This window comes from Hypanus sabinus, chromosome 18 (assembly GCF_030144855.1).
Source record: "Hypanus sabinus isolate sHypSab1 chromosome 18, sHypSab1.hap1, whole genome shotgun sequence".
NCBI lineage: Eukaryota > Metazoa > Chordata > Chondrichthyes > Myliobatiformes > Dasyatidae > Hypanus > Hypanus sabinus.
In genome coordinates this window covers 60,358,169-60,587,853 of record NC_082723.1, presented here as the reverse complement: position 1 = coordinate 60,587,853, position 229,685 = coordinate 60,358,169, and the positions used below count along the sequence as shown (strand labels likewise).

Here is a 229,685-nt window from a genome sequence, read left to right as displayed (position 1 = left end):
CTTTCCTAAGAGCAGGCATGAATGAAAGAAAGTGCTCTGAGGGGATTTTAGCTTCTGTAACATCACTGATATTGTGGATATTGAAGGCACAGGACTTTGAAACAGCTCAGTGAAACAGAAAACCTACAGCACAATACAGGCCCTTCGGCCCACTATGCTGTGCCGAACGTGTACTTATTTTAGAAGTTACCTAGGGTTACCCATAGCCCTCTATTTTTCTAAGCTCTATCTACCTATCCAGGAGTCTCTTAAGAGATCTTATCCACCTCCACCACTGTTGCTGGCAGCCCATTCCACACACTCACCACTCTGCATAAAAAAACTTACACCTGACATCTCCTCTGTACCTACTTCCAAGCACCTTAAAACTGTGCCCTCTCGTGATAGCATTCCAGCCCTGGGAAAAAGCCTCTGACTATCCACATGATCAATGCCTCTCATCATCTTATACACCTCTATCAGGTCACCTTTCGTCCTCCGTTGCTCCAAGGAGAGAAGGCCAAGTTCACTCAACCTATTCTCATGCAGACAATCCCAATAGGCAGACCGCGGGCCAGGTCCAGATTGCAAACCAGTTCCGGACCGTAAGAACCAAATGTCTGGACTGCACTGACCCATTGGCACTTATGTGAACACACCTGTCATAACATGTAAATAAAGTGCGCGCTGCTCTAATTTATTTTAACCTCATCCCACACCGTACACTTGACCTACGCCCCCATAGAATGCGCGACCAACTGCGCGCGCTCTACAGTCCTTGACTAGACAGTGGCATGCACCAGCTACCCGCCTGTCATCTAAGCGAATTGTTACCAGCAGTAAGTCACAGATTCTAAACCAAGAACAACATGGCCTGTGCAAAAAAGCGCAAAGTCGACCAGGAAGGGAGCACATCATTGCATATGTCATGGAACCTTGCCAAAGCTAAGAAGCCATTTGCTGATGCCAAGTTGATTAAAACATGTGCAATTGTTATGGTTGGCGAAGTTTTAAGTCATGATGGGAAAACCAAGCAAATGGTTGTGGGACTATTAAAGATGGTGCCATTGTTGGGTAACAGGGCAACAAGAAGAATAGAAGTTTTAGCGGAAGAGTATTTTTCCAATCTACTCACCAATTTGGAGAAAGTAGAAGCAATATCACTAGCCATAGACTCATCCTGTGACCAAACCGATATGCAAGAGCTATCTGTGTTCACAAGATTTTTTGATGGGAAGAGCTACTTTGTTTGCTTCCTCTGCCTGGGGACAGAACTGGAGAAATAATTTTTAACAAATTGACACAGTTCTTTGAGAAGAATGGCTTGGATGTGAGCAAAATTGTGTCCGTTGTCACCGACAGGGCTCCATCAATGGTGAGACAACACAAGGGCTTGGTAAGTAGGTTTGCCACTGTTAACCCAACACTCCTGGCATTTCATTGCATTACTCACAAAATGGTGCTGTGCGCTAAACTGTGTGGGGAAATGAAAGAGGCGATGGATACGGTGACGAAACTGGTAAATTTGGTTCATGAGAGTTCCAGTCTGCAACGTCGCCTTTTCAGAGTATTGCTGGAGGAAATGTCAGTGGAACACAAAGAGCTTTTGCTGCAGAATGATGTTTGCTGGCGGAGCAAAGGCCGTGCGTTGGAGAGGGTGTGCGACCTGCGTGATGAGCTTGTGTCATTTTTATCCCGCCTACAGAGCCAAATAGCCAAAAAACTCAAGGATTTAAGAGGTTTTTAAGTGAAAACAAAGTGATGGCACATGTTCTTTTTTCTGTGTGACATCATGTCTCATCTAAATCAACTTAATCTTCAACTACAAGGCAACAACCACACTGCTGTGGACATATAAGAAGCGATTGAAGTTTTCCGGTCAAAGCTGAACCTTTTGGAGAGAGACATTCACTTTGTCAGTTCCACTTTCCACGTCCGCGGGAGCATTGCGAGAAGAACAAAATGTGGGAGGATCCAGTGATGAAGGATTTCGTGACGAGCCTGGCAGAAAACTTCAGGGAACGATTTGAAAGCTCCCCTAAACTGTCAGGTGACATTCTCCTCTTCCTGAGACAGCCGTTCTCCGTTTTGGCTGATGGCCAGGGGACTGCAGAGGCCAAAAGCCTCGTGCTTTCCATAGATGAGGCAACTCTTCAGATGGAGGTCTTGGAAATGGGAACAACTGATTTGCTCAAAGCACAACACAAGGATGTTGGGGTGAGTGACTTTTGGATCAACGTGGTTCCCCAAGCTCAACTCAAAAACACGAGAACTATTGCAATGCTCCTATTCACGCGGTTCCCCTCCACGTACATATGTGAGTCATCATTTTCTTCAATGAACTCTATCAAGAACTAGGACAGAAACAGACTCTCCAATGCACATCTTGGCCAGTGCCTCAGGATTACCACAACAAAATCAGGCCCAACATCAGAAGGATTGCCTCATCCCTTCGCTGTCACATCTCTCACTGATTGGTGAGTGAATCAATTTATTTTTGTCCATTTGTCAGTCTTACTGTTGTATAATGATATTACAACAACAATAATACTGATAATTTCATTTATAGCTACACTTCATACTTCAAATGCTACATAGCTTAATTAAAAAGAACAAATAGATTAAATGAGAGAACAGAAACAGTGGAACAGTCAGTACTTCTAAAACTCTTTGTGTGGAAGAGAAGTGATGAAGACTACCATTCTTGTAAATTCCCTATGCACCCTTTCTATAGTTTACACACCCTTTCCATAGTGAGATGACCAGAACTGAGCACAGTACTCCAAGTGGGGTCTGACCAGGGTCCTATATAGTTGCAACATTACCTCTTGGCTCTTGAACTCAATCCCATGGTTGATGAAGGCCAATGCACCGTATGCCCTCAGAGTCAACCTGCGCAGCAGCTTTGAGTGTCATATGGACTCGGACCCCAAGATCCCTCTGATCCTCCACACTGCCAAGAGTCTTACCATTAATACTATATTCTGCCATCATATTTGACCTACCAAAATGAACCTCCTCACATTTATCTGGGTTGAATTCCATCTGCCACTTCTCAGCCCAGTTTTGCATCGTATCAATGTCCCGTTGTAATGGCCGGCATCATAACCATATGCCAGAACCAGGATTGAGATCAATTCCCCAATTGTCCTTAGCCCCCTCAGCCATGATGACCCATATGCCCCCAGGACCCAGCCAGATGATGGCAATAAGGGGACAACCCCGATGACCTTATCCCCCGAGTGAAGAAATGGGCCACCCCAGCAAGCGTTGTGCCCGTGGGAGATCAGCCTGCTGTGTATTTTAACCATGGCTGACCAGGACACTGGAAGTCAAGGTGCCCCTGGGGACAGCAGAGATGCCCAGGGCCAAACTGGGGAGTCACTTCATTCTCCATGAACAATCATTTTGCTAACTGACCCTCAAAAATGTTGCCCGTTGTAAGTAGCAACCCACAAGAAGAGTCCAACATAATCCTTCAGGTAGCTGGAATTCAGCTTCCATTTATGATTGATACAGAGGCAATCACTTCCACCCTTGATCATAAGATAGTGCAGAACATGGATTCCAGCTTTCCAGGGCCACCATTGCCCTCTCGGATGTTGAGGGGTCTGAATGAACGTAACAATGTATGTGACCCCTATGGGTGGAGTATCAGGGATGGCAGTATATACCCTGGTAACTGCGGCTTCTAATATTACCCTACATATTACCCTACATGTAAATATGCTCTCTTCCCATTTGGTGGTGGAGCCTTTGACCTCTCGACAGACACAGCATCTAACTCAAGCATGACAAAATGGCTATGAGACAGCCTTACTGAGCAACCTGCTTCTGACATTTTCTCATGGCTCCTTTTAAACCTGGCCATTTCCTAATGTTGCCACTCCAGCTTACAAACAATTCTGAACAGGATTGTGTGCTGCAAATTCAATTCCTCAAAGACCAATCCCTACAGGACCCCACAATAACCTTGTATGTTGATGGCAGTTCTTCCGTGGGCCCTCAAAGCCAGAGATATTCTGGATATGCTATGGTCACAGATGACATGGTGCTCAAGCAGGCAGCCTTTGAACCAGCCGTGTCAGCACAAAAAGCTGAGTTATTTGCCCTCACTCATGCCTGCATCCTCACTGCCAACAAATGTGCAAGCATCTATACTGATTCTCAATGCGCCTTCAGGGTAGCTCATGACATGGAGCACTTTGGGAATGCTTCAGGACATCCTATTAGCAATGCTATGTTTGTATAGAATCTCCTCACTGCCTTGCAACTTCCAAAAACATTGCCCATTATCAAATACTCCACTCATACCTGCTAGACTGATTAAAATCTCCATCGGTAACACCATGGCTGATGAAGCTGTCAAAACCACAGCCCAGACACTCAAAACTATAGCCCTGCCAAAACCCCCTGCACCTCTCAGACAGCACAGGTATGCCAGACGTGCAAGTCGTACATACGTTTCAGGGGAACGCCCCTGAGGAGGAACGCAGACCATGCTCACAGATGGGCTGCAAGGAGGGTCCTGTGATGGCCCTCTGGTACACGTCTGCGGGACAGGTCTGTGTCCCTACCCGATTTCTACCAATCCTCCTTGATTATATACATACATATACTCACCTCAGAAAGGAGGGAAGGGTAAGCAGTTTGCTGCAAACATAATGGCATCCGAAATTGCAACAAGTGGCAACATAGAGGACAAAAGCATGATTTAATATGCTGTAAGAACAATGTGGGAAAGGGGACACCCTGTGTGTCAGGTGCCATTCCTCTACCTGGAGGCCCCTTTTCATGTTTGCAAATTGATTTTATTGAACTGCCTAGAGTGCATTGTTACAAATATTGCTTAGTAATCATAGATGTGTTTAGTAAATGGATCAAGGCAATCCCTGCCTTGACAGCAGCTAAAATATTGTTGCAAGAAGTGATCCCCCCGGTATGGGTTACCAGAAATATTGAGTTCAGATAACGGTCCCCACTTTTAGCAGAGTTAAATGAGGAAATCTGATGCATTATCCATCAAACAACAATTCCATCATTCTCACCATCCCCAGGCTGCAGATATAGTGGAAAGGGCAGATGGTACATTAAAAAAACAAATTGGCATAACTTACGGAGGAAATGGGGCTTAATTGGTTAATGCCCTTAGCATTATTCCATATGAGGGGCACCCTCAGAAAAAAAAACAGGATTGTCACCAGCTGAAATCATCTTTGGAAAGCCCCTAAGGACTCTGTGGGGTTCTGTGTGGCCTCCCACTCTTGATATAAATGGGCTACCTAACTAAGATTCTCTGAGCCTTACATTCACAGGTGCATCAAGCATATGAGGATGAAAATGATATGACAAGAAAAGGCGACTACCCCAATATCAAACGTGGGAACTAGGTACTAATTAAGAGCTGGAGCCATGGCAAACTAGAACAACAGAGGAAAGGACCATTCCAAGTGCTGCTCACCACACTTATGGCAGTCAAGTTGGAAGGACACCCTCGTTGGATACATATTACTGGCTAAAAAATCATGCACTAAAGAGCCTATTACGGACTTCACCATGTATTGGGCCATTGTCTTTTGCCTTCTTTTTGCAGGCTTCCAGTCAACTAGAGTCATACGTAAGGACGAGAGCATTGGCCACCAAAGACGTGGCAGCTCCCCACAGGTTAGAACCATCTTTTCTCCAAGGCCCACACAGGGAGTAGTTCCCCAAGTGCCATGTCCAAAACATCCCCTACTATCTGATTTTGCCCATAATACTTTCCTATCCCTTTGCCACAACTATGCCAAACACTAAGAAGCAGGGGAATGTTGGATATGTGCGCAAGTAGCCTTGCATGAAAAGACTATGGTACAGTTGTCAGTGATTCCCCTCAATTCTAGCGAGGAATTCCCTGCTTAGGGATTCTCTAATAACACCTGGGATAGGGAAGTCCAGAATTGCAAGGGGACCCTGAGCGATTACAAATATCAGTGTTTTGAAGGGTGGTACTCAGGTCTCTGTTGAATATGACCTCCTCCCTGAAGCTTCCAGGCCACACTTAGGTGTGCCCCGCGTTCAGGTGACAAATACCACTTGTTACTGTAATCGCCAAGGGAGACTCTTCCTGGGTAATAGCACTTGTGTCACCTATACCACTGCTGAACCACTGCATCCCTTGAATGGCATCTATTGGGATGTGGGGATAAAGCCTACTTGTGGCTACCCAGGGAAGCAGCCAATAGGTGGGACTTGCAGCCAATAGGTGGGACTTGCAGCCAACCCAGAAGAAATGGGTTCTGACGAAGGGTCTCGGCCCGAAATGTTGACTGCTCCTTTCAACGGATGCTACCCGATGCTGAGTTCATCCAGCTTTTTTGTACATCCAGAAGAAATGGAGTGGGTGCTGTTATCTAGCTTACCTAGTCCCCAACCTAAGGATAGTGCCCAAGCAGCAGTACCACCCCTGCTAGCAGAGACAGAAATGGGGAATTATGGCGGTTCTGGATGATTGCCTTCACATCTTATGGCACAGCTAGGAACTCCCAAGAAATCATTAAGCTGGCAGCTGCCCTGGAGGAATTGGCAAATGAAGCTGCCAGTGCTCTGTTAGGCACCCAGACTCAGCTGGCTGAGGTGAGTACAGAAATGTTAGCCATCTGACAAGCAGTCCTACAGAATTGTATGACTTTAGATTTTATCCTAGCTGAGAAAGGGAGAACCTGTGCTATTATTGACACAGAATGCTGCACCTATATCCCTGATGACTAACATTACATCCCTCTTCGAACACGTTGCCAAGGAGATCAACAACATTAAGAAAGTAGGGCAGGATTTACATGGGTTCAACAAAGGGTCCAAATGGTGGTCGTTTGAAGGCCTGTTTGGTAACATGGGCATGATATTGCATTTTGGCCTAATACTTATACTTATTGTTGTAATTACTGTTGTACGCTATTTTTACCCACTGATAACTCAATGCTATACTTGGTCGCTTTCTCTGTAAAAATTACTGCTTTGTTGATCACGTAATGATCAAAAGGAGGGAATAATAAAGTATGTAAAAGGATTAACACGTTAGTTAAACAATAGCAGACTGTTTTTCTGAAAGAAACCGCTGATGATTAACAGATGTGCTAATTTTGTTATTCAATGCTGAGCAATATTTCTTCTTGAAGGTAGCCAGCTAGGGTTTCAGGATTCTTATCTCCTTGTACAGTCATGTGTAGAGATAGGACAGCTCCAGTCTGTTTGAGTATTATACCTATTATAACCATTATACCTATTCTGTAATTTGTCGCTTGGTACTATCAAGCAATTGTTAAGTTTGACTCCAGCTTGGTATGTGTTAGGGTATCTGAACACTGCATCTCTTCTGTAAGGGGAATTGTTAGTTTGTGGACTGGGCAGGAACAGTCACAGACTGTTCCTGTTTAGGTGACTAACAGAGTAAGTCCTGGGTGCTTTGAATAAAAAGTTTGTATTTATACAGTCTCTCAGTGAATTTATCCGGATTTGATTTCCACAGCACATCCCTCCACTTCCTTATACAGGTCATTTACAACAATCACGAAGAGAAGGGGTCCAAGAACAGATCCCTGAGGCACACCACTGGTCACCGACCTCCACACAGAATATGACCTGTCTACAACCACTCTTTGCCTCCTATGGGCAAGCTGATTCTGGATCCACAAAGCAAGGCCCCTTGGACCCCATGCCTCCTTACTTTCTCAATAAGCCTTGCATGTGGTACCTTATCAAATGCCTTGCTAAAATCCATATTCACTACATCTACTGCTCTACCTTCATCAATGTGCTTAGTCACATCCTCAAAAAATTCAATCAGGCTCGTAAGGCATGACCTGCTTTTGAGAAAGCCATGTTGACTATTCCTAATCATATTATGCCTCTCGAAATGTTCATAAATCTTGCCTCTGAGGATCTTCTCCATCAACTTGCCAGAAGTAAGACTCACTGGTCTATAATTTCCTGGGCTATCTACTCCCTCTCTTGAATAAGGGAACAACATCTGCAGCCCTCCAATCCTCCAGAACCTGTCCCATCCCTATTGATGATGAAAAGATTAGTGCCAGAGGCTCAACAATCTCCTCCCTCGCCTCCCACAGTAGCCTGGGGTATATCTTGTCTGGTCCCAGTGACTTATCCAACTTGATGCTTTCGAAAAGCTCCAGCAGATCTTCTTTCTTAATGTCTATATGCTCAAGCTTTTCAGTCCACTGCAAGTCATCCCTACAATCGCCAAGGTCCTGTTCCATAGTGAATACTGAAGCAAAGTATTCATTAAGTACCTCTGCTATCTCCTCTGGTTCCATACACACTTTTCCACTGTCGCACTTGATTGGTCCTATTCTCTCATGTCTTATCCTCTTGCTCTTCACATATTTGTAGAATGCCTTAGGGTTTTCCTTAATCCTGCTCACCAAGGCTTTCTCATAGCCCCCTCTGGCTCTCATAATTTCATTCCTAAGATCCTTCCTTGCTAGCCTTATGATTTTCTAGATCTTTATCATTACCTATTTTTTTGAATATTTCATAAGCTTTTCTTCTCGACTAGATTTTCAACAGCCTTTTGCACACCATGGTTACTGTACCCTACCATCCTTTCCCTGTCTCATTGGAACATACTTATGCAGAATGTCACACAACTATCCTCTGAACGTTTGCCACATTTCTGCTGTACATTTCCCTGAGAACACCAGTTCCCAACTTATGCTTCCAAGTTCCTGCCTGATAGCTTCATATCTCCCCTTACTCCAATTAAACATTTTCCTAACGTGTCTGTTCTGTTCCTATCCCTCTCCAATGTTATGGTAAAGGAGGTAGAATTATGATCACTATCTCCAAAATGCTCTCCCACTGAGAGACCTGACACCTGACCAAGTTCATTTCCCAATACCAGATCAAATACAGCCTCTCCTCTTGTAGGCTTATATACATATTGTGTCAGGAAACCTTCCTGAACACACCTAACAAACTCCACCCCATCTAAACCCCTTGCTCTAGGGAGATGCCAATCAATATCTGGGAAATTAAGATCTCCGACCACGACAACCCTGTTATTATTACACCTTTCCAGAATCTGTCACTCTAGCTGCTCCTCGATGCCTCTGTTACTATTGGGTGGTCTCTAAAAAAAGCACCCAGTAGAATTATTGACCCCTTCCTGTTCCTAACTTCCACCCACAGAGACTTAGTAGACAATTCCTCCACAACTTCCTCCTTTTCAGCAGCCCTGACACTATCTCTGATCAACAGAGCCATGCCCCCACCTCTTTTGCCTCCCTCCTTGTCCTTTCTGAAACATCTAAAACCTGGCACTTGAAGTAGCCACTCCTGCCCCTGCACTATCCAAGTCTCTGTAATGGCCACAACATCATAGCTCCAAGTGCTGATCCAAGGTCTAAGCTAATCCACTTTGTTCATGATGCTTTTTGAATTAAAATAGACACATCTCAAACCATCAGTCTGAGCGCATCCCATCCCTTCTCTTTTACCTGCCTATCTTCCCTCTCACACTGCCTACAAGCTTTCTCTATTTGTAAGCCAACAGCCCCTTCCTCTGTCTCTTCAGTTCGGTTCCCACCCCCAAGCAATTCTAGTTTAAACTCTTCTTAATAGCCTTAGCAAACCTCCCTACCAGGTTATTGGTCCCCCTCGATTCAAGTGCAACCTGTCCTTTTTGTACAGGTCACGCCTGCCCCAATAGAGGTTCCAGTCATCTAGAAATCTGAATCCCTGCCCCCTGCTCCAATTCCTCTGCCATGCATAACTTAGTTAATTTTATCATTGTTAAGGAAAAGTTCAGATGTATTCTGAATTGGGGTAAGGACAGTCTTGCTATTGGCTGAGATATGATCAAACAATAAATGAGGATCAACTCTGAAGCCAAATCAGTGGAAATGTTCAAAGAGAAAATAACAGGGCTCAGGTCAAATATGTTCAGTGAGCTAGGACTTTTCTCTTGGGAGTGATTTGATGATAAGAGGCAGAGGATGGGGTGGACAATGTACCATTTTCGCAGGGCAGCAGTAGCTTATACAAGAGAATATCCTTTTAAAGTGAGTAGTGGAAAGTGACATACCAGTAGTAGGAGTTTTGTATAGATTTGTTGGTGCCTGTAACAATCTGCTGAAGGTGGTGGTGGCTGATACATTAGTGTCCTTTAAGACTCCTAGATAGGTACATGGATGAAAGGAAAATTGAGGGTTACGGGTTGTGTGAGAGGAAAGTTTAGATTGGTCATGGAGTAAATTAAAACGTGGGCCAAATTTCCTGCACTGTGCAATACTGTTCTATGTTTACCACAGACCTATCTTCACTATTTTTAAATTTCCCTCCACTGGGAAGAAGACTAACCACCCCTCACAAATGTATAAACCACCGACACTCCAGAGTAGATGAACCTAGTCTCTCTTTATAATTCAAGCCCTCCAATTGCTGTTATATCTGTGTGAATCTGCATCCCTTCCAGTTTACTGACATCCTATGAATGGACAACTACACAATTGTATCATCTCACCAACGTAGTTTACACTGTAATATGATGTCCAAAGGTTTGTAACTGAATGCCCTAACTGACAAAGGCAAGGCTGGTTTAATATAATCACAACCACTTTTCCACCACCTCACTTAAACTCCACTTGAATTATTTGATTGAACTATGTTCATTTAACATTTGAATTAACATACTGAAAACCTGAAAAATAATTTGCAACACTCAACCCTTAATATTAAAAAAAATGATTAATTGAAGGACTGTCAGAAGTAAGTGTCTTAAACTTCTGGCAGTGATTTTTTTGCATACTCTTGCATCTTTAATATTTCAAATATATGTTAGGAACAGAAAGTGAGATAAATTAGAATCTATAAATCTAGAATTAATTATTTGCAGGAAGTATTGCTCTGTGTATTGGTAGCAACTGTCCACTCGGCTGATGCTCGTTTGTTCTGTTAACCAGTAACTCAAAAGCGTATAACAAAGTGTTCATCATTAGTGTGTACTGAGTGAGATTTAGCATTGTCTAAAATGAACTGTAAAGTACTGGAGATTTGTTATGTGAGTAGGCAGAACTGCTTTCTTTGATCTTTTTTTCTGATTTGAAGATGAATGCTGCACAGAATATTGTTATTCTGTCCTCAGCAATGTTTTGCTTAGCACACAACTATCAACCAAATGTCTTCCTTCTGCAATTTGTTACTAATTTTATAATTGAAACAAGCAGATAGTTAAAGGCAGGTAAGTTGGCACTTTGCAACTTTCAATCAGTGCAGAAAATTACATCACTGAGATAAAACATGTTAGCATTGGAAAAGCATTATATAAACAATGAATAAAGAAGAGTATGATATGATAGAATGTATGATAAAACATATAAAAGAATCTGTGATATAAATTTAATTACACTGTCATTAAATAATTGTGGTAACTATTTCTCCAAAGCAAATATAAATGCTTATGCAAAAGGACACCTCCTAGCCCTTGTAGAGACAAATGCCTGACTTTACACCAAGGATAATCTTTAATGCCTTTTGTGGCACTACCAATGAACTTATTGGGAGGCACCTCAAAACAGGGCACTATGAGCAATTGTGGGCCATCAGCAGCAGCAGCAGAATAGTATAACACTAATCTGCAATCATGTAGTCTTCCATATTCCTCACTATAACATCATCTCAAACCAGTGGTCAGTCCTGGTTCAATGAGGAGTGTGTATGCTGGGAGCAACACCAAATACAGCTGAAATAAGATCTGAACTTGCCAAAGATACAACACAGATTGACAGATCTGTAAAACATTGAAAGCAACACTGAATATAACTAACTAATCCTATAACCAAATAATCAAATCAGAAATTTAGAGTCCTAGCACTTTAATCCAAAACTGATCCAATCATGGATGAAAAAGCTGAATTCCAGAGGTGAGATGAAAATGAATTCTGTTAACATCAAAACTGCCATTAACTGAACGTGACATGAAAAATCTTTGGTATAACTGAAATTATCGTGTATAAGGGGAAACCATCTGTTTACTGGAGTTGTACCATACTTAACAGAAGAAAATCATGGTTGTTTTGAGAGGTGGAGGGTTGGGGGGGTGTCAGTATCTTAACTCCAGGATAAAGTTGTAAAAGATCTTCAGGCCGGCTGAACCATCTTCATCTACTTCTTTAGTAACCTACCTTCTTTCCTCCATAATGTCAGTCATAAATTGGAATAATCACTGATGTTTGGATACTTTATTAGAAAATGAAGCAGTACTTAATTATCTGCAGCAGGACTTGTACAGCATTCAGGTATAGGCTAATAAATACCAAGTAACATTCATGCTATTCAAGAGTCACATAATGGCAAGGGAAATTGAGTTCGCTGTAGCATTCTGGCAGCCGGGGTGGGGGTAGGGTCACCATTAACCATACATTAGTTAGACCAGGCACATAAATATTGTGTGTGTTATTAAAAGGTCAGCATTTATCCATCAGCCCTAATTGCCTTTAAAGGTAAAGGGGAATGGCCCTAACCCAATTCAGTGAATCAACTCCAACAGTAATACTTCATGGGCAGCTTTATTCTAATGGATGAGTGAGAACATAAAAAAGAGAAATTACTTCTAAAGAAAATGATTTTTGACTTGTGTCAACTTTGCAGATCTAAGTCAAGATTTCTCTTGGTGACAAGGATAAAGCTTTATTTTAGCCAAGCACTTAAACGGCTTGGAAAAAGTCAAAGTAGTCTGTGGGAAACAACATTTCACACACTGATTTAATCTTTACTGTCTCCATTTCAACTATTGGCTACTATTAAAAATTCTCCCATTTGAATTTGTGAAATATGAATTGATTTAGAAATGCAGTTAAATTATAAGTGCGGCAATCTAGAGGTTTAGAACAAAGGTTTAGGGCCTCAAGTTGAAGTGGTGAATTTCAGAATCAGGTTTAATACCATCATATCCCTTGATATTTGTTAACTTTGTGGCAGCAGTACAATGCAATACATGATAAATATAGGAAAAATTAATTACAGTAAATATATTTGTATATTAAATAGTTAAAATAAGTGGTGTAAAAACATAAAGAAGTAGTGAGGTAGTGTTCATGTATTCAATGTCCATTCAGAAATCAGATGGCAGAGGGGAAGAAGCTGTTCCTGAATTGTTGCGTGTGAGTCTTCAGGCTTCTGTACCTCCTTCCTGATGGCAACAATGAGAAGACGGCATGTCCTGGATGACGAGGCTCCTTAATAATGGACACTTTCTTCCTGAGGCACTACTCCTTGAAAATGCCTTTGAGACTATGGAGACTAGTACCCATGATGGAGCTGACTCATTTTACAACTTTCTGCAGCTTACTTTAATTCTGTGCAGTAGCCACCCCCCCCCACCCCCACCCCCATACCAGATGGTGATGCAGCCAGTTGGAATGCTCTCCAAAGTACTTATGTAAAGTTTTTGAGTGTTTTAGGTAACAAACTAGATCTCCTCAAACTCCTAATGAAATATAGCCACTACCTTGGCTCCCTTATAGCTGCAACAATATGTTGGGGCCAGGTTAGGTCCTCAGAGATATTGACACCCAGGACCTTGAAATTGCTTCCTTTCTCCACTTCTGATTCCTCTATGAGGATTCGTTCATGTTACCTCTTCTTACCCTTTCTGAGGTCCTCAACTAACGTTGAGTACAAAGTTGTTGCTATGACACCACTCACCTAGCTGGTATATCTCACTCCTGTGTGCCCCCTCATCAGTTTCTGAGATTCTGCCAACAATGGTTGTATCATCAGATGGCATTTGACCAGTGCCTAGCCACATAGTCATGGGTGTAGAGAGAGTAGAACAGTGGGCTAAGCACAGAACCCTGAGGTACATCAATATTGATTGTCAGCAAAGTGGAGATGTTATTACCAACACATGCATTTTGTGGTCTTTTAATGAGTTCCCTGGTGCAGGGGCAGAATCTAAATAATCTAGGATTTCAATTTTGTTTAACCTACCCATACTCTGCAAAACATTTAACAGCATTGCTCTTGCATTTTATGTGTGCATCCACTAAGACAACACTGCCAGGCATGATGCCAACTACTCCCCACTTCCAAGCCCAGTCTGCTGGCTTCAATATCTGCAACTGCATTCCCCCCCCCACCCCCCCCAACAGGCACACACACCCAAAACTCACCCCCTAGACATTGGCCTGCTACCTCAAGATCACAGTTCTGGGAACTTTATTCCCAAACTTGAATTCAAGCAGGTCTTTCACTTCTCCAAATTGTGCACTAAATGGAAACTGCTTAGCTGAACTAGAACATGTTCCAGAATGTTCTTATAAATAACACTGCAGCCTGGGGAGTAGGTATGTTGAGAGCGTTGATGTGCATTGAGTGGCCAAAACAATGTGACCTAATTTCCAAGCTAACACGTGAAACAAAAAACTGGTCAAAGAGATTAATGTCATCCCACATGCAAGTGGCATGTGGGAAGTGTACTATTGGCACATACTGCAGATCATTTGCAATTGATGACTAGTTAACCAACCAAAAGTGGGCAGATACAAATGTGATGCACAAATGCACACACTTCCTTGCCAATAGAGGTGAAATTTGAAACCATCTGGCCCAAATGCAGCTGCTAAAGCAGCAGGTTAATTCTCTGTAGTCAAAGATTTATGATTGTGGAATATCAAAAGATTAACAGCACCTTTCCCAGTAAGACAGTAGCCCATTCATTATGCTATTCTTCAGAACAATGTCATATACCTCCTGGAAATATCTCCAATGACAACATGTCTAACTTGTGTAAGATGCTAAGATATTTCATCCTAAATTAATCCCATAAACTTGGATCAATCTCATACATTTTAACTGTACAGTACATTAACTACCCAGGTAGTTAATATTATTGTGCCAAGTTTTTGTTTCTAACCTCTGTTATTTACTTCTTATTTAATTCTACCTTTTCATTATCTGCACGTTTGATATTTAATAGCTGCTAAGTATAATTCTAAGGCTGTAATCAATTGTCCTTGAAAGGGTTAATTCATTCTTTCACTTGTTAGTGCACGATTTGATAGGATGATGGTAATGAGAATAGGTAAAGACTCTGAAATATTTGATGTAATATAAACTTAGAAGGAAATTTATTGGTTATTGTCTCCCAAAGATATAATGCCCCTTAGTTGGTAAGGAGTTAAGTGCACTAAGAATTCATCCTTGCCTCTTATTGTAAGAATATGGAACCCAGTGTTCTTACAATTCTTGCATCAATATTTTTAAACAATACCAAAAATCTCCAGATTTTGTCCCATTGTTTATTTTAACTATCAATCTGTACAGTATGTATTTTTCTGTTATTAAATAAACCAATATGTTGCTACGTTTGTGATGCACGATTGAATAGATTTCTATTATTATTTGCACAATCACCAAATCACAATGTAGAATGCAAAGTATATTCCTTTTGCATGTTAAAAAAATCTAAGCATAAAATACTCAGTTCAATATATTCATAGAAGCTGGCATTTGCATTAAATGTTGGCCTTTCCTTCCTCTTCACATCAAACTCATATCCTTGTTGTTCACAGCCTTGTAGTTTCAAACTGCCAAAATCCTCCTTCATTTGTCATTTTTATAACTAATGGATTCAAAGTTCAAAGTAAAGTTATGATCAAAGTATCTGTATATCACCATATACAGCCCTGAGATTCATTTTCATGAGGGTCTGCTCAATAAATCCATAGTAGAATAATAATCATAAAAGAATCAATGAAAGATCGCATCAACTTGAGTGTTCAACTAGTGTGCAAAAGACAACAAACTGTGCAAATAAAAAAAGAAAGACATAGTAATATTAAATGAATATTGAGAAAATGAGATGAAGAGTCCTTAAAAGTGAGTCCATAGGTTGTGGAAAGATTTCAGTGCTGGGGCAAAGTGAAGTTATCCCCGGTGGTTCAAGAGCCTGATGGTTGAGGGGTAATAACTGTTACTGAACCTGGCAGTGTGAGTATAAGGCTCCTGTACTTTCCTCCTGATAGGAGCAATGAGAAGAGAACCTATTCTGGATGGTGGGGGAGCCTGATGATGGATACTACTGTCCTGCGACAATGCTTCATGTGGATGTGCTGAATGAGGAGAGGGTTTTACCTGTGATGGACTGGGCCTTATCCATTACTTTGTGTAGAATTTTCTGTTCAAGGGCATTGGTGTTTCTATACCAGTCCATGATGCAGCCAGTCAATGTACTCTCCACCATACCCCTAAGAGAAGTTTTGTCAACACTTTTGATATCATGCTGATTCTAAAAAAATCATTAGAAGGGAAAAGATGATGTATGAAAGCAAGCTAGCAAACAATACCAAAGTGGATAGTAAAAGCTTTTTCAAGTATGTAAAAATTAAAAGAGAGATAAGAGTGGATATAGGAATGTTAGAAAATGAGACCAGAGAAATAATGGGGGCCAAGGAGATGGTGGATGAGCTAAATGAATATTTTGCATTAGTCTTCACTGTGGAAGACACTCACAGTGTGCCAGATTTTGAAGGGCGTGAAGGAAGAGAAGTGAGTACAGCTACTGTTACAAGGGAGAAAGTGCTCAAAAGCTGAAAGACGGAAGGGTACATAAGTCACCTGGACCTAATGAACTGTATCCTAAGGTTCTGAAGGGGGTAGGGGTAGAGATTGTTGAGGCATTAGTACTGATCTTCCAAAAATCATTGGACTCTGGCATGGTGCCAGAGGACTGGCAAATTGCAAAGGTCACTTCACTCCTTAAGAAAGGAGGAAGGCAGCTGAAAGGTAATTGTAGACCAGTTAGCCTGACCTCAGCGGTTGGGAAAATGTTGAAGTTAATTGTTAAAGATGAGGTTATGGATTACATGGTGACATGGGACTATATAGGACATAGTTTCCTTAAGGGAAAATCTTGCCTGACAAAATTGTTGGAATTCTTTGAGGAGATTTCACATAGGAGAGATAAAGGGGATGTAGTGGATGTTGTATATTTGGACTTTCAGAAGGCCTTTGACAAGGTGCCATGCATGAGGCTACTTACCTAGTTACATGGCATTATAAGAAAGTTACTGGCATGGTTAGAGCTTTGGATAATTGGTAGGAGGCAGCAAGTGGGAATAAAAGGATCCTTTTCTGGTTGGCTGCCAGTGATGTTCCACAGGTGACGGTGTTGGGACCGCTTTTTTTTATAGTATTTATCAATGATATAGATGATGGAATAGATGGCTTTGTGGCCAAGTTTTCAAAATTTCAAAGGTACATTTACAAAGTAATATCAGAAAAATGTATACAATATATATCCTGAAACACTTTTTCTTCGCATCCATCCATGAAAACAGAGGAGTGCCCTAAAGAATGAACGACAGTTAAATGTTAGAACTCCAAAGTACCCCCTGGCTCCCCTCTTTCTGGCACATAAGCAGCAGTAAGCAACAAAACCCCCCCACCCCCTCCAAAAAAAGCATCAGCACCGGTTACAGTGCACTCAAGCATGAGCAAAGCAACAGTAAAGATAGACTTGCAGTTACCCCAAAGACTACATTGTTCACCCTGCATTCGACATAGCACAGCTTTCTCTCTCCCTAATAAGGGAGAAAGAGGTGTCTCCGTTTTCACAGCAAGCAGGGAGACATATCAAATGACTCATTGGTTTACAATAATAAAAGTCCATTACATCGCTTTTTCCAAGCTCTGTGCTCAAAGTTTCAGGGCACACAGCCATAAATATTCCAAATCCCTCAACGACACACAGGTCTCCTGCCATGACATCGACCTTTGATCCGCCCATTTCCAGAGCCCCAACAGGCAGTTATGAAACTCCAAGAGCAGGTCCCATGAGAGTTTGCAGATGATACGAAGATTGGTAGAGGGGCAGGTAGCGTTAAGGAAATGGGTAGGTTGCAGAAGGACTTAGATTAATGAGCACGAGAGTGGCAAATGAAATACAATGTTGTAAGATGCATGGTCATGCATTTTGCTGGAAGAAATAAATGTGCAGACTACTTTCTAAATGGGGAGAAAATACAAAAAATCTGAGATGCAAAGAGACTTGGGAGTCCTTGTGCAGAACACCCTAAAGGTTAACTTGCAGGTAGAGTTGGTGGTGAGGAAGGCAAATGCAACATTAGCATTCATTTCAAGAGCAAGTATGTGATGCTGAGGCTGTATAAGGCACTGTTGAGAACTCTCCTTGAGTATTGTGAACAGTTTTGGGCTCCTCATCTAAGTAAATATGTGCTGGCATTGGAGAGGGTTCAGAGGAAGTTCACGAGGATAATTCCGGGAATGACAGGTTTATCATATGAGGAACATTTGATAGCTCTGCGTCTGTACTCACGGGAATTTAGAAGGATGAGGGGGGATCTCATTGAAACCTTTTGAATGTTGAAAGGTCTAGACAGAGTAGATGTGGAAAGGATGTTTCCCATGGTGGACGAATTTAGGATGAGAGGGCACAGCCTCAGGATAGAGGGGTGCCCTTTCAAAACAGTGATGCAAAGAAATTTCTTTAGACAGAGGGTGGTGTATTTGTGGAATTTATTACCACCGGCAGATGTGAAGGCCAGTTCGTTGGGTGTATTTAAGGCAGAGTTGATAGGTTCTTGATTGGACATGGCATCAAAGGTTACAGGAGAAGGCTGGGGAGTGGGGCTGAAGAGGAGAGAAAAGAATCAATCATGATTGAATTGCGGAGCAGACTTGATGGGCCAAATGGTCTAATTCTGCTCCTTAAGATTGTATCTTCATAAACTCCTAAGGAAGAATTTACACTGCTGTGCTTTCTTCTTTGTTGCACTTATGGGTATATTAATTTAAAAGACAGCTAGATTTTGTATTTACTGCTTACAAATGTAAAGTTACTACACTACAGTGTATACTAAAAGCTCACAGTTTCAGTATATCATTCCCCTTTTTTTTTGCCAGAAAGGCCATTTTTTAAAAACAGATGACCAGAAAGGAAGAGCAAGTAGCCATGTATCAGGTAAAGGATTCAGATCCCTATTTTCTGTCCTATTATTCAATGGCATCTTTTCAGTTTGTTAATATTCAGTCAAGTACCATTTTGAAGTAGAGCTGGATGACTAATTGACCTGAATTTGAATGGTTGATTTTAAAGGTTGGTTTAGCTCTTCAGTGGCTCATTGTGTAGTCTATATGTGATGTGGTATGGTCTAAGCCAGGGGTTCCCATTTTGGGGTCTACAGATCCCGTAATAGTATTGGTCCATGGTACAAAACAGGTTGGGATCACCTGGTCTAAACCAAAATGATTTTGCTCTTTTCTTGTTCTGTAGTAAATCTCAAATAGTCTAACAGAAAGAATTTTTTGATGGATCCGCAGAGACAGATGCATTGGCAGTATTCCCACCTCCACTACTATGGAACACTCATCATCAATCCTGTCCATTAATCTCTTGTTGTTTGGTTGCACCATCATCATATATAGATTCCACCAAGGAAATAAGCAAAAGTTAAGCTATATAAATTTATCTTACAGAGAATGTAATGAACTGGGAGCAAATGTCTTGGAAATAAAGTTGCTGAATGACATAGTGTTGATTTCTTAGAACATGAGTCATATATTCAGGATATTAAAAGATCTTTTTTTTTCTCAAGGCAAATGGTCACAAATAATTGGAAATCTGCAGATGCTGGAAATTCAAACAACAACACACACAAAATGCTGGTGGAACACAGCAGGCCAGGCAGCATCTATAGTAAGAAGCGCTGTCGACATTCGGGAGAGGTCCTGACAAAGGGTCTCGGCCCAAAACATTGACAGCACTTCTCACAAATAATTCCAACTATTTTTCTGAATAGTTTAATTTTTAAAAATTTGGTTGATTTAAATGTTACAAGATAATGATTCCAGTGAACTACCTGATAACAGAAAGATCTTAAGCCCACACTTTAATAATAATACAAACTTTTCCAAGTCACTTCATGAGGTTTGTAGGTCTAAAGGGATCAAGGAGTATGGGGAGAAAGCAGAAACTGGTACTGAACTTGGATATTCTGTTGTGATGATATTGAACCAAAGAGCAGGCTTTGTTTACTCCTGCTCTGATTTTCTGTGTTTGTAAGTTGTTCTACTGGTCATGTGATGTAGAAGGGCAATAGGATATTAAATGCCTGACCTACTATACACCTGACCACAGTCACCTAGCACTTTCCATAGAAGGAGCAATACGTCTCTACACTACATTCCTTACCACCATTCAAGTTTCTAAAAAGCCTTACCATGCGAGAACTTGTGCTCCTCTTTCAACCTAGTCTACTGTATTATGTGCTTGTGATGTAAGCTCCTCTACATCAAGACTAATAGACTAGGTGAACTTCTAGTGAAACCATCTGCACTCCATTCTCAACCATTATCTTGAGCTTCTGGTTGAATGCCATCTTAACTCCCTTTCTTATCCCCATGTTGACTGTCAATTCTCAGCCTTCTCCAGTGTCCTGCTGAGGCCAAACACAAACAAATGCACAGCACTTCATATTCCACTTGGAAAACCCAAGCACTGTGCTGCAGACATTGTATTTTCCAGTTTAAGATAGCCAACACCCTCTGTACTCCTTACCCATTCCCACAAGTCCATTCACATTCTCTCTGCCCTTGTTTACCCTTTTACACCTCCCCGACAACCAGGGTTTCTTATTTCTTGGTTCACCTTTCCTATCTACTTCCCTCACCCAGTTCCATGTGCTGTCACAGTCCCGATCATTAATTCCCTATCTCGCTCCTAATTTCCTTTGCTTGTGCCACCATTCTAACCGTTAATTTCCCAATTGCTTCTAATTCTCTCTGATGATGGCACACCTGGTTTCTATCAAGACTGGCAGCATAAGAACCCCGACGTCACAACCACTAGTCACCAGATCGTTGGTTTTGCCTGTGTGGTGACTAACAGTTCCCGGCTGCTTAAGACCATGTCTTCTAAGTTTTGCTCCAGTTTCAAGGTTTATCTATGAAGCTCCATCTCAAGATCTCTCCTGGTTGCTGTTCAACGTTCACGTCCGCATAAGCATCTCAATCTCCGTGCCTGTGTCCTGCACTTGGGTTCACTTCAGTCACTCATTGCAACATGTGCCTGTTATCTCTCTCTGTTTGTTTCCACCCATCAGTTACCACACTTTGTCTCAACACTGCTCTTTCCTACCCCCTCCCCAATCTGGTCGATTTGAACCAGACTGAGAACCACATTGAACCCACGAATACCACCTCACTATTTTATTATTTTTGCACTACTTTAACTATTTAATATATATTAATACTGTAATTCGTTACAAGTTGACAAATTTCACGACCTTTGCCGGTGATATTTAACCTGGTTCTGATTCTGCCCAGAACCTCTCCCCATTTGGTTCAATCTATTTGGAGCCGCTGGCTCCTCACCTCTTTAAACTGGTTATCTTCGCTCTGCACTCTCAAATCTGGTGTAGGAGCTCAGCCAGAATAATTGGCCATCCCTTTCGCACTACAGATACCACCCGATCTGCTGATTCTTCCTGCGGTTTAATTTTTGTTCCAGATTCCAGCATTTGGAATCCACGTCTTTTAAACTTTACCCCCATACCGCAGGTGTTTTAAGACCAGATAAGCCGATCTGCGGAAGAGTTTTCTCACCGGGGGGGAGGGGGGAGGAACTCGAATAACATTCAAAAAATAGGCGGTGAAATATCATGGAATAGAAAGCTATGGGCCAAGAGTTGGTTAATAGGATTAAGATGGATACTTCTTTGACGGAGTCGCTTGTTTCAGTGCTTGGTTACTCTTACAAACAAATAAACACGCCGATGCGTTGTTGCTGGATTCTCCGGCGAACGGCTGAGAAAATCCAGCACCATTCTCTGTGTGACATGCGCTGGGGGGACGATCCTGTGATCCACCCCTATTCTTGTGAGCGGCCACAGCCCGAGTTTCTAGGACAACCTCTGCGAACAGTTGGGGATGCGCCGCGCTCGCGTTTCAACGAGCACTCTCTGGCAACCAGGCAGAGAGGCGAGCGACGGAGCGGCTACAACTTTGATGGGGTCCAATCGTCCTCTGCAATGCAGCCCGTGCAAAGCAAGCTTGGGAAAGTAGAGTTGAATCGGGAGGTGGCCGGGAAGGGAGTTTTCATCAAAGATATTTGAAACGTGCCTGAGTTTAGCTTGCTGGAGGAAACAGGACCGAATTACCCATCAACCTCTGGTTTCAGTCGGTGGATCTTTTTCATGCCGTGCAATTTATCATCGAGGGTAGGTTCCGATTTTTGCAACTTGTCTCCGTATTTCCCAAACTTCTTGCCATTTCCATGGTGTCCCTCCTTAGTTACTAACCTTGTTTGTAAACGACCCCTGTTGCTAAAGCTGGGTGTGCCGAGATTAAAGTTTCCTATCATCAGATCTGTGTGCAACATATGGATGTAATTTTACGCAGAATTCCTGCAGATATAACAGTAAGAGTGTGCTGTTCATACTAGTAACTGCGAAAGTTGAGACAGCAGTAACGAAAGAGTCATGCCATAAAACGAAATAAAAACGCTCTTTAAATACAGATCTTAATTACTGCCGAGCACAAATCAATTCTGACCTCTACATTGTCTCCTTTGTGCGGCAAAAGAAGAACAGAAATGCGAATTTCTTCCAGAACAATTTTTAGCTACAGGCAACCCACAGAATGTTGGAGGAACTCTGCAGGCCAGGCAGCATCTGTGGGAAGAAGTAGAGTCGACGTTTCGGGCCGAGACCCTTCAGAAGGACTGGTGAAGGGTCTCGGCCCGAAACGTCGACTACTCTTCTCCACAGATGCTGTCCGGCCGGCTGAGTTCCTCCGGCATTTTGTGGGTGTTTGGATTTCTCGCATCTGCAGAGTTTCTCGCGTCTGTGTTTTAGTTTTATGGCTTGATTGGTGATTCTTCTAGTAACCGGGTTTAAAATAGAGCAAAGGAGGTGAAAGAAATTAAGCTGCATTAATATAGCCGGCTATTGCGGACAGGGTGAAGTTGGCACCTCTGTGTCGTACTGTACTTAGTTTTCAGTGGTTTTCCCCGCGATCGTATACATACATAGGTTGTCCAGCAGGTAGAGACATCTATCATATTTTTGATCTCTATCAGGATATTGATTAATCAGGATATTCAATATATCTCCAGGGACAGCTCTTCTTCGGTTAGATCTTTTTGGCTTTATTATCTCCAGACTTGCAAACTCCAACCATTCTTAGCCGGCCTCCATTCCTCCTCATTCATAAACGTCACTCGTCCAAAACACTCATGCCAAATCCAATCAGCCCTGCTCTTCCAACTCGTCGTTTAAACGTCACCAATGTTTCCATTGTGTTCACGTACGTGCCTGAAGTTTCTACCAGCGGTGCAAGTCTCTGGGACGGATCTCAGTGCTCTTCCGGTTTTGATCTATATCGCTGACTTTCAATTCGTCGATCACTTCTGGAGTCGAATTTACCGCTGAGATTTCCTCCCTGAATATCACCCGCCTCTTGCTCACTTTGCATCTTCAAGACAATTCCTTAAACCTCACTTTTCGTCCTCTCTTGTAACTCCCTATAAATTCAGTTAGAAATTTTGTGTGGCAATGCTCTTGTGAAATCCTTGGCATGTTATATTCTGTGAAAGGGCTACATTGGTAGCTGCATATTATGCAAGGGAGGACAGTTTTTATAAAAGATTGGCAATTTTGCAACTATATTTCACTGTCTGGGAACATTCTGAGCACACAGTATCTGTACTAGATTGGTGCTAACACAAAAATATGTGGTATAAACTGTATTCTGAAAACAATTGTGGTGCCTTTGTAACATTTTGATTAGTATGCATCAGGTAAAAGCAGGAAAAACACAAGTCTACATTATCCCTCACATTTTCCTTTCAACCCTTCCATACAAAGTAATCAAAATACTTCTGCTGCTCCATTGAGTCATTCCTGTCACACACCCACACACCTTGTGACATTTTAGTAAATATTGCTGTAGTTCAGCTTCAAATTAATTGTCATGGGGATACATAAAAAGGGCATGAATTCCACAAAAAATGTTCTTTTGTGCTGTAGCAACACAATATATTATAAACATGACCTACATAAATTAACATAAAGTGTACATAATTTACATGACAAAAATAAACACAAGGACATTAGTGCAACTTGAGGGAGAGAAAATTGATGTGTAGTCTGAAGCGGTATTAGAGTTTCACAAGTTGGTTCAAGAATTTGAAAGCACTAAGGAAAAGCTGTTGTTGAACCTTGTGGTGTGGGTCTTCAGGCTCCTGCATCTCCTGCCTGGTGCAGCAATGAGAAAAGGGCATGATGATGGGATCTTTTATGGAGGATGTAGTGCTGATCGTTACAGAATTTGCATCTGTTGTCTTTTGTCTTCTCCACTGTGAAATGAATTTGATTAAATTTGGATCTTTAATGGTTGAAAAGTGGGAACCAAACCTCTGAAAATCTGGACAATAATTCAAATACAAATCATCAGATTGAAATCAAAGATATCTGGCCCAGGAGATAGTCTGTACTGTCAAGAAAATTGTGGATTTCATGGATTTATATTGCACAAAGTTGCTTCAAAATAATTGTTTGCTGTAGCATTAAAAATGCCTTAAAACACTCCTGGTAATGTAAACTTAAGTGTGATCATTTGTTAAAGATTACAGTATGCATAATTCATCTGTAGAGTCTGACCTAAGTTATTGTGTGTTACAGGTGTTCCCCCTTTACAAAGGTAGAGAGTTCCTATGAAACCTTTCTTAAGCCGAAATGGCATGAGGCAAAAAACCATTAATTTATATGGGAAAAATTTTCGTAAAAGCAAATCCTCTTTGTAATGCAAAAACAGGTTATTAATGTAGGTCTTTTGTAAAAGCAAAGTGGCATAAAGTGAACATTCATAAAGTGGGGGACACCTGTATACATGCTATATGTACTACTGTGCTTTACATCCTGGTTCGGAGAAACGTCTCGCATGACAATATGCATGTACATGGTAGTTAAAGGAAAATAAATGACTTGAATTGACTTGAATCCCTAATCATTTTAAACTTTCCCAAAGGCTGTAAATGAGAATAACACCACTGTGTTAGATATGTAAACAGAGTATTCAGTCCACCCATACATTGTGTAAATCTGAGAGATGCATTCAAGTGACAATGACGGCATCTACTTAGGCAAGCATCCAATAGCACTGTTCTGTGTGTATAAACAAACTACAGTTGGTGATTTGTATCATCATTTATGTTACAGTGCTAAGTTTTGTATCATCACTGTAATACAACATTCTGTAACTTTATATTGACTGGTGGAAGACTTGGATGTATCATTACAGCTGGTTACAACCAAGTTCTTATGACTAATATCATAAACAGTTAAAATGATTAGTTTTTAAAAATTATAGTGAATTTAAAGTGCCAATGTTTACTTCCTGTATATATAAGTAATATATCCTTTAAATAGATTTCATTTAGAATAGAAATTCTAATTTCATTGTTAATATAAAATTATAGACGTCAATGTGCCCAGGGTACATAAATACAACAGAAATATTGGCATGCTGTGTCTGAGATGGAGCTGTAGATGGTGCTGAAATTACTTTTTTATAAGGCACATTACTTTTACGGTGCATTTAGTCTCACAAATTAACAACGTGAAACCTGGAACAACAGTGATAATTGAAGTATCTTGTTAATTCAAGGGAAAAAAGGGCATTTAAAATTACATGAAATAATAGTGTCATCATAAACCAGGCAAGTTGAATACTGAAAAAGTTAGGGATAACAAATTCAAATCCTTGAATAATGAATGTGAAGGACTGATATTTATAAAACATTTTACGTAGAACTATTTCAGAACGTGCATCAATATGAAACAATTCCCTCTTGACAGCTAAAGTTGTGGGAGAAAAAATGATAGTGAATGAGATTACATACTCTTAGATATTGCTGGCAGTATAGAATTCTAACTGCAGTACAATGACAACATTGTTTTGAGCAACAGACCCTGCATTCAGCAAAACCAAATGAGATGTGATGGCAAAATGGAGTATAGAAACTGTCAGAGATGATGTCACTGGTGGTATCCATGAACAGATTCGAGACAGAAACCTCTCTCCAACTGATACAAGACGATGATTAAATAGAAACTTAACTAAGGAACCAATGTTTTCACTGTAGGCACACTCTGCCAGCACAAATTTTATTTAATGTTGATATAAATTTTCTACAAAGAGAATTGAAAGTCAATTAATGTCTGCTCCAAGAATAGCACTTTAATTCATTTAATTTTCCATGACATCATAATACCTGCTGTTTGATTCATTTTAATGTTTAATAGATTACTCAGGGTAAGTTCCCTAAAGGAGTTTTGAAGTGACAAAGTGAGCTGCAGATGTCTAGCCTATTTAGTTATTTCCAGTATGAATTTTATTTAGAGCTCTTTTAGAATTTAAAGATATACTATGGAGGTTACATTAGCAGTAATGAAAGTAAAGAAGCTAAACCCACATGGACTAAATTGGTTTCAAAGGTACATTTAATGTCAGAAATGTATTCAATATACATCTTGGAATGCTTTTTCTTTGCACCCATCCATGAAAACAGAGGAGTGCCCCCGAAGATTGAATGACAGTTACATGTTAGAAACCCAAGTTACCCCATTCCCCCAGCTCTCCTCCTTCCCATGCATAAGCAGCAGCAAAGCAACAATACCCCCCACCAGCGAACAAAAGCATTGGCACCCACCACTGAGCACTCAAGTGTGCAGCAAAGTAACAGCAAAGACACAGACTTGCAGTACCCCAAAACTACTCATTCACCCAGTATTCAATATACCACAGGCTCTCTCTCCCTAATAAGGGAGAAAGGGGTGTCTACATTTCACAACAAAAGGGGAGACATAACAAACAACTTGCTGGTTTACGATATTAAAAGTCCGTGGCGTCGCCTTTTCAGAGTTCTGCCCAAAGATGTCGGGTCAGTGGGCACACAGCCAAAGATCTTCCAACTCCCACGACACACTGATCTCCTGCCGGGACACTGACATTTGATCTGCCTGTCTGCAGAGGCATGAGATCCCAAGCCTTCAAAGGTGATCTAAGCTCTTTGTTCACATCCTTGGCATGTCGGTAATGGCCAGTTGTGAAACCCCAAGAGCAATTCCCATTCCTGCAAAGAACCAAAGTCAGTGTGTAACTCCAGGTCAGGGTCTTCAAAGGCTGGCCAACCAAAAAGGGTAAATTTTCATATGGTTCAATAAATAAACAGTCTGCAATGTATTGTGAACCATAAAACATTGGAATCACATCAAAGTCTTAATTTCTGCTGAGTGATGTAATCTCTAAGTCATTCTACAGTAAAATTGCTAAAATTTGACCAGGCTGCAAAGGGAGGAAAAATTTGTCAGGGATCTGTCACTGTTGGAATGAGAGAATGAGCATTCATTACATTTTCATATGAGATTGAGTTTAATATTGAAAAATCTGTCATAATTCATGATATGGGTCATCTTTAAAAATGACTGAGGTAGTGGAAAGTGACATTCCACTTGTACACCTACATTTCTGGAAGTATCCATGACTTTTAAAATGGGGTACACCTTTACATTTTTACATTTTTATTTACAGGATGTCAACATCATTAGCCAGGCCCACCTCTAACTGTGCCTGAGCCTAGTGGCCTGCTGTCCATTTCGGAGACGATGATGTTTGTGGATCTGGAGTTAAATAAAGAGCAGACCAGGTAGGGATGACAAACATCCTGCTCTGAAGGATAGTAACGAATCAAAAAGGTTTCTATAAGAGCACATTATTTTGTGAACTTCATTACTAATCTTTTTTAAATAGCAGAGTGGTAACCAAATTTAAGTTCTATGGCTGCCATGTGTAGGTTGAGCTCAGGTTTCTAAATCGTTAATCCAGGCTTCTGGGTTATCAGACCATTAACTTAACCAATGTGTCAGCACTTTAACTAACTAATGGAACCTAAGTGTCATAAAGTGCATAAAGTTACGATTACTAGAGAGAAGGTTCTTGGGAAACTGAAAGGTCTGAAAGTAGTTAAGTCACCTGGACCAGGTGGACTACATCCCAGGATTATGAAAGAGGTGGCTGAAGAAATTCTGGAAGCATTAGGAATGATCTTTCAAGAATTACTAGATTCTGGGAGTGGTTCTGGAAGACTGGAACATTGCAAATGTCACCCCACTCTTCAAGAAAGGAGAGAGGCAGAAGAACAGAAAATGCAGGCCAGTTTGGAAGATGTTGGTGTTGACTATTAAGGATGAGGTCTCAGGATTCTTGGATGCGCATGATAAAATAAACCATAGTCGGCATGGTTTCCTCAAGGGAAAATCTTCCCCGACAAATCTGTTGGAATTCTTTGAAGAAATAACAAGCAAGATAGACAAAGGAGAATGTTGTGGATTTTCAGAAGGCCTTTGACAAGGTGAAACACATGAGGCTGCTTAACAATCTACAAGCCCATGTGATTATAGAAAAGATTCTACCATGGATAAAGCAGTGGCTGATTGGCAAGAGACAGAGAGTGGGAATAAGATGTTTCCTATGGTGGTTGGCTGCTGGTGACTAGTGGTTTACCACAGGGGTCTGTGTTGGAACCGATTCTTTTCACATTATATGTCAATGATTTGGATGATGCAATTTTTGGCTTTGTTGCAAAGTTTGCTGACTATGTGAAGACAGGTGGAGGGGCAGGTAGTTTTGAGGAAGTAAAGAGGCTACAGAGGGATTAGGAGGATGGGCAAAGAAACAGTAGATGGAATACAATCTTGGGAAGTATATGGTCATGCACTTTGGCAGAAGAACTAAAAGAGTTGACTGTTTTCTGAATGGAGAGGAAATATGAAAAACTGAAGTGCAAAGGGCTTGGGAGTCCTTGTGCAGGATTCCCTAAAGATTAATTTGCAGGTTGAGTGTGTGGTGAGGAAGGTAAATATAATGGTAGCATGCATTTTAAAAGGACTACAATATAAGAGCAACTTTGAAACTTCATAAAACTAGTGAGGCCTCACTTGGAGTATTGTGAGCAGTTTTGGGCCTTGTATCTTAGAAAGGATGTGCTGAAACTGGAGAGGGTTCAAAAGAGGTTAACAAAAATGTTTCCAGGATTGAATGGCTTGTCATATGAAGAGTGTCTGCTGGCTCTGAGCCTGTTTCACTAGAATTCCAAAGAATGAGGGGTGAGCTCTTTGAAACTTATCAAATGGTGAAAAGCCTTGATACAATGGATGTGGAGAGGATGTTTACAATGATTGGCTGCTCGTGACTAGTGGTGTTCAACAGTGGTCTGTGTTGGGACTGATTCTGTTCATGCTATAATCTAAAATCAGAGGACACAGCCTCAGAAACCTGGATTAACAAATAGAAACTTGAGTTCATCCTCCTTTTTGAACAGAGTTGATGAGGAATTTTGTTAGCCAGAGAGAGAGGTGAATCTGTGGAATTCTTTGCCACAGGCAGCTGTGGAGGCCAAGTCTTTAGTATAATTAAAGCAGAGATTAATAGATTTTTGATTGGTCAGGGTATAAAGGTATACAAGGAGAAGGCAAGAGGTTAGGGCTGAGAGGAAAATTGGATCAGCCAAGATGAAACTGTGGAGCTGACTCCATGGGTCAAATGGCCTAATTCCTCTCCTATATTTTATGGTCTTATGTTCTTAATGGTTCTGAGAAAATCTGAAGCTTCAGGTATAAATTTTAGGGCAGTTGTAGGAAGCAGGCAGGTATCTGCTAGGAAAAAAAAAGAAATGACATTCAGTGAGGGAATTATTAGAAGAAAGCGGTCCAATAGGGTGACAATGCAGAAAAATAATTTAAACAACATCAAAAAGCAAAAGACTGCAATACCAGAAATTCGAAATAAAAATGGAAAAGGCCGGAAATAGTTAGGTGGCCAGGTAGCATTCATGGGGAGATAAACTGAGTTACATTTTCAGGTTCAAGAGATTTGATTGCTGCAGCAAGCAGATATTAATGTGTTGGTCACATACTGTCTCAGTTCATTTTGTTTTTGTTGTACTGCACTTCTGTCTCTGAAGAATTAGCATTCCTGTATTGTGGACCTTAGTGCATGATACTGTCATTACTGCCCCTGGCCTTTTGAAAATGTGTGCCACAGAAACTCAGTTCCACTAATGCTATGATGACCCTAATGCCAGAACACCACATTGGGAAGGACTGCCCTGATCATCCGTTCTTTCTTCTTGTTTGTCTCTTGCCTCCAGACTTTATGCTGAATGTTATGTTGCAGTTCAGACCATGAGACTAAAGCAAGGGAGCAAAATTAGGCTATTCAGCCCATTGCGTCTGTTCTATTCTGCCAGTTACACAATATGTTGGTGAGACCACACTTGCAGTATTCCCTGTTATAGTAAAGAGATCATTAAACCAGAAAGAGTTCAGAGGTTTTATGAAGACACTGGCCGAACTCAAGCACTTGAGTTACAGGATATTACTTATCAGAGCATAGGAGATTCATAATCTTTATAAGGTGTATTAAATTATGAGGATATAGATATGGTGAATGAACACAGCCATTTCTCCAGGGTGTAGGAAAGAATATTTTGTCTCACACCCTGGGAAGAAAACTATGTATTTTCACTATCTCTGTACCCTCATAGATCTTAGGTTTAAGGTGAGGGAGGAGAGATGGATTAGGAGCTTGAGGGGAAACTTCTGCATGCAGAGGGTAGCATGAATGAAACAAGCTTCCAGAGGAGGTGTTTGATGCAGACAATAATAATATTATAAAAACATTTAGATAAGTACACGGACATGAATGGTTTAGAGGGATTCCGATTCATTTATTGATCACATGTACATTGAAACATACAGTGAAATGCATCTTTGGCATTACCAATCAACACAGCCTGAGGATGTGCTGCATGCAAATGTCGCCATACATTCTGGCATCAACATAGCATGCCCACAATGCTTAGCGGAACAACGCAACACAACAAACAAGCAAAAGAACAACAGTGATGGAAACCCCATTCCTCCCAAGCACAGACTGTCCCCAAACCCCAGGGCAAGCTTTGGAGTCTCCAGGCTTTGACCATAGGGCTTGGACTTCTGAACTTTCAATCAACCTTCAGATTTTGATCATCAGTATCAACCCCAGACTAGTTATTTTGACAGGACCACAAAATCCAGACTCTAAATTTGGAACCAGCAATATCAAAGTAATTGTGTTTAGTGCAGAGATCAGACAGATATCTGAAATGTGCAGCACTCCCTGGACATGTTACAAACTTTAAAAATTCCTCCCATTCAGTTAGAACTGTGGTCCAATGCAACTGTTTTCATAACAGGAGACATTACAGCTATATTATATTCGTAGAGAGTGAGGCGTCATGGTAAGCTACTATTAGAACTTCATACTCATTTTCTGTAATAAACAGCAAAGGCTGTAAGTACAACAGTCACACTACCAGTAATTAGCATAGTTTTTATATTAAAGCTGAAAGCATCATCACTTGGAAGAAACCAAATTCCAATTCTGACTTGTGTTTTGAATTATGGGGTGTAGAAAAATCAAATGAGACCAAAAGACATAGAAGTAGAATTATGCCATTCAGCCCATTGAGTCTGCTCTGCCATTCCATCATGGCTGATCCCTGATCCCAATCAATCCCATACACCAGCTTTCTCGCCATATCCTTTGATGCCCTGACCAATCTGGAAACAATCAGCTTCTGCCCTAATTATACCCACAGACTTGGCCTCCACCACAATCTGTGGCAGAGCATTCCACAGATTCACTACTCTCTGGCTAAAAATATTCCTCCTTACCTCTGTTCTAAAGGGGCACTCCTCAATTTTGAGGCTGTCCCCTCTAGTTCTGGATACCCCTGCCATAGGAAACATCCTCCCTATCTAGTCCGTTCAAAATTCTGTCGGTTTCAATGAGCTCTCCACACATTCTTCTAAATTCCAGTGAGTACAGGCCCAAAGCTGCCAAATGCTCCTCATATAGTAATCCCGTTCATTCCCTGAATCATATGCATGTCTGCAGTTCTTTCTCAGCTTCCTGTTACTTTTTGAGTTGTTGGTCTTTACATTTTCCACTTTGCCATTCAAGGCTTATTCGTCAATTAACTATATGCCATTTTCATTAACCACAGAGTTTAAAACGCTACTCAGTTTTTAAAAAAAAAATTATGCCCAGTATGCCATGTCCAGGTTGAGATCAATATATTGGGGCAGATCTTACAAAATGAAACTTCTGATAGGTATTGTTAATTGCATCTCCCCCTTCATTTGTTGGACATACTGTATAAACAACAGTGCAGGCCCTTTCCTTAATCCTCTGTGAGTACCAGGACACCAGCATCTCCTTAAAAATGGAGAGTGAGTAAGATTTAGGTCCGGTAAAGTGAGAACAACAAAGAGAGGCAGAGAGTTGCTGGAATATGCGAAATGTAAAACGAAGGTGGAACCTTTTCACCGTGTCGGATTCAATGCTAAGACATCTGTGATTATCGCTACTGCCCACTTCCTGCCACAGGCCATTCATAGGCAGTGATCTGGAATTACATACGCCTCCTCAAGGTAAAACCTATTCCTCCAGGTATACCATCTAACTACTCACCAAGTCGAGGCTTAGACAGGAGCAAATATCCTCACCAGCAGCTTAGTATCCAGCCAACCAGTATTAGCAAGCTTTGGAAATCGGCGGCTATCATGGCTGTCATATGTATGCCTGTTCTAATCTTTATGTGAGATAGACTGACTTCATCAAGTTAAGTCCCAAGTGTTGTTTGAGAGCGCTCTGAACACATAAAGGCTTGTTGCTCCTTTTGTTCACTGGCTCAATGGGCACATTGGCTTGGCATTATCTGCAGAGCTGGACTTGCAGCCTTTGTACACAGTGTATTTCTGATGGATGAATTAACCTACTTTGTGATGATTTCTTTTCTCTCTCTCTCTGAAACTGCCAAGAGCTTGCAAGCCATTCAGTAATAGCTTAAGTGTCTTCTGAATGTCAGCCATATAAACAGACGCCCGGATTTGCCTCAAAATGAGTAGTTTATGGCATATTAATAATTGCTTTTATCCACCAGCTCTCATCTAAAACATATATTTCTTCAAGAATGTTTTTATTTGCATTTATGGATATGATGGAAGAATTATGGGGTATTCCTGTTATATAACAATGTAACATTGTTACAGACTTACTGTCTGCTAGCTGTTAAGTTGCAATATGCTAATAAGGGTTCCACTTCCGGATTACTGTCTGCAAAACTAAATTTTCTCTCAGTCAGAAATAATTCTCCCCAAATTGTAATGTGAAATCTTTAGCCTCAATGGCCCTTGAGATTGATTTGTAAAGAGTGGAACTGGGGAAGGTCTTGGCAAATTTGAGCAGATTTTGTAGCATCAAAGCTCATTCAGTGTGATGACTTGCGTGGAATTTCATTTATCGCTTCTACCTGAGCAGAGAGCGGAGGCTATGGGCCGAATATGCATGTATTGTACGACCACTGTATTACACTGAGTTTAGTTATGTTCAGTTGTAGGAGGTAACGTTCTGACTGGCTATACCAGGAGTCTCAACATGAATGAGAGCAAGATCACAAACCAGAAAAAATCTGCAGATGCTGGAGATCCAAGCAGCACCCACAATGCTGGAGGAACCCAGTGTTTTGTGTGTGCAGCTGACATATCAATGTTTTTTAGGCTTACTAAATTCTGGAGATGCCCAACATGCTCTGATATGAGACTGTAAAAATAGCAATACAGTATCCCTGACTGAGACTAAACAAGAAGCAGGCTGCATATTGGCAATAAAAGTAAAAAAATGCTGAGGAAAAATATCAACAGGTCATGCATAAACTATTGAAAGAGAAACAGTTTGTGTTTCAGGTCTGAAACCCTTCATCAGAAACATCGAAAACCTACAGGACAATGCAGGCCCTTCAGCCTACAAAGCTGTACTGAACATGTCCTTACCTTAGAAATTACCTAGGCTTACCCATAGCCCTCTATTTTTCTGAGCTCCATGTACCTGTCCAGGAGTCTCTTAAAAGACCCTATTGTATCCACCTCCACCACTGTTGCTGGCAGCCCATTCCACACACTCACCACTCTCTGTGTAAAAAAACTTACCCCGACATCTCCTCTGTATCTCCTTCCAAGCACCTTAAGACTATGCCCTCTTGTGCTAGCCATTCCAGCCCTGGGGAAAAAGCCTCTGACAATCCACACGATCAATGCCTCTCATCATCTTATACACCTCTATCAGGATACCTCTCATCCTCTGTTGCGCCAAGGAAAAAAGGAAGAGTTCACTCAACCTATTCTCATTAAGCATGCTCCACAATCCAAGCAACATCCTTGTATATCTACTCTGTGCCTTTTCTATGGTTTCCACATCCTTCCTGTACTGAGGCGACCAGAACTGAACACAGTACTCCAAGTGGGGTCTGACCAGGGTCCTGTATAGCTGCAACATTATCTCTTGGCTCTTAAACTCAATCCCCTGATTGATGAATGCCAATACACCATATGCCTTCTTAACCACAGAGTCAACCTATGCAGCTGCTTTGAGTGTCCTATGGACTCGGACCCCAAGTTCTCTCTGATCCTCCACACTGCCAAGAGTGTCACCATGAATGTTATATTTTGCCATCATATTTGACCTACCAAAATGGACCACTTCATACTTATCTGGGTTGAACTTCATTGGCCACTTCTCAGCTCAGTTTTGCATCCTATCAAAGTCCCACTGTAACCTCTGACAGCCCTCCACACTATCCACAACACACCCAACCTTTGGGACATCAGCAAACTTACTAACCCATCCTTCTACTTTCTCATCCAGGTCATTTATAAAAATCATGAAGAGCAGGGGTCCCAGAACAGATCCCTGAGGCATACCACTCCATGCAGAATATGACCCGTCTACAACCATTCTTTGCCTTCTGTGGGCAAGCTAGTTCTGGATCCACAAAGCAATGTCTCCTTGGATCTCATGCCTCCTTACTTTCTCAATAAGCCTTGCATGGGGTACCTTGTCAAATGCCTTGCTGAAACTCATATACACTACATCTACTGCTCTTCCTTCAACAATACTTTGTGTCACAACCTCAAAAAATTCAATCAGGTTCGTAAGGCATGACCTGCCTTTCAGAAACCCATGCTGACTATTCCTATTCATATTATGCCTCTCCAAATGTTCATAAATCCTGCCTCTCGGGAACTTCTCCATCAACTGAGGTAAGACTCACTGGTCTATAATTTCCTGGGCTATCTCCACTCCCTTTCTTGAATAATTGAACAACATCCACAACCCTTCAATCCTCTGGAACCTCGCCCGTCCCCATTGATGATGTAAAGATCATCGCCATTGGCGATTTAACTGTGAAAGGGAGAAAATGTCAGTCTAGGTAGCAGAGAAGTAAGGGGAGGGCAATGGGTGGAACAATGTCTTTGATAGCTTGAAATAATGTTGGCATCAAGGGCTGTTTCTTTGTTTATGGGTGTTGCAAAGTGGCCAGAATATTCAAATTAAAGAACAAAGATATTAAAGATGAGAAAGATGGTAAAACAGCCAGTCCTGACTTTAAAAACAGAAAAGAGCAAGTTGGAAGGATTGAAGCTAGACTGGCAGCATGTGGGATCCCAAATAGAACTGAAGCAATGGTGAGGCAGGATAGTGATAGAAGAAACGACAAAAGCAAATTGAACAGGCAGGACAGGAAGGAGCGTAGCAAAGAGTGAAGAAAGATAGCTGGATTAAATTACATTTACTTCAGTGCCCAAGGTCTGACAAGCAATGCAAGTGAACTCAGGGCATAGATACGAACATGGGATTGGGGTATTATATCTATCATGGAACCATGGCTAAAGGAAAGGCAGAAGTGGCAGCTTAATGTTCCGGAATACAGATGGTTTAAGCAAAATAGAGGTGGAAGGAAGCGAGAGAGGTTTTGCTTTTTTGGTTAATGGGATCATCACTCTGTGGTCGGAGATGATATTGCCGAAGGATCATTTAGCAAGCCTTCATGGGTGGGACTGAGAAATGAAGAGGGGATGATCATCTTGTTGGGATTGTACAGGTCCCCACATAGTCCTCAAGAGCAAGAGGAACACATGTGCAGGGAGTCTGGGGAGAGTTGTAAGAATAATAGGGTTGTCATTGTAGGAGATTTTAACTTCCTGAACATTGTCTGGGATTACCATAGTGTTAAAGGTCTAGATGGGGTTGGAATTTATTCTGGGTGTTCAGAAAAGTTTCCTCAGGCAGTATATAGATGGCCCTGCCAGGGAGGGGACAAAGCCTAATTAACTACTGGGAAATAAGGATAAATGGCTGAAGTCATGCAGCATTCTGGGACCAAAGACTATAATTCTGTTAGTTTTAAAATAGTGATGGAAAGGGAGAGAACTGGTCCACTGATGGAAATTCTGAATTAGGCAAGGTGAATTTTGATGGTATTAGGAGCTTGCAAAGGTTGATTGTGTTAGATTGTTTGTGAAAAGTGAGATAGCAAGAATTCAAGGACAACATGTTCCTACTGAAGTTAAAGGCAAAGCTGCTGGGATTTGGGAACCATGGATGTCAATGGATATTGTAACTGGGTAGAGGCCAGTCCATTACAGGAAAACACAAATGAGAAAATCCGCAGATGCTGGAAATCAAAGTAATGTACATAAAATGCTGGAGGAACTTGGAGGCCAGGCAGCATCTATGGAAAAGAGTAAACAGTCAATGTTTCAGGTCAGTTTCTTTCATCAGGACTGTCCTGATGAAGGATCTTGGCCTGAAATTTCGACTATTTACTTTTTTCCATAGATGCTGGCTGGCCTGCTGAGTTCCTCCAGTATCTTGTTGCATTACCATTACAGGAAAAGTCTTCCCCACTATTGAGCACATCTACAAGGATCGCTGTCAAAGGAAAGCAGCATTCTTCATTAAGGACCCCTCCCTCAGCCAGCAAGGCCTTGCTTTCTGTCTGCTGTCCTCAGAAAGAAGATACAGGAGTCTTAGTTCCTACACCACCAGGTTCAGAAACAGTTATTATCCTTCAGTCATCAAGCTCCTGTACAAGAGTGATTAATTACCTCAACTCTGGTTCCACAACCAATAGGCTCACTTTCAAGGATTCTACATCACATTCTCAATATTATTTATCACTTTTATTACTTATGCATTGTTATTAGTTTTTTTTCTTTTTGTATTTACATAGTTTTTATCTTTTACACATTGGTTATCTAAATATCTTTGTGTGTAGTTCTTCATTGATTCTATTGTGTTTCTGCTGTGAGTACCCACAAGAAAATGAAACTCAGGGTAGTATATGGTGACATGTATGTACTTTGATAATTACTTTGAAATGAGTCCTGTTATGGATTACTTTAATCCAAAACTGTTTAAAATAACTGAAAGAAGCCAGAAGCAGTGTGAAACAACTGATCTGTACATTGTTGGATTAAAGATCTTATCCTTGTACCACAATTTTGTGTTTTTTTTTGTATTGTAACTCATATAATTTCTTATTATGCTCTGATGGATAGACAAAGTTACTGATCATGCAAGACCTGATGTTCAAACTTGCTGTATTGATGTGAGTGACATGCAGCAACGCTAGAGAGCTTTAAACACAGCAGTGAACATACTCAAATGGGTGCAAAGCTACACAATTAAATTTGAAATGTCCTGATAGGAACAGTTCACTCAGTTACTTTCACTATAATGGCCACCTCTCACTCAAACCTTGTCGGATAAAACAGCAATTTATTCGATTGCTGAAAGGATGCTAAATTTCAGGAGTCTGCAGATCCAAGGTTAAGAGAAGCAATAGAAGTAATCTTAGTTGCAAATTGAAATGATATCAGAAAGGAGAACTTCGCAGCTTGAAATAATTTATATTTCATAATTTGAAAGTTAACTCCTACATTAAAGAAATGAAATAGAGATTCTGTGGTCACTTTCAAGAATACTCATCTTCAGTCCACAAGAGTGACTCTGAGCTTTCAGTTGTTTGTCTTTACAATTCTTCATTCCATTCGCACACTGACTTCTCTGTCTCTGGATTCCCACATTGTTCTAATGAAGCTTGATATATAAACTGGAGGAGCAGTGTTTTGTCCTTTGCATAGGTATATAGCAACTTTATATTTAATTCAATAATTTCAGATAACTTGTCTGTCCTGTTTAGTATCAGAACCGTCTAATTCAGCTGTGTCATCAAACATCTATTGTTTTCCCCTCCACAGACACAGCCTGATCTGATGGATTTTTTTTTCTCTTTTTGATTATGTGAGCAGGATTAACATACCAGCATGTCTGTTTTCTCTCTCTCCCTAGTCTCCATCATTGAACAATTAATCAGATGGTTCAGTAGAAAAATCAGAAACAGTTCACTTTTATTAAAATTAATTTTATACCCTGAAAAATCTCCAAATTCATTAAATAATTTTAGCAAGGCAGGGATAGATTCCTCATGATTAGATATATAAACCAGTAAATTGTCAGCATAAAGAGAAATCTTATGAATGGTCTCATTCACAAGAATCCCATGAATATCTTTAGCTTCTCAAAGAGCAATAGCAAGGGGTCTTCTTTGACCTGTGCTAGCCATTCATTGATTCAATTTTAAATTGTACATCATTACTATTTGACGAAGGAGAGATTGTCTAAAATCTTTCCTAATGTTGATAGTTATTGTGATAGGTGTAAAACGGAGACAGCTCCACTGACACACATGTTTTGGTCTTGTTCCATACTGGAACCGTTTTGGAAGTCAGTTTTTTCTACAATTTCTAAAGCACATAAATTAATTTACAACCTAACAAATTAACTGTGCTCTTTGGAATAATACCTCAAAATATCCGCGGTATTTCTTTGTCTGACCAACATGTTATTGCTTTTGTTACATTGATAGCAAGGAGGGCCATTCTGTTGAAGTGGAAGGATACGTCGGCTCCCACTCTGGCACAATGGTTCTCTCAAGTGATGTTATGTCTTAGTTTGGAGAAAATTAGAAGTCTAACCTTCAAACCTAGTTTTTGATTTTGAGAAAAGATGGGGTTCATTTGCTCGTTACTACCATTTGAGTTAATTGATAGATTTCCTCCATGATCTAATTGTAAATTTTGGTATAATTTTTTGCTGGCGGTTTGATGTTTATTTTTAGAAGCTTTTTATATGATGTATGGCTCCGGGGTTGAACACCTAATGGGTTCTTTTTTTTCTCCCATTTTTCCTGCTTTAGTAGGGTTTTTTTCTTTTTTTTGTGTCACCATATTTTTCAATCCTTAACATGTTTTTTTTTCCCTTTGAGACATTGTAAGTGTGACTTACTTTGATGTACTCTTGTTATTTTGGATAATATGTTACGTACTCGTGACACATGACAGTGAAGCCCTTGTCACATGACTGGGGTTGAAGCTGTACTGGACTCGAGGTGATGGTCTTGTGATGGTGGTGACGTCATTTTCCCGCCAGTAGAGATCATGTGACGGGTTTTTTTTACAGGTTATAAAAGGTAGACCCCACCCTGTGAGGAGGGGCAGTTCGTGGCTGGATTTGCCAGGTTGACTTCATGCCACTGCGTGTTTTAAGTGATGATGCAGTTTAGTTGAAGGATGAAGTTTTTATTTAATGCCTAAAGTTTAAAAGGTCATTGCCAGCAGGTTCTTTACGATTCTGCTAGTTCAAAATTAGTGGAGAGTGAAGATTGGAAGTTCGGAAGTTAAAGATCGAGGAGAATCACTTTCTACGGTGAAACGGGGGCGACCTTTGTTTGATCCTTATTTGGAAGGATTTTGTTGACTATCTTCGTGTTAATCCCTGGGTTTACCAGAAAGGATTGAGGATAGTGAGGAAGGAAAGGTCAGTGCCTTTAAGCCGTTCTGTTTCGTAAATTCTTCGTGGGAAGTTCGATGTCAGGGATCGAAGCCAAGCGACGTGAAAGAGAACCTAAATCATCTTATAAAGTCTCTCCTTTTAAATGGACCATGAGCATATCGAACTTTTGGCAATACTACTTTAAAGAACTGTTTTTGCAATACCACTTTAAAGAACTGTATTGGCAATAAGACTTTAAAGAACTGTTTTTGCAATATCACTTTAAGAACTGTTTGGGCTGCCGCTCAGCAGCTGTTTCCGGTTACGGTAGTGTTTGTTTACTTTTGGGGGGTTTGTTTTCTGTGTTTAATAAACGTGTTGTTTGTTATAAGAAACCCTTGCCGAACTCATATATTTATTGTTGCCTGAATACGTAACAAATAATAAAAAGATTTGAACAGAAGAAAAATCGGGATCATCTTTATCTGATCCATCCCTACCCTAGCCTCTCTGTAAATGAAAGTTAACTTCTTCGTGCTCTTTCCTGGTTCTGATCCAGGGACATGAATTGTTAACACTGCTTCCCTTCCCACAGACGCTGCCTGGCCTACTGGGTGTTACTGCAGTTTTCTCATTTATTCCGGATTTCCAGTTTCTTAATTTTCAATGAGGAACTGGGAGTATGCTTAAGCAGCAACTCTAATAAAGAGACAAACCTTTTAAGTAAAGGTGTCGATTAGCAGCATGTAAATTGGCATGCGAACTGATATTACTTGATATCGAGTCAGTTCAGCCAGGAATTGTTGAATAATATCATGACACTGTAAACTATTCAAAGTTGTACTTTGATGCATAGTTACAAATGTCTAAAATTACATTCACACTGTTTGCCTCAGGCTATTTGGAAGGCTGATCTATTTCATTCCAGCACCAGCCTCAAGTGTTCTACAGAGAGGAGAAAACTTTCAGAAGATTAAGTGCTGGTGAAAAAAACATCACATTGAATGAGCACTGTCAACAAATCTATCTAAGAGGCTGTTAAATGTTTTGTCTGTAAGGAGTTGTGTCTTTAAATTGTCAGTTATATCTGAAAAAAAAACAATGCTTTAAGATGTCAAAGCAATGCACCAGTTGATAGATTACACAGTCATTTAAATTAAGTTTTAAATGACAAGCTGTGTCCATTAGCCATGACAAGAATTAGTGAGCTCAAAGCTAGAAAATTAGATCTTTCCCATTGCTGATAAGACAGACATCAGTGCCAGGGTCTGCGATGTTTCTGAACACCTCCACAATATCCTGTAAAAGGAGGGTGGGCAGCCAAAAGTTGTGGTACATACTGGTATCAACGACATAGGTAGAAAAAGGGAGGAGGTCCTGAAGAAAGAATACAGGGAGTTAGGAAGGAAGCTGAGAAACAGACAGACATACTTTATTGATCCCGAGGGAAATTGGGTTTCGTTACAGCTGCGCCAACCAAGAATAGTGTAGAAATATGGTAATATAAAACCATAAATAATTAAATAATAATAAGTTAATCATGCCAAGTGGAAACAAGTCCAGGACCAGCCTATTGGCTCAGGGTGTCTGACACTCCGAGGGAGGAGTTGTAAAGTTTGATGGCCACAGGCAAGAATGACTTCCTATGACACTCAGTGTTACATCTCGGTGGAATGAGTCTCTGGCTGAATGTACTCCTGTGCCTAACCAGTATATTATGGAGTGGATGGGAGCCATTTGTCAAGATGGCATGCAACTTGGACAGCATCCTCTTTTCAGACACCATCGTCAGAGAGTCCAGTTCCACCCCCACAACATCACTGGCCTTATGAATGAGTTTGTTGATTCTGTTACATTACATCAACGTGTTTTGTTACAAAGAATTCAATCAGCTTGTAAGGCATGACCTGCCCTTGACAAAACCATGCTGACTATCCCTAATCAGATTATGTCTCTCCAAATGCTCATAAGTACTGCCTCTCAGGATCTTCTCCAACAACTTGGCCACCACTGAAGTAAGACTCACTGGTCTACAATTTCCTTGGTTATCTCTACTCCCTTTCCTGAACAAGGGAACAACATTTGTAACCCTCCAATTCTCTTGTACTTCTTCCATCCCTGTTGATGATGCAAAGATCATCACCAGAGGCTCAGCAATCTCCTCCCTTGCTTCCCACAATAGCCTGTGGTATAACTCGTCTGGACCCACCAACTTATCTAACCTAATGCTTTTCAAAAATTCCAGCACATCCTCTTTCTTAATGTTTATATGCTCAAGCATTTGAGTTTGCTGTAAGTCATCCCCACAATTGCCGAAGTCCTTTACACTGGTGAATACTGAAGCAAAGTATTCATTAAGTACCTCCTCCGACTCCATGCGCACGTTTCCATTATTGCACCTGATTGGTCTTATTTGCACACGACTCATCCTCTTGCTCGTCACATACTTGTAGAATGCCTTGGAGTTTTCCTTAATCCTGCTCACTAAGGCCTCCTCATGGCCCCTTCTAGCTCTCTTAATTTCATTCTTAAGCTCCTTCCTGGAAATCTTGTAATTTTTTAGAGTTCTAACAGTACCTAGTTCCTTGAACCTTTCGTAAGCTTTTCTTTTCTTCTTAACAAGATTTTGTACATCCTTTGTAAACCATGGTTCTTTTGCCCTACCATCCATTCCCTGCCTCAATGGACATAGCAATGCAGAATGCAATGCAAATATCACCTAAACACTTTCTACATTTCTGCTGTGCTGAGAACATCTGCTCCCAATTTATGCTTCCAAGTTTCTGCCTAATAGTATTTTATTTCCCCCTACCCAAATTAAATGTTTTCCCAAATTGTCTGCTCCTATCCCTCTCCAGCGATATGGTAAAGGAGAGAGTTGTGATCACTACCTCCAAAATGCTATCCCACCGAGAGATCTGACACCTGACCAGGTTCATATCCCAACATCAAATCAAGTGCAGTCTTTCCTCTAGTTGGCCTATCTACATATTTCATCGGGAAACCTTCCTGAACACACCTAACAAACTTTACCCCATCTAAACCCCTTGCTCTATGGAGATGCCAGTCAATATTAGGAAAGTTAAAATCACCCATCACAACAACCTTATTATTATTGCACCATTCCAGAATCTGCCTCCCTATCTGTTTCTTGATGTCTCTGTTACTATTGGGGGCTCTATAAAAACACCCAGTAAAGCTTTTGTCCCTTTCCTGTTTCTGACTTCCACCCACACTGACTCAGTAGACAATCCCTTCGTGAATTCTTCCTTTTCTGCAGCAGCGATACCATCCCTAATTACCAATGCCACACCGCACTTTATTTGCTTCCCTCCCTGTCCTTTTTGAATCATCTAAAGCCCGGCACACACAGCAGTATTCCTGCCCCTGAGACATCCAAGCCTCTGTAATGGCCACAAAACCATAGTTCCACGTACTGATCCATACTCTAAGTTCATCCACCTTGTTTATGATACTCCTTGCATTAACGTAGACTCACCTCAAACCATCTATCTTCTGCCTACCCTTTTTCACAATCTCCCTACGAGTTGTCTCTACTTCCCATCCCATCCTCTGCCTCTTCACTTTGGTTCCCACCCCCATGCAAATCTAGTTTAAACCCTCTTCAATAGCATTAGCAAACCTCCCTCCCAGGATATTGGCTCCCTTCCTGTTCAGGTGCAACCTGTCCCACTTATACAGGACACCCTTTCCCCAGAAAAGGTTCTAATGATCCAAGGACTTGAAACCCTGGCCCCTGCACCATCTCCTCAGCCACTCATTCATCTGCACTATCTTCCTGTTCTAACCTTCGCTAGCTCGTGGCACCCGGAGTAATCTGGAGATTACCACCTTGGAGGTCTTGCTCTCCAGCTTCTTTCCTAGCTCCCTAAACTTACTGCGCAGGACCTCTGCCCCTCTCCTGCCAATGTCATTGGTACCAATATGTACCACGATCTCTGGCTATTCACCCAACCCTTCAGGAATATTCTGCTCAGAGAAATCCTGGACCCTAGCACCCGGGAGACAAAACGCTACCCTGGTGTCACTTTTGCTCCCACAGAATCTCCTACCTGTCCCCCTAACTATTGAGTCCTCTATGACTGTTGCTTCCCCTGACCTCACCCTTCCCTTCTGAGGCTCAGTGCTCAGTTCTGGATGTAACCGCTTGCTCAAAAGTCTTATCGATCAATTCCTGTGCCTCCCGGATGATCCTTAGTTCATCTAACTCCCGCTCCAGCTCCTTAATGCAACCCTTCAGAAGGTGGAGTTGGCTGCACTTTCCGTAGGTGTAGTCATTGGAGAGGCCATCAGGTTCCATGAATTCCCACATCCTACAGCAGGAACATTCCACTGCTATATCTGCCATCCTACCTGCACTGTGCTATGCACATCTGAGACCAAATCAGCAATAATGAAAGGAAAAACCTACCCTTCTTTCCTGCTTCTTTGGCCTCAACCTCTTCTCAGCAAAGCCTCTAAGTTCCCATTCTGATGATGACTGGTCTGCTAAATCCTGTCTCTCTTTTATGGTTTAATAAATAAGAAAACCCCCCACGCAAGGAGAAAGAACTCATCACGTTTGATGGTGCTCCGCTTGCCCTCCACTGCCGCCGTTGCCTCTGACGATTCCCACACCTGCGCACTGGCTACTGTTTTTTAGAAAAAAAAAACCCACGCAGGAGGAAGAATGCACCGTGCTTGGTGACACTCTGCCTGCCTTCCAGTGGCACCGATGCCGCTGAGACTTCCCGCACCTGCGCACTGGCTACTGTTTTTAAAAAGAAAATCCCATACATGGGGAAAAAATGGATATAGAGTGAGGTGACAGATAAATCTGTGGCTGAAGATTTGGAGCAGGGGGCAAGGATTCAGATTTCTGGATAATTGGGACCTTCCCTAAGGCAGGTGTGACCTGTACAAAAGGCTGCATCTGAATCCAAGAGGGACCATTATTCTTGTGGGCAGGTTTACTAGAGGCTGTTGGGAGAGGTTCAAACTAATATGGCAGGGGGATGGATACCAATATGATAGAGCTGAGGATGAGTCATCAGGCTTATAAGTAGGTGATGGATGTAACATGAATGTAAGGAAGGACAAGCCATTGATTGGGTACAAATGCAGATGGAGCAAAGTGTTAAAATTGTCCCACAGAGACAAAATTCAAAAGGATGCAAAATGCAGGACTGAAGGTGCTGTGTTTAAATGTGCATAGCATTTGGAATAAGGTGGACAAACTCATAGCACAATTACAGATTCGTTGGTATGATGTTGTGGGCATTACTGAATGATGGCTCAACAGATATACTTGGTATCGAAAGGACAGGCAAGAGGGTATAAGCGGTGGTTTGGCTCTATTGGTAAGAGATGGAATTACATCTTTAGAAAGAGGTAACAAGGGTCAGAGAATGTTTAATCTTTGTGGGTGGAGTTAAGAAACTGCAAGGGTAAAAAAAAACATTATGGGAATCATATATAGGCCTCCAAATAGTGGCCAAGATGTGGGGTTGTGATTGCAAAGGGAGCTGAAAAGGGCATGTAATAAGAGTAATGACACAATTGTAATGAGGTCTTCAATATGCAAGGGGATTAGGAAAATCAGGTCAGATTGCAAGAGAGGATGTTTGCTGAATGCCTACAAGGTGGGTTTTTGAAGCAGTTTGTGCTTGAGCCTACTCGGGGAAACGTTATTGGGAGTTGTGTGATAACCTAGATCTTATTAGGGAGCTTAATGTTAAGGAACCTTTAGGAGACAGTGATTATAATAGGATTGAAATCATACTGCATTTTCAGAGGGAGAAGCATAAGTCACATATACCAGTATTGCAATGGAATAAGAGGAATTAGAGGCTTGAGAGAGGAGCTTACAGGGGTGGATTGGAGTAGAATGCAGAGCAGAGATGGTTGAAGTTTCTGGAAATAGTTCACAAGGCAGGATAGATATGTCCCACAGAAGAAGTTCTCAAATGGCAGGGCTAGGTAACTGTGGCTGACAAGGGAAGTTAAAGACTGCATAAAAGCCAGGGAAGGGGGTTATAAGGTAGTAAAAGTGAGTGGGAAGTTGGATGATTGGGAAGCTTTTAAAATCCAACAAAAGGCAACTGAAAAAACTATAAAAAGGGAAAAGATGAAATACAAGGGCAAACTAGCCAATAATATAAAGCAGGATACTATAAGTTTTTTCAGTTATATGGAGAGTAAAAGGGAGATGAGAGGTGATGTTGGACCACCGGAAAATGATGCTGGTGAGGTAATAATGATAAAGAAATAGCAGGTAAACTTAATAAATACTTTGCTTCTTTCTTCACTGTGGAAGACACTAGCAGTGTACCTGAGGTCCATGAGTGTCAGGGAGCAGGAGTTAGTGCCATTGCTATTACAAAGGAAAATGTGCTAGACAAACTCAAAGGTCTTAAGGTGGATAAGTCACCTGGGCCAGAAGAACTACATCCCAGAGTCCTGAGAGAAGTTGCTGAAGAGGTAATGGATGCATTGGTCATTATCTTTCCAGAATCACTTGATTCTTGCTTGATCCTGGAGGACTGGAAGATTGCAGATGTCACTCCACTCTTTAAGAAGGGAGGAAGGCAAAGGAAATTATATGCCAGTTAGCCTAACCTCAGTGGTTGGGAAAGTGTTGGAGTCTATTATTAAGGATGAGGTTTTGGGGTACTTGAAGATTAATGATCAAATAAGTCAATGTCAGCATGATTTCTGTAAAGGGAAATCTTGCCTGACAAACCTGATGAGTTCTCTGAGGATGTAACAAGCAGCGTGGACAAAGAAGAGGCAGTGCATGTCATTTACTTGGATTTTTAGAAGGTATTTGATAAGGTGGCACACTTATGCTGCTTAACAAGATGAAATCCTATGGCATTACAGGAAAGACACTGGCATGAATAGAGGAATGGCTGACAGGCAGGAGGCAGCGAGTGGGAATAAAGGGGGCCTTTTCTGGTTGACTGCTGGTGACGAGTGTTGTTCATCGTGTCAGTATTGGGACTGCTACTTTTCACATTGTGTGTTAATGATTTGGAAAATGGAATTGATGGCTTTGTGGCAAAGTTTGCAGATGATAGGAAGATAGGTGGAGGGGTAGGCAGTGCTAAGAAAGCAATGTGATTGCATTGGAACTTAGAGAAATTGGAAGAATAGGCAAAAAAGTGGCAGATAGGAGACAGCATTGGGAAATGTACAATAATGCATTTTGGTAAAAGGAACAATAGAGTAGACTGTCATCTAAATGGGGAAAAGCTTCAAACTTCAGAGGTGCAGAGGGACTTAGGAATCCTCATGCAAGATACCTGGAAGATTAATTTACAGGTTGAATCTGTGGTGAAGAAGGCAAATGCAATGTTGGCATTTATTTCAAGAGGAGTACGATATAAAAGCAAGGAGATAATGCGGAGGCTATATAAGACACTGGACAGACTGCACTTGAAGTATTGTTAACAGTTTTGGGCCCCATATCTCAGAAATGATATGTTGTCATTGGAGAGAGTCCAGAGGACATTCATGAGAATGATTCTGGGAATGAAGGGGTTAACATATGAGGAGTGTTTGGCAGCTTTGGGCCTGTACTCACTGGAATTTAGAAGACTGTGGGGGTGTGGGGGATCTCATTAAAACCTACCGAATGTTGAAATGACTAGATAGGGTGGATGTGGGTGTGGACAGTATGTTTCCTTTGGTGGGGAATATCTAGAACTAGAGGGGTAACCTTTTAGAACAGAGTTAAGGAAGTAGTTTTTTAGCCAGAGAGTAGTGAATCTGTGGAATGCTCTGCCACAGACTGTGGTGGAAGCCAAGTTCATGGGTATATTTAAGACGCAAGTTTATAGTTTCCTGATCAGGGCATTGATTGATATGGTGAGAAGGCAGTTGCATGGAGTTGAATGGGATTAGGAATCAGCCATGATGGAGTGTGGAATTAAGTCAAGTCAGACACCGTATAATTTCAATCAACCGTTTCTGAGTGGGCAAGAATCTCCCTCTTGCTGACCGGACCTCTGTCCTAGGATCGATATTTTGCAGAACTTATAACATTTACAACAGTCTTTGAGTTACTTCCCCTGAAGCAATCAGCACGGCAGAGGGTCCATATTTGTCCATCCTCAAATGTGGATCAAGCTTACTCCGTCTCGACCACAGTTTAATTATAAACCAAGTTAGCTGTAAAGCAGGAACAATCTTAAACAAAAAAGGGAACAATACAGTCTGTCATACTTTGTGTAAGTGACTTAACTAAAAATTGCTATTTTAGCAGAACAGCTAACAACCTTTTAGCCTTAAAAGGGGACAATCATACATCAAAAATCCTTTAACTGTAAAAGGGAATAAGACAGAAAAAAGACAGTATCTTCTTTACATTTTCATTCCCTTTTTTTTATCATTTGATGATAAACTTTAAAACAACACATCCTGCTTACAACAAGCTATGGCGCATCTTGCAAAAACTGCTGCCATTACAATTAAAACTATTATCATTATCACATGTAAAAACATTCCCCAGGAATCTCCAAGAAGGTTAAATGGCCAAAGCCACATTCCCTTTCCATCGGTAAACTCATGCATCTTCCTTCCAATTCGACAATGGCAAGTCCTGTTCACTTTTCCGATAACACGGGTAAGGTGTATGGAAGGCCTCTCAGCCCCAGCTGTGGGCATCTGTAAATTCCAGCCCCAGAAGCAAAAACATCCACACTCCCATAGGATCCTTACATTCTGCCTGCCACTTCTTAGCCTTAGCCATGGCATCACCCCCTGTCACTGTAGCCTGGTCTGGCTTTGTCAGATTAAAATCCTGCATAAACCTGACAGACAACATTTTGCTGCTGTTCAAGGGCATCCCCTCCAGAGGCATTCTGGGTCCTGCATGTTGGGGTGGATGGGCACATACCCAGCAAGCTGACAGCCTTACCCCTCTTGCATAAGTGTGGCATAGGGAAAGAAAAGTATTTGTTTGGGAGTCCTGAGGGAATGTGTACAATAAGCAAAAAGAATATCAGAGCAGGTATTTTTTTCTCTCTTTTTTCTTCAATCATCGTCTTCTGTTCTGGTGGTAGTTTTGCGGTCCGTTCGGTGAATCAACCTTGGTTGTCCTTCCACCTTCACAGCCGTGGGTTTGGTCAGCAACACCTGGTAGGGTCCTTTCCACCGAGTGTCCAATTTCTTTCTGTCCCAGTTCCTTATCAAGACAAAGTCTCCAGGATTAATGGCGGGGTAACTAACCCCTTTAGCTGGATCCTTGTCCTCTTGGTAGGACTGGCAAACCTATGAATGCAGACTTGGAAAATTTTGGTTAGCCTACACAAATAATTTCCCACTTCCTCCCCTAGGGTGTGCATATTTAGTTTATCAGGGAGGGGAAAAGCTAACCCCGGTGTCCATGGGGTACGCACAGGCTTCCCTTAAATGATTTCTGCCAGGGATAGTCCAGTTTTGGTCGAGGGGTTAACTCTCATGGGAAACAATGCCAAAGGTAAAATCTTAAGCCAGTTTAGTCCAGTTTCTTGCATGAGTTTAGTTAGCTTACTTTTTAAGATTCCATTTCCTCATTCCACTATACCAGCTGCCTGCGGATGGTGAGCACAGTGAAATTGCTGCTTTATTGCCAGTTCTTTACAAATGTTCTCATTTATTTTAGCAATAAAATGAGGTCCATTATCGGAGCTCATGGACTCTGGTAGCCCATAACGGGGTATCACCTCTCTCAATAATATTTTTACAACAGTCATGGCAGTATTGTCAGTAGTGGGTATAGCTAACACGAGGAAATCTGCAGATGCTGGAAATTCAAACAACAACACACACAAAATGCTGGTGGAACACAGCAGGCCAGGCAGCATCTATAGGAGAAGCACAGTCGACGTTTCGGGACGAGACCCTTCGTCAGGACTGGGTATAGCTTCTATCCACCTGTTAAATACGTCTACTATTACCAGGCAATATTTATAACAATGCACCCTGGGCAATTCACTAAAATCAAGTTGCAGACAAGAGAAAAGTCCATCTGGCAAGAGGGTCTTCCTGGAGACACAAGATATCCCTTTTCCAGCATTCACCTTCTTACACAGTAGGCATGCCTTTATCCGCTTTTCAGCTGCTGGTTGGAAATCAGGGTGCCACCAGGATTGTAATAATGTAGCCACCATTCCTTCCTTGCCCAGGTGGGTACAATTGTGTACATAATCAATCAAGTCAGGTAGAAAAACATTTGGAACGCAAACCTGTCCCGCAGGGGTCAGCCACAATTGAGGGTCACTGTCATAATGGCATCCCATCTGAACCACAATTGGTGCTCCTCAGCAGGGGTGTCCCCCTGAAACGCATGAGTTTCCCCTGTGTCTGGCATACCCTTTCGCTGTGACTCTTGAACTGTGGCCTGTTTACTTCCCAGGGGTATAATAAGTGGCTGGTGGAGAGCGGCTTGTTTCGCTGCTTCATCAGCTCGAGCGTGTCCCCTGGACACCTCTTCAGCAGCCCGTATATGGGCAGCACATTTAATAACAGCTGCTTGGGAGGCGAGTTGCAGAGTCTTCTATTTCTCCGATCACTGAAACTGGATATTCCTTTCCTACAAGGAGAGTATAGTACAGGTTGCCTTCGATCGAGGTCCCGGTGGCATCATAGGGGGTCAGCTGTTGGGAAGGGAGGCACAGATGCGGATGGGTCCAGGCTGAATCCCCACCACTGGGGAACAGCAGGAGCAGACTCGATGAGCTGGGTGGTCTAATTCTGCTCTTATGTCTTATGGTCTAACACACTTAAAGGGCTCTACTCAAACACAATATTGTTATTCTCCAGGTCAGAATGGATAAAGTCCCACAAGTAATGTACTATTGCTTGAATGTTCAAGATACAGTCGGCCCTCCTTATCTGCGAATCCAACCAACTGCGAATCGAGAAAACCCGGAAGTGCTCTTCCAGCACTTGTTGCTCAAGCATGTACAGACCTTTTTTTCTTGTTAATATTCCCTAAACAATGCGGTATAACAACTATTTACATGGCATTTACACTGTATTAGGTATTATAAGTAATCTAGAGATGATTTAAAGTATACTGGAGGATTTGCCTAGGTCTTCGTGGATCGGGATAAAAAAATCAGAAGTTCTCTTACTAAGTACAGTAAGTCAGAACAGGTACATCTGGTATTATTTAGTGTCAGTTAGTCAAACGTTTGTCTTAGTCTATAGTACATATTTTACCTTCCAATGCATATAAAACACTTAAGAACATATGTTTCAGCCCTGGGCTCAGGAACAGAAGTTCCCAAGTTCGATCCAGTGACAGACCGCTATTGAGTGCGCTTTCCGTGCCGGGTTGATGTGGAGGATCAAAAATTCAAAACCCCAAAACCCAATAATTAAACCACTGCGTTGCTTAGTAATAATTGTAGCTTTCATCGCGGCAGGGCCTTTCACACTTTATCATTAAAATTAGTCCGATCATTGTCCAACGTAGCCTAATGCTTTTACAATGATCGATGGCGTTTCACCTCTTTCTGATTGATTTATTATTTCCACTTTATTTTCTATCATGATCGTGATTATTTTCATGAATAGAAACACTGCAGATACAGAGCTCTACTGCTGGGTACTAATGTCCACCACACTGAGACAGGTTAAATAAGGTCTGGGGTTCCGCTGGTTCCTAAGATCCATTGCATTTAGACAGGTTGAATAAGGGACTTGAGCATCGGTGGTTTTTTGGTATCCACGAGGGGTCCCAGAACCAATCCCTCGCCAATTAGGAGGGCCAACTGTAATATGTTCAAAATCTCTGAATTTTTGTGGAAGTATTCAGGAAACTACATGAATATAAAGTTGAAGCAAAACCAGTTTTTTAGGTCTCTTGCTTTGAAACATTATGCTGATTGACTTCGGTGAACACAAAGAAGCACTTTCACCAATGCCCCAGAGCTTGAAAGTGCAACGGAGCCAAGGTTGTCTTCAGAGATGGTACCGTATCATTTCTTCCAGATGCTGCCATGATGTTCATGATATTGTATCACTTGTTGAAAAAGAAACAGCTGGATCTAGAGGAAAGAGAAAGAGTGCAGAGGATGAACACGAGAAGATTAGGAAATAAAGCCCTCCCTGTTCATTCAATAGTGTATGAGCAATGACTGGCATGTGAAGTGTTAAATATTGGAATACCATCTGCACTTCATATGGAACAACATCAGTATTATTAGACTTGAAATTTTTGCTTCTGGTCAATCAGATGTGACAGAGTGTTTCAATTGTCTGAGCACAAGCAGCTGTTGGAGTCTTGAACTTTCTGTTAGAGCACATCAGAGGGAGCTTAAATATTGCATTGAGAATGCTGATCGGGTGGAGTGGCTGAAAACCAATTTTATTATTCAAATATGCTTCTGTTAATTGTGCAGGATGGAAATTGGGTTTAATCAATTAAGTCAATCAGTGACAATCATTTCTTAATGACATAGTTCGAAGGTATTTAATGACTATAGAACTCTCAGGAAGTGTCTTGAGAATAGCGAAGTGCATCCATTTGAAAATATATAATAATTGGTGCTAAATTATATTCCACTAAATTACTGTTATGTGATAAACAAAATTAATATACACATATTTTAGTGGCTTCTACCTGTTTTGTCATGCCACTTCTTTTTGAAGCTAACATACTGTCATAGACTGTACAGCATAGAAGCATGTCATTCGGTACATCTAGTCCATACTGAACGATTATTCTGCTTAGTCCATGGACCTGCACCTGGACCATAGCCCTCTCATCCATGTACTTGTCCAAATTTCTCTTAAATGTTGAAATCGAACTCGCATCTACCCTTTCCACTGGCAGCTCGTTCCACACTCTCTCCACCCTCTGAGTAAAGAAGATCCACCCCCTATGCCCCTGTATGTTATTTCCCCTTTCACCCTTAACTCATGACCTCTAGTTCTAGCCTCACCCAGTCTCAGTGGGAGATAAACCTTCTTGCCCTATCTATACCCCTCAGAATTTTGTATAGCAAATCTTCCCTCATCCTTCTATGCTCCAGGGAATAAAGTCCTAATCTATTCAATCTTTTCCTATAACTCAGGTCCTCAAGTCCTGGTAATATATTTGTAAATTTTCTCTGTACTCTTTCAATGTTATTGATATCTTTCCTGTAGGTGGGTGACCAAAATGGATACAATACTCCAAATTAGGCCTCAATAATATATTATTCAATTTCAACATAACATCCAAACTCTTGTACTCAACATTTTGATTTATGGAGGCCAGTCTTTTTCTGACCCTATCTACCTGCGATACCACTTTCAAGGAATTATGGACTGGTATTCCCAGATCACTCTATTCTACCGCAATTCTCAATGCCCTCCTGTTCACTGCATAAGACCTACCTTGGCTGGTCCTCCCAAACTGCACCACCTCACTTTGTCTGCATTAAATCCCAATTTTCAGACCATGTTTTCAGCAGGTCCAGTTCCTGGTGCATCTTTAACAGTCTTCCTCACTCTCCATTACATCCCCAATCTTGGTTTCATCCATGAATGTGTTGATCTAGTTTATCACATTATCATCCAGATTAGTGATACAATGATGATGATGAACAGATGATGAACAACAATGGACCCAGAACCAATCCCTGCAGAGCTCCACTAATTGCAGGCCTCCAGTCAGAGAGGCAACCATCTACCCCCCACTCTCAGGCTTCTCCCACAAAGCCAGCATCGTGGCGTTTGTGCATAACAGCAATTTATTACCTAATCCTGAATGCCAAGTGACTGAATCTTCTTGACCAACCTCCCATGCAGGACCTTGTCAAATGTAGACAACATCCACTGCCTTGCCTTCATCAACTTTCCTGGTAATTTTCTCAAAAATCTGTATAGGATTGGTTATACACAATTTACCATGCAGAAAACCATGTCGACTATCCCTAATCAGTTCCTGTTTATCCAAATATTTTGAAATCAGTTTCCTTAAAATGCGTTAGAACAATTTAACCACTACTGATGTCAGCCTCACCAGCCTATAATTTCCCAGCTTATTCTTAGAGTATTTCTTAAACAAAAGAACAACTTTAGCTATGTTCCAATCTTCTGGCACCTCAACTGTGGCTAAGGACATTTTAAGTACCTCTGCTAGGGCTCCTGCTATTTCTGAACACTTAGTCAAGCCTGGGGGATTTGTCCACTCTAACATGCTTCAAAACAGCAAGCACCTTCTCTTTAGTAAAGCATATACAGTCCATGACCTCACTACTGTTTTGCCTTAGTTCTGTAGGCTCTGTATCAGTCCCTAGAGTAAACAGAGATACACAAAATCCATTTAAGACCTCCCCATCTCTTTGGCTCCATGCATCGATGACCCTACTGATCTTCGAGAGGACCAATTTTGTCCCTTGCAATCCTTTTTCTCTTAATATTTCTGAGAACCTGTGAAGTTGGATTTTCTTGGCAGTGTTTGATTTATAGGGAGGCTATTCAAAAGAACGTGTCTGCAATTTCCCCTTCATTGGTTTTAGTGACCACTGTATTAACTCACCACCCATGCGCAACCCTCCACAGCACCAAATTACAGAAGGCTTAGGAAAGGTTCCCCCCGCCCCCCAATTACAATCACTGTCCTGTCTTGGTTAGCTAATCTAAGCTGAAGAGGTGCAAGCAGTATTTCTTGGGCTAGCCACTACCATCTAATGACCACTGTGAGCAAATGTAAATGGTAAAGAACGGATCAAAAGCTTGCCAGGATTATTCCTATACACTGTAGGAAGCATCCCTTCTGGATGTATCATGCACTGCTCTGTACATGAGTGCAAGAAACTAGAGTTGTGGACACCACTCAACATATCAGGGGAAACTACCCTTCTCTCCATGGCCTCTCACTGCCTCAGTAAAGCAGCCAACATAATCAAAGTCCCTCACTCACCCCAAACATCCTCCTTTCTCCCCTTTCCCATCAGGCAGAAGAAACGAAAGCTTGAAAGCATGTACCACCACTAGACTCAGAGAGCTTATACCCTAATGTTAGAAAACTATTGAATGGTTCCCTAGTACAATAAGATGGACTCTTGATCTCACAATATACCTCGTTGTGGTCCTGCACCTCGTCTGCCTGCACTGCACTTTCTTTGCTCCCGTGGCACTTGATTCCGCAGTCTGTTAGTGTTTTAGAATATACTACTGCGATGCGCTGTGTAATGAACTGATCTGTATAGATAGTGTGCAAGACGGGCTTTTCACAGTTACTAAGTACATGTGAGAATAATAAACCAATTCCAGTGCTAATTCCAGTCCCCAGCAGTGGATAAGCAGCACACTGAGTGGAGAACGGATAAAGTGACAAGAGGGCGACTGAACCACACTGTGTACTGTCCACAGTAGAAGAGAGAAAATGGGAAGATAGGTGAAAACAAATCCCATTAATTGTTTCTGTGGTACAAACTATAGATTATAAATCATATTTGTTCTTACCTCACCTCCACAGTTATATTGTTGCCATCTGGCTTTTTAAAAATTGACCACACTCATTTCAGTATGTAAGGCGTCAGAAAAAAATGCAATTATTATACACGGCTCTTCTCCACCGTTGCCATGGAGACCACTGAAATTTTATCCCCATTTGAGAAAATAGATTGATAGCAAAACTCAGAAATTGAAGAACAATTAATTCTAATAATGCCATTTTTAACAAATTTGACTATAATCAAAATGGGGAGCTGGGAAATGTGAGTGATTCGATAATAAAAATTTGAATGAATAATACAATGACGATATATTTTCAATGATCTGTGTCAACTCTTACAAAAGTAATCAGGTTCGAAATGAAGGGAATTAGCAAGTCATTTATTTGTTGCAGAAGGCTTAACACAACATTTTATAAAAAATATTTTGAAGATAAGTGGAAACAATATTTAGTTGGTTATCTGTGCAAGTAAAACAGCTTCACACCAAATCTGAGCTATTGAAAATGGCCTCAACTGTCAAAGCCCTGCATTGAAAGCAGCTGTCACCTTAAATCAGTACAGAGAACACAAATTATAATAGAGTCTCTCTGAACTCTTTTCATTGAAGGTGTTGCTTCCAATTTCTGAAAAGGCTTCACGGAGCATTAACAATCTATTCTACAAAAGGCTCAAAGATGCTGCAACAAGTTTGCCATAGTGCCTGTATGGTTACAGAATCAAAGTAAAGAGTCTGTTTGCAGATTTACTGCAATAGTTGTATTTCTGCAGCTTCCTTCCTTCATGGTGATAAAATTCATCCATTGGCTCAAGCACGTTGACCCTGGAGCAGTGGGCAGTTGTGTCACTGTCACCCACCAGCAGAGAATGCAACATGTATATTCTGCATGGACAAAGAACGCCATTTCAAAACAATTGGAATGAGGAAGTTTTATTGATAAGTTTGGAACTTTATTTCGTCAATTATTTTTGTATACCCATCTTTTATTCATCTACTTTAATCACTCCACTACTTTAATCACTGTGGAGGTGAAGGTTTGAATGACCCATCCCTGTGCTTACGATCCATTTTGAACCCTGCGCTTGACAAGCAGGTTCATTCCTGCAATCAAAAGGGGCTGCCACTTTCAAATTCCCAGTTCTGTCTGTCCTTTGCTATAAAGTGGAGCTAATTTTTGAGTGCATCCTGGCTGCTCTGATGCATATTCCAAGTACCTTCAGGGAACTGGGCCGGTCTGTGTAGGGAAGAAAGGAACTATCAGGCCAGTTGTGGAGGATCATGGCCTTGATTTTCTGATATTGAACCCAAACCAAAATCAAAGAGACTGGAAGACATAGGGGCAGAATTAGGCCGTTTGAGCCTGCTCTATCATTACATCACGGCTGATTTATTACCCCTTCCAACCCCAAACTCCTGACTTCACCCTGTAACCTTTGACTCCCTGATTAATTGAGTACTTATCAATCTCCGCCTTAAATATACTCAATAACATGTCTGCACAGCCATCCGTGCCACTGAATTCCATAAATTCGCCACCCTCTGGCTAAAGAAAATTTCCTCATTTTTGTTCCTAATTGATGTCCCTATTCTGAGGCAGTTCCCACTAATCCTAGATTCCCCCACTATAGGAGACACCCTCTCCATTCCACACAATCCAGGCCTTTCAATATTCAATAGGTTTCACTTAGACTCCCCCATCATTCTTCGAAACTCCAGCGAATACAGGGCCTGAGCCATCAAACACTTCTCATGTGTTAACCCCTTCACTCCTGGAATCATTCTTGTGAACCTTCTGTACACCCTCGCCAATGCCAGCACGTCGTTTCTTAAATGAGGGGCCCAAAACTACTCACTGTGCTTCAAGGACAGTCTGACCAACGCCTTGTAAAATCTCAGCATTGCGTCCTTGCTTTTGTATTCTAGTCCGCTTGAAATTAATGCTAAGATTGCAGATGCCTTCCCTACCGCCGACTCAACCTGCGAGTTAACCATAAGAGAATCCTGCACAAAGTCTCACAAGTGTCTGTGCACCTCGGGTTTTGGGATTTTCTCTCCATATAGAAAATATTCTATGTCTTTATTCCTTCTACTGAAGTGCATGGCGATACACTTCCCTACTCTATATTCTATCTTTCACTTTTTTGCCCATTCTCTCAATCTGTCCAAGTCTTTCTGTGACACCCTGCTTCCTCAACGCTACCTGCCCCTCCATCTATCTTCGTACCTTCCAAAAGAGATGCTTATTGTTCTGTGAACCAACAGTGGGGATGTGCAAAATACAGTGTTGTTGCACAAAATGCTGGAGGAACTCAGCAGGCCAGGCAGCATCTATGCAAAAGAGTACAGTCGACGTTTTGGGCCGAGACCCTTCATCAGAAAGGGTGTGCGTTGCTTTGACTTCCAGCATCTGCAGATTTCCTCCATACAATGTTGTCAATCGCACAGGGTGTCTTTCATTTCAGTGCATCGCATCTGCTGACTGGAATATTCACCCCCACTTAACACACACAAAATGCTGGAGGAACTCAGCAAGCCAGGCAGCATCTATGGAAAATAGTAAATGTCGATGTTTCAGGATATCAGCAGGACAGGAGAACAAAAAGCTGAGAAGTAGATTTAAAAGATGGGGGGGAAGGAAGAGAGAAACTAAAGATGGTAGGTGAAACCTGAAGGGGGAGGGTTATGTAAAGAGCTGGGAGGTTGATAGGTGAAAGAGACAGAAGGCCGTGGAAGAAAGAAAAGGGGGGGAGGAGCACCAGAGGGAGCTGATGGATGGCCAAGGAGATAAGGTGAGAGAGGGGAAAGGGGGATGAGAAATGCTGAAGGGGGGGTGGGGGACATTACTGGAAGTTTGAGAAATCGACATTCATGCCATCAGGTTGGAGGATACCCAAACGGAATCTAAGTGTGGCTTTATTATGATAGTGGAGGAAACCATGGATAGACAGATCAGAATGAGAATGGGAAGTTGAATTAAAATGGGTGGCCACTGGGAGATCCTGCTTTTTCTGCTGGATGGAGCATAGGTTCTCAGCAAAGCAGACTCCCAATCTATGTCGGGTCTCACCGATATACAGGAGGCCACACCAGGAGCACCAGACACAGTATGTGACCCCAACAGACTCTCAGGTGAAGTGTCGCCTCACCTGGAAGGACTGTTTAGGGCCCTGAATGGTAGTGAGGGAGGAGGTGTAGGGACAGATGTGGCACTTATTCTGCTTGCAAGGATCCTGTTGGAGATGGCAGAAGTTTCAGAGAATTATGTGCCAGACACAGAGGCTGGTGGGGTGGTAGGTGAAAACAAGAGGAACCCTATCCCTGGTAGGGTGGGGTAGGAGCAGACGTGCGTGAAGTGTAAGAGTTACAGTTGAGGGCATCATTGATGGTGGAAGAAGGGAAGCTCCTTTCTTTGAAAAAGGAGGACATCTCCTTCATTCTAACATGAAAAGCCTCATCCTGAGATGGAGGAATTGAGAGAAGAGATTGGCATTTTTACAAGTAACAGGGTGGGAAGAGGTATAGTCAAGGTAGCTGTGAGAGTCCATGGGTTTATAATAGACATCGGTGGATAAGCTGTCTCCAGAGATAGAGACAGTGAGATTGAGAAAGGGGAGGGAGGTGTCGGGAAATGGACCAGGTAAATTTGAGGGTAGGGTAGAAGTTGGAGGCAAAGTTGATGAGTTCAGCATGGGTGCAGGAAGCAGCACTAATGCAGTCATTGACATAGTGTAGGGAAAGTGCTGGGCAGTCATCTGTGTAGGCTTGGAACATAGACTGTTTCATGTAGTCAACAGACAGGTAGGCATAGATGGGATCCACGAAAAGTACAAAAAAAAAACTTGAGATCCTGTACATGGGTTCATTGTCCATTCAGAAATCTGATGGTGGTGGCAAAGAAGTTGTCACTTAAATCTTGAGTGTGTGCCTTCAGGCTCCTGTACCTCCACCTTGATGGTAGCAATAAGGAGAGGGCATGTCCTGGATCCAGGGGCGGGAGGGTGGGGGTCCGTAATGATGGATGTCGCCTTTTTGAGGGATCGACTTTTGAAGATGACTCAGATGCTGGTGAGGTTGGTGTCCATGATGGAGCTGGCTGATTTTTCAACTTTATGGAGCTTTTTCTGATGCCGCGCAGTGCCCCCTCCATAACAGAATGTACATCTGTAGAAATTTGTGAGTGTCATTGGTGACACACCAAATTTCCTCTAACTTCTTATTATATATAGACTAATAAATTTTCACAACATATTCTGGTGATATTAATCCTGATTCTGATAGCCACTGTCATGCCTTTTTTGTAATTGCATCAAAATGTTGGGCCCAGGATAGATCCTTAGAGATGTTGACACCCAGGAATTTGATTCTGCTCACGCTTTCCACTGCTGATCCCTTGATGAGGACTGGAGTGTGATCCCTCAACTTCCCCTTCCTGAAGTCCACAATCAATACCTTGGTCTTACTGATGCTGAGTTTGAGGTTGTTGTTTCAACACCACTCAACCAACTGATCCATCTCATTGATGTACGCCTCCTCGTAACCCTTTGAGATTCTGCCAACAATGGGCGAGTCATCAGCAGATTTATAGAAGGTGCTTGAGCTGTGCCTCACCACACAGTGTAGGTGCAGAGAAAGTAGATCGGTGGGCTAAGTAGACATTTTTGAAGTGAGCCAGTGTAGATTGTCAGTGAGGAGGAGATGTTATTTCCAGTCTACACTGACTGTGGTCTCCCAATTAGCAAGTCAGGGATCCAGTTGCAGAGGAAGATACAGAGACTCAGGTTTTGGAGTTTTGTGATTAGTCCTGAGGGTATAATGCTGTTGAACACTGAGCTGTAATCAATAAACAGCAACCTGACATAGGTATTGCTGTTGTTCAGGTGATTGGAGGCTGATTCGAGTGTATCCACAGTAAACCTATTGCAGTGTTAGCACATTGCAGCGTGTCCAGGACCTTGCTCAGGCAGAAGCTGATTCTGGCCATGACCAACCTCTCAAAGCACTTCATCGCAGTAAATGTGAGTGCCACTGGGTGATAGTTGTTAGGCTGCTCACCCGGCTCTTTTTGGACACTGATATCTTTATTACCCCTTTGAAACAGGTGGCAACCTCCAACTGCAGGAATGAGAGGTTGAAGATGTCCTTGAACATAACACCAGTTGGTTAGCACTCCCAGGTACACGATCAGGGCCCGATGCCTTGTGAGGGTTCACCCTCATGAAAGAGGTTCTGATCTCAGCCTCCTGGACAGAGATTATTACTGCGGGGATTCACACAGGTGTAGCTTTATTCTCCCTCTCAAAGTGTGCATAAAAGGCATTCAGCTCATTTGGGAGTGAAGCATCACAGCCATTCGTGATGATAGGTTTTGCTTTGAAGGAAGTAATGGCCTGCAAACCGTGCCAGACCTGAAGTGCACTGGATTCTGTCTCTAATTTAAATTGGAATTGCTTTTTGGTCTTAAACTAGCCTTCCACTGGTCTTAGTTGGACTTCTTGTATTGTTCTTGATCACTGATCTTGAATGCCACAGATCCAGCCCTCAGCAGGCTACGAAACTCCTGCTTCATCCACGGCTTTTGTTATTTCCTCATCCACTCAGGTCTAGTGACAGCTGTGACGTATTTATTCAGATCCAAAGATGAATCCCTGAATATTGTCCAGTCCGCCAACTCATAGCAGTTCTGTAAGCAATCGCCCTTGACCATACCATCTTGATCCTCACCACTGGTGCTGTGGTCTTGAGTGGCTGCCTAAATGCCGGGAGTAGAGGTACAGCCAGGTGGTCGGACTTTGGAAAGTGTGGGTGTGGGATAGCACAGTAAGTGTTCTTGATGGTGGTATAACATTGGTCAACTGTGCTGGCTCCTCTGTTCAACAGGTGATATATTGGTGGTAATTCAACATAGAACATAGAAATCTACAACACATTACAGCCCACAATGTTGTGCCAACCACATAACCTCCTCTAGAAACTGCCTAGTATTTCTCTACCGCATAGCCCTCTATTTTTCTAAGCTCCATTAACATTGTCTCTTAAAATTGTTCAGAAACCTCTTAAAGCTGGCCTTGTTGAAATCCCCCACAATAAGGCAGGAAAATGGGGTCGAGAGGGATAAGGTGTCAGGAGCACACAAAAGCCTTGCATAACCTCCTGGTCCTCTGATCCTTTGTGGCCAAATTTACAGACAATACGAAGATACGTGGAGGGATAGGTAGTTTTCAGGAAGCAGGGAGTCTACAGAAGGACTTGTGCATATTAGGAGAAGGGGCATTGAAGTGGCAGATTGAATATAGTTTAGGGAAATGTATGGGCATACACTTTGGTAGAAGGAATAAAAGCAGAGACTACCTTCTAAGCAGGGAGAAAATTCAGAAGACAATTGCAAAGAGCCCTGGAAATCCTCATGCAGGATTCTCTGAAGGTTAACTTCCAGGTTGAGTTGGTAAAGGAATGCAAATGCATTATTAGCATTTTGAAAGGAGTAGAATATGAAAGCAAGGATGTAGTGTTAAGGCTTTATAAGGTATTGGTCAGACCGTGCTTGGAGTATGGGGGCTTTTGCTATTGCTTGCATGGTGGGGGGTGGGGTTGATGCCTCTGCTGGTGCAAGAAGGGGGAAGAGAAGTGTCGATGTTTCTGCTTCTGGTTGTGCATGGGGGCTTTGGGGTTCTGATATTCATTCTTTGGAGTCTTGTCTCGTGGATGTTTCTGCAAAGAGTAAGAATTTCAGGTTGTATACTGTATACATTCTCTGATATTAAATTGAACCACTTGGCCACTTGTGAGCAATTTTGAGCTCAAAATTGAAAGGATGTGCTGGCATTGGAGAGGGTCCAGAGGAAGTTTACGAGAATGATTCTGGGACTGAAAGGGTTACCATCTGAGGAGCATTTGATGGCTCTGGGCCTATACTAACTGGAGTTTAGAAGAATAAAGGGGGATCTCACTGAAACCTATCAAACACTGAAAAGCCTAGAAAGAGTGGAGGTGGAGAGGATGTTTCCTGCATTGCAGGGTTCTAGGACCTGAGTGCCCAGCCTCAGAGTAGAAGAATATCCCTTTACAACAGACAAAAGAAGGAACTTCTTTAGCCAGAGGATGGTGAATCTGTGGAAATCATTACCACAGATTGCTGTGGAGGTCAAGTCATTGGGTATATTTAAAGCAGAGCTTTATAGGTGCTTGATTAGTCAGCATGTCAAAGGTTATGGGGAGAAGGCTGGAAAATGGGGTTGAGAGGGATAAGGTGTCAGCCATGATTGAATAGCTGTGCATACGCGATGGGCTGAATGGCCTAATTGTGCTCCCATAGCTTAATGGTCTTATTGTGGTAAATGGTGGATAGAGCACAGCACTTTACAAACTGATCATTTGCCCATTCAATCTGGCACATTCTTCTTGATTTATGGAAGAGTTTACAAGTTGCACATTCTGCTCAGAACCAGAGTGGAAGCAAGTCAACATGAATGTTGACAAACCTCCCAAGGAGAATGACAGGAGAAATATTAGCTTGGCTATCAGAAGAAACTCTCCTTCCCTACTTTAATATTGTGTCATGGGGGCTTTAACACCTGTCTGATGAGGACATGCAAGACCTTAGTTTAAGATTTTATCTAAAGGACTACATTGTGAACCGTGAAATGCGAAGGCAAACAGAAAAAAATGACTGTGATGTAATATCTTTTAGACAAGATATAGTACATTTGTATGAAGTTCAAATTTGCATGACAACAGATCTCTGCTGAGCAGAATAGGTCAGGTTTTATTTCACTGTGGGTTGCATATTTTTTTAAAGTCAGCAGACGAAGCTACAATTGAGTTATTCTTTCTTCCTGAGATAAAATTGTTGTTGACAGTGGGAACTCACCTGAAGGTGAAACTGGCTGCTTGTAGATAATTGATTAAACAATATTATTAAGTTAAAAAAAATCAAATAGTAAATAAAAACACAGGAAATAATATTAGTTTTCTGAACAGATGATCTATCTTCATATTTCATTACTGTAAGATAATTCCCACTATGATTCTCCTGGGAGACAAACACAACAATTTTAGGCAAATTGCCTGAATATGGCAGTGGCTCAGTGAAGGGGTAGATTCAGCAGTTCATTTGGGAGAACAATGGTTGACCTCAGCATATTCTTTACCATCATTCTTCAAACTGCAATAAACGTGAAAGCTCAATGTTGAGAATTTAGGAAAACAAACGTGTAAACTCAGAAATTTCAGATGTTTCAGGAATTCAGAAAAGAAAAATAGATTAAATTATACCTAGTCTCTGTCGGCGTCTTTGTGATTTGATGTTTTTGTATTCTATGTTTCTCACTTATTTTTTGGCTGTTTGCACGATTCTATTTTTTTGTTTGCATCAAGGGGATTTGATGTTTTTCTTTAAACGGGTTCCATGGTTTTCTTTATTTTGTGGCTGTCTGTAGGAAAGCCAAATATTTGAGCTGTGTATTGCATACATACTTCGATAATAAATGTACATTGAATCTTTGAATCTTTAAATTATGCAATGCTAAAGTTGATTACAATGCAGTCTCTGGGTGGAATCAGAATCATATGTGAAACTTATATAAAAATTAATTTAACTACCTTTACCAGATCAGGTAGTAAATAGCATTTTACAGGGCCTGCAGATGATTCTTACTACTACAATAATTAATGGTCCATATTTGTGGGTCATTGATATTTATTATTTGCAAGCTTCAAGAGTAACACAAGCTCAGAGCTTTAAGGGCCGGAGAGGCAGGTGAGATTCATTCCCACAATGGTTACTCACCTCTGCCAAACAGCATTACAATAATGATTTAGCAACTCTCCACATTTACAAATGCACCGGCTGTTTGTCGAAGTACTTTGACAACACAACCTGAAATCTCACGTAGAAGCACAAGCACACGGATCGCCACCAACATAGTTTTCTACCAAATCACACACCTTCCTGACTTGATATTTCTCCATCAATCATAGCACAGTCCAAACAATGGGATGAAAGAAATGGAGGATGCATGGGATGTGGGATCAGTGCGGGAATTTGAATTGGAATTGCTTTATTATTGACACACACGCTAAGACACGGTGAAAAGCTTTCTTTTGTACATCTTCCAGATAGATCATTCCATACATAGGTAGACTGAGATTGTACAAAGGGCAAAGAATCTTACAGAAAAAGTGCAGTATGAGTGGATAAGTAAGGTGCAAGGGCTATAATAAATAGATTGAGAGATCAAGAGTTCATCGTTATCATACAAGAGGTCTCTTTGTCCAAGAATCTTATAACAGCAAGATAGAAGCACTCATTCAGTCTGCTGGTGAGTATTTTCAAGCTTTTGCATCTTCTGCCCAATGGAAGGAGAGAGAAGAAAGAGTGACTGTTTCCCTGAGGCAGTGGGAAGTGTAGATACAATCAATGGAGGAGAAACTGGTTTCTGTGATAAACTGGACTGTGTTCACAACTCTTACGGTCTTTGCTGGAAAGGAGGAGTAGTTGCAGGGAAGGATGTTCACAGGAAAGGAAGAGTGATGTCATGGGCACTTGATTTTGAGATGAGAACATTTAAGTTACATGCCTGCAGGATTGATGGCCAGTGGAGAGCAGAGGGCACAAAGTTTCAAGGAACGGTTCAGGGTGACGGGCACACTCAAGTTTCCATCAAAAGGCAGGGTGAGGTGGGCTTCTTTGCCTTTGATGTTTCCCAACACTTGGATTTTTCTGTGTTAACTTATCCTGGAGATAAATCGGAGAAAAAATGACAAACTTTTCATGGACGCTATTTAATTATGGGAGATTGTTGCTAGGCAGCTTCTGCAAGACATTATGGTAAGGTGAAAAATCACTTCCATTTGTTAGATTGTACACATTTAAATTTCTAACAATGCAAATACAAATCAAATGCTGTACAAACATCCATTTAATAATCTAGATTATAGATGCAAGAACAATAAAGACAAAGCACTTTAAACGTTTTTGATGCAATGGTAAAGAAAGAAAGGTTTGTGTTTATGTTAACCTCAGGACATTCCGAAGTTTCTTCCAGCCAATGAAATTCTTTTTGAAATGTACTAACTTGTAATGCTGCAGCTTAAGTAAGCACAGGGACATATCTATTAGTATGGAAATAGCAATGTAAGAGTATCAGATTGGAATAAAAATTACTTAGTTAGGATTTCCAGTCTTTGTACTCATAGTTTGTCCAATCCTCTTGATAATTTTCTTGCTATGTAATCCTATTTTACTTCTTCCAAATGTTTTTCTTTGAATGCCTACAATTTGCTTTCTGTCTTACCTTGTGCATTAATCTCATCCTTCCAAAAGATGCTTTACTTGTGACTCAAAACATGGAATGTTGTCTCTCTTTCGCTTTGTGACCTTCAACAGATATGTCATAATAAAATGAACAAAAAAAGGAGGAGCAGGAGTAAGCTGCTCAAACCAACACACATTCAATGTCCGTGTGTGATCTGCTCCCCCCTCAGACCAACACATATTCAATGGCCATGTGTGATCTATTTCTCCCTCAAACCAACACACATTCAATGTCCGTGTGTGATCGGCTCCCCCCTCACACCAACAGACATTCAATGTCCGTGTGTGATCTGTTCTACCCTCAAACCAACACACATTCAATGTCCGTGTGTGATCTGTTCCCCCCTCACACCAGCACCATTCAATGTCCGTGTGTGATCTGTTCCCCCCTCACACCAGCACCATTCAATGTCCGTGTGTGATCTGCTCCCCCCTCACACCAGCACCACATTCAATGTCCGTGTGTGATCTATTCCACCTCAGACCAGCACACATTCAATGTCCGTGTGTGATCTGTTCCACCTCACACCAACACACATTCAATGTCCGTGTGTGATCTGTTCCACCTCAGACCAACACACATTCAATGTCCGTGTGTGATCTGTTCCACTTCAGACCAACACACATTCAATGTCCGTGTGTGATCTGTTCCACTTCAGACCAACACACATTCAATGTCTGTGTGTGATCTGCTCCCCCCTCACACCAACAGACATTCAATGTCCGTGTGTGATCTGTTCCCCCCTCACACCAGCACCACATTCAATGTCCGTGTGTGATCTGTTCCACCTCAGACCAACACACATTCAATGTCCGTGTGTGATCTGTTCCACCTTAGACCAACACATATTCAATGTCCATGTGTGATCTATTTCTCCCTCAAACCAACACACATTCAATGTCCGTGTGTGATCGGCTCCCCCCTCACACCAACAGACATTCAATGTCCGTGTGTGATCTGTTCTACCCTCAAACCAACACACATTCAATGTCCGTGTGTGATCTGTTCCCCCCTCACACCAGCACCATTCAATGTCCGTGTGTGATCTGTTCCCCCCTCACACCAGCACCATTCAATGTCCGTGTGTGATCTGCTCCCCCCTCACACCAACACACATTCAATGTCCATGTGTGATCTGTTCCCCCCTCACACCAGCACCATTCAATGTCCATGTGTGATCTGTTCCCCCCTCACACCAGCACCACATTCAATGTCCGTGTGTGATCTATTCCACCTCAGACCAGCACACATTCAATGTCCGTGTGTGATCTGTTCCACCTCACACCAACACACATTCAATGTCCGTGTGTGATCTGTTCCACCTCAGACCAACACACATTCAATGTCCGTGTGTGATCTGTTCCACCTCAGACCAACACACATTCAATGTCCGTGTGTGATCTGTTCCACCTCAGACCAACACACATTCAATGTCCGTGTGTGATCTGTTCCACCTCAGACCAACACACATTCAATGTCCGTGTGTGATCTGTTCCACTTCAGACCAACACACATTCAATGTCTGTGTGTGATCTGCTCCCCCCTCACACCAACAGACATTCAATGTCCGTGTGTGATCTGTTCCCCCCTCACACCAGCACCACATTCAATGTCCGTGTGTGATCTGTTCCACCTCAGACCAACACACATTCAATGTCCGTGTGTGATCTGTTCCACCTCAGACCAACACACATTCAATGTCCATGTGTGATCTGTTTCCCCCTCAAACCAGCACCACATTCAATATGTCCACATGTGTGTGATCTACCCCACCCCTCAGACCAGCACCACATTCAATATGTCCACGTGTGTGTGATCTGCCCCACCCCTCAGACCAGCACCACATTCAATATGTCCACGTGTGTGTGATCTGCCCCACCCCTCAGACCAGCACCACATTCGATGTCCATGTGTGTGTAATCTGCTTCTCATTTGTGAGTTCCCCATTGCCATAATTTGCTGATCTTTCATCTTCCTCTCCAGCATCTCTTGACTCAATACAGTGTTATGAGCAACTCACACTTTGTCCCACAGTTATTATTTTGACATCTCTGGATGTGAATTTCCGATCACTCCTGCAGTACTAATATTTTCCAGTCTTGTTCCCCTCCTGTTTACTACCTTAAAGTTATCTGTGTTACTTGCAAATATGGAGTCAAGTTGCATATACCTCACCCCAATTTCTCCTTCCAACATTCTCAGTACTATAGTCATGAAGGATGATGGAACATTGTAAGCGTGAACAGTATTTGGTATATGGAGAATTGAAGATCAAATATAAAAGATTTGGGGAAAAATAGGAAAATTCTGCCTGCCCTTAGATTGTGGAATATACCAGTAGATTAAAGACTGAGGATGAGACTACTTGAACATTTAGGGTAAGTTGGAAAGGAGAGTGAAGGAAAGTGAAAGAAGTGTGAAAACAGAGCCAACATTTGCAATTAGGACTACATCTCATGTAGAGGATATATACCGATACAGAAAGGATGTCGGCCAGCTACCGTGCATAAACTCCATGTTTATTTGATGCGCAGTTGAGTCCGCTTAATCTCTTTTCAAGATCTATAAGAATGAGTCATGCCTCCCAGTGTAAGCTTGTATTTTGTTTCCACAGTCTCCTTGCACTTGAAGTACATCTGCATGTGAAACCGGGTCAAAGTAGCATATGCCAGTTGGACTTTAGTGTAATGTAGAGCTGTACAGAACAGAAGCGGGTGCTTTGGCTCACCACACGCATGTCCATATACACTAATCCCATTCACCTGCATTGGGATCCTTTCCTTGCTTGCATCGCCAATTTAAGTGTCTGTCTAAATGCCTTCTAAATACTGTTATTATATCTGATTCCACTACCTCTCAGGCAGCGATTTCGAGATACCAACTAATCTCTGTTTAATGACCTTCCCCTCAGATTCCATTTACAACTCCTATCTTTCACTTTAAACCTATGTCCTCCTTTTTTATATATTTAATAAAGGAAAGACCACATGTTCTAACAGGCTTAGCTTCGGTCTTAATGCAACTGTTAGACATAAAAATAAATTTAAAACTGAGGCCAAGATGGAAATGATAATGGAGTCAAGTGCATGCAATTATATTTAGGGCTTTTTTTAAGCAGCAGTTTTCTTCTTGCTGTTTCTGCAGTGCATTTTGTTACCCTGCCTAGGGGAGAGAAACAGTCTTTAATGTTGCAGTTGATGAAATGAACGTGAGGTGGACTGCATTTGGGATGGGGTAATATATTTCCGTCCATTTACCAGCAAGCAAAGTAGGTTACTCCATTTTAATTAAATTAATTTTTAAATTTTAATTAAAAACAATGACTCAAAGTCAGTGGTTTTCTTTATCGTGGTTACACAGAAATGTGAGAAATTGATTTAGTTTCATAGTGTCTAACTCCCAAATGTTAACTGTTTCTCAATTAAATTGATTGCATCCATTGTTTCTGTGTTCACTGACTGACCACGAGATTACACAAGTTAATACTGAACTAAACTGACTGCATTTTGTGTGTGTGTTGCTTCAGAGGTATACTGTCTAAATGGTCCTGATTTTGTTGAGTATGATTTGCCTTCAAGGAGATCTCTTGAGACTGGGTAACCGGTTATTCCATCCACTACATCCAGGAAAGCTATATCCTGGCAAGTGGATTGGATTCAGCACAATATGATCCATTCATCATTTTATGCAACTGTCAATTTTATACAGTCTACAAATTCAGCTATTTCACACAATTCCATCTTTTACATCAATTAGAATAATGATAAACATCAGCAGTCCTAAACTTGAATCTTGTGGCAAAAGACAGAGGTGCATCTCAGCAGTTTCATTCATTATTACCTCCCAAACAACTTATTTCCAGTTCATTTTAATACACCCAGAAGGTTTAGACCTCTGTGGTAGGTCATTGTGTGCAACAGTTTGAAATCCCTTCCAGAATTTCTAAGATGTCAGCCAGAATACAAACCCAGAGACTTGGGTTTGAATTGCACAGGACAACAGTTCAGGAATTTAAGTTTAATTAATTAAAACAAAAACAACATTTCTAAAAAAACTAATAATGGTAGCTTGAAGATGCTGGAATAAACTCATCTAATTCACTTATCTGCCATTTTCTTCAGCTCTTACTTATATGTGATTACAGATCAACCAACATGGTGACTCTAACCTGCCCCTTGGTAGATGGCCAATTAGGGATAATAACTGCCAGCACCGCTAACGTTATCTGTATCTTATGAACGACTGAAAGGACCCACCTCTTTATGTTGGATTTCTCATCTCAAGTTCAAAGTCAATTTATTATATAAGTATATATATGTATGTCACAATCTACCACCTTAAATCATTTTCTTGCAGGCATTTACAGGAAAATAAAGAATTACAATAGAATGTATGAAAAAGCTATACATGAACAAAGACTGACAAACATTCAACGTGCAAAAGAAGACAAATTACATAAATAATAGATAGATCAAAGTTCAAAATAGATTTACCATCAAACTACACATATGTCAACCCTGAGATACATTTTCTTGCAGGCATTCACAGTAAATGCAAAGAAACAATCAAATCAATGAAAGATTGCACACAAGACAGATGAACAATCTAAGAACAACTAATTGTGCAAATATAAAAAGAAAGAAATACAAAATGATAAAAATAAATAATTAAGCAATAAATTTCAAGAACATGAGATGAAGAGTCTTTGAAAGTGAGTCCGCAGGCTGTGGAAACAGTCCAGTGTTGGTGAGAGTGAAGTTATCCCCTCTGGTTCAAGATCCTGATGGTTGAGGGATAATAACTGTTCCTGAACCTGGTGGTGTGAGTTGTGAGGCTCCTATACTTTCTTCCTGATGGCAGCAGCGAGAAGAGAGCAGGGCCTGATGGATGCTGCTTTCCCGAAACAGAACTCCATGTATATGTGCTCAGTGCTGGGGAGGGCTTTACCTATGATAGACGGGGCCATATCCACTACTTTTGGCAGGCTTCTTTGTTCAAGGCCATTGGTATTTCAATACCAGGAGATGATGCAACCAACCAATATACTCGCCACCACACATCTATAATAGTTTTTCAATGTTTTGGATTGATAGAGAATGCCAAGAACCTGAATTGTAGAGTCCTTGAAAGTGAGTCTGTAGGTTGTGGTATCGGTTCAGAGTTGCGGTGAGTGAGGTTATCCACGTTGGTTCAGGAGTCTGATGGTTGTAACTGTTTCTGAATCTGGTGGTGAGGGACCTAAGGTTTCTCTGTTTCCTGCTTGTTGGCAGTAGCAAGAAAAGAGCATGGCCTGGATGCTGGGTGTCCGGTGTCCGTGATGAATGGATGTAGCACTGCTTCTTGCAAATGTGCTCAGTGTTGAGTAGGACTTCACCTGTGATGGACTGTCTGTTCAAAAAATAATCCCATAAACTTCAGCCTTTATTTCTTGCGTGTTTGGAGCAAGACTCATGTCTCTGTAATTAAAAGATTCATCCCTCTCTTTAAGATGAGGCAAGTTTGTTTTATACTAGTCTTAGATAATACAGGCTTCATTGAGAGCTACAATGTATACTGTTCTAGCTACTCTGCAGTGCTTGTTGCCAAGAGAATCATCTGCTGCCCAGCTGTTTAACATCACTGATAGGCAAAACAATCTGTATGGACAGGTTATTAATCAAAGTTATTAAAATTATTACTGTTAGGTAGGATTGACCAATACTGGTTCTTTTATTTATATGGGTTTTCATGTGTTCTTGGGAATAAATAATTAATATTTACAACTATAAAGTAACTGCTGTTCCCTAGGGTTTGACCTATTTTGTTGCAGGAATGAGCAATTTAAGATTAATAAAGAAAAGCTTGGAGGAGTCCAAATGAAGTCTCGATCTGAAACATCGACTGACCATTCACCCTACCCCCACAGGTGCTGCCTGACCTGCAATTGCTCCTCCAGAAGTTTGTTTTTTGCCTCAGATTCCAGCGTCTGTAGTCTCCTGTGTCTCAATTTGTATTAATATAAAGCCTGTGATAGACTTTTGATAGACTGTACTATTACATGTCCTTATGTAATACTGAATGACCCAGGAGAGAGAACTGTGGCCAAGGTATCTATATAGGGGCAACTCAGCCAGATTTTATAGAATGGGGAAAAGTACAGCAGTGGAATAGCCTCCCCTCCATGGACTGTCTATTTTTCTCACCACCTCAGCATAAGCAAATACCCCACCCAACCCAGGCATTCTCCCTTCCATGGGGCAGAAGATATAAAAGCTTGAAAACACGTACCACCAGGTTCAAGGACAGCTTCTTATAGGCAATTGAACAGTTCCCTAGTACGATAAGATAGACCCTTGACTTCACAATACACCTCGTTATGATCTTGCTCCTCATTGTTTACCTGCACTGCACTTTTCATTGGCTATTACACTTCATTCTACATTCTGTTACTGTTCTACCTCAATGCACTGTGGAGTGATCTGATCTGTATAAATGGACATTTAATTTGTATGACAAGTTTGCCAGACGAGCTTTTCACTGAATCTCAGTACACATGACAGTCATAAACCAATGTTAATTTCAATTCCTTTTGGCCAATAATGTTGTTCCAAACTAATTAAACTAGTATTAAATGCTTAGCCAAGCTAATGTCTTCTGCATATGTAAGGTGCATATTCCTCCATCTCTGCACATTTGTGTACCTCTCCAAGAGCATCTTAAACTCCTTTTTCGTATTTGCCTCCACTACTGCCCCTGGCGGCCCATTCCAGGCATCTAACACTCCCTGTGTAAAAAAAATCCTCTGGACATCTCCTTTGAACTTACTCCCTCTCACCTTCAATGCATACCCTCTAGTATTAGAGACTTCGACACTGGGTAAAAAATGCTGGCCTTCTACTCTACCTATGCCCCAATAATCTTAAGAACCTGTCACATCTCCCCTCAGTATCTGCTGCTCTAGAGAATACAACCCATGTTTGTCCAATCACGTGCCCCCTTCAGTAGCCAGCAGTCTTCAGTTCTGACGAAGGGTCTCGGCCCGAATCGTTGACTGCTCATTTCAACGGATGCTGCCCGACCTGCTGAGTTCATCCAGCTTTTGTGCGTGTTGATTTGATCACAGCATCTGCAGTGTACTTTGTGTTTACTAGTCTGGTAAACCTCTTCTGCACCCTCTTCAAAGCTCCCATATCCTTCCATAATGGGGCAACCAGAATGGAATGTAATACTGTGGTTGTGGCCAGTGCCTTGACAAATAAAGGCAAGCATGCCATATGCCGTCTTTATCACCCTATTAACCTGTGCAACATCTTCAGGGAGCTATGGACTTGGACCCTAAATCCCCCTGTACATCAACACTGCTAAAGGTCTTGTCTTTAACAATGTACTGTCCTTTTACATTTGATCTCCCAAAGTGTACTTGGTCACTTAATTAACCTTTGTCATTTCTCTGCCCCTATCTGCAACTAATCTATACCCTGCCATGTCCCTTGACAATCCTCTACACTATTCACAACAGCACTAATCTTTGTATCACCTGCAAACATACTAACTCACCCATCCACATTTTTATCCAAGGCATTTATAGGTACCACAAATGTCAGAGGCCCCAGTCCAATCAGAATAATTCCCATTAACCTCTCCCTCTCTCTTCTGTGGGCAAGGCAATTCTGAATTCAAACGGCCAAGTTACCATGGATCCCATTCATCTTAATCATCTGGTTGAGCACCCCTTGAAACACCTTGTGAAGCACCTTACTAAAATCGATGCAGACAACATCCGCAGCTCCACCTTCATCAATCACCTTCAGCACTTACTCTAAAAAAAATCCAATTAAGCTTAGGCCGTGTGGCGGTTAGTGTAACACTTTGCAGTGTTAGCAGTGGGAAGACTGGGGTTCAATTCCCTCTGCTGTCTGTAAAGAATTTTTATGGTTTCTTTCCACATTCCAGGGTTAGGGTTAGTCAACTGTGGGCTTGCTGTGTTGTTGCCAGAAACATGGCAACTCCCCTGGGCATCTCCCAGCACATCCTCGGACTGTGTTCGTTGACGCAAACAACATATTTTTCTGTATGTTTTGATGTACGTGTGACAAATAAAGCTTAATCTTTATCTTTAATCTAGTTAGTTAGAAACAACTTGGCCTGCACAAATCTATTCAGGTGTCCGTAATTAGGCGAAAGTTTTCCAAAAATGTTATCCCTAAGAATGCTCTCTAATAATTTCCCCACCACCAACACAATACCCAACATTCTATAGCCTTCAGGATCATTCCTGTTTCTCTTCTTGCACAATGGAACAATATTAACTATTAGCCTGTCCTCCAGGACCTTACCTACGGTTCAAGAAGACATGAAGATCCTGATCAAGGCCCCAACTATCTCATCTCTTGCTTATCTCAATAAACTGAGCTCAAAACCACTTGGACTAAGGAGGTCCCAGTCTATTTTGGGGAAGTTGAAGTCACCTACAACAGCAACCCTGTTGTTCTTACACCTTTCCCTAATCTGCCTGCAGTGTTCCTCAACGTCCTGGTCACTATTAGGGGTGGGGTCCTGCAGCATAATCCCATCAGAGTGACAGCAATTTTCTTATTTGCACTTTCTAATCAACTTTAGTTTCACAGTTTTGGATGATAGCATATTTGAACCAAAAACCTCTGAATTCAGACCTACATCACAATGCTCCAAATGTCCCTGCTCCCAACTGCTGATTATCCAGGGGCCCTGATTCTCCAGGTACATTATTAATTCTCAATCCAATACCCCAATTACTATATCCCCAATTCCACTGAATTTCCCGTTGTTGACACTTAATCCCCAACTACCTCTTCCAATTCTGTATCTCTGGGCACTTGAACTGTACAGGAAAGATGCCAGTCACCAGTGATTTGTAACCAATCTCTTCATCAGGCTCTCACCCTCCCCATTGGCTAAATAGTCCCAAGCCCTAACCAGGGTTCCAAAGCTCAACAGTTTACTACTTCCCATTTCCTACTTAAATCACCAATGAAGTCCTACTTGGGACTCTGTTTGCTTATTGATCTTAACACTCCATCCCATAACCCCTGGATCCAGCCTTGGTCTTGGATATGCGCGCCACTAGATTTGAAGGAAACCAGCAGTAAGATTCTTGAAAGGGTAATTACAACTTGCGCACTTCAGTCAACACAGTGTGGCATTTTCAGGTTTTGTTACAAATCTACCTGAATTTCTTCAGAGTTATCGATTTCTGCGGATGCTGGTGGGGAAAAGCTTTTCAAAAAACATTCTCCTGTATGAGCTGGCACTTGGTGGCAGTAGTCTCTAGATTTATGTGTACCCTCTAGTTGTCAGATTACCGCAATGATCGGTAATGGCTTTCTTACGTCAATTTCAGGGTCAGATTTTCAGTGTCAACAAACCTAGCCAAATAGAATGAGATTAAGTAATTACAAACCTTTTTGCAGGTGATGTTATGAATGATTGAATAATAATAATTAAGCTGTAATTTAATCAGTAATCTTAAATGACATTATGGACAGATCTCCAGTTATTGTGGCATTAAATGTCAAGTGCTCTTTACGTTAAATACTTTATGGATTAAGAACAGAATAAATCTTTATCTCTGAAACAAAAGCAGAAAATGCTTAAAATACTTTGCAGGTGTGAAATGAGAAACAAGAGTTGACTTTTCAGGTCATATACCCTGCCTGAATTGCTGAGCATTCCCAGCATTTTCTGTTTGTCTTTCAAATATCTGGATCTGCAGCTTCTCTTTGATTTTTAAATCTTGACTCCGTTAACTCCTCTGCCTCATGTCTGGAGACACTAATTTAATTCTAATTATTTTTCTCTATTTAACATAGAAAAGTGATAAGTTAAATTGAAATATGCCCGTCGGAAGCTGAATTGCATCTGTCTGCCTTCATTCCAAAGATAGATGGACTTTCTCAACTCATAATTTTGGTCTAAGCTTTGCCTAAGTAATGCATTTCTCAAGTGATATTTTAATTGAATAGGGATTGCATTAATTTTCATCAGAAAACAGAGCACAGAAAATTTTGACCAGTCCTAAACCCCTACTAGCATCTGGGCTAAATCAGTATGAGGTGCCTCTTCACATGAATTGTCTGAGAACCTGCTAAAAATGGATTGTCTCAGTCAGAGCCTTATCGTGCATAGGACACCAAGTAATTTGAGACTAGATTGTGCAGAATAAATTTTGCCCACTGGAAAATGAACCCCTAAAAACCTCTCCATAAAGGGTTTATGTTGCACAGAATTTAGCCTCTTCATTGTTGGTCTCTCCACATCTCTGCTTCCTTACTATCAATCTATATCCCTCAATCCCTAATAGATTTTGAACAGGCAAAATCTATTATGGCAAAGTGTCTGAGATTCCCACTTCCAGTCCAGGAAACAGACAGTCGTTGAACCTTTACATGACCCAGGAATTGTCTATACTTGGAAAAAATAGTTCTCCTGCTCAGAGAAAGATGATCAAGAGGCACTTTCTGTGGTCTGGCACCAGTCATGCCCCTAGTTGCCAGACTAGAGTTTCAATCTGTATTACCTTTAAAAAAATTAACATTAATAAAAACATGAAAATTAACACACACACACTTAAAACAAATAAACATACTTAAATTCATTAAAATTAGACAAAATTAAAAGTACTGCTTATTTTTGTGTTGGCAGCTGATTGCATCTCATTCATTTCAATGGCCCTGCTGAACCTGTGACCTCACTCACTTCATTACTGAACCGATTGCACAACCTATTGACTTGCTTTCCAGGACTCTATACCTCGTGTTCTCTGAATCATCTGAATTGAATTGACTTTATTTCTTACATCCTTCATGTACACGAGAAGCAAAAATCTTTATGTTACGTCTCCATCTGAATGTGCAATTTGTAATAAATTGTATTTATTTATTTATTTGAAATTTGAAATAAGTTTGTGATCCACCAGCATTTTGTGTGTGTTGTTGTTTGAATTTACAGCATCTGCAGACTTCCTCGCATTTATTATTTATTTATTTATTGTTTGCTTGTTTGATTTTTGTATTTGCAGAGTTTGTTTTCTTTTGCACATTTGGTTGTTTAAGTCTTTGCAGTTTTTATTGATTTTATTGTATTTCTTCATTCTTCTGTGTACACATGCACAAAAATGAATCTCATTGTAATATATGGTGACATATATGTACTTTGATAATAAATTTACTTTGAACTTTGAACTTTGAACTTGTCAGGTTAATCTGGCAAGGGTTTGGGGCACAGTATTCCACCCTGAGAGTTTCAGAATCTCTGGGAGTGCTGGTCCACTGGTTTCCATGAGGAGTCCACTGGCATAGCACATAACCCGCTGCCATTGATTGGCTGACTAGATGACTATGCTACAACCTTTGCTTGGAAACTGCTCACTTAGAGGGATATCGATCAGCTGGTAGATATCCATGCAGATCATAGCGTAATAGCGACTCTCTCATGGCTGAATGTGTAGAACCATGGTTTAACCACAGATACCGTCCTTGTCTCAGTATCAAAAATGGTCAATCAAGTGCAGGGGAAGCAGCTACAGGAGACTGACAAGTCTGAAGAGAGATCATAACGATAAAAAAAATACAAGGTGGGTCTCCTTTCTCTGGATAGAGATCTATAAATTATGAGGGAATTGACAAGTTGGATGCAACTAAAGTAGGGTTCAACAATATAAATCACTTCATTTCCTGACTGATTACTTTTTACAAACATAAGATAACATAACATAACATAAGAGATAGGAGCAGGAGTAGGCCAATCGGCCCCTCAAGCCTGTTCCGCCATTCAACAAGATCATGGCTGATCCAATCTTAACTCTAGTTTTCACCGAATCCCACAAGGCAACAGTGCCAACCAACAGGGCACCATGCCGCCCATTTTATTTTATTATTCATCCCGCCCAAACCCATGTGATCACCCGGGGAAAAAAAACGATTTGCCAATTGAGGAGAAAAAATCTGGAAAATTCCTCTCCGACCCATCCAGGCTATCGAAAACTGGTCCAGGAGATCACATGGCTGATCTAAACCTAGCCTCATGTCCACTTACCTGCTCGCTCAGCGTATCCCCTAATGCCATTTTTATCCAGGAAAATGTCTATCTCCGTTTTGAATTTACTGAGTTTATTGAGTTTATAAGAATGTGGAGCTTGTAACGTGTGATCAGTGGAGGATTAAAGAGGAATTGGGGAAGAATAGTTCACCAAGAGAGGGGTTGAGATTGACAACTCACTGTCTGAAAGGTTGGTAAAGGTGGAGTTATTATCACATTTCAAAAATACCTGAACAACTGTGACCTGCAAGGTTACAGATCAAGCACTGAAGGGTGCAATTTGCCCTAGTAGTCATTTTCTGTCTGGCATGGACATGATGGGCTGAATGGCGTCCTGTATCATAAATCCTCGAATTCTATGATTCTTGTTAACACATTGAGTACTTGAGATGCCTTTAAGAGGAATCTAGGTAAGTCAATGACAGAGTGAACAGAAGGATTTGATAACATGGTGAAATGAAGGGGATAGTTTGAAGAAGGCAGGATAGAGAAAGGAAGACAGAAAGAATCAGAGGAAGGTAGTTGAAATTTTACATTAGATTTTATGGATACCTAAAAAAATAACAACAAATGTAACATTTTAACATAAAAGCATCAGAGGTGCATTATAGAAATTGCATAATGTGTGAGAAATGATAGGAGGCACATAATGGTGCATTTGGAATCAATGAAGTTATCTGATATGCACCATAGACTGGACCTGAAGTTTGTATATCTTTGTCGGTAAAGTCTTCTTTTCCCAGCTTTGACCTTTTGAAGGTTAGCTGCTCCTGCAATGAAGTACAGAGCAATGGGATTCTAATCTCTTCTTTTGCTCAGCATATTTGCTCAGCTAATGAAGTTTGACTTTGTGAGCAGTAGCTACCTAGGTTACAGCTTGGATTGTACAGGGTTTCAAAGAGTTCGCAATACATGGAACAAGAACTAGTGGTGACATGCACCACAGCTTTCTGTCACACTACAATGCAAGAATTGTTTGTCTTAAAGGTCAACAGCTGTATGAAAGTTAACACCTTGGTTTCCTGGCAGTTCTCTCACATCTAAGGAGTTAACAGAATCAAAGGTAGCTGCAGATGCCGGAAGTCTGAATTGGAAGCAGATATGTTGGAAACACTCAGCAGGTCAGGCTGCGTCTGTGGGCAGAGAAACAGCGTAAATGCTTCAGGTAAAAGACCCTCATCAGAACTGGGATGGAGTCAAAACAAAGCTTGTTAGACTTTAAGGAGGGTAAACCTGATAACGGGGATAAATCATTAACAGGGTAACCTGGTCATTGAGTGAATGACAGCAGCTAGAGAGTGAGAACATAGATATAAACTTAAAGAATGTCAGAGTTGCAAATGTAGAGTGGGTATAGATGCCCAGTGTGCTTATTATCATTTACTGATCCTTCAGAAGGAAATTGCTTTTGCATTTGTTTGCAGCTCTGTAGTTGAAACCACAACACCAGAAAAATTGATAGGTTAAGTGTACATTATAGACAAGGCTTCGTTGTCGGAAAGTGAGTTGACAGTGAGCCCCTTTATCATCAAGGCCATATCTGACTGTTAGTGGTGTTGAGCATATTCTGGACTTAGGGTGTATAACAAAATATTAACTTTGGCAACCAATCTTTGGAACTGAACACTGACTGTAGATTAAATTTAAAATACAGCACTGGACAATAGGCTCCTAGCGTTGTGAATAGCAGTTAGTTGAAAAACCAAACAATGCAGATTAACGAGCAAACACGAGGAAATCTGCAGGTGCTTGAAATTCAAACAACACACACAAAATCAGCATTTTGTGTGTGTTCAATGCAGATTAACATACATTTTGGCTGCCTGGAGTGTGGTTCTGAAGAAGGAGGTGTGAAAGTTATATAATTCAAAGGAAGCACTGTAGTAACGTTGTAAATATAGAATTGTCCTTTGACCTTTAGCATTTAAAATATCACCTAATATTGGGTCAGACAGGCCCTTTCCTCCGAAAGGGTCTCAACATGATGTGTGCTGTGTCTCGTTTTGTCGAATAAAAGACTACGTTATATCTACCAGCTGCATCTCTCCGGTGACTCTATTCACATCGCAACAAGTGGCATCAAGGAACTCTAATCAAGATGAAGTTAGTGGCTTCACAAGGAAAGTACTCTGTTGGTTGGAGTCACTTGATTGCTCCCCCACCCCCCATCATCAATCTCTGTCTGTAAACATCTGTTCCCTCCAGTACCAACAATACTTTACTAATCTAGAACCTCTACCATGAAGAAGAACAAGCCCACCAGGCACATGGGAACACCACCACCCATGACTTTTATTCCAAGTCACACACCATCCTAACTGGGAAACATATCACAGATTTTTCTTCATTACATGGTCTAAATCCTGGACCTTCCTGCCTAAGAGTATTTTAGGCCTACCTCCACTTGCAGAATTGCAGTAGTTCGAAAGGAAAGCCTGTCCACATCTTTTCAAAGGCAGTTACAGATGGGCGATATAGACAGTCATTGCCAACAGCACCAAATTCAGAAAAAATATTTTAAAAATTATTGGCTGTCATTTATATTCTTTGCTTCATTTTGATGTTTCAATTTATATTTGCTGAGATTTTGTAATCATCACTTTTGATTCACCCTTGTAGCTCAGGTGGAGAAGGGGCACTTTTAGTTTTGGAGTTTACATGTAACATAGAAACATAGAAAACCTACAGCACAATACAGGCCTCTCGGCCCACAAAGCTGTGCCGAATATGTCCTTATCTTAGAACTACCTAGACTTACCCATAGCCCTCTATTTTTCTAAGCTCCATGTAGCTATCCATGAGTCTCTTAAAAGACCCTAGCATTTCCACCATCACTACCGCCACAGGCAGCCCATTCCACGCACTCACCACTCTCTGTGTAAAAAACTTACCCCTGACATCTCCTCTGTACCTACTTTCAAGCACCTTAAAACTGTGCCCTCTTATGCTAGCTATTTCAGCCCTGGGGAAAAGCCTCTGACTATCCACACAATCAATGCCTCTCATTATCTTATACACCTTTATCAGGTCATCTCTCATCCTCTGTCACTCCAAGGAGAATAGGCCGAGTTCACTCAACCTGTTCTCATAAGGCATGCTCCCCAATCCAGGCAATATCTTTGTAAATCTCCTCTGCACCTTTTCGATGGCTTCCACATCCTTCCTGCAGTGTGGCGACCAGAATTGAGCACAGTACTCCAAGTGGGGCCTGACCAGTATCCTATATAGCTGTAACATTATCTCTCGGCTCTTAAACTCAATCCCATGATTAAGGAAGGCCAATGCACCGTATGTGTTCTTAACCACAGAGTCAACCTGCGTAGCAGCTTTCAGTGTCCTATGGACTTGGACCCCAAGATCCCTTTGATCCTCCACACTGCCAAGATTCTTACCATTAATGTTATATTCTCTCATCATATTTAACCTACCAAAATGAACCACCTCACACTTATCTGGGTTGAACTCCATCTGCCACTTCTCAGCTCAGTTTTGCATCCTATCAATGTCCTGGTGTAACCTCTGACAGCCCTCCACACTATCCACAATACCCCCAACCTTTGTGTCATCAGCAAATTTACTAAACCATCCCTCCATTTCCTCATCCAGGTCATTTATAAAAATCACAAAGAGTAGGGGTCCCAGAACAGATCCCTGAGGCACACCACTGGTCACCGGCCTTCATGCAGAATATGACCCACTTACCACTCTTTGCCTTCTGTGGCAAGCCAGTTCTGGGTCCACAAAGCAATGTCCCCTTGGATCCCATGCCTCCTTACTTTCTCAATATGCCTTGCTAAAATCCATATACACTACATGTACTGCTCTACCTTTATCAATGTACTTAGTCACATCCTCAAAAAATTCAATCAGGCTCCTAAGGCACGACCTGCCTTTGACAAAGCCTTGCTGACTATTCCTAATCATATTATGCCTCTCCAAATGTTCATAAATCCTGCCTCTCAGGATGTTCTCCATCAACTTACCAAACATTGAAGTAAGACTCACTGGCCTATAGTTTCCTGGGCTATCCCTACTCCCTTTCTTGAATAATGGAACAACATCTGCAACCCTTCAATCCTTTGGAAGCCCTCCTGTCCTCATTGATGATGCAAAGATTATCGCCAGAGGCTCAGTAATCTCCTTCCTCGCTTCCCACAGTAGCCTAGGGTACATCCCGTCCAGTCTCAGTGACTTATCCAACTTGATGCTTTCCAAAAGCTCCAGCACACCCTCTTCCTTAATTTCTGGATGCTCAAGTTTTTCAGTCCACTGCAAATCATCCCTACAATCACCAAGATCTTTATCCATAGTGAATACTGAAGTTAAGTTATCACGAAATACCTCAGCTATCTCCTCCGGTTCCATACACACTTTTCCATTGCCACACTTGATTGGTACTATTCTCTCAGTCTTATAATCTTGCTCTTCACATACTTGTAGAATGCCTTGGGATTTTCCTTAATCCTGTCCACCAAGACCTTCTCATGGCCCCTTCTGGCTCTCCTAATTTCGTTCTTAAACTCCTTCCTACTAGCCTTATAATCTTCTAGATTCCTATCATTAGTTTTTTGGAACTTTTCGTAAGCTCTTCTTTTCTTCTTGACTAGATTTACAACAGCCTTTGTACACCACCCTTCTTGTACACTACCATCCTTATCATACCTCATTGGAACATACCTACTCAGAACCTCATGCAAATATCCCCTGAATATTTGCCACATTTCTTTCATACGTTTCCCTGAGAACATCTGTTTCCAATTTATGCTTCCATGTTCCTGCCTGATAGCCTCGTATTTCCCCTACTCCAATTAAATGCTTTCCTAACTTGTCTGTTCCTACCCCTCTCCAAAGCTATGGTAAAGGAGATAAAATTTTGATCTCTATCTCCAAAATATTCTCCCACTGAGAGACCTGACACCTAACCAGGTTCATTTCCCAAAACCAGATCTACAAGCCCCTCCTCTTGTAGGCTTATCTACATATTGAGTCAAGAAACCTTCCTGAACACACCTAACAAACTACACCCCATCTAAAGCCCTCACTCTAGGGAGATGCCAATCAATACTTTGGAAATTAAAATCTCCCACCAAAATAACCCTGTTATTATTACTCCTTTCCAGAATCTGTCTTCCTATCTGCTCCTTGATGTCCCTGTTGCTATTGTGTGGTCTGAAAAAAGACACTAACTAGAGTTATTGACCCCTTCCCATTCCAGACTTCCACCCACAGAGACTCAGTAGACAACCCCTCCATGACTTCCTCCTTTTCTGCAGCCGTGACACCATCTCTGATCAGCAGTGCCACACCCCCACCTCTTTTGCCTCCCTTCCTATCCTTTCTGAAACATCTAAAGCCTGGCACTTGAAGTCACCATCCCTGCCCCTGCACCGTCCAAGGCTCTGTAATGGCCACAACATCATAGCTCCAAGTGCTGATCTACGCTCTAAGCTCATCTGCTTTATTCATAATATTTCTCGCATTAAAATAGAAACATTTCAAACCATTGGTCTGAGCACGACCCTTCTCTACCACCTGCCTATCCTCCCTTTCGCACTATCTCCAAGCTTTGTCTATTTGTGAGCCAACCTCCTTTTCCTCCGTCACTTCAGTTCAGTTCCCAACCCCCAGCAAGTCTTGGCCCCCTTGGGATTCATGTGTATAGGTCATGCCTGCCCCAGAAGAGGTCCCAATGATCCCAAAATCTGAATCCCTGCCCCCTGCTCCAATCCCTCAGCCATGCATTTATCCTCCACCTCATTCTATTCCTATACTCACTGTCACGTGGCACAGGCAGTAATCCTAAGATGACTACCTTTGAGGTTCTGCTTCTCAACTTCTTTCCTAACTCCCTGTAGTCTGTTTTCAGAACCTCCTCCCTTTTCCTAACTATGTCATTGGTACCAATATGTACCACAATCCCTGGCTGTTCTCTTTCCTACTTAAAGATATCATGGACGAGATCAGAAACATCCTGGGAGGCAAACTACCGTCCGCGTTTCTTTCCTGTGTCCATTGAATCGCCTGTCTGAACCCCTAACTATAGAGTCCCCTATCACTGCTGCCATTCTCTTCCTTTCCCTACCCTTCTGAGCCACAGGGCCAGATTCTGTGCCAGAGGCATCGCCACTGTTTCTTCCCCCAGGTAGGCCCCCCCCCCCAACAGTACTCAAGCAGGAATACTTATTTTTAAAGGGGACAGCCACTTTCTAGCACCTGCTTCTTGCCCTTCCCTCTCTTGACTGTTACCCTCTTCTCTGTCTCCTGTGGTCTCAGGATGACTACTTGCCTATAGCTCCTCTCTATCACCTCCTCACTCTCCCTGACCAGACAAAGATCATCGAGCTTCAGCTCCAGTTCCCTAACATGGTCCCTAAGAAGCTGCAGCTCGACACACCTGGTGCAGATGTGGTCGTCCAAGAGGCTGGGAGACTCCAGGACCTCCCACATCTGACACCGAGCACAGAAAACCGGCCTCACACACATACTTTCTGTCTTTATTTTAAACTGATAATCTACCTGGCCTTGACCCGTTATCGCTGAAGCTCCATTGAGCCAAAGCCTTCCTACTCTGTTGCCTGCCCCTCCAATGTCCACTCTGTAAATCTATCTTTTTAAACTCTCTCTGCTGTTCTCACTGGTCGACCTCCACGCACTTGCACAGTAACGACCCGTTTAAACCACTGAAGAAATATAGTTTTGGTTAACTTTCCATCTGCTAAATACAAATTTTGGACAACAGTGTATATACTCCAGTGAAAGCTTGAGCATTATGTCCTCATTATATCAATTAATAAATGAACATTAATTGTTTTAATCTCTGTTTTGTTATTTCCCTTGTTTAAGTGTCTGAATTAATTTTGTTGCTGACGAGAACTTGTATTTAGTTTTGTACACTGCAAGCAACTGAAATGAAGACTGCTCAACTTTGTAGCCGTAGCAGAGTTAGTGTTCACATTCATTCTGATATCTGGCTTTGATATTTACTGATAATTTGTTTTAAAGTCAGGTATGTTGGACTGTGGATTAATGACATTCCTATGAAGGAGAAATGCATGAATATGAAAGGTGTTTACTTTTTTTTCATTTTGATAAAACATGAGAAATTTCATTTGCATTGCTGGGGTGGGTGTGGGAATCCCCTGTGGAATTAAAGAGATACTGTACTTACATGGTGACAACATGATTTGCTTGAAATCTTAGCAAACCTGAGAAGTTTACACTGTGGTAGTTTCAATACTGATTAGACCCATTACTCATAAGATTGTCCAAGTTGAGATAAATGTCTGAAGACTGCACTGCAGTGGTTTGTGGGAGGTGGCATTACAATAGACAATAGGTGCAGAAGTAGACCATTCGGCCCCTCGAGTCTGCACCGCCATTCTGAGATCATGGCTGATCATTCACTATCAATACCCAGTCCCTGCCTTGTCCCCATATCCCTTGATTCCCCTATCCATCAGATATCTATCTAGCTCCTTCTTGAAAGCATCCAGAGAATTGGCCTCCACCGTCTTCCGAGGCAGTGCATTCCACACCTCCACAACTCTCTGGGAGAAGAAGCTCTTCCTCAACTCTGTTTTAAATAACTGACCTCTTATTCTCAATCCATGCCCTCTGGTACTGGACTCTCCCAACATCTGGAACATATTTCCTGCCTCAATCCTATCAAATTCTTTAATTATCTTAAACGTTTCAATCAGATCCCCTCTCAATCTCTTCAATTCCAGCGTGTACAAGCCCAATCTCTCCAATCTCTCTGCGTAAGACAGCCCTGCCATCCCAGGAATCAACCTAGTGAATCTACACAGCACTTCCTCAATCACCAGAATGTCCTTCCTTAAACCTGGAGACCAAAACTGTACACAATATTCCAGGTGTGGTCTCACTAGGGCCCTGTACAAATGCAAAAGAACATCCTTGCTCTTGTATTCAATTCCCCTTGTAACAAAGGCCAACATTCCATTTGCCCTCTTCACTGCCTGTTGCACTTGCTCATTCACCTTCATTGACTGGTGAACTAGGACTCCTAGGTCTCTTTGGATTTCTCCCTTACCTAACTCGACACCATTCAGACAATACTCTGCCCTCTTGTTCCTGCTTCCAAAGTGGGTAACTTCACATTTATTCACATTGAATGACATCTGCCAAGTATCTGCCCACTCACTCAGCCTATCCAAGTCTCCCTGTATTCTCCTAACGTCCTCTTCGCATGTCACACTGCCACCCAGTTTAGTATCATCAGCAAACTTGCTGATATAGTTTTCAATGCCCTCATCTAAATCATTGACATAAATCATAAAGAGCTGTGGTCCCAATACAGAGCCCTGTGGTACCCCACTAGTCACCTCCAGCCAGTCTGAGAAACACCCATTCACTGCTACCCTTTGCTTTCTATCTGCCAACCAGTTTTCTATCCATGTTGAAACCCTGCCCCCAATGCCATGAGCTCTGATTTTACTCACCAATCTCCTATGTGGCACCTTATCGAATGCCTTCTGAAAATCTAGGTACACAACATCTACTGGCTTACCCTCATCTAACATCCTTGTTACACCCTCAAAAAACTCCAACAGATTAGTCAAGCATGATTTGCCCTTGGTAAATCCATGCTGGCTCGGCCTAATCCTATTTCTGCCATCTAGATGTGCCACTATTTCGTCCTTAATAATGGACTCAAGCATCTTCCCCATGACTGACGTTAGGCTAACAGGGCAATAGTTCTCCGTTTTCTCCTTCCCTCCCTTCTTGAAAAGTGGGACAACATTAGCCACTCTCCAATCTTCAGGAACTGATCCTGAATCTAAGGAACATTGGAAAATGATTACCAATGCATCTGCAATTTCCTGAGCCACCTCTTTTAGAACCCTCGGATGCAGACCATCTGGACCCGGGGATTTATTAGCCTTCAGTCCTACCAGTCTACTCATCACAGTTTCTTTCCTAATGTCAATCTGTCTCAATTCCTCTGATATCTTATGACCCTGGCCCATCCATACATCTGGGAGATTGCTTGTGTCCTCCCTGGTGAAGACAGATCTAAAGTACGCATTAAATTCTGTTGCCATTTCCCTGTTTCCCATAACAATTTCTCCCAATTCATTCTGCAAGGGGCCAACATTGTTCTTAACTATCTTCTTTCTCTTCACATAGCTAAAAAAGCTTTTGCTATCCCCTTTTATATTCCTGGCTAGACTGAGCTCATACCTGATTTTTTCTCTCCGTATTGCTTTTTTAGTTAAGATTCTCTCCGTATTGCTTTTTTAGTTTGTTGTTACTAATTTCTTTAACATTGTTAGCTGGAAACTTCAAGCTATTCTGTCAGCTTTTAATGAGCCTCAAACAGGGAAAAAAGGAAGGCTTTAGTCAATTAGCTCTAACTTTTAAAATTAATAAAGAGGCTATGATTTTATTAGAAATATAAATTAAAGTTTCTAAGAATGTGATATTATTTTGTGGTGGCTTTCAGTTGAAGGTAATCTTAGAATTGTTGGAGCTTCTGATGAAGGGTCTCAGCCCAAAATGTCAACTATTTATTCTTTCCCATAGACTCTGCCTGGCCTGCTGAGTTTGTGTGTGTGTGTGTCTTGGATTTCCAGTATCTGCAGATATTCCCTTGCTTGTAATAGTCCCCTTAGCTCTGTTTTATGTTGTACATTTAAAATCTGTCCAAAACAATTGGACGTACTGCTGAATGATGCAGAATTTACCCAGTGCAGCTGGACTCCTTGAGATCTGGCAGGTACTAACTCTGCTTTTTGGATAAGCTCAATCGAATGCATTTAGGCTAACAGTTCTCACGGTGACACTGACTCTTTCTCAGTAACAATGGAATCTTTCTATGAGTACCTGTCTGGCAATTTGCAAACACTGAGTTCATTCACTGCAGGAAATGGTGGTTTTGATTAAACTATTCTCTGTGTGCACAGGACACTTTGAGAAATATTTTGTTCCATTGGCATATTTACCAGAATGCAACCTGATCTATGAAGAAATCATGCAGGTTTATTTTTTTGTTAGTATGGGGCAGTGCACTTAAATGAATGGGTGTATCTGGATAGATGGAAACAGTGTTGTTGAGATTTCAACAATCAAACATATTTGTTACATGATTAAAGAAATTCAGACATTTTTAACATAGAATGGTCAAGCACTTTGATCCATGATGTTGTGCCAGTCTTTTGAATAACTGTAAGATTAATCCTTCCCTCCCACATAACTTAATGTTCCTAATGTACACGCCTCCATCACCACTGCAGAAAGTGTGTTCCACAAATTCATCATTCTGTGTGTGTAAAACAAAACTACCTTTGACATTCTCCCTATACTTTTCTCTAATTACCTTACAATTACAGCCGCTTGTATTAGCCATTTCCGCACGGGCGGGGGTCGCTGTTATCCTCTCTGTCTTCGCCTCATAAACACAATATGAACGGAGACACAATAAAAATAGGATAATTGTCAGAAACGTTGAGAGGCTCGGGCTGACGGCTTTGGCCGGGGGGGGGGGGCGTGGCTTTGCCGCCACTCAGGATTTCCCGGGTGGAATCTGTTCTGTCTCGGTCACGTTGCGCGAATACCAGAGGTGTCGCCGCTTGGCCGCTGGATAACCACGGCGGGGGGAGATTACCGATCTGAGCGCGGGGCAGGGCGAGTGCGCAGAGACGGCGTTGCTCGGAGCGAGAGCGGTCGGCCGGCTCCACTCCGCAAATCGACGTCCCTGCTTTGAGGTCTTAAGTCATGATAGGTACTGAACGGTGCACGCTCTGCATTTGTCATGCTACTTTACAGCTGCCTTCTTTACCTTCAATGTCTTCCTGAATTTTTTCTTCTCTCCCCGTTGTAGACCTCACTATCATGTATGAAACTGAGATAATCTCCAGCGAGCCCACCAGCCCAACATCATCGTTCTACGGGGAATCGTCCGACTCGTACTACCGCGTGGACCGGTGGCAGAAACTCCGAACTGCTGTCAGAAAGCTGGAGTTCTGGGAAAACTTCAGCTCCGAATTGGCAGGAAGCGGGTTCTTTTCTAAAGTGTACAAGGTAAGGGAAGCTGTCCGCTATTTCAGAGTGGTGCCTTTCGTGTTTGCTGATCTCTTTCAATCAACCGGCTTAATGCTGTGGAAATGAACAGCGGGAAGGCGTAAGCAGGCAGTGGATTGAATGTCCTTTCAGGTACACGGGGCTTGGATGTGATAATTAGGGTGCCAGCTAGACAAGTGTTGTTCGGGTTTGCTGTGAGCTTTGTTGTGGCCCCACAAGTTTTTGGGTCTCTAGCATGGTATCAGAAAATATTGGTTTATTATTGTCACGTGTACAAGAATACAGTGAAAATACTAGTCATACGGATCAAATCATTAAGCCATTGAGGTAGAACAAGATAAAAAGCTAACAATGCAGAAAATGTAGCAGCTGCAGAGAAAGTGCAGTGCAGGTGAACAATAAGATCATAAGGAAGTACTGTAACTTGTTAGGTCAAGAGTCCAACTTATTGTTCACGGGGGTCCATTTAGGAGTTTAATAACAGCAGGGTAGGTGCTGCCCTAGAGCTTGGTGGTGTGTGCTTCCAGGCCTTTGTACCTTCCTGTGGGAGAGGTGAGACGATGGGATGTCTGGATGGGTGTTGGCTTTGATCACAAACAAGATAAAAATCTGCAGATGCTGAAAATCCAGGCAACGCACAGAATGCTGGAGGAACTCGGCAGGCCAGACTGCGTCTATGGGAAAGAACCAACAGTTGATCTTTCGGGCTGAGACCCTTCATCAGGACTGGAGAAAAAAAAGAGAAGTCGGAGTAAGAAGGTGGGGGCAGGGGAAGAAGAAACACAAGTTGATAGTGTAACCTGGGGAGATGAAGTAAAGCTGGGAAAGTAATTGGTGAAACAGATACAGGGCTGGAAGAAGGGGAAGACAGAAGGTCATGGAAGAAAGAAAAGGGGAAACATAGAAATATAGAAAATAGGTGCAGGTGTAGGCCATTCGGCCCTGCGAGCCTGCACCACCATTCAGTATGATCATGGCTGATCATCCAACTCAGAACCCTGTACCTGCCTTCTCTCCATACCCCCTGATCCCTTTAGCCACAAGGGCCATATCTAACTCCCTCTTAAATATAGCCAATGAACTGTCCTCAACTGTTTCCTGTGGCAGAGAACTCCACAGATTCACCACTCTCTGTGTGAAGAAGTTTTTCCTCATCTCGGTCCTAAAAGGCTTCCCCTTTATGCTTAAACTGTGACCTCTCGTTCTGGACTTCCCCAACATTGGGAACAATCTTCCTGCATCTAACCTGTCCAATCCCTTTAGAATTTCATACGTTTCAATAAGATCCCCCCTCAATCTTCTAAATTCCAGCGAGTATAAGCCTAGTCGATCCAGTCTTTCTTCATATGAAAGTCCTGCCATCCCAGGAATCAATCTGGTGAACTTTCTTTGTACTCCCTCTACGGCAAGAATGTCTTTCCTCAGATTAGGGAACCAAAAGTACACACAATACTCCAGGTGTGGTCTCACCAAGGCCTTGTACAACTGCAGTAGAACCTCCCAGATCTTGTACTTGAATCCTCTTGCTATGAATGCCAACATACCATTCACCTTTTTCACCGCCTGCTGTACCTGCATGCCCACCTTCAATGACTGGTGTACAATGACACCCAGGTCTCGTCACACCTCCCTTTTCCTAATCGGCCACTGTTCAGATAATAATCTGTTTGGAGAACCAGAGGGAGGTGATGGGCAGGTGAGGAGATGAGGTGAGAGAGGGAAATGGGAATGGTGAGGGGAGGGGGTGGCATTACCAGTAGTTTGAGAAATTGATGTTCATGCTGTCAGGTTGGAGACTGCCCAGACCTGCCATCGCGATAGTAGAGTAGGCCATGAACTGACATGTCGGAATTGGAAATGGAATTAAAATGGGTGGCCACTGGGAGGTCGCACTTTTTCTGATAGACGGAGCGTTGGTGCCTGGTGAAGCAGTCTCCCGGTCTATCTCAGGTCTCACTGATGTACAGGACGCCACATCGGAAGCACCGAATCCTGCAGATGATGCCAGCCAGACTCACAGGTAAAGTGTCGCCTCATCAGGAAGGACTGTTTGAGCCTCCTGGGAGGAGGTGTAGGGGCAGGTGTAGTATTTGTTCCGCTTTCAAGGATGAATGCCAGGAGTGAGATCAAGTGGGGATGGACGAACGGACAAGGGAGTTGTTAAGGAGTGTTCCCTGCAGAAAGTGAAGGGGGAGGGAAGATGTGCTTGGTGGTGGGATCCTGTTAGAGATGGTGGAAGTTACGGAGAATTATGTGCCTGATGTGGAGGCTGGTGGGGTGGTAGGTGAGTTCAAGAGGAACCCTATCACTGGTGGGGTGGCAGGAGAATGGGGTAAGGGCAGATGTGTGCAAAATGGAAGAGATGCAGTTGAGGGCAGTGTGGATGGTGGTGGAAGGGAAGCCCCTGTCTTTGAAGAAGGAGGACATCTCCTTTGTTCTGGAATGAAAAGCCTCACCCAGATTGTGCTGGTTTCCACACTGAGGCAATGAGAAATAGAGACAGAGTCCATGGAGGGGAGACTAGTTTCCATAATGTGCTGAGTTGTGGCCACAACATTGCAGTTTCTTGCAGTCATGGGCAGAGAAGTTGTAATGCCAAGCCATTATTCATCCAGATAGGGTGCTTTTTATGACACATTGATAAAAATTTGTAAAGGTCAATGGGGACATACCAAACTTTTTTGGCCTTGTTCTGTAAACTTGGACTATGTAAATATTTAGTATAGATGCACACTCTCCCTGTTATGCATTGGTGGATGTAAAGATGGCAGCCCTCAGGTATTGAAGGGAGGCATTGAAAGAAAAGATGTTTAAACAAAAGAAAAATGTGTCCTTGCTGTTTGGGCATTAACAAGGAAGTAGAGGTATTGATAACTTCTCTTCGTTGTGACGTCAATGTGGTTGGATCAAGGCAGGTTATTACAAGAAGGTCATTCTTAGGAGCTAAAAGCTCTCTGAATCAAAAGTATTCAAAGTCAGTATTGTGTGTGTGTGTGTGTGTGTGTGTGTGTGTGTGTGTGTGTGTGTGTGTGTTTCCAGTGTAATAGATCTTAAGGACTGCATGTCAAGACAGTCTTAATCATGCTAGAAATCTAAACCAGTAATCTCCATGTCCTCTCATCTGGATTTGTCTATTTCCTGCTAGCTTGGTCTCTTCCCTCCTCCCCTACCTTTTTATTTTGGCTTCTGCTCATTTTCTTTCCAGCCTTGATGAAGAGTTTTGGCCTGAAACATTGACTGTTCAATCTCCCCCATGTATGCTGCCTGACCTGTTGAGTTGTTCTGGCATATGTGTGTGTGTCTCTATGTTAAAACCTTGTTTTGATCATATAACAATACAGCATTGCATCCTACACTCTACTTTTTTCACATGCACCATACAGAATACCAATTAAAGGTGTTACATGTAAGTAGTTGAATGGGGCCATAAAGAAAATAACAGGAGTGAGCATTTTGCCTGCTATCCAGTGACAATTTTGTAAACTAGCTTCATACACATGGCTTTGTCAATCATCCCATAATATCTTTGGTTAACGGCAACGGTTGCCTCCCTTGTGAGTTCTCTAACCTCTAATTCAAAAAGACTTTGCCTCCACTGATGCAGGGTCTTGATCTGAAATATAGAGATATGCCTTTTTTAAAAAAAAAGCTCTCTGTACCTCCTCATAGTTAGAGGAATAGAGATGAGATTCTGTGGACGCGATAGAGACACCCGAATGGTATGTATGCCTCCCAGGTGCCAGGGTCTCGAATTGGATCTACAGCATTCTAAACAGAGAGGGTGAGCAGCCAGAAGTCTTGGTACATATTGGCACCAATAACATGGGTAGGAAATGTGAGGAGGTCCTGAAGAGAGATTTTAGGGAACTAGGTAGAAAACTGGAAAACTTTATCAATATCCTTGTGGGCAGCTTTGGTAGAACTGTTTGAGAGGATTTAAACTAATAAAGCAGGGGATGGGAAACTGGATTGATTGTGCTAAGGATGAAGTCATTGGTTTCCAAACAGAGACGGTGTGTAGTGAGACTACCAGCAAGGACAAGCTGATGCTAGGGCAAATTTGTAGTTAACAGGATGAGTTGCAATGTAAAAGGGCTCAAAAGTGCAAAAGGGTGATGAATACAGGACTGAAAGTGTTGTATTTGAATGCATACAGTATATGGAATAAGGTAGATGAACTTATACAGTTTCAGATTGGCATGTATGATGTTGTCGGCATCACTGAATTGTGGCTAAAAGAAGATTATAGCTAGGAGCTTAACATCCAAGGATACATATTGTATCAGAAGGTCAAGTAGATAGGCAGAGGGTATGGGGTGGCTCTGTTGCTAAAAAATGAAATCAAATCCTCAGCAAGGTGATATAAGAACAGAAGGTGTAGAATCATTGTGAGTAGAGACTGCGAGGGTAAAAAGTCCCTGATGAGAGTTGTATACACACCTCTGAACAGTAGCAAAGATGTGGTCCACAAATTACAATGGGAGGTAGAAAATGAATATCAAAAAGACAATGTTACAATAGTCGTAGGGGATTTCAATATGTAGGCAGATTGGGAAAACCAAGTGGGTGCTGAAAACAAAGAGGGGGGATTTTATAGAATGCCTGCAAGATAGTTTTTTAGAGCAGCTCGTGGTTATGTCCACTCAGGATCAGCTATTCTGGATTGGATGTTGTGCAATGAACCGGAATTGTTTAGAGAGCTGAAGGTAAAGGAACCCTTAGGAATGTGGTCATTCACCCTGCAATTTGAGAGGGAGAAGCAAAGTCAGATATATCAGTATTATAGTGGAATAGAGGGAATTACAAGGCGGCCGGTGGTGTTGTGGCGTCAGCATCAGACTTTGATGCAAATGGCCCCAAGTTCGAATCTGGCCAACTCCTTGCATGATTTCCATCCTCTGCTGGGTGTCGAGTTAGCAACGGCCTCGTTTTTAAAAGTCAAATGCTATGCCAGTGGCAGCAATGCCACCTGATGTGCCACAAGGCATGAAAAGCAACAACGTACATATGAAGGGAATTTTAGAGGAATGAGAGTTGAACTGGCCAAAGCTGATTGGAAGAGGACACTTGCAGGGGGGGATGGCCAGCACCGATGGAAATCATGCAAGGAGCCAGACAGATTTGAACTTGGGGCCATTTGCCTCGAAGTCTAATGCTGATGCCACGACATCACCAGTCGGCTTGTAATTCCCTCTATTCCACTATAATACTGATATATCTGACTTTGCTTCTCCCTCTCAAATTGCAGGGTGAATGATCACACTCCTAAGGGTTCCTTTACCTTAAGCTCTCTAACGGCTGGAATTTCTGGGAGCAATTTGGAAGGTTTAGAACAAATACATCCCAAAGAAGTGGAATTCTAAGGCAGGATGATGCAACTATAGCTAACAAGAGTAGTCAAAGCCAAAGAGAGCATATAATAGAACAAAAAACAGTAGGAAGTTAGAGGATCGGGAAGTTTTTAAAAACCAGCAGAAGGCATCTGAAAAAGATGGAATATGAAAGTAAGCCAGCCAATAATATTAAAAAGATACCAGAAGTTTCTTCAGCTATGTAAAGAGTAAAAGATGACAGTAGGTATCGGACCACTGGAAAAATTATGTTGGAGGGGTAGTAATGAGGAACAAAGAAATGGAGGATGAATTGAATAAATATTTTGCAACAGTGTTCACTGTGGAAGACACTAGCAATATGCTGGGATTTTGAGCGTGTCAGGGGGCAGAAGTGAGTGAAGGTACCGTTACTAGGGAGAAGGTACTTGGAGAAACTGAAGGGTCTGAAGGTAGATAAGTCACCTGGAACAGATGGTGTACAGCCTCGGGTTCTGAAGTAGGTGCTGAAGAGATTGTGTAGGCATTAGTAATGATCTTTCAATGATCAGTAGATTCTGGCATGGTTCCAGAGGATTGAAAAGTTGCAAATATCACTTCACTCTTCAAGAAGGGAGAGAGGCAGAAGAAAGGACATCATAGGCCAGTTAGTCTGACCTCAGTGGTTGGGAAGATGTGGAGTTGATTGTCAAGGATGTGGTTTTGGGGTACTTGGAGCCACGTGGTAAAATAGGCCAAAGTCAGCATGGTTTCCTTAAGGGGAAGTCTTGCCTGACAAATTTGTTGAAATTCTTTAAGGAAATAGCAAGGAGGATAGACAAAGGAGAGCCTGTGGATGTAGTGTATGTGGATTTTCAGAAGGCCTTTGACAAGGTGCTGCTCATGACGCTACTTAATAAGTTAAGAGTCCCTGGTACAGGAAAGGTACGAGCATGGATAGATGATTGGCTGACTGGCGGGAGGCAAAGAGTGGGAGTGAAGGGAGGCTTTTCTGATTGGCTGCCAGAGACTAGCAGTGTTCCACAGTTGTCTGGTTTGGGACTGCTTCTTTTTCCCTTGTACGTCAATGGTTTGCATGAAGGAATTGTTGACTTTTTGGTCAGATTTGTAGGCAATACAGAGATAGTTGGAGTGACATGTAGTGTTGAGGAAACAGGGAGGTTGCAGATGGCGAATAGGCTGATCTAATACAGTGTCAGGAAGTGTATAGTTGTGTACTTTGGTAAAGAAGTGAAAGCATTGATGTTTTCTGAATGAGGGAAAATTGGAAAAAATCCAAGATGCAAAGGGACTTGTGACTCCTTATGCAGGATTCCTTGAAGTTAATTTGCAGGTTGAGTCAGTGGTGAGGAAGGCAAATGCAATGTTGGCATTCATTTCAAGAGGTCTAGAATATAAAAGCAAGGAGCTAGAGTTGGGGCTTTATAAAACACTGGTAAGCCCTCATTTGGAGTATTGGGAGCAGGTTTGGGCCCCTTGTCTAAGAAAGAATGTGCTAACGTTGGAAAGGTTTCAGAGGAAGCTCACAAGAATGGTTCTGGGAATGAATGGGTTACTGTTTGAGGATGGAGTGATGGTTCTGGACCATTTCTCACTGGAATTCAGAAGACTTGGGGGGGGGGGTATTCTCATTGAAACTTATCAAATGTTCAAAGAACTGAACAGAATGTATGTGGATAGGATGTTTCCTGTGGTGGTGTGGTTTAGGACCAAAGGGCACAGCCTCATAATAGAGGGGCATTCATTTAGAATGAGAGTGAGGAATTTCTTTAGTTAGGTAGTGGTGAATCTGTCACTGCCACAGGTGGCTGGTAGAGGCCAAATCACTGGTTATCTTTAAGGCAGAGTTTGATGGATTCTTCATTAGTCAGGGCATGAAGGTTGAAGGGGAGAAGGCAGGAGATTGGGGCTGAGAGGGAAATGGATCAGCCATGATGAAATGGCAGAGCAAACTCAGTGTGCCAAATGGCCTAATTCTGCTCCTTTATCTTATGGTCTTGTAAAGTTTTTATCAATTACTCGTAATCTAGGTGTGTGACATTGAGGGGAAAATCGGAGATGATCACATTTGTATGCAGGTGCAACCTTTATCTTTCTCAGTAGTAGGGGTTGTTATTTTGGCAGGTGATGTCAAAGTAGCCCTGGTAAATTACTTTAATTGAATTGTACTGAGGTTATTGATTTTTTTTTGTGTGTGTATGAGCTGTACCCATCCAAGCAAAGAATAATCTGCACCATTCCCAATTTGTGCTTTGTAGATGCCTTGGTAGAATTAGAAGATAAATAATTTATCACTGAATTCTCATTTTCTAACCTGCTTTTGTAGCCAGGATATTGGCTGAGCCAGCTATGTTTCCTGGAAAGCTGATTTAATGGAAGTTTTAACATTGTAAATTACAGGGGAAAAAAACTGTCTTTTGGAAGGCATTCCTTATCATTTAACAAACAAGACAAAATATGCAGATAGTGGAAATCCAAGCAACACCCACAAAATGCTGGAGGAACTCAGCAGGCCAGACAGCATCTATGAGAAAGAGTGCAGTGGACGCTGTGGAAACAGGTCTGTGTGAGCACATCAGGTGAGCCAGTCCTGATGAAGGGTCTCAGCCTGAAATGTATACTGTACTCTTTTGCTATAGATGCCACCTGGCCGTATGATTTCCTCCAGCATTTTGCGTGCGCTCCCTGTAATCTAACATTAAGTACAATTTCAGATTGCATTCTGGTATAGCTCCTGTGAAATATAAATTCTTCCTGAAGTGTGGCCTAACCGTATAGAATGGTTGTATTGTATTTCATTACATTGTAGTCAGCATTTTTTTTAGCCTTTAAATTATTATCTCTATGTGTTCATTACAGTTTAATATAACCATAGGAAATACAGCTCAAACAGGCCCTTCAGCCCATCTATCCATGCCAAACCATTTACACCATTGACCCATTTTTGGACCATAGCCCGCCATACTGCTACCATCCATGTACCTATCCAAACTTCTCTTAAATGTTGAAATCAATCTTGCGTACAGCACTTGTGCTGGCAGCTCGTTCCATACTCTCATGACCCTCTGAGTGAAGAAGTTTCCCCTGATTTTCCCCTTAAACTTTTCAACTTTCACCCTTAACCCATGACTTCTGGTTGTAGCCTCCCCTTGGTGGATAAAGCCTGCATGCCCTATCAAAGTCCCTCATAATTTTGTATACCTCGATCAAATCTCATCTCAATCTTCTATGTTCTAAGGATTAACGTCCTAACCTATTCTATTTTTCCATAGAACTCGGGTCCTCTAGACCTGACAATAGCCTTGTAAATCTTCTCTGTACTCTTTCAATCTTATTTACCTTCTCCTGTAAGTAGGTGACCAAAGCTGCCCACAATACTCCAAATTAGGCCTCACCAATTGTGCAGCTTCAACATAACATCTCATCTCCTGTACTCAATACTTTGAAGGCCAATGTGCCAAAAGCTTTCTGAACAATCCTACCTACCTGTGATGCCACCTTCAATGAATTATAGATCTATATTCCCAGATCCCTTTGTTCTACCACACTCTTCACTGCCCTGCCGTTCACTGTTTAAGATCTACCCTGGTTGGTCCTATCGAAGTGCAACACCTCACACTTGTCTGCATTAATTTCCATCTACCATTTTTCAGCCCATTTTTCCAGCAGGTCCAGATCCTTCCTTGCTCTCCACTATACCTCCAAGCTTAGTGTCATCCACAAATTTGCTGATCTAGTTAACCACATTGTCATCCAGATCATTGATATAGATGAAGAATAACAACAGACTCAGCACTGATCTCTGCAGCACACCACTAGTCACAGACCACCAATCAGAGAGGCAACCATCTGCCTCTCTGCCTTCTCCCATAAAGTCAATGTCTAATCCAATTTACTATCTCATCTTGAATGCTCAGCAACTGCATCTTCTTGACCAACTTCCCATGCAGAACCTTGTCAAAGGCCTTACTAAAGTCCATGTAGACAACATCCACTGCCTTGCTTTCATCCACTTCTCTGGTAACTTCCTTGAAAAGCTCTATAATATTGGTTAGATATGATGTACTACACACAAAGCCATACTGAATATCCTTAATCAGTCATGTCTATCCAAATGCTTATATTTGGATAGACAAGGAAGGTCCCTTAGAATAACTTTCCATTACCTTCCAATAACTTTCCCACTACTTATATCAAGCTTAGACACCTATCATTTCCAGGTTTAATTTTAGAGCCTTTCTTAAACAGCAGAACAACATTGGCTATCTTCTGGTACCTCACCTTGCTCTTGTAAATAAACCCCTAAGTCTCTTTGTACCATTATTGTTTCTAACTTTTCATCCAGGGGAGGACGCATTGTATTCTGTTCCTTTTCCGGTTCAAGTATGCCTAAATAGAAATTATTCACTACAATCTGTCCATTTGTTTAATCTCATAATAATCTCATTGTAATTTTGTTCTTTCTCCACATTGCTTGAAATGCTGCTTATCTTTGTGTCACCAGCAAGTTTTGCTAGGCTGCTTTCTATTTCAACAGCTAAGTGTCTTGAACAGTGGCAAACCCAAAACGTACTAATTGAAGGAATACGGGATTCCTTTCCTGTCAAGTGAGATAGTGAATGCGGTGGTGTACCCAGCTGCACCTGTGGGTATCATTGTGCTCAATCTGTAACAGCACTGGAGAACCATCTTCAGTGGGTCTGGGCCAGTAAGATTGCAAGTGTAAACTCGCATCAACCATTTCAAAGCATCCTCAGCTAACACACACAGCTTGAGATGACACAATCTGAAAGAGCAAGAAGGGATTGCACCTGGAGGCTCAAGCTACTTTTTGACACACCGTAATACTGAAACACCATTTTAAAAAGGTCTGGATAAAATTATCCTAGAAAAAACTAGGCAGCAGCAGCTATGTACTATAGACTGGGCTGCTCTTGTGCTTCACTCACTTCCCAGTCCCCAGGTTTTTTAGATATTCTAACTTCATGTAGTTTAACATTATAAACACCATTGGTATGTCTCTGAACCTTGATTATTTTAGTTAAAATAACATCAGTTTCTTATTCTCAGCTTATGACTAACATATTCCAATTAGTATTTTCCTCATCTGTCCAATCTATGCAATCTCATTCCTTCTCCATGATTTCTCAATGTAAATGTTAAACACCAAAATAGAGGCTAATCAAGTATTCTCAGAGGTTTTAAGTATATTCTATTTATTAAAAGTTCTTGTGCACTGATCAGAAAGCTATGCTTTGGAAAATTCTTCATTAACAAAGTTGAGGACATTAGAGTGAACATTCCCAACCCCCCCCCACCTATGACCTAGCTGCTTCACTGGCTTGTTCATCTAAACTGGCCTGCTTCCAACCCATCATGCTTCCCTTCCTTACAAAGATTATGTCCACCATGAAACCTGCAATCTGCCCTCTTGACATTGTTCCCACTGACCTCTTGAGGGATGTCTTTGACATAGCCGGTCCCAGCACCCTCTCGATTGTCAACAGCTCCCTGACCACTGGTACCGTTCCAACCTGCTTCAAGCACGCCATGGTCCAGCCCCTCCTGGAAAAAAAAAACCCAGCTTAGACCCTGCCTTACCTAGTAACCACAGACCTATTTCTAAACTTTCATTCCTGTCAAAGGTTCTTGAAAAGGTTATTCTCAGTCAATTGCTGCCCTACTTACAGCAAAACAGCATCTTGGAAAGATTTCAGTCAGGTTTCAAGGCTTATCATAGCACAGAGTCTGCCCTCCTGGAAGTGTACAATGACCTGCTCCTCTCTATTGACTCAGTGACTCTGCCATTCTAATTCTTGACCTCAGCTCAGCGTTCGATACTGTGGATCACACCATTTTAATAGACAGTCTGCAATATGGAGTTGGTGTTGATGGCACTGCCTTGAACTGGTTTATATCCTACCTCAAAAATAGAAGCTTCTTCGTCAACATAGGCAATTTTTCTTCTTCCCCAGCTAGTCTCTTCTGTGGCATCCCACAAGGTTCCATACTAGGTCCCATTCTTTTCTCTCTACATGTGCTTCCCCTCAGCCAAATCATTCAAAAATGCGACATTTCTTCCCACTGTTAGGCTGATGACACACAGCTTTATCTCCCCCTGAAACCAAACGACCAGTCAAATCTAGCCAGCCTCATGAACTGCTTTAAGAACATAAAGTGTTGGATGGCACAAAACTTCATACAGCTGAATGAAGGCAAGTCTGAAGTTTTCCTATTTGGCCACCCTCACCCCCTCAAAGTGATTACCAACAGTGTTGGTAACCTGTCCACCCTTGTAAAAACCCCATGTTAAATCCTTTGGTGTGATATTTGATTCCACCTTTAAGTTTGTCAAGCAAGTTAATGCAGTAGTAAAAGCCAGTTTCTTTCCAACTTCAGACTATTGCCAAAATCAGGCAGTTTCTGTCTTTCAAAGATCTCGAGGAAGTCATCCATGCCCTTGTATCCTCCCGTGTGGACTACTCCAACTCCCTGTATACTGGGATTAGTCAGTTGTCCCTGTCCCATCTGCAACTGGTCCAGAACACGGCAGCCAGGCTCCTGACAGGTGCCCGGAAGAGGGACCATGTTACTCCTATTCTGGCCTCCTTCCACTGGCTGCCAGTACGGTTCAGAATTGAGTTTAAGGTTCTCCTCTTTATTTATAAAGCCCTAAATGCGCTGCCCCCCCCTTATATCACAGACCTTCGAACCCCTTATTCTACTTCCAGGTCCCTCAGGTCGGCTGACTTGGGGCTGCTGGCTGTCCTGCGGTGTAAACTTAAGCTCAGACCGCTCCTTTGCTATTGTAGCCCCTAGACTGTGGAACAGCATTCCCCTGCCTATCAGATCTGCCCCCTCCATCGACTCTTTTAAATCCAGGCTCAAAACTTACTTTTATTCACTAGAGTTCGAATCTTCCTGATGTGGCTGATTTTTAGCTTGTGCCTGGGCCCTTGTGTTGTTTCTTTTGTGCCTATAAGTTATTTGCCTTGTTGGTTATGTCCGTGTTTCTTATATTTGTGGTTTAGCTATCTGCTTTGATCTGTACAGCACTTTGGTCAGCGTGGGTTGTTTTTAAATGTGTGCTATATAAATAAATTTGACATAACGACTTCCAAGAAGAAATTTATCGGTGAGTATGAAGACTTAGTGGATATGGAATGTACACATGGTGGCCATTTTATTAGGCATTCCAGGGACAAAGTCACTTAAGATGTTTGATGTGAATAATAGCTGAACCTTTTTAATGGTGACTGCGTGCTCTCGAGCATTGAGTTGCTGCCATATGATTAGCTGATTAGATTTTTTTCATTAGTGAGTAGATGTATAGGTGTACCTAGTAGAATGACTACTGACTGTAAAAAAAAATGTACAAAATTGAAGGAAAATAACTTGGGATATCTTACTTGTTTGAGGTGATCATAAAAGTCATTCCTAGAGAAACAGACTTTAGAATTTATTATAAGAGCATAATTAGGCCATTTGGTCCATTAAGTCTGCTCCGCCATTTCATCATGGCTGATCCAATTTTCCTCTCAGCCCCAATCTTCTGCCTTCTTAAAATATTATTATGAACCTCTTTTGGACACACTCCAATGTCACCACGTGCCTTTTCAGATAAAGGTCCAAAACTGCTCACAGTGCTCCAAGTGTGGTTTGACCAATACCTTATAAAGCCTCAGCATTACATCCTTACCCTTGTATTCTAGTCCTCTCAAAATGAATGTTAACATTGCATTTGCTTTCCTTACCAGTGACACAACCTGCAAGTTAACCTTTAGGGAATCCTGCACGAGGACTTCCAAGTCCCTATACATCTCTGATTTCTGAATTCTCTCCCCATGCCTTTAGCTCTTTTACCAAAGTCCATGACCATACACTCTCCTACACTGTCAGTCCATTATCTTACTCTGTCTAATTCCTTCTGCAGACCCTCTGCTTCCTCAATGCTATCTGTCCCTTCACCTATCTTAAACTTGGTTACTAAGCCATCAATTCCATCATCCAAATCATTGACGTATAACGGGAAAAGAAGCACTCCCAATCCTGACCCCTGCAGAATGCCACTAGTCACCGGCAGCTGACCAGAAAAGCTGACCCCTTTATTCCCACTCTTTGTCTTCTGCCGGTCAGTCATACTGCAGGCTCTTGTCTTGTTCAGCAATATCATGTACAGCCACCTATCCAAGGCCTTCTGAAAATCCAAGTAAACAACATCCACTGTGTCTCCTTTATCTATCCTGCATGTTATTTACTCAAGTAAGGAGACTATGCTGATTTTGGCCTATTTTATCATGTACCCAGAAACCTCATCCCTAATCTTCCCAATCACTATAATATCCTTTCTTCTGCCTCCCTCCCTTCTTGAAGAGTGGAGTGATATTTGCAATTTTCCAGTCCTCTGGAATCATTCTAGAATCTAGTACTACTAATCACTGCTAATGCCTTCACAGTCTCCTCAGCTACCTCTTTCAGAGGTATAGTCCATCTGGTCCAGGTGACTTAACTACCTTCAGACCTTTTAGCTTCCTAAGAACCTTCTGTAATGTGGAAGGTTAGCTTATTTGATTATGGAAAATGGTTCTTAAAGTCACAGCTTCCAGCTTCTGGTCCTGGGTCATGTGTTGCGATACCGATTGGCTTCTGGTCCTCAGGTGTATAAAGGTAAGCTCACATGTGCAAGTCTCTCTTTTTGCTCTGAGCTGCGGGCAGCACTGGAGAAACCATTTAGAAGGTATGTTGCAGTTAATAAGTGGAGGGGTTTGTTATGGATGCACACCTAGTTAAGTAGCTGTTTACTGCTGTGTAACGTGGACAGATTAACAAGTGTAGTGAATACTTAGTGCTGGTTTCAATCGTTTGGGTGATTTGGACAACTGCTTGTTTGACTTGCATGTGAGTGAAGTTTCATTGCTTGCTTGTGAATAAACAGTTGCTGTACCTCTCCTGCAATAGTTTCTCCTGTTGCACTTACTGAACCTGTGAATCTGCTCCTTCATCTTCTCTCTTTAACAACTATAAAAGTTTATTTACATAACAATCACACAAGGTACAGACATCCAGTACTTACAAGACAGTGAGTACACTCAGATTAAAATATGATCACTGCTGTCTGCTGAACAGTCAACACCCTGGGAGCTCCACCACTCCTGGAAGTCCCCCAGTTTACCCATTGTGACTGCATGCTCTCACTCTAAGGCTAGCCGGGCACGGACGTATCCTCAGAAGAGGTGCAGACACTCGGCCGAGGCAGAGCCCTCCACTTTCTGCCACCTAGACCCATGAATGGCCATCTTGGCCAGGCCCAGGAGCAAGCCCACCAGGAGGTGCTCCTTCTGATCCATCCCTTCCGAACTGCCTTCTACTGAGCATGAGCCACAACACGCTCTTCTGTCCCCCGATACTTTTGAATTTCTAGCACATGGATGGTGTATTCCACAGTGAAGACTGCCACAAAGTACTTATTGAGATACTTGTATAAAATACACGAGTTTTTCAGCAGTTTACCAGTCAACCTAATACATCCAAAGTCAATCAATGTTTAATGAAGATGCACCATAAGAAGCGTGCTAATATTAGTATAATATTTCAAAACATGCTTTTAGATATTAAAACACTCAATAAACTTATTATTGCACCTCTAATTAAATTATGAAAGCAATTAATTATATGTTCTTTGAACCGTTGCTGGTGTTTATGGTGAGTTTTTCACGGTGTTATTTAACTTGGCAGTAATCGTGCAGTCATTACTGTAAAACAAAGTCTTTGTGTAAAAGATCAAATGTCACAGCAGGCCTATACTCAAATTTTAAATGTAGTTACTTTCAAAATTTTGCAATACAGATGTCATATGATATTCTGCAATATTGAGTTACTATAATAACTAGTTTTACTCTTAGAAGGAAACTGATTAGAAAGTGATATGTTAATTTTGAAACAGTATATAATTAAGTTGCATGAAAAATGATTTTTAATACATAATCCATGGAAATCCAGAGGATTAAGGTGTGTATTTTCCATTTTTATTTCGTTGCACAAATCTGATAATTATATCCATAACAGTTTGGAACATTTGGTTAATACTGAATGTTGTTAAAGCTGTGACTATTTTTGATGGGTGGAAATGTGTCAAGCAGAAAGTTGAGTCACTTTTTATAGACTGGGCTCTTTTCATTAACTAGTGGAAGATGCTGTACAGCTTTTGATGAAATTGTACGGACTGAGTCTGCTGGAAGATCGACCACACATGCTGGGTGTAGGTGAGGCCAGCACTGCAGATCTGTTTGCTAAATTTTCACAATTGTGCTGGCTTCTCCAGGAATGATTGTAATGCAGGGCACTGCTTGCCTTCATCCTTTCCTTGACTCATCTGCTGAAGAACCCACATCCATACTTTGATTATCTGTAGACTTGACTGTCTTGATCAGGGCTTCCAATCTGTGATGTACAGACCCCTTAGATATTGCCAGGGGTCCACAGCATAAAAGCGGTTGGGAATGCCTGGTCAAGATGCTCTCTGAGTCATTAAATCTCTGTAAACCTAGCTAATCTAACATGCAGGTCGTCTTCTACATTCATTGACCGAGCGTTTACTGACCGGCATAGGAATCCTCTCTGGTAAGGTCTTGAATGTGTTACTCTCTTCCTTGGTTCCAAATCACTCCATCAACTTCACTTCTATTTTTTTTTGTTGCCCACTTTGAATTCAGAAGTTTGACCACATGGATGTCATGGGCTGAGGATCTGTTCCTATGCTGTACAACTCTGTGACCAGCCCCTACACACTATCTGATTGTAATGAAAGGCTACAGAGTTGAAAGTTATTGCATCTGTGTCAAAGTAAGTTTGTTATCAAACTATGTATACGTCCCCATATAGTCATCTTCTTGCGGGCATTTCAGGAAAATAAAGAACCATGGTAGAATTTATGAAAAACTGCACAAACAAAGATTGACAAATAACCAATGAGAAAAAGAAGACAAATTGTGTTTCTCTCTCCATAAAGGCTCTCTGAACTGCTAAATAATTCCAGAATTTTAAAAGTTATACAGAAGTACAGCACAGAAACAAGCCCTTTGGCTCATCTAGTCCATGCTAAACCATTTAAGCTGCCTACTCCCATCAACTTGCAGCAAGACCATTGCCTTCCATACCCCTGCTGTCCATGTACCTATCCGAAATTCAAGTCACCAAATTTTCTGCATTTGTCTCCACTTACTCACTGAACCATTAATTCTGCTGAATCCTCCTGACGAACATTAGTTCATTATGTTGTAGACATTTTCTTCTAGTTGAGAATGTACTGCTTCAGGAATGCCTGAAGGATGTGTGCTTAGTTCACTGCTTCTATTCTTTGCACCCACGACTATGTGCCTAGGCACAGTTCAAGCACCATCTACAGGTTTGCCGATGACACACCTGTTGGCAGAATTCTAGACGGTGATGAGGCGTACAGGAGTGAGATTGATCAGCTGGTTGAGTGGTGTCATAGCAACAACCTCACACTCAACATCAGTAAGACACAGAAATTGATTGTAGACTTCAGAAAGGGGAAATCGGTACACAGACCAGCTCTCATTGAGGGATCGGAAGTAGGAAAGGTGACCAGTTTCAAATTTCTGGGTGGCGGTATCTCTGAAAAGCTGTACTGTGTCAGACATACTGATGCAATTACAAAAACAATCTGATGGAGGCTAAATTTCACTAGGAGTTTGAGGACACCTGGGATGTTATCAACGACTCTCACGAATTTGTATAGATGTACCATGGAGGGCATCCTAACTGGTTGCATCACCATCTGGTATAGAGGGGCCAATGCACAAGATCAGAAAAGGCAAACTCAGCCAGCTCTATCATGGGCACCAGCTTCCCCAGTATTGAGGACACCTTCAAAAGGTAACGCCTCATCATTAAAGACTCCCATCACACAGGGCATACCCTCTTCTCATTGCTACCATGAAGGAGGCGATACAGAAGACTGAAGATATACACTCAATGTATTAGGAACAGATTTCTGAATGGGCAACAAACCCATGCATACGAATTTTTGCTCATTTTGCACTACTAGTTTATACTGTAGTTTATCTAGTTCTTAGAACAAATTATACTTTTTTTTTAGTATTTTTAGAGGTTGGTCATAAAACATATCAGCTCCTGCCTCAGAAGTGACTTGGAAATGCTCCAATTTGCCTAATGGAGCAACAGGTCCCCAGCAAATGCCATCGCACTGGCTCTTCACTCAATTCTGGAACATCTGGACAGTAAAGGTACCTACATCAGGATTCTCTTTATCGACTAGAGGTCAGCACTCAATACCATCATCCCCTCAAAGCTCATCAATAAGCTCCAAGACCTTGGCTTTGATACTTCCTTGTGCAATGGATTCTAGATTTCCACACTTGTTGACCCCAGTCCATTCAGATTGGCAACCACATCTCCTCCACAGTCTCCCATCAGCACAGGTGCACCACAGGGTTATGTGCTTAGCCCCCTGTTCTACTCATTTTACACTTTGGTGTGGCCAAGTACAGCTCCAACACCATATTCAAGTTTGCTGATGACACCACTGTCGTGGGCTGTATCAAAGGTGGTGATGAATCTGCATACAGGAGGGAGTTTGAAAATGGCCGAGTGGTGTTACAACAACAACCTCTCTCTCAATGCCAGCAAGACCAATGATCTGATTGTAGGTTTCAGGAGAGTGAAACCAGAGCCCAATGAGCCAGTCCTCATTAGAGGATCAGAGATGGAAAGGGTCAGCAATATTAAATTCCTTGGTGTTATTTCAGAGGATCTGTCTTGGACTCAATACGTTAATGCAATTGTGAAAAAAAGCATGGCAGCGCCTCTACTTCGTTAGGAGTCTGCAGAGATTTGGCATGTTCATCTAAAACTTTAACAAACTCTTGTGTAGTGGAGGGTGTATAGACTGGCTCCATCGTGGCCTGTTAAAATGCCTTTGAGTGGAAAATCCTATAAAAGGTAGTGGATTTGGCCCAGTACATCATGGGTAAAACTCCCTCAATCGCTGAGCACACCTATGTGAAACGCTGTTGCAGGAAAGCAGCATCCATCATCAGAGATCGCCATCACCCAGGCTGTGTTCTTTTCTCGCTGCTGCCTTCAGGCTGAAGGTACAAAAAGCCTCAGGACTCGCGCAACTAGTTTCAATAATGGCCACTACCCCTCAGCGATCAGGCTCTTGAACAAAACGGGATAACTACGGTCACTTACCCATCCATTGGTAATCCCACTTTAAAGACTCTTTATCCAATTATCTCATGTTCTCATTATTTATTGCTATTCATTTATATTTGCATTTGCACAGTTTGTCTTCTGCACTCTGGTTGATCTTTCACTGATCCTGTTGTAGTTACTCTTCTGTAGGTTTGCTGGGTATGTCTGCAGGAAAGTGAATCTCGGGTTGTGCATGATGACATGTATACACTTGGATAATAACATTTACTTATTTATTGTACCAGTGACATTAAACCTGATTCTGATTTCTTTTGGTAGACTGCCCTTGTTATTTGCACTTGTAAGCCCTGCGACAAAAAGGCCCACAGACATTACAGCCACTGTGAACCCTAACAAGCTATTGCCTACTGTGACTTCATAGGCCCCAGTGTGTCAATCTACCTCTGGATGAGCTTCAAACCTAGCAAGCTCCACTGTTAACCCATTAAAACTTGCCCCAAGCTAATATCTGTTATGTTTGTTCTCACTAAAGACAAAACTACAGTGGCATGCAAAAGTTTGGGCACCCCAGGAGATTTGAGCTCTCAGATAACTTTTACCAAGGTTTCAGACCTTAATTAGCTTGTTAGGGCTAAGGCTTGTTCACAGTCATCATTAGGAAAGGCCAGGTGATGCAAATTTCAAAGCTTTATAAATACTCTGACTCCTCAAACCTTGTCCCAACAATCAACAGCCATGGGCTCCTCTAAGCAGCTGCCGAGCACTCTGAAAATTAAAATAAATGACGCCCCCAAAGCCGGAGAAGGCTATAAGAAAATGGCAAAGTGTTTTCAGGTAGCAGTTTCCTCAGTTTGTAATGAATTAAGAAATGGCAGTTAAAAGGAACAGTGAGGTCAAGTTGGTTTCTTGGAAGACCAAGAAAACTTTCTGAGATAACTGCCCATAGGATTGCTAGAAAGGCAAATCAAAACCCCCATTTGACTGCAAAAGACCTTCAGGAATATTTAGCAGACTCTGGAGTGTTGGTGCACTGCTCTGCTGTGCAGTGACACCTGCACTAATATGACCTTTGGAAGAAAACCTTTCCTGCATTCTCACCACAAAATTCAGCATCAGAAGTTTGCAAAGAAACATCTAAACAAGCCCAGTGCATTTTGGAAACAAGTACTGTGGACTGATGAAGTTAAAATAGAATATTTTGGCCGCAATGAGCAAAGGTATGTTTGGAGAAAAAATGGTGCAGAGTTTCATGGAAAGAACACCTCTCCAACTGTTAAGCACGGGGGTGGATCGATCATGTTTTGGGCTTGTGTTGCAGCCAGTGGCATGAGGAACATTTCACTGGAAGAGGGAAGAATGAATTCACTTAAATACCAGCAAATTCTGGAAGTAAACATCACACCATTTGTAAAAAAAAAAGCTGAAGATGTAAAGAAGATGGCTTGTACAACAGGATAATGATCCTAAACACACCTCAAAATCCACAATGGACAACCTCAAGAGGCGCAAGCTGAAGGCTTTGCCATGGCCCTCACAGTCCCCCAACCTAAACGTCATCAAAAATCTGTGGATAGACCTCAAAAGAGCAGTTCATGCAAGACGGCCCAAGAAGTTCACAGAACTAGAAGCCTTTTGCAAGGAAGAATGGGTGAAAATCCCCCAAACGAGAATTGAAAGACTCTTAGCTGGCTACAGAAAGTGTTTACAAGCTGTGATACTTGCCAAAGGGGATGTTACTAAGTACTGACCATGCAGGGTGCCCAAACTTTTGCTTTGGGCCCTTTTCCCTTTTTGTTATTTTGAAACTATAAAAGATGGAAATGAAAAAATTAATCTTGCTTAAAATATTAAAGAAATGTGTCATCTTTAACTTTATGCCTTCTGGAAATCAGGTCATCTTTTACTCGCTTAGCTATTCACAGTAACGGAAACTTTGACCAGGGCTGCCCAAACTTTTGCACTGTACAGGACACTCTGGTCTTGGCCTTGGTTCCACACAAGTGTGTGCGACCAGCTCACTAACTTCACTTCCGGTTCTGGGATTAACCACCTGCATTGCACACTGGGAAATGCAGTACTTTATTATGTACATATGTAGTAGCACAATGTCCAGTCCACAGTGGGGCAGCAGTCCGTGTTGCTGCCGCACAGCTCCGGCTACATGGAGTTGCTTGTGGCATCTGGCGCTAACTTTGTGGGGTTTTTTCTCCCTCTGAACATGTGGGTTTTTCTGCCACCTGTTTCTTTCCACATTTCTAAAGGTGTACCTGTAAATTAATTAGCTACTGTACATTGTTCCTTGCATTGCATGGTTGCAAGAAAATCAGAGGAGTCCTTGAATTTCAGAGAAATCATAGATTGCAAGGAGCAGGAATGGCGGTTTGGATCTGAGAGTTGGCATGGACTTGAAGAACAAGTGGCATTCTCTATGACATTAGAAAGTATGAAAATGGGAAAATAATGTGAAAAGATTGCAAGGCATTAAGAGTCTGGTTAGTGTGGTCTGATTGGCCAGAACTGTCCCTGATCTCGTGCCGTATCTCCATCATTCTGTGATGAACACTTATCAAAGCAAACAGCATGGTTGAATTAATCTAAATTTGCACCGAAGCCTATTTGTCTTGGCAAGATTGTTATGAGAAACCATGAATAAATAATAGTGTTTTTGGGGTCTGTTTGTGCTACCGTTATTATTGGCAGGAGTTGTATAGTTTGAATTTTAAGATCTTGCCTTCTTCCAAAAGCGTGGAGAAGGTTTAGGCATGTAGTGAGTGGAAATTGCTCCGGAAAAGATTCACCGAGTTCAAGGATGCTGAGGTTGTAAAATCATTAAAAGTGAGTTTGAATGCAACAGCAGTATTTATTTTAGTTTTCAAACTGCATTTGCATTTGAACAGCATTTACTACTGTCCCACCAGCATGATGCTAAAACAATTTAAGCAGAGCTAACAGTCAAGCTGCTTATTACAGCATGGCCAGTTCATAGTTCAATCCCCATTTAATCTCGTGTGGATCACCTTGCAGACTGCAATGCAGGGCAGCTGTATTAGGAACTGTGGAGAGGATATGGATCCCTAAACATGTGCAATAGACCAATGATCTCAAGCCCAGAAGTTTTATTATGCACTCATTAAAATATTGACCATCTATATTTGCAGCTTCTCAGGGGAGCTATTATCATTTGGGGATAGTGGACATGATTTGAGAAACACAAAACTGATACTAAATTAGAGGAGTTTTTTTGGCAATTCCACAGAATATGACCTCAAAGCAAGAGATTATTTGCAGAGGTTGTATATTGCTTTTGTGGGCTATGTGCCTTGTTCTCAAGGTTCTCATTATAAAACATCTCTAAGTGTCTTGAATGGAGTGGCCTGTAGAACCATTTGGAAGTGTTGTTAACTGTTTGGCTGGAATCATTTAGCCAGATTTACTTCTAAAGACAACTCATAATCTTGATGGGATTTTACTTGTAACATTTGGTTAAACTGACATTATGTACATTTCCCAAGGCGGTTTTTAAATTTCTTCTCATCATTTTCCTGGATTGTTACACCAGCAACTAAATTAGTTTCCTTGTCATGGCAGAGCTGATGGAACATGATTTGTGAGCAAGTAGGCTTGGTGATTGAGTATCATGCCGTGGTCTGTGGTTTATTGTGTTCTTATTGAATGTAATTCTATCTACTCAAACAACCTTTTGAAGGGGTGAAGACTCCAAAATAAAAGCAGCAACCTAGTATAGAGATGAGAAACGGATTTAATGTTCAAGCTTAATCAAGCTGAAATATTAATTCTATTCACAGGAGCCAGGAAATGTGGTAGCCTCTTTTTCTAAACCAAAAAAAACCTTGCATCCTTTCACTCATCGTTACTTCCTATTCAGATATACAGATGCAACACGACACCCTCTGTTTTTTTTAAAAAAAGTTCATAAATGTAAAGTTCTTCCAGGAAATTCAATCTGTAATCCTCACCAGGAGGAAAATTTACTCGTTCATATGGAGATATTCATGAATATTGTATTCCATTAGACAGACTAATGTTTTATAATAGAAATCATAAATGCATGGTAAACACAGACAACTCTGCTTGTTCATGTTTAGCTTTTAGTTGATGCTACTTTGCTGTCTGGAGCAACAGGTTGTATGTTCATTGAAAGCTGATTTTATTATAACATTGGAATTAAACATAGAGGTAAATAAGAAATTTCATTGCTGGTACAGAGGATGGCTGACTTTAAAATATCAATAATGTTGCAAAACATTTGCTTGTACCTTGAAAGCGGGAAGAAACAGTGAATTTATCTGTTTCTGCCCTTGTGTTTGTGATCAAATCACCATTAGGTTTAGTTTCTTTTTGAAATATAGGATCATTCAATTATAAGGTTAGCTTTATTTGTCAGAAGAACATTGAAAATTGAAATATAGAGTGAAATGCATTGTTTGTGTCAACAACTAACATAATCCAAGGATGTGGGGAGAGTAGTCTGCAAGTGTTACCATGCTTCTGGAGCCAGTATACCATGCCCACAACTTACTCACCCTAACGCGTACGTCTTTGGAATGTGATAGAAAACCAGAGCATGTGGAGGAAGCCCATGCGGTCACGGGGAGAAGATACAAACTCTTGCAGACAGCAATGAGAATTGAATCCTGATCACTGATGCCATAAAGCAGTGACTGCTACACTACTGTACCAATTTGGAGAAATGTTTCTGTTTGATTACAGATTATAAAGTGTGAGCCAGTGGACTTTAAACAATTGATTCAGTTCCTTGGGTTAGCGGAAAGATGCTCCAATGTTCCATTTCAGTTCCCTGTTTCTGGCTTCTCCCAATACCTCTGATCTGTTCATTATTAAGAAATGAATGAAACTCCTTGGACATGATTGATTGATTACCTGAGTGGCAGACCACAGTACGTGTGCTTGCAACACTGTGTGTCAGACAGAGTGGTCAGCAGCACTGGGGCTCCACAGGGGACTGTCCTGTCTCCCTTTCTCTTCACCATCTACATCTCGGACTTCAACTACTGCACAGAGTCTTGCCATCTTCAGAAGTTTTCTGATGACTCTGCCATAGTTGGATGCATCAGCAAGGGAGATGTGGCGGAGTACAGGGCTACGGTGGGAAACTTTGTCACATGGTGCGAGCAGAATCATCTGCAGCTTAATGTGAAAAAGACTAAGGAGCTGGTGGTGGACCTGAGGAGGGCTAAGGCACCGGTAACCCCTGTTTCCAACCAGGGGGTCAGTGTGGACATGGTGGAGGATTACATATACCTGGGGATACGAATTGAACAATAAACTGGACTGGTCAAAGAACATTGAGGCAGTCTACAAGAAGGGTCAGAACCGTCTCTACTTCCTGAGGAGACTGAGGTCCTTTAACATCTGCCGGACGATGCTGAGGATGTTCTACAACTCTGTGGTGGCCAGTGCTATCATGTTTGCTGTTGTGTGCTGGGGCAGCAGGCTGAGGGTAGCAGACACCAACAGAATCAACAAACTCATTCGTAAGGCCAGTGATGTTGTGGGGGTGGAACTGGACTCTCTGACGGTGGTGTCTGAAAAGAGGATGCTGTCCAAGTTGCATGCCATCTTGGACAATGACTCCCATCCACTCTATAATGTACTGGTTAGGCACAGGAGTACGTTCAGCCAGAGACTCATTCCACCGAGATGCAACACTGAGCGTCATAGGAAGTCATTCCTGCCTGTGGCCATCAAACCTTACAACTCCTCCCTCGGAGTGTCAGACACCCTGAGCCAATAGGCTGGTCCTGGATTTATTTCCACTTGGAATAATTTTACTTATTATTATTTATGGTTTTATCTTGCTATACTTCTACACTATTCTTGGTTGGTGTGACTGTAACCAAACCCAATTTCCCTCAGGATCAATAAAGTATGTCTGTCTGTCTTTAATGCCAGGCTCACTGCCTTTCTGTGAAAGAGAATACCACAGGTTTACCACATCTTGGGTAAAAAAAACTTCTCACAGTTCCTAATGGCACACCCTATTTCCTGAGATTCTGACTGCTGGTTCTGAACTCCCAGCTACCAAGAGTATCCAGCTTGGAACTGGTCTATCTGGTTTGGTGGAACTTTTGAATGTTTCTATGAAACTTCCTGACATTCTTTGAACTCTTATGAACATAGGCCTGACCACCCTAATCTTTCCTTGTTTGCCAGTCCCTGGATGAAGCCCAGTAAACTTTTGTTGCACTCCCTTCAGAGAAAGCACTTCCCACCTTGGATATGGAGAGCAAAAAAACATGCACACAACTCTGAAAGTCCACGTACATCTGCGGTAAGGTGTCATTGCTCCTGCACTCAAATCTTCTGCAACAAAGGTCAGCACATTGTTTCCCTTTTTAAACCACATTCTGCACTCTAAATGTTTGCTTTTAGTGACTGAGGTCATGTTTTCAACTTCCACTTACTCAGTCTATCACCTTTTTGAGTATACAATCTCTTACTCTGTTTTTAAAAACAATGTGTGTAACTTCAGATTGTCCGTGTTAAATTTCATCTGTCCTGCTTTTACCCACTCGACTAACTTGTCAAATGGAAACTGGAGCTTTCTTCTTGCAACCTGTTCACAACTTGTGCTCTCTCCCCCGCTTCTAATTTTTGTGTCATCTACAAGCTCGGAGATGTTAGTTCCCTTATCTTAGTTTTTGATAACGTGCTGAGCAGCAACAGCTCAAACACCAATCCCTACAGCATTTGCACTAGTTGCTGCTTGGAAAAAGATCCATTTATTCCCACTTTTTTTTTGTCTTGTCAACTAATTGTTAATAAGTGCCAGTATATTACCTGGAATTCTAATTAATTTAGCATACATAAACAATGAGTTGAGTTCTTAGAACTGTCTGTTACCAAGGAAACACTCTAATACAGTCTTTGGACCTATCAATTTAAGATTTTGGAGGAGTGAATGTAATTCTGTTGCCATTAACAGAGTCAGAGGATTCTGCTCTTTCAAAACATGTCTGTTCTATATTTACTACTCCTTACGCCTCCAGTACTTTGGGCAGTGACAAAGTTCTTCTGCCCCTCTTTTTCCTCCCTCCCCATCATCCTCCACACGGATGCGTCCCAGAGCTGTATTGCTGAAAGCTCTGCTCACGTGGACATACATCTGAGCCATCACAGCCATTTTCACCGATTGCACGACAGTGGTGGGTCTCTTCACCAGCAATGATCAGACGGCCTACAGAGAGGAGGTGAAAGAGCCTGAGGCCTGGTGCCAGCGAGACAAAGGAGAACTCGCACCACTCACTCCTTGGCAGCGCAACAGTGAAAACTGCAAGCAATTTCAAACCCCTGGGGGTGTACATCACACACTACCACTCACGCATGTCTAACACAGTCAAGATGTTCACCAATGCCTCGTTTTTTTTTCCTCTCTGAGGAGAGCTAGACTTTGCACACGTCATTCTATAGATGCACAATTGGGACCATCCTGACGAGCTGCATTACTGCTTGTTACAGAAACTGCACTGCTGCGGTCCAGAAGGCTCCACAATGGGTGGTCAAAGCCGACACCACCTGACCCACCAAGTGCATGTATACAGAAAGATGTTCGGAAAGGACCAGTTACATCATGAAGGATCCCAACGACCCTGCTCGTGGACTGTTTGTCCCACTCCCATCAGGGAGACTATGTAGCATGCATGCCAGCACCTCCAGACTCAAAAAGAGTTACTTTCCCGAAGCAGCAAGTCTGATCAACACCTCCACCCATTAACTCAACCACTATATTATTTCCTGTCAGTCCCATTATGCACAGCATAGTGTCACTTCATGGACATTCAGGCATCTATGAATATAAGCTATTTTGTGTACTTGTATTTATTGTTTTTATTTATTACTATTGCATTTTTCATCTTTTTGTTTTTATTGCGCTGAATTGGATCTGAAGTAATTATTTCATTCTCCTTGAATTGAATTGACTATTTCTTACATCCCTCACATCTGAGGAGTAAAAATCTTTGTCTCCGTCTAAATGTGCAATTTATAGTAATTTGTAATAAATAATATGTGCAACAGGACAACAAATATAGCATATTTCAATATGGGTTAGCCTGTCTCCATTCCTCCTGTAGTCCATAATCAGCTCCTTTGTTTTTGTACTTATGTATAGGAAATGACATGAAACAGTCTTGATTTTTGCACTCCAACCTTGCTCCAGGCTCTACTGTTTATCTTCCACAGCTCTTTGCCATGTTCCTCTGATGATGGGCTAAATAGCTTAATTATGCACCTGTGTTTTATGGGCTTAAAAGATTCAGAGGAACTTTCTGAGGCATATTTTATGAAACAACAATTTTGTCATATTGCATTATTCACCAGCACTCCACTCAATGGAAACTATTAAGAGTTTGCACCATGATCAATTTTAAATCTGAGTTTAGTGCTGCATTTTGATGGTGAAGCATTGTGAAAGGTTTTGAAATCTATTTCATTATGGTTGATTTTCAGTATGGTTTGCTGTGATTTTTTTTTAAATCTTGTATTGGACATGTTTTTTCTGTGATGCAAAAAGTATTGTATCAGGGTATTCTGGGGGTGAGAGATGCCTTTTTGACTGTTTCTGTGTGCATTACGTTACCCAGTGAATTGAAGAGAATTGCAGGCATGTTTCTGATGCATTGCTAATTTCAATTCGAGGTTCCCATAGAGATCAATCCTGCTTGTCAAGTTGGAGTGGAACCCTTTTGATGTTGATTGTATGTCAAGGGATTCCATGTGCCCATGTGTTGCTCCTTCGGCTACTCCTGTGAATTCTGAAATTCTGGGAAGCGAGTGTAGAGTTGCCAATGCCATTGTAACTAGTGTTCAATTTTGTATTGATTTGCCCTTTCTGAGCTCTGCCTTGCTTTTTCTGAAAATTAACTCTGATGTTTGTTGGGCGCCATAGCTTGCTTGGCATGAGTGAAAATGTAACATAGTCTTTGGATGCTTCTAGGCTATTTTCAGTCTAACCTCACTCGTCCTCTTATCAGATGCTTTTTTCCCCCTTCTTGTGCTGATGTGAACGGAGGGGTCAGGATTTACCTTGAACAGTTCGATATACAAGGCAACCCTGTCAGGAGTTTTCTTGTCTTTTTTTTGTTTGAGGATTTGATGGATTTGTCAATCTTTGCTGGTATGTCTGTGTTAATATCTAGATCTTTATGTACCTCGCCAATGTCTCGTACTATTTCAACATAACATCCAAACACCTATTCTCATTGGCCATGATAAATCAGGGCAATGTGCTGAAAGTTCTCTTTACTACCATGTCTATTAAACTGTGATGCTACTTTCATGAATTATGAATTACTACTCCCTGGTCCCTTTGTTCTACCACGCACCTCAGAGTCCTATCACTCTGTTTTTTTTATTAAGAATTAAATTCTTGTGTTGTGTCTGACATATTTTTGTTCTAGAGTCATAGAGCACTGCATTACAGAAACAGTCCCTAAGACACATCATAACTATGCCAACCTGGTCTTCTACCTATTCCCACATACCCACACCTAGACCATATCTCTCCAAATTCTTCATGTCCATATACCTATCCAGATTTCTCATAAATGCTACATATGAACTCTTATCTTCTGTGGGCAGATATTTCCTTACTTATGCCAATAAAGTTTCCACTCAAAATTCCTGAAAATAGTTCACTGTTTGTTATAAACTTATGACCTCTACTTCGAGTCTCAACCAGTCTCAGGGGAAAAGTCTGCATGCACTCACGCTATTTATACCATATAGGAGCGGAATTAGACCATTTGTCCCATCAAGACTGCTCTGCCATTTCATCCTGGCTGATCCAGTTTTCCTCTCAGCCCCAATCTCCTGTCTTCTCCCCCTATACTTTCATGCCCTGACCAGTCAAGAATCTGTCAGGCTCTGTCTTGAACATACATTAAAAACTTTGGCCTGCTTAGCTGCCTAAAGCAAATAATTCCACAGATTCACCACCCTCTGGCTAAAGAATTTACTCCTCATCTCCATTCTAAAAGGACCCCTCTGTTCTGAGGCTGTGTCTTCTGGTCTTGGGCTCTTCCACCATAGGGAACATCTTTTCCACATCTACTCTATCAAGGCCTTTCACAATTCAATAGGCTTCAAAAAGGTCACCCCTCATTCTTCAGAATTCTAGTGAATACAAGGCCCCGAGTCATCAGACACTCTTCATATCACAGGCCATTCAATCCTGGAATCGTCTTTGTGAACCTCCATTGAGTCCAGTACCAGAGGGCATGGATTGAGAATAAGAGGTCAGTTATTTAAAACAGAGTTGAGGAACAGCTTCTTCTCCCAGAGAGTTGTGGAGGTGTGGAATGCACTGCCTCGGAAGACGGTGGAGGCCAATTCTCTGGATGCTTTCAAGAAGGAGCTAGATAGATATCTGATGGATAGGGGAATCAAGGGATATGGGGACAAGGCAGGGACTGGGTATTAATAGTGAATGATCAGCCATGATCTCAGAATGGCGGTGCAGACTTGAGGGGCCGAATGGTCTACTTCTGCACCTATTGTCTATTGTCTATAACCCTCTCCAGTTTCAGCACATCCTTTCTAAGAAAAAGGGCCCAAGACTGTGCACAATACTCCAAGCGAGGCCTCACCAGTGCTTTATAAAGTTTCAACATTACTTCCTTGTATTCATATTCTACTCCTCTCAAAATGCACACTAACATTGAGTTGGCCTTCCTCCCTACAGACTTAATCTGCAAATTAACTCTGAAGTCTCTTTGCGCCTCAGTTTTTAAAAATGTTCTCATCATTTAGAAAATAGTCAGCCTTTTCATTTCTTCCACCAAAGTGTATGACCATGCATTTCTGGGCACTGTATTCCATCTGTCGCTTCTCTGCCTTTTCTCCTAATCTGTCTAAGTCCTCCTGTAGACTCTCTACTTTCTCAAAACTACCTACCCCTCCACCTATCCTCCTATTGTCTGCAAATTTTGCAACAAAGTCATCAATTCCATAATTCAAGTCACTGACATACAACGCTTAAAAAAAAAGTCCCAAAACAGACCCTTGTGGAATACCACTAGTCACCGACAGTCAGTAGAAAAGGCTCCCTTTATTCCCATTCTTTGCCTCCTGCCAATCAGTCATTGCTTTATCCATACTATAATATTTCCTGTAATACCATGAGCTTGTAGCAGCCTCATGTGCCACCTTGTCAAAGGCCTTCTGAAAATCTAAGAACACAACATCAACCAATTCTCCTCTGTCTTCCCTGCTCATTACTTCAAAGAATTCCAACAGATTTGCCAGGCAAGATTTACCTTTGAGGAAACTACGCTGACTACGGCCCATTTTATTATGTGTCTTCAAGTACCCTGAGACCTCATCCTTAATAATCAACTCCAACAGCTTCCCAACCACTGAGGTAAGATGAACTGGCCTATAATTTAATTTCTTCTACCTCTCTCCCCTCTTGAAGACTGGAGTGACATTCGCAATTTCCCAGTCTTCTGGAACCATTCTAGAGTCTAGTGATTCTTGAAAGATCATTATTAATTCCTCCACAATCTCTTCAGCCACCTCCTTCAGAACCCTGGGATGTACACCATTTATTCCAGATGACTTGTCTACCTTCAGACCTTTCAGTTTCACAAGAACCTTCTCCCTAGTAATGGTAACTGTGCCTCAACTTCCAGCATACTGCTAATGTCTTGCACAGTGAAGACTGATGCAAAATATTTATTCTGTTCATCTGTTATTTCCTTGTCCCGCATTACTACCTCTCCAGCAGTGTAATATCCATTTTTGTCTCTCTTTTATACTTTTATGTATCTGAAGAACCTTTTGGTATCTTTAATATTATTGGTTAGCTTATTTTCATATTCCTCCTTTACCTCCTTTATGACTTTCTTAGTTGATTTCTGTTAGTTTTTGAAAAGTTTCCCAATCCTCTAACTTCCCACTAATCTTTGCTCTATTATATGCCTTCTCTTTGGCTTTTATGTTGATTTTGACTTGTTAGCTATGGTTGTGTTATCTTTCCTAAAGAATAGTTCTTCCTCTTTGTGATGTATATTTTCTGTGCCTTCTGGATTCTATCCATGACTGTTCTGCTGTCATCCCTGCCAGTGTTCTTTTCCAGTCAACTCTGGCCAGACCAACTCCTCTCTCATGCCTCTGTAATTCCCTTGTACTGAGTACTCCTTGTACTCAGTTATACTGATGCATCTGACTTTAGCTTCTCCTTCTCAAGATGCAAGGTGAATTTGGTTACTTTCATCTCAGGGTTCTTTTACCTTAAGCTCTCTAATCAATTCTGGTTCATTGCACAACACTCAGTCCGGAGTAGCTGATCCCCTAGTGGGCTCAACCACGAGCAGCTCTAAAAAGCAATCTCATGGGCTCTCTAGAAATTCTGCCTCTTAGAATCTAGCACCAACCTGATGTTCCCAATCTGCCTGCGTATTGAAATTGAAATCCCCCATGACTATTGTAACATTGCCCTTTTGGCTTCCAATTTCTATCTCCCATTGTAATTTGTATGCAACATCCTTACCACTGTTTGGGGGGGGGGGGGGGAGTTCCGTATACAACTCCCATTGGGCTATTTTAACTCTTGCAGTTCCTTAACTCTATCCATAATGATTCAACCTGACCCTATGTCACCTCTTTCTAATGATTTGATTTGAATCTAACCAACGGAGAAATACTGCCTCTTCTGCCTTCCTGCCTGTCATTTCGATACAGTGTGTATCCTTGAACATCAAGCTCCTGTCTATTATCTTTCAGCCATGATGCCTACAACATCATACCTGCCAAACTATCTCCAACTTGCAACTGTGCTGCAAGTTCATCTGCCTCATAATTTTGTATACCTCTACCTCCTTCTCCTGTGCTCCAGGGAATTAGTAGGCCTCCGTTAGTCTCGCTAGACCATGGATTTGCACCTTGGAAAGTTTCTAGGGCACAAGCCTGGGCAAGGCTTTTTTTTATGGAAGACTGGCAGTTGCCCAAGCTGCAAGTCTCCTCTCTCCACACCACCGATGTTGTCCAAGGGAAGGGCATTCATTGTCCAGGGAATTAATCCATAATCTATTCAACTGTTTGTTCCCTGTAACTCAGGCTCTCAACTCCTGGCAACATTCTTGTAGGATTTTTTTCTGCAGCTCTTCAATCTTACTGAGATATTTCCTGTAGGTAGATGATGAGAACTGCACACACTACTATAAATTCAGCCTCACCAATGTCTTCTAAAACTTCAGCATAACATCCCAACTTCTGTTCTCATTGTCCAATGTGTTTCGAAAACTCTCTTTGCAACTACTGCTACCTGTAAAGTCACTAATGGAATTGTAAAATCTGTGCTGCCAGGTTCCTGTGTTCTACCACACACCTCAGTCCTACCATCTGCAACACGATCCTACCACCAATCAATTCTTTCCCTCCCCCACCCCCCGCCCCAGCTTTCTGCTTTCGGCAGGGATAGCTCCCTATGCAACTTCCTTGTCTGTTCGTCCCACCCCATTGATCTCCCTCCTGACACTTACCCCTGCAAGCGGAATAAGTGCTACACCTGCCCCTACACCATCTTGCTCACTACCATCCAGGGCCCCAAACAGTCCTTCCAGGTGAGGCAACACTTCACCTGTGAGTCTGTTGAGAGATCAGACACTGAATCCGGTTCTTCCACGGTGCCACATGTATGTTGGTGAAACCTGATGTAGATTGGGAGACAACTTCGCTCTGTCTGCCAGAAAAAGTAGGATCTCCCAGTAGCCAACCATTTTAACTCCACTACCCATTCCCATTCTGATATGTCTATCCATGGCCTCCTCCACCATCATGATGAGGCCACACTTAGGTTGGAGGAACAACACCTTGTATTCCATCTGGGTAGCCTCCAACCTGATGGCATTAACATCAACTTCCCAAATTTCCGATAATGCCTCAGCACCCCCCACCCTTCACCATTCCTCCTCTCCTTTTCCTTCTCTTACCTTACCTCTCTGCCTGCCCATTACCTCCCTCTGGTGCTCCTCCCTTCTTTCTTCCATGGCCTTCTGTCCTCTTCTATCAGACTCCCCCCTTCTCCAATCCTATATCTCCTTCACCAATCAACTTCCCGGCTGTTTACTTCATCCCTCCCACTTAAGGTTTCACCCATCAATCACCCTGAGTTTCTCTCTCCCCTCCCCACACCTTTTAAATCTACCCCTCAGCTTTTTTTCTCCTGTCATGCCGAAGAGTTTTGGTCCAGAATGTTGACTGTGCTCTTTTCCCATAGATGCTGCCTGGCCTGTTGAGTTTCTCCAGCATTTTGTATGTGTTGCTTGGATTTCCAGCACCTGCAGATTCTCTTTTGTTTGTGTGCTCTCATTCTGTTCTATTCCTGTTGTCAGTCGGCTTGTCTCTGAGCATCATTATTTATGTTTACCAGCTGCCACTGATAAGCTGTGTTATATTATAGATAATTCCTTGTTCACTGTGCACAGCAATTTGTGTTGGAGTTATCAGTGTTGCTTTCTCTATTCTTACAGAAAGCTTAATCTTCCTGTGTTCCTATTGAACAGCTTGAGGTATCTCACAGAAAGGCAGAAAATACTGGAAAATCTCAGTGTCGGGCAGCATTTGTAGAAAGGAAAACAAAGTGAACATGTCAAGTTGGTGAAGGTCTTTCGTCTTTAACAGTGTTTTAATCAGTTACCCCTAATGACATCAGATGTCCTATGACAAGAGTTGGGTCAGTGCTTGGCTGTTGCTCTCGCTCTGCCTGTTATTGTGATGCTTTGACCTGAATTATCAATTCAGTTCCTCTTTCCAGAGATGGTGTCTGACCTGACAGTTTCCTGTGTTTCTCTTCCAGATTTCCTACATTTGCAATTTCTTTTTAAAGTTCATTTTGCTCCTGCTGTTAAACTCTGGAATTTTTATTGTACCAAATATTTTTCTCAGGGCTCATCTGGCCTTTATGCCCCAGCAAATTATTGGTCTCTTCTACTTGGAGTCTGAACAGGAACCCCCGTTATGTTTTCAGATTGTTGCCAGTTCATCTATTAAGTGGTGATCTCCTCATCTGCATTTTTCTTCATTTAGGTAGAAGGGAATGAAGCCTGTATTTTCTCAGCAGAACCAAGGCGTTCAGTGTTCAGAACATTAGCTTGTTAATACTTTAGCTCGTGGTGCTTGTTTGGTGGATTCTTTTCAGTTTGGCTTGAGACAGGATGTCACATTTGTTGGTGAGCATTACCGTTTTCCACTACTTGCCATATTGTCAGTCCATTTCTTACCTCCACAGTTTGGAGAACACTGTATCACCTTCTGAATTTCCCTGTGATGAAATATTGTTTTGTTGATGACCAAGTGTTCCTACTGCAGAGATCAGCAAGCCTGGCTCCATTTCCACCCATGTTCCCACCTTCCGATTATAATGAATACTGGATAATTGGAGCACATCTTGACCAAATACATTTTTGCCCAAACGAGCAGCTGCCCCAATTAGCTGAAATTTCATGGAGATAGTTAAAAAGGTTTTTTTAAAAACAAACAAAAATGTATATAAATGAAATGTAGGACACTCTCAATACTGCAGTACCATAACTGTATTAGTTCCTAAAAGTTCTTGAGGGAGGAATTCACCCAGTGTACTCTTTTCACTATAAATGAACAAAATCAGCACAAGTACAAGTTTGTGGCATCTCCAACCCTGAATGCTTGAAACTGCAGTGAACAAAACGGTTTTGAATTATCTTGCTGCTTTTTTTTGCCGGCACACGCAGCTGATGCTATTTAAAAGCACCACACGCACACGCACACACAAAAAATGCTGGAGGAATTCAGCAGGCCAGGCAGCATCAATGGGAAAGAGTAAATGGTCAACTCTTCATCTATTTACAAACTGTTTGTTCAAAGCACGGTGTGTCTAACAACCACACAAGTGCATGTGTCTGATATTAGTTAGAAATGGTCTTCTGTGCAAAATAAGCAGCACAGTGCCCCAAGTAGACAAAGATAATTCTGGCTATTTTCTTGTTCTTTTAGAGTTGTCCCAAATAAGTGGTTGCGCTGATGAGCCAATAGTGTTCTGTTTTTGGTCTGAGGTATCCTCTTCAACATTGGCATTCAGCTGTTCAATGGCAAGAGAAATACACTCTCTCTAGCCCTGTGAACGAGAATTTGGTATTTGCTTCTTTGTCACCATCACATGTTAGAGCTCTGCATTGTTTCCACAATCCTGCTAGTGATGGGCTTCATCCCAAGCAGGGCAGTAGCACTTCCTTTAACAAAAGGATGGCCATGCCCTGATTGGGTTGCCCCAGGACACAAGTGCCATCACAAGTAAAGGCACTATTGTGCCTCTACTTGCTTACAAGTGTGCAGAGATGTGGCACGTCACCAAATTTTTAACATACTTCTGTAGTTGCACAGTGGAGAATATCCTGATGAGAAACATCCATGTCCAGGATTGGAAAAGACTGCAGGAAGTGGTGGATGCAGCCCAGTGGAGCACAGGTGAAACACTCCCCACCATAATCTCCTTTACATGGAACGCATCCACAAGAAAGCAGTATCCATCATCAAAGACCCCCACCACCCAGATCACGTACTTTTCTTGCTGCTGTCATTGGATAGGAGATAGAGAAGCCTTGGGTCTCACGTCACCACGTTCAGAATCCTGATCTGGCATGGGTAACTTCACTCACATCACCATCTCCTTTTAAGGTTGTAAAATTAAGCAGGGAGTGCAGCAAGCGGTTAGTAAGGAAAATGGTCCGCTGACCTGTATAGAGGGACTGGGTACCCAAGAAGGGATGTCTTGCCTTGCCTCAGTGCAACCAACCTTCAGTGTGTGCTTATATAATATCTTCAGTGTCCAAAGATACTCTACAACAGAGGTTCCCATCCTGTGGTCCATAGACCCTTGGCTTAATGGTATTGGTCCACAGCATAAAGTAGGTTGGGAACCTCTGCTCTAGAAAAAAAAATTTTAAGCAAGGGGCAAATAGGTTTAGAGATTGTGTCTTAACAGCTAAATGTGTGGCCATACAGTTTAGGCCAGAAAGTTGATGCTTTCAAGGTAAAGGGCTGGACATGATTAGAGCCTCTGTAATTTCTTCACTGGCCTCCCATAGGTTGCAGGGTGTGCATGGTCAGACCCTGGGGATTTACCCACCTTATTGCACCTCAAATCTGCAGTCACCTGCTCCCTTGTGATATGGATATGTTTCAACACCTTACTACTTGTCACCCTCCTTTCTGGAGTATCCATGATTTCCATGTTTTCTCTGAGTAAATAGCCATTCAAAATCCTGACCATTACTGAGACAGAAAATTTCACTTCATGAAGGAATTTGAAAATATTAAGACTTTCAAAACTGAGATGTTTAATCAGAAGTTAATATTGGTTAGGAAATAGATGGATGTCAGTTGAATGATTCTTGGTGTGCAATGGATTTTCAAATGACCTGAAGTTTACTGGCAGCAGGCAAATTGGAAAGTAGTTGTTGAGATAGAGGGAATGTTGTTGAAAAGCATATTGACCAGATTTCCAGTCCCTGCTGCTGAAAAGCATCCTGATAGCATGATGCCACCAGCACTGCACTTTATAGTAGAGATGGTGTTACCTGGCTGATGTGCAACGTTGGAATTTTGCCACTTCGATTGCTTAGTGTTCAGGCCAAAATGTTCTACTTTAGTCTCAGCCAACCAGAAGACCTTCATCCACATGTTTACAGTATCTTCCAAGTGATGCTTTGCAAAAGTCTTTATGGGCAAGGATTTGTTTTTTTTAAAGCCAGAGAATCTTCCTTGCACTCTTTCATAAATAGAGTGGGGAGAACTGAACTTTCTCTCCATTTGCAGCCACTGACCTGCAAATCACTCGAGAGTGACTGTTGGTGCCACAGTAGCCTCACTTACAAGTGCTGTTCTTCTCTGGTGACCAAATTTAGAGGGGCAGCCCGAACTTGGCAATGTGGCTGTGGTTTCATGTTTTTTTCCACTTTTCCTGATGGACTGCACTGAGCTTCGAGATATGTTTAGTGACTTTGGGATGGTCTTGTACCCCTTCCCAGATTTGTGCTTCTCTATTATCATATCCCTGACTTGTCTTTAATGCTGTCTTGTTTTAATTTTGGTTTGGTCTGTTGAAAATCTACCATACTGTTGGACCTCTGAGAGAGAGAAGGGCTAATTATTTAGGTGATCCTCCAATGTTCTACATTAACAAAATTGGTTGTGTTGGTAAAGTAATATGCAGAATTGCACCTGAGGAAAGTTAACATCAGTACAAGCCGGTGAATACTTCTTCAGCCTCAATTTTGGTTTATAATTTTTTGTAAATTGTTGACCTGTTTTGGAATTTTTTTCTTTTGTTTGACATGATGCGCAATGTTTTGTAGATCAGCTCAAAAATCCCATTTCAATTTATTTTAAGTTTAGAAAATGAGCAGTAAAATGTGAACAACACATACAAAATGCTGGTGGAACACAGCGGGCCAGGCGGCATCTATAGGAGAAGCACTGTCAAAGTTTCGGGCCACGACCCTTCATCAGGACTAACTGAAGGGAAAGATACTAAGAGATTTGAAAGTAGTTGGGGGGAGGGGGAAATGCGAAATGGTAGAAGACCGGAGGGGGTGAGATGAAGCTAAGAGCTGGAAAGGTGATTGGTAAAATGTGAAAGTAGTTGTGAGAGTGAATAATTTTTGAAGCCACGATGTCATGAAATGTTTTGCCACAGCACAGTGCAAGCTTTAAAATTGGTATAAGTTACAAAAATTAAATAAGTAGTGAAAAAGACGAATAACTGTGTCGAGTTCATGGACAGTTCAGAATCTGATGGCAGAGGGGCTGTTTCTAAAATTTTGAGCATGGGTCCTTAGGCTCCTGTGCCATCTCCCTAATGCAGCAGGCATGATCCAGATCAGCTGGTGAGGGTCTTTAATGCTGCCTTCCTGAGGTCCCACTTTTGAGCATGTCTTTAGTAGCAAGGGGGGTTGTGACTGTGATGGAACTGGCTGAGTCTAGAATCTTCTACAACCTGTTATGATCCTGCACTTTGGAGGCTCTATACAGCCAATCAAAACGCTCTCCAAGGTACTTCTGCAGAAATTTGCAGAGTTAGTTTGGCTCCAAATGAAGTGGAGCTGCTGGCATACTTTCTTCATGACTGCATCAATGTGTTGGGCTCAGGGTAGATCCTCTGAGATGTTGATGTTTAGGAAGTTGAAGCAATCACTGAGTACGTCCCTGTTCACTGCTGGTTTTAGTCCCTTAAATAATAAAAATGTAATTATTTATTTGAAGAGGTCGTTTCATCGCTAGAGCAGCTGGTCAAAAATGTACAAAATGGGGCCAATTCCGTGGAACTGGCAATGGTCCCTTTATTGGGCAGTTTAAAGGATCCTTAACTCAAATTCCAATTCTGATTGCTTGATGCTAATGAAAATAAAATCTGAGGTAGAGCTGTTTCTGTCAACACCGTTAATCCCTCACTTAATAAATGTTTCAAAAATCTGTGCTGTGTCTTGATCATCAATTCTAATGAAAGTTCATTGACCAAAAATGTTCTTTCTCTCATCATCCTTTATTTAATCTGCTGAGTTTTTCAGACTTTTCTCTTTAGGATCAATAGTAGGAAACAATGATAGAATGAAACAGCTGGTGTTTGCCAAGCAATTAAATAGATTTATTTATATCCAATATTTCAAAGGGAAAGGTAGAGTATTTGGAAGGTTTTTTTGGGTTACCTGTTGAATTATTCCACATGATGTTGTGCTAAAACAATGCTGAGGCTGTTGATGCTTTGCCATAAAACTTTCGGAAACTATAGTTGCACAGTTAAACAGGAATTCTTGTATCTAAGTTGGCCTAAGACCACAGTTTGTAAGAGACTTGGCACTGACAGACATTATACTTGTTTTGTGTGTGTTTATTTATATTTGTATTTATTTTTGTGTGTGCACTTTTAAGCAATGTGCTAAATCTTAATTGCTACAAAGCAATTTGTCTTGTAACAAAATTTGAATTTATACAAGTGCAGAGTTTAATTCTTTCAGATTTTAATTATTAGAAATACTTCAGAATTAAAAGACCTGAATACATTTGTAGCATTTTCCTCTTTTTACCTCCTTGATCCAACCACCTTCCTCTCATTATTTCACTGTCTGTATATTTGTCAGTAGTATTAAACTTGCTCTCCCTGGTTATCACATTGCATGGCAGACAAGTTGTGCATTTGAAGTGATGTACGTTTGCTTCTTCTGTTCCTGCAGCTAGCAGCTGCTGTTATTCCCTGTAGCAGATGTTGACTTTCTAACCACCACAATGATGGTGAATAGCAAGGTCAAAAATAATGCATAGGATTGTGTATATACAGAGAACATACCAATGAATTTCTATCCTTGGAAAAATGTCATTGAAAACATGGGTTAAAAACTGCCTTGTTAACCAACTCTGTTTCTTTCATGGGATTGATTTGATAATATTCTTTTCCTCTTTTAACAGGTAACTCATAACACCACTAGTAAAGTAATGGTGGTAAAAATTTACAAGAAAGATGTTGACCAAGATGTCATTGTACGTGAGATTAGTCTCCTCCAAAAACTCTCTCATCCTAACATTGTCAGGTAAAGTGATTGAAATGATCCCCATGCTTCATTACAAAGCTCCTTAGGATTGCATTAAATGATGGTAATTGCAAAATTCAGTAATACCTCTTTGCCTCAGTGGATACTAAACAGAAAAATCAGATTTATTTTTTTGTTCTTGCACTTCAGGTGATGTTGAAATCTGCTCATTTTTAGTTTCTCTTGCAGACCATCACTTAACCTATAAGCTTGCTAGTCCAGTTGAGGTCAGTGTTTAAGCGAGACTGTTTTTGAGTTATGTGTTGCTTTAAATAAAGTACGTTAGTGATTTATTGCATCTAATTCCACAATGAACTAGTTCAGTTTCAGAGCAACTGTATCACCATACTTGGAATAATTTTATCTACAATAAAACAAAAATGTTGGAAACATTATCCCCTAATTTCCTCATACATTGTATCTGTACAGATGTATGTTTCTTGTGTTAATCCAAGTATCAAAGGCAGAGAGATTTTTTTTAACTCTTCTGATCTTGACTATAAAGCCCCACTTAGTACTTGTCATGTCCATTTATAGAAAATTCTTCTGTGGTTGACGAGTTATTGGACTGTGAATATACAACATAGGTCATCTTTAGGATGCATCTAGCATTGGCCATTTTTTACTGCAGAAGTTATAATCTAAAGAATTTAGATTTGCATTTTACAGCAGTGAAAATATTAGAAGTTGTTCAAGGAAATATGAGCACTGGGTAAAGAGGTGTGATCTCAGGAAAGTTTCTGTAATTAGCTGCTTCACTTTTCAGACTTTCAAGTTATTGTGGGCAGTTTTAACTTCCCTAATACTGACTGCAACTATCATGCTGAGGGCTCGTATAGGGTTGAATTTAAGAGTGTTCTGGAAATTTTTCTTAAGCAATATTTAGCAATATGGACCAATTGGAGGGGGATCAACCCTTGACTTCCTCTTGGGAAACATCGCACAATAGCTGGGGAATGTTTGACATAATATTTCTCATCTGTAAATGTTGCCTGGATTGGAGAGCATGCCTTATGTGAATAGGTTGAGTGAACCCGGCCTTTTCTCCTTGGAGCGATGGAGGATGAGAGGTGACCTGATAGAGGTGTATAAGATGATGAGAGGCATTTATCGTGTGGATAGTCAGAGGCTTTTTCCCAGGGCTGAAATGACTAACACGAAGGGTATAGTTTTAAGGTGCTTGGAAGTAGGTACAGAGAGGATATAAGGGTTAATTTTTTCACACAGTGATGGGTGCATGGAATACGCTGCCAGTAGAGGTGGATATAATAGGGTCTTTAAAGAGACTCTTAGATAGGTACATGGAGCTTAGAAATATAGTGGTAGGGAAATTCTGGGCAGTTTCTAGGGGAGGTTACATGGTAGGCACAACTGTGGGCTGAATGGCCTCAATGTGCTGTAGATTTCTGTGTATGTACCATGCTGCAAGTTGAGAAAGCTAGAAAATTTGGAGACGAGAATACTGATGTTTTGAAACGTAATCACATTACAAAAGATAGTTGCTGGTGATCTTAAGGTTTGGAAAGGTGAATAGGATCTAATTAAGTGTATTCTAGGACATTGTGGGAAGCTTGGGGTTGGGGGCTTGTCTCTTCCCAGTTACCCTTTATTCTTAATATACTTAGAGAACCTTTCGGGATTTTCCTTTACCTTGTCTGCCAAAGATATTACATGTTCTCTTTTTGTCCTCCTGATTTCCTCCTCGCTGTAAATCTGGAATATTGTGTGCAGTTTTAGTCCCCTATGCTCCCTTTCTTTTTTTTTAAAAAAAAGAAGGATGCAGTAGGGAATCCAAAGGATATTCACCAGACTAATTCCTGGGAAGTGAATGTTGTCCTTTTGTGATAGGCCAGACGGTTTGACTTTGTAATCCTTGGAGTTTAAAAGAATGTGGGAAGGTAAAGAAGAATGATAAATATAAGGTACTGAGGTGATTTGACAGGATAGGTGCTGTGATGTTTCCAGAAGTAGAAGATTATGATCAAAAGATTCAGCCACAAAATTATGGACCTGTCATTTAAAATTGAGGGCCATCAATATTTAAATTCTTCCTTTTCAGTTTGACTGTGGCTGAACTCTACAAGCCTTGTGGGCCAGTTTTCCCTGAACGCCTTGATGAAAATGTGTTTGCTAACCTAGCCTCCACCACCATTAGTGTATCTGAGGAAGAACTACTTCACCCAAATAATGGTTGGAGTGTGGACTGCATTGCCGAAGTGTGAGTGGAAACAAAGACTCAACATTTCAAGTAATATCTGGGACCAACACTTGAATCTCTGGAATGCCATCTCATGTGCAAATGACAGTCCCGGGTCAAACTTAAATTACTGTGGGATGTTGGACAGTTGTGGCAGGGCTTGAATGCTGTTACTTATAAAGTGAAGTGAAGTAACATAGCTGAAGCGTCTCCATCCAAGCAAGGCTGCAGGCCCGGATGGGGTCAGCCCCAGGGTGCTCAAAGCCTGTCCCCCACAGCTATGTGGAGTACTTCACCATGTCTTCAACCTGAGCCTGAGTCTCCAGAGGGTTCCTGTGATGTGGAAGATGTCCTGCCTCATTCGTGTACCAAAGACGCCACGCCCCAGTGGCTCCAATGACTACAGACCGGTGGCGTTGACCTCCCACATCATGAAGACCCTGGAGAGACTTGTTCTAGAGCAGCTCCGGCCTATGGTTAGGCCACACCTAGACCCCCTCCAGTTCGCCTACCAGCCCCGACTATGAGTTGAGGATGCCATCGTCTATCTGCTGAACTGTGTCTATGCCCACCTGGACAAACCGGTGAACACTGTGAGGGTCATGTTTTTTGACTTCTCCAGTGCGTTCAACACCATCTGCCCTGCTCTGCTGGGTGAGAAGCTGACAGTGATGCAGTTGGATGCTTCCCTGGTGTCATGGATTATTGATTACCTGAGTGGCAGACCACAGTACGTGCGCTTGCAACACTGTGTGTCAGACAGAGTGGTCAGCAGCACTGGGGCTCCACAGTGGACTGTCCTGTCCCCCTTTCTCTTCACCATCTACACCTCAGATTTCAACTACAACACAGAGTCTTCACATCTTCAGAAGTTTTCTGATGACTCTGCCACAGTTGGATGCATCAGCAAAGGAGATGAGGCTGAATACAGGGCTACGGTGAGAAACTTTGTCACATGGTGCGAGCAGAATCATCTGCAGCTTAATGTGAAAAAGACTAAGGAGCTGGTGGTGGACCTGAGGAGGGCTAAGGCACTGGTGACCCCTGTTTCCATCCAAGGGGTCAGTGTGGACACGGTGGAAGATTACAATTACCTGGGGATATGAATGGACAATAAACTGGACTGGTCAAAGAACACTGAGGCTGTCTACAAGAAGGGTCAGAGCCATCTCTATTTCCTGAGGAGACTGAGGTCCTTTAACATCTGCCGGATGATGCTGAGGATGTTCTACGAGTCTGTGGTAGCCAGTGCTAATCTTGTTTGCTGTTGTGTGCTGGGGCAGCAGGCTGAGGGTAGCAGACACCAACAGAATCAACAAACTCATTCGTAAGGCCAGTGATGTTGTGGGGGTGGAACTGGACTCTCTGATGGTGGTGTCTGAAAAGAGGATGCTGTCCAAGTTGCATGCCATCTTGGACAATGACTCCCATCCACTCCATAACGTACTGGTTAGGCACAGGAGTACGTTCAGCCAGAGACTCATTCCACTGAGATGCAACACTGAGCATCATAGGAAGTCATTCCTGCCTGTGGCCATCAAACTTTACAACTCCTCCCTTGGAGTGTCAGGCACCCTGAGCTGGTCCTGGACTTATTTCCACTTGGCATGATTAAATTATTATTTAATTATTTATGGTTTTATATTGCTGTATTTCTTCACTATTCTTGGTTGGTGCGGCTGTAACGAAACCCAATTTCCCTCAAGATCAATAAAGTCTGTCTGTCTGTCCGACAATAGCACTTCGCTTCCAGATGAGTTCGCCTTGACTGTCAAAACACAGAGGAACCTTCACAAACTCCCACAGCCCCCAGTGACCCTGTGATTTCATTCTTGATGAACACCCTTCAGGAGGATGACCCCATGGAAGGCATACGATCCATAATGGGTATGTGGCCAAGTACCAAAGATTTGTGCTGATCAACTGAGTGTTCACTGATTTCTTTAACCTCTTTCCTCAGCAGTCTGGGGTACCTTCCTACTTCAAGCAGGCTTCAGTTATACCAGTGCCTAAGAAGAATGTGGTAACCTGCCTGAATGATTGTCATCCTGTAGTGCTTACGTGCTCTGTGCTGAAGTATTTTGAGACGTTGGTGATGTAACACATCAACTCCTGCCTGAGAAGCAACTTGGCTCCACTCCAATCTGCCTGCTGGTACAACAGGTCCACAGCAGATGGCATTTCATTGGCTCTTCACTCAATCCTGTAACATCTGGATAGCAAAGATGCATAAATCAGGATGCTCTTTATTGGCTACAGCTTGGCATTTAATACTGTCATACCCTCGAAACTAATCAATAAGCTTCGAGACCTTGGCCTCAATCCCAGCTGTGAAATTGGATCCTCTGTTTCCTCACTTGCAGACCCCAGTCAAGTCAGATTGGCAAAAGCATCTCCTCCACAATCTCCATCAGCACATTTGCACTGAAAGGCTGTGTGCTGAGCCCCTGCTCCATGACTGTGTGAGGCTACGCACGGTTCCAATACCATATTTAAATTTGATGATGAAACTACAGTCATAGGCTGAATCAACGACGGTGAAGAATCAGCATATAGGAAGCAGACTGAAACTCTGGCTGAGTGATGCCACAACAACCTCTCAGCCAGTGTCAACAAGACCAAGGAGCTGATCGTTGACTTCAGAAAGAGGAAGCCACAGGTCCATGAGCCAGTCCTCATTGTAGGATCAGAGGTGGAGTGGATCAGCAACTTTAAATTCTTCTGTGCTCTCATTTAAGAGGATCAGTCCTGGGCCCAGCAGGTAATGCAATTCCAAGAAAGCATGGCAGGGCCTCTACATGGAAGTCTGCGAAGGGCTCAGCATGACATCTAAAACTTTGGCGAACTTCTACAGACGTGTGCTGGAGAGTATATTGACTGGCTGTAGCACGGAAACACCATTGCCCTTGAATGGAAAAGCCTACAAAAAGTATTGGATATGGCCCAGTTCAAAACCAGTAAAGCACTCCCAACCATTGAACACATCTGCACGGAGTGTTGTCGCAGGAAATGAGCATCATTACCAAGGACCCCCACCATCCATGCGATGTTCAGTTCTCATTGCTGCCATCAGGAAGAAAGTACAGGAGCCTCAAGATCTGGTTTAGGAACAGTTATTACCCCTCAACCAACCATCAAGCACTTGGATAGAGCAGATAATTCACCCAGCTTCACTTGCCCCATCTCTGAAATGTTCTCAAAGCCTATGGACTCACTTTCAAAGACTTTTCCTCTCATGTTCTTGATATGTATTGCTTATTTATTTGTCATTATTTTAGATTGCATTTGCACCGTTTGTAGTCTTTTGCACATTGGTTGTTTGTCCGTCCTGTTGGGTGTGGTCTTTCATTGATTCTACTGTGTTTCTTGGATGCCCACAAGAAAACCTATCCCAGGGTTGTATATGGTGACATGTACTTTCTTATAAATTTACTTTGAACTTGAACTTCGAATTGCTCAGGCTGAGAAGGCTATGGACCGAATGCTGCTAACGGGACGGATGTTTGATGATCAACATTGATGTGGTGCACTATGGAGCCTGTTTCCAGATGTACAACATTATGACTCAATGTGCACAGCCAACAAACATCTGCAGGCTGCTTTTCAACTGATCCAATTGCCTCTGAAGGAATCCAGTCTAAATATAGCTCTCCAGCCAGTAAACTTGGTTCAGACAAAACTCTGTTAGTCAACTTTGACGTGATGGAAAGTAAAACAATGAAAATCCCTTTTACCAACAAAGTGATGTTTAGAAATGCTGAAACTGACTTGTAGGCTAGATAGATGAACATGAGTCAAAAGGCTGAGGTTTGCTGTTGTTCACTACCAATGGAAAAAGCCAGTTTTTCTTGTGACAGCTTGTAACATTGTTCATGTGTGTATCCTGTATCATTACATGTGAAGTGTAGAAAATATTATTGATGGTAAAATGCATCAAAATCCATGCTCCGTCTTCCAGGAACAGCAGCAACTCCGGATGGCCATCTGTTTCAATTCTACTTCCCATTCCCTTTCTGACATGTCAGTCCATGGCTTCCATTACAGTTGTGATGAGGCCACACTCGGGTTGGAGGAGCAACACCTGTCTGGGTAGCCTCCAGTCCAATGGCATGAACATCTGTTAAAATCTCTCCTCTTTTTCCTCCCCACCCATCACCATTCCTCATTCTCATTTCCTCTCTCACCTTCTCCTTGCCTGCCCGACAACCCCTTTGGTGCTCCTCCCCCTTTCCTTTCTTCCTTGGTCTTCTACCTTCTCCTATCAGATACCTCCTTCTCCAGCCCTTTATCTCTTTCACCAATCAATTCTCTGCTCTTTACTTCATCCATCCCACTCTCCTGGTTTCACCAATCATCTACCACCTTGAACTACTTCCCCCCCCCCTTCCCCCACCTTCTAACTCTGACTTTTCATCTTTTTTCCCCCAGTCCTGATGCAGAGTCTTGACCCGAAAACGTTTGTGATTCTGATGGGTTGCTAATTTACTTTTACAAATTAACAGGTCAGCACCTCAACTACTCACCAAACAGGTAGCTGGGCTTGAGGTAGAATAACTTGGAGATAAGGGCCATCAATCTTGGTGCCAGATCTTTGACTTGTAATTTCTTAGTTTGCGGCACCAAGGATCTATGAATGAATGAGAGAAAAATGGTTAGCTTTTTACATTCAATCAATCTGATCAAATTTCTCTCAGCAGGATTTCAATTGGTTCAACACTATACTTTTCAAATCATTACAAATGTCATCTTGTGACATTATAACGATAGCAAAGTAATAAGATATCTTTCAAATCAGGAAGCTCCAACAGTCAATTAGAAATGAGAACAATACCCTTTACCTGGAACAATTTAAACATCTCACCTTAAGAAGAGCTCCAAGGGGAACAAGATAATTGCCAGATTTAATTGCAAGAAGCAACTTAGTACCTGTAGTGTTAAGTGTCGAGATGAGCTCTCGGGCATATTGTGTGACCCTCTTTGTTAGTAGGTCTCGTCACTTGGGAACATCATTGCAAACCTATTTATTCTGCAGATGGTTTAATCCTAATGATATTCTGAAGTTTAAAAGCACAATTTTATAGTTTGTATGCTTTGGATGTGTTCTTTATTTGCGGAATGGTTCTCTATTCCTAACAGAATAAACAAATGTGTTATTGCTCTCTCGATTTTCTCTGCCTTGGTTACATTCTGTGGCTGGGGTTTTCTTTTTGCAAGGATCTAATCAGGATCAGACTTTCAATTGTCAGTCTGATTCTTTTTCTCTCCTCCCGTTAATCTTTTCAATTGTGCAAGGCTTCAGAACTATGCCAGATTTTGGTGTATAACCACAGACCAACGTGACAAAACATTAGTAAGTTGCATCTGTGTAAATGGCACATGGGAGGATGTAGGATTTTGTGAATAAAACATGTGAGAGTCATTTGTTGTGCTTAACAAAAGTCCAGCCTTTTACTTCCATTTTGAATAAGCCAAAAACAATCGCCTTGCACTGACATCATTATGTCAGACATCATCCGTTAAAGTGAACACCATAACTCAATGGCGGTGTTTGTGAATTATGTAGAGCAGTTTCTATTATGATCAATGTGTGTCACCCATTACATTACCCTATGACGACATTAAGGAGTGGTGATGAACAGGAAGACCTAGGGGTCTGTCTATATTTCCCTGGTTGTGTCAATACAGATCGGTTTGTTGTTTGGTTACGAATTAACCTACCAAGTGGTACGTCCTTGTACCATGCGTTCACAGGGAGAACATACAAATTCCTTACAGGCAGTAGTAGAAATTGATCCTGGGTCACCTGTACTGTAAAGCACTATGCTATGCACCACACTACTGTGCCACCCCTGCTTGTCTCCGAAGGTTGAGGCATAGAATGTAAGAGTTAGGACAGTAAAGTCGTGACTTTACAAAACATTGATTAGGCCATAACTGCAATATTGTGCAGGTCCAATTGCCACACTAGAAAGGATATGATTGCACTGGACAGGGGAAAGAGAAGATTCACAGGGATACTGCCTGGATCAGAGAACTTGGCTGTGGGCTGCAATTGGACAGGCTGTTCTTCTCTCCCTGAAGCCGAGGAGGTTGCGGAATGCCCTGATAGAGACATATAAGATTATGAGGCATAAATAGAATTCATAGTTGGAATCCATTTCTCATGATAGGGGTATCAAAAACTGTAGGGTTTAAGATGCGAGGAATGAGCTTGAAAGAAGATTTGGTGGGAGGAGTGTGATTGCTATCTGCAATGTTTGGCCAGCGGAGGTAATGGCATCAGATACAATCTCTTATTAAAGGTACATTTAGATAGATACTTGAACAGGCAAGGCATAGATGGATAAACTCCTAATGTGGGCAAGTAGTAGATAAATGAGTAAAAAGGTCAGCTTGGATGTGGAAGGCTGAATGGCCTAATTCTGTACAATTGTGATTCACACCAATGTCACCATTTAATGTATCTGTTTCCACCTCAATAATACCCCCAGCCCAGACCCTCCAACATGTCTGCTTTAGAGCACTTCATTCATAATCCCACTTGACTTGAATATTGAAATGTGTACTTGCTCTCATCCCCAATAACTCGAAGACCTCATTCACGTCCTAACTTGTAGCAAATCCCACTCACCCATCGTCCTTCCACTTATCGGCTGACGAACACTCATGGTTCTGCAATCCCTTGATTTCCACAGTCCGTCTTGCCTTTTCCATCCTCTGCAATGCCTGATGCGTCTCCACTACTTAATGAGCTGCTTGCTCATTCTTAAATCATCACCTTCATCACTCGCACCCATGCTGTCAGCTGCCAGCATCTCAAGCTATGAAATTTGAGACAAGTCAGATTGGCAAAAAGAAGATATGGGATGGATCTGGTGAGCAGGATTGAAGAAACTCCCAGGAGGTTTTATAGGTATATGGAGAGTAAAAGGGTGGCTAGGGAGATAATAAAAGTCAAGGTGTAGAACCACAGGGGATGGCAAGGAATTTAGTGAATAGTTCTCTTTGGTTTTTACAGTGGAGAAAATAATGGATGCTAAAGGAATCAGTGTTGAATTGCAGCACATACAAATTACCAGGGAGGGAGCTATGGCAGTCTTAAAGGGTATTAAAGTGGACTTATCCCCAGGGCCTTAAGTGTTTCATTGGGATCTTCTGGGAAGCTAGGGAAGGAATTTATGAAGCCCTCGTGCAGAGATATTTGCTTTATCCTTAGCCATGTGCCTTTGCTTTATCCTTAGCCATGTGCCCTGCATTGTATCATTATTTAAGAAGGGCATTGAAGACCAGTTTGTGATCCACAGGTCAGTGAATCTATCATCAGTGTCAGGTAATTAATGTACAAGGTGCTGAGGGACACGATCTGTCAACATTTCGATAGATACTATCTAAATGGTGTCAGTCAAAATGGCTTTATGCATGCATGTCTGACAGGTCTGTCAGGAGTAACCAACAGAAAAGGTGAGAGTGGAACAGTAGATGTTTTCCATGTGGACATTAACGAGGCCTTTGACAAGGTCCCCATGGTAGGCTAGTGTGGAAGATTAGATTGTGTGGGATCCAGGAAGAAGTGGGCCTTTGGAGTCCTAATTGGTTCAGTGGTAGAAAGCAGAGGGTCATGGGTGTTTGGCATGGTAGTCTTCATCTGTCAGGGCATTTAGCATAGGAATTCACATGTTATATTGCAGTTGTACAAGAAGTTGCTGAGACCTCCTTTCGAGTATTAAGTACAGTCTTAGTTACCCTGTAATAGGAAACATTATTAAACTGGAAAGAGTGTAGAGAAGATTTGAGGATGCTGCCTGAACTCAAGGGCCTGAATTCCAGGGAAGAGTTTGACAGGCCAGGACTTTATTCCTTGGAATGTAGGACATTGAAAGGTGGCCTTCTGTGTTACTCTTCATTGGAAGACCCCAGCGGCATGCCAGAAATTCGAGTGTGTCAGGGTCAGAAGTGAGTGCAATTGTTCTTGCTAAGGAAAAAGAGCATGAGAAGCTGAAATGTCTAAAGATAGAATGGTGACCTGGACCAGATAAAGAGATGGCTGAAAAGATTGTGGAGGCATTAGTAATGATCTTTCAAGAATCACTAGATCCTGGAATGGTTTTGGAGGACTGGAAAATTGGGAATGTTACACACTCTTTAAGACGAGAGGGAGGCGAAAGACAAGGATAGGCCAATTAGCCTGATTTCAGTTTATTATGTTAGAGGCTATCGTTAAGGATGAAATTTCGTGGTACTTGGAGTCACACATGGTTTCCTTAAGGGGAAATCTTGCCTGACAAATCTGTTGGAATGCTTTTGAGGAAATATCAGGTAGGATAGGCAAAGGAGAATCAGTGGATGTTGTTAATTTGTATTTTCAGAAGGCCTTTGACAATGTGTTGCACATTGGGCTGCTAAATAAGATAAAAGCCTATAGTAATATGGGAAAGATACTAGCATGGATATACAATTGGCTGGTACGAGGCAGAGTGGAAATAAAGGGTGCCTTTTTCTGGTTGGCTGCCGGTGATTAGTGTTATTCCATAGGAGTCGGTGTTGGGTCTGCTTCTTTTTGTGCTTTATGTCAGTGATCGAGATAATGGAATTGATGGCTTTGTGGTCAAATTTGTGGTGTATACCATCTGGTCCAGGTCATGTTTCTATCTTTATGCCTTTCAGTCTCCTAGGCACTTTCTCCTTAGTAAGAACAGCTGCATTCACTTCTGACCCTAACACTCTGGAGTTTCTGGCATGCTGCTGGTGTCTTCTAGTGAAGATTAATGCAAAATATGCAGTTTGTGATACAAAGACAGGTGGAGGAGCAGGCAATGCTGAGGATAGGCAGGGAGTCTACAAATGGACTTAACTTAGGAGAATAGGTAAAGAAATGGCAAATTTAATATGATGTAGGGAAGTATATTTCATGTACTTTGGTAAAAGGAATAAAAGCATAGGTTTTTTTAAATGAGGACGAAATTCTGAAATCGGAGGTCCAAAGGGACTTGGGAGTCGTGGTGCAATGTTAGATTCTCTGAAGCTTAACTTGCAGGTTGAGTTGGTGGTAAGACTGGCAAATGCAATGTTAGCTTTCATTTTGAGGGGACTAAAATACAAAAGCAAGGATGTAATGCTGAGGCTTTAGAGGTTAGACCACACTTGGAGTATTATGAGCAGTTTTGGGCCAAATAATGAAAAAAATATGTTGGCATTGGAGAGGATCCCGAGGTGATTTATGAGAATGATTATGAATGAAAGGGTTAACACATGAGCGTTTGATGGCTCTGGGCCTGTACTCACTAGAGTTTAGGTGATGAGGGGGAATCTCATGGAAACCTACCTAATATTGTCAAGACTAGATGGAGTAGGTGTGGAGCGTATATTTCCAATTGTGGAAGAATCTGGGATCAGAGGACAGAGCCTCAGCATTGAAGGAATTCCCTTTAGAACAAAGATGGGGGGATTTCTTTAGCCAGAGATTGGTGAAATTGTGGAATTCATTGCTGTGGAGGTCAAACTATTGGGTTTATTTAAAGCCAATGATTTATTTGATAGATTTGTGATTTGTAATGCTGTCGAAGGTTATGGGGCGAGGGCAGGAGAATGGGGTTGAGAAGGATAATAAATCAACCATAATGGTATGGTGGAGCAGACTCGATGGGCTGAATGGCTTAATTCTGCTCCTACGTTCTGTGGTCATGTAGATGCACATGAAATTGGAGGGTGCATATGAAATATAGATGCATATGAAATTGGAGGGTAGAGTGAATGCACATAATCTTTTTTAAGACAGCAGGTGAAAGGTTTAAAAGGGAGAGGAGGGGAAACTTTTCATACAGAGAGTGGTGCATATATAGAATGGGCTGGAGAGTAAGTGGTTGGAGTAGTTAGAATAATGCCATTCACAAGGCATTTGATAAGTGTGTTGCTGGGAGGAGTTCAGAGGCATATGGGCCAAACACAGGCAAGTGGGATGAGTTTCAACACTGCGGTCAGTGTGGATGAGTTGGGCTGAAGGGCCTGTTTTCAGGCTGGGTTACTGTCTCTATTGTCACCTTGTGTAACCAAATATATATTTGGTCAGTTGTTTGATTATACTGGTCAGGTAAGTGAGGATATTTGTTGCCATGATTGTGTGTCCTAAAATTTAGATGAGGTATTCTTTGCCCCCCCCCCCCCCCCACCGACCAAGTAAGAGTCTATACCTTACCTATAAATTGGGCCTCCCTAGCGTTGGTTCTTCTGTGGATTTGAGTAGTTAGCAGTGACAGGGCCTCAAATGATAGATCCATGAATCCTTTTGACTACCCTCACAGTCCTTTGATAGCTATGTGAATAGCTATTTCAACTTTCTATGTATGTAATATTTTATAGAAAATCTACAGCACAATTCAGGCTCTTCGGCTCACAAAGCTGTGCTGAATGTGTTCTTAACTTAGAACTACCTAGGCTTACCCACAGTCCTCTATTTTTGTAACCTCCATGTACCTATCCAGGAGTCTCTTAAAAGACCCTATTGTCCTTGCCTCCACCACTGCCGCTAGCGGCCCATTTCACGCACTCACCACTCTCTGCGTACTTAAGAAAAAATGTTTGCCCGATTCTCCTCTGTATCTACCGCCAAGCACTTTAAAACTATGTTCTCTCGTGCTAGCCATTTCAGCCCTGGAAAAAAGCCTTTGACTATCCACACGATCAATGCCTGTCATTATCTTGTACATTTCTATCGGGTCACCTCTCATCCTCCATCGCTCCAAGGAGAAAAGGCTGAATTCATTCAACCTATTCTCATAAGGCATACTCCCCAATCCAGGCAACATCCTTGTAAATCTCCTCTGCACCCTCTCTATGGCTTCCACATCCTTCCTGTAGTGAGGCGACCAGAACTGAGCACAGTACTCCAAGTGGGGTCTGACCATGGTCCTATATAGTTGCAACATTACCTCTCAGCTCTTAAACTCAATCCCACAGTTGATGAAGGTCAATGCACCATTTCCACGTCCATTATGTTTAATAATGGATTAAATAATTTAAGTAATATGACCTGCAGCGCACAGGTGCCAAATTCTGGAACGCACTGGTCCACATGATGGTGTTAACCAGTGGTTCTCTGTGGAACGGCTGACCACGGGAGTAGTATGGTGCTGGCTATCACTACTATATTCTTGTGGTAGTGACTTCAACACTCTTGTTACTGTAAGGCTACTGCTTAAGAATTTTCTGCGGCATGTTAGATGTGGAAAAACTTTTAATAGTCTGCTTTCTGACTGTTCAGAAATTCTGATGGTTTAACTCCCAACTCACCAGGAGTTGTTCACTGTGCCACTTCGATTGACCACAAACCCATTTCCCATGCTCCCTTTCCATTCCCCTGTCTCATGCACTCCCTCTAATCCACCTTGACTCACCACAAACCCATTTCCCATGCTCCCTTTCCACTCCCCTGTTCCCTGCACTCCCTCCAAACCACCCAGGCCCAAAATCTATACTGAAAGGCTTTGTGAGTCAGCTGCCTGTTATAGTAATCAATATTTAACTTCAAATTGATATCTTCAAGTTATCAGAACAGGGAGCCACCCCACCAGCTTCACACGTACTATACCTCACCAAAATAATTGCCATCCAGAGTGGTGGAGTTTTCCAGCACAGAATGGTGCTGATGAATATGCTGTCCTGAGCTAGTTCCATTTGCCTGCATTTCCTCAAATGCCTCTAATCCATGAACCTAACCTGATGTCTTTTAAACATGGTAATTCTATCTACTTCTATTACTTTCTCTAACAACTGTGCAGGAAAATCTGTCCCGCAGACCCCTCTTAATCTTTCCCCTCTTGCCATAAATCTATTCCTTCTAATTCTGGACCCCTCTCATCATCATGATTATCAGCAGATGCCATGCCCAGTTTCAGCTTTGACTGCCATGGCCCACACACTCCTGTTTTGGGTAAAGTGGATCAATTCATTGGTATTCGTTTCCAGTTCTCTGGCTGCTGTCTCCATCATCATTTGTCTTTGCCTTCCTCTTGCTTTCTTCCCTTCAATCTTTCCCATAATTACCATGCATTCTAACTCCTCTTTCCTTATCACATGTCCAATGAAGTTACATTGCCTTTTCATGATCTCATACATTATTTTTCTTTTTGTGCTTGCTCTGTTCATGCCATCCTCATTAGATATTTGTTTTGTCGATGATATTCTTTGCATCCTCCTCAAAAACCACATCTCTGCTGCTTCAATTTGTTTCCTCATGTTACTAGATATTGTCCAACATTCTGAGCCATATAACATAACTGGGTAAACGTAACATTTCGGTACACTGAGGCGGGTTGTCATGCTACTTTAGTGTTGGTCAGTATACTCTTCATTCTCGTAAAGGTGTCTTTTGCCATCCCTATTCTTCTCTTGATGTCCATGTCGCACCTGCCATCTGATGTCACCCAGCTTCCTAAGTAGCATAAATTCTGTACTTGTTTTATGTCTTCCCCATTTATTCTCAGCCTCCAGATAGGATACTCCTTTTTGGATATCACCATACATTCTGTCTTCTTGCAATTGATAGATAGACCCATTTTTACACTTTCTTCAACACTATATCAATTAAGCTTTGTCGTTTTTCCTCAGTACTTGCAAGTAACACAGTGTCATCCGCATTGATTCCCAAGATTTCTCTTATTTTTTGTAATATTGTTTCACTGTACACATTAAACAAATCAGGGGAGAAAACACACCCTTGTCTAACGCCTCTCTTGATTTTTGGAAAATGACTCGCTTCTCCATCTATTCTTACAGCGGCAGTTTGTTCCCAGTACAGATTTCTGATTAGATGGAGGTCTTTCAAATCTAGATCTAGAGTTTCCTGTAATTTCAAATAACTGATTGTGCTTCACTTTTATCAAATGCTTTTGTGTAGTTGATAAAACAAACAAACAGATCTTTTTGCACTTGAATAGCTCGTTCTGTTAGTATCCTTCTTTACCTATTTCAGCTTGAATCTTACTTTTAGCTTGTCATCAAAATTCTTAGAAGTATCTTGGTGATATCTCAATAAACTTATGGTCTTATGTAATTCACATTCTATTGCTCCAGGTTTCTTAGGAAGAGTGATAAATACTGATTTTTTTTTCATCTCTTCTGGTATTATTCAAGTCTCATAAATGTCATTGATTAAATCAGTAAGTTTTTCAATTCCACGATCTTCAAGGGTGACTGTTACTAATTCACCAGGACCTGCTACCTTTCCTTCTTTGTCTTATTTATTGCATTACAAACTTCAGATTTTAAAATACTTGGATCTTCAGTGTTCTTCTTAATTTCTGGTTTTTCACTTCAATCACTTCAAACAATTCTTGAATATACTCAGTCCAACTGTTCATAATCTCATCTTTTTCCATGATAATGGTACCATCCTTTGCTTTCAAACATCCACCTGAAGAACAGAGGAGCTTTTTACCAGTGATATTCTTGATTTGTTGATGTAACCTTTTTGGATCAGTAATAGGGATTCTTTCTCGTTGCTCACATTCCTGGTTTAACCATTCTTCTTTGTCTTTTTGACATAAGTGTTTAACTTTTCAAATCTAAGGACTTGCATTCAACTTGCTTTCTTCCATCTTCTTTCTTCCATTAGACTTTTGATTTCATTTGTCATCTATTTATTCTTTGTGCTTTTTTCTTTTTTGGGAATCACTGACTTTGCTGATTCTACCAAGACATCCTTTAGAGAGTTAAACTTCATTTCTACATGATTGCTATCATCTTCAACAGGTTCTATTTCTAGAGTTTGAAATCTATTCCTTACTTCAATTGTAAATATTTGTCTTGAGTTTTCTTCTTTAATTGCGAGTAGTCAAGGGATTGTTCAGGCTTTTGCTTCTTCAGTTTTTTAAGTTTTACTTTGATGTGACATACTACTGGGTTGTGGTCTCTTTTACAGTCTGCACCTGGATATGTTTTGCATTGAGTCACTGAGTTTCTAAATCTCCTCTACCTTCTAAAAAAGACTGATTTTATATTTGACCTTCATGATTTTATAAACTTCTGTAAGGTCATCCTGTGGCCTCCTTCACTCCAGAGAGAAAATTTCCAGCCTGTCAGATTGCTCCTTATAACCTTGACACCAGGCAACATTTTTGTGAAACTTTTCTGCACACTTTCTAGCTTAATTGCATTCCTCCTATAGCATGACCTGTCCTACAGGCAACCAAACCATACACACAAATCTTGGTGTGATCTCGCCAGCATCTCTGCTCATCAAGTACGGGAAATGTTTTGGAGTTACCCCAGTGTTCTGCTTTTAATTCCTTTAAAATTACATTGACTGAGAAAATAATGCCACTGGCTTCGATAGAATCAGTAATTATCCAGATACCATTTTTTCATTGTTAAAAACATGAAGGATATTGTTCAGCATTTCAAGGTCCTGGTAATTTTAATTTCAAATACCGTATCAATAGATTTGCTGACGCCATATGCATTAATGGAACTTGTGATCTGCTGTAATAAAGCATTTTCTTACTGACTTTTTCAGATATCTTGGGGTTTGTGTTAAAGAAGATAAACTCTATCCTATGCTTGAGGTAAATATTATTTTACCACACAAACACAATGCAAATAAGATATAATCAACTTAGTCCATTTGTATTGTTAAGTGTGCGAATGTTCTGGTTTGCAGTATATTAACGGTGGATGCCTGGAAGAACTGCTAGCCAATAAAGAAGTTAACCTGACTTGGAAGGAAAAAGTGGACCTTGCATCAGACATTACAAGAGGAATGGTGTATCTACACTCAAAGAATATATATCATAGAGACTTAAACTCCAAGGTAAGATACAGTCTGCAGTTTAAATTTATCCTCTATATAAGGTGCTAAACACAGGGTAAAGTACAGTGTGTGTGTGTATAAATAAATATATACATACATGCACTAATAGTAGCTGGGACAGTGGTTGATGGGCGCCAGGGCGTGTCCAGTGGTGGGCCTGCACGCCACATCTCTGGGGCCCACTGCTGCTTCGAGATCCCCTGTAGTTTAGCCTGGGACCGTAAGATACCCAGTTTCCACGTGTGGCCCTGAGGAGGCACTGCAAGAGTCCTGGTGGTGGAGAGGCTCTGTACTGGCAGGAGGAGGCTTACACACTTGGCTCCTCTTCTCCCCCTCTGTTGAGAAGGCTAGCCAGCGGTAATAGCTGTAAGCAGAGAGCACTATGCGGCATACAGCATGCAACATGCACTAACTACAAGCACTGCTACACTAGATGCTTCACACAGACCCTGTGAGCAAATACTCCACCCACACCAACCTTCCAGGAGGTTCTATCAGCTGTTCATTCCCTTAAGAACAATAAGTCCCCTGGCACTGATTATATCCCTGCTGAGTTACTGAAGAATGGAGGGTATATGTGTATGTGCACCCTCTACCAGTACATCACCAAGGCCTGGACTGACGAGAACATCCCACAGCAATGGAGAAATGCAAACATTGTTGTCATTTATAAGAACAAGGGTGACAAGGCCATCTGCAGCAATAGTAGGGGCATATCACTCCTTTCTGTTGCTGGAAAGGTCCTGGCTAAGGTGATGCTTCAGAGGCTCATCAGCAACATCACCGAGTCAATGCTGCCGGAATCGCAGTGTGGATTTAGGAAGAACAGGAGCACGATCGACATGATCTTCACAGCCCGGCAGCTTCAGGAAAGGTGCTGGGAGCAACATCAAGGCCAGTCTATGGCCTTTGTCGACCTCTCCAAAGCATTCAACACTGTGCAAAGAGAGCTCTTATGGAATGCCCTCCTCAAGTTTGGCTGTCCTAATAAATTTAACATTCTCCGTCAGTTCCACGATGGGATGACTGCTCGGGTGACCGTAGGAGGACAAGAGTCCGAGCCCTTCCTTGTACGCACAGGGGTGAGGCAGGGTGTGTTCTAGCGCCAGTGCTCTTTAACATCTTCCTCCTGTGTGTTACCAAGCTTCTCCACAACAAGATTAAGGATAGCAGTGGTGTGGCAGTGGACATCAGATTAGATGACAATCTCTTTAACATCAGGAGGCTCCACACAACCACCAAACTCCACAGAGAGCGGGTCCTGGAGCTGCAGTATGCAGACAACTGTGCTCTTGTGGCCCATACTCCGGAGATCTTCAGACTGTCCTTGCTGTGGTGGTGAGAGCGTACAGCAGGTTGGGGCTGACCATCAATACCAAGACAGAAGTGATTTGCCAATGGGGTACCAGTGTCCCACCCACCCTACCTGCCTTCACTGTTGGTGATGAAAAGCTGTCAGTATTGCCATCTTTCAAATATCTGGGGAGCATTCTCTCTGAGGATAGCGGCATTGACAACGACATCCAGAGCCGCATTAAACAGGCATCAGCTGCCTTTGAGAGACTTCGACGTAGAGTCTTTCAGAACAGGAGCCTTCATCCCCCCACGAAGGTCGCCGTATACCAAGCGGTCTGTGTCACCACCCTCCTTTATAGCTGTGGAGCTTGGGTAACCTACAGCCGACACGTCAAGTCCTTGGAGCGCTTCCACATAAGCTGCCTTCAGCGCGTCCTGGGAATTACCTGGCATGAGCGGGTGCCTCACACTGAAATACTTGTAAAGACCAACTGCAGAAGTATTGAGGCCGTGATCACCCAGCCTCAGCTGCAGTGGCTGGGGCACGTGATAAGGATGCCCCCATGTCGGCTACCCTGCAGAGTGTTATAAGGCCAGCTATGTCATGGTCGACGCTCAGCTGGAGGGCCAAAGAAACGCTATAAGGATCAGGTGAAGAATGCTTTAAGGAAGTGCAAAATCAGACCTGAGGACCTGGAGGATGTTGCTGCTGACCATAACACCTGGCAACAGCTGTGTAGGGACGGGGTTCATATTCTGGAGGTGGAAAGAACAACCAGAAGACAGCAGAAAAGAGCCAGGAGAAATGCAGCCATGGTTGTCATCACTACCACCACTACCACATATACATGTCACACCCGCAATAGAGCTTGTGGGTCCAGGATAGGACTGTACAGTCATCAAAGATCTCACCGTTAAAGGAGTGAATGTCGTCATCAGATTCCGATGGACAACTGAAGAGAAAAGAGACACTAATAGTATTAAAAGCTCAGTGATGTAGTTTTCATACCATTAGAAAATATTAACAGTATTTCAAAATATAAAAACATGAGGAAACTGTAGCAATTAAATTTATTTGAATTAACTCAATTTGGATTGTGTGTAGCACACCCAACTCCCTTAGCCATTTCTGTGGACTGAATGGGATTGCTGAAACTGGGGCCAAGTCAAACTGTCCATTAGTACAATAGGCAGCGATCCCTGTAAGTGCCAAGAAAATGCATTGCTGTGTGCGGTCGGGCTGGCCCCAGAACTTAGCTGTGTGGAAGCCTTCAATTTCAAAAATTCAAAGTGCATTTATTGTCAAAGTATACATACAAAGTTGTCTATTTGTGCATGAGCAAAGTTTCAATGGTAAAAGCAGGCATCAGAAGTTCAGTTCTAACAGAAATGTTGGGACTTTTTGTTTTGAATCTTGTTAATCATTAAATAAAAACTTTTTAAAAAACAGTTAGTTGCTTTAAAATGAAGAATTTGATAACGTGGCCCATTGTTGTTTCATTTCTGGAGATGAGGTTTGAATCTCGTATTGGTCTGAAGTGATTGGGTAGTCTCAGACCAATCTGTAGTTCAAACAATGGGGCTATATTTGTTTTACTTCAATGCAAATAACCAGATAATTGGCAGTCTTGTCTAACTTGTATCTCAGGTGCTGCTGAGGGAATCGAAACACTATTCTTGGCACAGCATGAGTGAGAGTTTTTAGGAAAAGTGACAGAATTTTGCATATCAAAAACAAAATAAAAAGGCATTTAAGAGATTGCTAAGTGTCAGTCTGGTAATAAATGCAACTGTTGCAAAACAAATCTTTGAAATTTTATGCATACAGGTACAAAAAGGAAATTAATAACGCAAATTACAGTAACAAACCAAGTTGTCTGGAATCGCCTTTGCTTTAAAATTAATGTAAAAAAAATTGGAAATTATCACAACATTATGCTTCCTCCTTCAAATGCGGGATGAATTCAAAGTTTAAAGTGAGTGCAGTTTCTGAATGGAAATATTGTGGGACGGTTAACAGGTATTTCATTTAAAAGGGAGTCCATATATAGTTAATTGTTACCAATACAGAGAGAATAAAAAGTGAGCATATTGAAATATTAATAAGGTTCCTGTAAAATATTTATAATCATTCTGTTCAGTTTTCATTTGGCTGTAAATGAATAATGTGCTTCATTGAGTCTGATGAAGACTATTTCCTCTTTATTATGTAGTAAACAGCATATTGTGTGGGAGGTAGATAATAAGGATTAACTTTGCAGTTTACCACAGTCAAGCTGCTGTACTCATTCTTCACCGTATTTGAATGGCATTGTGCAGCGAAGCTTGTCAGCATAAAACACCCACTGCACTTCATGTGATGTGACAAATTATTGTTCAGTAATTCTCAAAAAGACCCTCTTCCGAGCCGTACAGTGTGTTCATACTCAAATGAATCGCTTTTAGCCGGGCTACAAACAAGATGTATCATGTAGTATATTTCACATTAGCCTGGTTATAAAGATCACTGAAAACAGAATACGCAAGAAGATCAGCGCATGTGAAGGTACATTCGAAAGGCTCCTGCCGTGCTCACAGACTGACAAATGAATGAAACATCATTCATCATTAACTACAACAGATACGGGAGAGGCTGCCGACAGAAGAAGGAGCTTGGTTGAACCATAATCTAAACAGGATGAATTGGAAGGAAATTTGTGTCGACTCGCGCTCCATAATAAATGAGCATGCGGTATTTTACAGGGAGGAAAATAAAATGGTGAGGTTCAAAGTACGTTTAGTGTCAAAGGTGCATGCAAACATTTACTTCAATGGTTGCAGGAAAGATAAGATAAGATCATTTTAAATTTGTGAAAACTGCTATGATGTTTTATAAAGAACCACCAGCAAATACATCAAAGCAAAAGTGGGATAAAGATCTGTAATGCAGCAATGACCACATAATAGAAGAGTTAGTTCATTAGGCAATGATCTGTAATGAGCGGGGGACTTCAAAGTAAATTTATTATCAAAGTACATATATGTCACTGTAGACAACCCTGAGATTCATTTATTTATTTAGAGTAAATATACGAAACACAATAGAATCAAGGAAATAATAAAAACGAGAAAGTCTGCAAATGCTGGAGATCCAGAGCAACACACACAAAATGCTGGAGGAACTCAGCAGGTCAGGCAGCATCAATGGAAATGAACAAACAGTTGATGCTACATGCCAAAGAACCTTTGGGGTTGAAAAGGAAGGGGGAAGACACCAGAAGCAAGTTGTGCAAAGGAGGACTGGCTGGAAGGTGTTGGGTGAAGCCAGGTGGGTGGGAGTAGTAAGTGGCTAGAGAAGAAGGAATCTGATAAGAGAGGAGAGTAGATCATGGGAGACTGGGAACAAGGGGGAGGTGAAAGGCAAGTGAGGGGATGGGGTAAGAGGCCAGAGTGGGGAATAGAAGAGGGGAGGGAAAAGAACATTTAACTGGAAGGAGATATCAATGTTCATCCTATCAGGTTGGAGGCTACCTATTTAAGTCTAAGTGTCATATTTAATTTTCCTGACACCATCGGGAGATCAAACGTGGAGATGCCAAGCAACTTTAAATTCTTAGGTGTTATTCTTTCACAGGACCTGTCCTGGACCCAGCATGTAAGTGCAATTATGAAGAAAGCACAGCAGAGCCTCTACCACCTTAGGAGTTTGTGAAAAAAAAAACTTGGCATTACATCTAAAACTTTGACAAGCTTCTATAGATGTGTGGTATTGACTGGCTGCATCACAGCCAAGTATGGAAATAGCAATGCTCTTGAACAGAAAATCCTAGGAAAAAGTAGTCCATCATGGGTAAAGTCCACCCCACCTTTGAGAAAATCTACATGGAGTGTTGTCGCAGGAAAGCCACATACATCATCAGTGACCCCAGCATCCATCTCGGGGACTTCCAATATCCAGGTAATGTTCTTTTCTCACTGCTGCCATCGGGAAGCAGGCATAGGAGCCTCAGGACTCTCACCATCAGGTTCAGGAACAGTTATTACCCCTCAACCATCAGGCTCTTAAACCAGAGAGGATAACTTCACTCACCTTTACTTGCCCTGTAGTGTTCTCGCTCGGTGTGTAAGATAACGCGGAACTAAACACCGAGATAAACCTTTGTCAATGGCGACAGGATCACAGTAAGATTAACCGTATACTGTTCACTCTTCCACATTGACGTATGGTGAAAACTGTTGATAAAACAATACAAGATTTGTACAGCAGTTGTTTCCTTCTTAATATTACATTTACATCATAAATACTTGCAAGGTAAAACTACATCAACTACATTACATTAAAGTGCAGCATACAGTCAGAATCTACCTACGCCATTGACTGCTTTAAATACACTTCAACGCAAACTATCCGCAACTCTTTAACTAACGAAAACATAAACATTATCGACCGTCATTACTTTTAACAGGATTTGCGTTAACGTTTTAATTCAACATATCGATGATCTCATCCTTGCTGCTTGCTCGCACTTGTCTCAACCCCCACCTTCCCGTTTCTCCAAACCGGTATTTTCCCACAGGACGCGGCGAAACCGGATGTGACGTCATCGCATGCCGCGATATCTCACAGACAACTTTAAACAATCCTAACTTCTCAACCATCAGGCTCTTAAACCAGAGAGGATAACTTCACTCACCTTTACTTGCCCCATCACTGAACTAACTGTTCCCACAACCTATGGACTTGCTTTCAAGGACTCTTCATCTCATGTTCTCGATTTTTTTTTTGCGTATTTATTTATCATGATTATTCTGATTGTACTTTCATAGTTTCTTGTCTTTTGCGTACTGGTTGTCCATCCTGTTGCTGTGGTCTTTCATTGATTCTATTACGGTTATTGGATTTATGGTGTATGCCTGTGAGAAAATGAGGCTCAGGGTTGTATATGCTGACATATGTGTTCTTTGATAATAAATTTACTTGGAACTTTGATTCTAGATGGAATATGAGGTGTTGCTCCTTTATCCTAAGAGTGGCCTTATTATGGCAAAACCGGAGATCATGGAGCGACATGTCAGAATGGGAGAAGGGATAGGAATTAAAATGGTTTGCCCGGAAACATCAGGTTTTGCCGTATGGAGCAGAGGTACTAAACGAAGGGTCCCCAGTTTACATTGGAGCTCACAAATGTAGAGGAGGTCATATTGGGAGCACCTGATACAGTAGATGACCTCAACAAATATGCAGGTGAAGTGAAAGACCACGTCCAACAGTGCAGATGAACAATCAGTGTGCAAAAGATAACAAACTGTGCAAATACGAAATGTAATAATAACCAATAAGTATAGAGAACATGAGAAAGTCCTTGAAAGTGAGTCCATAGTTTGTGAGCTAATAATTGGTTCTAAACCTGGTGGTGTGGATCCTGAGGCTCTTGTACCAACTTCCTGATGGGAACAGCGAGAAGAAACCATGGCCTGGATGGTGGGGGCCCTTGATGATGGATGTTCCTTTCCTGCAACACCATTCCATGTAGATGCGCTTAATGGTGGGAGGGTTTTACCTGTGATGGATTGGGCTATAACTACTATTTTTTTTTATGATCCAAGGCCTGAGCCTCAGTACCTCCCTCTGCAACTGGATCCTTGACTTCCTCGTTGCGACACCACAGTCAGTGCAGATCAGAAATAATATGTCCTCCTTGCTGGCAGTCAAAACTGGTACACCTCAAGGATGTGTGTTTTGCCCACTGCTCCACTCTCAGTACACCCACGACTGTGTGGCGAGGTGCTGCTCAAACTCCCATCTATAAATTTGCTGATAACGCAACTATTGTTGGCAAAAATTTCAGATGGTGATGAGGTGGTGTACCGGAATGAGAAATGTCAACTGGTTGAGTGGTGTTACAACAGCAACCTTGCTCTCAACATCAGTAAGATCAACGTATTGATTTGTGGACTTCAGGGAAGGGAAGTCGAGGGAACACACACCAGTCCTCGTCAAGGGAGGTGAGCAGTTACAAGTTCCTGAGTGTCAACATCTCTGAGGATCTATCTTGGGCCCAACAATTACAAGGAGGCCATTACAGTCGATATATTGCATTTGGAGTTTGAGAAGACTTGGTATGTCATCGAGGAGTCTTGCATCTTTCTACAGATGTACTGTGGAGAGTGTTCCAAGTGGTTGCATCGCCATATGGTGTGGAGGGCCATTACACATGGTTGGAAGAAGCTCCAGGAAACTGGCAAATTCAGCCAGCTCCATCATGAGCACTAACCTCCTCGGCATCGAGGACATCCTCAAATGACAATGCCTCATAATTGCAGCAACTATCATTAAAGACCACCGTCACCCAGGACACACTCTTTGCATTGCTACCATCGAGGTGGTGGTACAGGAGCCTGAAGACAGACACTCAACACTTCAGAAACAGCTTCTTCCTCTCTGCTATCAGATTTCCGAATGGATAATAAACCCATGCACACTACCTCACTTTTTTAAAACACTAATTTAATTTATATAATTATTTCTTATTGGAATTAATATTTTTATTACAACATACAGTTGTTGCAAAAAAAATTCATGACATATGCCATGAATTATCTTGTCGAACCTGGTTCTGACCACTTGCGTAATTAACAATATGCGATTGTGTTTTGATTTATGTGAAGGCTTGAATAAAGGATGCTCTTCTAGAGTTGGCATTTATTTATCACTGCTCATTACCTAGAATGTTTTCCTTGTTACATCTCTGAACCTTTTCAGCTAGCACAATGAAGGTATTGTACATTGCTTTTGAAGTTTGTTCCACTGAAGCCAGTGGAAAGTACTTGTGGAAAGAACTTCAGAAGCAGATGTATAGTGCAATCCACTGAGATGACTTTCTAAGCCCTCATTTTTTTGCTGAAGTTTCTTGGATGATAACTGTACTGGGCAGAAGTTGCCATTAGCAGTGAATTTCCTACAATCACCACTCACAGTTGAATGGAGTTCAAACTTAGCTGAAGGGATCCATACAGTTAGCAATTCCAATGAAAAGTCAATTTAATTCTTTGCAATGAGACATGTCAAAGTGCCTTTTGTTGCACAATGTTATTGTGGAGAAAGAGCATTGTCAGAATAAGCCTCTCCACAAAAAAGCTGAAGAGGTACTAGTCATGTCCCTGGCTTACTAGGTCTTGACAGATTTCTGAAATGCAAGAAAGTTCAAAACTAAAATCTTTTAATTAATGATGCTCAGAAATATTATAAAATTGCCTGCATTCAGGAGAGATTAGAATGCCCGTTGAACAAGAACAGGTCTCACTTGACACCAGAGATGGTTGGCCCAGCAAGTCCATCATGATTGGCCATCTCTGCTCTGTCACGGTCAGTAATAAAAAGCAGCCAGGCTTTCCTTTCCAGGACATCAGAGGTGCCCTCCTTCAAAGAACAGGGTTCCCTTCCTCCACCATTGATGCTGCCCTCACCCGCATCTCCTCCATTTCTGGTCATTCACACTTACCCCATTGTCCTGCCTCCTTAACAGGGATAGAGTTCCTCTTGTCCTTGCCTACCACCCCTTGACCCTTTCCATCCAGCACATCATTCTCTGCTACTTCTGCCATCTGCAAAGGGATCCTACCACCAAATGTATGTTTACCTCCCCCTCACTCTCTACTTTCCACAAAGGTCATTCCCTCTGTGATCCCCTTGTCCATTCGTCCCTCCCCACTAATCTCCCTCCAGGCACTTATACCTGCAAGCGGACAAAGTGTTACACCTGCCCATTCACCACCTCCCTCACCTCCATTCAGGGCCCCAAATAGTCCTTCCAGATGAAGCAACATTTCACCTGCAAATCTGCTGGGATTGCTTATTGTATCTGGCGCTCGCGATGCAGCCCCCTCTACATTGGTGAGACGCGTCGTAAATCTGCCAAAAGCAGAATTTCCCAGTGGCCAAAAATTTTAATTTGGATTCCCATTCCCTTCCTGACATGTCGGTCCGGGGCCTCTTGTGCCAAGATGAGGCCATCCTCCGGATGGAAGGTCAACACCTTGCATTCTGTCTGGGTACCCTCCATCTGATGGCACGAATATCAATTTTCCCATCTGTCCCCCTCCCCTCTTCAAGTTCCCTACTCTAGCTTCTTATCTCTTGCTGCCTGTGTACCACCTCCCCCTGGCTTCCCTCTTTCCCTTTCTCCTATGGTCCACTCTCCTTTCCTATCAGATTCCTTCCCCTCCATCCCTTTACCTCTCCCAGTCACATGGCTTCACCTATCACCTTCCAGCTATCCTTCTTCCCCCACCTTTTTATTCTGGCATCTTCCCCCTTCCTTTCCGGTCCTGAAGAAGGGTCTCTGCCTGAAACGTCAGCTGTTTATTTATTTCCATGGATGCTACCTGACTTCTGATTTCTTCTAGCATTTTGCGCGTGTTGCTTTGGATTTACAGCATCTGCAGAATTTTTTGTGCTAATAACGGCAGCTTTATTGAGATACAATGCGGAATCAATCCTTTGAGCCGTGCTGCCCAGCCACCCACCGATTTAACCCTTGCCTATTCATGGGGCAATTTACAATGACCAGTTAACCTATCAGTAGTACGTTGTTGGACTGTGGGAGGAAACCGGAGCACTCAGAGGAAACCCGTACTGTCACGGGGAGAACGTAGAAACTCCTTGCAGTCAGTGGTGGGAATTGAACCTGGGTTGCTGGTACTGTAGAGCGTTGTGCGAACCACTGTGCCGCGAACAGTTTATCGTCGTGTGTTGGGCGCCACAATGGTGTAGCAGTTAGCACGACACGATCACGGCGTGGAGCAGCAGAGTTCAGTTCTAACATCATCTGTCAGGAGCTTTAACATTCCTCCCCATGAATCATGAGTTTCTTCTTACGGTCTAAAGACCTACTGGTCGGTAGGTTAATTGGTCGTTGTAAATTGTCCTGTGATTAGAACATAGAAGAGTTCAGCACAGGACAGGCCATTTGACCCACAATATTGTGCTGACCCAGCTAAAAACATCAAAACACTAATCCCTCCTACCTACATTATGTCCATTGTTCCTCAGATTGATGTTGTTCGCTTGTTATAATGGTGCAGAAAGCCACAGACAGGCCAGAGAGGGATTTGGATGGGTATTAAAGTGGCAGACAATGAGAAGCTGAGGGTTATCTCAGCTGGTACTCAACAAAGTGGTTAGCCATTCTGAGTTTGTTTTCTCCATTGCTGAGGAAAGCACACTGTGTACACGGAATATGGTACATTAGGTTTGGAGAAGTGCAAGTGAATTTCTGGTTCACCTGGCATTTTGAGTATTCTGGTTCAGCCAGAACTCCCAAGTATTGTGCCTGGTTCTAAGCAGCACTCAAGAAAGGAACATGTAGAGGCTTTGTAATGGATGATATAATAGAGATTAATTAAGATTATTAAATTAAGGACTTAAGGTTTGATGATCTATTGGAAGAGCTACTAGGTTAGGGTTAAAGAGAGAGATTGCTGGGCGGCGCAGCTGGAAGGGCCCATTCTGCACTGTATCCCGAAGTAAAATTATAATATGCCAACATACAGTGAAAAATCTGCTTTGCCATCCATGCAGATTGTTCTTAAATCTTAATTTACAGTGAGATTTGGAATTGTCCTGCAGCAAATCTGTTTTGACACTGCCTAGGTTTGTTTATTTACCAGGCTCGAACAGTGAATTTGTTTGCCAATTATAAATTCAGTCTTCTCAAGTCACAATTTTACACATGTAGATTCTGCTAATTGGTCCCGAAGGTGCAGTCTTGGGGTTTATCGTTCACATATGATCTCTGATAGATTGAATTGCATTTACATGTGTTTTACCCTTTACAAAGGTAGAGCATTCCTATGAAACCTTTCTTAAGCCGAAATGGGGTAAAGTGAAGAACCATTGATTTATATGGGAAAAATTTTCGTAAAAGCGAAAATCCTCTTTGTAATGTGAAAACAGGTTACTAATGTGGCTCTTTTGTAAAAGCGAAGTGGCAAAAAGCAAACATTCATAAAGTGGGGGACACCTGTAATTGTTTTTATCTGAATGCTTTCATACAGTGCTCTCTGTGTGCAGTTTTTTTTTTTGAATGTGTCTCTAAGAATTACTTCTGGCAAAATTTGCAGTTATTCCTAAGCCTATGATCTCATTCAATGGCTTGAACAGATTTGTGGAACTTCGTTCACCTTGTGATCCTATACTGGCTTTCAATAATTTGCACGTTTTGTTTTTCATCAGAATTGTTTGATTCGGGTAGCGCCACGTGGGAGAGAAGCCGTAGTCACTGACTTCGGGCTGGCACGGGAAGTGGTCGAGCTGCCCACAAAGGACTTGGACCGCAAGTTGTCCTTGGTGGGATCTGCATTTTGGATGGCACCTGAAATGTTACGAGGTGAACCTTACGACAGGAAGGTAACATGCAGCCAATGTTTTTGTAGTTCTTTAGGGCAAGGGCTGGGTCCCTTCACATTTTTCTTACCTTAAGGTGATGTAGTATTATTTTGATGCTGAGATACTTATGGTATGAAGAAAATAATGAACAAAATGAATAGAAGTACATGTATTTAGAATAGAATTTTCAGAGGTAGTGAAATGTACTCCTGCTGTTAAACCACAAGTAAATCCCTTTATCTCTCTCCTTCCTAATGCTTCAATGTTCTGGAACAATTTACTATCTTATAATTCTGTAATTTAATTATTTGGATTTTAATATTTATGCTTTGCAAAGGGCATACTGATTATATCTTAAATCAATAAAAAGTCCAAAATTATGGTAAATGCTATTATCAAAATAATATTGGGTAAGGTATTTAACAATTCTTCTTACAAAAACATCTGCATGATGCTAAGCTAGGGCACATCAGTGATGTTACCTGGGGTTGTCAGGTGTTTCGGGTCCTTCAACATCATACACCCTCACCGTGGTTGATCAGATCCCGGCCTGTGCCCTAGCAGCAACCCACAGATCTGCCCTCTTTATCCAGAGCCATCTTGACGCTTTCTCTGCTGCATCTGTGGTGGTAGAAATGGCTCTCCTTCTCTCTCCCGTGATTCCAAGTGCAGTGTTTACTTTGCAGAGTGACTGGCCTGCAAAGCCACGACACCCGACCTCCACGGGCCAACACTTTGCTCTCCAGCCTCTTCTTTGGCAGTTGTTCTTCAGATCCTCATACTTGGCTCTTTTCTGCTCGTAGGCCTCCTCCATGCATTCTTCCCACGGCACAGTAAACTCAAGCATAAGAACGTGCTTCGATGAGTCGGACCTCAACACAATGTTGGGCCGCAATGTAGTCTCTGTGATGTGGGGAGGAAACTGCAGTTGTTTTCCCAGGTCTGCTTTTAGCTTCCAGTCCTGCGCAGTGAAGAGCAACCCGGTTACTTTCTGGTGTTCTGTTGGTCTTTCCCCCTCTTTGACAAAGCAGATGGTATTCTTGACTGGACTTGTTTTCCGGCAGATATTAAGGGTGCTGCAGATTGTCTCAGCAATTGTCCGGAGGATCTGGTCATGCCGCCACTAATAGCCGCCATCGGCAAGAGCTCTGGGGCAGCAGCTCACAATATGCCCTAGCGTACTGGTCTTCTCACAGAGGGGGCAAGATGGTCGTTCTGCAAGGCCCCAGCAGTGCAGGTTGGATGGGCTAGGAAGGATGTCATAAACAGCCTGGATAAGGAACGATGCGATGTGGATCCGCCTTCCAGAGATCATTCCATGTGATCTTTTGCTCGATCACCTGCTCCCATCTGGTCCAGGCACCTTGCTGTTTCATTGCCACTGCTCTGCTGGTCCTCTCCTCCTCCACAGCTGCCCTTACTTCATTCTGGACCAGTTCTCGTCACTCTTTCCCCTGTACTTTGTCAAAATGGGGGACTTCAGGGCTTCCAAGTCCAACTCTTCCCTTGGCAACTGCCCCCACCAGCACTTTGTGGCGCAGTCGCGCCTCAGCTTCATCCACTGCAGCCTCTGCTCTCCACTTTCTTCCCGTTCTCACCGCCACTCTTGCTCCAGCAACCTCTGGATCTGAAGATTCCCGGTACTGCTCGCAAAACCTTGAACTCTTCCTCGATGGATCTTGGGGAGCCTCAGTTTGTAGTTATTCCTGTACAGAGTGATGCTGCTGATATTCCTTGGTAACCCCAGCCTTCTTCGGCTGACGACCCTCTCTAATTCAGCAACAGTGGAAATTGGAAACTCATAGAGAAGCAGTGGCCAGAGGATTCTTGGTAGTACACCGTGCTGGTAAATCCATGCCTTAAACCGCCCTGGAAGGCCAGTCCTGTCAACCTCTGACAATCATTGTTCAAACTCCTCACAGGTGTTTCTTATTGCCGCCTTATCTCTGAGTGTTGCATCAAACATCTTCCCAAGACTTTTAACAGGGTTCTCTGTGACGGTAGGGATTGGGATGTCCTCAATAGAGAACTGAAATTTCTCCTGTACTCTCCCCTTCTTCAGCACTACAGATCTTGATTTTGCAGGCTTGAAGAACATCCTTGCCCACGTCATCAACCTTTCCAGCCCCTTAAGAATCCATCTCGCACAGGTCTGACTCTGTAGTGATAGTCAGATCATCCATGAAGGCTCGTGTTCGTAGTTGGCGGATCCCAGATCTTGATTTTGGGCCTCGACACTCTGGCTCTGCAGATTTTACCAGCATGTTCATTGCCATTACATTAGGATAAAGTTCCCAAACTTTTTTTATGGCATGGACCAATACCATTAAGCGAGGGGTCGGTGGTTCCATGGTTGGGAACCCCTGCCATAGAGAGGAAAGTAACTGTTGGGTTCCACGAGAAGTCAGATCATTTCCACTTTCTTCAGATCTCACTGACTTTTTAAAATTCTTTCCTGGAGTGAAGGTACTGCAGTTCTGACTCTTGTGTCCACCTTAATTTCTTCAGAACAGAGCAGCTAGTTGTGACTACAAAACAGATGCAGGAAGGAGGCCTCCATGCCCCATGAGAGTGCCTTGCCATTCAGTGTGTTTGTGGCTGATCTGTGCTATCCTGGACTGCTCTTCATTTCCACAGGCCTCAGTTCTTCAACCTTACAAATAGTTGTCTAGTTGTATCCTTTGTGTCTAATGATTTGCCCCCTCACCATCTGTGGCAGAGAATTCCGGAGATTCGCCATGATTATCTCTGGTGATGTTCAGGGCTTCTTTCATTGTGTCAGTCGACTCCTCAGTTTTCACTAATGTCAGTCATGCAAGTCCCAGGTGGACACAGGAATACCATCACACTCAGATTCTTCATTGCTGTTTCCATAACACTTTTATTTTACCAGCCAGGGTTGTTAGCCCTGAGCTGAACCCCTAAACCCAGAGGACCAGTGGACCACTCTTAGTCTATCCTCCACCCTTTGCCCAGTTTGTCATGATTGACCCTACCAAGGGTCAAAGCGTAAAGCTCTGACTCCAACCAACATAGCTCTCTGGGTCATTGGGGCACGCAGGTCTCCAAACCACAAGATTGTGGTCCTCTTGGAGGACCACACTCTGAGAGAAGAAATTTCTATGCAGCTCAGCGTTATACCTCTCATCTTATAATTATGTCACCTTGTTCATAACTTTTTGAAAACTTCTCACCATCTATCCTGTCATTTTCCGTTAGGATCTTATTTGTTTGAATAAGGTTACATGAACACATAGGAACAAAAGCCAAGCTGTATGGCCTCTGATAGGACAATCCCAGGAATTAGCCTGCTGTATATTATTTGAACTGTCACCAGTGCAATTATATTTTCTGTAGGTAAGAGTACCAAAGCTTCACACAGTCAGTTTGAACCAGTGACATTAGAGCATTTAGAATTATATATAGGCTACGTCGATTAAGGGCAGATGGGCTTCTCACTAAGAAATAAATAAAAACAAAATGATGGAAATTATTTGACTATTACACAATTTATGCGGAGAGTATTAGCATTTGAGGCTGAGACAGACAAATGTATATCAAAGGTCATGGAGATCCAGTAGGAAATTATTGAAGCCAATAATCAGATCAAGCCTTGGCCCTATTGAATAGTGGAGCAGCCATAAGCGGCCTTCTAACCACAACCACCTCCAGTTTCAACAGTTAAGGTGCAGCTCAACATGGATTTGCAAAATGTGGTCTTGGGATTGAATGGATTGCTCTTGTTCCAACGGAGAATCAGTGGTTTTGATTCTAAATGCTGGTATGTCACGAAAGTTGTACTTCATGGCAACAGTATCATGTAAAGACATAAAAAAGTTACTTTTATTATTTTGATGCATTCTCCTTATGTCCCACTCGTAAGTGGATTATTTGTCTTGCTGTAGATCACAAAGACTTTTAATAAGTTCTTAAATATTGGGATGTCATTGGCATGGAAGGGTAGAGCATGTAACATTGACTTTCTTCAAGTTGCTTTTTCAGGTCCAGGCAGAGTTGACTCATTATCAATACAAACTAACACTGATCTCTTAGAAGAAGTTTTTGGACATTTTCAATGTTATGTATTCTAACCACGTAGTCCACAACAGGAACAGTAGAGTGTACCATCATAAAGACATAATGGGGAATCTAAGGGGGTTCCATTCCAGCACAAACCCTTGGGTTACATTTCTTGGATGAGGAATTTACAGGGCCTTGTAAAAGTATTCAATCCCCAATCCTTCATTCACATAATTGAGTTTCACAACCAGGGATTTTGATCAATTTAGCTGAGGATTTTAATTTGTGAATCACATGCTTCTTTTTCACAGTGGAGCCCCAAAAACAGGTTAAAATTGTAAAGCATGAAAAACTAAAAAATTTAAAAATCCTGGGATATCAGCAATTCAGAAGTATTCATTGCCCTATTTGCTCAGTAGTTAGATGGACCACTTTTCACAGCTTTATAGTCAGTAGTCTTTTTAGATTTCTGTATTAGCTTTTCTCAAATTTCAGAGTAAGTTTTATTATCAAATACATATATGTCACCATATACAACATGATGGAGCAAGATTTGCCCATTTGGAACCATAGAACATTACAGCACAGAAACAGGCCTTTTGGCCCTTCTTGGCTGTGCTGAACCATTTTTCTGCCTAGTCCCATCTCGCCTTGTAAAATCACTCAAACTGTGCCAGATTAGTTGGGGAGCAGGGCTGGGTGGACAGAAACTTGAGATTTGCCGAAGTTGTTCAATCGGGCTAAGGTCAGGACTCTGACTGGGCCATTCAAGAACATCAAATTTTCTTCATTTGAAGCCATTCCATAGTTGCTGTGGTGGAGTACTTTGGGTCATTATCCTTCTGAAATATTGACTCCCTCCCCTGTTTAAGCTTTCTGGTGGAGGCTAGCAGATTTTTATTCAGGAGCTCTCTATTTAGCAGCATTCATCTTCCCATCAATCCTGACCAGATTTTAAGTCCCTGCTGCTGCAAAGCATCCTCACAGCACAATGCTACCTCCAACATTCTTTACAGTAGGGATGGCGTTACCTGGCTGATGAGCAGTATTGGATTTATAGAGTACACACTGTTTAAAGTGGAACTTATTGGCCTCAATCTTGGTTTCTTCTGACCACAAGACCTACTTCCACTTCTTTACAGTTTCTTCTAAATGATACTTTGCAAAGTCTTTATAGGCAAGGATATGCTTTCTTTTAAGCTAGGGCTTCTTCCTTGCCACTCTTCTATAAATACCCTTTTTGTGCAAGGCCTTGGAGATTGTGGAGCCATGAACTTTAACCTAATTTCTGCATCTCACTCAGAGTGACAGCTGGTGTCACAAGTTGCCTCTCTTATAAGTGCTATTCTTCTCCAGTGACTAAGTTTAGAGGGGCTGTCTAACCTAGATAGTGTGGCTCGGCCTCATATCGTTTCCACTTTTGTTTCCAATTGACTGCACTGAGCTCTGAGGTAAGTTCAATGCCTTTGAGCCTGTCTTGTACCCTTCTCAAGACTGGTCCTTCTCTATTACCATTTCCCTGATTTGTCTTGAATAATGTTTTGTCTTCATTTTGGTTTGGTCTGCTAAAAATTTGCTATACTATTAAATCTTACAGACAGGGGAAGTACTTATTCAGGTGATCCTCTAATTTTCTACATCAACAAATTGGTTAAGTTGACAGGGTAATATACAGTATTGCACCTGAGGAAAGTTAGCGTAGTAATAACAAAGGGGACAAATACTTTTTCTGCCTTACAATTTTGGTTTTGAATCTTTAGTAAATTGTTGACAGGTTTTGGGATTTTTCTTTTGATTTGACATGATCCACAAAGTTTTGTAGATTAGCTCAAAAATCCTACTTCAATATATAAGTTAAGAAAATGAGACAATAAAATGTGAAAATAGTTATGGGAGCTAAATACTTTTTAAAGGCACTGTGTATGTTCAGAATGATTTCACTAAAAGCCTTTGCCTAGGTTTTTTTGTCAGATAATCCTGCATTTGATTGATCTATGATGCATTGCTGAATGCTATAAATGCCATGGTCTGATTTATCTACAAATTTGATTGTAAAAACATGTTAATGCCAGGGATCAAATTGAACATTGTACTGATGATTTTTAACCATTGCACATTTTACAGGTTGACGTTTTTTCCTTTGGTATAGTATTATGTGAGATACTTGGCAGAGTTCCAGCTGATCCTGAAATTCTACCCAGAACACAGGTAGGTGTAACTGAGTTGCTAACGGCAGGGCCAAAGAATCTAAGCAATAATTGAAGTTGGTACAGTATAGCATAGCTGTTTGCCTAACACTATTACAGCCAAACAACCCAGTTTCAGTTTTGCTGCTATCCATAAGGAGTTTGTACGTTCTCTCTGTGACCACATGAGTTTCCTCTGGGTACCTGGTTTCCTGTCACACTCAAAGGCGTGTGGATTAGTAGGTTAATTGCTCACATGGTATAATTGGGTGGCATGGACTTAATTGGGCTGGTAAGGCCTGTTACCGTGCTGTATCTGCAAATAAAATAAGTTGTTCAGTGGGATGGAATTGGTTCCAGAGTATTTGATCATGTATTTGGGATTGGCATCATTGAAACAGTATAGTGATTCAACAGTCTTGTTTTGTATAATGAAAGCCTGATAAAATCGCCTCTTTGAGAGTGGATGAATTGTGAAATTAAAATTGACATCTTATTAATATCTTAATAAATTAATATCTTGTTTCCTTTCTGAGTTTAACAGTGTACTGCAGTTACTTTCACAGGCATCTTCACACCTCGGGTGCTCTGCCACACAGTAGGCATGCAAAGATCTTCCTCTAGATTGAAAGTGAATCCTGTCCCCTTACTGAGGACAGTAAATCTATATTTCTGACGTAGACCAGAGTTTGCAATGTTTCATCAGCACCACAGTGGAATATCTCTTTGTATCAACACGTACAAACATGCTGGAGGAACTCAGCAGGTCGGGCAGCATCTGTAGAAACGAGCAGTCAACGTTTCGGGCCGAGACCCTTCGTCAGGACCGAAGAGGGAGGGGACAGGGGCCCTATAAAGAAGGTGGGGACAGGGGCCCTATAAAGAAGGTGGGGACAGGGTGGGAAGGAGAAGGCTGGTAGGTGCCAGGTGAAAAACCAATCAGAGGAAAGATCAAGGGGTGTGGGAGGGGATAGGCAGTAGAGGTGAAGAAGGGACTGTAAGAGGAAAGCACTATGGGTAGTGGAAGACAGAATCATGAGAGAGGTGATAAGCAGCTGGAAGAGGAGGCAGTGTGAAAGTGGGATGGGGGAAGAGAGAGGGAGACAGTATATGAGGTGTTGCTCCTCCAACCTGAGTTTGGCCTCATCATGGCAGTAGAGGAGGGCATGTATGGACATAACCGAATGCGAATGTGAAGCAGAGTTGAAGTGGGTGACAAGTGGGAGATCCTGTCTGTTGAGGTGCTCAAGCACATTCACGTTCCCATTCGGATACGTCCATACATGGCCTCCTCTACTGCCTTGATGAGGCCAAACTCAGGGTGGAGGAGCAACACCTCATATACCGTCTGGGTAGTCTCCAGCCTCTTGGTATGAACATCGAATTCTCCAACTTCTGGTAATTCCCTCTCTCTCCCTTCCCCCATCCCACTTTCACTCCACCTCCTCTTCCAGCTGCTTATCACCTCTCTCATGATTCTGTCTTCTACTACCCACAGTGCTTTCCCCTTACAGTCCCTTCTTCACCTTTCCGGCCTATCCCCTCCCTGCTTCCCCTCCCCCACTCCTTGATCTTTCCTCTGATTGTTTTTTCACCTGGCACCTTCCACCTTCCCCCCACCTTCTTTATAGGGCCCTGCCCCCTCCTCCTTCAGTCCTGACGAAGGGTCTCGGCCCGAAACGTTGACTGCTCATTTCCACGGATGCTGAGTTCCTCCAGCGTGTTTGTACTTGTTGATTTGACCACAGCATCTGCAGTGTACTTTGTGTTATCTCTTTGTATAGCTTGCACTGCAGCTTCTCAGCCCTCAGCAATCAACCTTTGGTTGAAATCAGCTTCCAGGAGGAAATCCCTTCCTTAAATGACTTTAACAGTCCGAGATATTATATGTTTCAATACTGCGACTTGCTTTAGCTCCCATTGATATAAGTAAGTGAGCTAGTGAGGGTGGCATGAGTGATAAATGCACTTGTTGCAATTTATAGCTGAACTGATGTTGGTTTGAATCTTGCGAGTGAATGCTGTCGAAGAAATGATGGAGTTTGATCCTGATACAGGAAACGTGTCGAGGTGGAATCAGAACAGTGAATTGGAAAATGCTCTGTAAGTAGGCATATGAAGGACTCTTGAATATAATATATATGCATCTATTTAATATGAACAATGAAAAGCAATCAAATTTAATTTCCTGTGGAACAAGTCAGGAGAAATGAAAAGACTTGGGAAAAATAAAAGCAATATTAGCATTTCCTTTCATTACTACTTTAGCCATTGAGTCCAGGCTGAATGGTCTGCCCTCCAGAAGCTACCAGGGTGCTATTGTTGAACTGGTGCGATGACGGTTTTGATTCAGCCCACTCAGCAGTGAAAGCGTCAGTGGCGCAGACAGCAGATTAAGAGAGCCACCGATCTTCCGTGAGATCAACCGGCTCAGCTGAGCTTCAGGATGAGAGGGCTCTCTGGTTCACATGGCCCTGCTGTTCATGTGTAAATTACTGAGCTTCCATTGAAGATCTTGCAAATGCATATTATTGTTTTTCTGTTCTATCCATACACGGTAAATAGTCATGGAAAGATGATGACAACTTGATGCTAAATAAGGGAAGGAATCTCCATGGCAATGCTGTGACTGGCCTAGTGAGGAGCTCCTAATTCTAACTAGTCAATTAGACGCATGTTGATTCCCGTACTTAAACTCCATGCAAGTTCACTAATATTACGGTATTTTCATAATAAGATAAGTTGAGAGAAATACTGTCAACTTCAACATCAATGGGTCTGCAGTTGAGAGGGTGAGTAGTTTTATGTCACATCACCGAAGATTTCACCTGGACTGTGCACACAGTCTGTGTGGCAAAACAAGTGCAACGGCGTTTCTTCTACCGCAGGCGACTGAATAAGTTTGACATGATCCCCCAAATCCTCAGACCTTCTTTATGGGCACCATTGAGAGCATTCTGACTGGCTTTATCACCACCTGGTATGGGAACTGTGCCCTGCGGAGAGTGGTACGGACAGCCCGGCGCATCTGTGGATGTGAACTTGCCTCCATTAAGAACATTTACAGCAGCAGGTGCAGAAAGAAGGCCTGGAAGATCATCAGGGACACCAGTCACCCCAACCATAAACTATTTCAGCTACTTCTGTCTGGCAAATGGTGCTGCAGCGTTAAAGCCAGAACCAACAGGCTATGGGACAGCTTCATTCTACAAGCCGTTAGACTTTTAAATTCTCATGTCTGTACATTGTGATGGAGTCATAACACAAAGATTTTTACTCCCTCATGTTGTGGGATGGATGTAAGATTTAAATAAACTCAAATTCAAATGAGGGTTGTGCATTCTCCCATTGCCAATTGGCTGTGTTAAATTTTTCTTTTTTGAATGTTGCACCTTTTCAACAGGAATACTTTTTGACGTACCATAGCTAAACGTCCCAAGGCATTTCATGAAATTGTCATCAAACATGTAGCATTACCAAAGGCGTGAAGACTGATGATTGATCCAAGTAGTAGTTTAAAAAGAGCATCTTAAATGGGAGAGTGATAGACAAAGGAGTGAATTCCAGGGCCTATGCCATCCAGCCTTGCCTACGAGCAGAAGATGTGCCTAGCAGTAGTGAAGCAATTAAAACTGCAGATGCTCAGGAAATCAGAACTAAAGAGGAATAGGGTTCTTAGCTTCAACTTGCGTGTTCACACCTGTACCAGCCTAAGGGGGCAAAATCATTGAATATTTGAATTTTTCTTAAATCAGTGCATTGATTTTTCAGCTGTATAGGTCAAAGAACTCTGGAGGTGATGGGTGAAAGACCATGATATACAGTGCCTGTAAAAAGTATTCACCCCCCCCCCCCCACCCGAAGTTTTCATGTTTTACTGTTTTACAGTATTGAATCACAGTGGCTTTTTTGACACTGATCAACAGATAAAGACTCTTTTATGTCGAAGTGAAAACAGATTGCTACAAAGTGATATGAATTAGTTTTTGAGGAGGTATCTAAAATTGAAAGCAGGGCAGTTGACATGCTTTCTACAGACATCTGACAATATCACGCTTGGTAGGCTGATCCAGGAGGTTATGGTGCTTGGGATCTTTGAGGAGGTAGCTAAATACAATAGAATCCAAAATTGGCTTGGTGATGAAAAGCAGGTGGTAGTGAAGGAAGAACACTTTTCTGATTGGAAGCGTATAATCAGTAGTGTACTGAAGGGATTGGTGCTGGAACTCAGTGACTTGAATGTAGATCTAGGAAGTGTGATTTAGTTTGCAGGTAACAGAAAAATTGTTGGTGTTGAAGAAAGGAAGAGTGTTTAAGGCCACAGCAAGATATAGATCGGACAGCATTGGGCAAAGTAATGGCAGTTGTAATTCACACCCAACAAGTGCCAAATGATGGATTTTGAGAAGTCATATTGGGGTAGGACCTGTGCAGTGAATGGTGATATACTAAGGAATGCTGATAATCAAAGGGATCCTGGAGTTGTATTCCACAATTCCCTTAAAGTTAGCACTGAGGTCAATAGAGTGGTGAAGGATATATATGGCATGTTTTTCTTTGTTGGGACACGGAATATAAAATGTAGAATGTTATGTGGAGTTGTGTTCACCACATTACAGGAAATATGTGGTTGTGCTAGAGAGAGTGCAGAGAAAATACACCAGAACCTTGCCAGGACTGAAGGACTTTAGATAATGGGGAGAAATTGAATGAACCAGGCATGTTTTCCCTAGAGTGATGGAGACTGAGGGGCATCCTGGTCGAGGTACATAAAATAATAAGGGGTTTGTATAGGAATTGTCAATTTCTTTTCTCATTTTAGGGATATCAAAAACACGAGGGCAAAGTTTTGAGGTGAAAGGAGATCTGAAGCTAACAGCATTTTTTATAGATGATGGTTAATAATCTGGAATTTGCCAATGAGCAAATAAAAGCACTATGTTTAAGTGATGTTTAGAAAGGCACTTGAGCAGAAGAGGCGTGGAAGGATACAGACCTAGTGTGGGCAGATGGGATTAGTGCAGATAAGCAAAACGATTAGAATGTATGTATACGGCGACTGAAGGGTTCATTTTCTCTGCTGTCCAGCTCTGTGGCATTCAGAAGGGTAACACCAAGAGGAGTGGTGATGCCTAGAGCATCAGGACTGAGTGGTAGACATTTTGCATTATTACAATGAATAGGGATTACAAAGCGATGTTTCTTTTCCATAACTTGTATCAATGACATTCAGTAGAATTAGGAGTACTGTAAAACACATATTTATACTGAACAACTTGATAAATGTCTGACAAAGCCAATGAAACAGTTTAAAATCATTGTCAGAGACATTTGACCTTTGATACATACTTGTTCAAATGGCTTAAATTGATTATTAATTCCTATGCAATTAAATAATTGTACTTACTATTTTCTAGGATTATGGGTTGAATGCTGAAGCGTTTGAAGAAATGGTGAATGGCTGTCCAAAGCGGGTCCTGGAAGTAACTTTTAACTGTTGTAGGGTGTGTATTATTTCTGATTTCTCAGCATTTCTGAAAACCGGCTGCACTGATCTCAAATGCGTCACCACTACTGCAGAGTAAGTTTCATACTGCTTCCTGACCAAGGCTGACAAAAGTAGGAACCACATCTGAAAAATAGCCCCCTTTTGTAGTAAATAGTGCTTCCCAGAAAAACTCTTAAAACATACTGAAAAATATTCTTGACAGCTTGATTAATGGCCTTGGCAAAAAGAAGATAAACATTGCAATTGGATATATTGACAAACAGACGGACATACTTTATTGATCCCGAGGGAAATTGGGTTTCGTTACAGTCGCACCAACCAAGAATAGTGTGGAAATATAGCAAGATAAAACCATAAATATTCAAATAATAATAAGTAAATTATTCCAAGTGGAAATAAGTCCAGGACCCCCCTATTGGCTCAGGGTGTCTGACACTCCAAGGGAAGAGTTGTAAAGTTTGATGGCCACAGGCAGGAATGACTTCCTATGACGCTCAGTGTTGCATCTCGGTGGAATGAGTCTCTGGCTGAACGTACTCCTGTGCCAAACCAGTACATTATGGAGTGGATGGGAGACATTGTCCAATATGGCATGCAACTTGGACAGCATCCTCTTTTCAGACACCACCGTCAGAGAGTCCAGTTCCACCCCCACAACATCACTGGCCTTACGAATGAGTTTGTTGATTCTGTTGGTGTCTGCTACCCTCAGCCTGCTGCCCCAGCACACAACAGCAAACATGATAGCACTGGCCACCACAGACTCGTAAAACATCCTCAGCATCGTCCAGCAGATGTTAAAGGACCTCAGTGCCCTCAGGAAGTAGAGACAGTTCTGACCCTTCTTGTAGACTGCCTCAGTGTTCTTTGACCAGTCCAGTTTATTGTCAATTCGTATCCCCAGGTATTTGTAATCCTCCACCATGTCCACACTGACCCCTTGGATGGAAACAGGGTCACTGGTGCCTTAGCCCTCCTCAGGTCCACCACAGCTCCTTAGTCTTTTTCACATTGTTGGGGCACCTTCAATAAGTAGGCTTGGGCCTTCTGCAGTCATCTAGTGCGTAACTTCAAGCCAAGTAGGTTCAAATAAGAGGGCTAAAGTTTTTGTCAAAATGTTAAGTAAAGGGCCCTCATTGAAGGTTTTATAGCTGAATATCACAGAAAATTTACAATGACCTGCATTACCTGCAGAGCAACACACAAAACGCTGGAGGAACTCAGCGGGTCAGGCAGCGTCTATGGAAATGAATAGACAGTTGACGTTTCAGACCCTTCTTCAGGATTTTGTGTGTGTTTTGGATTTCCAGCATCTGCAGACTTTCTCATGTTAATGATTTGCTGCGTTATCTCCTGCTTAGTTTATGATAAAATTGGACGCAGTCCTGCTCAATCCAATATGGCAATAGGTAAAACAGTAGATAAGCATGAGTTTTATAAAGATTATCTGGCATATCTCCTGTGTTACTAATCTATTCATTCTTTCAGTGAAACATTTTTCAGACTTAAGAATTGTACATAAATTATAATTCATTAATGGTACACCAGGAGGCCGCACTAGTGCGTGCAGCCTCATTTAGATAGACATTGGGATACCTGGATAGTGTTTGTGGGTCAGTACTCATTTATCACACACACACACACTCAGAGACAGACACACACTCACTCTTCATGCATGCCTTGGATTGCCTTGCAAGCAATGGATTGGAAGTGAGCTGTGCTGGAGGTGATATATCTTTAGAGGAAATGTAAAGATGTGTTGGTTAAATTCAGACCATGCCATTTGTTTCCTCCACTACAGATTGACGCCTTTAAGAGGCCATCATTCACTGAGTTACTGGACCAACTGGAGGATGTAGCTGAAAGTTTGGAAACAAATAAAGACCGTCAGATGCCTGTGTGAAGCTGTCGTTGCTTAACTCTGCCACAGGGACTTGTGTGAGTGATAGCAGTCATTGTTATCATCATACTAGTAAGAGAGGATTTGTGATCTACAGGCATTGGAGAACTGTCAGCAAGGACTGACTTTCAGATTCAAGTGAAAATGCACAACATCAGTTTATTAATACCTATGGGGAGGAATCTGTACTTCGGAGAATTATGTTGCTGACTTAAGCACTTCCTCCCTCTTTGGAAATTAAGTTGAGAGATATAAAATGGTTGCACATTATACGACTGTAGATTTTGTATTATTACCTGAAGTCCAAATTCCAGTATCTTCATGTAATTGCATTTGCAACATGATTCAAACTGGCATTTTTTTTTGGAAACTGCCAATACAAATGTGGATTATGTGTTGCTGTGCAGTTAAGTGTTTACTTACAACACAGCATTCCTTCTGGGCTGTAATGTGCATCTTTTATAATGCTTTGGAAAAGAATACATCTTTTCAGAGCTGACTAATCTTTATGTCAATGAATTTTCTGTGCAGACTTCTCACTATGTACTCTAATCAAATTGCACTTAATATACTCTAGCTGTTTTTGAATAATTTCAAGCCAGAATCAGAATATGTGGCATGATTCAGCATTAATTTTCCATGGACAATATTTTCTGAAAACTTGTTTTTGCTCAAAACAAAGTTTCTACCAGAGTTAAACAGTAATCTTTAGTGCACCAAGGCACATTAAACTTTAAATCCAGTAGTTCTCTAAGAAAGTGCCTCATTTATTGTAGAAAAATTACAGCGGCTTTGAATTCCCAAATGGGTGTATCGCTCTGTTCCTTGGAGATTCAGACTTAAGCTCAGTAAAGCCAATTTTGGGTAAGTCTCCCTGGAATAGCAAATGCTCATGGGTTCAATGTTTGAATCTTGTGTTTAACAATGAATTAACCTTAACAAGTAACTCCTTGTCTTTACTGGTATAAATGTCCTGAAGTGGATAACATGGTGCCTGGAAGGCGAATAAGAAACACAAAATAATCCTGAGACAAACTTCACAGTATTCTTCAAAAGGACATGTCATTGTGATGAAATGTGTCTAGTTTTTAATGAAAGAACAGTTCCTTAGTGTATCATACTGACATTTTACTTTGCTTAGTAACACTACAGTTGGTAGCATAAGAATTAATTATCCCACCGTAATGTGCATATTTTGGAAACTAATTGCATGGAAAAATGAGTTTTTATTTAATTGGCTGACAGTGTTAATTGATGTCAGTATTATTCATGCTGATAAATTATCGCAATTAACATAGACGTCAAGTGATCGATTATTTTCTCGCTGTCTAAGTACACTGTTATGGTTCTGTTGAAAATGACAGTGATCTGCTGAAGTTGAGGACCCACTGCAGTCCCAAAGCCTTTTGTGGCCAATATTTCATTATGTGATGAATGGTAGCCAATGTGTACAACAGAAGGATAATAGCCAAATATTTGTTTTGAAAGTTAATGTTGGTTGAGGTAGAAATATTGGGGGAAAAAAACTAATTATCAGGTACTGCCATGTAATGTCTCCAGGTCTGGGACAAATCATTTTAAATTAATGGTACAAATGTCTTCAGCAACTTTGAGCTCAGAAGGATGAAGAGCAGTGAGATTCCTGCCCTTGGCTTATCGATGCTGACTGTTTGGAACATGTGCACGTGTGAACTGGACAAGGACCAGTATAGGCTTAACTTGGATGCTGTTGTGAAACTGTTGTAATTTCTCACTTTCAGAATGACCCAGACATACCGACACTCAGTCAAGGTACAAAGACTAGTTACCAGTTGTTGTGAATGGGAGCTGGCTTATTTTAGACTCTTGGAGCGAAGCAGATGAAGTACAAGAGAACTTGAGGACAGATAGTGTTTTAAATGTCATTTATTGGACAAGAGCAATTGCAGCGTGAATTACTGAGTGGAAGTCTGGAAGTACTTTCCTTGGCTTTCTTGGGCGCTGTTAAGTTCACATTGCAAGATACCTCAGCAAAGTGATAAATGTTTGTACAGGTTACAGATGGATTTTGAATGCCCTGTTGCCATGTTTGATGCCCCCAAATTTTTGGATCACCTGACAGCATTTCAGTTGGCTTAAAAGCATTGCCATTGTTGCTTTGGGTCAATGTCTCTATTGGGATTAGTGAGGATGTTAATGCATTATTTTTCATCACTGACTACTTACAAATCTAACAGTTGAAAGTAAAGAACAGAAGTTGTAGTCCAGTTTCATTGGCAACTCGGTGATCTAACATTATGTTGAATTATTTCTCTTGTGCTATCTGCCGTAGAACAAGTGCAAGTTAAATGCTTTTAGATATCCCAATGATGATTGTAAAACTAGATCTGAAGTATCTAATATGATTTATAGCATGTTTTGTGACTCTTGTAAGGTACAATATGAACATGGAAACATTTCTTAATTGCAGTATTTTCTCCAAACATTTGATTTTGAGGCTGAATTCCAGGTGAAATAGAACTGTTTCCTTTTGGGTCAGGTTGACTTACCTGATGGTGTTGGGTGAAACCTGGCAGAACATATTTTTAGACCTTGCTGAACTGACAAAACCTAAAAGCAACTGATTTGTTTAAGATATTAGTTGAGACTTTGGCCTGGGGATGTCCGATGTGTTGTTCTGGATGGCAGACCCACATGCATGGGTGCTGCATTTGCTAGTGGTAGTGACTCCACGGTTAGATTGAAAAGTCCTAGGAACTTCATAGAACCTGGCTACTACAACCCCAAAGCTAATGTGGAAATTTGGAAAAGCCTTCTGCAAAGATGCTTTGAGCTGGTGTTCTGCCCTTTTGTCTGCTGGTTTAGCACTGGCTTTGGGAATATCTTGTGTCTGCTCCTTCAAAGAGGAAATCAATACCAGAAAATAAACATCTCTTTTAAGCTTTAATGGATATCTAACTGCAAGCCTAAAATTAACATGGGGAGTTCCTTTGACATGTGGAATCTGTATAGGCCTTAAAAACCACCAGAGACTGGCTTAAAACTCATAAAGCTCCTTAATATCAGAAAACAGCTTAATGTTTCTAAGCATAAAATGCCTTATAACCTAGCAGAAAGACCTGGAGATTGAATCATGAAAGTGGTTGGAGAGAATAAGAACCAATGAGCATTAAAGTGCTATGTTCTTTGTGCTATATAGAGTTCATTGTAAAAGAGTACTTAACTCGTTTGTTCTTTCTGCCAAGAAATCTGTATGTGTTTTTATGTTACTTATTTTAAAGAATTTATTCACACCTGGTTTTGTTTTATTCTCCTTTCTGTGTTACATTTGTTGATATCGAGGATGTTTCTGATACTTTATGAGTGAATGCTGCATTTTTGTACATAATGTACAGTAGAATTATTGACAGATGACATGTATAGATTTGATGGATGCTTACTAATTAAAGTAGGTGGCTTGATCAATACCTGCTGGCTTTGGATGGTGCTAGAATATTGAGAAAACTGTTATGCAGATTTGAACATGTCCAAACAACTTTTTTTAAAAGCTAAAATATGACTCTTGCATTTGAAAACCTGAGCTCTTGATGCTCTTTCTTTGGAAAATGTTGGATAATGTATATTTTGTTAAGACATATATTACTTTGTAGCCTCTGTTACTTTTTAAAAAATCTAGTACAAGCTCCAGGCAAGGGCAACAAGGGGGTCATTCACCCCAACAGTATAAAGATAGTTTAAAAACAATAAAGTTTAAGTGAAAGACATGTTGGATTCCTATTTTTTTTATTTACCACTAAAATGAATGAGTTCAAGTATTTGATACTTTTATATCCAGTTTACATGGAGGGTATATAAGATGAGATTAATGTAAATAACCAGTTGGTGGTCAGCACAAACTTGGTGGGCTGAAGGGCCTGCTTCTCTGCTGCATCCTATGGCTGACATGGAAAATATAGCCATTCCATATTTCACATCTTCATTGAAATGACCTGGGGCAGCAATCATCCTGTCATTCTAATTCTCTGTCTCTCTGCCTCTGCCTCTCCGCCGTCTCGTGCACGCACACACAGATGCGTATGATCACCATAACTTAGCTCCACCATTCAATAAGATTATCCATGATCTCATTATAACCTCACCTCCATATTCCTGCCTCCCCCAGAGATCCTATCCCAACCCTCGCTTTTCTACCTTTTTGCCTTACTACATTCAAACGTTGTACTTCCACTGCACCTTGAAGAGAAAAACGAGAAGTAATTGTGTCTTCCACTACACTGCTTCCTTGAAACAACACATTTCATGACATTTGTTGGTGAAAAGTAAACCCGATTCTGATTCAGACTTGTGACTGAGGAAAATGTCACTGACTGCCTTCATTTGGTAACCCAGTATTTTCTCAAATAGTGACTGCTAGTTCCTAATTCTCCAAGTTGAAGCACTTCCCCTACCCATCAAGACCCCTTAAGATCTTGTATGTTACCATACACACATCAACCTTGCTCTTCTAAACTCCAGCCAATACAATGGAGATTCAAAGAACTACTGACGTTGGGAGATGGAGGAACTAAGCTGCATCTCTGGGAGAAAGGAATTGTCGATGATTCCAGTTGAAACCCTTGAGGGTTAATGCAAGATTTTAACCAGAACCATTGACAGTTGGTCTAGAAATTCTGAACTGCTGCACTATCTTTTTTGTAATAGGCTCTGACATGGATGTGAATTTGAAAGTTGATTACCAAATATGAATGTCGTTTTCTGTGACTGCACAGTATGCAGTGGGAAATTACCAGATTGTCTGCAGCCATGAAGTCTGGCAGTGATATCGTTTAAGAACGTAGGCATTGGCAAAAATCGCAGGGTGCTGTTCAGAAGTGCAGGTCGTGCAATTGGTGGGGTGGAGAGGTCTGCAGGGAAAGTCTCCTGCTGTGCAATCTGAAGCCTTGGAAAATCACATCTGAAGCAGCTATGGAATCTTCACTGCTCAGACATGTGTTGCCCATGTTCCAGATGAGTCCCTTCTTCGTTGTTGTGAGAAAGGGCACACTTTCCTCCTTTTCCAGATGCCCACTTTCTCATTTTTGTTTGGAAATGAAGGATTACATCACTGACAGCCTGATATCCAGAAGAAAATGACATCCTCCACACAGCACGATAGATACACTCTGAAGTAGTTTCTCATGCACTTTCAATCTGCCAAATACAGGGACTTTATGTGGTTTTATTTTGGAGGTAATGAGAATATATACAATAACTGTAAAATCTCAAAAGCTTTCTCATTTCACTTAACATTGAAAGTCTACTCATACCTTATGACAAATTATTATCTTGCAGAACTGAATGCAACTTGTACTTCAGTTAAGCAGAATATTAGTGAGACGATATCTGGAGTAATTGTATGCTATTGGTCTTATTAAGGAAGGATACAAATGCATTGGAAGCAATTTAAAGAATGGTTACTGAGTCAATACTTGACAGGGCAGGTTGTCTTATAAGGCTAGGCTTGTATCTGTTGAAGGTTTAGAAGAGTATTCAATATCCATTTAGGAATCGGATTGCAGAGGAGAAGAAGCTGAATCGTAGACTGTGTGCCTTCAGGCTTCTGTACCACCTTCCTGACAGTAGTAACACTGAGGTGGACTTGTCCTGGGTGGTTGGGATGCTTAACGATGGATGCTGCATTCCTAATGCACCACTCCTTGAAGATTCCTTGGATACCTAGCCACACAGTCATGGGTGTAGAGAGAGTAGAACAGGGCATAAACACATATCTCTGAGATGTGGCAGTGTTGATTGTCAGCAAGGTGAGGATGTTAATTCCAATCCACACGGATTGTGGTCTTCTGGTTAGGAAGCTGAGGATCCAATTGCAGAGCAAGGTACAGAGGCCCAGGTTCTGTAGCTTTTTGTTCATGACTATAGGAACGATAGTGTTAAATGCTGACCTATAGTCAATAAACAGAGTCCTGCTATAGGTATTTGTATTGTCCAAGTGATCCAAGGCTGCATGGAGACCCACTGAAATCGTGTCTGCTCTAGACCCATTGTGGCAATCACACGCCTCATAATGACCATCAATACTTGAAGGTGCAGCTCGTCTTATAAGGCTAGGCTTGTATCAGTCGGAGGTGGAGGAAAGTAAAGAGTCTCGATTGAAATGTAAGATCCTGACATTTGAGTGAATGTGAACACTCTCTTGTGGAAGAATCTAGAATGAGGGGCTACTTTTGAACAACAATGTTACCTATTGAAGACAGACATAAGGTGATATGTTTTGCCTTTCTCAGAGGGTCATGATTCCTGGGAACTGGCAGAAGCAGAGTTTCCAGGATGGAGGTAGATGTGTGCTTGATGAGCAAGTGGTTGACAGGTGGGAATGTGGACTTGAGGTTATCATCCGGTCAGGCATGATCAGATGATATGGGAGTACCAACCAGCTCCAGGGTGAAGTAAGCTCCTGAACCTGCTTGTGTCCTGCTGTTGTGCTCAGGCAAGTGCTTCTTGCAAGTGAAGTTGAAAAGAAACGGGCTCAGTGCTCAAGAATTCCCTTTGTCTTAGTCAATGATCTCGAAAGCCATGAGACAGTCTGCTTTCCTTCCTTTTATTTCCTCTGACCACTGAAGGTTGGGAGTTGGAGGGGCTGCTTATCGCGTTGAACATGTGAGAACCTGGAATCAGAATTGTAACCATTACCTGCTTGTAAAAGAGTAATGGTTGTCTTTAGATCAGCAGATTAGGAAAAGAAATGTGGTGCTACTAATCTTGGTTCATAAGTGGAAGTGAGCTAATATATTTGTTTTTGGATAATTGTTATTGTAAATTCCGATGCTTACTTTTTCTGGGGTGAACAGCATTCCAGGAAGCATTCAATCCAGTGCTTACCTTACTGATCTTGCTCAACAAATTATTGAAAGTGATTCTAAACCACTGGATTGGGAAATATTCCAATATTTAACTGAAAGAGATGACTTTAAATATTTTTCAGCTAATTCAGTGAATCCAACCCACTGAAAATAGTGACAAAGTTGAAACATTATTCTGGGGTCCTGATCACCTTTTTAATTCTACAAAAATCTAAATATTTAAAGAGCGATCAAGTTCTGCTAAGGATCTACTGCTTTTTCAATAAATAAAGCAGATACCTGTAACCTTTGGTTCCATCTCCATGGCAACCTTGGATTTCCAATATTCTTTGTGTGGAAAAATCAATTTGGCAGTGTGGGATATAGTGGTAAATACAATTCCATAAAAACAGACGGAAGGGTGCAGGAACAATTGTAAATGCACAGTGGGTCAGGTAAAATTCAGAGGAACAGGGTTTTGGGTTGGTGACCTTCAGAAATGATTCATTTGGATGATCATCTATGTGAGATATTAACTTTCTATCTTCACAGATTTTACTGCATCTGTTAAGTCTTCCTGGTTTTTCATATCCCAATTTTCATGTACTGTATATCAAAGTAAAAGCTTCCATTTTGTTTAGAAACTTGTGCACGAACTGTAAATAGTGGACCACTCTCTGCATCAGCAGGCCGATGGGAAACATAAAGCCAAAGGTCCTTCAATTGCCAAGGGGCAAAGAGTCATGAGGGTCATTTTTCAAAGTTAGAGGATTTTAGCTCTATCATTGCAGAAAGCTAATTTGCAGCTTTATAAAACACTGGTCAGGCCTCATCTGGATTCAGTTCTGGTCACCCCCATTCCAGGAGGGATGCTGAAGGTTCTGGAGAGGGTGCAGAGGAAGTTTGCCAGGATGCTGCCTGAATTAGAGGGCATGTACTGTCAGGAGAGGATGGACAAGCTGGGGTTCCTTTCTCTGGAGTGGCAGTGACTGAGGGGAAACCTGGCTGAAATTTATAAAATTATGAGAGGCAGAGATTGTGTAGAAAGTCAGTTTCTTTTTCCCAGGGTTGAAATGTCTACTATTAGAGGGAATGCATTTACTGTAAGGGCGCGGAGTGGGGTAAGTTCAAAGGAGAAGTGTGTGTCAGGTCATTTTACACAGAGTGTTGGGTGCCTGGTGTGCACTACCAGAGATGATGGTGAAGGCAGTTATGATAGAGACATTTAAGAGGCCCATGGATAGGCACATGACGGTATAGAAATTGGAGGAGTTTGGACTATGGGTTTGGCAGAAGGGTTTGGGTACCTGTAGATTAATTAATTCAGCAGAGCTGAAGAGCCTGTTCCTCTGCTGAACTGTTCAATGTCCTATTGCTCCCAACTTCCTCAGTTGCTGCATATGACCAAGTGGTTAAGGTGTTGGTCTAGTGATCTGAAGGTCGCTAGTTCAAGCCTCAGCTAAGGCAGCGTGTTGTGTCCTTGAGCAAGATGCTTAACCACACATTGCTCTGCGATGACACCGGTGTCGAGCTGTATCGGCCCTTGCTCTTCCCTTGGACAACATTGGTGGCGTGGAGAGGGGAGACTTGCAACTTGGGCAACTGCCGGTCTCCCATATAACCCTGCCCAGGCCTGCGCCCTGGAAACTTTCCAAGGCACAAATCCGTGGTCTCTTGAGACTAACAGATGCCTATTTTTCAAGTTCATACCATTTGATTGCTTCTGGAATCCACTCTCAAAATAACTCATACACAGTAGCTTAATTCATTGTGGCTAGATTAGCAAGTATCAAATTAACACAACAATGCAAAATATTGTAACCATGGATTTACTTGTTCATTAATATGTTAAAGCAAAGCTCGGTATCACACCAACAAGAGTCTAAGCAAATCACAGGAAATTTCTGCTGAGGTTTGCAAAATGGTTCGGTGCTAAATCCAAATTTGCCTAATGTTTCTGTGAAACATCACACTTGGGATAGGTTTAGGAGTCTTGCTGTATGTGTGTTTATTCTGAACAGAGAGAGCTTGTGCATTATCAGCCCCAAATGAATCAATTCTAGAAGTGCTGATTAGAAACTCGAGCAAGTTTGAAAAAGATTAATGGAGTTAAGTGAAAACACGAGTTTTACCAATTTCTGCTGACAGTGAACCATATTATTTATCAATTTCCACAAACTCGTACTCAGATAGGAAGGTGATTCCACGAAGAGTCTTTGTAAGATTCAAAAGTTTTACCTGGGTCACTTTTCAGCTTATTAATGAATAAGTTCATTCTCCAGATCTGAGCTCAATGGAAGTCTAACATAAGCTCATATGCCATCTATAAATTTGCTGACGATACAGCCACTGTTGGCAGAATCTCAGATGGTGATGAGGGCGCACAGGAGCGAGATGTACCAGATAGTTGAGTGGTGTAGCAGCAACAGCCTTCCAATCAATGTCAGCAAGACCAAAGGCACAAAAATACAACTGGAGATGCTGTGGATCAAAGAATACGTACACAACGCTGGAAGAACTCAGCAGGTCAGGCAGCATCCATGTGAAAAGAGTAGCCAACGTTTCCGGCCGAGACCAAAGAGCTGACTGTGGACTTCAGAAAGGGTAAGATGGGGGAACTCACACTAGTTCTCATAGAGGGATCATAAGTGGAGAGAATGAGCAGTTTCAAGTTCCTGGGTGTCGATATCTCTGAGAACCTAAGCTAGATCCAACATAGCAATGCAAATATAGGGAAGGCAAGACAGTGGCTTAGGAGTTAGGGGAGGTTTGGTTTGTCACCAAAAACACCCTCAGATTTCTACAGGTTACGTTGTTATGTACCCCTTAACTGGGTGTCTGACCAGCAGAGAAAGAAGAATCCGTTGGAGTCTGGTGGTACCAAATTAAAGGTGGTTTATTAGTAAACTACACAATACAATATCAAAAATGTAAATATACATATAAAACAAGTTAGCAGTAATAAACCTAGAAGTGTAGGAATAATAATAATCAATAATAAACAAGCTCTATCGATGTCTAGGGGTAAATAAATTGTCATAGAAAAGTATAGAGTTCAGTTCATAAATGCTGAAGTAGTTAGGGTTGTTGTATTGAAATCGTTGGAGAGAGAGAGAGAGAGCAAGCGAGATGTAACAGCAACAGCTGCGGCAGGCAAACCTTTTTGTGGCTTTCTTAATCTGTCGTATCGTTGTGGCCATTCAGTTATGACCCCTCTGGTGTTCAGCTAGACCGTTCTTCTGTGGTGGACTCGTCACTCTGGCATGAGTGGACACACACACAAGTTCCCACCGGCCCTGCTGTCACACTGTGAGCTTTGTTACCGATCTCCTGATTTGGTCTCCAAAGCCCCCACCTTTCTGTGGGTTCCCAACACTCAGTCAGTGTTCTCTGGTGTGTCTGAAGGGTGTCTCTTCTGACCTGTCTTTTATCCCCACTCACGGGGTCTCAGCTATCCATCAACTCTGAATGACCATGTCCATCAAATCAGGCCACCCCTGCTATCTCCTGAGGAATGTTAATGAACAAAGTAAAGTCCTTGTAGTGGAAGGTAAATAATCCAGGAAGAGTCATAATACAGTAAATCAACAGTCTCTCTCCCCCTCTTATCTGTAGCAGATGTTCTTGCCTGGGCTTTATCTCTCTCTCTCTCTCAATAGCAGCATAGCAACAGCAATAGTTCGTGGTTCTTGGGGGGGGGGGGAATGGTTAACTCTGCACCCCATTGTCCATCAGGTCTGTCCATCACTCATAACACCATGGAGACCATTCTAACTGCCTGCATCACTGTCTGGTATGGGTGGGAGGGCGGCGGCTACTGCACAGGATTGAAGTAAGCTGCAGAGAGAGTTGTAAAGTTAGTCAGCTCCATCATACTATCCAGGACATCTTCAAGGAGCTTTGCCTCAGAAAGGCAGAGTCCATCATTAAGGACCTCCATCACCCAGGACATGCCTTCCTCCCATTGCTACTATCAGGGTGGAGGTACAGGAGCCTGAAGGCACACACTCAGTGATTCAGGAACAGCTTCTTCCCCTCTGCCATCCAATTCCTAAATAGACATTGAACTCATGAATGCTACCTCACTAATTCGTTATTTCCTTTTTTTGCATAACTTATTGAAATTAACTAAAATATATACTTATTGTAATTCTCATTTTTCTTTTTCTCTCTCTACATATTATCACATATTGCATTGTACTGCTGTCACAAAGTTTAAAATTTCATAGCATATGCTGATGATATTAAATCTGATTCTGATTCTAAATGATTATGACAGTAGCTACCAAGGCCCACTGAGAAAGAATAAGTTGTAACAGTCTTAAGAACACAACGATTATTCCCTTCCAGTCACACACACACAGCCTGTTCCGATTTGGAGATAAATGATTGTTCTTTCTTCATGGCTGGGTCTAATTTCACCCAACAGCTCTGCGGGAGTACATTCTGCAGAAGGCCTGCTCTAATTCAAGGCTAAATCCATAAATCATCATATTCTCAAAGGTAATAACTGTTGGTCTATTAGTCATGCCTACATCCAGTAGATTAATAAAGATCATAACATTGATGGTATTGAAAACTGCTGTGGAATTCCAACAGCTGAAGAAGTTGTGTGTCTGCATTGTGGGGTGGAGCAGTAACCCAATGCTGTGCTCCTCCGATTTCAATCCGAACTACCGCACGAGGGTGCAAATCCCTTCCCTATCACTTGGCTGTCATGTCTGGATTAAAGCCCATAAATTCTTCAGAAATCTGGAGAGAATCAATAGGGGCCCGGCACACAGATGCAATCTTAAAACACGATCATAAGAGATAGGAGCAGAATTAATCTGTTCAGCACACTGAGTCCACTCTGCCATTCTGTCATGGCTGATCTATTTTCCCTCTCAACTCAATTTCCCTGCCTCCTCCCCATAAACTATAACACCCTTATTAATTAAGTACTTAGCAACCTCTGCTTCAAATATACCCAATGATTTGGACTCCACAGCTGTCTGTGGCAATGAATTCCACAGATTAACCACCCTCATCTCTGTTTTAAAGACTTGCCCTTTTCTGAGGCTTTCCCCTCTGGTCCTAGGCTCTCCCGCTATTGGAAACATCCTTTCCACATCCACTCTATCTCAGCCTTTCAATATTTGGCAGGCTTCAGTGAGATCACCCTGCAGTTTTCTAAATTCCAGCGAGGACAGGCCAAACCCTCAAATGTTCATCAGATGTTAACCCTTTCACTCTTGGATTCAATCTCGTAATCCTCTTCTGGACCCTCACCAACGCCAGCACATCCTTTCTTCGATATGGGGCCCAAAACTGCTCACAATACTCCAAATGTGACCTGAGAAATGCCTTATAAAGCTTCAGCTTTATATTCTAGTCCTCTTGAAATTAATGCTAACGTTGCATTTGCCTTAGTCACTGCTGAGAACCTGCAAGTGAAATTTTAGGAATTCCTGGATGAGGACTCCCAAGTCCCTTTGCTCATCCGATTTCAGAATTTGCTCCGCGTTCAGAAAATTGTCTGTGGCTTTATTCCTTCTAAAGGCTGAAGAAGGACCGCACACTTCCTTGCATTGCATGTCCTCATCTTAAACAAAGTGTGCCAGGCGCTTTAATTTCTTAGGCAGCTCAGGAGTTTTGACTTGGCACCAAACACTTGAATAAACTTCAACATGTGTATTGTTTTAGAAATGCCCTGACTGATTACACCACGGTTTGAGAAGGCAATTCAAATACACAGGAATGTGGGAAGCTGCAGGGGGTAATGGCCTCTGCTCAACACATCTTGGGCATATTCCGCCCCATCAGAATTCAGAATCAGGTTTATTATCACCGGCATGTGACGTGAGGTTTGTTAACTTAGCAGCAGCAGTTCAATGCAATACATAATCTAGCAGAGAGAGAAGAAAAAAAAATAAAATAAAACATGATAATAAATAAACAAGTAAATCAATTATGTATATTGAATAGATTACTAAAAATGTACAAAAACAGAAATACTGTATATTAAAAAAGTGAGGTAGTGTCCAAAGCTTCAAAGTCCATTTAGGAATCGGATGGCAGAGGGGAAGAAGCTGTTCCTGAATGGCTGAGTGTGTGCCTTCAGGCTTCTGTATCTCCTACCTGATGGTAACAGTGAGAAAAGGGCATGCCTTGGGTGCTGGAGGTCCTTAATAATGGACGCTGCCTTTCTGAGACACCGCTCCCTAAAGATGTCCTGGGTACTTTGTAGGCTAGTGCCCAAGATGGAGCTGACTAGATTTACAACCCTCTTCAGCTTCTTTTGGTCCTCCATACCAGACAGTGATGTAGCCTGTCAGAATGCTCTCCATGGTACAACTATTGAAGTTTTTAAGCGTATTTGTTGACATGCCAAATCGCTTCAACCTCCTAATAAAGTATAGCCACTGTCTTGCCCTCTTTATGACTACATCGATATGTTGGGACCAGTCTAGATCCTCAGAGATCTTGACACCCAGGAACTTGAAGCTGCTCACTCTCTCCACTTCTGATCCCTCTATGAGGATTGGTATGTGCTCCTTCGTTCGTCTTACTCTTTTTGAAGTCCACAATCAGCTCTTTCTTCTTACTGATGTTGAGTGCCAGCTCATTGCTATGGCACCATTTCAGTAGTTGGCATATCTCACTTCTGACTTTTGTACACCCTCTCATCACCACCTGAGATTCTACCAACAATGGTTGTATTGTTAGAAAATTTGTAGATAGTATCTGAGGTATGCCTAGCCACACAGTCATGTGTATATAGAGAGCAGAGCAGTGGGCTAAGCACACATCCATGAGATGCGCCAGTGTTGATCGTCAGCGAGGAGGAGATGTTATCAGCAATCCACACAAATTGTGGTGTTCCAGTTAGGAAGTCGAGGATCCAATTGCAGAGGGAGGTACAGAGGCCCAGGTTCTGTAACTTCTCAATCAGGATTGTGGGAATGATGGTATAAGTGCTGAGCTATAGTCGATGAACAGCATCCTGACATTGGTGTTTGTGTTGTCCAGGTGGTCTAAAGCCGTGTGAAGAGCCATTGAGATTGCGTCTGCCGTTGACTTACTGTGGCAATAGGCAAATTGCAATGGGTCCAGGTCCTTGCTGAGGCAGGAGTTCAGTCTAGACATAACCAACCTCTCAAAGCATTTCATCACTGTCGATGTGAGTACTACCGGGCAATAGTCGTTGAGGCAGCCCACATTATTCTTCTTTGGCATTGCTATAATTGTTGCCTTTTTGAAGTAAGTGGGAACTTCTGCCCGTAGCAGTGAGAGTTTGAAAATGTCCTTGAATACTCCCACTAGTTGGTTCAACAGATTTTCAGAGCCTTACCAGGTACTCCATCAGGACTTCTGCCTTGCAAGGGTTCACTCTCTTTAAAGACAGCCTAACATCGGCCTCTGAGATGGAGATCACAGGGTCATCATGTGCAGCAGGGATCTTCACAGCTGTAGTTGTGTTCTCCCTTTTAAAACAGGCATGGAAGGTGTTGAGTTCATCTGGGAGTGAAGCATCGCTGCCATTCATGCTTTTGGGTTTTGCTTTGTAGGAAGTAATATCTTGCAGTCCCTGCCAGAGTTGCCGTGCATCTGATATCACCTCCAACCTTGTTCAAAATTGTCCCTTCACCCTTGAAATAGCCCTCTGCAAATCATACCTGGTTTTCTGGTACAGGGCTGGGTTGCCATACTTAAATTTATCCACAGGAGGTGCTGTATCAAAAAGCCAATGTCCTTCTTCAAAGATCCCCATTATCTGGGCCATGTCATCTTCTCACAGCTACCATCAGGAAGGAAGTACAGAAGACTGAATTCCCCACCACTGAGTTCAAGAACAGCTGCATCCCTTCAACCACAGATTTCCTTTCACAATTTCAAGGGCTCAACCAAGCAGTAAAACCCTAATCATTACATTGTGACCACCTTACACTAAAACATAATTAATTTTCTTTTAGTTTAAATTCTGTTTTCTTGTAAAAATAGTGTATAACTTATGGTTAATTTGTTCTTTTGTTGTGAATACTGCTGCAAGTAAATTTTTCATTGCACCTGTGGACATGACAATAAACTTGACTTTCACTTTGAGAATCTCAGCAAAATAATTGGCCACCAGTGATATTTGAAAGAACTGTGTTGATGGGGTAAGAGGATCATCCTTTACAACAAGGGTACCCTTCTACCATTGGGTAAGAGATTTTTTGAGTCACTCTGTAGTTTTAAGGGTGGCCTGGTAGCACAGTGATTAGCATAATACTATTGCAGCACCAGTGACCCAGCTTCAGTTCCTCCCACTGTCTGTAAGGAGTGTGTACGTACTCCCTGTGACTGTGTGTCTTTCCTGGGGTGCTCAGTTTCCTCTCAGACCCCAAAGTTGTATGGGTTCATAGGTTAATTGGTACATGGGTGTAACTGGCTGGTGCAAGCTTGTTGGACCAGAAGGCCTGTATATTTGAATCTAAATCTAAAATCTTTATTGAGTCACACAGCATTAGAACTGGCCCTTCTGCCCAACTTGTCCTTACTGAGCAAGATTTCTGTCTCAACTAGTCCCATTTGACCCAAGCTCCTCTAAACCTTTTCTATCCATGTACCTGTCCAAATATCTATTAAACATCATTATTGTACTTGTCTTAACTATGTCCTCTGGCAGCCTGTTCCATATACAGTGTGCACTATCCATTGTGGTTTCTTGTAAATCTCTCTCACCTTAAACCAATGTCCTCTTGTTTTTGATTCTCCAGCACTGGGGAAAAAAACAGACAGTACGCATTCACCCTATCTGTGCTTTCCATCATCTTATAGACCCCTAGCGGTTCACCCCTCCTTCTCTTGCAATCCAAAGAATTAAGCATCGGATCTGGAATTGCTAATAGTTCCAAAACTCCTTTCTATTCCTCATTTCATATGGCTGCTTAGAGAGCACAAACCCATTGTTGAAAGATTTAAAATTCAATGAGTGCCACTCAAACCATTTCATATTTCAAGGGCCCTTCTTGAATTGAATTAACCATAAAATAATTCAGCCAATTGAAAATGACACTGATGGTCTCATTGTCAAGTTGCCTATAGCAACCATGTTCAGTGACCTGTGTCATAAGCTTTTAAAATATGATGGCCAAGATTCAAGCTGCTAGTCCTCACAGTCAATTACGAAGGTTAATTGAACCTTCTTAATACACCAACGTCGTTGAGAATGATTGATGCATGATTGGTATCCCTCATAGAATAGTGTCATAATACACAAATAGTAACATCAGACTGGCAAAACTCCAGTTACAATCTTCACCAGAATATTTCTGTTCTCAGTCTGGTGAATTCTATCCTGTACCCTGCTAGAATTTAGGCTTTGACTGAATTATGTTGCTATGGTTAAAGGTATTGTCCATCTAGAGGTCTTTTTGTTTAAATATTGACTGATGTTGAATGTACACCATCCACCATAAAGGCTTACTAGAGTGCTAATAATTCTTTCTGTCTTGGGCACCTCCATGGACATTGAGGGGTGGGGGGTGATGGGTGTAGAATAGAAGGTGAGACCATGATCTGGAGCCAGGAACGTTGATCTGGAGTGGGTGGCTTGGACAAGAAGATCAATTGGCTGATGGTCAGCGCCTTGTAGATGGGCAGGAGGAGATCGGGTTGATGTCACGTTAGTCATAGGAAATTGGTACCATTGTGGGGGGGGGGAGCGGGGGTAGAGTTTGAGGTTAGGAGAGCAGGAAGAGAGTTTGCCATGATTGTTCTCAAAATGACAACAGTGCTCTTCAAAATGACATAGACTGACATCTCCTGCCGCACAGGAGCCTTGCCCACTGAATGATGTCATTTGATATGTAGCTTATGCGAAAGACACATCAGCTACACAAATGTAAATCATAATTAGTAGCACACAGCTGAATTTTCAGAATGGACTAACACAACTCCAAAATCATGTTGGCTGTGAGAGAAGTTTATTCCAAGTTGTGCATAATTGAACAGTTACCAATCAATTTAATTTCTGTGGCAAAGTCTTCCACAAACTGTTTTATGAACTAGTTTTGAAATACTTAAGAGTCATAAGTTTATGAGATTTTTGAAAATTAGTTTAATCATCAGAACTTATCAGAAAAGGTGCTTGTTTGTTCATTATGCACCATGTCATGTGACAACGGTGATCGTGGTCCTTCTGTTACCATGATTACTCTTGGCAATATTTTCTACAGAAGCGGTTTGCCCTTCTTCAGGGCAGTGTCCTTTCATGATGGGTGACCCTAGCCACGATCAATACTCTTCAGAAATTGTCTGCCTGGCATCAGTGGTTGCATAACCAGGACTCGTGATATGGACCAGCTACTCATATGACCATCCACCATCTGCTCCCACGGCTTCACGTGACCTTGATCGGGGGCAAAGCAGCTGCTACACCTTGCCCAAGGATGACCTGCAGGCTAGCGGAGGGACAGAGTGCCTTACACCTCCTTTGGTAGAGAAGTGTCCCCACCCTGCCTCCCCATGACAGCACACCAGGCCATTTCATAAATTGTGACCTTAAAAAGAAGCGTGCAATCATAATCAGATGAAAAACGGATGTGGGAGCATGGAGGAAAATTTGGAAATCTCCAGGAAGACCTTCTTTGTTGCTGCTGCTGCTGTGAGGTCCGGGTCTTTGCTGGGAAGAACGGGCCCCCAGTCCTCGGGATCGCGTTGTCGATGGCCATTGGTGGGGGTGTCTTTATACACTCGGCAGAGGATGGTGCTCGGAGAAGCTGTGCCGGAGGGGATGGTCATCGGCTCGGAGGTTCGACGGACTCGGAGTCCGCTGCGTTCAGGTTGCTGTCGGTGTGTGCTGTGTCTGCGAGGCTGGGTTCGACGGAGCTTTCATTGTGTGCTGTGTCTGCGAGGCTGAGTCGGGTGGCACCGTGGAAGTCCATAGCGGGGGTATTCCCTTCTGCCGCCTGCATGGGATGACAAGTCTATCGGGACCCTGAGGACTTGTGGGAACTGTGTGGTGGTTTCTTTCAAACTTATAGACTTTTAGCATCTTTGGACTATTTTTATTGTGCCCATGGTCTGCTTTTTATCAATTATGCTATTGTTTGCACTGTTGTAACTATATGTTGTAACTATGTGGTTTTGTGCAGGTCTTGTAGCTTTAGTTCTTGGTCTTGTTTTGTCTGGTGGAATTGGATCTCCTTTCCGGGGAATGTGCTAAGACGGTAGCGCGATATTAATATGCAGTAGCCTCTCCTGACTCTGGATTGGGGATTGCCAAACGTTACGTGGATTTTCTGGTGTAGTCTATTTTGTAATGTGCTTTTGTGATATCATTCTGGAGGAACATTGTCTCATTTTTTAACTGCATTGCATTTGTAGTTTCTAAATGACAATAAACTGAATCAGCATCTGAAAATTATTTTATGGTACATGTACTGGTGTTTGTGTGCAGAGAAGAAAATGAGCATAATCTGGACAGCCTTCCCAAATAAGCAGCTTCTTTCCCTCTGCCAGCAGATTTTTGAAGGGTCCATGAACCCTGGGTCATGACCTTGTCATTCCTCTTTAGTTCCACTTATTTATTTTGAATCCTAATGTAATTTTTTACATCTTGCACTGTACTGCTGCCTCAAAAACAACAAATTTCATGACCTGTTCCAGTGCTAAATCTCATTCTGAGTCGGCCATTGTCCACTCCTGCTTGAGGTCCCCTCAATCTTAGCGGCTCATGCAACCTGTACAGTCAGCTGTCAAAAGAGGGGGAACGGTCTTCCAGCTCTGGGTGAGTTTTGCAACCGGATGACTAGACACAGGAGTGAAACGAAGGGAAGTCCTGAGGAAGGGTCTGGGCCCAAATCTATTGGAGGACCTGCCGTGTCCCTCCAGCATTTTGTGCGTGTTGCAATGAAGGGAGGTGGCTGAGAGACTGCTCCCAAAAGGAGAGTGGGATCTCGACAGGGTAGGGAAGAATCGTACCTGCAGGAGTCCTGCACCTTGTGTCAGTGGGCCGTTCTTCCAGGCAGCTGGCAGGAGCTGTGAAGGAGTGCGTGCAGCCAATCCGAGGAGGGTTGTACATCGCACTCGGAAAGAGAAAGCAGTGCACTTAATTTGTAGAAATGAGCAGCCGTGGCAGTCTCTCCTTGAAGGAAGTCTCAGCTACAGAATTAGCTTAAGGATCAACGACTTGAAACAGGCAGCCTCTGTTTCGAGACTGCAGCACCACAGTGAAGGGCTGGAGCAAAAAGGAAGCGATAAAGCTGGGCATGGATGTTACTCGGTGCACGGGGAACGATCAAGCTCCACAGAGCAGTAAGCTGAACAAGTGGTTCTCCGGGGGGAAATCCAGCTCTCACCGGGCAACGCCACGTGCGCGAAACGGAATGGAAAGAAAGAGAGTCACCGGCACCAAACTCTACATCAACAAGGAGATATTTAAGATGGAAATTACAAGGTTGTTCACTAGTTGTGCTGTTCACACAGTGACAGAATGGGGAGCTTTGTGCTTACAGAGATTAATAAAGTCTTGATCATTGCAAAGTCTGAGTATTTTAGCACATTTATTTGTAATTAATTATACGTGGACATTGCTGAGCACTTTGTAAACGATGGCTGCTTTCTTAATTGCCAAACCCAAGCTTCAGGGAACACTAATTATTATTAAAATACACAGCAAGTCATATAAAGGGAAATGTGAAAACACAGCGCAATTATTCTCATAGTAACATTGATCACAGAACCTTAACTGCACACGTTAACACTGAACAGATATCCTAGTTGGGCCAATAAACGCAATATTAGCAGGTGATGGCGGGTGTTCTGCACAGAAAGGAAATCAGATTCATACTACAAACAAGAGACAATCTGCAGATGCTGGAAATCCGAGCAACACACCACAAAATGCTGGAGGAACTCAGCAGGCCAGGCAGCATCTATGGAAAAGAGTACAGTCGATGTTTCAGGCTGAAACCTCTCAGCAGGACTGGAGGAAGAAAGATGAGGAGTGAGGGTGGGGGGAGTTGAGGAAGAAACACAAGGTGATCGGTGAAACTGGGAGGGGTGAAGTAAAGAGCTGGGAAGGTAATTGGCGAAAGGGATAAAGGGCTGGAGAAGGGGGAGTCTGGTAGGAGAGGACAGAAGGCCACGGAAGAAAGAAAAGGGAGAGGAGCACCAGAGGGAGGTGATAGGTAGGTAAGGAGATAAAGTGAGAGAGGGAAATGGGAATGGGGATTAGAGAAAGGGGGTGGGCTTTACCAGAAGTTCAAGAAATTGATGTTCACACCTTCAGGTTGGAGACTACCCAGCTGGAATATGTGTTGCTCCTCCAACCTGAGTGTGGCCTCATTGTGACAGTAAAGATTCGCACTAGATAGCATGAACAAACAAATATGCAAAACTACTTAATGGTACCAACAACAACCTCCCAGTACTTCTTATTTCTCCACGGAGATTTCTTCACTCGGCTTTATGTAATCTGGAAATATTGTCCAGATCCTATATACTTAAAAAGCATTAGTCTAAGGATTTCATCATAGTATCCCAGATACCCAAATGTATTGCCCACATGATCCAAGTTCAATTGTAATGGTAAATTGATTTATTGTCACATGAACCAGGGTATAATGAAAAGCTATTTTTTGCATCGAGATCATTCCCATTACGACCGTGCATTGAGGCAGTACATGGTAACCAAATGCAAAATGATGTGAAACCGCTACAGAGAAAGTTTAGTGCAGGCAGACAATATGGTACAGGATCATTATGGGATAAATTGTGAAGGCAAGAGGCCGTCTTATCGTACTTGGGGACCGTTCAATAAGGCAGACACAATAAAGTGGATTCAATAGCATTTGCAGGCAACAGATTTCGATTGGGGAAGACAATAGCTTATCAATTCAGCATCCGGATCCCGTGAAGTCAGCAAAGCTGTCGTTCACCACCCATGAATTGTTTGACGTTGCTCTTATAATCACCGCAAGGCTGGAGACAATAGTGCGTTCTGGTCTTCACAAACTGTGGAGCCACCCAATCACATTTTGGAGTTTGACCAACATGCTCCGTTGTCCACATTTAACTTTCTGAACTAGTTCCCCATCTGAGCCCACGTAATACCATTGGAGATCTGCAGTAATGCTGGACACCTGGTTTAAGGTGGGCATTGAGCCATTTGAAGCCAGTCTGTGAATCTGTGAACAGATCGGTTTGCTGCTCTCGTATTATTTAGATGGGGTTCCAGTGCTCACATGAAGTATCACATCAAAACTGGTGGTGAGATGGACAGCGAAGAGGGTCATCTGTGCTTACAGCAGGATCCAGATCAACTAATAAAGCGGGCCAAGAGATGGAAGATGGAACTTAACATGAATGCGGGGGAAGTGACGCAATTTGGAAAGTTTAACTAAGTAGGACTTATATGGTGAGTATCAGGGCTGGGGGGAAAGTTGTAGAATAGAGACCTGGGGATAGAAAGTAGCAATACAGGTGGACAGGGCAGTGACTTCGGCCTTTGGTGCACTTACCTTCATTGTTCAGGGCACTGAGTACAAGTGTTGGGGATGTCATTTTGCAACTATACAAGACATCAGTGCGACAGCACTTGGAGTATGGTGTTGCTTACCCGGTGGTAGGCTGAATGTCGTTAAACTGGAAAAGCGTGCAGGGAAGATTCACGAGGATGTTACTGGGACTAGCTGGCTTGAGTTGTGCGGACAGGTGGACAGGCTAGGATGTTTCCTTTAGGCAGATAGTTTCCTCTAACCATTCCTTTGCCTGCACAGATGCTTGGTTCAGTTCACTGACATCCTCCAGCAGATTCTTTATACACCATTGTCCTGAACTTGTTTGTCCCGTACTTGAGTCTCAATTTGTGACCCGTTGCCTCCACACTTGGGGAAATTACTTGCTGCCTTTGAATACTTCGCTCCCTCAGGCCATCTCAATCCATCCTCCTCGCCTGTGGGCGCCTGCTCTTGAACGCAGAAAGACGCCGTTGTACTGTGTAATATTTTGGAAACACAGAGAAATCTAAAATGGATGTCTTGTTTATCAGAGGTTTAGCTCAGACTGGGCACATATGCACATCGATACACTTGTGATCAAATATGCCCTGCCGTGACGTCCAATTTATTCACAAGCATGCTGTTGGTCGGATGTGTCAGAGAATTGATAACCGGCTAACACTGATGTTAACTGCAGGGAATGGAGGAGAGTTAGAGTGGCAGTCACTCCTCGCCCTCCACCCTCTGAATGACAGTACAGCAGCTGGTGTCGTGCTCTTTCCCACTCTCACTGTCAAGGTTTAGTTTCCAATGTGGATTCTTGCCACGAACGATCTGGGAACACTCGGAAGTAAAATGCCAGAATCTGGTATTATCTGGAGCCTCTGATGCTTTTCAATGTGAATAACTGCGCTTGGCTTACCAGTGACACGTGATGAAGGGTCTATCCGAAACAACATAGATAGAGAAAGGGTGGAGGTCCTGAAAGCAGAGTACAGGGAGTTAGGAAGGAATCTGAGAAGCAGGATCTCAGAGGTAGTAATCTTGGGATTGATGCCTGTGCCACGCTACTGTGAGTATAGGAATAGAGTGAGGTGGAGGATGAATGCATAGCTGAAGGATTGGAGCAGGGGGCAGGGATTAGGATATTTTAATCACTGGGACCTCTTCTGGGGCAGTTGTGACCTGTACAAAAAGGACGGGTTGCACTTGAATCCGAGAGGGACCAACAACCTGGTAGGGAGGTTTGCTAATGCTGTTGGGAAGGGTTTAAACTAGATTTGCAGGGGGTGGGGTGGGTACCGACCTGAAGAGGCAGAGGATGGGGAGTTTGGGACACAAGTAGAGACAACTTGTAGGTAGTGTTTGAGGAAGGATAGGCAGATGTTAGAGCAAAAATTCACTCAGTCTGATCGCTTGAGATGTGTCTATTTTAATGCAAGGAGTATCATAAACAAGGCAGGTTAACTTAAAGTGTGGATCAGTACATGGAACTGTGACATTGTGGTCATTACAGAGACTTGGGTGTCTCAGGAGCAGGAATGGCTGCTGAGAGTGCCTGGCTTTAGATGTTTCAAAAAGAACAGAGAGAGGGGCAAAAGAGGTGGGAGCGTGGCATTGCTAACTAGGGACGGTGTCATGGCTGCAGAAAAGGAGGATGGTCTACTGAGAAAGTGTGGGTGAAAATCAGAAACGGGAAAGGGGCATTCTTTTTTATAGACCCCCCCAATAGTAACAGGGATATCGAGGAGCAGATAGGGAGTTGATTCTGGAAAGGTGCAATAATAATAGGGTTGTTGTGATGGGGGATTTTAACTTTCCTAATATTCGTAATGTAGAAACATAGGAAGCCTACAGCAGAATACAGGCCTTTCGGCCCACAAAGCTGTGCTGAACATGTTCTTACTTTAGAAATTACCTAGCCCTCTATTTTTCTAAGCTCCAAGTACCTACCCAAAGCTCTCTTAAAAGACCCTATTGTATCGCCTTCACCACTGTCACCAGCAGCCCATTCCACGCACTCACCACTCTCTGAGTAAAAAACATACCCCTGACATCTCCTCTGTACCTGCTTCCATGCACCTTAAAACTGTGCCCTCTCATGTTAGCCATTCCAGCCCTGGGAGAAAGCCTCTGACTATCCACACGATCAATGCCTTTCATCATCTTATACACCTCTGTCAGGTCACCTCTCAACCTGCGTCGCTCCAGGGGAAAAAGGCCAATCACTCAACCTATTCTCATAAGGCATGCTCCCAAATCCAGGCAATATCCTTGTAAATCTCCTCTGCACCCTTTCTATAGTTTCCACATCCTTCCTGTAGTGAGGTGACCAGAACTGAGCATAGTACTCCAAGTGGGGTCTGACCAGGTCCTATATAGCTGCAACGTTGCCTCTCAGCTCCTAAACTCAATCCCACAATTGATGAAAGCCAATGTACCATATGCCTTTTCAACCACAGAGTCAACCTGCACCACAACTTTGAGTGTTCAAGGACTTAGACCCCAAAGTCCCTCTGATCCTCCACACTGCCAAGAGTCTTACCATTAATACTATATTCCGCCATATCAGTCCAGTTTTGCATCCTATCAATGTCCTACTGTAACCTCTGACAGCCCTCCACACTATCCACAACACCCCCAAGCTTTGAGTCATCAGCAAATTTACTAACCCATCCTTCCACTTCCTCATCTTGGTCATTTGTAAAAATCATGAATAGTAAGGGTCCCAGAACGAATCCCTGAGGCACACCACTGGTGACTGACCTCCATGCAGAATATCACCCATCTAGAACCACTCTTTGCCTTCTGTGGGCAAGCCAATTCTGGATCCACAAAGCAGTGAGTCCTGGGATCCCAGGTCTCATTACTTTCTCAATATACCTTGCATGGGTTACCATCAAATACAATGCTGAAATCCATATACACTAAATCTACTGCTCTTCCAGCATCAATTTGTTTAGTCACATCCTCAAAAAATTCAACCCGGCTCGTAAGGTACGACCTGCCCTTGACAAAGCCATGCTGACTACTCCTAATCATATTATACCTCTCCAAACGTGCATAAATTGTTTAGCATCTTCTTAGCGCAAGGGGTATGAATAGGGTAGAGTTTGTTAGGTGTGTTCAGGAAGGTTTCCTGACACAATATGTAGATATGCCAACTAGAAGAGAGGCTGTACTTGATCTGGTATTGGGAAATGGGCCTTGTCGGTCATAAGATCTCTCGGTGGGAGAGCATTTTGGAGGTGGTGACCACAACTCTGTCTCCTTCGCCATAGCGTTGGAGAGGGATAGGGAGCAGACCATTTAGGAAAACATTTAATTGTGGTAGGGGGGAATATGATGCTATTAGGCAGGAACTTGGTAGCATAAATTGGGAGCAGATGTTCTCTGGGAAATGCATGGCAGAAATTTGTCAAATGTTCAGGGAACATTTGCATGGAGTTCTGCATAGGTACGTTCCATTGAGGCAGGGAACGGACGGTAGGGTTAAAGAACAATGATGTACGAAGGATGTAGAAAAACTAGTTGAGAAGAAAAGAATAGCTTACAAAAAGTTCAAGAAACTAGGCACAGTTAGAGCTCCTGAAGATTACAAGGTTGCTGGGAAGGAGCTTAAGAATGGAATTAGGAGAGCCAGAGAAGGCATTGGTGAGCAGGATTAAGGCATTCTACAAGTGTGTGGAGAGCAAGATGAGTCATGAGAAAATAGGACCAACCAGATGTGATAGTGGAAATGTGTGCATGGAGTTGGAGGAGGTAGCGGAGATACTTAATGAATACCTTACTTCAGTATTCACCAGCGAAAATGACCTTAACAATTGTGGGGATGACTTACAGTTGACTGAAATGCTTGAGCATATGGATATTAATAAAGAGGATGTGCTGGAACTTTGGAAAAGTATTAGGTTAGGTAATATATATGAAATATATATATATATGTAACCTAATTACTTATGTGAAATATATTCCAAGCTACTGTGGGAAGCAAGTGAGGAGATTGCTGAGCCTCTTGCATTGATCTTTGCGTCATATGTAGGGTGGGAAAAGTACTGGATGATTGGAGGGTTGCAAATGTCGTTTTCCTGTTCAAGAGAGGGAGTAGAGATAACCCAGGAAATTATAGACCAGTGAGTCTGACTTCAGTGGTTGGTAAGTTGTTGGAGAAAATCCTGAGAGGCAAGATTTATGAGCATTTGGAGAGACATCATATGATTAGGAATAGTGAGCATGGCTTTGTCAAGGGCAAGTCGTGTCTTATGGGCCTGATTGAGTTCTTTGAGGATGTAACAAAACACTTTGCTAAGGGCAGAGCAGTGGACGCAGTGCATATGGATTTCAGTAAGGCACTTGATAAGGTTCCCCATGCAAGTAAGGAGGCATGGAATCCAAGGGGACCTTGCTTTGTGGATCTAGAATTGGCTTGCCCACAAAAGGCAAAGGGTGGCTGTAGACGGTTCGTATTCTGCATGGAGGTGGGTGACCAGTGGTGTTCCACAGGGATCTGTGCTGGAACTCCTCCTCTTTGTGATTTTTATAAATTACCTAGATGAAGAAGTAGAAGGGCGGGTTAGTCAGTTTGGTGATGACACAAAGGTTGGGGGTGTTGTGAATTGTTTGGTGGGTTGTCAGAGGTTACAGCAGGACATCAATAGGATGTAGAACTGGACTGAGAAGTGGCAGATGGACTTCAACCCAGATTAATATGCAGTGGTTCATTTTGGTAGGTCAAATTGAAGACGGAATATAACATTAATGGTAAGACTCTTGGCAATGTGGAGGATCAGAGGGATCTTGGGGTCTGAGTCCATAGGACACTCAAAGTAGCTGTGCAGGTTGACAGTGATGTTAAGAAGGTATATGATGCGTTGGCATTCATCAACCATGGGATTGGGTTCAAGAGCTGTGAGGTAATGTTACAGTTATACAAGACGGTCAGACCCCACTTGGAGTACCGAGATCAGCTCTGGTCACCTCTCTACAGGAATGATGTGGCTACTTAGAGGGAATGCAAAAGAGATTTACAAGGATGTTCTCTAGATTAGAGGGCGTAGCTTATGAGAAAAGGTTGAATGAACTTGAATGAACAATTGTAGGGATGACTTACAGCGAACTAAAATGCTTGAGCATGTAGATATTAAGAAAGAGGCTGTGCTGGAGCTTTTGGAAAGCATCAAGTTGGATAAGTCACTGGGACTGGACAAAATGTACCCCAGGCTACTGTGGGAGGTGAGGGAGGAGATTGCTGAGCCTCTGGCGATGATCTTTGCATCATCAATGGGGACAGGAGATGTTCCAGAAGATTGGAGGGTTGTGGATGTTGTTTTCTTGTTCAAGAAAGGGAGTAGAGATAGCCCAGGAACTTATAGACCAGTGAGTCTTTATTCAACGGTTGGTAAGTTGATGGAGAAAATCATGAGAGGCACTATCTATGAACATTTGGGGAGGCATAATCTGATTAGACAGCATGGGTTTGTGAAAGGCAGGTCATGCCTTACAAGCCTGATTGAATTTTTTGAGGGTGTGACTAAATACATTGATGAAGGAAGAGCAGTAGATGGAGTGTATATGGATTTCAGCAAGGCATTACCCCATGCAAGGCTTACTGAGAAAGTAAGCAGGCATGGGATCCAAGGAGACATTGCTTTGTGGATCCAGAACTGGCTTGCCCACAGAAGGCAAAGAGTGGTTGTAGACAGGTCATATTCCATGTGGAGGTTGGTGACCAGTGGTGTGCCTCAGGGATCTGTTCTGGGACCCCTGCTCTTTGTGATTTTTGTAAATGACCTGGATGAAGAAGTGGAGGAATGGGTTAGTAAATTTGTTGATGGACACAAAAGTTGGGAGTGTTGTGGATAGTGTGGAGGGCTGTCAGATGTGACAGTGGGACATAGATAGGATGCAAAACTGGGCTGAGAAGTGGTAGATGGAGTTCAAGTCAGATAAGTGTGAGATAGTTCATTTTGCTAGATCAAATATGGTGGCAGAATATAGTATGAATGGTAAGACTTGGCAATGTGGAGGATCAAAGGGATCTTGAGGTCTGAGTCCATAGGACACTACACGCTGCTGTGCAGGTTGACTCTGTGGTTAAGAAAGCATACAGGTCATTGGCTTTCCTCAATCATGGGATTGAGTTTAGGAGCTGAGAGGTAATGTTGCAGCTATATAGAACCCTGGTGAGACTCCATTTGGAGTACTGTGCTCAGTTCTAGTTGTCTCACTACAGGAAGGATGTGGAAACCATAGAAAGGGTGCAGAGGAGATTTTCAAGGATGTTGTCTGGATTGGGGAGCATGCCTTATGAGAATAGGTTGAGTGAACTTGGCCTATTTTTCTTGGAGCGAAGGAGGATGAGAGGTGACCTGATAGAGGGGTACAAGATGTTGAGAGGCATTGATCGTGGGGATAGTCAGAGGTTTTCTTTCCCAGGGTTGGAATGGCTAGCACGAGAGGGCACAATTTTAAGGTGCTTGGAAGTAGGTACAGAGGAGATGTCAGGGGTAAGTTTTTTATGCAGAGAGTGGTGAGTGCGTGGAATGGCCTGCTGGTGATGGTGGTGGAGGCGGATACGATAGGGTCTTTTAAGAGACTCTTGGACGGGTACATGGAGCTCAGAAAAATAGAGGGCTATGGGTAACCCTGGGTAATTTCTCAGGTAAGGACATGTTCGGCACAGCATTGTGGGCCGAAGGGCCTGTATTGTGCTGTAGGTTTTCTATGTTTCGATGTTTCCTTTAAATGCTTTAAGTCTAGATGTGAAATGTGGGGTCCCTGCTCCTTTCCACTCCACCCTAAACCCCCAAATACCATTTGTCTAAATCACAAGCTTCTGACTGAGGAAACAAGGAGGCCTGAAGTATTAGATGTAGAACAGTGGCTCCCAGCCTTTTTTATGCCATGGACCTGTCATTAAACAAGGGGTCTGTGGACCCCAGGTTGGGATCCCCTGATGTGGAAGAACATGGAGATCTGAAGATTCATGGCCAGCACTTACGCAAATGCTGAAACAAGACTGAACTAACACATTTCATACATTAATGCCCAGGCTATGGAATGAAGGCATTTTCCTGATCACATGTCCTCTTTTAAAATAACAGGAATCAGGTCAATAAATTAATTGTATAGACCACAGAAAAATGCAGCAAAGCACAAATTTTCTATTCAGTTTTCTGAACTTATTAAAGACACACTTGGAAGTTTTGTCAACATAATTGCCAAGATATTATACATAATTTTTGACATGCTCATTAACATTAATTAATTTTAAAATAAATTGTGGCATATTTTACTCAGAGCAGTTTCTCCTAATTAACACTTTGTTGCTTGTACACGTTCTTGTAAATTCCTGCTCCTTAGTGTCAAAAGTTGTGTTAATAAATAATAAAGAACTGTAGTACCTGATGAGCAATGCAGGCAGTTCACTCTGGTACTGGATGTGACGTTGGTGAGCTGGTCGCACACACTCTGTCGAGCGGACACCATTCTGTAAATAAATTTGTGTTAGTTTCACCCACACTAAGTTTGTCTGTTATTAACATGGTGTCAGAAGTTGGCGTGAACTCTAAACTTGGGGTGTAATTGAAAGAGGGACTAGGTTCCAACGGAGAGAAGCTGCAATCCAGAGAGCACATTATGTCCTGAAGCTGCCGTTGTTCACCGAATTCACCAAGGGAGATTCAGGCGAGAGCTTGTAGTGGATAACCTAAGTCCTATGTAGTTTACTGGCAATCTGAACTTTTAAGTGGAAATGTTTCAAACAGCAATTCAATGTATATTTAGCAGCGAGCAGAGCTGGAGCAGCGGATGAAAAATTTAATGTGTCTATCTTTCTACACGTAATTGACAAAAGTGCTTTGGACATCTACAATAGCTTTCAAATTGATGAGAAAGCGTTTACATTGGACACTCTGGCAACAAAATCTGAGGAGTATTTTGTCCCAAGTACTTGTCTCGTGTAATGTGTAGGCCAGCAGAGACCACATAATCACACACCAAGGAGCTGGCAGAGCGGAAACAACAGTGCATGCTGTGAAAACAGAAGGCATTTCCCAAAGCAACAGCAAATGTGGAGATAGGCACACAAAAAGATGTGTCCTACCTGTGGAAAGTCCTGCAATAATTCTGAAGAAGAATCATTTTGCAAAGTGCTGCAAAGCTGGGGCTAGCAAGAGAAAGGTGCTGAGGAAATGGAGGAAATCTTTGTAGATTCTCTACAGATTGTGGGTGCTGGTAAAACATGATGGATCATTTCAGTGATGGTAAATGAGACAGTAATTCCATTCAAGCTTAACACCAGAGCCCAGATGAATCTGTTATCCATGGATGATTACAAGACTCTCAGAGTAAAGAGCAAGATAAAAGTGACAGACTATACTCGAGAGAACATTCCAGTAAAAGGGGGCTGTATAGTAACCTTCCAGCACAGGGGGCAGTACTTAAAGGCACCTCTACTGATTGTTGGAAAGCGAGTACAGCCCGTATCAGGTCTGACTGCATGTGAGAAGCTCAACCTGGTGGAAAATATTTTCGTAGTGGCTTCATGGACCAAAGCTGACCGGTTAGCACTCATTGAAGAGTACACAGAGAAGCACAAGAACTCCACCTTTTCATAGACAGCCATGCCAGCTACACCAGCATGGCAGTCAGCATGCCAGTGCTGAACAGTGTGATCACAATGAAGAAGCCGCCAGTCTTGCTTCCACATCACGTAGCTTTAGTTCAAAATACGTCTCAGTTAAAGACTGGAACTCAAAAATATCTGTATGATCCTCTCCGAAGTTGAAGAGGTAAAATAAAAAGGAAGATGGAGAAACCACACAATCTCCATGATCAGAACAACAACAATAGTTCAACAGGAGCAGTTGCTATCTATGATATGCAGCCTGCAGAAGGAGCTCTGTGAATTGAGACAGAAGCAGTTGGAACTTGTGCAAAGACTTGCTGATCAAATGAATGTAGTCCAGGGCTCCATTATAACACACATGGAGTGAATTACAGTCACCAAGCAAGAAAAGGAACAGAGACAAACAGAGAGGATCTTGGCAGAAGGATGTGAAAGAAATAAATCTGTTGTTCAGAGTTCTCAGAAAGTCACCAATATTAACACAGCAAGTGAAATTAATACATCTATGGAGACAAGCAGCAGATCTAAAAGGATTATTAAAACAATCTCAGAGACTGATTGGGAGTTGCTGAGTGAACACTGAACTGTATTTGTTCATTATGTTACGTACTCGTGACACATGACAGTGGTACCCTTGTCACGTGACTGGGGTTGAAGCTGTACTGGACTTGAGGTAATGGTCTTGTTATAGTGGTGTGATGTCATTTTCCTGCCAGTAGAGATCATGTGACAGGTTTTTTTTCAGGTTATAAAAGGAAGACCCCACCCTGTGAGGAGGGGCAGTTCGTGACTGGATTTGCCAAGTTGACTTCATGCCACTGCGTAATTTAATGTGATGACGCAGCTTAGTTGAAAGATGAAGTTTTATCTAATGCCTAAAGTTTAAAAGGTCATTGCCAGCAGGTTCTTTACAATTCTGCTAGTTTGAGAATCAGTGGAGAGTGAAGATTGGAGTTCGGGAGTTAAAGATCGAGGAGAATCGATTTCTATGGTGAAACAGGTTCAACCTTTGTTTGATCCTTATTCGGAAGGATTTCGTTGACTATTCTTATGTTAATCCCTGGGAATACCAGAAAGGATTGAGGATAGTGTGGAAGGAAAGGTCAGTGCCTTTAAGCCGTTCCGTTTCGTAAAATTCTTCGTGGGAAAAGTTCGACGCCGGGGATCGAAGCCAAGCGACGTGAAAGAGAATTTAAATCATCTTATAAAGTCTCTCCTTTAAAATGGACTGTGAACATATCGAACTTTTGGCAATACCACTTTAAAGAACTGTTTTTGCAATACCACTTTAAGAACTGTTTGAGCTGCCGCACCACAGTTGATTTCCGGTTACGTTAGTGTTTGTTTACTTTTGGGGGGTTTGTTTTCTGTGTTTAATAAACGTGTTGTTTGTTAAAAAAAACCCTTGCTGAACTCATATATTTATTGTTGCCTGAATACGTAACAATTACAATTGAAGTAATTACTGGAAACTTTGTTGGAAAGCATTATTGAATTTTGCAGGTTTATGAGGACATTGTATTGTGTTTGGCTTTTCTTTAAAAGGGGAAGACGTGTTATTATATGTGTACATAATATAGAACTGCATTTTCAGTGTGCCATGTGGGGGTTCATCCTGAAACCAGAAATGACCTTAGTGAGCTAGTCTCATGCGCTCGTGTCGGGCCAAAGCATTTTTTGCAAATAAATATATGTCAGTTTTACCCACAATAAGGTCGTCTTTTATCAAGGACAAACATATCAAAAGTGACAAAAACAGACCACACAACTACAGCTTTTCAGCAAGCTATCCAAAAGAGCTTCACATGAATTATCAGACAAAATTGGATATTTAATCATATGTGGAGAGAATCAACATAGAAAGCTACAATGATGTAACGACCAGCAACTAGGAAGGAAAATATTATCTAGGTTTTTTTTTCTTGCAAAGAATCCAAAGATAAAGAAACTGTGCAGCAATTGTTTAAGGCTTTGGTGAGATTAAACTTGGAAGATTAAACTAAAGAAGGATGGGATGCCTGGGATATTATGCAGTGCTGGTTGAATAGGAGTGAAGATTGCTCACTAAAGAGAGATGGGTAGGCTTGGAAGGTACTTATATGAGTTCAGAGGAATGAAATTTGATCTGATTTAGAAGATTCTAAGGGAGACACAAGTGATTGCAAATGCAGTGATATGGAGCAATAAATAATTTTCTGGTAGCATCTGTGGAGGGAAGTGGACAGTCACTCTTTGGGGCCACCTTTCTTCATCTGGATAAAGGATATAGGGGAGTTAAAGAGGTGAGAGGAGGGGTAGGCAATACCTGGCATGTGAGATGTTCTGAGGAAGATGGGCAGGCAGAAGAATTGTCAGTGAGATGAAACTGAAACAATAAAGCAAATATTCTGAATAAGGGGTCAGGAAGTGGATGAGGCAAGGCCTTGTCGAGTGGTGGAGGAGCTTCATAAGCCTTCCTTTGGACTACACTGGTGAGGCCAAGATGGGGATCTTGATGACTGGGCATCTCAGGATTTCTGTACCTTCTGCCAGGCTTATGATGATGATCATCATCACCCATTGTCTTTCGAGACAGATGGATGCCAACCAATCATACTATTGTCTCAAAACAACTGATTTCATGAAATATGTCAGTGGTAATAAACCTGATTTTGATTCTGATTCTAAAACTTGGTGGTGTTATCCCAGGACTGGTTATAGGGTCGTTTAGGACTGATAGGAAGATAAACTGCCTATGAACATTTAGAATACGTCCAGGGCTGTTCTGCAGAAGGCAATAGTATGGGATCGGATGATAATCCATCTGCTTGAACTATAAGGAGAGACTGGTCTGGCAGTGATTTGTTTCCCTGGAGTACAGCAGGCTGAGAGAGACAATGTAGTGGTTGGTAACATCGAGGGGCATGTAAAATGTGGATAGCTTCTGACTTCTTTCCCAGAATAGGGCAGTCTAAAATGAAAGGGTATAGCTTTATTTCTATTTTGTTTTAGATAAAAATTGAGAGGGGTATAATTTAAAAGGGACCTGAGTGGCAACTTTTTCACACAGAGGGCAGCAAGTATCTGGAAAGAGCTGCCATCAGGAGTGGTTGATGTGGGTTCATTTGAAAGGCAGGAGGATATATACTTGGAGGTGATGGGCTTGGTGGGTAATGTGCCAAATGGGGGCAATGGGACCAGTAGGGAGGTTGCTGTCATCAGCATGGACCAGTTTGGTTGAAGGGCCTGATTCTGTGGATTATATAATCATAGAAGAGTCATAGAACATTACAGCACAGAAACACACCCTTCGGCCCATCTAGCCTATGCCAAGCTAGTATTCTAGTTGCATTGCCCTGCACCTGGACTATTGTCCTCCATACCCCGCCCCACATGTACTTATCCTAATTTCTCTTAAATGTTGAAATCAAATTGGTAAGGAGATCTTTCTCAGTTAGTGTAGTCGGAATTGCATAATCCAGTTAACATTGAGTTGAATAACACTGTAGCATCAGTCAGATGCAAAGTGCAAAGTTTGAGCAGATTCCACCACTTCCTCGTTCCACACTCTCACCACCCTCTGGGTGAAGTACCTCTTAAGCATTTCATCTTTCATTCTTCACCCATGAATTCTAGTTCTAGTCTCACCCAACCTCAGTGAAAATATCTGCTTGCATTTACCTTACCTATACCCCTCATGATCTTGTGTGACTCTATCATTCCTGTTATTCTTATAAAAAGGCAACACAGCCATTTATCAATTCACTAGTAGTCTGCACTCTCTTAAACATTAATCTGCCCAGATTTCAGAAGATATTGAGGCACACATTTACTACAAAGACAAAATTAAAGTTCCCATTTAATCCAAAGGTCTACTTAGGGGTGGTTGACTGGATATTGTGATATAAGGTTTCGACGGCAAATCCTTGCCATAAGTGACAAGCAATAAATACTTCATCTTGCTAATGAGAGTTAAAACTGCTCAGCCTCAGTTACAGTGTAGTTGGCATTACATAATCCAGTTAAGATTGAGTTGAATAACATTGTAGCATCAGTCAGTGTTGGGACAGGTACTGCATGACGGATGCCAAGTGTAAAGATTGAGCAGCAGTCGATGAAACCCAGTCACAGAGGCACCACCGATTCAGTTCTGAAACACCAAACGTCCAGATCCCTCCACAGGCATTCCCGACCCATTGAGTTTCTCCAGTGTCCTGTTTTGTGACAAACTTCTGGTTTTACGAAAACAAGATATAGTGACTGCTGGAAATGCAAAACTAGAAGTGAACTTACAGAAAATACTCCCAGGATCTGGTCAGGGGTCACTTGTGGAAAATATTAACTCTCTTATTCAGCATTTATTTTCTCATGTTTGTGGATTTAGGGTTTTCAACCTTGTCAACATAAAAACCTGGTTGTGCAGCAACTAGTACTGCTGCCCTATCACTGGTGGGAGCCAGGTCTGATCCTGGCCTCGGGAGCTCTCTGTGTGGAATTTCACACATGCACTCAGTTTTCCTTCCCCATCCCGGAGATGAACCAGTAGGTTATTGAGCTGCTGGGATTTACCCTTCAGTATAGGTCAGTGGTCAAAATAATCAAAGGGAAATTGAAAGATTGTGGTAGAAGATGAAAATGAGGAGGCGGGAAATGAGACTGATGGGATTGTTCCCCAGGACCCGATGGGCTGAAGGGCCTCTCTCTGTGCTGCAATTTTCTATGAATCTAGTAAGCAATCATCACTACACATAGGGGCATGACACAGCAGGGAAAATACATCAGTCAGGGGCAAATACTTCAGTGTACTGGATGGGGTCAGCACTTTGGATCAGGAAGGTGGAAGTGGAGTGAAGGAAGGCTGGAAATGACAAAGGGCTGGGTACTCCTTTCCGCAGTCAGCCACACTCTCTGCAACTCAGCTGATGGTTTCCAGTTCATCAGAACAGGCTTACTTGCTAATCAGTTTCATTTACGAAACTGCTTTGGGAATTCTGTGGGTGTGTGGATCTCTGGTGATGCTGAAGGACACTATTGTACAGGGAAATAGCTTGCAAAACATGTTACAACAGTAAACAGTGGATAGTGCAACAATGCCTCTTTGACACTATTGAATACACTGCTCTCTACATATTTCTAAGCTTCATTAAACTTGCATTTTTTATACCAGCACAGAATATACATCAGTCTGCCAAAGTCTCAGTAGAATTTTTTGACTCAGCTAAACGGGATGATCTGGGAATTTAGTCCGAACAAAACAGAGATATAGCGGACAAAGTATCCTTTACATAATGACTGCAGTGCTGGTAGAAAGGATGCAGAAATAATTCATTGATTAGAAGCTCTCTGCACAGAACAAGAACCTTTCGCTTGGTTGTGCCTGTGGCAACTCTGCACAGTGTTGCAAAGTATTCCCTGCTCAAGCACTCGTCTAGTTCTCGTTTGCAGCCTGCGAATCAATCTGCTTCTACTGCCCTTCCAGGAGGGACATTCTGCACCAGAACTCTTCTCTGAGATAAAATAAATCCTCCTCAGCACTTCACTTGTTCTTAGATTAAAGTATACCCACTGGTAATAGAATGTCTTTCAATACCCGTGCAGCAGCGGTCCATTAAGACTCTTCATAATTTTGGTAGATTAGAAATGTTAAACTGGTAAATATTTTTTGATTGTCACATGTACTGAACTATGGTGAAAAACTTGTCTTCCATATTGTTCATACAGACCAGTTCATTACAACAGTCATCGGGGTAGTACAAGGTAAACGATAACAGAATGCAGAATAGAGTGTAACAGTTACAGGGTAAGTACAGCGTGGGTAGGCAATAAGGAGTCATAGCAGAGTAATAGACCACTACTGCACAGAAACAAGCCCTTCAGCCTAGGTAGTCTGCGCCACCCTGTTTCAGTGCCTAGTGCCATCTGCCTGCATCTGGACCAAAGCCCTCCATACCCCTCCCAGTGATGTAGCTAACCCAAATTCTCTTGAACGTTGCAACTGAACATGCTGCCACCTCTTCCACTGAAGGCTCATTCCACACTTGCAATACACTGAGTAGAAGAATTTCCCCTCGGTATCCCTTTAAATATTTCACCTTTCACCCTAAACATTTGATCCCCTCCCACCCCCTCCCCCAAGTTCTGGTCTCACCCGACTTCAGGGGAAAAAGCCTGCATGTATGTGCATGTATTTACCCTACCTATAAACCTCATAATGTTTCATACCTCTATAAGATCTCCCCTTATTCTCCTTCACTCCAAAGAACAAACTCCGAACCAATTCAGTATTTCCCTATAACTCAGGTCCTCAAGACCCAGCAAAGTTCTTGTAAATTTTCTCTGTGCTCTTTCAAGCTTATTGATATCTTATTCAACTTCAGCATAACATACCAGCCTGTTTTCAATGCTTTGATTTACAAAGACCAATGTGTCAAAAGCCCCCTGCCTGTGACACCACTTTCAAGGAATTGTGGATCTGTATTCACAGATCCCTTTGTTCTAACACAAACCTCAGTGCTCTACCGTCCATGGTATAAGTTCTACCCTGATTTTTCAAGACAAAGTGCAGCACCTCACACGTGTCTGCATTAAGTTCCACCTGCCCTCTTTCAGCCCATTTTCCTAGCCAGTCCAGATCCCACTTCAAGCTTTGATAGTCTTCCTCTTTGTCTGCTGCATCCCCAATCTTCCAGATCACACTGCAATTCATGATAGCCTTCCTCGCTGTCTATACGCCCCCTATCTTGGTGTCATCTGCAAATTTGCAGATCCGGTTTACCTCATTATCATCCTACGTTATTAATATAGTTGATCATTATAATTTTAAGTCATTAATATAGTTGACAAAGAACATTGGACCCAGCACCAATCCTTGCGGAACACCAATAGTCACAGGCCCCTCTTCAGAGAGACAGCTATCTGCATCTACTCTCTGCCTTCCTCTGCTAAGCCAATGCTGAATCCGATTTACTACTTCATTCTAAATGTCAAATGACTTAACCATCTGGACCAGCCTCTCATGCTTGACTTTGTCAAAAGCCTTCCCTTCATCATTAGTAATCTGCAAAAACTCTATTGGTTAGATATGAGCTACCACACACATTGATTATCCCTAGAGTAAACACGAGGAAATGTGCAGATGCTGGAAATTCAAACAACAACGCACACAAAGTGCTGGTGGAACGCAGCAGGCCAGGCAGCATCGATAGGGAGAAGCGCTGTCGATGTTTCGGGCCGAGACCCTTCGTCAGGATTATCCCTAGTCAGGCCCTCTCTATCCAAACACATATATATACATTCACTTGGAACAACTTCCAATAGTTTAGCCACAACTGATGTCAGGCTCACTGGCCTGTAATTTCCTGGTTTAATCATAGCCATAGACAACAATGGAGCCCAAGTCATTGCGTATCCTTAATGCAGAGGTTGGTAGACGGGGCATCAAAGGCTATGGGGAGAAGGCAGGAGAGTGGGGGTGGAGAAGGATAATAAATTAGCCATCATGGCTGAGCAGACTCGATGGGGTGAATGGCCTAATTCTGCTCCTATGTCTTATGGTCAATATTTTCATGAACAACAGAAGAACATAATGAAGTAGATTGTGAGGTCATTAGGATGACATTTAATAGTCTCACAATATTTTAAGACTGCAAGTGAAAATATACTTGACATTTTTAACAGATATATAAATCATATTGCCTTTATCAAGGATTGAAATTGCAGGCAGTGTATGCAAAAACATTAGCATCTTCTGGACAGCATTGTCACAGCAGGCACGGTAGGGTGATACATTCTGGGAAATGTTGAATTTCCAGAATGATTCAAAAATAGCCCAGGAGAAGTTGAGTTCATATTGCAAAGCACTGAAAGAAAGAGTGAAGTGATTGCATTCCAACATGACCTCCTTGCTTTAGCTATCTCTCCAAGGGTCCCACTTCAACAGCAGCCTGCTGTCACTTGCGATACTCCTGAGAAAGAAGACAAGCTTATCAGGAGAATAAGTTAGAGCATAGTGATTTTATTTGTAGATTGTTTTTATTCAGTGGCCCAAGTGTGCGTGCGGAGTCACATTGATATTTCTGCTTGACTTTCACTCTCACTTTTCAGTTTCTTCTATGTTCCGGCAGATCTTATAAATAATCAACTTTCTCTTACATTTCAATCTGCTCAATGCCTCTTTTGCCAGAGACTCACCATGTGGTTTTGATCCTCAGCTTCCAAAACACAAAATGAAATTATGCTCCTTCAGCATTTGTGGAGCCATGCTTTGACATCTCTGTTCTTCCAAAGCCCCACTGATGGCAGAGACCCACTGTCACGCAAGCAGCAGACTACTTTCATCCTCATCTAAGGGTAAACGTAATCAGGGAACGGCATTTTGTAAATGATTAGAGCACGACTGTTTATACCTTTTCTTTCTGAAAAACAAATTAATTAGATGGTAAGTCCACTCATTGTTTTGTATAATTGAGCAGTATTTTGGGAAGATCAGCATCACGTATCTAAGACAGAAGTGTGTGTGGTTATTGCCAAAGTGCAGAGGAGAAAATACTGAAATAGATGAACAGTTCACTGACTTCTAGTAAGAACTGTGTAGAATTAAAGGAAATACAATTAACGCTTGACCAATAAGGTCATTAACTAAAGCTCTCAACCTGAAAGCTAACACTGACTTGATGGCTCAGCATCAGAAACTTAATACTAAATAAATGCTACTGTTTTCCAGTGTCAATCTGAACTGTAGTCTGCTTCCCCTGAACAAAGATAAATTAGGCAAGGAGTGTTGACTTTTCTGTGCTTTTGCTGAGGGTTTGACAAGACTGAAATGAGAAAAAGAGAGTTAAATACAATCACAATGGCACACCACTGGGTTGGAACGTGTTTGTGAGAAAGCATGGTTGCTGACTCCATTCCACAACTCACCTGCGGGGGTGGTGCTCAGACTTCTGGGGCAGAGCTCATGGTTGTGACAGAGCCTCCCCACCTCCCTAGACACAGCTCCTGAAGCACCAGAGACCTGTGGCCACTGGAAGTCCCAGCTGAGAGACTTGTTCAGGATGACATGGGTTGGAACGCAAGAACGCTCTTCAGGGCCATATCCAACCCAATCCACACCCTGCCCCGGCAAGGTGCCAGGAGATGCCACACAGAATAGACCAGGGACCCATTCATCAAGCAAGGAGGTAACTGGAGCCACGGAGGAGGAAGTCACCCATTTCAGCTGGGAAACATGGAACACTGGATGTATCTTCATTGATGATGGTAGGTGCAGTCTATATGAGACTCTGTTGATAGTCTTCTCCATTACGAAGGGTACTATGTTAGTGCCTGGCCAACTTGTGGCTCTCAACCTTCAAAGGAATATCTCTAGATGCCAGCCAGACTTTCTTCCCTGGCTTGGCAGAGCCAATCAGCCTGCCAGGCATATTGTCTCTGAGTGCAGAGCAAAGAAGCCCTGGCCCAACTCCAAGTAGTTTAGGACCAACTGTTCAGCAGAAGGAACTCCCTCACCAATCTGCTGGTCAGGGAAGAGCGGCGGCTGGAATCCCGTCTGACATGCCAGTTGATGCACCATCAATAACTCACTCTGAGATGTAAGGCGAGATATCGGCTTTTATTGACTGGAAGAAGGAACAAGCAGTGGCTGACCACCATACTACATCCTGGAGACTGAGAGGCCGGGCTCAGGCCTCGATCGCCTTTATACAGGGGTCTGTGGGAGGAGCCACAGGAGCAGTCAGCAGGGGGCGTGTCCAGACAGGTATATGTAGTTCTCCACATTCACCCCCCCCCCCTTTGTTTTAAAAGAGTCCCCATGTGGCGAAGTTTCTTACAGGTTGTCTATCAGGTGGTCGAATCTGTCGCTGCGATCTAAGTAGCACCGGCTGTGATTGCACAGGTGCCAGTGCCGGTGGTAGTGATTGCACAGGTTGCACTGGTTCCAGCCCACTAGGCGTCAGTGATCCCTCACGCATATGCGAGGCGCCTGGTATATATGCGTACGAGACGCCCAGTATATGAGTGTAGTGAGGAGTCTGTGTAGGGCTTGGTGTGCGTGGTGTCACCTCGGGTACAGGGTTCATAGTTACCGGAGAGTGTTCAGGGTAGTGGTCTGCTGCACCTGCGGGTGCCAGGTCGCGGATGGAGACCGTGTCCTCCCGCCCATCAGGTAAGACCACGTAGGCATACTGGGGGTTCGCATGTAGAAGGTGAACCCTCTCACCAGCGGGGAGTATTTATTACTCCTCACATGTTTCCGGAGCAGCACTGGCCCTGGGGACGTCAACCAAACTGGTAGGGTGGTCCCAGTGACAGACTTCCTGGGAAAAGAGAATAGGCACTCGTGAGGGGTGGCACTGGTGGACATACATAACAGGGAGCAGATAGAGTGGAGTGCCTCGGGGAGGACCTCCTGCCATCGAGAGACCGGCAACCCTTTTGACTTAAGGGCTAAAAGTGTGGCCTTCCACACTGTGGCATTCTCCCGCTCCACCTGGCCATTACCCCGGGGATTATAACTCGTGGTCCGACTAGTAGCAATGCCCCTAGTCAGCAGGTATTGGCACAGCTCGTCACTCATAAAGGAGGACCCTCTATCACTGTGGATATAGCAGGGATATCCGAAAAGAGTGAAGAGCTGGCGCAGGGCTTTTATGACGGACGTGGCAGTGGTGTTGGGGCAGGGAATGGCAAAGGGGAACCGCGAGTACTCGTCGATAATATTGAAAAAATAGACATTGCGGTCGGTGGAGGGAAGGGGGCCCTTAAAGTCAACACTCAGTCGCTCAAAAGGGCGGGTGGCCTTGACAAGTTGCGCCGTGTCAGGACGGTAGAAGTGCGGTTTGCACTCAGCGCAGATTTGGCAGTCCCTGGTCATCGTCCGGATGTCCTCCAGGGAGTACGGCAGGTTCCGGGCTTTCATGAAATGGTAAAATCGGGTGACCCCTGGATGGCAAAGTTGTGCATGAAGGGCGTATAGCTGGTCGAGCTGTGCGCTAGCACACGTTCCCCAGGATAGGGCATCCCTGAGTCTGCCAGGCCAGTACAGAATATCATAGTTGTAGGTGGAGAGTTCTGTTCTCCACCGCAAAATCTTATCATTTTTGATTTTGCCCCGCTGTTGGTTGCTGAAGATGAACGCAACTGAGCGCTGGTCGGTCAGCAAGGTGAACTTTTTGCTGGCGAGATAGTGCCTCCAGTGCCTAACAGCCTCCACTATGGCCTGGGCTTCTTTCTCCACCGCGGAGTGCCGAATTTCAGAGCCTTGAAGGGTACGAGAAAAGAATGCTACAGGCCTGCCTTCCTGATTGAGGGTAGCAGCCAGAGCGAAATTGGAGGCATCACTCTCTACTTGGAAGAGAATGGTCTTGTCCACCGCATACATCGTTGCTTTGGCAATGTCCCCTTTAATGCAGCTGAAGGCCGTGTGGGCCTCAGCAGAGAGGGGAAAAGTGGTAGACTTGACCGGGGGCGGGCCTTGTCTGTGTAATTGGGCGTAATAGGAAAAAAAACCCAGGCACCATCTGAGGGCTTTGAGAGTGGTGGGGAGTTCTAACAGTACGGTCGGGATCAGGGCCAATGACCCAGTTTTCCACAACATACCCAAGGATAGCGAGGCGGGTGGTTCTGAACACACACTTGTCCCTGTTATAAGTAAGGTTCAGAGCTTCGGCCACTTGGAGAAATCGTTGGAGGTTGGCATTGGGATCTGGCCAGTCACGACCACAGATGGTGATGTTATCCAAATAGGGAAATGTGGCCTGCAGTTGGTACTGGTCCACTATCCGGTCCATTTCCCTCTGGAAGACAGAGACACCATTCGTGACACCGAAGGGGATGCACAGGAAGTGATAGAGCCTGCCGCTCGCCTCGAAGGCGGTGTAGGGGCTGTCCTCTGGGTGGATGGGGAGCTGGTGATAAGCGGATTTCAGATCTATTGTCGAGTACACCTTGTACTGAGCTATCTGGTTGACTATATCCGCGATGCGGGGTAGGGGGTATGCGTCAAGCTGCGTGAACCTATTGATGGTCTGGCTATAGTCCACGACCATCCTATTTTTCTGCCCGGTCCGAACAACAACCACCTGGGCCCTCCAAGGGCTTGTGCTTGGCTCAATGATCCCCTCCCTGAGCAGCCGCTGCACCTCTGACTGAATGAAGGCCCTGTCCCCCACGCTGTACCTCCTGCTTTTAGTTGCCACAGGTTTACAGTCGGGGGTCAGGTTGGCGAACAGCGGTGGGGGAGGGATCTTGAGGGTGGAGAGGCTGCAAGTGGTATCGGTAGCACAGCTGTCGGCATGGTGCTGGGCGGGACGTGTGGTTCGGTGTGTTTGTGTGTGTGTGTGTGTGTGGTCAGTAGTGATGAAGTCCCACCAAACTGAGGATTCCTGACAGTGAGTGGTGGGAGGGGCCCGTCATATGCCATAGTCACACTTTTGAGATGGCTCTGGAAGTCCAGCCCCAATAGCACAGGTGCGCACAGTTTAGGCATGACCAGGAGCTCAAAGTTCCTATATTCTGTGCCCTGCACCACCAATGTCACTACACAATCCACCCAGATGTCTGTGGAATGCGACCCAGAAGCCAAAGTCACCCTCTGGCTTACCGGCCGTGTTACGAGTCCGCAGCATTGCACTGTGTCCGGGTCAATAAAACTCTCAGTGCTGCCCATGTCAAACAGGCAGCTAGTCCTGTGCCCCTCCACCAGGATGTCCAACATTGACCTTGCAAGCTGGTGTGGGGGCTTTGGTTGAGGGTTACGGTGGCCAGAGTTGAACTGCCGTCTTGGTACCTGGTAAACACCGGGTCGGGGGCGGAGCATGTTGACGCCGACAATGATGGCCGCGCACATCCGGGCATGCAAGATGGTGGCCCCCACGTCTCACACGGGTCGGGGGTGGGGCATGCTGACGCCGTCAAAGATGGCCGCCCACATCCGGGCATGCAAGATGGTGGCCCCCACGTCTCACACGGGTCGGGGGTGGGGCATGCTGACGCCGTCAAAGATGGCCGCCCACATCCGGGCATGCAAGATGGCGGCCCCCATGTCTCACCCGTAGCGCTGCACTCCGCTCATAGTTTAGACTTACAGACCTTGCCGAAATGGCTCGGCTTTCTGCAGCTGGAGCAGGTCGCTTCTCGCGCCGGGCAGTGTTTTCGGGGATGTTTTCCGACTCCACAGAAATAACACAGCACGGGCTTCTGACGGGCCGCAGCCGTGGTCGGATTCGGGGAGCTCATGGAATCGCGACTGGCAGCGGCATTGGCGAATTCGCTCGCGGGAACCGGCAGCGGCGGAGTCTGAGCTGTCTGCGGAACCGGCGGGGAATCACGCGGCTGGACAACGTCAGCATTGTGCAGCGCAGCCTCCAGCGTGTCGGCCGTCTCGATCGCCGAGCGTAAGGTAAGATCGGCTTTTTCCAGCAACCTCTGACGCACGTACACTGACCTCAGTCCAGTTACAAAGGCGTCTCGCACCAGCAGCTCTGCATGCTGTTCTGCCATGAGCGTCTTGCAGTCACAAGTTTGGACGAGTGTCTGTAGTGCTCAGAGAAACTCGGCGCTCGATTCTCCAGGCCGCTGTCGCCGGGTAGCTAAACGATGTCTTGCGTAGACGGTGTTCACTGGCCGCAGGTACTGTCTTTTGAGGGCGTCCAGTGCCTCTTCGTAGGTCGGCAGGTCCCTGATAAATGAATAAACTTTTGGGGTGACCCTCGAGAGGAGAATTCTGTGCATAACAGCGGGTTCAGTTGCACGAACCTCCTCCAAGTATGATTGGAAGCATGCAAGCCAGAGTTCAAAAGCAAGAGCTGCTTCAGGGTCTTGGGGGTCCAAATCCAATCTTTCCAGACGTAAAACGGTTTCCATGTTTTAAAACTTCCAGTCAATAAAATTGATGCACCATCAATAACTCACACTGAGACGTGAAGTCGAGATATCGGCTTTCATTGACTGGAAGAAGGAACAAACAGTGAGTGACCACCATACTACATCCTGGAGACTGAGAGGCCGGGCTCTGGCCTCAATCGCCTTTTTACAGGGGTCTGTGGGAGGAGCCACAGGAGCAGTCAGCAGGAGGCGTGTCCAGACAGGTATGTGTAGTTCACCACACCAGTGGAGGACGACTGGAAGTTATTGTGGGCAATTGCTGCCCAAACCAACTGGGAGCTCCAGGTCATGGAGTTGGAAGGGACAGCTGGAACAGCAGGTCGGCCTACACTAGCAGTTGCAACAAGAGGGGATACTCTGAGGGGCTTGAGCTGGACCCAGACATGCCAAGCCCCTCTCGAATTGTTGGAAGGACTGGGCTGCAGGGAAACCTTGTTCTTGTAGAGCGTATAACAGGCTGAGCGGGAGTCGATCTCAGAGATCTACCATGTAAGCACATCATCACTGAACTGACCAGGCTGGGTTTGGAAAGCCAGCTCACACTGTGTAATGAAGTTCCTGCAGCTGCCGGGATCACCAGAGTGAAGGAATGCACTGTTCTGATCTGGAAACTGCTGAGGGAATTGGGGCACTAGAGACAGTGGCTGATGACACTGTTACAGAGGAGGATATGGGAGATGCTGGGAGCGGGACTATCTGGGCTGAAGGCTGCTGTTACTGAACAGCGCCAGCGAGAACAGTAATGGCTACCACCAGATTCTGGCTGTCTGTAGCGAGTTGCTGAGCCCTTAGTGTGAGTGCTGACACCCTCTCTTTGTGTTTGAACTGGGCTTGATGCTCCAAAAGTAATTTTTGCACTGTGTGAGCCATTTCTGCCGACCCAGACTCCACTGACTTTAACTTCTCTTCCTTCTGATCCCTAAATTTCTAATGCTGACACAGAAGCAGTAAATTAATACAAAATAAATGCCGGTCCTTTACAAGCTAAATGGTGGTCTTCTTTCCCAGAACAATGATCAAGGTAAGCAGGGAGAGCTGACATTGTGGTGCTTTTGGTGAAGATTCAGCAGTACTGAAATGCAAGGAAGGGAGTTAAGTAAAATCACAATGACAAACTATTTGGCTGGAACACGTAGACTCATGAACACAATTGTTGACCCCCACCTTGCGAGGGCACCCAGACTCTCCAGCTGAGTCCGTGGTTGTGATCATCTAAGAGGTGTAAACTCACATTGGAGCTTCAGCACAGGAGTGAGATACAACCTTTTCAATGGGATCATTTCAATCTCAAGGTCCTCTCAAAATTGAAACATCCCAGAGGATGATCTTGCTAAAACTGATGAAAATTAAAATAAGAGAGTGATTTCTGGTGTCTGGACAAACATAACTTCACTCAAAAGAGATTGTACCAATTTTTGCCAACATTCAGCCACTTAAACTGACCCTTGCCTTGGTATCCATGTGTTATGTGGGAATCTATGACCAGACCCAGTCTTGCTGGAATTCCACCAAATACACTGAGGAACTCATCACATAGTCTTGCTAGAGTTAGGGCCTTTTGAATGCTGGGGTCATAGGGAGTACAGAGGTCGGAGGATCCCTGATTGAGGCAACACAGGTAGACAAGGTGATGAGGAAAACATCATGACAGTTTTCATTCCCTGGGGCACAGATTGCAAGAGTGGGGAGATGAGGTACGACATTGCAAAGCTTTGTTTACACCACAGCTGGAGTACTACGTGCAGTACTGGTCAGCACTGTGGGATTGCACAGGAGTGGGTGCAAAGGTGACTCACCAAGACGTTTCCCAGGATCAAAACAACACAATGCAGAAACACTTCATGCCATTAATCAGCTGTTCTATGGGTAACTTACGTGTGGTTTCAGTATGAGACTTGCTAGAAGCTGCCTCTGCAGAATAGACTCATCGTAGTGAAAGGCTATGATCTGTAAACACTTAACATCAAAGAAAAGCACCGAAACAGCTACTTCGGCCCATCTAGTCCATTCAAACTGCCCACTCCCATTGACTGCACCAGGACCATAGCCCTCCATACCCCTACCATCCATGTACCTATCCGAACCTCTTAAATATTGAAATAGAGCTTTCATGCACCACTTGCACTGGCTGCTCATTCCACATTCTCATTATCCTCTGAGTGAAGAAATTTCCCTTCGTGTTCCCCTTTAACATTTCACCTTTCACCTTTAACCCATGACTTCTGATTGTAGCCTCACCTAACCTCAGTGGAAAAAGCCTGCTTCCATTTGCTCCCATAATCAAATCTCATCTCAGTCTTCTACACCCTAAGGAATAAGATCCTAACCTATTCAATCTTCCCTCATAACTCAGGTCCTCCAGTCCCGGCAACATCCTTGTAAATTTTCTCTGTACTTTTTCAACCTTATTTACATCTTTCCCCTAGGTAGGTGACCAAAACTGCATACACTAATCCAAGTTAGGAGGCCTCACCAAATTTTATTCAACTTGGACATAACATCCCGTCTCCTGTACTCAATACATTGACTTACGAAGGCCAATGTGCCAAAAGCTTTCTTTATGACCCTATCTACTTGTGATGCCACTTTCAGGGAATTATGATCCTGTGTTTCCAGATTCCTTTGTTCTCCTGCACTTCTCAGTGTCCTACCGTTCACTGTGTAAGACCTACCTTGGCTGGTCCTTCCAAAATGCAACACCTCACACTCATCTACATTAAATTCTGTCTGCCATTTTTCAGCCAATTTCACCAGCTGTTCCAGATCCTGTTACAGGCTTTCATCATCTTCCTTGCTGTCCACTATACCCCCAAAGTTGGTGTCATCTGCAAATTTCCAATACACAATACTCCAAATTGGTCCTCACCAACGTCTTATACAACTTCAACATAAAGTTCAGTCTCCTGTATCCTGTACTTTGATTTATGAAGTCCAAGGTGTCAAAAGCATTTTTTGTGACTCTATCTACCTGTGATACCACTTTCAATGAATCATGAACCTATATCCCCAGATCCCTTTGTTCTACCATACCCCTCAGTGCTCTATCATCCTACTGAAGAGCGACACCTCACACTTGTCTGCATTAAATTCCATCTGGCATTTTTCAGTCCATTTTTACTGCTGGTCCAGATTCTGATGGTCTTCATCACTGTCCATTACACACTCATTCTTGGTGCCACCTGCAAGTTTGCTGATCCAGTTAAGCACATTATCATCCAGATCAAACAACGATGGACCCAGCATCTGTCCCTGTGGTACATCACTAGTCACAGGCCTCCAGTCAGAGAGGCAACCATCTACTACCACTCTCTGACTTCTCTTGCAAAGACAATCTCTAATCCAGTTTACCACCTCATCTTGAATGCTGAGCAACTGAACCTTCTTGACTCACCTCCTATACAGGTCCTTGTCAAGTGCCTTGCTAGAGTCCATGTAGTCAATATCCACTGCCTTGCCTTCATCAATGTTCCGGGTGACTTCCTTAAAAAACTGTGTAAGTTTGGTTAAACATGATCTGCCATGCACAAAGCAATGCTGACTACCTCTAACCAGTCCCTGTCTACCCAAATGCTCATATATCTGGTCCCTTAGAATACCTTCCAATTTCTGTGTAATAAAGCACCAACAGACCTTTGTTTGTGGTTTAATAACATCAACCAGAGGAAGTGGTCAAAGCAGATAAAATAACAACACTTAAAAGACATCTGGACGGGGCAGGGTCAGGAATAGGAAAGAGATGGGCCAGATACAGGCAGATTGGATGAGATCAGATGGGGATCTCTGTCAGCATGGAAATGTGAATTGAAGGATGGGTACTGCTCTTTGACTCTAATAGCTGGGTACCAGCCAGTACCGAGAGTGAATCTTGAATCCCGTTACTTGGATCCTGATCAGGGAAACAAATTTTTCTGACATACCTTGACGTTGTTTAATGGATAAATATGGACGTGAGATTCTTTGCTTCAAATGGTACTTCAGGAATGCTCCCCGGGCAATGTGATGCGTTGATTGGAAAAGGGAAGAGTGCTGTGTGTGAGAAGAACATGCCTTGCATTTTAAAATTAATTATATTAGCTTTATTACTTTAATTATTTAATAGAGCTTCATGAAATTGGTTTTTAAGTGGCTGATTGTCTCAATTGATTTTTGTAACTGTCAGAAACACTGAGAAACTTTACAAACCCTTGACAATTGACACAGTTGGTGGTGTGGCATGCTGTCTATCAATGTGTTTCCCATGGTTACGTGGTGTGAGAAGGGGGATTATTCTCTCCCAGATTATGCACAGATCCATGTCATGCACATGTTTTGTTTCTGAAAATTATTCACAGCAGGCTGACCCAAAGGATCTGGGAACTGAAGTCCGCCCTACCGAACTTGTCCATGTGACAGGAATGAGTCAGCCAGGTCAACACTGCCAGCAGATTCTGGTCCATCACCTCAACCTTCATAATGGAGGTTGCCATGGAGATGTGGGTCAGGAGCATTAGGCCCACTAACTCCAAGGATTCCAGTGGCAGGTCTGAGGGAGAGTTATATAGTCAGGAATGCCTCCTTCACGTGAAACTTCACACAATACTGACCACACATTTTCCAGGCAGCTGGGTTGCAGGGTGTTTGCAGTTGCATGCCATGTCCTACCCAATATTCAGCTTCCCATCACTATCACCAAAACAGGATATCTGATCACTCCACTCAGACCACAATGGTGCTTACGCTTCCAGAACAGTTTAATGGCTCTGAAACTGTGAGTGGATCCTGAGATTTAAATGTAACATACGAGGTTGTGTTTTTTGCATCAGTTGAAGAGTGCTGGGAGAAGGTTTATCATGGATCACCTGGGATGAAAGGCCTCTCAGTTGAAGAGTATCAGAAGATGGTTGTAATGGACCATCTGGGATGAAAGACCACTCTGATGAAAAGAGATGGGAGAAGGTTTAATATAGACCATATGGGATGAAAAGCTCTCTCTGCTGAAGAGTGTTAGGAAAAGACTTATAATGGACCATCTGGGATGAAAGACCACTCTGTGGAAGAGTGTTGGAAGAAGGTTATTAATGGACCATCTGAGATGAAAGGCCACTCTGTTGAAGACTGTTAGGAGAAGGTGTATCATGAACCACCTGAGCTGAAAGGCCCACTCTGTTGAACAGTTTTGGGAGAAGGTTAATAATTAACCACCTGGTATAAAATGTCTGCTCTGATGTCCATTGAAAACCGGTGGGGCTGTCCTGGGGAGAAGAGAAGGATGAAATATAAGGCAGCTAAGAAACTCAGTGAGAACAAGCACACATGGCAGCTGAGTAAGTGGGTGAGGTAGAAACAGGAGGGATGTTACCCAGATGGTAGGAGGGAATGAGATGAGGCATAAGATGAGGATGAAACCCAACTAGCTGAACATCCTGGTGCTCCCTGCAGCCATAACACTTCCTTCTGGTTCCCAGCATCTGAGAACTTCTAGGCACAGTGACCATTGGTGCCTTCAGCAGGACAGAAAATAGTCACCTGTGTTAGGCAGAACATATATTATTCCTGATCTAATTGCTTTTCTTTTAGCCTTTTTTTTTAATCAAACAGAGTATAATCACTGGTCATTAACATTCATGAAAATAAAACTTCAAAGATTCACTGTTTTAGTACCCACCAAATTTATAACATATGAATAGACTATAAAAACTGACGGAAGAAAATAATAGAGTTTAAAAGATGTATTTCAATGAATATATTATGTTAATCATAGCCTAATTTATTTATAAAATGCATATGAGCCTTGTTAAACACAGCAGCTAGGTAAGTGATCAAAAGCTCTTTGAGAGCTCTATCCTCTTCAATGATTTTGCTTCTGATTATGAACATAAGATGTTCATGCAAAAGTGCAAATGAAGTGTTCAACACAACTAGATTCAGTGCCAGAGATTCACAAGGCCATTGCCTGGAACTGAGGGACTGAGTTATGGAGAGAGGCTGATCAGGTTGGAACTTCTTTTCATTGTGGTGGCAAAGATTGAGGGGTGAACTTCAAGGTGAATAAAATCATGAGGGGTTTATAAAGCATGAATGCGCACTGCCTTTCCCTGGGTTGGAGAATCAAGAGCTAGAGGGCATAGGTCTAAGGTGAGAAGGGAGAGATTTAACTGGGACCTGAGGGGCAACTTTTGCATCCAGAGGGTGGCCAATTTATGGCATGAGCTGCCAGAAGTGCTTGAGGCAGGTTCAAAAACATTTAGAAGGTACTTGGATGGGTAGAGTGATTGGAAGGGGGGTACAGGATGTGGGGCAAAAGTCATCAAATAAGACTAGCTTAGATGGGAATCTTGGTTAGCATGGACCAGTTGGATCGAATGGCCCAATTTACATGTTATATGACTCTATGAATGTGAAAAAGAGCCCCTCTACACTTGCCTAGATGTGGCATTGTTGAGCATCCAAAAAGAGGATAAAGTAATTCTCTAGGGGGACCTCAAAGCTGGAACGTCAACCACTGGAAGGGTGCCATGGGAAAGTAGGGCATTTTCAACATCTAGTCAATTGGAATACTACTTCTCACTATATGTGCTGAGCAAAATCTTATCATCATGAACACACTCAGCCATTTGAAAACAAGAAAGCCCCTGGACCTATCAAGAAACCAGTAGAGATACTCAAGGAAGATGGACCTGCGACCCGGCACCACATGCACACCCTCCTCCCAAAGGTCTGGGGAAAGAAACAACTACCCTCAGATCTCTAACAGTAATCATATTCAAGAAGGGAGACAAGGCAGATTGTGGCAATTATAGAGGCACCTCCCGCCTGTCAACAACAGGCAAAGGGCTTGCACGTATCCTTGTCAACCACCTCCTTCCGCTACCTGAAGTAGTGCTCCCTAAATCGCAGAGTGGCTTCCGCCCATCTAGAGATACTGCAGGCATGATTGTCACAGCATACCAATTACAAGAAAAATGCCGTGAACAAATGCCGTGAACTTGGCTTTCCTAGGTTTGACAAAGACATTTGATATAGTAGACTGCCAAGTTCTCTGGCATATACTATCAAAGCAAGGCTGCTCTGACAAGTACTTACAAATACTGAGGCTATTGCAGGCCTTATTGGCAGGTCAGTGAGAGTGGTGCTGAATCGGAACCCTTCACTGTGAAGACAGGAGTCAAACAGGTCTGAATCATTGCACCCACCCTATTTGGCAGCTTTATTGCTTACAAAGTTGGATAAATCGCTGGGACTGGACAAAATGTACCCCAGGCTACTGTGGGAGGCAAGGAAGGAGATTGCTGAGCCTCTGGCGATGATCTTTGCGTTATCAATGGGGACGGGAGGGGTTCCGGAGGATTGGAGGGTTGCAGATGATGTTCCACTATTTAAGAAAGGGAGTAGAGGTAGCCCAGGAAATTATAGATCAGTGAGTCTTACCTCATGGTTGGTGAGTTGATGGAGAAGATCCTGAGAAGCAGGATTTATGAACATTTGGAGAGGTGTAATATGATTAGGAGTAGTCAGCATGGCTTTGTCAAAGGCAGGTCATGCCTTATGAGCCTGATTGAATTTTTTGAGGATGTGACTAAATACATTGATGAAGGAAGAGCAGTAGATGGAGTGTATATGGATTTCAGCAAGGCATTACCCCATGCAAGGCTTACTGGGAAAGTAAGCAGGCATGGGATCCAAGGGGACATTGCTTTGTGGATCCAGAACTGGCTTGCCCACAGAAGGCAAAGAGTGGTTGTAGATGGGTCATATTCTGCATGGAGGTTGGTCATCAGTTGAGTGCCTCAGGGATCTGTTCTGGGACCCTTACTCTTCGTGATTTTTATAAATGGCCTGAATGAGGAAGTGGAGGGATGGGTTGGGTAAGTTTGCTGATGACATAAAGGTTGGAGGTGTTGGGGATAGTGTGGAGGGCTGTCAAAGGTTAGAGTGGGACATTGAAAACTGAGCTGAAAACTGGCAGATGGAGTTCAACCCAGATAAGTGTGAAATGGCTCATTTTGGTAGGTCAAATATGATGGCAGAATATAGTATTAATGGTAAGACTCTTGGCAGCGTGGAGGATCAGAGGGATCTTGGGGTCTGAGTCCATAGGACACTCAAAGCAGCTGCGCAGGTTGACTCTGTGGTTAAGAAGGCGTATGGTGTATTGGCCTTCATCAATCGTGGGATTGAATTTAGGAGCTGAGAGGTAATGTTGCAGCTATATAGGACCCTGGTCAGACCCCACTTGGAGTACTGTGCTCAGTTCTGGTCGCCTCACTACAGGAAGGATGCGGAAGCCATAGAAAGGGTGCGGAGGAGATTTACAAGAATGTTGCCTGGATTGGGGAGCATGCCTTATGAGAATAGGTTGAGTGAACTCAGCCTTTTCTCCTTGGAGTGAAGGAGGATGAGAGGTGACCTGATAGAGGTGTACAAGATGATGAGAGGCATTGATTGTGTGGATAGTCAGAGGCTTTTTCCCAGGGCTGAAATGGTTGCCACAAGAGGACACAGATTTAAGGTTCTGGGGAGTAGGTACAGAGGAGATGTCTGGGGTAAGTTTTTTACTCAGAGAGTGGTGAGTGCGTGGAATGGGCTGCCGGCAACTGTGGTGGAGGCAGATACGATAGGATCTTTTATGAGGCTTGTACATGGAGCTTAGTAAAATAGAGGGCTATGGGTAAGCCTAGTAATTTCTAAGGTAGGGACATGTTCGGCACATCATTGTGGGCCGAAGGGCCTGTATTGTGCTGTAGATTTTCTACGTTTCTATGTTTCTATTCTTCACCTTATTGGCCAAGACCTGTCACAGGGAATCCCAATCATGCACAGAATCGACAGCAGGCTTTTGATCCTCAACCAGTTCAAGGCCAAGAACAAGGTCAGCACCACCACTAACATGGAGCTTCAGCTTGTAGATGACAATGCCTTCACAGTGAACTCTGAAGAACTCTGATGTATCCTGAAGGCCTTTGCCAAGGGATGTAGGGCCCTGGATCTTGTTTAAAATGTAAAATAGATACAGATCTTTTCAGCCGCCTTCCAACCACCATTTATCCAGCCCTCCATAAAAGTTGACAATATCGCTCTTAAAAATATCGACCACTATCCCTACCTTTGGAGCATTCTCTCCTGAAAGGCAGACGCTGATTCAGAGCTCAGCCACTGTCTGAGTAGCGTTAGTGGAGCTCAAGCAAGATTAAGGAAAAGAGTCTTTGAAGATAGCAGCCTACAGGATCGAATAAAGCTTTTGGTCTATAGAGCAGTTGTCCCTCCTACATTGCTGTATGGAGCTGAATCATGGACCACCTACTGTAGACACCTGAAAGTCCTGGAGCAATACCAGCAAAGAACCTTACGATAGATTTGGAGGGTCATCCAGAAGGACAGACACAGTCACACCAGCGTACTAGTATGGGCCAATGTGAACAGCACCTCCACCCTGATACCTCAACACCAACTCCGAAGGATAGACCATGTCCTCCGGATGGCTAACTCGCGTCTCCCCAAACAGATCCTTCACTTCCAGTTGGTGGAAGGTCAGTGAGCCCCTGGTGTGCAAAGGGAATGCGTCAAAGTCAGCATCAAAATCGGTCTGAAGGAATTCAAAATTACATCTAAAAACTGGGAAGGCAGTGCACTCAGCAGATACACCCGGAGGAAATCTGTTCAAGAGGGAGCTGTGCTGCATCAGAGCACTCTGCAGGGCCCCAGAGAACAAGCAGGAGCTGCGAAAGGAGAGACCGAACACCCAAAAGACCCAATCACGAAGCACAGCCGCCATTTCCTCGTGCCTACATTGCACCACAATATGTGGTCTCTACGCCCCCTTAGGAGAACATCCTACTTGACTCAAGTGATCCCACTCCTTTTATGATTCAGTGATTCTAATAACAATCAGCAAGATCCCCATCCAAATAAACAATGCACATTAATTTAAAATACACAACCAGTTATTTTATTCATGATAAAGCTGCCAGTGCCAAGCCAAATCACTGCAAATGTGGAGAGCTTCTGTGCCTAGTGATATAATGGTATGGAGCTCCAGAGACCCAGGCTCAATCCTGACCTCCAGAGGTGTCCACGTGGTTTGAAATGTTTGAAATGTATTTCCTTGTTCATGTCTCTCACGAAGAAACTCAACACAGTGGCATCGAAACCCCACTGCCAACTAGTGTTTTGGCACACAGCAACGCGTGCTCACCATGGCGTAGAGCGACACAGAAGTGAAAATCAGGGTTGTGGCATAGCCCGTACGCACAAGTATAAATCAGCCTTTAACCTGGAGCATTTAGAAACCCAATCCTACCTTCAAGGGAAGACAAGCTGGCTCCAGCTAATCGGTCCACAAGAGTCCTGATCCAGTCCAGTCAGGGCTGGAATGAGATCCCCATTTCAGGAGTGAAATCCAGTCCAGTCCAGTCAGGGTTGCCCTGGAATGAGATCCCCAGTTCAGGAGTGAAATCCAGTCCAGTCCAGTCAGGGGTGTGCTGGAACAAGATCCCAGTTCAGGAGCAAACCGAGGAGGTGCCCAAGCAGTATGGAACTCTAGCAGCTAAGCCACGGGGCTCCAGTTGCCAGGTCCCATCTAAGGGTGAGGCTCTTTGGAGGTCCTTGGAACCTATTCCCAGGAGCACAAAGACAGTTTGTCGCACCTTGCTGCCAATATCTGAGGAGACAGACGAGAATTTGGGCTGTGATTCGGCTTCTATTTCCACTAAAGACTCTTGCAAACCTATGGAGGAAACTCTGGGGTCTGCCAAATCACCCCGCTACCTAAGGAGCCTCAGGAGTCATCCTCTGAGGAAGGTTGAGAAGACATTGCAGCACCCAGGCCAGTTGAAATTCCTTCCATTTACAAAGATTTGGAAGACATCTTCAGTAAGGGAAAGGGCTCAACTTATTCATGGCATTGACCCTATGACCATGCAATAGGTCTACTGCCAGATACGTGTCCTCTGTGGGGTCGATTATACACGCTCTCTGGCCCAGAGAGTAGCGCTATGGAGGAGTATATTAAGGAGACTCTTGCCCTGGGATTTATTCAGCCCTCCACCTCTCCAGTCAGCGCTGGTTTCTTCTTTGTACAGAAGAAGGATGGGAGTCTGTGGCCTTGCATTGATTATAGAGGCTGAATCGCATAACAGTCAAGAATTGCTATCTTCTTCCACTCAAGAACACTGCTTTCAAGATTCTCCAAGGGGCAAGAGTATTCTTGAAGCTGGTCTTGCGGAGTGTGTACAGTCTGATTCACATAAAGGAGGGTGATGAGTGGAAAATGGCATTCGAGATACCGACAGGGCACTATGAGTACCTGGTCATGCCCTTTGGCCTTGTGAATGCACCAGCTCTTTTCCAAGCCTTTATAAACGACGTGCTCCCGGATGCTCTCCATAAGTATGCCTCTGTCTACTTGGATGTCATCCGAATTTTCTTGAAGTCCATGGAGTAGCACGTTGCTCATGACGGAGATATCCTAAAGAGGCTTTTTGATCATGGACTTTACGTCAAACTGGAGAAGTCCAAGTTTCGTGTAACCACCACCATTTCATTTTGACCTCCATCATCGCTCGTGGTATTCTCAAGATGGACCCTAGTAAGGTGCAGACAGCAAGAGATTGGCCACCAGCATCCAGTGTGAAGCAGGTCAGATGATTCCTGGGCCATGCACTGGGGAAATTCTAGGCAGTCTGTAGTGTAGGTTACATGGTCAGCACAACATTGTGGGCCGAAGGGCCTGTAATGTGCTGTAAGTTTCTATTTTTCGGAGCGGGTGTAGTGTTGTCTTAACGGACACCTTCAGACAAGGTGACTATCCCCGGCAGAGGTGAATTACGGCATTGGGAATAGAGAACTGTTCACAGTGAAGCTGGGCCTGGAGGAATGGTGTCACTGGCTCGAGGAAGCCAAAAACCATTTTATCATATGGACAGACCACAAGAACCTAACATATATTCAGGAGGCCAAGAGACTGAATTCCAGGCAGGCCAGATCGTCTCTTTTCTTTAACCTTTTTAATTTCACCCTGACCTAGCGACCAGGATCTATGAACCAGAAGGCAGGTGCCTTGTCCTGTCAGTTTGACGAATCCAAACGAGTAAAGCAGCCAACCACCATTTTGCCCCAAGCCAAGGTGATAACGCCAATTCGTATAAGGAATTGACTCACTTGCTCGCAAGGTCCAGGTGTAAGGGGAGATTCCTCAGAATGGCCCTCCGGGCCAGCTGTTTGTCCCGAGTCCTGTCCAGTTCCTTCAATGAGGACGTGCTGAGAATGACCGCTCACCCAGGAATTGCCAGGATCCTGGAGTTCATTGACAGAAGGTATAGGTGGCCTGGAATGGCGAGGGACACCTGTCAATATGTACAGGCATGCAAGCTATGAGCTCAGAACAAGGAGCCCCATGCCGAACCTCAAAGGCTCCTTCAACCTCTGCTTGTTCTGGAAAACCATGGGCTTATATCTCCTTGGATTTTGTCATGGACCCTCCTCCTTCCAAGGGGAAGACAGTTATCATGATAATTGTTGATAGTTTTTCGAAGGCCTGCAAATTCTTCGCGTTGTTCAGGCTTCCACCTGTGGTGGAGACGGCCAAGATTGTCCTGCAGCTGGTCTTCAGGACCCACGGTTTTCCGGTGGGCATTGTGTCCGATCGCGGTCCGCAATTTGCATCACGATTCTGGTGGGTGTTTTGCAAACTGATTGAGGCAACAGAGAGTCTTTCCTCTGGATTTCACCCTCAGTGAAATGGCCAGATGGAGAGACGGAGAGACCCTCGGAGAGACCCTCGGCCAGACGGAGAGGGTGAACCAAGATATGGGATGTACCCTAAGTTGCCTGCCCTCCGAAAGACCGAACAAATGGAGCAACCGTTTGGCGTTGGCAGAGGTCGCCTACTGCACTTTACAGCATTTGGCGCATGTGATATCTCCTTTAGAATGCCAATTTGGGTATTATCTGCCACTCTTCCCTGAGCAGGAGGCAGAAGTTGGGGTTCCTACGGCTGGGAGATGGACAAAGGCAAGGGAGATTTTCATTAGCCTCTACCCGGAAGGTTGGAGTAAAGACTAACTGCAAGAGAAGACAGGGCCCAGTTTTGCAACCTGGGCAACAGGTCTGGCTGTCAAATCAGGACTTACCTCTGTGAGTGGAGCCCTAGGAAGCTAAACCTGGTGGCCTGTATCTTGCAGCTCCCCAAAACCCGCAAGATCAACCCCACTTTGCACGATTCCAAGTTAAAGCCTGTGAACACCAGCCCGTCAGCCCTGCCACCATCAGCCCCACCAGGTTTGTTGATGGGAAGCAGGTTTTCACCATGAGAAGAATTTTGGGCTCACGTACTGTTTGAGGTTTGAAAGGTTTTATAGGTACAATTTAATGTCAGAGAAATGTATACAATATACATCCTGAAATGCTTTTTCTTCACAAACATCCACAAAAACAGAGGAGTGCCCCAAAGAATGAATGATAGTTCAATGTTCGAACCCCAAAGTACCCCCCCCCCCCGGCTCCTGCCACCCATGTGTAAGTGGCAGCAAGCAACAATCCCCCTCCCCCCACCAGCAAGAAAAATGCATCGGCACCCAACACCAAGTGCTCAAGTGTGAGCAAAGCAACAGTAAAGACACAGACTTGCAGTTACCCCAAAGACTATATTGTTCACCCTGCATTCGAAATCTCCCAGGTTCTCTCTCTCCCTGATAAGGGAGAAAGACGATTCTCCGTTTTCACGCCAGCGGGGAGACATGACAACCAACTTTCTGGTTTACGATGTTAAAAGTCCGCCATGTCGTTTCTTTCGAGCTCTGTGCCCGAAGATCTGGGCACACAGCCATAGGTTTTCTGACTCCCCCAACTACACATAGGTCTTCTGTCGTGTTGCTGGCCCTTGATCTGCCCGTCTCCAGAGGCCCGAGATCCTAGGCTTCCAAAGCCAAGCTGAATACACAACTGAACCCCCGGCGTGCCGAACAATGGCCAGTACTGAAACCATGAGAACGGGTGTCATTTCTGCAAAGAACCATAGTCAGTGTGTCACTCCAAGTCAGTGTCTTCAAAAGAACGCTGAAAGGATAAAATAAAGATATTAAAGATGGAAATAGAGCTGTTTCCAAAGATGCAAGCAAAGGCGTTTAGTGCCATCATCACTCCTCTAAATGTTCGGCAATATCTCGTGGACTGGAAGGATTCTGATCGGAAGAGAGATACTGGGTGCTTAAAAGAGACATCTTGCATCCAGCTCTCATCCATGACTACGATTATCATCTCCCTGGGCAGCCATGGCCAGCACAAGAGTCAACCCGTAGGGGAGGGGGTCCCTGTTACGACATGCACTCATCTGTGTCAGCTTCTGAGGTTTAGATACTCTAACCCCGGAGTGTGGATAGATGGTGCAGCCCATTTAAAGATTCAGGACAGTCTTGGACCAAGGATTGAGCATTTCAGGAGCACCTGAACTGAGGTCCAGTGTTCAATCGTCTTGTGCTCTGATTCTTGATCCAATATGAAACCGAGTCTCGATCCTTGCCATTGGTACGCCAGGATTTGGGTCCAAGTCATTCTCATCTAGGACTCTCATCACAGAATGTGCATCATGCTTTCTGAAACTTGTCATTTCAGTTCTTACTTTCCTTTGCAGATTTTCCAGAACAGTTTCAGACCAAGATATTATGTCAAAAGAATACGTTAATATAGGTGTAGCCAAAGTGTTTATTGCCTATGATGTATTTTTTCTGTTGAGCTCTGTTTGATAGACTTTCTTAAGCCTTGAAGTAAATTCTGTCAAAAGTTTTTCCTTTATCACACTATGATCTATTTTCTTTCCTTGTTGATATCCCAGATATTTATATGTTTCATATCATCCATCGGTTTTGTTGTATCCTGCTGCTGTTTTGCATTCTAGTAGCTCTATTGCACCTTTCTATATGTTGAATCTTCTGCACTTATCTAGTCCAAAGTTCATGTTAACATCTTTCAAAAATAGTTCCACTATTTAATTAATTGCTTTAGTTTAATTGATGAAGGAGCATATAATTTCCATGTGTAGAAGGTGTGCTAAGGTATAGCTCATTTCGATGAGTCTGATTGGATACCCAAATTTGATATTATAATATTATTATTATTATTATTATTATTACTTTTTCTTATTTAGTATCTGCACAGTCCATTGTCTGTTGCACATCGGTTGTGTGTCCATCCCGCTGGGGGCGGTCTTCCATTGATTCCGTTGTCTTTCTTGTATTTGCTGTGAATGCCCACAAGAAATTCTATCTCTTATGATGGCACATATGTACTTTGATAGTAACTTCGAACTTTGAACTGATCTGCCTACAACACGTGTAAACCAAAGGAAATACACTGACCATCAAGAAGAGTTAACTGTCGTGGGTGTTTTCAACGTTTTATGATTTTTCTTTTGGATTGCAGGTTCTGTGCATTGTTTTTTTTTTGCTTTTTGACCCTTTTAAGCTGTCAGCATGATATGTCCTGCCAGTCACAATTTCATTTACTTTTTTCAGAAAAAATGTTTGGGTTGAATTGTTCAGTTAACAATCACCATAATGTTGGGGGCAAAAGTTACTGAGATGGTCTCTGTCTACAGATCTAAACTCCTTTCTACGTTGGCATGTCAGGGAGCTTTACTCCCCATCTGCTCAGCTGAAACTCCAAATGAATCTGATGCCAGCGTTCTGAGCTGGAGCCGTAAGTGAATTTTTGCAGAGGGTAACATTTCAAACGGTTCCCTTTGAGATAGGAAGTTGCAACCAGATTCTGAAATATCAGGTACAAAATACTGGAGGAACTCACGGTCAGGCAGCACTTATGCAGCGGAATAAAGAGTCTATGTTTCAGGCTGAGACCTTGATCAGGACTCTCGGCCTGAAGCAAAAACTCTGTCCTCCCCTCCA

General features: G+C 42.6%; 1 protein-coding gene across 2 annotated transcripts; it reads left to right on the top strand.

The window, feature by feature from the left end:
* Nucleotides 1-21,876: 21,876 nt before the first annotated feature.
* On the top strand, nucleotides 21,877-173,766 carry zgc:162952 (PKc_LIMK_like_unk domain-containing protein). 2 transcript variants are annotated; one of them, XM_059994473.1, is made up of 10 exons: nucleotides 21,877-22,214; nucleotides 27,589-27,703; nucleotides 88,423-88,622; nucleotides 127,634-127,755; nucleotides 144,462-144,510; nucleotides 144,606-144,755; nucleotides 156,265-156,438; nucleotides 162,562-162,645; nucleotides 168,041-168,127; nucleotides 169,934-173,766. In XM_059994473.1, exons 3-10 carry the CDS (start codon nucleotides 88,434-88,436, stop codon nucleotides 170,033-170,035), a joined length of 957 nt encoding a protein of 318 aa, XP_059850456.1. In that variant the 5' UTR covers nucleotides 21,877-22,214; nucleotides 27,589-27,703; nucleotides 88,423-88,433; the 3' UTR covers nucleotides 170,036-173,766. The 2 variants fall into 2 exon arrangements, with proteins under 2 accessions (XP_059850456.1, XP_059850455.1); XM_059994472.1 differs by lacking the exons at nucleotides 21,877-22,214; nucleotides 27,589-27,703 and adding an exon at nucleotides 88,193-88,323.
* Nucleotides 173,767-229,685: the final 55,919 nt, after the last annotated feature.

Bases quoted from the DNA above. Each gene is read 5' to 3' on its own strand.
- zgc:162952 (XM_059994472.1), top strand. The intron at 144,511-144,605 runs GTAAATATTATT...TCTGGTTTGCAG, and splicing joins AACTCTATCCTATGCTTGAG to TATATTAACGGTGGATGCCT. The intron at 168,128-169,933 runs GTGTGTATTATT...CCTCCACTACAG, and splicing joins TAACTTTTAACTGTTGTAGG to ATTGACGCCTTTAAGAGGCC.